The 224,175-nt window shown below is 43.6% G+C and overlaps 1 protein-coding gene across 4 annotated transcripts; it reads right to left on the bottom strand.

Annotated features, from left to right (window-relative positions):
- Positions 1-52,753: 52,753 nt before the first annotated feature.
- LOC115470142 (neutral ceramidase-like) lies at positions 52,754-213,355 on the bottom strand. 4 transcript variants are annotated; one of them, XM_030203090.1, is made up of 21 exons: positions 213,281-213,355; positions 190,114-190,260; positions 175,971-176,086; positions 167,715-167,864; positions 156,684-156,860; positions 156,309-156,436; positions 147,454-147,531; positions 141,446-141,566; positions 123,929-124,054; positions 97,318-97,404; positions 90,293-90,397; positions 90,114-90,195; positions 79,395-79,510; positions 75,532-75,626; positions 72,858-72,897; positions 67,826-67,921; positions 64,169-64,264; positions 61,377-61,529; positions 59,337-59,396; positions 55,595-55,683; positions 52,754-53,301 (listed from the first exon to the last, which is right to left on the bottom strand). In XM_030203090.1, the coding sequence occupies exons 2-21, from the start codon at positions 190,244-190,246 to the stop codon at positions 53,124-53,126; spliced, it is 2,226 nt and encodes a 741-aa protein (XP_030058950.1). In that variant the 5' UTR covers positions 190,247-190,260; positions 213,281-213,355; the 3' UTR covers positions 52,754-53,123. The 4 variants fall into 4 exon arrangements, with proteins under 4 accessions (XP_030058950.1, XP_030058951.1, XP_030058949.1 ...); XM_030203091.1 differs by lacking the exon at positions 213,281-213,355 and adding an exon at positions 201,985-201,989; XM_030203089.1 differs by lacking the exon at positions 213,281-213,355 and having other exon boundaries at positions 190,114-190,572.
- Positions 213,356-224,175: the final 10,820 nt, after the last annotated feature.

Raw genomic sequence — 224,175 nt, 5'->3', positions numbered from 1 at the left:
TCCGGTTGATATTTTTGGTGAAGCAGAGCAGTCGGGGGAATTAGAACCGCAGAATCCAAGGCGCATGGAAGAGTGACTTTACACTTGCTGAGATGCGATGTGATTCTGCATATTTTCCTTGCTTTGCACCCAGATTTGCATAGCTTTAGAGGAAACAGCAGCCATTCTACTGTAACCTGTCTCTTTAGTAATGTATTTGGTGTATTTTTCCCTGTTTGCCCTCCTGTTTTAAATCCCTTTTTGGCACACACACTAAAAAGGAAAACTGTCTTTAAATATTTCCAAAGATAAATTATCTGTACATGTTCAAGTTAAAAGAAGACACAGAATGCCTGTTAAAGGTTTTTAGTGCAATGCAAACTAGCCTAGGTGCAAAAGAAAAAACATAGCAGCAGTATTAAAATGTGCAGAAAGCACTTATTTTTGTACTTTTGGTACTATATTTGTATAAAGTTCTAACACTGTGAAATGTATAAATGTATTAAGTGAAATCATAACATCCATTAACTGGAAAGGCAATCACCAGATTCAAAAATTATGTGATGGGTAATTTGGCAACTCAAGGTCATGAGTGAAATGGATTTGTAAATCACCTGAGATAGCGTGATGCATTTGTAATTCTAGATTAACCAGAGGGCAATACTTGGACTTTTGATGTGTCATTAAACTTTATAAGCTGATGTGAATCTTTGTCTGTACTCGTATTTATTGACATTACTAGGCATGCTGAATGAGGAGGCAGCTCTGTGCCTGTCATGAGCTGGGACACGCAAATACTTCAAATTAGACAGGCTTCAGCCAGGTTCAATTTTTTACAAAATCCTTCAAGTTCCCCAAGATGTGCCAGGAAAATCTGTTGCATTCTCTTTGGGTAATTTTATAAGAGGTATTTGAACTAGATTCAGTAAACGGTGCCCAAATTAGAGCGCCAAAAAAAAATCAGCGCAGAGCGCTATTCTCTAAACAGTGCTCTGAGTTGCATGCCATTTATGGCATCAATCTTTGAGTACCCAGCGATAAATGTCTTTATACAAACTCAGTAATGCAACAGGCACAATCACAGTACTTTGCTTGTAAGACCTCAGCTGCTAAGATGCTCTTGATCCGCCTGCCTCTTCATCGGTCAGCAAATTTTAATGTACAAAAGCATTTTTGATATTTTATAGACTCATTGTACTGAAGTGTATGTAGCTTCATAATTGCAGATTGCTCATGGGACCACTCGCCAACATGTGGCCTGTTTCACATTATTGCTGCCTCAGGGTTGTCCACTTAGACACTGCAAATCAGCATGGACCTCTGCTTATAGAATAGTACCTAGTGCTGGGATCTGCGCCCTGAGGACTTACATCAAATGAAACCTGCTGTAAATCCTGGTGCATCAGTTAGGCACCGATCCCCTGAATTCTATAAAACCGCACTCATCTTTAGTGAATGCCCCTAACCCGTCAATGCCCCTCCCATGGCCACACCCCTTTTCAGTTGCACACTAAAAATTTTGCTTGTGCATCTTTATAGAATAGTGCTTAGCAAAATGAGTGTGTAAATCCTAATTGGAGCCAATTACAGTAACAGCAATAATTGGTTGTTAGCGCCCAGTTATTGCTAGTTATCTGCTCATAGGTTAAAATGTGCGCACAAATAGGATACGTGCCCAAATTGCGGTGCACAACTGTGGATGCCATATAGAGAATCCGAGGTTTACGTGTATATATTTGCTTTTATGTGTAATTCCCCATTATATGCCGGATTCAAAAATAACGCACCTAGTATTCTGTGCTGAAATCTTAGAGTATTCCACAACAATGCACATAACATAACTGGCTTAATAAGCTAATCAGCATTGATAGCAGCACCTTACAAGCAATAATGAGCACTAATTGGCAAATAATTAGAGTTTACACACACAACGTGCTAAGCACATTCTGTAATAAAACTATGCCTAAATTCTAATGTGCACAGTTCAAAAGGGGTATGTGGTTATAGGTGGGGAAATGGGCATTTCCTGGGCATTCCAAAATTAACTTGTGTAGTTTTAGAATATGGGCCAGTGTGTGGAAATCTATCCGCAGGGATTTGTGCCATGTTTTCATTGGTGTAAATGGAGGCGCGTAGTTTTAGGCACTGTGATATCAACTAAGCGTATCCTTTATACTGTGCCTAAATCTAGGTACCGCTTATAGAATACGCTTAGCTGGAAATGTTTACTGTGTGGATTTTTTAGGCCCCTTATATAGAAAATGACCCTATATGGGGATTATTGAGTGGTGACAGCTTTTCTCTAGAATCATTAAGGGGAGGAAGCCCAGCCCAAGGGGTGTGTTGATGAAATAAATTGCAAAAAGAAACTGGGGTTGCTATTTGATTGGTAGGTGGAGAGGAGTTTGGAATAATAAAAGGGGTTACAATGGGGAGCACAAGGTCTTTGGTTGCCTGTACCCCTGCTAGGAGGAGGAGAGGAGGGACCCAAACTGGCTAAATAAACTCAGGCTGATTAAGGAGTAGTTGCAGCAACTGATGGTGGGTAAGGAGAACCCAGCCGAAGCAGGAACCTGGATAGGGGGGAAGCCTGTTCAAAAACGGACAGCCTAAAGGGTCTGTGCCTGAGGGACGTGGATTATGATCAAAGAAACTCAGGAGCCTTGGATGAGTAATGGACAGGAGTATCTGTAAATGTGTAAATACTGTAAGCTTCCTGTCCCGCTAGTAGTCCTCCTAGCGGTTATTCGAACACAGATCAGGCTTCTTCTGCTAGGTTCACTCTAGCCAGTCGTCATCTACCTTTGAGCAGACCAAGCCTTCTCCGTTCTAGGCCTGTAACTCCACCAGTATGATCCCTGGCTTCTCCCCAGCCAGGCTACCAGAAGCAAAAATGCCTCTGTACGGGTCCTGTTCCTGGCACAGGCCCCTTCAGTTCATTGCTCTACCCAATGCAGAGTTCTACATTAAAGTTCAGTTTTTCAGTTCAAATAATATCCAGTCCCAACTTCCTCACTCTTGTATGAATTCCCCTAGGTTTAGCAATGCCTTCTCAGCTAAACCCAGAGACCCACCTCCCTCATTTGTCAGCACTCGCTCCTGACAACCTCCCGCACAGGTCTAGAACTCATACTGTGTGTTTTCCCAGGACTTACTTTTCTTCAGTCTCCCCTCTTGGCCACGAGCAAAAGCTGAGATATCCATCTCCTCTTGCTCCCCCCCCTCTTCTCCCACTTGCCAGTCCATATGCTCGGTCCCTCCCTCCCCCAGCAGGTGTTCCTCATTCCCTTCCTCAGATCTCATTTCCCAATCAGCCTCCTCCCCCTGGCTCCTCTGCGAGGTCAAGTCCTCCCTCTCCTGTGTCCTCCTCAACTCAGGCTCCTGGGACTTGTAGTTTCTCCTCTCCTCCCTCCCCCGGCCCTGCTCGGCCTTCTGGGATCGGTAGTTTCTGTAGTCTCCCTCTTTCCCCTTTGGAAGAAGGGCACCTTTTCTCCCCTGCCACTTCTGCTTATCCCCCCCTTCCTCACAATACTGAAAGTACCAAGAGGATCAACTTTGGAAAAGAAGCTTGAGGTTGTAATGTATAACCTTGAATGGACAGGACGCGTTATAAAATTTGATTTAACTGCCGTTTGCAAAAAGTTCAGTAAAGTTGAGTTTGCATCAAAAAGATACTATCGGAGTGCTGTGTGATTTCTTGAAAGCTGGAGCAAGGACACTGCCTGCTCCTGGGACTGGTGGGGTACTTATGGGCCGATGATCATAAGCAAACGCAGGTGCTAGAGACTGTTAGCACCACACTAGCACCTGCGTTTGCTACCGCCCCATGATCAGAGCCCCCGAGCATGTGAAACAACACGCTCGCAGGCTCTGAACGCAACTAGCATGCAAATGCATGCAAAACAAGGCTAAACCTATTCATCTCCAATGATCAGTGACCAGTGCACCAAAGACTGGCTCGCTGGCTGCGGCAAAAACTATGCCAGCTCTGAGCTGGCGTTAGGGTTTGCAGACCATTGGAGAGGAATGGTGAGCCCTGTCCAGCATGCATTTGAATCCTAGCAGACCCCCATTCCCCCCAATGCAGCAGCCCCCCGCAGGAACCCTGACCTGACCCCCCCCCCCCCCAGCAACAGGGGGCTGGAGGGTCCCCCCAACCCCTCCGACACAGGTTCAGGGGGGCTGGAGATCCGGTGGGTCTCCAGCCCCCCTAACCCCCCCCCAACATCCCTCAGATGCCCAGGTGGCACAGTGGGCTGCGGGTCAATCCCTCCCCACACCTAGTGGCCTAGCGGCCCTTCCCCACCCCCTAACTTAAGTTAGAGGAGAGAGGCCACCTCCCTCCTCTTCCATCGGTGCCACCTGCAAAATGGCAGCGCCTAGCCCTGCCCAGTGCATCCTGGGATATGCCGGGTGGGGCTTCATACCATATAAGGGAGTCTGTCTGACATTGCTGCCTGGATGTCTCACTGCCATCTGAAACTAAAAATGACAAAGACTGAACTTTGTATCTTTCTCCCCAAACCCACCTCTCCTCTTCTCCTATTCTCTATCTCTGTGGATAACACTCTCATCCTCATTGTCTGATCAGCTCGTAACCTTGGGGTTATCTTTGACTCCTCTCGCTCTCTCTTTTCTACACATATCCAAGAGACTGCTAAAACCTGTTATGCCTTTCTCTATAATATCATCAAAATTTGTCCTTTCCTTTCTGAGTACACTACCAAAACCCTTATCCACATTCTTTTCACCTCTTGCTTAGACTACTACAACTTGCTTCTCATAGGTCTCCCACTAAGCCATCTCTCTCCCCTCCAATCTGTTAAAAATTCTGCTGTACAACTTATATTCCGCCAGTGTCACTATGCTCATATTAGCCCTCTCCTCAAGTCACTTCATTGGCTCCCTATTCATTTCTGCATACAGTTCAAACTCTTCTTATTGACTTACAAGTGCATTCAATCTGCAGATCCTCAGTACCTCTACACTCTTATCTCTCCCTACACTCCTCCTCAGGAACTCCATTCATTGAGTAAATCTTTCTTACCTATACATTTCTCCTCCACTGACAACTCCATACTCTGTTCCTTTTATCTTGCTGCACTATTTGCCTGGAATAGACTTCCTGACCCAGTACGTCAAGCTCCATCTCTGGCCATCTTCAAGTCTAAGCTAAAAGCCCACCTTTTTGAGGCTGCGTTTAACTCTTAACCCCTCATGTAAGCAAAAGAAAAATATTTTTAAAACCCACCTGGCCCCTGGGAGCTGGAGGGGGGCTCCAGGGTTTGTTTTGGATCCGGGGGCAGGTCCATCATGGGGTCGCGCATCCAGCACGAACCACGGGGTTTCTGGACCACCACTTGAGGATAGGAGGCAGGGCATGGCTGGCAGGAATAGCCCCAGACTCCCTGAGGCCTGCAGAAGCCTGGGGAACGCTGTTTTTTCATTAATGATGTTATTCGCGCATGCACACCAAGGATAATGGTCCAAGGTCTCCAGTGGTGGACCAAAGTCTTGGAGACATTGTCCTACTGAGGCAGCTTGGGCAAAGAAGTCATATTTGTTAATTCTATTTTAACTTTTCAGTCCTGTAAAGTGGAAGAATGCCATCTGGTTTTAATTTGCTCAAGAAGTCTAGGTTTTGCTAGACTAAGAGGTTAGAAAGGTCAGTGAGAAATGAAACTTTCTTTGTCTCTTTTTGAGTGATGGACTGTTCATAGGTATTATTTACCACATCTGGATAATCTCGAGGGGATCAGCAAGCAAGGCATATTGCAGGCAGTTTAAAAAGGATTAGATTGAACGTTGTTTAGAAGAAGATAGTTTAGATATTCTTGATGATTTAGATTTTGTCTTATAAGGAATTCTGATTTCTGCTTATTTTAGAATATGTTTTATTCTGTGTAATTAGTAAGTTCTATTTCTATGTAGAATATCTTTTCAATCCAGTGTTACATTTTTGACTGACTTTTCAAGTGAAGCTTTGTCTGCCATCATCTGGTTTGAATTATCCACAGTCCTAGCGAGTTCTGTGTAGGAAGCTAATAGGTGAAAGAGGTCAGGGAAAGTCTTGATTAATTATAGCTAAGTGAAGGACTGGTTTTCTGAAAGTAATGATAAATGTAGGACTGGCCCCTTAGCCCCTCAATGAACCTAAGTTATGAAGTTAACTGAGAATTTGATCATAATAAAATGCAAGAGATAGGTGCCCCATTGTCTAGTGTGAGAGGCCCCAGGTCATAGGTCAGTTTAGGAAATATCAAACCTATGTAACTGATATTTTTAAGTAATGTGTAAGTAATAATTAGTTCAAGGCAGGGTAATCAATCTATTCTTTACCATCTGGTGAGAAAGGGGGGCTAGAGAGGTGTAAGACCCTATATAACTGAGAGCAGAAGCAGCTTACGTTAGAAGAGAGACAACAGAAGAAGAGAAGGAGCTGAGACAGAAGCCATAAGATCCAGAGAGCTGAGAAAGAGAAGAAGAGACCTAGTGCTGATGTCCTACTTTGTTTGCTGGCAAATAAAGAAGACTTCTCTCTCATTCTGGTGTGTGGTGTTTGACTCTTGAAGTACCACAGATTCTGCTAACAATAGTGGTAATTCCTGCAACACTACCAATGTTTTTTTATTTTTAAAAAAGCAAGGAGGAGACTTGTTTTAACCCAAGAAAGATCTAATAATTAAAATATTAATTGCGACCAAAATCGGGCATTATGCACAATTGCGCATGCGAGAGGTGCTTGCATGTGGCGCACTGTTAATTAATTTAAACCCAGAGGGTGCTGGGAGATGAGGGGGGTCATTAGAGGCATCCTGGTTGTCAGGGTAACCCACGGAACAGCACAAATTTCAGTGCATGCTTAGTGAGGTCTAAGGAGACCTGCACTGACACTTACCCTCTAAAAAGTATTAAATATAAATTTTAAAAGTTTGTGCAAAAGTTATAATGGCAGCATTCAAATGTGAGAAGCAGATATATGTGTGCTGTGGTTTTATCTGAGCTCAGGCTTTATGCAAATTAGTCGGTTTCCAGAAAGTTCTAATTTGGGTATTTGGGTGTTAAAATTAATGCAGATTTTTATAGGGTAGATGTGAGAGCATGGCTCTGACTTGAATTGTTACGTTAAAATCCAAAACCGAGGGTTTAAAGGTTTATTTTGTATATAAAATAGGTATTTGGAACGTTAGAATGAGCTGCAGAGTTGTTAGGAGTCTTCTGATTGGCTGCTTTGGTAACTAAGGGAGACTGAACAATAGTTGTGAGCAGAGCAATGGACAGCCTGGAGAAGAGCCAGAAGTGCTGCTGGAGTGCTGTCTGACTGAGAGAGATTTTGTGTGTGAAATGTAAGTATTTGTGGTTGAAATAATAATAAAAGTTGTCTGAAAGTGAGAGAGAGAGTGTACATTTCCAAGGAAAATTTAAGGTAATTCAGAGCAGTATATCTGATTAGTTCTGAATTGATAGATGACTTAACGGTAATTTTATTTCTGTGATAGAGGAGTTTGTCACAGACAAAATCCATATATAAATTTTGTTTAAATTACAAGAGAATTTACTGAAAACTGAAGGAGAGGGAGTGAGATCTCTTGAAGGTACCATATCTCTGGTTGGTTATTTATTTATTTATTTATTTATTTATTTATTGCATTTGTATCCCACATTGTCCCACCTCTTTGCAGGCTCAATGTGGCTTACAATTCATTGTGAATATTGGAAATAGAAAGTAGAAAATATACATGTGGTTTATAGAAAGTTTGGGATACATGGTGGTGAAGTACATGGTTGTTTTATAACAAAAGACGTTATAAGACATTACTATCTGTAATAAAGATTGTGCAGTTACCCGTGTTGATCTTTGTGATATATTTTTTCGAAGAGATAAGTTTTCAATAGTATATTAATAAGGAGGTTCTCTATTTATTAAAGAGTCTCTCTGTAATGTAATCTGAGAAGACTTAAAGACATTTCTCAGACTAAATTTGAAGCAGTTCAGAAGCTTCATGCGTTGAAGTCAAGAGATTATTGTCACTACTGAGTGAATGGTTTGCTTAAGAGAGTGAATGGAATTTGCATGTGTGTCACTCTGAAGAAAGAAGACAAGAGAAATTGAAGCATCATCTCTCTATAATTAAAGTGAGGGAAAGAAAGTTCAAGTTTAATTGAGGATACTCAGACAAGATTTATTTTCCCAAAATAGGGGAGGTTTTATTTTATTTTAGTAAGCAAAAATCCAGTAAAGGCATCCTGTGTCAGCTCACAAACAGAGACATACACATTTAAGGGAGGAAGTCTCTCCAGCTCTTTGAGCAGGGACTGTCTCTCTTTGTTAAATTGTACAGCGCTGCGTAACCCTAGTAGCACTCTAGAAATGTTAAGTAGTAGTAGTAGTAGTAAGATTCAACTGACAAGTCATCCAAGACAGATGAACACACCAAGATCAAGAGAGCTGGAAAAACAAAGTTAAGTAAAGAAGAAATAAAGGACATTAAGAACATTCAGACACTAAAAGAAAACTGACTTTCCTAATACCAGTGGTTTGTAACACAGAACTTGAACCCTTACAGAAAAGAGAAATTTAATGAATTAAAAGGTTCTAGCTGAACCTGGTTAAAGAATAGTTTTTTTAAAAATTGTTATACTTTATTTCACTCCCTGTAAGAGAAAGGGGTAGAGGTTAGTAGAAGACAAATATTAATTTCTTCTATTTAGAAGTTCTTAAGGTTGAATAATTTGTACAACATCATATTTGCCTAAATGTTAATTTAGGTAAATTGATTATCTGTAAAAGAAGAAAAGGTTTTTGAATGTTATACACTGGATCCAGTAAGAAGTTTTTAAATGTTTTTAATCTATTTATTGAATAACTTAATTTTTTAAAGAAACTTTTAATTAATAATATTTTCAATTATTCAGTGCAATAAATATTTTATCAAGCACTTTAAACTTACTTTGTGTGATGATCTTGTAACATCATTTGATTCTCAAAATCACTTCATCACAATAAATAAACATACTTTTTGTTCACCCGTTGTCACCTAAAAAGGTGGAGTATTCTCTTTTGTACCACCCCTCCACTGGGAGTTGAATCCAGACTGAGGTAACTTGGCGGGCTTGACTACATTTTAAAAAATAATTAAATATGTCTGAATTCATTTTCCAGGAGGGGCTACATTCAGTACTCATGTCTGTTTTATCATTCCCACCTTAGTAATTCCCTTATCCCTTATTTGTCCTGTTTGTCTGTTCTGATTAGATTATAAACTCTTTCAAGCAGGGACTGTGTCTTCATGTTCAAGTATACAGCACTGCGTACGTCTAGTAGCACTATATAAATGATAAGTAGTAGTAGTAGAAACTAGCCCAGGAAGGAGCAGTAGTGGCCTGTGTACCACGGAAGAAAGTTGTGTGCCGAAAAAAAGTGACGCATGTTCACATACATATTTACCTTACAGGGAACCCTGTTCACCAATCAGAAGTTAGGGGATTTGCCTTTCAATTATCTAAAGCAGAATCTCTCCTGAAGGAGCATTAGACTCCTATTTTAACTTCTTTTGAATCATTGTGCTGCCTGCTCCAAGCATAATAAAGGCAGTGCTCAGTTAAAAGCTGAAACAGGTGTCACCCTGTATGTGTTTATGACCAGTGCGTAAGGCTGTGCGTTTTTATGCACAAATTAATCTTTCATTCAGCCTCTGAGAAATCATGGCCTCTGAATTATTTTTCCTTTTCACTTTCCGGTTGCTTATGGCTATCACTTCTGGAGCTGTTCAGGGAGCTTCCTACATCACAGCCACCCCACAATTGCCTTCCTAGTCCTGGTCAAAAAGAATGCAAGGAAACCTTAATGTGAGGATCTAAGGTCTAATTGCAGTTTCAGGAGAAATCAGAGGAACAGGCCATTAGTAGGGCAACAGAGTGCTCTTTCATGCTAGAAAAGAGGTTCTCAAACTAGTCCTAGGGCAAATGCAGCCAGTCAAGTTTTCAGGATACCCACAATTAGAGTTACCATATTGGGTCCCCCCAAAAAGAGGACACATGTCCCACCCCCACCACACCCTGTCTCACACCCCAACACACCCCCGCCCCGTCCCCTTTGACACCCCACCCCCTGTTACATATCACCCCACCCTTTTCACCACCACTACCCCCCGACACTCCCTCCTAAGGGTGTCCTCCCCGCCCCTTACCTTATTCTACTGCCCTGGTGGTCTAGTGACCTCTTTGGGGCAGGAAAGTGCCCCCTCTTTCCTGCCTGGAGCACTGCCCTGCATCCTGTTCCCCTTGCAATGCTGAGTGCTGACGGTCCTGGCGCCGATTCAAAATGGCCGCTGAGACTTCAACTCTCGGCGGCCATTTTGAATCGGCACCAGGACCATCAGTACTCAGCATTGCAAGGGGAACAGGATGCAGGGCAGCGCTCCGGGCAGGAAAGAGGGGGCTCTTTCCTGCCCCAAAGAGGTCACTAGACCACCAGGGCATTAGAGTAAATAAGGGGAGGGAAGGCTAGGATAGGACACCATTAGGCCCGCCAACCAGCCTGCCCGTTTGTCCAGAAATCCTCAAAAAGAGGACATGTCCGGGTAAAACCGGACATATGGTAACCCTACCCACAATGAATATGCATGAGATAGATTTGTACACAATGGAGGCAGTACATGTGAGGTTATCCCTGTGTATTCATTGTGGATATCTTGAAAACCAGATTGGCTTAGTGTGTCCCAAGGACTGGGTTGAGACCACTATGTTAGAATGATAGTTCTCCTTTAAGACCACACATGAAAAAAAAAAAAGATTCCTTCTTGCTCTTTCAGATATTTTGTCATGGTGCTTATAAGCTTTCTATGAACATCTGCTATGGCCCAAGACATTTATAGCAATAGCACTGTGGCAGAGACAGCTGCTTACCATTTATCAGAACAGATATCATCAAACTATGCTTCATGTGATCTGGTTCAACACAGGGCATCAGACAATGGCATTTGCTTAAAGGGTATCAATGCAAGTGTTTATTGGATCAGTTTTAAAGCAAACCTACATTATAAATTAAACAGGAAAGTATCCAGCTAGTTTTTTATCCTATCAGGTCTCAGAATGCGCAGTGAAGATTTGCACAGTACAATAGCATCAGATCTGTGCAGAATATCTTTTAATGAAGATGGATGTAACTTTGTAAATGTAATATAGCATTCCAGTGACAGCGAGCAAATACATTCAAAGAGCAGTGGCATTAAATATCATGTTATCACAAAGAGGTAGGCCACTGTTCATCATTGTAAAGCACGGCCCACATTGACCCTAAGGGAGGCCCCCTGACTCTTCTATCATAAACACTCTCCCATCACCTTGTCCCAAGACTTGCTGCTGGCTCTATATCTATAACAGTGGTCCTCTTTTCTACCTGTACTATGTAGCTCTCTGCAAGTTTGACCATCTACTTAACTAAACTCCTGTACTTTTCTCACAAGATTGAAAGGGCAGTGAAGAAATCATGATATGATGCAGTTCAAATTCACTGTCGAATCATGTCGTGCCAGAAGAAAATAGAATAGCTGTTCTAAATGCCAACAAGCCTCTGCAGAAAATATAGTGGGGGGAGAGGTGGTTAAACATGAGTGACAGCCAGCTTGAAAGGGTTGAGGGTAGAGACAGGATGGTGAAGGCTGATAGTAGGAATAGTTGTTGGAATTAAGACTGGTTGATGCTTGGTAGGAGAAAAGTGTGTAGAGGAGAGGATCTGGATGAGAACATGGGGGCAATGGACTGGAGGACATGGATAGAGAATGTGTATGTGGAGGGGTATGGATTTAGGGATAGAGAAAGTGTAGGGAGTAGATTTTCCTTTACACAAGTCACTCTAAATGTGTGTAAGCAGCTGGGATGACCATATCATGAGATAGGGAAGTCATGAGACCCTGGTGCCCAGTGTGCTGTTCACTTTACCCAATGACAGACTTGAATCTCACAGTGATTTTTGTTGTTGTTTTGTTTGTTTTGGGTTTTTTTTGCCAAAGTGGACTCACTGGGAAAATAGTGAGGATTGCTCAGGTAGAAATCACCACAAAATCTCAAACATCCTAACCCTGTTTCTGTCCCTCTCGGCCTCATATTTTCCTGCAAATCATCACGGACAAAATCTCCAATCTCATCATGATTGAGAGCAAATTTCAGTAAACCTTATAGCAGCAAAGGCTAAAGGGCTTTAGCCAATTTTCAAAGATAAACTACTTATGTACAAAAGCACTCACAGACTTTGTTTCTGTTATATCAGCTGGGATTATTGGGAGTGGGGTGGGGGAGAAACCGCATACATATAATTGAGACATCAAACTCTACATGTGTATATTTATCCCTTCTGATTCAAACCCACTCCAGGAAACTCCTAATTGATAATGCTTCAGAAAATCAATGGATGGCCCTTGTGAGCAGCACTTAAGCAGGGTTGCAGAAAGACAGATCCAGGTCCGGAGAAGGGCTGCCGCTGCCACCGCCCCCCCCCCCCCCCCCCCCACTTGGGACACAGTAGTCACCCCTCCCACACTCAGGACGCAGCTGCCGCTGCCCCTCACTCACTCAGGCCGCCAGTGCCCCCTGGACCCTGCCCCCTACCTTCCTGTGTCAATGCATCTGTTCCTTCCTGGCCTCCAAGGGGGTCCCATCACCAGGGTCTGTCTCTCTCTCCTGCTCCTGTGCACCAGGATCAGGTTATCGCGTTAACGCAATCACCCGGGTCCTGGCAGGAGCAGGAGAGAGACAGACCCTGGTGCCGGGCCTCCATTGGAGGCCAGGCCCTGGGAATTTTGCCCCCCTCAGCAACCCTGCACTTAAGTGCTTTTGAATAATGAGCCATAAATATTATAATGGCACATCACAACTTCACTCCACCCACTTATACATACAGGGTCAGATTCTGTAAATGGCGCTGAAAAATTAATGAAGGGAAAAATCAACGCTCAGTACTATTTTATAAAGGCCATTCCAGGATGAGCATCATTTACAGAATAGTGCCTAGGAGGGATTCTCACGTCCAACTTTAGGCGTGAGAATTTACGCCAGCTGAAACCTGGTATATATCCCGATAGACGGTAATTCTATAAAGGTCATCCAAATTCTATAACCGGAAAAACACAAAAGCACCAAAAGCCTTCGGAAATGGGACACGATTCTTTATTAACAACTGTCAATATTCCAAGATAGACCCGACACGGGCCGTGTTTCGGCGCTTAGCGCCTGCGTCGGGGGTTTGAGGTGTTCAAAGACCAAAACTTCTTTCCTATAAAGTTGGATAGCAATCCATATGATTCAAGGAAAGTTGTACTCGATATGTCAGGAATGTCAAGTCCCTTTGTATCTTGTTCAGAAAGCAAACTTGTTTGGTCTTTGAACACCCCAGACCCCTGACACAGGTGCTAAGCGCCAAAACACGGCCCGTGTCGGGTCTAAAGCTCTTTGAGCAGGGACTGTGTTTGTGTATGGTGTAGAAATGATAAGTAGTAGTAGTAGTAGTCTATCTTGGAATATTGACAGTTGTTACTAAAGAATCGTGTCCCATTTTCGAAGGCTCTTGGTGCTTCTGTGTTTTTCCGGACTTTTTTGTACTTTGGACCCTCTCTGTACTGTTTTCCGCAAATTATGTAACGGCATCTGGGCTCCCAGATTCTAAAACAGAATAAAGCGTAAGCATTTGTGTGTCAACATTGAGGCACTATCACTTACACCAGTGGTTCCCAAACTTTTTCAGTTTACGGCACCCTTCATGTCCGAGTTATTTTTACAAAGCACCCACCCCCCCCCAGCCACACCAATCTTTGCCCCCATTCCCTAGCCACACAGGTCTCCATCTTTTTCTCTGCACAAATATTACAGCGCTAGGGTGTCCTTATAACCATCCCCTCCAAATGACACACTGATTACGATTTATAACAAAATACTACTGTACCTGTGAAATATTTTTCCATTATTATACTTCCTCTTTGTACATCTGTATGCTGCACAAGCCATCATGTTTTAAAACATAAGTGAGATTAAATAAAAAATGCTACCAACAATAAAGAATTACAACTTGGATGCAGCAGTTCATAGGTTTGCTTGCTTTTTTTGAATGGGAAGGGAAACAGAGACTGACCTATTGGCTTCAACTTTTTGACTTCATCCCATCTCCTGTTTTCATCCAACCTCCTTGGCAGTCACCTCTGAGAGTCCCGAACGCGTCTGCTCCCTGTCCTCAGTGGTCTCGACAAAAAAAAAAAAAAAGCGCAGGGCCGCATCAGGCATGCGCTGTTGGATCTGCTGGTTCTCTGTCCCTGCTGATGTCAACTTCCAGTTCCGTGGGCAGAGGACTGGCAGAACTGACAGCACATGCTTGAAGGCTGCTGGAGCCCTGCACTTGCTTTTTTTGTTGTTGTTTTTCTGCCGCTGCTGTCTGCAGTAGCAGTTCGGGCGGGACGAAGGCCAGGATTTGCTGCAGCGCACCAGGGTGCCAGGGCTCACAGTTTGGGAAACGCTGGCTTACGCCATATAAAAGGTAGGTGTAAATATTAGTGTGTAACTGTTGCACTTAAACGCATAACTTATAGTGTTGGACCAGTCCATGCCCCGCCCATGCTCTGCCGACATGAACAACCCCCTTCCAGTTGCACGCTATGGGGTGAATTATATAAATCACACCGAAAAAATCAGCAGCGAAAAAAACACAAGTGCTATTTGATAAGCTGCACCTAGGCACGGTTTATAGAATAACTCTTAACAATACAGGTCGCGTGTAAATTTAGGTATGTCCATTTGCACCACTGAAAATGTGCAAATGCCCCTGCCTAAATTCATGCATAGAACCCCCTTATTCTATAATTGTGCGTGTAACTCAAATCCACACCCATACTCCACCCCCCAAACGCAGTGGCGTAGCTAGGGTACTTGACACCCGGGGCCGGTCATTTTTTAACCCCCCCCCCCCCCCCCAAATCCAGTACTAGGCATACCGAGAATACAAAACACTCAGGACCTATAGCGCAATTCTACCATACCATAAGCAGTCATTTCTACAAGTCACACAAGCATCTTAAACGCTACAGTGAGCACTAGAACATCAATTCACCTATTGTAAAACGAAAACAGACAGATTAGTACAGATCGTCGATCCTGCACAGTCAATGCCAACCGAAAGCCATGTCTTTTTCACAAACACAGATACACCCTAATCCACTATAGAATAAGTAATCATAAACTTTCTATTTAGACAAAAATTAAACTGAACCCCCGATGCCAGACTCTGCATACAATGCAACACCACAGAAACAGAAAATGTCCCCTAGTACTGTGCAAAATATAAAGACAGTGGATATAAATTTGAAAAAACGAACAAATCCGATCACCACTTTACAAATTAACAAATAGAAATAAAACAAATATACATTTAGCTTTCAGAGGCCAAAACCTCCTTCCTCAGGTCAATACAGTATAGTGCTGTTATAGTATCCTATCCTGACCTGAGGAAGGGGGTTTTGTTCTCTGAAAGTTAAGTCAAAATGTATTAAAAATTAGTCCAATAAAATGATTACCTTATTTATATGTTCTATTTATAAACATTTATTAAACTCGGCTACAATACTATATCCTAAAGCAAAATAATAAAAATATATATTTACAGTTTGTTGTCTCTGGTTTCTGCTTTCCTCATCTTCTTTTCACTGTCTTCCTTCCATCCAGCATCTGTCTTCGCTCTTTCTCTGAAATCCAGTGTCTGCCCTTTCTCTCTGCCCCTTCGATCCGTCTGCCCTCCCTCTCCCATCCATCCAGGGTCTGCCCTCCCTCATGATCCCCCTCCTTCCATCCGGGGTCTGTCCCCTCTCTCTGCCCCTTCTTTTCAGCCCCCTCTTTCCACCTGTACCTAGTTCCAGCCCACATCTCCCACCTGCCACCCTTTTCAGCCCCACTATCCCACCAGTCCCCAGCCCTTTTCTCCCATCAGTCCTGGGCTTCAGCCCCCAGCCACTTCACCCTGTCCCCTTTTCAGCCCTAGTTTCAACCCTAGCCCTTTTCTCTCACCAGTCCCGAGCTTCAGCCCCAGCCAGTTCTCCCTGTCCCCTTTAAAGCCCCCAGTCCCCACAGTTTCAGCCCCTGCCCCTTTTCAGCCCCCAGTTCCAGACCCCTTCTCCCATGAGCACTTCCCTCCCAAGTCCCCTTATCCCCTCTGAGCACCCCCATCCTCCCCAATCCCCCCTCTAAGCACCTCCACCCTCCCCAATCCCCTTCTCACCTCTGAGTACCCTTCTGAGCTCCCCCACCCTCCCCAATCCCCTCTGAGCACCCCCACCCCTCCCCAATCCCTATTCTCCCCTCTGAGCACCCCTCCAATCCCCTTCTCCCCTCTGAGTACCCTTCTGAGCTCCCCCATCCTCCCCAATCCGCTCTGAGCTCTCCACCCCTCCCCAATCCCCTTCTCCCCTTTGAGTACCCTTCTGAGCTCCCCCATCCTCCCCAATCCCCTCTGAGTACCCCACCCCTCCCCAATCCCCATTCTCCCCTCTGAGCACCCCCACCCTCTCCAATCCCCTTTTCCCCTCTGAGCATCCCTCCTCTGAACTCCCCCACCCCCTCTCCAATCCCCTTCTCCCCTCTGAGCTCCCCCCCCTGACCCAGTCCCGTCCCCCCTCCATTGAGAGCCACAGAGCCCTCTTCTTCTGCCACCGCCTGCCTTTTTATTTTTTTTTTAATCCGTGCAGCCACGCAGGCAGCGCTTCGCGTCTGCCCTGCGTGTGCTGTGAAAGAAGTAAATCGCCAGCGCTGGCTTCGGGCCTTCCCTCGATGTCCCGCCCTCGAGGAAATAGGAAGTTACCTCACAAGGGGGCAAGACATTGAGGGAAGGCCCGAAACCAGTGCTGGCGATTTACTTCTTTCACAGCACATGCATGGCAGACGTGAAGCGATGCCTGCGTGGCTGCACGAATTTTAAAAAAATAAAGAAAAAGGCAGGCGGTGGCAGGAGAAGAGACGCGACGGAGCACCCCCCCCCCACCTGCGGACACCTGGGGCGGACCGCCCCCACCGCCCCACCCTTGCTACGCCACTGCCCAAACGCCCATGACCCTCCCATTTCTGTGCCCCTTTTTCCAAGACATGTGTAAAATTTAGGAATGGATCACACACCTAAAATTTATGCACATAAATGTTAATTGATTTCAATAAGTACCAATAATTGCTTGTTACAAAGCCAATTATTAGCACAAAATTGGCTTGTTATTCAATTGAATTGCATACACAAATTGGGTGGGTGCCCAAATTTGTGTGCGCAAGTTTTGGTGACTTTTATATAGTTTCTCCCTTATATGGTGTGAAGCCCCACCCAGTGCATCCGAGGAAGCACTGGGCAGGGCTGGGCACCAATGGAAGAGGAGGGAGGCCACCTCCCTCCTCCAACTTAAAGTAGGGGGGTGGTGAAGGGCTGATAGACCACCAGGTGGGGGGGGGGGATTCACCCGAGACATCCGAGGGATGTTGGGGGTGTTGGGGGGGCTGGAGATCTGGTGTTGGGGGGTCAGGAAGACAAGAGGTCCTCTGGACCTCCAGCCCCCTGTTACTGGGGGGGGGGGGGTTGGTCATCTTGGCATTCCTGCAGGGGCTGCTGCATTGGGGGGAATGGGAGCCTGCTAGCATGCAAATGCATGCTGGACAAGGTTCACCATTCCTCCCCAATGGTGTGCAAACCCTAACGCCAGCTCCGAGCTGGCATAGGGTTTGCCGCGGCCAGCGAGCCAATCTATGGTGTGCTGGTCACTGATCATTGGGGATGAATAGGTTTAGCCCTGTTTTGCATGCATTTGCATGCTAGTTGCGTTCAGAGCCTGCAAGTGCATCGTTTCACACGCTCAGGGGCTCTGATCATGGGGCAGTAGCAAACACAGGTGCTAGTATGGCACTAACAGCCTCTAGCACATGCGTTTGCTTCTGATCATCGGCCTATGAGTATATGTCTATGTATGTGTGTTTGTTGGGGGGGGGGGTCTTTGGACATGTGTATAGGTATCCCCTTTCCTGAGCTCCTGTATTTTTATACATGAAGGAATTGGTTTTCTGCACCTCTGTTTTCCAGGGCCACCGAGAGACACAGCCGGGCCAGGGGCAGAGCCAGATTTCCGCTCCCCCCACCCACTTGCACCACCGCTCCCACCCACCCTCTTACCTCCAAGGGTGGGCACGGGCCAGCAAGCCTCTTCCTGCCTGCCTGCTCCCACGGTCTGTCCTCTCCTGCTCCTGTCCGTGCTGGGAGTCAGGACCCTAATGATTACATTAATGTGATATTGCACTAATGCAATCAGCTGGGTCCTCGGCAGCAGACAGGAGCAGGAGTGGACAGACCTGGAAGCAGGCAGGTAGGAAGAAGTTTGCTGGTGATGGACCTGGGGAATTTTGCCCCACTACCCCCCTTCAGTGGCCCTGCTGTTTCCCACCATTTAGTCATGTTATAGAATGTTTGGATCTGAAGTTTTCTTATTTTCAAATACTGTAGGTGTGAAGAGCATAGCTCCTCTACAACTTATTATTTATGTCTGGGGTTTTTTGTTACTCTAAGCAATTTTCCTATAACATGTAAAATAGGCCAAAAGCTGTGGTGATGATGTGTAGGTGGGAGAGTGGGTTGGAGGGGGGATATGATCAGTTTTAATTTTGTTTTATGTTGACTGTACATCGTGGTTATAACCACTTTCTTTTATTGTGATCTGCATCGAACTGCAAGGCGTTTGCGGAATATAAGAATAAAGTTATGTTATGTTATTTTATTATCAGGCTGGAGTTTCAATCTCTACCATGTCTAGATAATATAGATCCCAATTCATACAAGGCAACAGTTTGATTGTTTATATATATATATATATATATATATATATATATATATATATATATATATATATATATACAGTGGGGGAAATAAGTATTTGATCCCTTGCTGATTTTGTAAGTTTGCCCACTGACAAAGACATGAGCAGCCCATAATTGAAGGGTAGGTTATTGGTAACAGTGAGAGATAGCACATCACAAATTAAATCCGGAAAATCACATTGTGGAAAGTATATGAATTTATTTGCATTCTGCAGAGGGAAATAAGTATTTAATCCCTCTGGCAAACAAGACCTAATACTTGGTGGCAAAACCCTTGTTGGCAAGCACAGCGGTCAGACGTCTTCTGTAGTTGATGATGAGGTTTGCACGCATGTCAGGAGGAATTTTGGTCCACTCCTCTTTGCAGATCATCTCTAAATCATTAAGAGTTCTGGGCTGTCGCTTGGCAACTCGCATCTTCAGCTCCCTCCATAAGTTTTCAATGGGATTAAGGTCTGGTGACTGGCTAGGCCACTCCATGACCCTAATGTGCTTCTTCCTGAGCCACTCCTTTGTTGCCTTGGCTGTATGTTTTGGGTCATTGTCGTGCTGGAAGACCCAGCCACGACCCATTTTTAAGGCCCTGGCGGAGGGAAGGAGGTTGTCACTCAGAATTGTACGGTACATGGCCCCATCCATTCTCCCATTGATGCGGTGAAGTAGTCCTGTGCCCTTAGCAGAGAAACACCCCCAAAACATAACATTTCCACCTCCATGCTTGACAGTGGGGACGGTGTTCTTTGGGTCATAGGCAGCATTTCTCTTCCTCCAAACACGGCGAGTTGAGTTCATGCCAAAGAGCTCAATTTTTGTCTCATCTGACCACAGCACCTTCTCCCAATCACTCTCGGCATCATCCAGGTGTTCACTGGCAAACTTCAGACGGGCCGTCACATGTGCCTTCCGGAGCAGGGGGACCTTGCGGGCACTGCAGGATTGCAATCCGTTATGTCGTAATGTGTTACCAATGGTTTTTGTGGTGACAGTGGTCCCAGCTGCCTTGAGATCATTGACAAGTTCCCCCCTTGTAGTTGTAGGCTGATTTCTAACCTTCCTCATGATCAAGGATACCCCACGAGGTGAGATTTTGCGTGGAGCCCCAGATCTTTGTCGATTGACAGTCATTTTGTACTTCTTCCATTTTCTTACTATGGCACCAACAGTTGTCTCCTTCTCGCCCAGCGTCTTACTGATGGTTTTGTAGCCCATTCCAGCCTTGTGCAGGTGTATGATCTTGTCCCTGACATCCTTAGACAGCTCCTTGCTCTTGGCCATTTTGTAGAGGTTAGAGTCTGACTGATTCACTGAGTCTGTGGACAGGTGTCTTTCATACAGGTGACCATTGCCGACAGCTGTCTGTCATGCAGGTAACGAGTTGATTTGGAGCATCTACCTGGTCTGTAGGGGCCAGATCTCTTACTGGTTGGTGGGGGATCAAATACTTATTTCCCTCTGCAGAATGCAAATAAATTCATATACTTTCCACAATGTGATTTTCCGGATTTAATTTGTGATGTGCTATCTCTCACTGTTACCAATAACCTACCCTTCAATTATGGGCTGCTCATGTCTTTGTCAGTGGGCAAACTTACAAAATCTTTATAGTTTAATTCCAACAAGACAAAGCCCAAATCAACAGGATTTCCCTTGAAACAGTCAACATGATGATTCAACACAAAAGCTGATATTACTGGCAAGAATTATTGTCTGGTTCTCTGGGAGAAAAGGATACAGCAGGTTCTCCCATTGTACCAATGGCCTTCCCATTAAGACTTCACTGGATGCAAAACCTGTGGATTTACAGACATTAGCTCTGATCAGGACCAAAAAGGGCACCTGATCCCAGTTTTTTTCCAGTCAAGTTGAGGGTTGAGATGGGTCCTAATTGCTTGAACCATTCTTTCTACCTGCCCTGCTGCCTGTGGATGGTAAGGTATGTATAATGCCCAGAAAATCAAACAATTCCTTGATTCGCTGAGAAACAAAAGCTGGATCATCAACAGTCTTAGGAATTCCCCGTGTAAAAAGTTGTATAGTTAGGACTTCCGCTGTGTCCCTTGCATTCTGATCTGGTACAGGGAACACTTTTAACCAATGAAAAGGGAATCAACACCATTAAGTAAAAACCAATTTTTTCTAGTAATTAAAGAAAGAGGGCCCACATAATCCATCTGCAATCTTTCAAATGGACCACATGGAGGTGCTCTCATTAACTGTCTCCTTTTCTTTTTAGGTTGCCTCCCAAATGAGAAACAGATTACACTGGAGAAAACATGATGCTTTCATGTCAGTATTTCTCACACTGGCAATATTGGCTCTCTATTTACTGTGGGATGTAGCTATATCATAATGCTGTAATTCGTTCCCACCACCTCGCTTCTTTACCACCACACTTCATTCATCAATCATTTAATGCATATCCCCTTCTTAGTGACCTCAGTTGTGCACACTGCCAAACTTTATTATTGGCAATGGAACCTGCACATAGTTCTTCATCGGTTCACAATATTTGTGATTTGTTTCCGTATTTACTATTTTAAAGCTTTTTATTTTCGTTTATTTTTATCATCAAATACTCATCTTAATTAGGTGTATCGGACCCAGAGGTTGATGTTAACGCCCAACATGCACGTTTCGCCCTATTCTAGGGCTGTTTCAAGGACTAACCCCTACACAGAATAAGAAAAATATTGTAGAACCACAACCTCCCCTCTACGGTACGTCAAAAGAAATACATACTATTAAGTTCTTCTACTGACCCTCCGTCTTACCTTTAGCCGTTTAAGCGCCAGCTCTGCTTTAAATTACCGGGTTCTTCATGTCAGTATGTCATTTTTCATTTCAGGATCCACTAAATCACAAATCAAGTAGGGTGTGGAAATATGAAATCGCTGGATCGTAAAAATCTACCAGAGCTAACCAGATCACAACGATCTTTTCGTCATCATTGGCCAGAAAAACCCTTCCAATTGCTAAATCCTTCATGCAATTATTTTAAATAATTTTTCCTGCTCTATTTAACACTTTTTAAATGATTTTATTGCAAAGATGCATATCAAAGTGTTCACCAAAAAAGAAACAACAAGGGACTACATTGATACGCTACAGTAATATTGGTAGTACTGTGCAGACACTTATCTTTCTTTGTCAGCACTATCTGTTGACGGCACTGAAAGATCCTGTGCTGGACCGTGTTTTTTTCATCCCCTCGCCCCAAGCTGATGATGGCCAGCGTTTCACGCTGCTGCTGCTTCAGGGTCTTGGTAGCAGGGCTACTTTTGGAACAGTCACAGATCTGCTTCTCCATGCCTCACGGGGGTGAAGAAAACATGATCTAGGAACTCTGTGAGGCCTTTCTCCTTCCATAATAATTCATGATTTAAAGAAGTATCATTTTAGCATCTGTGTCATAAGATTCATGCATGATGGGACCAACATTGCTATACTTATAACATAGTTTAAGACATTTTCATTTGGTGGAAATTATTGGTGTTTGTAATCCAGCAATTTTTCATTTCAGGCCACCTTATCAACATATTAAGGATAGACTGAATTTTATCATAGGGCTTGCAACATGAATCCAAAGTATCAAGTCTTCACCTTGAGCTCTGAGAATAGCTACAACCAAGCCTTCCACCTTTTCCATACATAGAATGTCTTTCTGTATAGTGAGTGTGAGAATCGGTGTGTGCTGATATGTGTTACCTGAGGGTGTGTCTTGCACTAGCTTCCAGAAATTGGAAAGTTCAGGTTCATTTTCCTGCAGTGTTATGAAACAGTCTGGTGGTGATAGGTATGCTAAAAACCTGATTGGCTGGGTGTGACCTGAGTATTGAGTTGAGAACCTCTGACTAGCACACCTCCTTTCTGACATCAGTGCTATGTGTCTTGGAAGAGATACACATCACTGGTAAGGGACACTTTTATCATAATAAAATCAAATATTTTCTAACTCATATCAATTTAAGTTTGAAGGCCAGTCACTCTTAAACATAGTGTTTTGACTTCTTAGAAAACAGCATTGTTCAAGAGTACCTAAGTTTTCCAAAATTACTGAAAAAAAAATATCCAAGTAGGTTATCCAGCAAAAATGGATAAGTTAGGGGAGTACTTCATTCTTTATAAACTAATTTTTTGCTTGGACTATTGGACTACAACTATTGTATATTTACATAAATCAACACTGACATCTAGTGACCGGTTTGGTACTTGGTGCTGCCTGTAATATGAGCACAGTAGGGAAAGAAAGGAAATAAGCAACCATGTTAAGGGATGTTTTCCCAGGTTAAGATGCCAGGGTTGTACTAATCCAGTAGAGGAAACTATAGTCTAGGTTAGTGGCAGTCTTTATTTGCTGCCTGTGGGATCTATGTTTGTGCAGCGCTGCGTATGCCTTGTAGCGCTATAGAAATGCTAAATAGTAGTAGTAGTACTATGTACAGTCATGCTAAAATAGCACTTGTTGATTGTAACACCGATATTACATCAGGCTTTAATGCTCAAAACACAAAGCTAATAAGAATCATAATACGACTGCATTTTTTTTGTTACATTTGTACCCTGTGCTATCCCACTCATGGCAGGCTCAATGTGGCTTACATGGGGCAATGAAGGGTTAAGTGACTTGCCCAGAGTCACAAGGAGCTGCCTGTGCCGGGAATTGAACTCAGTTCCTCAGGACCAAAGTCCACCACCCTAACCAGTAGGCCACTCCTCCACTCCATTAAAGATAGTGTGTCAACAGTAACGCTGCTGTGTTTAAAGGCTCAGGTTTCCCTTTGTTTACTGGTCCAAAGTAAAAGGTGTAGTTAGTGGGAAAACTACCATTGATCTGTTTCAAAACATCAGCACCTATTCAAGGCCCTTGACTATGGGGCTCATTTTCAAAAGAGAAGGACATCCATCTTTCGACATAAATCGGAAAATGGAAGTCCTTCTCCCAGGGACGTCCAAATCAGTATAATTGAAATCTGATCTAGGACGTCTCCAACTGCACTCTGTCACAAGGACAGACAAAGTTCAAGGGGGCCTGTCGGAGGCGTAGCGAAGGCGGGACTTGGGCGTGCCTAACACTTGGACATCCTTGACCCATAATCGAAAAAAACAAGGACGTCCCTGATGAACACTTGGATGTTTTCACCCGGACGTGTTTTTCCTACAACTAAGGCACAAAAAGGTACCCGAAATGACCAGATGACCATCGGAGAGAATCGGGGATGACCTCCCGTTACTCCCCCAGTGGTCACTAACCCCATCCCACCCTCAAAAAACATCTTTAAAAATATGTTGTGCCAGCCTCAGATGTCATACTCAGGCCCATGACAGTGCATGCAGGTCCCTAGACCAGTTTTAGTGAGTACTGCAGTGCACTTCAGACAGGCAGACCCAGGCCCATACCCCCCTACCTGTTACATTTGTGGAGGGAACAGCAATGTCTCCAAAATCCACCAGGAACCCACTGTACCTGGGTACCCCATCCAGGACCCAGCCAGGCTCAACACTGCTTAGCTGCCTCTTCCTCCACACGAGTGTTGCCTTCACTCCACAGCAGTCTGGCTCTGCTGAGCCTTGGCTCCAGGCCCTGCGAACTCCCAGGACTTCCTCCTCCCTCCATTCCTTTCACAGAGGCACATTCAAAGCCCAATGTTTATAAGTAAGAGCTTTTATTTTCTTGCTTCAAATCAACACAACACCCTTCACTCCAGGTTCTTTAGGCTAGCTCCTCAGTACCTCTCCACTGTCATCTCTCCCTACATTCCTCCCCGGGAACTCCGTTCACTGGGTAAATCTCTCTTATCTGCACCCTTCTCCTCCACTGCTAACTCCAGACTCCGTTCCTTTTATCTATGCCTGAAATAGACTTCCTGAGCCGGTATGTCAAGCTCCATCTCTGGCCGTCTTCAAATCTAAGCTAAAAGCCCACCTTTTTGATGCTGCTTTTAACTCCTAACCCTTATTCACTTGTTCAGAACCCTTATTTTATCATCCTCACTTTAATATTCTCTTATCTCTTGTTTGTTCTGTTTGTCTGTCCTAATTAGATTGTAAGTTCTGTCGAGCAGGGATTGTCTCTTCATGTTCAAGTGTACAGCGCTGCGTACGTCTAGTAGCGCTATAGAAATGATAAGTAGTAGTGTAGTAGTACTAGCAGCCCAGAGCACCATTCAGGTTCAACACAGTCAAATTCAGGTTCAAAAACAGTCCATATAACTTCAAACTCAGGTTCAACATAGTCCATATAACTTCATTTCACTTTAGCTCAGATTACTTCACTTAGGGAACAGTACATTATCAGAGGGAAAAACCCAATAGCTTTGTAGGTTGCAGCCCAGACCTTTTAGTATGAAACAGTTTACACAGTCTTTCTTGCACCTTCTTACAGCACGGTTACACAGCTTTATTCCCACCTGGTTCAGGTTGGGGTTTCAATTGTGCCCAGCTCTCTTTCTCTCCCACAGGCTGCACCTGTTTCCTCTTTAGTAGAGATTTCCCCCAGTGCCTCAGCCTCTCTCCTCTGGTCTTCCACCAGTCTCTCCAAGGTACAGCTAGCCACCCTCTTACAGCAGCTTTTTGGGTTTTAGCCAGGGCTCCAATCTCCATCTGTTCCTCTCCTAGCCCTTCAGTAATCTCCATTTTATCCTCCTCTTCAACTTCCCCCACCCCCACTCTCTCCAGCTGGCCCTCATCACCTTCCTCAGAGACCATTTCCCAATCTTCTATCTCCTCCCCTAACTCTTGCACAGCCGGGTGGGGAAGAGACGGATTTTGGGACTGGTAGTTCCTCCCCTTCTTCCTTAACCCAGCCAACCTCTCTGCCTCCGGTAGCCCAGCTTTCTGAATATGGGTGTTGTGCACATGAAATCTGCCCCATTGGGATTCCCCGGCTTCCTGTACCCCCTTTCTTTGTGCCTTCCCGGATCCCCTTTCACCTGCACTCTCACAACCCACATCTAGCTGCCCCCTTCACCCGTAAGGGCTATGGTAGTGGTATACAGTTGTGGGTAGTGGGTTTTGGGTGGTAAAGGAGCTAAGTTCCTGGGAGCAATTTATGAAGTCTACTGCAGTTCCCCCTAGGGTGCCCAGTTGGTGTCCTGGCATGTCAGGGGGACCAGTGCATTTATTTGTGAAATCCAAAAATGTGCCTATTTTGTAAAGACAACATAGACGACTATCTCCCTTTATTGAATATGCTCTGAGAACCAGCCCCTGTAGTGCACAAATGCCAGCTATTAATTGCATTACAATTTCATTTGGTCATTTTAAATGTGAAACTTTTTAGAGGGTTATCGAAACTGGGGTTCTCGGTTTCAACTTAAACTAAATCAACAGCCAAAATTTGCTGTTTGGTTTCAGCTGAAAATGAAAACGGTGCTTCCCCCACCCACACACAGAGCAGATCCTCTTGGGCCAGCCACCAGCCGCCACCACCCCTACAGCAGAAGACAGGTCCTCCTGGATCAGCCAACCAACTGCCCCTCCCAACCATGTCCACAACTCCTCTAATCTCCCACCACCTGAAGGTCCTAACCAGGCCTACCTTTAAATGCCCTGGTGGTTTAGTGGCCTCTTCTGGGAAAGAGCAATCCCTAGTCACTTTTGTCATCGCCAGGTCCTAAGCCAAAATTGTCAAAATGGCTGCTTGAGTGGTCGGGCAGCTCAAGGGGGGCAGAGAGTGGAAGGAATTTCTATTTCAGCCGAAAATGCAATGGCATTTTTGTCTGAATCCCAAATCCAAATTTCAGGTCAGTTTTAGTGCCGAGACTGAAACTGAAATTCGGTCAGCCTCTAGGACTTGTATAGTATATTCAGTTACAGTGCAGACAACATTTTTGGTACATAATCCAGCTTATAATCGAACGAGAAAAACGCCCAAGTTCCGACCTAAATCGGGCGAAGGCGGAACTGGGGCGTGGTTATCTGCCGAACAAAGATGGGCGCATTTCACCGATAATGGGAAAAAAGTATGCGTTTTTAGCTAGAATTTAGGACACTTTTCCTGGACCCTGTTTTTTCATGAATAAGGCCCCAAAAAGTGCCCTAAATGACCAGATGACCACTGGAGGGAATCGGGGATGACCTCCCCTGACTCCCCCAGTGGTCACTAACCCCCTCCCACCACAAACAAATGATGTTTCACACATTTTCATTTTCACCCTCAAATGTCATACCCAGCTCCCTGGCAGCAGTATGCAGGTCACTGGAGGAGTTGTTAGGGGGTGCAGTGGACTTCAGGCAGGTGGACCCAGGCCCATCCCCCCCTACCTGTTACAATTGTGCTGCTTAATGCTTATTAGTCGTCCAACCCCCCCAAACCCACTGTACCCACATGTAGGTGCCCCCCTTCACCCCTTAGGGCTATAGTAATGGTGTAGACTTGTGGGCAGTGGGTTTTGAGGGGGATTTGGGGGGCTCAACACACAAGGGAAGGGTGCTATGCACCTGGGAGCTCTTTTACCTTTTTTTTTGTTTTTGTAAAAGTGCCCCCTAGGGTGCCCGGTTGGTGTCCTGGCATGTGAGGGGGACCAGTGCACTACGAATCCTGGCCCCTCCCACGAATAAATGTCTTGGAGTTATTCGTTTTTGAGCTGGGCGCTTTCATTTTCCGTTATCGCTGAATAACAAAAACGCCCACCTCACAATTTGTCGAATAAAACATGGACGTCTATTTTTTGCGAAAATACAGTTCGGTCCGCCCCTTCACGGACCCGTTCTCGGAGATAAACGGCCATGGAGATAGGCGTTTTCGTTCAATTATGCCCCTCAATGTCACTTGCCGCGGATATAATTTGAGAACATACACTTTCTATTTGTAACTGTGGCTGCATTAGCTTTCCTTCCCCCCCCCCCCAACCTCTTTAATATGCCCAGCCCCCTGTGTCCCCACTACCCTCTCCACTATACCTGTTGTCCAGCAGCGCCCAGTTTCACTTCCCCATACATGTCCTTCCTTCCACTTCCTAACTCCCGTAGCATCGTCCAACCGCCTTCCCCCTGCTTCTTCCTCCTCCTCCTAGTCTTCAGTTTGATCTGCTCAATGCTAGCTCTTTGCATCATAAAAGACCCCTTATCTCAGACTTGATTGAATGCCACTCCCTACACATTCTCTGTGTCACTATGACCTGGCTCTGCCCTGGTGACACAGCTACTTTTCTTGAGGTGTATCCTCCTGGCTTCACATCCCTCCATGTCCCTCACCCCACTCAATGCAGCAGTGAGGTTGCCTGCTTCTTTCTCTCCTCTATCCAGGTAACTGCTGGTAGTTTTAAACCCCTCTCCATCTCTGAACTTTCCTTCTCTGTATCTCCCTTGAATTCTCTCACTTCTATGTAGGTCTATCCCCCCCCCCCCCCAACATGAGGCTCCATAGACAAGGTTTGTGCGTTCACCTCAGTGTGCACTGCACCCCCATATATTTCTTGGTGACTTTAACCTTTCCCCACCTGAAACTGCTTTTCTTTCTTTCTTTCTTTCTTTCTTTCTTTCTTTCGGCATTTATATCACACATTTTCCAATATACGTTGTTTCAATGTGGCTTACATATGTATTAGATTAGCTACATTGAGTGCAATAGATTTAATTGCTGTGGGTGGAGGAGGGTTGAGTGAATTCTTTGCATGTTTCTGATGACACTAGTAGAGTGTTTCTGTGGGAATTTCAGTGAGGTGGAGAAGCTACATTGGTGACTTTTGCAACAAGTATAGGACTGACACAACATGTTTCTTGCCCCACTCACTCAGCCAGAAATACTCTTGATTTCATCTTCACCTCTCCTCCTCTTACCATTTGGGTATTGTATTTCCACCAAACCCACTTCCCAAGGGCCTTGTAGATCCAAAGATCTTGCTAAATGAACTGTAAAATTATAACTGGTGTTTTGCGGAAATATTTCTGCAGAGGCGTTGCTAGGTACTGTGATGTAGAACACCTCATCGTCCATGTTGGTTCTCGTGTGCAGCCTTAGATGTCTTTTTCCTTGCTGGTCGGCTTTAAATGTCTCGTGGCAGCCTCTCCATTTCACTAGAAATTTTTTGCTCCAATCCTTTCCTTTTACTTCTAAAACCTTTTCAATACGGTAGACCCTGTCAGTGTCAGGGTTGATTTCTAATAGTTCTTCAGGATAAAAAGAACCTTCCGTGGCTTCCCCCATCATAATCTTTTATCTTGTAAACAGGCTTCTGCCCCATGTTTAACTCATCCGTTGTTATAAATATCTCATCAATCCATGTCTGTTCGTATCCCTTTAGAAATGTGCCTTTTGTTTTTAACAGTCTTACATGGTCGTCTTTTGAAAAATATTTTACTCCAATTTCTATTTTCACATTCTCTCTATAAATTGTTTTACAAACCTTCAGAGAGTTCAGAGGCGTTGCGTCAATAGGTCTGCCCCAAATGTTTCTGGGAAAACTCCAATTATAGCTATGTGGAATGGCCTGCAAAACATCTGGAATCTGGGAGTCATCATTCATAAGACATTGAAAACTTCTGCTCAGTATGCTGCAGCAGCTAAGAAAGCACACAGAATGTTGAGTATAATTAGGAAAGGGATGGAAAACAAACACAAAGGATGTTATAATGCTGTTGTATCACTCCATGGTGCAATCACACCTCGAATATTGTGTCCATTTCTGGTTGCCGCATCTCAAAAAAGATATAAAGGAATTGGAGAAGGTGCAGAGAAGGGCAATGAAAATGATAAAAGGGATGGAACAACTTCCCTATGAGGAAAGGCTAAGAAGGTTAGGGCTCTTCAGCTTGGAGAAAAGGCAGCTGAGGGGCGATATGATAGAAGTCTACAAGATAATGAGCGAAGTAGAGTGGACAAATGTGAAGCATTTGTTTACACTTTCAAACAACAATGTACCGCAAATACAACAGCCGACATGGTTAAAAAGTGTGGTGAAGTAAGCTTTTAGAGCTAAAAGAAAATCCTTCAGAAATTGGAAGAAGGAACCGACTGAAAATAATAAGAAACAGCATAAGGAATGTCAAGTCAAATGCAAAGCGCTGATAGTAAAAATATTTTTTTTAGGTATATTAAAAGCAGGAAGCCGGCAAAAGAATCGGTTGGACCACTAGATGACCGAGGGGTAAAAGGGGCGATCTGGGAAGACAAAGCCATAGTGGAGAGATTAAATGAATTCTTTGCTTCGGTCTTCACCGAGGAAAATTTGGGAGAGATTCTGGTGCCACCAGAAATGGTATTCAAAGCTGACGAGTCAGAGAAACTGAATGAAATCTCTATAGACCTAGAGGATGTAATGGAGCAATTTGACAAATTGAAAAGTAGCAAATCTCCTGGACTGATAGAACTGAAAAATGAACTTGCAGAACTATTATTAATAATATGTAATTGATTCTTAAAATTGGGCATGGTACTAGAAGATTGGAGGGTGGCCAATGTAACACCAATTTTTGAAAATGGTTCCAGGGAAGATCCGGAAAATTATAGACCGGTGAGTCTTACGTCAGTGCCGGCAAAATGGTAGAGACTATTATAAAGAACAAAATTACAGTGCATATTCAAAAGCATGGATTAATGAGACAAAGCCAACATGGATTTAGTGAAGGGAAATCTTGCCTCACCAATCTATTACATTTCTTTGAAGGGGTGAACAAACATGTGGATAAAGGTGAGCCGGTTGATATTGGGTATCTGGATTTTCAGAAGGCATTTGACAAAGAAAACAGAGAGTAGGGTTAAATGGTCAGTATTCTCAAAGGAGAAGGGTAGTTAGTGGGGTTCCCAGGGGTCTGTGCTAGGAGTGCTGCTTTTTAAAATATATTTATAAATGATCTCGAGATGGGAGTAACTAGTGAGGTAATTAAATTTGCTGACGACACAAAGTTATTCAAAGTAGTTAAATCGTGGGAGGATTGTGAAAAATTACAAGAGGACCTTACGAGACTAGGAAACTGGGCATCTAAATGGCAGATGACATTAAATGTGAGCAAGTGCAAAGTGATGCATGTGGGAAAGAGGAACCCAAATTATAGCTACGTCATGTAGGGTTCCACGTTAGGAGTCACCCACCAAGAAAGGGATCTAGGTGTAGTCGTTGATGATACATTGAAACTTTCTGCTGAGTGTGCTACGGTGGCTAAGAAAGCAAATAGAATGTTAGGTATTATTAGGAAAGGAATGGAAAACAAAAATAAGGACATTATAATGCCTTTGTATCGCTCCAAGGTACGACCGCACCTCGAATATTGTGTTCAATTCTGGTCGTTGCATCTCAAAAAAAAAACATGAGATGAGATCAGAGTACCAAGGGAAGAAGTATAGATGGAGAAAAGAAGAGGTCCCAGGACAGATCCCTGAGGTACACCAACTGACCGTGGGACAGAAGTGGAGGAGGATCCACCGGAGTATACACTAAAGGTATGACGGGAGAGATAAGAAGAAAACCAGGAAAGAACAGAGCCCTGAAATCCAAGTGAGGACAGCGTATCAAGGAGTAGGCTGTGATCAACAGTGTCAAAAGCAGCAGATAGATCGAGAAGGATGAGGATAGAATAGAGGCCTTTGGATCTGGCCAGGAACAGGTCATTAGACACTTTAGCAAGTGCTGTTTCAGTGGAATGAAGGGGGCAAAAGCCAGATTGAAGTGAATCAAGAATAGCTTGAAAGGAAAGAAAGTCAGGATGGCGGTGAACAGCACGTTCAAGTATCTTGGATAGGAAAGGGAGGAGGGAGATGGGGCGATAGTTGGAAGGACAGGTAGGGTCCAATGAAGGATTTTAAAGGAGTGGTGTGACTACGGCATGCTTGAAGACATCAGGAACAGTGGCAGTGGAAAGTGAAAGATTGAGGATATGACAGATAAAAGGGATGACAGTAGGAGAGATAGTGTTAAGTAGATGGGTGGGAATAGGATCGGAGGAACAGGTAGTTAGTTTCAAGGAGGAAAGAAGATGTGTAGTTTCCTCTTCTGTGATTTCAGAAAAGGAAGAAAAGGTGGCAGGGGTTGGAGGGTTGAGAGAATGGACTAAGGGAAGGAGAGGTAGAAGTGACCTGGTTGAGAATTCAAGTTTAATCTTGTGAACCTTATCATGAAAGTATTCAGCCAGAGTCTGGGGAGAAAGTGAAGAGAGAGTTGGAGGTGAAGGCACTTTGAGGAGAGAGTTCAGTGTGGCAAAGAGTCATCGAGGGTTTGAGCCAAGAGAATTTGTCAACTGGATGTAATAATCCTGTTTGGCAAGTAAAAGAGCAGACTGGAAGGAGGTCAGCAAGAATTTGAAATGTATGAAGTCAGCATGGGCATGGGATTTCATCCAAAGGCGTTCGGCAGATCGGGCACAAGAACGTAGGTAGCGGATTCTAGAGTTCAACCAAGGCTGGGGTTTGGTACGCTTTACAGGACGGGGAATGGGAGGAGCAAGAGTATCCAGAGTAGAGGAGAGAATAGTATTATAGGAAGAGACAGCCTCATTGAGAGATTTGGATAACATAGTGGTAGAGAAGAGATTTGAAACACTGGAGGACAGAGTAGAAGGGTCAATAGCCTGAAGATTTCTAAATGTGTTGGTTAAGATTGGACGGGACTGGGGAAGAGGGTGTTTAAGTATGAAAGTTAACAGATGATGGTCAGAGAGGGGAAGAGCTGAGGCACAGAAGCTGGAGAGTAAGTAGTTTGAGAAGAGGATAAGATCAAGACAGTAGCCATTCTGGTGAGTGGGGGTAGTGGAGCACAGTTGAAGATTGAAAGAGGTGAAGGTTGTGGAGTCGAGGACTGTTCCATAATTTAAAAAGGCATGGGATAAGCATGTGGGATCAATTAGGAACAGGCAGAATTAGGGGTTACAGAGGATGTGCAGACTGGATGGGTCATATGGCCTTTTTCTGCCGTCATGTTTCTATGTTTCTAGAAGCATAAGAATCAGAGGGATCATTAGTATGAATGTTAAAATCCTCAAGACTGAGGGAAGGAGATGAAGGTTCAAGAAAGAAGGAAAGCCAGGAGTCAAAGTCAGTGAGAAAGAAAGAAAGGGACTTATCGGGAGGTCAATAAATGACTGCTACTCGGAGAGGCAGAGGAGTGAATAGATGAACGGAGTGGACTTCGAAGGAAAAAAAGCAGTGAGACTGAGGTGGAAGAAGAGGACCAGGTAAAGTCGTCCAAGTGCTTGTCAGGGATGCCCTTTTTTTCCATTATGGGCCGAGGACGTACATGTGTTAGGGAAAGGGGAAAGGGAATGGGACTTATATACAGCCTTTCTGTGGTTTTTCCAACTACATTCAAAGTGGTTTACATATTATATACAGGTACTTATTTGTACCTGGGACAATGGAGGGTGAAATGAGTTGCCCAGAGTCACAAGGAGCTGCAGTGGGAATCGAACCCAGTTCCCCAGGATCAGGCATACCCAAGTCCCGCTTTTGCTACACCTCCGACACGCCCCCATGAACTTTGGTCGTCCCTGCGACGGAAAGCAGTTGGGGATGCCCAAAATCGGCTTTTGATTATATCGATTTGGGCGACCCTGTTAGAAGGACGCCCATCTTCCGATTTGTGTCGAAAGATGGGCGTCCTTCTTTTTCGAAAATGAGCCTGATAGTGAAATTAGAAAAGTTGCAGAGAAGGCCGACAAAATTGAGAAAGGGGGTGGGACGACTTCCCTATGAGGAAAGCAGCTAGGGCTCTTCAGCTTGGAGAAAAGGCAGCTGAGGGGAGATATGATAGAGGTCTATAAAATAATGAGTGTAGTGGAATGGGGTAGACATGAAGCGTCTGTTTACGCTTTCCAAAAATACTAGGACTAGAGGGCATGCGATGAAACTACAAAGTAATAAATTTAAAACAAATCAGAGAAAATGTTTCTTCACTCAACGTGTAATTCAACTCTGGAATTCGTTGCCAGAAAATGTGGTAAATGCTGTTAGTTTAGCGGAGTTTAAAAAAGGTTTGGACGGCTTCCTTAAGGAAAAGTCCATAGACCATTATTAAATTGACTTGGGAAAATTCACTGTTTATTTCTGGGATAAGCATTATAATATGTACTGAACTTTTCCAGGACCTTGCCAGGCATTTGTGACCTGGATTGGCCACTGTTGGAAACAGGATGCTGGGCTTGATGGACCTTTGATCTGTTCCAGTATGGCAATACTTATGTACTTATGTAACCCAGGGCAAGTCAATTAACCCTCCATTGTCCCAGGTACAATATAAGTACCTGTAAATAATATGTAAACTGCTTTGATTGTAACCACAGAAAGGCAGTATGTCAACTCCCATCCCCTTTTAACAATCCTTTTTTTCATCAGAATTGTTTTAAAAACATACAGTTGCCCATATTTTCTGTTGCGGCCCCTTTACTATGAAGCAGCAAAAGAAACAGCACAAAGGGCTTCCAAGATCAGGTTAAAAAAATGTGCTTTGTTTAAGGACCTGACACGGGACGGGACGTGTTTCAGTGACACTGCACTTGTGGCAGGGATCAATCAGCTCTCCTTATGACAGCACCCAAAAGATCTATAGACACCAATAGATTAAAAAACTAATCTTGTATCCACTCAAACCAGGTGAGACACTTCACCACTCTGGCATCTATAGATCTTTCCTTGTATCATAAGGAGAGTTAATTGACCCCTGATGCAGGCGCAGTGTCGCCAAAACACGGCCCATGTCAGGTCCTTGAATAAAGCAAATTTTTTAAACCTGATCTGTGCAGCCACAGGTGAAAAAATTATTTGGGACTTTATTTTTCAAATTGAGGCATCTACGCTTTGTTACATCTTATTTTTTCTAGGACAATTTCAGACTGTTGGTTCAACTGTTAATTTTCCTCATATTGATTTATGTAATGGTTTATATTAGGGAATTGCTGCAAAGGTGGTAAATTGACTCTGGCTTTTACAATACACTGCTGCTAGACTGATTTTCAGAGTGAGGAAATATGATAGAATACTCCATTGTTGACAAGGTTACATTGGCTGACAATTCAAGTTTGGTTTTTTAGTTTTTAATACCCTCCAGGGTTTCAGTCCTGAGACTTTTCACAATCCTTAGCAATTCTTGCATCTAAACACACATGAGAGTTGATATCATTCATAGGCGGTCGGTGGCCCAACTGTTTGGGGAGGCTAAAGGGGTGGGGCTAGGGTGGGGTTGAGGGCGAGGCCATGGGCGGTGCTTACCTCCATAATTGTCTGACAACACACAGGAAAAAAAAATAAGTAAAAATAAAATAGTCACAATTAATACCTTTTATTAAATTTAGATATTAGATTGTAAGCTCTAGTGAGCAGGGACTGTCTCTTTGTGTCAGGTGTTCAGCGCTGCGTGCGTCTGGTAGCGCTATACAAATGTTAATAATAATAATAATAGATATGTATCATATGTCAAAGAATAAAGTGGTTGCTCAAAGCATAAGCTAACCACAATCGCTCAACTGCAAAACACTATGCACAACTTTGTGCAAAAACACACTCAGAACCTTACTGTACCATAAATATTACACTTGACAGAACCTAATACACCAATATACCACCCATACGGAAAATGCAGACCATCAAGAATATGAAACAAAGGATCATAATATCACAATTCTCATGTAGAGCCACAAAACACCCTTTTAGGGTGGATAGTGTTCACAATGAGCTCCTTTTATTAACAACCATATGTTGATCCTTCAAGAGGTAATGTCATGATTTAGGCTCTACACCCTTTCTGATGTTTTGGTGCCACCTCAGTAAGGCCAACACACAATCTCTCCACTGCAAAACACTATACACATCTTGTACAAAAACACACTCATAACCTTACCAAACCATAACAGCATTAATTACAAGGACAGGATGAGCTACAACCTTATGCGTGGAAAGGCAGCACTGTAATTACACTGGACTCTAAAACACCAGTACAGAAGCTAGTGAAAAAAATAAAAAAACAAAAAAGGGCTGCAAATACTACACATTAGCTGAATACTGCACCTTGATCACACATGAAAAACACATGACACAACAGATATGAAGGCAAAATACTGAACTGGAAAGTTACCTCATGAAGTCAGACTCAGCATGCAGCAATACTAGAAAAATTTAAACTTGCATGCAAAATATCACAGATGTACATTCCAAAAGCTGACATATTCCAATTAATACATTCTGAATAAAAAAATGTTTTCTACCTTTGCTGTCTGAATATTTAGTTTTTCTGTTAGCTTTGGTCCCAGTTTCTTCTGTTGTATGCAGTGTCTTCTTTCCATTTGATATTTTCTCTCTCACCATGTCCACCATCCTTCTGTGTCCTTATGCGTCCTGTCTACCATCTGTAGCCCTGTCCCTATCCTTTCTCCAGTTTAAACATCTGCTCTCAAAATGTTTAAATCCTGCCCTTAAATTCAGCAATTTTCCCTCCATCCATATCCAGCATTTCTCCTCACTCCCTTCTATCCCTGGATCCACAATCTCCCTCTTTTTCTCTTTCCCCTCTAGTGTATATCTATCCCTCCCTCTCATCCATCCCCATGTACAACCTCTCTTCCCTCCTTCTTCTTTCCCACTGCCCAGATCACTCTCAGTATCTCCCTTCCTTGCACCCTGGGCCCAACATCTATCTCTTTCTTCCTCTTCCTTCCCCTTATAGCATCCCTCCATACAGCATCTCTCTCTCTCTCTCTCTCTCTCTCTCTCTCTCTCTCTCTCTCTCTCTCCCTCCCTCCCATTTCCATGTTCAACATTTCCCCTTTTCTCTTGCTGTGCATCTGTCCCTCCCTCCTCCTTCACATCCAGTATTTCTCCCTCTTTCTCCCCATGCATCTTCCCCCACCACCAACATTTCCCACCTCCCTCGCTCACCTACCTAACATTACCCCATCACCCCAACAGTGCTCCTGTCTCTCCCTGTCTCCCTGCCACCAGCCAGCATGCTGTCTCGGTCTTCCCCGCCGGCGCTGCCTCGGTCCCTGACTCCCTGCAGCATTCTTGTGTTCACCCATACCCGTCGCTGTCAGCGCTGCCATTCATTCTCACAGGCAGCTCCATTCCCTCTTCCCTTTGCCGCGTCCTCCGGCTCTCTCTGATGCACTTTCTGTTAAACAGGAAGTGCATCAGAGAGAGCTGGAGGAGTGGACACGATTAAGGCAAATTACGAGGGGATGTTGAGTGGGCCCTGGTGGGGGGTGGGGGTTACGTGCGGGGGGTGGGGGGGAGGCAAGGAGGGCTGCCGGTCGGGGAGAGCAGGAAGGAAGGAGGAACGGTGTGGGAGAGCTCGCTGGCTGCTGCGCAAGCCCTGCGTTTGTGAGGGCAGCAGCCAGGAAAACGTCAAGATTGGGCTGGGGAGGCTTAGCCTCTCCAAGCCTCTTATATGGGGCGCCTATGACATCATTGTTTGCTCAATGTCCGTCAAGCAGAGAAATTTGATTTAAGTGAATTTTTGATTTCTCTTTCTATTTTCAAGCAATCAAGCTTTAAAATGCTTTCCTTTTATATCTGAGACAAATTTCTTTACTTGAGTTTTTGTCATGCTCTGAAACATTTTATTTTGCAAAGTACTATGGGCTAGGTTCTATATATGGTGCCTGAAAAATCTAGGTGTATTCTTTATAGTATGCCTAAATGTTACAGAATAGGCTTAACTTTCCACACAATATATAGAATTATGTCGAGCGCCTCTTCATGCGATCAAATTGGGTCACATCCATTTTGGCCACATTTTAATTGGCGTAAATCCTGATGCCTAAATTAGATACAGAGCGGGTGTATTCTATAATAATGCACATAGATTTTAGAAACAGCCACACCCTGCCCATGATCATGCCCACTTTTCAACTATGTGACTTAGAATTTATGTGCACCACGTTACAGAATATTCTTAGCGAGTTGTACGTATAAATCTTAATGCCAATTAGTGCTGAGAATTGTTTAACATCCAATTAACAGCGCTGATTAGCTAGTTAACTAATTAAGTTACATGCATTGTTATAGAATACGCTTCGATTGGAGGATTGGGGGGACTGGAGGTGCACTGGACCTCCAGCCCCCATGTCACTGTGGGGAGGGTTGCATTGGGGGAATGGGGGACCTGCTAGCATGCAAATGCATGCTGGACAGGGCTCACCATTCCTCCCCAATGGTCTGCAAACCCTGACGCCAGCTCCGAGCTTGCGTTAGGGTTTGCCGCAGACAGTGCTCCAATGTTTGGCGCGCAGCTCGCTGATCATTGGGGAAGAATATGTTTAGCATGCATTTGCATGCTAGTTGCGTTCAGATCCCACGAGCGCATTGTTTCACGCGCTTGGGGGCTCTGATCATGGGGCATAGCAAACACAGGTGCTAGTATGGTGCTAATAGCCTCTAGCGCTCATGTTTGCTTGTGATCATCTGCCCATAGTATTGCTAATGATCAGGGAGGGGGAGGCCTGAATTGTCGTAGTATTCTTTTAACTTGTCATCAGTTGGCATGTAATGAACCAGGGGTGAAAAACACTCAAAGTCAAGGGGATGACCACTCCCCTCTATGTCAGGCATGACCTGAAAGAACAATTGGCAGTTCCAAAGCTGTGAATCAAAAATTATTTTCACTTTTATTTGCAGGAATATACCAGGAGGTTTCAAAATTGCTCCATTAGTGATTTATTTTTTTCTTTTACTATGAGACGAATGATCTTTGGTTTAAGATAACTTATCTTATTTAAAGGATGTCTGGATAAGTCAGTGCCACTAAATATAACCAGATAAAGATATCTGAATATCTTTATCTTGCTATGCATGTTGTAACTGTTGCCAAGTTAGCCAGATAGCTTTTGGCTGAATATCTTATTAGTTAAAATTTGAAAGCTGCCCTAGCCTTGCCTCTTTCTTCTATTTATTTCAGAAGGATATCTAGTAACCCAGCTATTTTTAAAACAAATATTTATTTAGTTAAGTCCCCCAAAAGTAGCCAATAAATGGCTAATAATGTTGACCTCAGTTGGCAGGCTCAGTGTTTTGCTGACTAAAATTCAGTTTCCAGGCTTGCAGAGCCAACTAAAACATAGCAGATTAAGTTCAATATTCAGCACTTACCTGGCTATGGAGCACCTGATAAAGATAGGACTGACTTTTATGCGTCCTTTTTATGTGATGACCTTGGCCAGTTAAGTGCTGAAAATCAACACTTAACTGGCCGAGTGCTGACTCCACTCATGGAATGCCCCCAAAATAGCCATTTCTGATTTTGGCACTAATCAGACATTTTCAGCAGCACTAACTGGGTAAGTGTCACTAAAAATGACCAATTATCCCCAAACAAGTGATTTAATCACCACCCCAATAGAGGAGTGGCCTAGTGGTTAGGGTGGTGGACTTTGGTCCTGAGGAACTGAGTTCAAGTCCCACTTTAGGCACATGCAGCTCCTTGTGACTCTGGGCAAGTCACCTAACCCTCCATTGCCCCATGTAAGCCACATTGAGCCTGCCATGAGTGGGAAAGCACGGGGTAGAAATGTAACTAAAATAAAAATTTATATGCATTTATTATTTTATTATAAGTTTTGATCATGTATTGGTGCATGTACTTAATATTGGTTTACCAATAAAAAGGTGTGATCCAAACTGAAATTACACTACAAACCTGAGAGATGCCTGAAGTGACTGAATATGTCACCAAATGTCTTCTCTTAACAATAATGCAAGGACTTTTAAAGAGATGCTACCCATTCTCAGTTTTCTGGCTCCCTGTCCTCTTTCCACTCTGGGTTTCTTTCGTTCCATAGACAATTTCACAAAGGGAATGAAATTCCCTGACCATATGTGTTAAGAGAATCCCCTTGCTACTCACTGTTTGATGGCCTCACTAAGCTGAGCATTTCTTACAGATGGGTTGTAACTTCTTCCCAGGAGTTCACTGTCTCACCAAAATCCAGCTTTTTTTGTTTGTTTTTTGCTAATATTATACTTTCCTTGTCTCTCACAGGCAGATGCTCAAAAGCCCCGCAGTGTTCCAAACAGTGCTCTAAAATAGCACTGGAACAGCGCGGGGTGCTATTAGATCTATGATCAGAGATAATGCATGCAAATTTAAGCAGCGCAATTATCTCTGATTATGGGGTAGAAGTGCAGGAGAATTGTGCCTGAGCATGCTGGACAGGGCTCACCATTCCTCCCCAATGATCTGCAAACCCTAACACCAGCTCAGAGCTGGCATAGGGTTTGTCATGGCCAGCGACCCAAACCTTGGCACGCTGGATGCTGATCATTGGGGATGAATGCGTTAAGCGCTGATTAGCATGCATTTGCAGGCTACTTGCGCTAAGAGCCCTCGAGCACATTGTTTCACGCGCTCGAGGGCTCTGATCATGGGGCGGTAGCAAATGCCGGCGCTAGTATGGCGCTAACAGCCTCTAGCACCGGTGTTTGCTTTTGATCATGTGCCTATCAGCCCCCTGCTGCAGAATTTTATGCAGGGCATGTTGTCTTCTCACACAGTGAACTGGCAATGCAGTAAAAAAAAAAAAACTCTCCATCTGGTACATGCCCACAAAATTCCTTAGGGCCACAGCACTAATATACAGATTCACAGTTCTCTGGGTCATACCACGTGGCCCAGGGGCTACACTAATAATTAAACAATGAACCAGTGTACTATAGTATGTCGTAGACCAATACCTCCATTTGCATGGGATGAAAATTGACCTTGCAAAATGTCCTGTTCTTTCTGTATTTGTTCTGCCATTTCCCAGTCCTTCCAATCTCTAGAGATCCTGACAGTTGCTATAGATTCTATGAATGTGCCAAATCCTTTTTGAGTAATCAAGGACCCCACAGGTCTTGCTACTCTTTACCTTTCTCTCTGGGTCTCAATAATCATCGTTTCTATCTCCTGCTACATCCATTCTGCAAAAAGGTAGGGATGTGGGGTGCGTAGTGTTTAGGGCTGTCATTCTTCCAGATTTTCTCTGGACTGGACAGAATTTAGGGATAGTGTCTAAAAGTCAGAAGATATATTAAAATGTCTGAAAATGTTCATTAACTTTAAGCTCTCCAACTGGAGGCACGGCGCTTTTCAACTCTGCTACTAGAGTTTCAATTCAACAACCAGCCTTGCTGTCCTCCTCTTCAACTCCCCATGTTGCCTCCAATCTCACATACGGGTATTCGTTTCTCCCTCTGTCTTGTATCTTTACTCCTCTCTCTTATCTCTCCAGCTCCAAGTTCAGGCCTTTGCTTCCTGCCTTACCAAGGTTTATCACTGCTGTCTTTTCCTCTGCTCTTCTCCACTCCTCAGCTCCTGATCCTGTGTGTTTACCCTCCGACCCCCATTTTGGAAGAAGCAGAGCAGTGCTTTACAGCATGTACAGTAGCCTCACATGGTTCAGTTCAAAATTGGGGACTGTTAGAATCACCAGTAGAGAAAGCCACAATACATGTGATAAGTTCCTGTTTTCCCCATGCCAAGGAGCAGGAGAGTCAGAAAGAGCTCTAGGTTGTGGCTTGTTATTTTTTCAGACTTTCTCCATTAAGAAACTATAGAAAAGGCTGTTAAACAACTGAAATCTGTCAATGTTTAATACACTATTGCTTTCTACAACATAATTTTATTTTATTTTTGTTACATTTGTACCCCACACTTTCCTACTCATGGCAGGCTCAATGCGGCTTACATGGAGCAATGGAGGGTTAAGTGACTTGCCCAGAGTCACAAGGAGCTGCCTGTGCCGAGAATTGAACTCACTTCCTCGGGACCAAAGTCCACCACCCTAACCACTAGGCCACTTCTTAACTAAGGTGAGAGAAAAAGTAAAGGCATCATCAGCTAAGGACGTAAAGAGGGGGGGAAATAAAAACTGTTCTCAATTTTCAAAATACTCGGTATATATCTCTTGTTTTTGTTTTGTTTTTAATCCGTAGCATAGCTGTAGAATACTACTACAGGATGTATGAACATCAGGAGCGGACTGACTGTTGAAACAATAGGGCAGCACCTAAGGATCCACAGCAGTAGGGGGCCCACTCTCCCTTAGCTTCCATCTAGTTTAATCACTTTTAATAGGTGGTTAGAGGCCTATGATCCTTAGTGCCCGGGGACCCAGATCAATGTCAATCTGTCTCTTGCTGAACATTCTTTAAAAATATGTACTGTATGTTTCAGCAGGGGTAGTAGAACAATGGTCAGGTAGCATCTTTTTACCAGGGATCCAAGTTCCATCTTTCTCTTCCTTTCTCCGTCTTTGTCTTATTGGGCTCGTTTGTGTCTCTTCTCAATCCTCTGTTGCTTTTAGGAATATGCATTTATTAACACACACACACTCATTTAAATTAATTAATGTTTCTTAACGATCTAGGGCATGTAAAATTGATGCAGTTTAAAAAGTTCGAGATCGCATGAAATGAACCAACAAATGCCTATAAATTGAGAATAAAATCTCAATAACCTTTTATTTTTAACAGAAACATGGTTTTCCTTTTCTGATGAGCCTAGATTAATGCAACTTTGTCCTCCAGGATATAAAATCTTACATGCTCCAAGACTTGAGCATAGAGGAGGAGGAGTAATGTTAATCTATAAATCTTTTTTTAAGATTGCTCGAATCAATATTTTCCTCATCTTTGGAAATTTTAGCTTGTAGAATGTGGGATGATTCTTTTTTAGGCTCTTTAACTATTATGTTGTGTTATATTCCACCAGTCAAATGGAATTTAGCAGAAAAAGATTTAGTTTGTGCAAGATATACTATTGATTCTGATTTTAGCATTTTAGTTGGAGACATTAACTTACACTAAGAAGATTATACAGATGTACACGCAATGAATTTTCACTCACTTATGGAGGGCTTATGCCTATCCTCTTTAGTTAGTACTATCACACATGAGAAAAGACATCAGTTGGATTTAATAGCATCTTCCACCTCTTCGATAAATACTTGCTGTTCAGCATCATTTCAAGAATCTATTACAGTTCCATGGTCAGATTATTTTATCTTAAATGTTTCCCTGGTATGGAAAGATAAATTAGGAAAACAACCAGCTGCTCCTATAGTTTGCCATTATAGAGTTAAATTAGACCCTATTCAATTTTGGAAGGAGGTTAATTTCCATCTTACTTCAATTTTGAATGCTGAAGATTTTCTTAAGTAATTGCCACCAACAAGCATTTATTTTGATGTCAGACTGGGACAGGGGTGTCAGGGGAGAGAGAAACAGGGAGCAAAATGCTAACTTGGTCCCAGAATGAGGGCTGGGAGGGTGTAAGATGAAGAGAAGCAAAGCAAGAGGGGACTCAGGGGAGGGACAGGGACATTGATAAGAGAGGCTAGGCAGCGGGAGTCTAGGGACCAGGCAGTGCTGGAAAGAGGTGTAAGAATGAGAGCGGGGTACAGGGAAGAGCAATGCTAGAAATTAGTGTGAGAACGAGAGAGAGGCACAGGGAAGGGCAATGCTGGAAAGGGGGGAATGAGTAGTGGGCTTAGAGAGATAAGAAATGTCAAATGGACAGGAGATCCTACAAAGACAGGAAAAAAACCAGAGAAAGGCAGAAAAGAGACTCTGAGAACAAAGTAAATGGAAAATCAAAATGCTCAGACAACAAAGGTAGGAAAAACAAGTATTTTATTCTACATTTTAATAGTTGAGATATGTCAGTTTTTGGAATATGTCAGCTTTTAGAAATGCATATCTGTTATCTTCCATTTCAGTTTTTATTTCTCTAGTATAATTGCTGGACCTGATTTCTTCAGGTTTCTAGTTCAGTGTTTTGCACTCATATCTCTATTACTGATTTGTAGTCCCTTGTTGCATATTTGTTGAGGGTTTATCTGTGTTTTGCACCTGTACTTTCTGTGTAGAGATCTTGTAGCAGTTCCATTTGATCTTTTTTTCTCACTAGGTGGTGCGTGTATTGGTGTTTTAAGGCTGCTTTTTCATGGGTAAGGTTGCTGCTATCTGAGTCCAGGGAGTTAGCACCATTATATTATGATAAGGTTCTGAGTGTGTTTTTTTTTTTTACAAAGTTTCTGCATAGTGTTTTGCAGTGGAGAGATTGTGTGTTGACCTGCTGAGACATCAAAACAATAATATAATTTTAGTCAGTCTCTCATAAGGTAACACCTGCCTCTGTGCACAGTTTTCCCAAGAAAAACTTGCTGCAGGGAAAGCAGCCACAGTTCTAGTTTTTTAAATCAATATGTTGCAGGTTAGACACAGAATGTCACAAAGTTGTCACAGTTTCTAATTTTTTTGCCACTGAACCTAAGCTGTCGATGGCACTTTGCTACTAGTCTTGCTGCCTGCTGCTATATCTTTTTACTGCACAGTAAAAAAATAAACATTTCAGAAGGCAAAGATTGAGAGTAACTGAAGGAAGGCAAGGGCAGACAGTGGCTGGAAGGGGAAAAGGGGGAAGCACAGAAAGTGATTGAAGGGAATAAGAAAGAAGCTGGAAGGAAGGGAAGAAGAAAAGCTACCAAAGTGGAAAAAGAAAGTTATAGGAGCAATATCAAAGTTACCATCTTTTTTGAAGTGGGGATTCAGTCCTGATAGATGTTGGGGTTCAATTCAAAATTTGCATCACCAACGTTCACTGGCTGTAGTGTGTGGCAAGCAGGTTTGTGGTAGAACCCGCAGTAGAAAGGCGATCATAGCTTAGGAGATCCTCACTCAATCACTCGTTCACTCACTCACTCACTCACATACTCCCAGACACTCAGTGAAAAAAATAGTCCATACTTCAGGATTTGGTTACTAAAGTACAGAACGGTTACACACACAAAAAAAGGAAACATTTAACACATATGGAGGTAGGTCCATGCCTAGGGCATTTCTTTACTCGTTTAGTATTTCAGTTGTAAGAGATGGCTGAAGCAAATATTCAAGTTCAACAGAAGGCAACAAGCAACTCAAGTGACTATAAAACTGAACATGATGGCACTTCAGCAAAAGCATCAGCCAAAGCACCACGAAAGAGAGCCAGAAAACGAAACTGTGTATTTTAAAATGAATGGCTGAAGAACCCAAAATACAGTGACCGGCTAGTGTATACCATAGAGGCCATGAAAAGGTGCAAAACCATACATATTTCTAGTTTTTATTTTAAAATAGCTATTTTGCTTTTCTTGAGCTGGGAGCAGACTTAAGAGTTGCAAGAGAGCTATAAATGTGTTTTTCTCTGAAAACTACCCTTCTAAGGCTGTGGTTTGACATTTGGCCTATGCTAACTTATGATAAATTGCTGGTCAGCAACTAAGAGCCAGAGACTCCTATGACTAAGGACACCAGCAGTATCCAGATAAATAATTAGAAGGAGAAGTAAGTGGGTGTGGGTAAAATTGTAGGCTCAGCAGAAGGGTGGAGGGAGCTAGTATGATGACTATGCATAACAATGACATAGGTCAACCCATATCAAATGAAAACTTATGCTTTATATGACTGTCAAAGAATTTGATGGAATAAATGATAGAAGTTGATGAAACAGGATGCTCTGGAAAGATGCATATTCATTAGGTAGGAAGGGTAATTATAATTAAGATAATGAAGAAAGGAAGAAAAAAAGTATTTCATAGGAAACAGAACTGAGGATGATGAGCCTCAATGTGTCTACATAAGCAGGTGGACATATTGACAGCTCCCAGGGAACTCTGTTTTTATTTGCTACATATTATACTCTATTGGGATTTTTTTTGTTGATATTTCAATAATTACTGATTGGCTTCTGTCAGGTTCTCAGGTTCAGAGCCCGCGGGGCCGGGCTCTGGAGCAAACGTGGGCTCTTGGGCTGCTACCGAGGAGCGACAGCAGCAGGCAAAACCCACCAACCAACACTGGGCAAGCACACCAGCAGGGACTGCAGGCACTGCCCAGTGAACCGGAACACATGGACTGGAATCCCCCGAACTGGAGGACACAGGACTGGAACACTGGACTGCAATCCCCCGGACTGGAGGACACAGGACTGGAACACACACCGGACCAGAACACACTGGACTGGAGCGCACCAGACTGGAACACACACCGGACGGAACACACTGGACTGGAGCAAACTGGACTGGTCCATACAGCTTCACCTGCACTTGGCCACTACCCCCCCCCCCCCCCCCCAAGGGTTGAGCTCTTGGGTTCGAGTGGCCGGCAGGACTTACCGGATACCGGATGACACAAGGACCAGGACTGGAAACAGAAGAGACAGCAGTGCTCCAAGGAATTGGACTAACCAGGGCACTCCTAGGCCTACACTAACAAAAGGACTTCCTAAGCCCTATACTAACAAGCTAAACACAAAACTAACAAGCTTCCTAAGCACTACTCTAGCAAGCTAGACACAAAACTAACAAGGAGTTTCCTAAGCCCTACCCTAGCAAGCAAGACACAAAACTAACAAGGTGCTTCCTAAGCACTAATCTGGCAAGCTAGACACCAAACTAACAAGGTGCTTCCTACAGCACCAAAACCCAAACAGCAAAGACTGCAATGCTCCCAATAGCACAAACACCAGGAGTACTTCTAACAGCAAAATCTGTAGTGTTTCTAACAACACCAAACCCTGAAGTACTTCTAACAGTAACAGAGCTTCCAAAGCCCTACACACAGCAATGCTTCCAAAAACAAGAGGGAAAAGCAAGGGAACCATAAGGGAAAAGCAGGAAAGCTAAACACACAAACACCAGTGCACACTGCACTAACACTAACCTGAACCTTAGCAAAAGCAAGCAGGGAAACTAGACACAAAGGCAGAAGTGCACACTGCAGCACCCTACCTAAAGCAAACACCACCGTTGCAAAGGCTCTGAAGGATAGCACACCACTTCCTTATCAAGGCCCTCCCTGATGATGTCACACTCCCTAGACCTAGGCATACAGCACACTGAAACACAGAGAGCACACTGAAACCCATAGAGGCCCAACCCACACCAATGCAGACTCGTGAAGCACTTGAAGCCAGTACACCCAGAAAGGGAGCAGAGCTAACTCAGTCCACCCACACAGCTGTGGTAAAGTGAAACAATTAGAGTCATGCTGCTGGAAGCTGCCAGCACAGAGAGAGAGAGCCAGCTGCTCAGAAAGGACAAACAAAAGAAACAGAAGCCAGCTAAGCTGACCACCAGGAAAAAGGTACGTTTGAGAGGGGTTATGACCACAATCATAACAGCTTCTTTGACTATTTGAATAAACATTTATTATGTTTTATACTTATTTAGTAGCTAGAGTTTTTCTTGCCTGGGGTTCTGCCTGGGAGGCAAGGGTCCACCCTCCAGGAGTCCTCCGGAAGGTTACTCCTATCTCAGAGGCAAGACAGAAATATTCATTAGCTAAACATGATAATCAAAACTATGCACGATGTATTTATTGTACTTCTGTGATTAGTGTTAAATTTCATGGTGTTAATGCTGGAGTTAAAGCTCTGAATCGTCATTGTGAATCACAGAAGCATATTCCAGTTTTTTGTGGGCTTGTAGACAATCTGAAGTAATTCAGCTTTTTTTTGTTAATACACGGGTAACCCCATTGCTTGACAAAGTTGCATCAGTGGAATTAGGGAAAAAAAACATTCCATGGTGTAAAACCTCATTACAATTATCTGTCAATGGATTGTGGAAACAAAATGATGTAGAAATTGCCTCTAAAATACAACTGGGACGAGCAAAAATGAAGCTTTAGTAAAAAAATGTCATTAGACCATATTCCTTTGAAATGGTGGTCAACAAACTAACAATGGGGTTTACTAAGCTGCTAGCGCGACTTAGTAAACAGACCCCTAAGACTTGGAGACAATGGCTCTCCTTTCCCATATTCTGTTTCCACTGATGCCTTTAATAAAGAAAACAGAACGTTTTTTCCTCTAGCAGTGTGAATTGTTGATGTTAAAGAAGGTATGCAAGACTATCTTCTTGACTTTTATGAGAAACCTGATGAAGCATCCAATTCAAACTATCATCAAAGCAGTTGAGTCTCTAGCTGACTCTCCAGAACATGGTCACATATGGAGCTAACACTGCATCAGTGAATTATGGAACACACTGCTCTGTCTTTCAAAAGTTGTCAAATATAAAAGGAAACATTATCAAAGCAAATTATAACTGTCACGTCTTTCACAATACTGCTAAATACAGCTTCAAGATGTTTAGCTATGATGTTGAAACATTAGTCATCAAGGTCTTCAACCATTTTTCTATAAGTGCAAAGAGGCTAATCGAATTAAAATAATGTTTTGATTTTGTAGAAGGCACCCATCAAGTCTTACACCACATCCCTGTAAGATGACTCAGTTTATTCTCAGCAGTTGATCGGCTTTTACCTAACTGGAATGCAGTAAAAACCTATTTCCTATGAATAGAAAATTATGATAAGGTAATTTGGTTGTTCATATCAGACCAAGAAGATGGAATAAGCAAAACATCAAGAATGGCAGAGCATTATATATTCTTCTCTCATTCTCTTCTGTCAGTTTTCCAGATGGCAATACTGAAATTAGAAAAGAACAATGTTCAAGCCACTAATGTCTTCAACATTATGGATAGATTGAGGGTTGAGATGGAGAATAGACAGAAAGATGAATTCTTTGGATTCAAGACTGGACAAGTAATGTATTATCTTGAGAAAGGACAGTGTGAAAAGTTTAAAAGAGAAGCTTTAGAAGTGTATTCCATGGCTTTGGTCTACTTTTAAAAAATTGTTTGATTTTGATAGATCACCTTAGGAAATTGGCTTGTCTTTCACTTGACAAGGACTTGCCTTCAATAGATGATCTGATCTGTATAGATGAACTGTTTGGCATTCAAGAGCAGTTCCACATGGACAATTTATGTGGTGAATTCTTGCTTTTGCACACAGCAGCTCCAGCATTGAATGAAAACCAAGAAGAAATAACGAGTGCTGATAAATGGTGTAAATTTCTTCAAACCACAGAGGCACCAAATCTGAAAATGATTATACAACACGTTTTTGCGATTCCATGCAGCAACGCTTATATGGGAAAGAGTGTTCAGTGTCATGAATCTTTGTACTGATGAATGCAACAGATTAGGCATTGATATTATCAAAGATGAATTGTATATTCAGTATAATATTAACTTGCCAAGTTTACTGTTCTTTGAAAGCATCAAATTGAATAAAGCTCTCCTCCATGCAGCCAGGGCAACAGCTAAATATACATTCAAATGACTGATAGATTATGAAATTTTCAAACAGTTGTTTTGTTTCTGATGTTGGTAACTTTCCTAGCAGAATACTTTTGTTAGGGTGGGGGGAGCAAGGATGACAGACTTTTTGACCTTAGGGTCTTGCACTTCCCAATACTGTTCTTTTTGAGGTTGGAAAGGAAGGATAAGCTTAAGGCTTACCCAGCAGAGCATCAGACGCAAACTGAAGTATCCTTGGGGCAGGAGCTGTCTGAAGCCAGTATGGAAAATCAGTGCAGTGCTACTGTCCAAATTCCAGAGCCCTACTGAACTGAATATTGTACAAACCTCAAAGGAAGAAGATGCTCAGCCTGTGTGTTCCCGGGGCCTAATGACATGAAAAAGGGTACACAGGGCACTAGGGAATCAATAGCTGCAGAATTCTGAAGGGCTTCCTAGGAGGAAGCTGACTCACCTTTAGAGAGGTTATTGCAGTCTACTGTTGGATGCCAGACTTTTGAAGAAGTTCTGCAGGAAAACCTGAAGCTCATCCCATGAATCTATTCTACCTGACTCTAAAATATGCTTGTTGATTCTTAGTAAGGGAGAACCAAGAGAAGGGGAGAATGAACACCATCCTAGCATTTAATATAGTTTAGAAGTAACTGTAATGATTGGATGTATATAATACAGCAGATTGTTAAACAAGGAAAATTCACATTAGCTGAGGGCCTCTTTTACCAAGCTGCGGCAAAAGGGGGCCGACACATGTTTTACACACGTGCCAAGGCCCCCTTTTACTGCAGCTGGCAAAAGGGAAGTCTCGCTTTCTGCCGGGAAATGGCCGGGCGGCAAGTAAAGCACTTGCCGTTAACCCGGCAGTAACCAGGCAGCATGCGGCAGTGCCCGATTACCACCAGGTACACTCTGATGCTACAAAAATAAATAAATTTTTGTAGCACCAGAAATGACAGCGCGCTAGGGGTGGGAAGTACTGCTGGGCTGCTGCGGTAGCCTGGCGGTACTTCCTATATAGCGAGTGGTAAGCCCGCATTGAGCTTACCACCACTTAGTAAAAGGAGCCCTGAGGACCATAGGCCCATCCAGCCTGGTCATTTACATTTCTTGTGCACAGTTATTTGTGAATTTCTCTCATTTACATCAAAAGTATTTTCCATGACCTGTTGACGTACTTCAGCATTGCTTCTGCTAAAAGGTTTGAATCTTGTTTATGCTGTGGTATGTTTTATAAATCCAATAAGAAGTTTGAAAAACATACATGCCATACAGTGCTTCTTTTATCTGAATTACATATTCATAGAAAATTAGCCTTTTTTTGTCATGTAGAGTTTGTGAAATAATCATAGTACATGGCTACATGTGGCAGCTTCATCTTCTGAGATGGTAACCCTTGTGTGAACAGTTAGTTGAAGAGGACTGGGACAGGGAAAGGGTGAAACAGTAGGTGTAAAGTGGAGCATGGAGGTGGAACAAGGGGAGCATGAGTGGGGCAAAGGGATGGGGTATAGGGGGGGCAGGTGTCGGGTTTTCTCTGTTAAGAAGTTGCCAACCCTACAACTAATGCATAGCTAATTAAGTGTGATGTTCAGCACTTAACCAGCTATGGGTTAATGCATAGTGATGCCCTTTTACTAAACGGTTGGGGCATGGCAACAGGCTTGCCATGTGCCAAACCAGAACTACCGCCAGGCTACCGCAGGAGCCAAGCAGTAGTTCCCATCCCTAGCACACGCTATTTCCGGCGCTACAAAAATATTTTCTATTTTTGTAGTGCCAGTGCTTACCCAATGGTAATCGGGCAGTGCCATGTGCTGCCTGGTTACCACTGGGTTAGTGTGGGAGCCCTTACCACCACCTCTATAGGTCATGGTAAGAGCTCGCCCCAAAATGGCCAAGCAGCAAGTAGTTCACTAACCACATGGCCATTTCTTTTTGAGAAAAAAAGACAGATTTTTACCCGCTGTGGTAAAAGGGGGCCTCAGCACATGTCAAAAACACGTGCTGATGCTAGCACAGGCCCATTTTACCGCAGCTTACTAAAAGGACCCCAAAGATAGGAGTGACTTATATGCAGTCCTATTTATGCAGTTGCAATTATATAAAATGCTGACCGCTGCCAGCTGATTATCAGGCTCCATGTCTCCAAACTGAAACTGGACAAATGCAATATGGGTTTCCAGCTAAAATTAAGATGCTTATCAAAGAGGCGATTGAAAATATCTATTTTATGACATAGCAGAGTTAAATATTAGCTTTACATTGGTGAGCATTTCAAAATGTCCTTGCTTGAGGCTCTACTTATGAATTTTAGAGGGCAGGCAAGTATGAAAACATTCGCATCAATTGCCAGTTTTGGAAGGCCTATAGTTTCAGTAACATATAACTAAGATTATGATCATTCCCTCAGGATACATTCCCTGCCCTACCTGGAGCTGCTACTGGTGACTGAATCTTGAATTTGCACATATAACAGATGCCCTTCCATTGAATTACAGTCCTTTACAGTGGGCTGATTGCAGGTTAACTTACAATATTAATTTTACATCTAGGGAACCTTTTTAACTGTTAGTGGTTATCTCTGAGTCTACCTTTAGTTGGTGTGTCAGGCTAAGCTTTGGGAAGGGAACGGTTTGAAGGAAAATCTCTAGTTTTTAATGCTTCTCAGCATTATACTGATTCATTTTTGACATGTCTGCTAAGGTATTTAACTTTTTCAATCGCCAATTATGTTTTGATGTAAATTGCATAGAATACAGTAGTAAATAGGTGAGAAATAAATGCTATGCAATAAAATAGTTATGTGGAATAATTACAGGATTAATGAAAATCATCTACTTAATCATAAGCATTTTTAAACTGCTGAATTAATGGATCTCTGTGTTTCAATATCTCTGAAAGAAATAGCTGGAAAGAGAACAGAGAACTTATAGATAGGCACTTTTACACCTCATTCAATGTATGCAATATAAAAAATAAACATAAACAAGAGAATGAGCATAAAGAAATGTTTTTATTTTGTCATTGTAAAGTCCTGAAGTGTCTTTGCATGGGATTGATGTGAGACAATTTAATCATTTTGGGTAGCAACCCATTTTTAATGTATTCACTTAATGGAAAATAATGGACCAATCAAGTTGCTTTAACCAGTTTTCCTGCTGAACAAAAATGAGATACATATCTGCCCATCTGACACAACTTTTCAATATATGATAAATTAGTGTTACCTCTCTTTAAGGGCAACAGAGAGATACTGAAAGATCTCAATGGGGCCATTTGTGTTGTTGGAAGAACAAACAATATTGCAAGTTTTCCACAACTAAGTTGTCAGGCTTGCCCAGTGGTGATGTGAGCTCTTGTGCCCGATTGAGGAGGATTCCTCACCGAGCTGTCAGCCAACCCCGAGTTCCCCCTGTGCCCACCTCCGTTCCCCAGGGGTTGAGCCCCCAGGTGCGGGAAGCAAACAGCAGAGAGAACTGAGTCCAGAACAAAGTCCACAGGGCACGGCCAAGCAACGGGCAGAAGCAGGACCAGGAGCAAACAGAGGTCAGTACCAGGCAGCAAGCAGTGACAGATCCAGGAACAGGCAAAGGTCAATACCAGGCAGCAAACAGTAGCAAATCCAGGAACAGGCAAAGGTCAATACCAGGCAGCAAACAGAAGCAGATCCAGGAACAGGCAAAGGTCAATACCAGGCAGCAAACAATAGCAAATCCAGGAACAGGCAAAGGTCAATACCAGGCAGCAAACAGTAGCAAATCCAGGAACAGGCAAAGGTCAATACCAGGCAGCAAACAGTAGCAAATCCAGGAACAGGCAAAGGTCAATACCAGGCAGCAAACAGAAGCAGATCCAAAAGCACTGCAACTACCCAGGAAACAGAGTAGAAGCCGAAGCATGGGAGGACTGAAGGCAGGGCTTTAAATAGGATAGGAATTAGGCCAAAACATACACAGCTGTCTTCAAGATGGCTGCCCCCACCAGAGATGTCCTCAAGCCCAAATATGGTCTTCCTTCCTGGGGCTGCCCAGCACCAAGATGGCCGCCCCATCCTAAGACGCCCACCTCTAAGATGACCGCCCTAGCCTGGAGATGCCCACATCCAAGATGGCCACCATCTCCTCAGATGCCCATACCTACGCAAGCAGGGAACATGACATAAGTATCAGATATATTTTGTTTGCTTTATTTATTGCATGTAGACAGTGCTGTTTCTGTTAAAACTATTTCCCTGTAACTTCAAACTCCGAAGACAGGCCTTCATAGGGTATCGATGATATCAGAAGCGTCCTATAGTGGCCAAAATGCCGAATCCTGTAGATTCCAAGTTTAGTGGTTTCTGGGATGTACCATTCCACTGTGGCATTGCTCGTCCCTTGTGCTCCTTTTGTCCAAATAAATCTAGCAGTGGAATGAGACGGATTAAGATAATAATAATTTGTAAGAACCCCAACAAACTACCAACTAATAAGTTGATAAATTACAATGTCTTACAATAAGCTTAAAAGAAAATTAGACTTAGGATATGAAATACATTTTTGGCACAAAGAAATTACAGGTAAAGACAGTTATAATGATCATGAGATTTTAAGCAAAAATAATAAAATATATATAAAACAATAAAATCATTTTATGTTCTGTGTTCATCTTTCACAAAACATATCATCAAATGATATTCCCAGATCTAAGTAAAATTAAAATCTATATGGCATTGTAAAGCATGAGCAAGATCTGGTGTGGAGTCCCAATAAACACAGTCACTCAGAGAGGGGAAAGTAAAACACAAACACTATTTATATTCACAAGAATGTAAAGTCTCTTTAAAATCATGTAGTAATTCTCCTGCAGAATTGTCCCTAACAGGGCCTCTCAGTCTCCGTGTGCACTAGTTTTTATCTTCAAGGATAACCAAATCCATGTCTAGCTCTGGTCCAGCCTGAAAGATTAGAATTCCACAATATTTCAAGATAAAACTTGGCTGTCCTAAATTAATCCTTCTGCTGCTTATAGATATGTGGTGAAGGCATCTGCTGAAGGGCTGCTCTTCTCTTCCCATAGGTCTCCTTGCTCTACCTGTGCTCAAAGGTTTATCTGGCTACCTGAATCATGCTCTCCTGATCTGCCTAATGGTTAGCTCAGTGGGCTGAAAACCAGGTGAACTGGGTTTGATTCTCACTACAACTCCTAGTGGCCCTGTACAAGTCATTAACTCTCCCTTGTCCCAGGTTCAAAAACTTAGGGCCTTTTTACTAAACCACGTAAATGCTAATGTGTGCTTAACACAGGAAAAAAGGCTTACCACAAAATTTTGCTAAAGTGTTTTGCGGCATTTACCTGTCAGCACACAAACTAGCCATTTTTAATGAGGGCATGGGCGTGAAAGCATTAACCAACTAATGTGTAGGCACTAGCTTGTGTTAGTTAGTTAATGCAGAATTAATGCAGGAGCACTTAACATCTCCTAAATAGTGCCCTCACATTAACTTTTTTTCAGGTAACACATGCCAATGCAAATATTAGCACATGACCTGAAAAAAATTGCAAAATGTCTACAATACTGCCACATTAGAAATGGACTTAGTGTGGGAAATACACAAAGTCCATATTTTAATGCAGCTTAATAAAATGGCCCCTTAGATTGTGAGCCCACTAGGAACAGAGAAAGAACCTGTATGTAATATGTAAATCACTTTTGTTGTACCATAGAAAGGTAATATATCAAGAATCTATTAATAATACTGCAGGATTTAATGTGGCTCTGTGAGGGAGTGTTGTTAAAAGGAACCAGCATACTTATTATATTATAATGTATAAAGAGATTAATATTTTCTTCAAAATTTTTAACTAAAGAATAGAAAGTAATTCAAACTATGCAACTTTGTGTCTTTAAAGACTGAAACTGTAAAAGGGAGTGTCTGTGACAGTCAACTTGAAAATGAAGATGGAGAACTTCTTTGGAAGTTTTATCTGGTTTGTAAGTTGTACTGAGAGTTCTATTGAAAAATTGGATCTAAGGTACTCTGTATAAAAAAAAATCAAGATCCAAACTACAGTATGGTTTGTATTATAGAGGAGAAGATGGAATTCTTGAGCTAGTAATCAATTCTGTTTATTAGACACCCCAACCTATCATGATTACTGCTATTATTAAGAATCAAACTTTCAAAACGATAGCCATGGTAGTGTGGAGCAGTAAAGAAGCTGGTACCAAGTTACAGACTAATCATTTTAGTAAGGCATGAGTTTCTGAGGACAAATTTCCACTTCTACAGAATGCTTCTGTAGGCATTATATTTTTCAGCTTCCATGTGCAAAGCTACTTCACATTTTGGTAAAAAGACATTCAAGGAAAAGGAGTGACAGTATTAAGTTGGAGGGAAGATGGCCCAGGAGAAAGAAGAGGAAATACATTTTACTGAGAGAGTGGTGCATGCCCAGAATACTCTGAAAGACAGCAGCAATGAAAAGTACAGAATTTGTAGTCCTGTATGGTACAGATACAGAGCACAGTGATAAGAGGCCTATTAGCTTTATTGGTCAAAGTAACTAATTATAAGAGTAAAATAATGCAGGGCATACAAGCTACTGTGAAAAAAAAATACATGCATTTATGAAAACAACAGGAAAGTGCGTTCCCAAAATGGTCTCTCATTGTGTGTTGAATTTAAATATACAAATTCTTTGTGGAACTTACCTGGTTTCCCATGAAGCATCATTATGAACTATTTTCCATGTTCTTAAAACATTCTCATATTTCTCCACTGTAAGGAAGGTATGCTTTTCCTGGAACATAATTAAGACAGCTGACATAAAACATATATGATCACCATTGACTCATGTTGATGGAAGAGAAATTACACAACATAAGTACCTTACTCAGGGGTCCTTTTACTAAGGTGCACTGAAAAATGGCCCGTGATAGTGTAGGTGTGTGTTTTGGGTGCATGCAGATCCATTTTTCAGCGCACCTCCAAAAAATGCCTTTTTAAAAAATTTTGCCTAAAATGGACGTGCGGCACAATAAAAATTGACGATTGTCCATTTTGGGTCTTAGACCTTACCGCCAGCCGTTGATTTATCTGTAAGGTCTCACGCGTTAACCGGGTGGTAATGACCTACGTTCTCCAAATGTCACTTGGCACATGTAGCAGACGCGCACCAGAAAATAAAAATAATTTTTCAGACACACGCCAAAAATGAAATTACTGCAAGAGCCATGCGGTAGCCGAGCGGTAACTCCAAATTGGTGTGCGTTGGGCGTGCATAGATGCTTACGCAGCTTAGTAAAAGGGCCCCTTATTATGCTGCTTGTCTACTGATGAGGAAGTATACCGATGTCTGAGCTCTGGGAACAGAAAAGTGGTGCTGTTGAGAGGTGTACAGGCCCATGAAATATGATCTGATGGCGGCAAACAAATGCATACTTACATATTGGATAGACACTATGGGGGAGATTCTATATATGGTGCCTAAAAAATCAGCGCTTAAATCAGTGCCGACTAAGCATATTCTAAAATCAGTGCCTAGATTTAGGTGCTGATTATACAATACACTTAGTTGATATCTCAGAGCCTAAAACTACACACATCCATTTAGACCAATGAAAATGTGGTGTAAACCCCAGCAAGTAGATTTATGTGTCCATGAAGTGCCCATTTCCCTGCCTATAACCATGACCCTTTTCGCCTGCGCACATTAGAAGTTCAGTGTACTTCGTTACAGAATACGCATAGCAAGTTACTACTACTACTACTTAGCATTTCTATAGCGCTGCCAGGGTTATGCAGCGCTGTACAAGTTTAACATGGGGAAGGACCGTCCCTGCTCAAAAGAGCTTACAATCTAAAGAGTAAATTCTAATCAGTGCCAATTAGTGCTCATTATTGCTTGCTAAGTGCTATTATCAGTGCTGATTAGCTTGTTAAGTTTGTTAAGTTACGCGCATTGTTACAGAATCTGTGCCAATTTTGGGGTTGATCTCTAGGCGCACTATATAGAATCCAGAGGTATGCTCCTAATTCTATAAGCTTGGGCTCCCAACTTTACACTTAGGACTAAATTCTATAAATGGTGCCATAAAAAATAGCACTTAGCCCTATTCTATAAATAGCGCTCAAAGGATCCCTAACTACCTTTAGGCATGAAACTACACCAACTGAATCCTGGTATAAATGCTCATGCTTAAATTAGGTGTGGAGCCCCCCTTATTCTATAACAGCACACATTAATTGCAGGAATGCCCCTGATCTGCCCATGAACCTCCCATGGCTGCACCCCCTTTTTGGAGCCACACGTAAAATTTATACGTGGATCCGGGTGCATAAATATGCCCATATAAATTTAAATTGATGCCAATTAGCACCAATAACTGATTGTTAGGGCCCAATTATTGGCACTAATTAGTTCATTAATCAACTAAATTGTGTGCCCAAATTGGCGTTTGCAATTTTTAGAAACAAAGAAACATGTCGGCAGATAAAGGCCATATGACCCATCCAGTCTGCCCATCCTCTGTAACCCCTAATTCTTCCTGTTCCTAAGCGATCCCACATGCTTATCCCATGCCTTTTAAAATTCTGGAACAGTCCTCGACTCCACCACCTTCACCGGGAGGCCATTCCATGCCTCCACCACCCTTTCTGTGAAACAGTACTTCCTTAGGTTACTCCTATTCCCTCTTAACTTAAAGTTTAACTATTCCTAAGCGATCCCACATGCTTATCCCATGCCTTTTTAAATTCTGGAACAGTCCTCGACTCCACCGCCTCCACCACCCTTTCTGTGAAATAGTACTTCCTTAGGTTACTCCTAAGCCTATTCCCACTTAACTTTGTCATATGCCCCCTCATTCCAGAGCTCTCCTTCATTTGAAAAAGTCTCTCTTCCTGTACATAAATGCCCTTGAGATATTTAAACGTTTCTATCATGTCTCCTCTCTCCCTCCTCTCTTCCAGCGTCTGTCTACATGTTGAGGTTCATAAGCCTGTCCCTATAATTTTTGCATTCAAGACCGTTTACTAGTTTCGTAGCCGCCCTCTGGACTGACTTCATCCTGTTTATATCTTTCCTTAGGTGCGGTCTCCAGAACTGCACGCAGTACTCCAAATGGGGCCTCACCAGAGACTTATACAATGGTATTTATAGAATTTGGAGGTTAGTACACAAAGTTGGGAACCCAATTTATAGAATAATCAGTTGTGCATGCAACTTGATTTAATAATTGGCTGTTAATTGGAGTTAACAGCCATTTATTGGCTTAAATTTGTGTTAATCGGCATCAATTGGCATTTGCGTGTGCAACTGACTCTATTTGCTATTCTAGAAGCTGCAGACTCATTTTCTGTTCCATACAACTTCTAGGGGGTGGGGCTGTGGGAGAGGCATGGGCAGGTCGGGGGCATGGTTACATACTCTTGTCATAGAATACTAGGGGTTATCGGTGTATATGGCGCAAACAAAATCTGCATGGAAAACATTTTTACCTAAGCATATTCCATAAGCAGTGTCTAGATTTAGGCGCGGTATATAGAATACACTTAGTTGATATCCCAACGCCTAAAACTACGCGCGTCCATTTACACCAATGAAAACATGGTGTAAGACCTGGTGCATAGATTTAGGTACAGTGGACCATATTCTATAGCTATGCACGTAATTTCGGAATGCCCAAGAAACACCCATTTCCCCACCTATAACCATGCCCCTTTTTTGTCTGCACATGTAAGAAATTAAGTGCAGTGCATTACAGAATATACTTAGTGCATGTAAATTCTAATTATTGCCAATTAGTGCTCATTATTGCTTGATAAGTGTTGTTATCAATGCTATTAGCTTGTTAAACCAAATAAGTTACGCATGTTGTTATATAATCTGCCTGAATTTTGGCACGGATCTCTAGGAGTACTATATAGAGTCCAGGGGTAAGCGCCTAACTGATAACTGCTAGGCATGAGCACGTACACCAGCCTTTGACATGGCATAGGCACTTCTTCCGTGCAGTTCTTAATCTCTGGAAACAAATGCTCAAACACTTATGCTTACCGGTTGATCTTGTGACGCCTCCATAGGGAAGAAGTCAGCTGCCTCCCTTCCTGCTGCTGACATAGGCATTCCTTGAACATGCCCAGTTCTGGCAGCAGATCTCATCAGCTGACAGGTATTGAGAATCCCCACCAGCAAAGCTAAGGAATGCATTGGAGAAGGGAAGAGGAAATACGCCCCCCCCCCCCAGTCCAACCCTGGGGCCCCCTAAAAATCCAGTGCTGGCTATGCTCCTGATTTCAGTGCCACTCTCTGGTTAATTGCTGCTTAATATCAGTAGCAGAGCCGGCCAAGGTGATTTAACTAGGCTGGAGCCTTTCTTGCCCAGTTAATTCATTTTGAATGTCAGGCCTTACAGTGAAAAGCAAAAAGGACATCATATGAATGTGACTTACCATTTTCTCAACAGAATTTCGTGGATTTGCACTTACAAAAGTTATTTCAGCAACATTTCCCTAAGAAACAAAGAAATATTCAAGATCTTTTGAATAATTACCACCAGAATATAGTATTGAGAGGTATAAATGTGATGTGAGTAATTGTAGATGTTCTGATTAAAAATTTTACATGATATATGATTTTAATGATAATTATAAATATTTGTTTTATAGATGATATCAAGTAGGTCTATACATGTTTTTTGAAAACTTTTAAAGGATTGTTTTATATATGTTGAATCTTTTTTAAATAATTGGTTTTTATTAGTTGAATCATGCTTATGATACTGTTAAATGGTTATATATGTTTTTATATTTGTGTTTTGTTTTTATAGTTTGTACCCCTGACGCAGCCTGAGGGCGAAACATGGCCACGTCGGGTATTATTCCAAATAAATGCATTTGATTCCACTGCTTTGTTGTTTTTTATAGGCAATTTTATCAAGACATTTTTACATGTGTATATCCTCTTATAAAGTACCAACCCTTGTAAAAGTACACAGCATGATATAATGGCACACACTTTCTTGGTAGGTGTGTACATGAGCAGACTTCAAAGCATGCATGTGGATTATGGATTGTATTAATCTACATGGGTACTTGTAAATTATAAGTACATAAGTACTTAAGTACTGCCATACTGGGACAGACCAAAGGTCCATCAAGTCCAGCATCCTGTTTCCAACAGTGGCCAATCCAGGTCACAAATACCTGGCAAGATCCCAGGTAGACATTTACACCTACCCTGAAGCACCTGCTTCAGGGTAGGTGTAAATGCCTACCCTCTACAAAGTATTCATGGTCGTATAGAGTTCAAATCTTCTTGTATTATTTTAATGATCTTACAGGGTCAAGTTCCTGTTCTCTTGACCCATTTTAATAAGGTTCCTTCAATTGCTCGATGAGACTGTATGCTCGATCATCCAACATTACTTTTTCTATCATTCAAGGATACTTGTTATAAAACGTCTTTAGAAACCTCTTCCCTTTACCAGTCTGTGCTGGTGTGGAATAATCTTCCCTCTGCTTTGAAACAAATCTCTTCCTATATGGCCTTCTGGAAGATAGTTGTTAAAAGTGACTGCTTCCTTCATTTTAAATTCAGCAAAGCAGACCACAATATCTTTAGGTACATTTGGTTTTCTCGTCCCCAAGGTTAGATGGGCATGCTCAATCCGACCTGATGCTGGTGCACAGGGTTTGTCAGGGTTGGAGACCAGGTGGGCCACAAGGCGCTGAACTACTTCTTCGCAGTCCGAATATTTGGGTAACTCCAGCAGCCCACAGACCCGTATGTTGGAGCGACGACTCCAGTTTTCTAGATCTTCCACCTTATCTAGTAGGTACCTGGTTTCATTTTTTGGTCCTGTAATTGCTGTTCCAACATAGTTAAAGACTCAGCATGTTCTTCCAGGCCCACTTCTGTTTCAGCCACGCAGTTACCCAGCTCAGCTATTTCTCCTCTGAGGTCTGCCCCCAAAATCGCCAACTCGTGGCGCATTGCCTTTAGATCTGACTTGATTTCTGGCAGCCAACTGCATAGCGTGGCACATTGCCTTTAGATCTGACTTGATTTCTTGGAGCCAACTGCATAGTGTGGGCCACATTTCATGCTGTGGTACCGCTGTCTCTCCTTTCGCATTGGGCACTGCCAATTCGAGCGCGAGCTGTTGACTTTCCACATCTCGGGTGCCGTGTTCCTCAGAATGCGTAGCAGGAGACATTGCCTTCCTCTGAAATGCATATGCTTGCAAATCAAGTGATTTCGCCCCTGAAGCAGGCATAGTCCATGCAGCACCCCTGCCGTCCAGTTGAGAGTGAAGCACGCTTGATATTTTGTGGAGGAACACTAGTATTTAAGCTAATTGTTGGCAGTGGCTTGGGAGCTCCGTTTTCACAGGCCTGTGATGTCACTTCCTCCAAAATCCCCCTCTTTCTGTCACCATATTTTGACAAAAGCAATTATAAACTGACCTCTAAGCGGTTGCAATTACTTACCAATTTATACAGCGGTTGCACGTCCTGTAAAACTTCACCAAAAGTCATGTTTTCCGGTGTTTTGTCAACAGGGTTTTTAGGCAAAAGGACTATCAGTTTGCTCTGGTTGAAAAACGGTGGTTCTGGACCTTTTGGCAAATCTTTAACGGTGTCCTGGAACAGAAAGTCTTTATGTCATCAAAGAACAATATTTTTAAAATCCATGCATTTGAAATGAATGTATTTAAGATCTTGTTTGAATGTGTTGCTGAACTAAAAATAATATCAGAAAATACGGATAGCTGTGGATAGAATATGGAAAGAATTTATAACAGTTACAGTACATTTGGTACTAATTTGGCAAGGAAGAATGTTAAATTATATTGTGTACTGGATCCTTACCCGCCATACCTAATTAAAGAAGCTTCACCTCTTTTATGAATGCATTAGTAAATTGGTTAAATGGTGTATTTTATCAGGGAATTTTCCAATTTCTAAAGGGAATATAATTTTGATCCCCATATTTAAAAACAGTAATGCTGGAATCCAAGATGTGACAAATTATAGACCAGTGGCTTGAATTCCATTTTTATTACAGTAATGGAGGACTGGGTAGCAAAACAATTTTAGAGTGTTAGCTGGATAAATTTGATATCCTACATTTTTGTCGATCAGGATTCAGATTCCAATCTTCTTGTATGTTATCTGCATTGTGCTGTCCCATTGCATGGGACAATCTTTTCTGTGTACATTAGTGATGAATTTCAGGTCTGTATATTTGAGTTGTGTAGATTCAACCAGGTCCCTGTATTTCTGTGGTCCTCAGTGATTAGCTTTTATAGGCACCTGTGATGCTCTCAGTACTTGGAGATTGTTGTTGATGCCTGTCTCTGGGCATGCTGGGAGGAGCTGGTTTTGGCCACACACACACCCCCACCCTCCAAGTGTTCTCTGAAGAGAAAAGTAGAAGGACATGGTAACTGGCTGTTAAATCTGTCCCTTAAGCATTAGTCCAGTGTGTAGAGAGCTTGAACACTCCACACTGATGCAGCACACAGCTGCTTATATTTCTCTTGGGCATAGAAAACCATGGTGATTTTTTAATCTGCTGACTGTTAGCTGCTGACTGCAATGGCTGGTCGATTTTATAGTGTTAGAAATGCATTGGCTTTATTTCTATCCTTTCCAAACCTAAAAGTGACAGCTTCAATGTTCACCTCTCTGTTTTCATGTCAAGCAGCTAGTTTTTGGACTTCTCTTCCTTATGACTAAGAGCCCTGTTTACTAAGCTGTGCTAGAGGCATGTTAGCATTTTTAGTGCACGCTATGCATTAGCATGCGCTGTGTAGACGCCTATAATAGTCCTATGGGCATCTACAGAGTTAGCGCGTGCTAATTTTTAGCACACAGTAAAAACACTAGCACACCTTAGTAAGCAGGGCCCTTAAAGTGTACATTTAGGGTCTACATCTGTAGAAAGGGGCTAAAGACAATGTTACTTTGTAAACATGTTTTGACAAAGTAATAAGTTTTTTTGTATGTATTTTATTTTTGGAATATTATCCTACCCTAGCTGAGATAATATTTAAGCACCCTTCTGACCTCATGTGCAATTTTCTTTCAATTAGTCCCCTTATTTTCTAACTCCTCTTATTCTCTTACCTATCTATATGTGCCATTTTTTCTTATATCCTATACTGCCAATTAAAGTGTTCTATTATATATTGTGCTGACATTGTAAGTAGTATACTATTCTAATCCTTATGCTATTTACCACGTGGTATTCAAAATATTCTGCTTCAAACATCCACAGCTGCTTGTTAATCACAATTCTTAGTTCTTAATTTTATTAAGAGGACCTCAAAACTTCCCAGTTGTACTGTTCTATTCAGAACTCATTTGTATAATATTTTCATACATGCACTCAAGCTGTTTGCTGAAAGTAGTTGTTATCACTGGTCCTATATTTGCTATCAAAATCTTTCAGAGGCCAGGTCTCTTAAGTCAATTGGAAAAAAACTCCCTTTAGGAGAAAAACCAATGACTCCTGACCTCGGAAATACAGCTTCACAATGTACTGAGTAGAATATTTTCTGCAACTGATTCTGTCTTCCTTACACTTGAATACGACTTAATACAGTGCCCAATCTTGACGTAATCCAGTCCAGCTTATTACTGCAGCTCCCTGTCTCACAGGTTATCTTTGAACTTTCCCATTCATTCTCTCCTTCCCATACTTTATATTGTTATTTGAATATTGTTACTGCTGTAATTGTCTATTGCTTATGTTTGATTTATTCTTACTGTGCACCACCTTGAGTGAATTCCTTCAAAAAGGCGGTAAATAAATCCTAATAAATAAATACTGTAACTGCTGTCTGCTGATGCTGGTCTGTGAGTACCTCATTTATAAGTCATTGACAATTCTCTTATATAGTAGAGGAGTAAGTTACAGACATAGGCTTATTCTATATGGACAGAATCTTAATCTAACCTAATTCTATTACAAGTGATTCATTTGATTTTTTTTTTTTTCATATGTCACCAGCTACATTAAATGTTAATTTGGATGAAGGATTGAAGTCTCCCTTATTTGGTAGAAAACAGTTTCAATACAGCCAGAGGTTCACCAATCTGAATATACTTGGTAGGAAACACCTTGTTGAGACCAGAAATATGCATAGAACTAGAATATGTAATGTAATGTGATGTAAAATATGATGAAAGCTGCAAAAAAAGACTTGCTGTCAAATATTGTATTTATTGTCCCAATCAAAAGCTTTATCACAGAATACACTTAAAGTTTTATTCACCTTTGCAATAGCTCTGGCCAAGTTGTTAAATAATTGAATATAAGCAGACAGTGTGTGAGGTCCATAAATAGTAGAAGCTGCCTCATACCGCTGAACCTACATAAAAGATTTTAAGTAAAAGGCAATTTTAGAGTCTGTAAGCAGCTTAATTCACTTGCATGTCTTATTAAAATTTGATATTTTAGAAAGGGAGAATCATACAGATCAGCACATTTTCATCCAGAGGTCAATATTCCAAAGGCTTATATAGCTAAGTTTGACTAATAGCCAGGCACATATTAACAGTTAAAATTCCCCCCCTCTTCCTTCTCCCCCACTGCTGACAAACTAAATTTTTCTGTGGGCCTACAATTTGCCCACATAAGTGGTGCTACTGAGAATATTCCTGCAGCACAGTTTCAATTCGACCGATCAATGCTAATATTCAGCACTGAACAGGCCCGAGTTACCTGGGTAACTCTACTTAGCCAAATAGATGGACTAAAATTAACTGGTGTGATACAGACAGAGAGGGTAATACAGTATACAATCAGAGAAACAAAAAGAAAAAAAAGCAACACTGGGCCTTCAAGACTAGGACAACAGGAGTACTTTATTAGTCAAAAACCCGACACGGGCCGTGTTTCGGCGCCAACAAGGCGCCTGCCTCAGGGGTCAAGTTGTAGATATAGCAATCGTACAAAATTCAAGTGGTAGATGCCTTATGGACAGCCAAGATAGCTTGCATTAATTTCGCTGTAGCGTGAAAAAAAGAGGCTCCGGCAAAGGATCAAACAGGAGAAGGCTTTTTTTCTCTAAAATTAACTGGACAATTTTATATTTGCAGATAAGGGCTGAATTACTTGAATAAAGCTAATCTGATAAAAATGTCCAGTTAACTTTTCTCTCAGCAGCATTATAAGTACAGACCTCTCAGTGCCTGAGAACATAAATACAACCATACGTATGTAGAAAGGTATGTCAAAATATAATATTAATATTACCATCTGTACCAGAGCTGATACCTAATTATTGATTTTAAAACAACACTGTGCCTCTCATACCCCTCCACGCCTCTAGGAATAATTGTACTACATGGGTGACTGTCGTGGTGTGCTGGGAAATTTTTAACATCAGGCTCTCTCTCTGGGCATAGCCAGCCCTGCAATTGGGGGGGGGGGCTGGGGTACACTAGGGAAGCAACACATTCCTCTATGTCTGCCTCTCCCCCCCCCCCCCCCCCATGCAGGCACGCTAGGCATACCTTTGTAAGCAGGGTTGCCGAGCCCTACCAGCCAAATAAATGGACTACCACCACTTCCCACTGCTTGTTTCTGGCTCTGAGGGGACACGAGTTAAAGTTTAACAACCGGCTCCCAAAATTCTTTAAAAAATAACAAATGGCTCTCGTAAGCCAGTTCCAGCACACTACTGGTGATTGTGGTGCCCCTATAAAATCAGGGATCTTGGTTCACTAAGAGGGGCATAATCGAAAGGGACATTCAAGTTTTGTTGAGGACTTCCTCACAAAATGTCCCGATGGAGGGGTGGGGAAACCCATATTATTGAAACAAGATGGACGTCCATCTTTCGTTTCGATAATACGGTCAGGGATGTCCAAATCTTGAAATTTAGGTCGTCCTAGACTTGGTCGTTTCTGATTTTTGGCGATAATGGGAAACAAGAACGTCCATCTCAGAAACAAACAAATGCAAGCCCTTTGGTTGTGGGAGGAGCCAGCATTTGTAGTGCACTGGTTCCCCTGACAAGCCAGGACACCAACCGGGCACCCTAGGGGGCACTGCAGTGGACTTCATAAATTGCTCCCAGGAACATAGCTCCCTTACCTTGCGTGCTGAGCCCCCAAACCCCCCCAAAACCCACTACCCCCAACTGTACACCACTATCATAGCCCTTACAGGTGAAAGGGGGCACCTATATATGGGTACAGTGGGTTTGTGGTGGGTTTTGGAGGGCTCGCTGTTTCCTCCACAAATGTAACAGGTAGGGGGGGATGGGCCTGGGTCCGCCTGCCTGAAGTGCACTGCACCCACTAAAACTGCTCCAGGGACCTGCATACTGCTGTCATGGAGCTGAGTATGACATCTGAGGCAGGCATAGAGGGTGGCAGAACATATTTTTAAAGATGTTTTTTGAGGGTGGGAGGGGGTTAGTGACCACTGGGGGAGTAAGGGGAGGTTATCCCCGATTTCCTCTGGTGGTCATCTGGTCAGTTCAGGCACCTTTTTGTGTCTTGGTCGTAAGAAAAACAGGACCAGGTAAAGTCGTCCAAGTGTTCGTCAGGGACATCCTTTTTTTCCATTATGGGTCTAGGATGTCCAAGTGTTAGGCATGCCCAAGCCCCACCTTCTCTACGCCTCTGACACACCCCCATGAACTTTGGCCGTCCCTGCAACGGAAAGCAGTTGAGGACGTCCAAAATCAGCTTTCGTTTATACCGATTTGGACGACCCTGTGAGAAGGACGCCCATCTTCCAATTTGTGTCGAAAGATGGGCGTCCTTCTCTTTCGAAAATAAGCCTGATAGCCACCTATAATTGTGCTGACAAAACCTTAGAATAGGCTTGTTTAAGATCAGTAGGCCTGGCCTGTGAGATCTAGTAGAAGGTTGATCCTAAACAGTTTTAGTTATGACCATGTATTTGAAGGATCTACAATAATGATCCCCATACCACACTGGCAATTTCAATCTATTTTCTTCTCCATCTAGAAATATCCACATCACAAGAGGGTCAGGATGCATCTCAAGTTTGGATTGTAGATTAGCTCTCCTTTTCTAAATCTGAACTCTAGGCAAGTTACAAGCAGATACACAAGTCATATCCAAGTGAACTTATAGTCTAAATTGGACCAGAGGCAGTGGAGGGCAATGTGACTTGTCTAAAGTCACAAGGAGTATCCCTAAGAGAAGCAGGATTTTTACCCTGGCTTCCATGGCTCTCAGCCTGCTGGCCTAACCACTAGCTGTTCCTCTTCTTCCAGATACAACTGATTTATGAAAGGAATGTAAAACAGAAAAGGATAGTGGGCCCGATATTTAGACCACTGAAAGCAGCCCACATAAGTGTCACGATCAGCGCTGACCCTGGATTATTCAATGCCAGACTGTTTCTGGCGACCAGCATTGAATATCCGGGGGGGGGGGGGGGGGGGGGGGGGTTTGGCCGGCTCAAACTTAACCGGCTAAGTGGATATTCAGTGCTGGCTGGATAAGTTTTTAGCAGCCAAAGATAGGACTGCTATTTAGGCTGCATATTCTATAAACCATGTGGAAATTTAGGCTTATTCTATAAAGTACTCCTAAATTAAAGCGTACTTTATAGAATTCACCTAAGTGAATTTTATTTTGGCGCCGAATTTGTAGGTGTGATATATAGAATCTAGTCCTATGTGCTAACCGCAAATATTCAGCAGAGATAACCAGCTATCTCTCACTGAATATTAGCAGTTATCCAGCTAAATGTTATTTAACCATCTAGGAGCTGTTCCTGGCCAGGTAAACAGCTCTTAATATTGTCCAGAATATTTTCTCATATGTCACCAGATCCTTAATGTTTTCCATACCGTACAGGTACAGGATTCCTATCAGCGCTTACGAAACTGTTTCCTAAGCAGCAGCAAAGACTGGAAATGCTGTGCTAATAATCATTTCATTACCTGATATTCCTCATAGGTAGTGATGTAATGAGTATAAATATTGCACAAGCCTGAAACAACGACATTCATTCCTGGAGTTCCCTCAGATTCAAATTCCTAAGGAAAAAATTATATGCAAAAGACAAAATCAAATCTCTCAAATTACAGTTAGAACTAGTGGGGTCAATATTTAGTCGGCAACTTTCAGCATTTTATTTATTTATTAGGATTATTTTGCTGACCACTTCCGGCATTATGCCCAGTAATTCAGTGCTGGGCCTTGTCTGGGCTTCGACATTCAATTTCCCTGATTTCCAGAGGCAGCTAAACCATCATTTAACTAGCTATGGGGCACCACATAAAGAAAGGACTGACTTTTATGCAGTCCTATTTATGCAGTGACCTTGACCGGTTACGTTCTGACTCTGCCCCCAGAAAGCCCACATAATAGCCAGTTTGCAGTTCGACACTAACCAGACATTTTCAGGACATTAACTAGTTAAGTGCCACTGAAAATAATGGTTAACTCCGAAGAAGTGATTTAACTGGCCAGGAGCCATTTTTGGCTGGTTAAATCGCTTTGAATATCAACCCCAGTATTGTTATGATGCTCTGAGGTCCAGAAATCCTACTGTAAGAAAGATCCAGCTGTGATTCCTGGGGCTGACTACTGTTCCTCCCACTGGCCAGAATTGATTACGCGGCTAGGGAGTCCCATTTGTCATGCAACAGTGACGCCTATTGGTCAACTCAATAACACAGCTGTGCAGCATCCCTGAAATAAATGCAGCTCTTACTTCAAGGCTGGAGGATGGTTGCTTTGAATACTGGAGTAGATAGGAGGGACAATAACATGAGGAAAGTTCTCAGGAAGCTGCAGATTGAGGCTCAGAATGCCATAGTTCTGTTACAGCAGGGTCCAATAGAACTACAACTTTGAAAGTACCAGAAGAACCAGCCAGACTCAGGGCCACAGAGAGAGAGAGGAGCGGGGGGGGGAGGGGGGGCAAAATTCCTCGGCAAACTTCTTCTTGCTGCCTGCTTCCGGTTCTGTCCTCTCCTGCTCCCGTCCATGCCGGGAGTCAGGATCCAGATGATTGCATTATACAATACGCTTAGGCAAAAATGCTTACCATATGGATTTTTAGGCACCTTATATAGAATCTGGCCCTAAGAGGGAATCCTTTATCGGCAATTATACACTTAATTATCGTTATAGAATGCCAGTGTAAATCCGCAGTTACACACCTAATTTTAAGCACAAGCACTTGCACTAGCTCAATGGCTGGTGTAAATGCTCATGCTTACTGTAACTGCTGTAAGGCACGTAACTGATAGCATTCTATAACCTACAGCACAAGTGCTAGGCCCGGCCATGTCTCTCCCAGGTCCATGCTTCCCTTAGAGTTGTGAACAATGGATTTTGCGTACTCAATTTGTAGAATACCAACTAAGGGCAGTTATGCATCTAACTGCTAATTAGTACCAATTATTCCAATTATAGCCAATTACTGGTTGTTAAAGCCAATTAGCAGCCTATTTAACAATTAAGTGCATAACTGGCACTATTCTATAACTTGCATGCCCAACTTTGTGTATTCTTTGAAAACAGTGCACATTCTTCATGAATAGCATGCACTACTAATGACTGCCCCCACCAAAATGAAAACAAAATAAAATCTTTAAAAATCCTGAAAATGAAATGTGTAACTACACAGAATGAGAATTTTGCCCTGCAAACCCCTAATAGACAGTCACTATTGCACATATCGAACAATAGGATGCAATATCTATATAAATAATTCTCACCTCCAACGTTCAGTGAAGCACTGAATCTACTGTTCCTAGGCTAGGCTGTCAGCACCACTCACCCTCCTAGGCTGTCAGCACCACTCACCCTCACTCATAGACCCGCCCTCAGCCACGCCCCTTCCGGACATAATTCACAACCCCAACGTTCTAATGAAGCCATATTTTTCATCTCCAACTTCTGTCATGGTGTAGATCGCAGTGGCACCATGACTGTCTGCCCCACCCTCGCGTCAAACGTCATGACGTCGAGGGCGGAGCACTGAAACAGCGAATGGAATCGCACGCCCATCAGCTGACACTCACTCTGACAGCAGCTAGCAGGACACAACGGAGAACCAGGAAGCAGCATGCGCTACAAAACTCAGAACCGCCAAGTGGAGGCACCGATAAGGCTCGCGCCCAGCACCTGACACTGATTCTGTCAGAACACCACCCGCAAAAAAACTGAGAAATGGCAAGCGGAGACAAAGATAACATCGCGCCCATCAGCTGACACTCACTCAGACACAGCAGCGTGCAAGACACAATGGAGAACCGGGAAGCAGCACGCGCTACAAATCTCAGAACCGGCAAGCGGAGGCACCGATAACACTCGCGCCCATCAGCTGACACTCACTCTGTCAGCGCAGCATGGCCTACACAAAGAAAAAACGGGAAACGTACACACACATAAAGCTAGCGCCCATCAGCTAACACTAACTCTGTCAGAGCAGCACACGCACCACAACAGAGAACCAGAAAGCAGAGACACAGAAAACGCTCCAGCATTTTGCCAGCCCTTTCACAATAAGCTACATGAAACAATACAGAGCTCGGCGACCAGCAGACAAAAAAAAAACACACACACAGGTAATGGGCAGCCAGGGGGAGGACTAGGCAAACTCGCTGGCAAACGTTACCACACAATCACAAAACGAGGCAAAGAACGGGGGGAAGAAACCTGGAACTAAGAGGGAAGGAAGGAAATAGGGGGTGCCCTGCAACCGTTAGGGAGAGGAGAAACCTGGAACTGGGAGGGAGGGGGACTGAAGAACATGGAACTCGGAGGGAGGGAGGGAGGAAGGGAAAAGGTGGAACCATGAGACTGGTATGGTCCTAAGGTAACCAATGAATTTAGAACTGGGACAGGGGGGGAACAAAGCTGGAACTCAGAGGGAGGGAGACAGGGAGATACTGGATACCCTAGAACTGGGAAGGAAATCCTGTAACTGGGAGGGAAGGGGGGGGGGAAGAACCTGCAACTCGGAGACAGAGAGGGAGGGAGGGGAAACAGTGAAACTGGTAGGGCCCTGGAATTCGGAGGCAGGGGGGACCCTGGAACTGGGAGGTCCATGGAACTGGGAGAAACTCTATGAAACACCAAATATAAAATATATACCCTTCACAATTATTTTACCTTCTCATTACAGCACTTTTCAAACAACTGCTGGGTTAACAACAATTAACATTTGAATATAACCTTGCTAGCGCCTGTTTCATTTCTTACAGAAACGGGCCTTTTTTACTAGTTTAGCAATAAGGTGCACTATAAATTGTGCAATGTTAAACACTATTGACAACATTGCCCCCAAAATGAAAATAAAACAAAAAGCCCCTGAATAAAACAAAACAAAAAGAAATTCTATAAATGACACCGGAAATTTTGGGCTTGCATACTCCTAATACGTACTCTACAGTGTGCAAAAGTTTCTGTGGAGATTTAGATGCTGAAAAACACACTTTATCAGCCACTTAAGAGGCATTTGGGCTGATTTTCAAAGCACTTAGAGGCCCTTTTACAAAGCAGTGGTAAGCCCAAGCTGGGCTTACCACACACTAATCTAGAGCTTCTGCTGGCACAAAACAGACGCCAGCAGTAGTTCCAGCCCCAGTGAGCGCCATTTCCAACGCTAGGGAAAATCGCCATGCAGTAAGAGCAATCTTAACACATGACCATAGCTATTTTCAGCCTTTTTACCTGTTGCAGTAAAAAGGGTCACAGCGCGTGGCAAAAATGGCCTCTGCCACTAGGGCAGGGTCCTTTTTACTACAACTTGGTAAAAGGACCCCTTAGACATCCAAAGTACCATAGGTTACTATGGAGCTCATTTTCAAAAGAGAAAAACATCCAAAAAGTGGCATAAATCTGCATTTGGACATTATTCTCACAAAAAAACGTGCAGATTGGTATTTTCAAAAACAATTTTTAGATGTTTTTCTAAGTCCATCAGAAGTGTGTTCAAATCACAAGGGGGTGTGTCAGGGGTGTGTTAAGAGCAGGATATGGGTGTTCCTAACCCTTGGGCGTTTTCTGCCATAATAGAGCAAATCAAAACCATCCAGGACTACAACTAAGATGTTTTGAGCTAGACCTGTTTTTATAATGAATAAGGCACAAAAAGATGTCCTAAATGACCAGATGACCTCCCCTTACTCTCCCACTAGTCACTAACCCCATCCCACCTCACAAAAATGTGATTAAAAACATTACTTTGCAGCCTCAGATGTTATACTCAGGTCCATTAGAAGAGCATTCAGGTCCCTGGAATAGTCTAGTGGTGGGTGCAGTGAACTCCAGACAGGTGGATACAGACTTATATCTCCCCCTACCTGTTACACTTGTGGAGGAAACTGAGCCCTCCAAAACTCACCAGAAACCTACTGTACCCACATATAGGTACCCCCTTCACCCATAAGGGCTATGGTAGTGGTGTACAGTTGGGGGTAGTGGGGTTTGGGGGGGTTGGGGGGCTCAGCAGACAAGGTAAGGGAGCAATGGTGAGATGTGTACCTGGGAGCATTTTACGGCGTCCACTGCAGTGCCCCCTAGGGTGCCCTATTGCTTTCCTGGGATGTCAAGGGAACCAGTCTACGAAAAATGCTGACTCCTCCTACATCCTAATAGCTTGATTTTGTGCATTTTGCACTTAGACTTTTTTTTCTAAAAATGGACCAAAAAAAAAAACCCGTCCAAATCACAAAACCTTGTTCAAAACAGTATTTTTGAAAAAAAAAATAGACGTTTTTCTTTTTTGAAAATGACCTTTTCTATTCAGATTTTGGACATTTTTTGCAAAACATCCAAAGTTGGACGTAGATGTCATATCAAAAATGCCTCTCCACGTAACTTTGTTAGTCTAAGTGCTTTGAAAATATGCCTCATTATGATGTGTTTTGCTACAACAACAAAAAAATTATTCAACTAATGAGATCAAGTATCTCACACTAAATCTCTTTGATATTTTTGTGGTTAATAACTTACTTTTTTAATGGCTTCCCTTAGTCTTCTTCCAGACATAGTTCTGTGGGATGTAGAATGTAAACAACATCAAAACTGATACAGTACAAATAAATGTATTTGCACATTTTAATCACCTATGCACACACTATGAACCAGATTCAGTAAATGGCACTGAAATTCGGGTGCTGGAAAAAATCAACAGAGAGCACTATTCTATAAAGAGTGCTTAGAGCCCATTCCCGGGCCCAAATTTGAAACCTGGTGTACATACTGGTGCCCAGTTCTTGGCATTTGGGCTTGGGAATGGCAGTATTCTATAACTCTGTGCCCACATTTTTGGAATGCCCTTATCATGCCCCTGGCCGTACCCCTGTTTGAGTTGTGTAGTAGGGAATTTAGGCACTTGGGGTTTAAAACTAGTGCACAGGAAGATGTGTGCGCAAAATCTAATTAATACCAATTAACTTCAATAATTAACTGTTGACATCAGTTTATTGCTAATTAATGGCTTGTTAGCTAATTTAATTGCGTGTGGATCTTCGATTCACATGCAAATATCAGCACCCAAATTTGGGCACCATATATAGAATCCAGGGATATGAGAGCAATTCTATAACATAGGCTTTCATGTCTACACAGGTATTACACACAAATGTTTTGAGTACTAGCATATATATGTATATGTGCACATATGTGTGTCCATGCTAATATTTCAACTACCCACTATTCTCCAAATACATGCATATGTCACATTGCACATAGCTGCACACTGGGCATACATGGGGATTGACTCAAACCTATGCATGCACACTATAGAATTCTACAAGTTAGGTATGTACCCCTATCCAATGTCTGGTGTAGATGATCTCACCTAACTTCTAGGTGAGCATATACCCGGTTAGGCTACTATTCCATCAGTGAAAGGAGGTACCTACATTTCTTTATAGAATAAGCTCTGGCAGACACCCTATTATAGAACTGTCCTTCATGTTACAGCAGTATTTTATAACCCTCATAAATCTATTTGAAAGTGCACATCATGAGTGAGTTCATGATGTTCACTTTACACTTAGGGCCCTGTTTATTAAGTTGCGTTATAGACACGTTAGCGTTTTTAATGCGCGTTAACCATGTACATGCATTAACCGTGTACGTGCCTACGATAGCCCTATAGGCACCTACATGGTTAGCGTGCACGCTAATTGTAGGTGCATTTAAAAGGCTGTGTGTGTGTGTGTATATATATATATATATATGTGTGTGTGTGTATTTATGATTTTTATTTATGTGCAAATTATTTATTTTTAAGTTTTTATATTTTTTCAATTACTTACATTATTTATGCTATGTTTCAGTATTAACCCCTGATGCAGCCATTGGGCTTTTTAAAATAAAACCCTGTGATATTAAAAAAAAACCCTTGTCTTCGTGATCTGCATTTTTCTTGCACATATGTAGTGGGCTACCAGACTTTTGAATTGCCCTCTCCCCCAAACTACAGTAGTTCTGATTTTACCCCACTGCATGTAGGGAGCTGTAGTTTTACTTTGAAAAAAAAACCTTGAACTCCAACCTCATACCATACAGTACAGAGGCAATTCTACAATATGGCACCTCCATTTAGGCATCTCTATCCTGAGTGTTGAGAGCCTATTTCATGGCATCTAAGCATCCAGATTTCATTATAGAATACTAGCGTAACCCAACATTGACATCACTTACATTTAGGCTCCCGAAGTGACACCAGCCATAGACCTGGCAAAGCTACAGGTGCGCAATGCAGCAAGAGTGTAAATAGCAAATAGTATTCTGTAAGTTGTATGTGTAACTGGGAGCCCCGCCTATGTCCTGTCCATGCTCTACCCATGTATACATCCCCATGCAGTTGCATGATATAGCACTTGCACATGCCCTTACAGAAGAGCACTTAGAGTGTTTAGATGCTTAAGTGCTCATTTCCTCTGTACCTCTGCATGCCTAGCTGTAAAATGGCCCTTCACATGTAAACAAAGGAGGCAGCTGAAGTCAGGGCCACCAAGAGACACAGCCGGGCCTGGGACAGGACCGGCACACCATGCACCCCCCCCCCCCCCCAACACTCTGGCCACCATCCACACTTGAGTTGCTACCGCCCCGCCACCACCCCGACCTCCTTACCTTCCTGTGTCACTCTTCTCCTCCCTCAGTCTGTCACCTCCTGCTCCTATGTGCCAGGACCTGGGTTATCGCTTTAACGCAATCATCCAGGTCCTGACATACAGGAGTAGGAGAGAGACACAGGCAAGCATGAAGAATCTTCTGCTCCCTCAAAACCTTGCCGGCACCAGGCCCTCCCTTGGAGGCTGAGCCTGAGGAATCTTGCACCCTTGCCCCCCTCTTGGCGGCCCTGGCTGAAGTTAGGACTGACTCAAACTTTCCCCAGAAGATATGTAGGCAGCTAGTAACCATCTCAAATTAAACTTTGAAGGATAGTTTCAAAAACTCTTCTCAACAGGTTTTTAATAACCAAAAATGTGGGCACAACATTCACTGGGCACTTTTAAACTGGTTTAATTTTTTTAATAATATTTAAGATGGAGAAAGCCCAATGTCATTGCTAGGGAATTGTAATGACTCCATATTGTTAAGGATTAGCTTATATATATATATATATACATACAAACAGGAGCTTAGAGGAAAAGAAAAAAGTACATACGTAAACTCTCCTGGAATAGCAGCTATTGCCAGGGACCCAATGGTAATTATCTGAACATCGACTATATCAGGATGCCATGGCAAAGGCTTCAACATCTACAAAAGAATTCAACATGAAATAATATTGACCCAACTGAGAGCCATCACAATTAGCATTTTTTTTTAATTGCCAGCCGTGGCAGTTAAAAGGTACATCAGAAGGGAAGGAAAGGGGGAAGAATGGGAAGGAGCAGAAAAAGATTGGGAGGCAGCAAAAAAGAAATGGTTGGGAAGGAGAGAAGGGTAGACAGCATGGGAGACAAGGGTGTAGCTACCACTGAGCAAGCTGGACAAAATGCTGTCCAATGATAGGTGCTGCCTGCTGTTGCCCCCCCCCCCCCCCCAATAGGTTCTGGCATCTCACCTCCTCTGCTGGGCCTGGCATTTCTCTCCCCTACCCCACAGGTTCAATATCCCCCCTGCAACTCTTAAAACCCATGGCCTACAGCCATTGCAGCTAGGGCCTTTCCACTGCAGTATTCTAACTCTCTGATGTCACTTCTTGTGCGCAGGACACAGCAGAGGAAAGATCCTGGTGGCACTGGCCAGAGATAGTCTGTCTACCTCACTGCCTCTGCCTGCTGCCCGCCACGGTTTCAAGGATCATGAGGGGAGAAGGGGGGTAAAAAAGATACCAGGACCCCTGGGGGGATGGACGATATCGGTTCTGCAGTGGAGGGGGAGGAGAGAAGAAGAGAAATACCAGGATCTGCTGGGGGAGGGGGTAGAAGGGGAGAGATGCTGAGATCTGCAGGGGGGCATAGAGGAGGGGTTAGAGAGATTCCAGACCACAGAGGGATGGGGCAGAGGAAGAGAGGGATACCAGGACCTGCATGGGGGAGGGGAATCAAGGCAGAGGGAAATGAAAGAGAACTGGGGAAGAAAAGGTGAGAGATGATGCCGGACCCAAGGGGCTGAGTGGAGGGGGAACAGAGAGCGAGAGACCAGAAAGGGGGAGAGATGTTGGACTCTGGGGTAAGTGGAGGGAAAAAAGAGAGAGACTGTATCCTGAAGGGGAGATATGCTGGACCAATGAAGGGAGAGAGTGATGCCAAACTGTGAAGGAAGGGGGAGAGAGAGCAGAAGAGATGCTGGGCCCAGGGTGGGGATGTGGAAGGAGGGGATGAGAGAGGCAACAAGCTGGATAAGTGCAGTGAAAGGAACACTTAAGAAATGCTGGGTATGGAGGGATCATAGAGACAGAGACACAGAGATGTGATACTGTACACAGTGAGAGATAGAGACACTAAGAGGGCAGGTGCTGAACATGTGGGGGGACAGGGACACAGAGGATAGATATTGGAATAGAGATGCAGAGGAAAGATGGATAGTGGGAATAAAGAGAGAAGAATGTACATTGGATACCTGTCCTCATTACCTGATGCGATCAACCCCTCCACCTTTTCAAGTTACTTTATTTGATTGGATTCAGGCAGTGGCATAGGAAGGGGGGGCGGTGGGGCGGTCCGCCCCGGGTGCACGCGCTGGGGGGGGGTGTCGGCTCGCTGGTTCCCTGCTCTTTCTGCCCCGGAACAGGTTACTTCCTGTTCCGGGGCAGAGAAAGCAGGGAAGCAGGAGAGCCGGCGCAGCTCCCAGTGACATGCACTGGGGGCGGATCAGCCCTCCCGCCTGCCCCCCGCTGAAAGGTAGGGTGCATTTCAGGGGGGTGCTCCAGAGGGGGGGCGTCATGCCCTGCACCCGGGGGGGGGGGTGCGCAGCGGCGACCCGCCCCGGGTGTCAGGCACCCTCACTACGGCACTGGATTCAGATACAACTATCCCTAGGCAAATTTCCAACTAAATTTGGGGACATAATTATTACCCTATACTGAAAGACTTAAAATAGTCCAACTCTCTTATATCTAACTACAGGCCAGTAGCTTCGATACTATTTTTTTACCAGGCTGAATGAGGGATTGGAGAATTTGCAATTAGAACAGTATTTAAACATGCACTCTATTTTGCACTTTTCTCAATCTAGGTTTCAACCTCTGTTTAGTACCAAAACAGTGATTAGTTCATTACTAGATCATGATAGGGGTTTTTAAATGAAGGCTAAATTACATTGTTACTTCAGTTCGATCTATCCTCTACATTTGATCTAATGGATCATGCTATTTTATTGCAGACCCGTGAGGATATAGGTATTATTGGGAACTTATTAAATTGGTTCCATGACTTTTTAACCTGTCATTCTTACAGGGTTAAGATGAAAGATAACTTATCCTTATTATGGCTAGTAGAGGCCAACCGAAACTGCTTTTTTCAGTTTCAGCCAAAACTGCTACCGAAACTGTCTAAACACTTTCAGCCAAAACCGAAACATCAGCCGAACCTTTTCACCTGATTTCAGCCAAAACCAAAACTGGTTATGTGAATGTGAACCAATGAGGACTAGTGGGGATTGTCAGAGCTTGCAGTCGGCAGCCATCTGCTAAATCCACAGATTATTACCCTCCAGTCCCAAGAACGGCAAGCACAGGTTGACAAATGGGAGAGCCATTATAAGAAGGACTTCTCAACAAATCTGGCATATTTAGGGTCCCATGTCAATGCAGTTGTTGTTAAATATCCTTTGAGGCAGGAACTTTGTAAATATGTGTTTTAAAAAAAATCATGATTACCAGCTTTTCATGCTTATCCAAACTGAGCACAATTAATGAGAGAAAGTAGCATGGAGATGTTTCCCGTTTTGTATTTAGTTATAAAACTGATTAAGAACAAGCATGATATAGATTCTTACTAAAATAGGGTAAAGGAGTCCAGGCACTGGCCCACACTGCAGACATTATACCAGTCTGATGCATAATCCATAATAAAAAAGCACATTGATGTCATTGAATGCGAGGACTATATGCTCTGAAAAATTACAATCAAGAGCAATACATTTCTCAAATTATTTTCTAATATATAAAATTCATTTCATTGTAATATCATTTCCCTACTAATACTGTAAGTTGACCAGTACTTGTGCTTGAAAACAATCACTGCAGGTTCCTTTCTCATAGAATCTCTCTCATAGAATCTAGCAGTATGCCTGATTTTTGGCTTAGCTATGTGAAATTGCATGGTCTAGCACCAAATTATTTGTATGTCCACTTTCAATTTGCTACTTCTTTGAGGGCCAGAAGGAACAAAGTGACCTTCTTTATTTCCCTCACCTAAGAGGAAGAAAAGATTAAAGTTATTTGAACTGACTCAAGCTGCTAGATACTAGAAATAATTTGCTGGTATCTTTTCATCGTCTCAGTCATAACTGATCTTTAGAAAGGTTAAGACCTTGTTTTAGACATTTGTTTTGCAGAATAGCTCGTAGTGTCTTATGATTTTTCTTTCACTGTCCCAGAGAATTGTTCTGCTCTGTTAACTGTTGTTACCCGCTTTGAACTGTTGCCCACTTTGAACTGTGAGGCATAAGCAGGATATAAGATTTAGAAGAACCTGAAAAGAGATTTAAGGGAAAAAAAACTAAGAAAAGCAGGAAAGAGAGACAACAAAGATTTATTTAAAAAAGTATTGTTTATTGAATTTATTAATTGTAATATGTCAGTTTTGAGAAATGTACATCTCTGATATCTTGCATTTCAGTTTCTATTTCTATTACTAACAAGTTTTCTATATAGGACTCAAATGTGTTTGCTTTTTGCAGAGTTTATACATGGGAACTCTGAAGGGATTCCTCCTCCTCCTCCCTTTGATCCCTTACCTTGGAAGAAATGATATTATAAGGGGCCCATATTAATTTTTTTGTCCAGGACCTATTGAGTACTAGCTACACCTCTGATGGGGGGGAGGAAGATAAAGTGTATAATATACCCATACATACCTCTCCTGTACTAAAAAGGATTGGCTTAGGTTTGTGGCAATCAACGGTTTCATTAGATGGCTTTGCCAATAACATGTCCCGAACTGCATCCCAAAATGGATCCCCTTCTACGGTTCCTGTAAGTAGGAAATTATTTTCAATGTTCTTCCTTTGGTTCAACTCAATGCACATTATGTTATGCACATGGCTGTCCTAACTTTATCTGCTGAGCTAACCAGGCACTGGTCTGAATATTGGCCGGTGTCCAGTTAACTTCCTGGTATCCACACATACCCAGATATTCAATGCCAGAGTATGAACATGGCCCAATATTGAATATCTGGGCTCAGTTCAGCCTATGGCGGTAAGTGGCTTAGAAACGCTAACTGCCACAGGCTGAAAATTACCTATCACCATAATAACTCACTTCAAAATCTATTTCATTCAGTCAATGACAAAGCAGCTTTATACTTGATAACATCTCACTATGGTATAAATTCAAGGAAAAATACAGGTGAATAAAACCAATAAAAAGCAGGAATAAGAGCATGATTTCAAGAATCCTCTAGAATGTTTAGAAAAAGTGACGTTACTCACCTGCTACAGGTGTTCTCTGGGAACACCTGTAGCAGGTGTTCCCAGAGAACAGCAGGACATAGATTATCACAGATAGGTGATGTCACTGGAAGAGCCCTGGCATGGACGATGCTCAGAATTCAGAAGCTTCTTAAAGACTTTGGCAGGTCTGACCACACATGTACGTGTTCCTTCCCACCTGCTCAACTCATGGGAGACCCACAGTTTGATAATAATCACAGAGAATTCAACTCTTAGGGGAGGTGTAAAGGCTGTGGTAATCTGTATCCTGCTGTCTCAGAGACACCTGCTACAGTTCAGTAACTTTGCTTTCTCCAAGGACAGGAAGGACAGAAGATCACCACAGATGGGAATCCCTAGCTACTAGGCTCACTGAAAGCAACAAACCATGATTAATAGGGACTTACAACGGCAAGGACAATCAAAACCAATAACTAAGTTCTTGTTGTGAAGGTGAAGCCCAGAACAGAAATGAATGGGCCTAGGTGGGTGGAGTTGGATTCTAGATTCCAAAAAATTCTGCAGAACTGTATGGCCAAACCAGCTGTTGCACTGGATATTATGTTCAAGGAAGTAATGAGATGTAAATGTGTGGACTGAAGTCCACATTACAGCTTTTCATATCTCCTAAATGGAGGCTGACATTGTTTACCTGTGACATGTCCCTTCACAGTCAGCCCAGTCTGGGCATAAGTGAAGGAGATGCAATCTGCTAGCCAATTGGATAAAGAGCATTTACCGATGTCTGCCCCATCCATGGACTATCTATAAGCTTTAGTCCGCTCCAGATAGAAGGCTTAGGCTCGCCTACAGTCCAAGTTGTACAGTGTGCTTTCACCAGGATGGGCATGAGGTTTTAGGAAAAATGTTGGAAAGACTGATTAAGATCGAACGCCAACACCATCTTAAGAAGGAATGTAGAATATATGGGGAAAACTACTCTGCTATGATGAAACTTTGTGTAAAAACAGTTATTCATGAAAGACCCGACACGGGCCGTGTTTTGGTGCTGTCGCACCTACGTCAGGGGTCGCAATGATGACAGGGAAGGGTTTTTTTTTTTAATCCAAAGCAGCTGAATTATCGTCTGGTATATCTCTGTATCGGACACCAATACTGACAGAGAGGACTAGCTCTGTATTTTAGGAAGATTGATTTTCAAAATACATGGAGAGATTGAACGACAAACATCTTTATCAATGTCATTAGGTTATATGCATTTATACCGGCATTGACTAAGACTATCAGCTGTAATCTTTTGAATATACGGAGATATACCAGACAATAATTCAGCTGCTTTGGATTTTTAAGCCGTGTAGGGTGATGACTCCAATAATGTAACACCGCATTAGATGCACCCTGATATTCACATCTAAAAAATTCACTAGCCCACCACCTATTTGATGTTCAAACTTAATATTAACATCCTGTGCATTCAGATATTCCAAGAACTGTTGTAATTGATGTACACTCAATATTGGGGAGAAATATTATTTACAAGTAAAGGGTGTTGCCATGGGGGCAACTGTAGCCCCCACGGTGGCATGCCTTTATATGGCTCAATATGAGGAAAGATGGGTGTACAGTTCCCCATTTTTTGATCAAGTTATAGGCTGGCTAAGGTACATTGATGATGTACTGATGATATGGCGGGGTGATGTACATCAATTACAACAGTTCTTGGAATATCTGAATGCACAGGATGTTAATATTAAGTTTGAACATCAAATAGGTGGTGGGTCAGTGAATTTTTTAGATGTGAATATCAGGGTGCATCAGAAAACATTTGTTACACAGGCATTCTGGAAAGTAACAGACCACAATGCGGTGTTACATTATCGGAGTCATCACCCTACACGGCTTAAAAATAGCATACCAACTGGGCAGTTTTTACGTATTCGCAGGTTATGCTCAGCGCGCAGTACATATCAAGATCAGGCTCAGGAGATGATCAAACGTTTCAGGCAGCGGGGGTATCCGCCTAGGGTGATTCACAAGGCGGCCAAACGGGCATTTAATGCCCATAGGGAATGGCTGTCTGGCTCTAACACGCAGTTCAAATCACGCAGGCTTACTTGCATTTTACCTTATACGTAAAACAGTTTGGCTGTAGAGAAAGTGATTAGGCAATTGTGGCCCATGGTTACAGTACATCAACAGTTTCAAAGCATTCCTATGTTCACATATACACGAGGGCCAAATATGGGAGAGATTTTGTCCCATTATAAGCGAATGGACACAGCTCGAACAGATGATTTTGGGAGAGGACACACAGTATGTGGAGGGTGTGTGTATTGCAAGTATGCTATGCAGGTTACACAAGTGATAATTCCACACACACAGGGACGTGTTTTTAAGTTGCGAACACATACAGATTGTAATACCAAACAGTGTGTATATGGAATTTGCTGCCCATGTGGACTATGGTATGTGGGGCATACTGTTAGGAAAATTAAGAACAGGATGGCTCAGCACCTTAGCAACATTAGGTTAGCTAAGCAGGATACACCATTATTTGCCCATTGGGGGAGGGCTGGCCATACTGTGGAGGATCTTCAATTTGTGGTATTGTTTAAAGTGCAAGGAAACTGCAGAGGAGGTAACATTACACAGCAGTTGTTACGATGTGAGCAAAGAACCATTTTTAGGTGGAACACGGTAGAGCCAGGGGGTTTGAATAAGGAAGTTGAGTGGCTACAGGTTTGAGTAGGTGGGGCTGGATGGTGTTTGATTAGGTTTTAAGCCAGCTTTCACAGCGCATGGGCCAGCGTTTGGTAGGCAGATGTGAGGTGGAAGTGGAATCCCCACTGTCTTGCAGCCATAAGGGATTTACAAGTTTACACCGTGAGTAAAATGTTAATGTATTAGTATAAGTTATTGAGAGGGGTTTAGGATAGAGTTGTGAGCATTTTTGCATGTGTTTGTTTGTGTAGGACCCGACTCCTGATGACGCGGATGTAGCGAAACACAGGCTGTGTAGAGTCTGGGGTACATCGGATGACTGTAAGAGTTTAAAGCACATCGCATGAGTGGAAGTGGATTGGCCACAGGAGTGGAGAACTCTAAGCAAATGTTTGCATTTTCGTTTGGAATTCCTGGGACCCAGCACATATGAAAAGGATTGGATTTTGTGTAGTGCTGTGACTATGATGGGAGTTTAAAGCAACAAGCACACCCTAGGGCCCTGATGGCGAACCTATGACACGCGTGTCAGTACTGACACGTGTAGCCATTTTCGATGACACGCGGCCGCATGTGGCCGCATACAGAGAAGCAGCGGTGTTCCTTGCTGACACCCGGGCAGATCGCCGATGCGCCCCCCCAAGGTGCAGCGCGACCTCCCCCCCCCCCAGCGAAATCACACCCCCCCCCCCCCCCGGTGCATGTTTACCCGTGTGCACTCCTATTGGCTCCCTCCGAGTCCTCCGCTCGTTCCCTCCCTGCTGCTCCCTCTGCCCCAGCTCCTGCACGGCCGTTTGACCTCACTTCCGGCCGGCGGAGCAGAGAGCAGCGGAATGCCGTGGGGGACGCATCTCTGAGGGCCCTGTGATCGCCATTACCAGCAACCACATAACCACAGCAACCATCATCCAATCTACTGTTCTGGGGTGTTGTGGATTTCTAATTGACCATCATCTAATTGACCTACTGAGATAGGTGAGGGGGAGGCTGGGAGAGGCGAGGGCATGTGCTATGGGTGCCATTTCCCGCCATTAGAAATAGCGGCAGCCATCTTAATTTACATAAGGTGGTCAGTTAGGCTAGTTAACCCCTAATTGCCTGCAGGGCTAACAGGCTATCTATAATTCTATCTTCTGTCACTGCCCCCCTGATGGAGAACCCAAAAAATAAAAAACCAAGGTTAAGTAAAGGAAGTGGTAGTAGCAGTAGCCGACCCTTTCAAGAGACATGGACCAAGATGTATGGCATTATAGAAAAAAATGGCAGATCATTTTGCGTTCTATGTACTGAAACGGTAGTAAGCAGAACGTGGAATATAAATAGACATTTTGAAACTAATCATTCCCAGCTCTTGAAAAAAAGTGAGGATGAAAGGAAGGAATACATTTCCAGGCAGCTACACTTTTATAAGAGCCAATCTAATTCCATCCTTACATTTGTAAAAGGTTCTACAAATTTAACATCTGCAAGTTTGAGCATTGCTCACTCCATAGCTCAGCATGGAAAAGCGCTCAGTGAGGGAGGATTTATTAAAGAAACTCTCCTAAGATGTGCACCAGTTCTATTTCATGATATGCAGAATAAAGATGCAATTATTAAGAGAATATCTGAGTTACCAGGAAATTTGGAGTGCCTGGATCCGATTACCAGACACTTTTAGCACCCTGAAAAATATAGCAATGGCTTTACTCACAATTTTTCCCTCTACCTACTTTTGTGAAACCTTATTCTCAGCGTTAAATAATATCAAAACCAACAAAAGAAACAGATTGAAAGATGAAGTTAGTAGCGCTTGCTTGGGCTTGAAGTGTACAAAATACCAACCTTCAATTGAAGATTTAGCCAATGAAATTCAGCAACAAAAAAGTCACTAAAAGGCAGATTAGTTAAAGAATTCCCCCTCCCCCTCACTTATCTTAGTTCACGGCACCCCACACAAGTTAAATAATATCAAGACCAACAAAAGAAACCGACTGACAGATGAACAAAGAAGTCACTAAGCAGGTAAGTTAAATAATTAGGTTTTGGTTTATTAAATACAGTTATATATTACAATTATACATTTTTGTTATTTAAACTATAAATATCGCAAAATTATGGTTTTTTTCTCGAAGTGACACACCACCCGAGTTATGCTCGGTTTTTTGGCGAATTTTAACACACCAAGCTCAAAAGGTTGCCCATCACTGCCCTAGGGGGTAGTGCAGCACTAAAATCAGATGAACTTTTTGAACTTGCTGTGCAGTGCTGTGACCAGTATGGAAGATTAAAGCAACAGGCACACCCCGTGAGGGTAGTGCAGTACTAGCATCAGAGGAACTTTTTGAACAAATATCCTGCTGAGGTTACTGGGCATTTTGAACAGTTAGGATATAATATGTATTAGTGGGTTTGCTCCATTAAGGTTTTATTGTGAAATGTGTATGAGTGTGCATTTGTAAGTGAGTGTGCATGAAGGAATGATATGTTAAAGTATTAGGTTTTGTAAGTAAATAAATAATAAAGGTATTTTCTAAAAATGAATTAACTGGCAGAGAGATTTCACTACAAATGAGATCTGCCTCTAAGTGCACTGCTTCACTGAACTAGATGCCACTTTGCTTTGAAAGCACTGTTTAGTTTGAACTAAATTCTGTTGCCATATTTTAAGCGCACTGTTTTTAGAGACCCAGTTTTAGATACAGTGCCGTGGATGCACTGCACATATTGTACTGTATATTCCATACACTGCTGCTTTAGAAATCGCTGCAGTGCCTTAAATGCTGATATGAACCCCAGCAAAATACTCCTAACCATCTACTGTCTCACCCTACTCTTACACGCATATACAACCCACGATACAGATAACTACAACCCCACAACTCACAAATCACACATTACTCACATACACATAATGCCCTCCCAAAAAAACAACAAAGACCACGACAAACCTAATGCCCATGGACACCAACAAAGAATATCAAAAGAAGACACCAAACCCGCACACCAAGAAAACAGACAACTGATAAAAATCACCACAAACCCGAACCCAAGGAAGCAACACCAACTAATACAAATAGGATATACTAATGCCAGATCAATAATCAAAAAAACCACAACGATAACCGACTGGATAACGGCAGATCACCTTGACTTCCTTCTCATCAATGAAACTTGGATCCATGACTCTAAAGACCCAATAATCCTAGAGCTTTGTCAACCAGGATACAAAATCACTCATTGGACAAGAGAAGGAAAAAGAGGCGGAGGTATAGCTATAATTTATAAATCCCAATTCACAGTTACAACAACAGCTGAATCGATCCTCCCCCAACTCGAAATAGCATCAGTCAGAATCACCCACCCTACCCTGCATGATCAACTAAACATAATCCTATTCTACAGACCCCGGCTAACTGGCAAGACACACAGATACACTTTACGGACTTCATATCAAATACTTGTCTATCTTCCCAGAATATCCTCATAGCAGGAGACATTAACCTCCATCTTGAAGACACCAATTCAAATAATGTACATGAATGCAAGAAATTCCTCCAACTATGGGAGATCCACTGGCCTAACATGCAACCCACCCACAAAAAAGGACACACGCTAGATATCATAACTCACAAATTTTCATCAGACACGAACCTCACAATCAAGGACACAAAATGGACAGCCACACCATGGTCAGATCACTACAAGGCAAACACTTCCCTCCTCTGGAAAACAAAAGAGAAACAACAAAAACAAGAAAAAAGAACCTATACTACAAGAGGCAAAATAGACACTCTAATATTCTGGCAACAAATATATACCGCTGAATGGACAACAACTACAGAATCACCCCAATTTCTACAAGAATGGGACAACAGATGCAGAACAGTTCTAGATAAGATAGCACCGCTGCAAACTAGAACCTCACATAGGAAAAGCTCAATCCCATGGTTTAACGAAGAACTGAAAGAACTAAAAACACAGGTCAGAAGACTAGAAAGAGCATGGAGCAAAAAAAAAAGATGAACACACACTCAAAGAGTGGAAACAGTTACAAAGAAAATACAAATACAACATCAGACATACCAAAAGAACGTACTACAAAACTATAATAGAACCAAACTACAAGGACACGCATAAACTCTTTTCACTTGTAAACAATCTCCTAAACACCACACGGGTCACCTTGAACAGCATAGACACCCCATCGGCAACCAACCTAGTGAACTATTTCAATGAAAAAATCACAAAGCACCGACGCATGATACCAAGTAACACTATTGAGTACACAAGCATCCTTGAATGCCTAGACCCAAAACCTGGGGAATACCCAGCCGATCGATCATGGACCAATTTTGACTTGATTTCAGTAGATGAACTCACACGCTGGCTCAGAAAATATGCCAAATCTCAATGCAAACTTGACATTTGCCCTACCAGCCTAATAAGAGCCGCACCCAAACAATTCAAAAAAGACCTCACAAACCAAGTAAACTATAGACTCCTATATAGTCTCTTCCCCACGGAAAATGGAAACATCCTACTCACTCCGCTGCCAAAAGACGCTAAGAAAAGCACAATGGACCTAACCAACTATCGACCAGTCGCTTCTATCCCACTCACAACAAAATTGATGGAAGGCATAGTGACGAAACAACTCATGGACTACCTGACCAAACACTCAATTCTACAAGAGTCTCAGTCAGGATTTCGATCAAATCATAGCACTGAAACTGTACTAGTGTCTGCAATGAACTCATTCAAAAAAACAATTGCAACCTGCAAGAACATACTCATATTACAATTCGACATGTCTAGTGCCTTCGACATGGTGGATCATGGAATATTATTACACCTATTAGAATACTTCGGAATCGGAGGCCCAGTTCTCAAATGGTTTGAAGGATTCCTCACCATCAGATCCTACCAAGTAACAACGAACACTGACAGATCACCACCTTGGATACCGGAATGTGGAGTTCCTCAAGGATCCCCCCTCTCACCAACTATTTTCAACCTAATGATGATACCATTAGCCAAACTCCTAGCCAATCAAAACCTTAACCCTTACATATGTGCCAACTTAAACGAAATAACCAACGAGATTAACCAGAGCTTCCAGATCATGCACTCTTGGGCAGACTCATTCCAGTTAAAACTTAACGCAGAAAAAACGCAATGTCTAGTTCTCACCTCCCAATACAACACAAACAACTACCCCACTATAACTACACCCTACTGCACACTTCCTATCTCAGAAAATCTGAAAATTCTTGGAGTCACCATTGATCGAAACCTCACACTCGATACTCACGTGAAGAATACAACGAAAAAAATGTTCCAATCGATGTGGAAACTCAAGAGAATAAAACCTTTTTTCCCAAGAAACATCTTCTGCACCCTAGTACAGTCATTAGTAATAAGCCACTTGGACTACTGTAACGCTCTGTATGCAGGCTGTAAAGAACAGACCATTAAAAAACTCCAAACAACCCAGAACACCGCAGCCAGACTCATTTTTGGAAAACCTAAATATGAAAGTGCAAAGCCCCTAAGAGAGAAACTGCACTGGCTTCTGCTCAAGGAACGAATTGAGTTCAAGATCTGCACGACCATACACAAAATCATTCACGCAGATGCCCCACTCTATATGTTAAACCTAGTGGACTTACCACCCAGAAACGCCAAAGGATCGGCCCGCAAATTCCTCAATCTGAACTTCCCCAGCTGTAAAGGAATGAAATACAAACAGGCTTACGCTACTACCTTTGCGTACAAAAGCACACAGTTTTGGAACGCTTTACCCATGGCCCTGAAAACCATGAACAATCTAACCAGCTTCCGCAAAGCTTTGAAAACACATCTTTTCAACAAAGCCTACAAAAGTCATCCTGAATGAAACAAATCATTCCTTAAATCACCCAAATACACCAAAAACACCTCTCACACGACCTTATCTATCACCTTTCCATCTAAATCCTCTTATACCTCAGCTTATGATCGACTGTATTTAAATCATATAACGACTTTATCATAACAATACTCTGTAAGCCACATTGAGCCTGCAAAAAGGTGGGAAAATGTGGGGTACAAATGCAATAAATAAATAAATAAATATAGTGTTTTGCAGTGAAGAGATTGTATGTTGGCCTTACTGAGGTGGCACCAAAGCATCAGAAAGGGTTTTTGAGCCTAAATATGCTAATATGCCCTGCCCCATCCTTTGCCCCCCCAAATGAAACAGTCAAACTATGCCCATGCTCCATCAGTCATCTTACTACACAAATGTTAACAGCTCCTTTAGTGGAACACTGTGTAAAATACCAACATACTTTTAATGATTTGCAATGAATTATTATTGACCATGTACCCAAATTGTCTCAGGGGGGCGATCAAATGGCAGTTTTAGCCCGCCACGAGCAATTCTGGATTTTAAACTGTAATCCCTCTGGAGCTAAATAAGTGTATCGAATGGAACTCAATTATTTAATTACCTTATACTGGCTTTTATTTTTATTTTTGGGGGCTCATTCTTTAATAACGTTATCACAGTATGCAGTTGATTTTGTTCATGAAGCAGCAAGTAGCAATAAAGTTCTTCTTTTTGTAGTGACGTCAGGAGCATGGGAGTCTCCATATAGCCACCGCTCCCCTTTTTGGAACTTTAAAAGTACTTCTGTAGTGGAGTGTGAATTCAGCTGGCAACAAGACAAATGGAAAGAGAGCCCTATCCCAAGTCCCTGAGGAAAGCTGAATTGAAACCCGCAGTGTCGGGCACATTCTGACAGGAGAGAGCAGTCATCTCTTCGTGATCATTCAATGTCTACAATTTTGGAGCCCTTGGCGTCTGAAGATTCAACAGGGCTCATAAAGCTATGAACACTTTCTTCTATTTTATAACTTATTGGAGTCGCTGGCTATTATCGATTAAGTGCTGTGTTTATAGTTTTGTGATTTCAATACACTTGAGCACTGGGCACTCAAAGCACATTATATAACACATAAAATCACAGTGCGATGGCAACCCAATGAATGAAGTGCTATGTCTTACCCATTAAGTGGTCTTGAGTGACTGCCACGTGGGTGGTTATGTTTCTGAGGGTCCCTCTCATTAAATATATAATCTTGAGTGATTTCTGGTATTTGTATTAGTACTATTTTCCTGGTTTGGGGTTTCTTTATTGTATTATAGCACCAGCGATATTTGGGATTTTTTGTTATTGATTTTTAGGGCTCCATCAGTGACATCACCTATCTGTGGTAATCTTCTGACCCATTTGTCCTTGGAGAATATTAATTCCTACATTTACTGAAGGGCAGTAAGACTTTAGAGTCACTATGAAATAATACCAAAAATGAACATACGGTAACTATACAATTTCTATGTTAACTTTTGGGGGCAATCTCAGCATTGTGGGAATGGTATACGTGGCTAACAAACACAAGCCTAAGTAATTCTCAAATATAGATTTTTTTACTCACCCTGAGTAAAATTCAAAGCTCCAACTCCATCAATGGTTCCAGCCGCAAAACTATAACCTAAGGCTGGTTTGCATGTGTTACCCTGAAGGTAAGGACATAACATCATTTTTAAAGGAAATTCTCATACATAATGCATATTAGAGTTTAAAGACTGTGGTATAACAAAGAGTGATACCTACCGTGTGAGTGGAATTTAATTGTACAGTGACATTACTCATATCTACCCACTGGTGTGCAAATTTGATGGGTCCTTTTATCTCAACAGAGGCTGTTCCATACAATTCCTTACAAAAAAATGCAAAAGCAAGAATGAACTCAAAGCTGTTGTTCTGTACAATAAGCACCAGGACAGGAAATATTGCCTGGTTTGATAAACTCAAAACATGTTATTACATATTGTGAAAACTGTACACATGCGTATTTTAGATTGTACGTACAATTTTATTTCATAGAACCTGTCAAAGAAATTTACAGCTTAATGTCTGCAAAGACAAGTGCTTTAAATTCCTTTGGTTAATCACAGCCCAGTATTGAGCCACCATAGTCTGTGTCAGTTGTGGTAGTTAAAAGAAAATATCTGTATATTCAGCACTGGTATCCGGACAGTCATTGGCACTGAATATCCAAATTGGAGATGACTGATATTATCTAGATAAGGGCACTATTCAGTCTACTATTTGGATAAGCTATCCAGGTAACATAGGACAAACTGGGCTGTTCAAAGTTATCTGGATAGCAGACTGAATAACGTCCTTTTCCAGATAACTCCAGATAGTGTCGGCATGGTCACTAATGATTTTCAGAGACACAATGAGGCTTTTCTATATCTGGGCATCTGCATTTAAGTGCTACATGCATACATAAATGGACAGAAAACCAGCCTTTTAGTGGGTAAGGGCGTAAGTGGCAGCAAAACAGCTATGCGCTATTCTGTAAGGGCGCGTGCAAGTGGCATTCATATGGGCGGAGAATGGGAGGCAGCGGGGAGAGTTGCCACTTTTGAGCACAACTTATAGAATACAGTAAATTATGCGCACCCTTGCTGCATTTACACACCTACAGTTAGACCAGTTCTATGGCTGGAGTTAACTGTGACCATGTACATGTTAGGTGTGCTCATACTAGGTTATGCTAGTATTGCTTCTCACCGTGCAGGTGTTGTTCACTTAGGGGGTATTTTACTAAGCCACAGTAGCATTTTTAGCTCGTGGTAGAAATCATTATATTCCTATGGGCGTCTCGGCATCTACCACCAGCTGATTTCTACCGCGAGCTAAAAATGCTCTCACAGCTTAGTAAAAGACCCCCTTTATAGAATCTGCATAGTACCACTGAAAAACGCTGGTTAAGCCCAAAAAGCAGCACTTATCTGGATAGCACATACTGCTTTTAAATACTGACCCACCCATCTATGTTCTCTGCTGCTTAAGGAAGATTTGGGTGGAGCTTATAACCAGGGCCGGTCTTAGGGCAAGGCAACCGAGGCGACCGCATAGGGCCTCGCGCTCAAGGGGGCCCCGCGCAGCGCGCCTCTGCCCCGCCCCTGACCGCCCGAGTTCCAGTCCCCTTCCCTCTGAATTTTAAAAGTTACCTTGTCGGGTTATAGGCAGCGGCAGGAGTGAAAAGCATGCGAGCTCAGCTGCTCGGCACTTCAGGAGCCTTCCTTTCCCTCTCTCAGCTCTGGTCCCGCCCTCATGGGCGGGACCAGAGCTGAGAGAGGGGAAAGGAAGGCTCCTGAAGTGCCAAGCAGCTGAGCTTGCACGCTTTTCACTCCTGCCGCTGCCTGTAACCTGACAAGGTAACTTTTAAAATTCAGAGGGAGGGAGGCCTCGGAAGGTGGGGAGCCTTGAAGCTGGGAGGGGGGCCTTGGAGCTGGCAAGGAAGTAGGGAGGCCTTGGAGCTGGCAGGGAGGTAGGGAGGCCTTGGAGCTGGCAGGGAGGGAGGGTCAGAGGGAGGCCTTGGATCTGGGAAGGAGGGGGGCCTTGAAGCTGGGAAGGAGGGAGGAGCCCTGGAGCTCGGAGGGAAGGGATGGTCCTGGAGCTCGGAGGGGATGGCCGGCCCTGGAACTAGGGTGGGGGTGGAGCTAGGGTGGAGCTAGGGTGGAGCTGGGGTGGGGCCCCATCAAATTGGTCTGCACAGGGCCCTGCACTTGCTAAGACCGGCCCTGCTTATAACTGTTCTTTGAACTTGCCTTCAACATTTGTTGAGTAGAAGAAGATGTGAGAAGCAGTTTTCCCGTAGAAATATTAAAATCGTTTTGCAGGGTAACGATTGCACAAACTGAATATTAGCACCCCATGGAGATACTGCTAATGAGCAGGTCTCTTGATAATAGCTCATGATCTCTGTCACCAAACCACCTCAATAGTTATGCGCTATCAATGTGAAACGAACGGAGTAGCATTCTCTTTACAAATAAATATGCTGGTTATTACCTCCTTTATTCTTAGTGACTAATAACTGACTAGTTGAAGTTGCAACTTGTTGCTTTCGTTCATATATATAGGCAATGGATTGGGATGCCACTAAGGCTATAGCCCAACCAATATTTTACCCAGCACATCAACAATTAGAGAGCTTGGGATGGGGCTGGAGATTGATTGGTTTTTTGACCCCCTTCAACCACTACTTTCAAGATACAGTTTATTTTTTTGCTCTGCTACTCTAGCAATCCGCATTTCTTGTTTGGTTTCAGTGTGCGCTAAAAGGTTTTAACAGAAATGAAATGAAATAGCACATGCTAACACACAATAGCACATGTTAAAATGGAATGACATGTAGACGTTTCTTTTTATGATCCCAATTAGAATTATTTATTGTAGCAAAAGTGGAGCTAAAAGTCCTGGTTTGACTCCATAGGTAACATTACTATGTGATGGGTTGGCTAGGGAAATTTTGAACTAGCAGACGTCTTTCTTTTTTTTCCTAATTTGGCTTTCTATATCATGGATCCAATTATTTCTCATTATTTGGTGGGTGAATAGCTTGGAATTATTGATATTGTTCAAATGTTTTCTTTTTGTTTTGCCTATTTCTGATGTTACTTATTAGCTTGTGAAATGTTTGATAATTGGTAAATTTAAAAAGGTATAATGATACAACATCTTGCTATCCCATCTATCTTCTTTGGGTATTGCTGGTTCTGTGTTATCCTGGTTCTCTTCTTTTTTTTTCTGATCATTAGTCCAATGCTAAGCCAATGTGCCCTTTATCCTGTGGTGTTCCACAGGGTTTAGTTTTTCCCCACTACAATTTAACTTGGTCCTTAGTCCTCTTGCCTGCCTTATCCAATCTACAGGTATCTCACTTCTACACTGACGACATACTCCTCTTGTTTCCTGCTAACCCCTATTCACCTGCGCTTGGTCCTCTATATCACTCCCTCCTTACCATCTCAAATTGGCTTTTGGAATATAAACTGGTATTAAATAAGCAAAAAACTGTTGCCTGCTGGTTTACGGGCAGCATTTCCATTCCCACCATTCCTCTTGATATTGGTTCTATTATTAAACCAGTAAATTCTTTCCATTTTCTTGGCATAGTTCTTGATTCCCACTTGATCTTTCCTGCTCAGATTTCGAACTTCTGGTTTTCTGATCCTCCGCCAGTTACGTACTGTCTGCTGCTATTTTGATCAGCATACTTTCCACACCATTGTCCTGTCTCTCCTTACCACTAGACTTGATTATTACAATATTGTATATCTTGGTTGTTCTCAGTCCAATCTCAAAAAGCTTCAAAAAATTCAGAATACGGCTATCAAATTCAAACATATTATGGCAGAAAAACATCCATGTGTTAGAAACACCCAGATCCTGCCCCCTAACATGCCCTGACATGCCCCCATGTGATTTGAATGCACTTCTGACAGACTTCATAGAAAAAGATCTAAAAATTGCTTTTGAAAATACCAATTTGAATGTTTTTGTGAGGAAAATGTCCAAATGCAGATTTATGCCACTTTTTGGATGGTTTTCTCTTTTGAAAATGAGCCCCATAGTAACATAGTAAGCGACTGCAGATAAAGACCTACATGGTCCATCCAGTCTATATCTTACGTGGAGGGGCATAATCGAACGGAAACGCCTATCTCCATGGGCGTTTATCTCCGAGAACGGGTCCGTGAAGGGGCGGGCCGAACCGTATTTTCGAAAAAATGGACGTTTTTGAGCTGGGTGTTTGGTTTTTTTAGCGATAATGGAAACTAAAAATGCCCAGCTCAAAAATGTCCTAATCCGAGCCATTTGGTCGTGGGAGGGGCCAGGATTTGTAGTACACTGGCCCCCCTGATATGCCAGGACACCAACTGGGCACCCTAGGTCAGTGCGGTGGACTTCAGAAAAAGCTCCCACATGCATAGCTCCCTTACCAAGGGTGCTGAACACCCAACCCCCTCTCCCAAAACCCACTACCCACAAATGTACACTACCATAGCTCTTAGGGGTGAAGGGGGCACCTATATGTGGGTACAGTGGGTTTTGGAGGCCTCCCATTTACCAGCACGTGTTACAGGTGGGGGGGGGGGGGATGGGCCTGGGGTCACCTGACTGAAGTGCACTGCGGTACCCACTAAAAGTGCTCCAGGGACCTGCATACACGCAGGCCTCTAGGACTGGTTGCTGCTATATAACATTGGCACACCAGTTGACACCGGAAGACTAATCTCTCCGAAAACGTCCTTTATTGGAATAACCGCCTTTACTCACAGTTAACTGCAGATCAGAGGTTGTGCCCCACTGGCAACGAGTCTCCCTGGTACTGAGATGAGCAGTAGGTCAGAGCTGGCAGAATGCTGTACAATGCCCTCTTTCAGCCACATTCAAGGGAAGAACTAAGTTGTCTAACGTGGCTAACACAGGAAAGGGAACTAAAACTGGCTTACAAAAATGGCCACTACTGCATGGACTACAACAGGAAACACAATAGGGCACACTCTGACCCAGTAGGCAGGGGGAAAAGCACCATGGGAGAAGAGCCTACCAACTACCAACATCGTGAGACTGTAACACAAGCTAATGAAATCACGGAGCCCAATACCCTACACCCACCACAATGCAATGCTGATGTGACCCTGTACTGCACCCGAGAGCCACATCTGACCCAGGGAAAGGCTGTGACAGGATCGAACACATTCTGCTGTCATGGAGGTGGATATGGCATTTGAGACTGGCATACAGGCTGGAAAAAAAGTTTGTAAAGTGGGTTTTTTTTGGTGGGAGGGGGTTAGTGACCACTGGGGGAGTCCGGGGAGGTCATCCCTGATTCCCTCTAGTGGTCATCTGGGCAGTTGGAGCACTTTTTTGGGACTTGTTCGTGAAAAAAGGGTCCAAAAAAAGTGACCCAAAATTGCGGTAAAAACGCCTTTTTTTTCGATTATCAGCTAAAGACACCCATCTCTCCTCGGCTGATAACCACGCCCCAGTTCCGCCTCCACCATGCCGCTGACATGCCCCCGTCAACTTTATTCGTTTCCGCGACGGAGTGCAGTTGGAAACGCCCAAAATCGGCTTTCGATTATACCGATTTGGGCGCCTTTGCAAGACAAACTTCTATCTCCCGATTTAGGTCGCACTAAAGGCGTCTTTCTCTTTCGAAAATAAGCTGGTTAGTGTGTTTGAAAAACAGGCATACACATGGGCGGAGAATCTAGACACAGGCATTTCCACCTGCCTTATGGCTGGCACATGTGCTTGTGCCTAAATTATTGGCCCCTATTTTACCTGTCACAATCAAAAAATGTGCAAGTGCTGCCAAACTCACTTCATCAACAATTTAATGATAGCATAATGTGCTCTATTATTATTTTTTCTTTTTTTAGGGAGAAAAGATCTTTCAGGTGGTCATGGCCGCAGTCTCAGTGCTGGCACTTTTTCTTTCTTTGGTCTAAAAACTCCCTTGTTTTATTTGTGAAAACTAAATTTTATAAATTTATAATAAAAAAAAGTGGTGAGTTAAACCTATGTGAACGCACTTATCTTGAAAGTCCAATGGGGCAACAATTTCACTTCAGTGAAGCACCTTCATGGGTTAAGTGCCACTTTACACCACAATTTCTGCAAAAAAGAACACTAGAGTGCACTTAACCCCTGAGGAAGCTTCACCGAAGTTAAATGGTGGCCCCATCGGTCTTTCAAGGTAAGTGCTCTCACATTAATGTTGGCGGAAGCAGACGTTTGGTGATAGAGGTGTTCTGATATCAGAACTCATCCTCAGTCTTTTTAAAGACTATATGCTTATTATCTCTAATTCATAGATGTTACATTATAATTGTTGAAATTGCAGACCCCTGATGCAGTCCTTAGAGCCAAAATACAGTCTGTGTTGGGTCGTTTTCATTGAATAAAGATCTGCCAACCATTGTTCGCTTTTTTGTTTTCTGTGCATGCTATATGTAGTGCCATATTTTACCTGTCACACTAGTATTCTATAAAGAAACGTATACACCTGTTTCCTTTATAGAATAGGTGCCACATAGGTGCTCTGTTACAGAATCACCTTCTAGTTGCCACTGTGAGAATATTCTGACCCATGCTTCAATTCAGTGGCGTAGCTAAGGGTGGGCCCAGGCCCACCAGCCCAAAACTCCCAACAACTGTCCCTCCTGCATACTTTTTAAATAGCAGATCTTCACCTGCAGCGAGCAGCAACTGATACATAGTGCTCGCACTAGCCCCACAGCCATTCCTCTGATGTATTCCCTCCTATGCGGAAACAGGAATTTGCATCAGAGGGAAGGCTGTGAGGCCAACCTGAGCAGTGTGTATTCACAGCCAGATTTTTGTGAAAATCTGTGATTTAAAAGGTATGTAGGAGAGGGAGTATGTTTGAGAACCATATGATATGCAGGTGAGAGAGGGAGAGACCAAATCACTTGTGGGACAAGGTAGAGTTCTTCTGCCCACCCATCTTGGGCCCAGGCCCACCCAAAATTGGGTGTCTGGCTACGCCCCTGCTTCAATTCCAGCTGGCACAAAAAGCAAATGCAAATTGGTTATCTGAGTGTGTTGTTCTCGGGTGACATTTCTGTGGCTCTGTCCCCAAAATAATATGAGGGAATACTTTGATGTTCTTCCAAAGAAAAATAGCTCCATGAAAGATTGCTCTGCACAGCAAGGTACATTTTTGCTAATGGGACACTACCTCAGTGAAGCTCATATTAAAGAAGAAGATATAAACAAGGCTTATCCATAAATGAATCACTTACCTTTGCTTTAGAATAAATATGTTCTCCTATTATCCTTGTGCTTTCAAACATATCGTTTCCAGGACCCATAGCTATACACATTTTAGCCTGATGTGAAAATGAGAAAAATCAAAGCTGCAGTGTAATTACACAACAAACACCAGAGACAGTGAGAGATATTAACAAATTTCAAAGCCTTCATTCAAAAACAGATAAATGACACATTATATAAAGCCATGAAGCGTTTATTTGATGCTTGGGGCATGGAAGAGACATGGGTGGGGCTTCCACTTATGAATACAACTTACAGAATACAGTAAGTTAGATGTGCCCTTGTTTCATTTAGGCGTCCACATTTAGTATCGCAAAGGTGGGGTGTTTATTAACCTATGGAGCAATTAGCACACAAGGAATGTCTAGGGTTGTGTTACTAATTTGAGTTCCTTGAATGGGTTCAGATAAATGACTGTACTAACGCAGCTCTGGCAAAGATAAAATATAAATCTGTTTTATGTAGATAATTATGATCAGTACAAAATAAGTTAGCTTAACAAAATAATTCTCTCATTTGGCAACTAATAAATCACAGAATATAGATCGAATTTGTCACTGTGCACTAATGATTCATGAGTGAATGACAAGAAGCAGACAATTCCTAAAGACACACCCAGTCTATACCCCTTTGCCATTAGCAATGCACTTGAGTTTGAGACGTACGTATCCTGGCATTGTAACATGGGGACTCAGACCTTTATACAAGATGCAGGTGGAGGAGTAGCCTAGTGGTTAGAGCGCCAGTCTTGACATCCAGAAGTGCCTGGTTCAAATCTCAGTGTTTCTCCTTGTGATCTTGGGCAAGTCACTTAGGGGGCCCTTTTACTAAGCTGTGTAAGCATCTACGTGTGCCCAATGCGCCAAAATGGATTTACCGCCCGGCTACCATGTGGCTCTTGCAGTAATTTCATTTTTGGCGTGCAACAGATACACACATCCAAAAAATAATTTTCATTTTTGGATGCACATATCAGACGCGCATAAGTCATTACCGCACGGTTACCGTGTGAGACTTTACCGCTAGGTCAATGGCTGGCAGTAAGGTCTCAGATCCAAAATGGACACACGGCAATTTTCATTTTGCTGCACATCCATTTTAGGCAAAAATTTTAAAAAGGCATTTTTTGTAGGTGCGCTGAAAAATAATTCTGCGTGCACTCAAAACATGTATCTACACTACCGTAGGCCATTTTTCAGCGCACGTTAGTAAAAGGACCCCTTAATGCTTCACTGCCTCAGGTATAAACTTAGATTATGAGCTCTCCAAGGACAGGAAAATACCCAGTGTACCTAAGTGTAACTCACCTTGAGCTACTACTAAAAAAGGTGTGTGCAAAATCCAAATAAATAAATACCAGTTTATGCACATCTCAAACACGAATAGCCCTTTCAAAATGACAGCCTTTATATGTATAAAAAAGCTGATTTATACATATAAACCAGATTATAAGCATATGTAGTGATTTTTAGAAAAGGCGCTCTATAAAGCAACAGGAGGAAATTTAAAAGAGGCATGTTCTGAGCATGCTTTGAGTGGTAGACTATGAAAGTCATGAAGAAGAAAATGAAAAAGCACCATTATCATCACAATCCAAATCTAGACCTATAGGACCAAATTCTATAAATTATTTATTTATTTAATACATTTATACTGTAGGGGTATGTCCCTGTGTCTCCCTTGCTGGTCTTGGCCTATACAAGCCTATGACATCTTGTTACTAGAAGATGGCTGCTGCAAACCTCTGACCTGCATATCTCTGTGTCAGAGTCCGCTTCAGTTTGTGGAAAATCACTGACAGGCTTGCTGAAGCCAAGGACACTCTGTGCTCCAATTATTCCCCTTCTATCTCTGAGATGATGAGAAGGGAGGCATGCATAGCACCAGAAGTTACCATTTCCAAGGTCACAAAGAAAAAAACAAGAACTCTTCTTGCCATGCACAGGATGGTACAAGAGGATAATTGGTATCACCTGACCGAGAGGCGCTGGAAGAGCGGGAAGAGTTGGGGAGTTAGTTAGTCGGAATCCTTGGAAGAATGTGGAGGTGGAAAGAAGACCAGTGACCTAAGAAGGTCCACCAACTGATGAACTGTGTATCTGGAAGAGTACCGTGTGGTTCAGCAACCTGCAAGGTGTGACCTGTGCCTTTGCTGACTGCTGCAGAGTGCCTGTCGTGGCTCTGACGAAGACTCGCTGATCTCTCAGCTTGAGTCTGGGAGGTAACCTGTGCTACTCCTGAGAGGCGTCCCCGGAGGTCAGCCTGCCTGGTGAGAGACAGTGATCTATCTCCTATTAGTCTGGGTTAGCGAGTGGTGATTACCTGAGCATAAGGCTGGTGTTAGTCATAACCTTGGTCAGGAAAGAAGCTGCTAATTACCATACTACCTCATAACATAGTTATTGCATTCTAATCAGTTGTGCAAGTTTACCTAGCAACCAGTAAGAAATGTGTGTAGTGTGAGAATATAGTTGTAAGAATTACTGCCAGTATTTTTGTTCAGCCAAAGCTTTGCCAAATTTCTATTTTGTATATATTTTTTTATATTATCCATAATAAAGCTAATATATATCAGCCTGATTTCTCAGCTCTCTCTCTCTGACCGAAATAGTGGCATGTAGCTCCATAGCCAAGGTTTTCCCCCTTCCCCTAGACAGAGAACAGAATATTTTGCTTGCGGATAGTTCTGTTGGGAAACCTTGTTTCAGGTAATTTATTATCTGGGAAATCCGCCTACAGATATGGGGGCTCAGTCACAGGATCTCTAAGAGTTGAGAAAAGTATTCCGGTTTGTGTTTCTGTAGTGAGAGAGAATTGCTGCTGTGATATTAAACGCTTTGTTGAAGTCTGGATTCGTTCTGCGATTCCTTGCTCTGTGTCTCTTAGACTGTTCAGAGACGTGCAGGGGGGGAGTATTTTGGCTGTGTCTCATCAGGTTTCTGTGTGTGAAGCTGCCTGCAGGCTAAGCCATAAATCTCGCCTATTTCTGGCTGGTTAGTACAGCCTGTGTTTACTTTAGTGCTTACAGATAAGCAGAGATCATGTCAACTCGTACAGTTACGCATTCTAATTTGGAATTAGAAGCTTTAGAAATTCTGGTGTCTTTCACAAAACCGAAGTTGAAACAAGAGTTGACTGTAACCTCTTTATTTAACTTGTTTCACAAGGTGGGCGATGATAGCATAGCCGCATATTCATCAGCAATTAACCGGGTGATAACTAATAAAGCACGCCTTACTGTCCCAGATCTAGCTGAATTAAGCTGTATTCTCCTGGCAATTAAAGAATATAATGCAAACCTTAGCTCCGCTCAGCGGGAGAGGCTACAACAGATGCAGAGCACTGTTGAGACTCTACATAAGGAAAAGGCAGAGTTAATTGCACAGGCAGCTGATAAGCAGAGGGAAAATGCGGACGCCACCCAGGTTCAGGCATGCGTCCAATGTGTTGTGCTCAAAGAAAAATGTTCTGCTATTGAGATGGAAAGATCTAAATGGGAGGAACATGCTCTCTCCCTGCGTAGAGAACTGAAGGAGAAGGAGTCCTCTCTGTGCTCTCAGGCCCAGCGTTTAGCTGATATGAATCACGAGTTGGGCGTGACGCAGCAAGAGTTAGACCGGCTTCGGTTTCTCTATCAGGAAGAGAAAGAAACTTCCCAGGGGTCGCTCGCTGCCCTCCGGTTAGAATTGCAACAAGAAAAAGATAGCCTTAGCTCTGCTCAGCAGGAGAGGCACAAAGCTAATCAAGAAATGACTGAGTTATGGGAGCAGAATAGAGAGCTCACACTGAAGCTACATAAAGCCCTTCAGGATAACGATGCCTGTGTAAATGCTTTAGATCTGTACAAAGAAGAATTAGACGCTATGAGTAAGGAGATCTGTAGCCTGGAATATGAACATACTGTAATGCCTATGGAGTTGCTAGACAGTGATGATGCCCAGTTACCTAGCCCTGCGCTGGAACCTGCCAGACTGTCTGATCGGTACTCCAGATATGATCAGCAGCTGGACACTCAGAGCTTCCAGTTAGGCTCCAGGGATCAGACTAAGTCAGCCCCTCCCCAGTACAGTACCATAGATCCTGAGACTTACGACGGCATGCAGGAGCCTGGACTCCGCCCAGTCCGGTCAAGGAACACTGTATCTCTTGGTGAGGCCCACAGGGTGGAGACACCTATGCCTCTCCCAAGAGGAACACAGCTTAGTGCACTATCTGAGGTAGACACCGGTACCATTACACACATGCTCCACCCAAGAAAGGCACAGCTCTCTGCCCAATCCGATGAGGTCACTAGGAATCGTGGGCCGGTGCCCCTCCCCAGGAGGTCAACGCCCCCAGCCATACTGGATGACATCAGCAGCATCCCCGCCTCCCAATACCCTTCCACTACTGGTAAGCAGCAAAATTCCACTCAGACACACACAGTTACTCCTTTATCTAGAGAGCAGCACAATCAAGTAATGAGAACACTTCACGCTATGATTGTACCTTTTAAGGAGTCTTCAGGGGTTACCATACACGCTCACCTGGATAGTGTGCATGACCTTTTTAATTCACTACAGGTTTACGCCGAGTCAGATAAAAGAGCTCTACTGAAATGGACGTTTGCGGCGGAGTGCCAAACGTATTTAAAGGCCATTTTAGCCGAGCATAATGATCTATTCACAGTGGAACAAGCCCTGAAGAAGCGGTATGGACTGTTCGCGGATCCCACAGAGGCCAAAAGAGCAGCATATAATATGCGCTGTGGTCCAAATGAGAGTCCCCATGAATGGGCCTATCGCCTGAGGGAAGCATTTCAGGAGGGGGGGGGGGGGGCGGACCCTGAGACCCAAGAGTTTGAAGTTGGAGATTTGAGAACTCTCTTCTCAAATCTCCAACTTCAAACTCTTGGAAAGGCCTGCCCAACCACGTAAAAGTGTCTTTAGCGGGTTACCAGAAAGAACCGTTCTCCGTTATGTTGAAGCGGGCTGAGGAGGTTTTTGATATGTGTCGCACACAACCCACGGGGGCGGCACCCAAACCGGCTGCGAAGAACCGCAGCCCGGGGGCTTCACCCAGTGTTTGTGATGTTTCCTCCACCCTTTCTCTGGATAAGGTGGCAAGCCCTCATGCACAAGTCCGGGGTGGCAGTAATCAACCACGCTGGCCGAGGGATACAGTGCCCCCTGCTGCTCAGGAAGATCAAGAACACCCAAGAGGGCGACACTATAATCAGAGGAAGCGGGCCCAGGAAAAGATCCGGTCCCTGCAGGCACAGCTGGATCAAACGATAGAGCAACATCGGAGTCCCGACCCTGAGGAGAAGATCAGGGCCCTAGAAGCCCAGATTAAAGCATTGCGGGATAAACAACAAGGTTCAAGTTCGGGAGCATTGCAGCAACCCCCATCTTCCTACATGAGAAGAAACAATTACCCAGGGAACAAGGATCAGGTCCCCAATAACATCAGCAAGACAGGGCCTAGTGTCAAGTCCATTGAAATCTCTGAACACCAGAATACAGAAGAAGAACCGGCATGACTAGGTTCGGCTCCTTCTTCACCAACCCTTTTGCCCATTGTTCAAGTAGATGCTGTGTCAACCGTCAGTGAGGAGTTATCTGATGCAAATGCAGATGCCCCGCCCTTGAACCCGGAAGGGCCTCTATGGAGTGACTCGATTAAGGAAACCAGGTACTTTATGGGTAACCTTACTCCTAAAGGTTCCAGATATACCATGGATCTGTTGATTCAACAGACATTTTCTTGTCAGGGTCTACTGGATACGGCCTCAGAAGTGACTTTGATTACCCAAGGCCTGTTTCAGAAACTTGAGGCATCTTTAGCGGAGGGTCGAGATAGCTTGAGCGTCACCCCATGCAATTTCTCATTGGAGGCTTATGGCAAGCAGAGCATTGGTACTGTGGGTCAGGTGTGGCTTTCCTTACAGCTCGGGGAAATGTACATCAAACACCCCACCATAATTACTACCTGTCCTGGTGAAGAATTCTTAATTGGAATTGATCTTCTGAAAAGATTTGGGGCTACTTTGGACTTGCGCCATGAGGTGATCTGGGCCCAAGTTATGGACCCCCTTCCATATGGGAAAGTAAGGCATATGAGCAGAGTCAGTGGTTCCAGTTCTGTGGGACTTAAGGATTCCCCTATCCGAATCAATTTTCAGAATTCCGAAGACCCTCACATCTGGGAGCTCCAGTTGTGTGGTGCACAAGGGGGGGACCAGCGTGGGGAGGTAATCCGGGTCCAGACCGATCGGATAGCTGACATTGTTCTAGGGGATGACAATCTGGAGATCGTGTTGAATAACTCGCCTACGGTGAAAGATTCTCCAGATGACGCCGTCATATCCCAAGAGTTCGCTGATTCCACTTCCAGTCCTGACCCACCACATCCTCGCAAGTTGGTTGATGTCCTACAGAAGGATGAGGCCTACACCATCCCTGTCCAGATAGCTGACCTTACACTTCAGTCCACTTTGCTGTTGCCTAGCGACGTTTCCTTCATCAGTGACACTCTGTTTCACAGTCTTTGCAAGTCTCTGCAGCTACCCTTCAGCAAGGGGTCTTCCACTTCTGTGCAGGTACCTGGACAAGTTGCCAAGACACTTGTGGGAATGTGCAGACTGCCCGTGATCGTGGGACAGAAGTCTTTCACCCACAGTTTCTCGGTGGTCAAAGGCCTACAGGAGTCCTTATATTTAGGTTCCGATTGCCTCGTACGCTTGGGAGTCTATGTGGATCTGGTGAACCTTGTTTTGTGGAGTCGACTTGATGGCAACCCTGTGGAAGTTGAAGCTACGTCTACTAGCCTGAAATCGGGACAGACCATACCCCAGGTCTGTGAAGTAGTCTGTGATAAAAATGTGACCATTCCGGCAAGAGTGAGGGACTTTTCCATCCGGCTCCGTCTTGCACAGGGACAGCGTCTATTGGACAAAGTGGTGTTCTTCAACCCTCATTCCCATTTTCGGGACCAAGGGTTGTGCACCAGTGTCCTGCCATGTTTGGAGGTGACTGGTACTTCCTTTCACTTGTTGGTCACCAATCCGCAATCAGAGGAAGTGTTTGTATCTAATGGAGACCCTTTTGGATTTCTAGTGGGAGAGTCTTTTCCTGATGTCGAGGTAAGTTTGCCTATTATTGGCAGGCTGCCTTCCTCTTGGAACACCTGCCGGGGGGGGGGGGGGGGGGGGAACTGAGAGTCTGTTTACCTCTCCCAGAGGCCTCGTCTCTCTGGAGTTTGTCTGGCCTTATGACGCAATGGGTTCACAAGTGCTGTTGGAAGACGACTTCTTGATTTTGTCCAGAAATATGGCTAGAGTTGTGAATTCTGTGGAAACCTCATCTCTGCAGGTGGACATTGAGGAACAAGTGGAAATTCCATCCAACCAACCTTTCTCTGAGTTTGATGCTATGGTGAAAGATCAAGTGGAACAGGCTGATGCTTGCACTACTGACACGGAGAAGAGGCAGTTGACTGAGTTGCTGTACAAATACAAGGAACTTTTTGCTGTAGACTCATATGACTGTGGCCTTACAGACCTGCACGTCACCAGAGTGCCTACAGAACCAAATAGTAAGCCTGTCTTTGTGCGCCAGTATAAGATTCCATTGGCTTCCTATGAATCTGTACAAGAGATTCTCAATACCTTGGAGGCCAGGGGCATCATTAGGCAATGCAACAGCACCTACAACTCCCCTCTGTGGCCCATCTTGAAGAAGAACAACAGTTAGAGAATTGCCTTGGACTACCGTCAGCTGAATAAGCGAGTACCGTTGTCTAGGTGGCCGATGGCTTCACTGGATCAGAGTCTTGCTACCATCAAGGGGGCTAAGTATTTCACCAGCTTAGACTTGGCATCAGGGTTTTGGACTGTACCTGTACATCCACATGATCAGTATAAACTGGCTTTCACCTTTGGGAAGAAACAGTACATGTGGAACAGGACTCCCTTTGGTTTTCTCAATTCACCGGCTGAATTCAACATCTTCCTACACAAAGCACTTCCAGATGCTGAAGCTCGAGGCACTGTAGTCTATGTGGATGATATTCTGATCAAAGGCCCTACCTTTCAAGAACATTTGTCAGAGATTGAGCACGTTTTCAGACAGTTGACAAATGCGGGAGCTAAATTGACATTGGCCAAAGGACAATGGTGCAAGAAATCTCTGAATTACCTAGGGTATGAAATTTCTGCTGAGGGTCTGCGACCTCAGAAGAAGCGAGTACAGGCCTTACAACAGCTGAAACAACCTACCAATCTCACAGAACTTCATTCCTTTCTGGGAATATGCAATTACTCCAGGCAGTTCATCGACGAGTATGCGGAGATCACCAGACCCTTGGTCAAGCTATTGAAGAAAGACACACCCTGGGCTTCGGGTCCAGAGAAAGCATCGGCGATGCAGACACTCAAAGATCAGCTCAGCCGCTTTCCATGCCTCGCGTACCCTGAGGGGGGTCGTGAATTCTACGTGGACCTGGGATACTCCCATCACTCCATGAGTGCTGTCTTATATCAGAACTATGATTCCGATAAGCGGGTTGTGGCTTATGCCAGCAAAGGCCTATCCGAAGTGGAAAAGAAATATTCAGACTGTGAGAAATCCTTATTGACCACAGTGTGGGCTCTGCAACACTTCCGGAGTTACATCCAAGGAGAGAAGCTAATCGTGGAAACCTGTCATCAAATCGTTGGTTTCCTGGGTAGGGACCGAATCAAATCTGGTCGGGTGTCCAACAGTAGGATAGTCTCCTGGACATTGGCTCTCCAAGGATGGCCTCTAGAGGTAAGGTATGCTCAGAAACATCGTAATGTAGTAGCCCAAGGTATGGCTGATCTGCACGACTGTGCAGGGCATGATTCCCTTGCAGGTCCGTCTGAAACTGATGTTCACCCACGAGAGAAAGAACCTCATCTACACCATCTGTATGATGAGAAGATCTGTGATACAATGCCTAAGGTCTATGTGGATGGTTGTGCCTACCGCCGTGACACAGACCATGTGTTGGTTGCAGGTGTGGGAGTGGTATGGAATTCCACCATACCGGAAGAGACGATCAAGCACAGCTTGGGTTCTCAGACCAACCAGTACGCTGAGAAAGTTGCAGCCTTGGTGGCGGTACAGTCTGCAGTTCAGAAAGGCATTAAGGAATTAGTCATATGCACCGATTCCGATTATGTGAGACAGAACTTTGTTTCTCATCTACCCCTCTGGAAGCAGAACAACATGCTAAATTCTAAAGGAAAACCAGTACATCATGGAAATTTGATTCTGGCATTGGATCAACTGGTACGTGACCATGATATGACCATCTATTGGAAGAAGGTCAAGGGTCATGCAAAAATTGATAGTCCCGACAAGATAGAAAATGACTTAGCAGACCAACTCGCCAAGGAATGTGCACTCACAGGAGAATTATGGCAGTTCTCAGAACCTGATATATTGGCAGTTCACGCTGTCACCCGACGGTAAACTAAACAGCTCTGTGAGACTCCAGTGTTCCAGTGGAGCAGTGAAATCCCATCCTTTGATCTTGTCACGGCTCAGAAAGCAGATCCAGTAGTTGGAAGATTTTATGAGTACATCCAGAATCCACATGAACATCCGTTGACGGAGGAGGAGTGTCAGACTGAAGAACTGAGGATACTCTACACCTCCAGAGAGAAGTTTAAGATCCGACAGGACCTGCTTATTCGTACGAGTAGGCATGGCATTGAGCAGTGGGTAGTACCCCAAACATATCGTGGCATCATGTTGCAGCATGCTCATGATGAACCATGTGCAGGACATCGAGGTGAAGGCATTACCTACAAGACCTTGAAGCAAGTAGCTTATTGGCCCCACATGCGTCAGGATGTGCAGCTGTACACAAGAGGTTGCCTGACCTGTTGTCGTTTTCAGCCCTCCTCTCCTTCACATCGAGCACCCCTCAGGAAGAAGGGTATTGCTATGCCCTGGTCAGATATCCAGATTGATTGGGTTGGACCTGTGGTTCGATCCACTCGAGGCAACAAGTATATGCTCACCGTTACCTGCCTGTTCACCAAGTGGGTGGATTGTCTACCGGCTCCAAATTGCACAGCCGAGACCACGGCTACCTTGCTACTGAATCATGTGTTCAGTCGGTGGGGTTTGCCTATGCGAGTGGATTCAGACCAAGGATCTCAGTTTACCGCAGAAGTGATCCAGCACATGTGGAAGATGCTAGGAGTGAAGAGTAAATTGCACATTGCCTACCGACCCCAGTCCTTAGGACAAGTGGAAAGAGCTAATCGTACCATCGTCACCATTCTGAAGAAGTATGTATCCTCATCAGGTAAGGATTGGGACATGAAGTTGCCACTGGTCCTCATGGACATTCGTGCCACACCTCACCGGTCCCCAGGAGTGTCACCGTTTGAGATGATGACAGGTAGGGAAATGATGTTACCAATTCATTTGCTTTACAGGTCTAATGATGTGAACTTGTCCAGTGCTACTTCCTCTCATGAGTATGTCACCCATTTGCGTCAGCATTTGCAAAGTGCCTTTGCCTTTGCCCAAAAGAACTTGGAAAGTAGTGCTAGAGGTAGAAAAGCCTACTATGATCAAGGGACTACCTCCAAAGAATACCAAATTGGTGACAAGGTATTCTATTTCAATTTTGGCAGAAACAAGGTAAAAGAGAAGAAAATTTTGCCCAGTTGGCATGGTCCTTTCCCTATAGTGGAAAAAGCTTCACCTGTGGCGTACCAAATTCGCCTCAGAAAAAATTCTCAAGATGAAGATAACCTTAAATGGGTCCACATGTCACCCAAGTCATTTGGTTCCAGATGCATGCATTGTTGAAATGACCCAAACTAACCATGAAGCAGAATAGCTTCGTTTTCTTTTGTTTTTTAGCTACAGAGAAAAAACAAAACCTTGAAGATTCGATGCAGTTGCCAAGCAGATTGATCCTGTTTCTGTTCCTGATGTCATTCTTCAAGATGTTCCTGACGCCCTGCTTCCTAATCCATTGGTGGTTTTCAACATTCCTTCCCTTTGTCCCTCATGATTTCCATTGTTTAGTCATGACTGTTGGATTTTCTTTTCCCAAGAATCATTCTTCTTGTTGGGGGGGAATTTATTTGGTTTTATTTTTATTTTAACCGATCCAGTGTTCCTGAAAGTAAAGTTTTGGATGTGTTTGTTTGTTTTTGGGACATTTCATTGACTTTCTTTTTGAACTGTGTCCAATGCTTATGTTTGAAGATTTTCTTCATCATCACCAATACGTGGACCATATTGTTCCCGTTTGATGTCTTCTTGATGTGAGAAGTTGTCCATTTATACCTCATCATTCATCACGGTCCACCCTATTGACTTTGGTTTGGACATTATGCCATTTTTACAGTCTAAGGACTCTCATACCATTGACTTTGTTAGACTTTGTGGAGGTCAACCATGAGTAACTCTCCACTATGCAACATAGCGAATGCTACATACCTGTAGAAGGTATTCTCCGAGGACAGCAGGCTGATTGTTCTCACTGATGGGTGACGTCCACGGCAGCCCCTCCAATCGGAAACTTCACTAGCAAAGTCCTTTGCTAGCCCTCGCGCGCCCGCGCGCACCGCGCATGCGCGGCCGTCTTCCCGCCCGAAACCGGCTCGAGCCGGCCAGTCCAGTATGTAGCAAGACAATACACTTCAAGGGAAGACACAACTCCAAAGGGGAGGCGGGCGGGTTTGTGAGAACAATCAGCCTGCTGTCCTCGGAGAATACCTTCTACAGGTATGTAGCATTCGCTTTCTCCGAGGACAAGCAGGCTGCTTGTTCTCACTGATGGGGTATCCCTAGCCCCCAGGCTCACTCAAAACAACAACCATGGTCAATTGGGCCTCGCAACGGCGAGGACATAACTGAGATTGACCTAAAAAATTTACCAACTAACTGAGAGTGCAGCCTGGAACAGAACAAACAGGGCCCTCGGGGGGTGGAGTTGGATCCTAGAGCCCAAACAGGTTCTGAAGAACTGACTGCCCGAACCGACTGTCGCGTCGGGTATCCTGCTGCAGGCAGTAATGAGATGTGAATGTGTGGACAGATGACCACGTCGCAGCTTTGCAAATTTCTTCAATGGAGGCTGACTTCAAGTGGGCTACCGACGCAGCCATGGCTCTAACATTATGAGCCGTGACATGACCCTCAAGAGCCAGCCCCGCCTGGGCGTAAGTGAAGGAAATGCAATCTGCTAGCCAATTGGATATGGTGCGTTTCCCTACAGCCACTCCCCTCCTATTGGGGTCAAAAGAAACAAACAATTGGGCGGACTGTCTGGTGGGCTGTGTCCGCTCCAGGTAGAAGGCCAATGCTCTCTTGCAGTCCAATGTGTGCAGCTGACGTTCAGCAGGGCAGGAATGAGGACGGGGAAAGAATGTTGGCAAGACAATTGACTGGTTCAGATGGAACTCCGACACGACCTTTGGCAGAAACTTAGGGTGAGTGCGGAGGACTACTCTGTTGTGATGAAATTTGGTGTAAGGGGCCTGGGCTACCAGGGCCTGAAGCTCACTGACTCTACGAGCCGAAGTAACTGCCACCAAGAAAATGACCTTCCAGGTCAAGTACTTCGGATGGCAGGAATTCAGTGGCTCAAAAGGAGGTTTCATCAGCTGGGTGAGAACGACATTGAGATCCCATGACACTGTAGGAGGCTTGACAGGGGGCTTTGACAAAAGCAAACCTCTCATGAAGCGAACAACTAAAGGCTGTCCTGAGATCGGCTTACCTTCCACTTGGTAATGGTATGCACTGATTGCACTAAGGTGAACCCTTACGGAGTTGGTCTTAAGACCAGACTCAGACAAGTGCAGAAGGTATTCAAGCAGGGTCTGTGTAGGACAAGAGCGAGGATCTAGGGCCTTGCTGTCACACCAGACGGCAAACCTCCTCCAATGAAAGAAGTAACTTCTCTTGGTGGAGTCTTTCCTGGAAGCAAGCAAGATACGGGAGACACCCTCTGGCAGACCCAAAGAGGCAAAATCTACGCCCTCAACATCCAGGCCGTGAGAGCCAGAGACTGGAGGTTGGGATGCAGAAGGGCCCCTTCGTCCTGCGTGATGAGGGTCGGAAAACACTCCAATCTCCACGGTTCTTCGGAGGATAACTCCAGAAGAAGAGGGAACCAGATCTGACGCGGCCAAAAAGGAGCGATCAGAATCATGGTGCCTCGGTCTTGCTTGAGTTTCAACAAAGTCTTCCCCACCAGAGGGATGGGAGGATAAGCATACAGCAGTCCCTCCTCCCAATCCAGGAGGAAGGCATCCGACGCCAGTCTGCCGTGGGCCTGAAGCCTGGAACAGAACTGAGGGACCTTGTGGTTCACTTGAGATGCGAAGAGATCCACCAGGGGGGTGCCCCACGCCTGGAAGATCTGTCGCACCACACTGGGATTGAGCGACCACTCGTGAGGTTGCATAATCCTGCTCAACCTGTCGGCCAGACTGTTGTTTACGCCTGCCAGATATGTGGCTTGGAGCACCATGCCTTGACGGCGAGCCCAGAGCCACATGCTGACGGCTTCCTGACACAGGGGGCGAGATCCGGTGCCCCCCTGCTTGTTGACATAGTACATGGCAACCTGATTGTCTGTCTGAATTTGGATAATTTGGTGGGACAGCCGATCTCTGAAAGCCTTCAGAGCGTTCCAGATCGCTCGCAACTCCAGAAGATTGATCTGTAGATCGCTTTCTTGGAGGGACCACCTTCCTTGGGTGTGAAGCCCATCGACATGAGCTCCCCATCCCAGGAGAGACGCATCCGTGGTCAGCACTTTTGTGGCTGAGGAATTTGGAAGGGACGTCCCAGAGTCAAATTGGAGCAAATCGTCCACCAATACAGGGATTCGAGAAAACTCGTGGACAGGTGGATCACGTCCTCTAGTCCCCCAGCGGCCTGATACCACTGGGAGGCTAGGGTCCATTGAGCAGATCTCATGTGGAGGCGGGCCATGGGAGTCACATGAACTGTGGAGGCCATGTGGCCCAACAATCTCAACATCTGCCGAGCTGTGATCTGCTGGGACGCTCGCACCCGCGAGACGAGGGACAACAAGTTGTTGGCCCTCGCCTCTGGGAGATAGGCGCGAGCCGTCCGAGAATCCAGCAGGGCTCCGATGAATTCGAGTTTCTGCACTGGGAGAAGATGGGACTTTGGGTAATTTATCACAAACCCCAGTAGCTCCAGGAGGCGAATAGTCATCTGCATGGACTGCAGGGCTCCTGCCTCGGATGTGTTCTTCACCAGCCAATCGTCGAGATATGGGAACACGTGCACCCCCAGCCTGCGAAGCGCCGCTGCTACCACAGCTAGGCACTTTGTGAACACCCTGGGCGCGGAGGCGAGCCCAAAGGGTAGCACACAGTACTGGAAGTGGCGTGTGCCCAGCTGAAATCGCAGATACTGTCTGTGAGCTGGCAGTATCGGGATGTGTGTGTAGGCATCCTTCAAGTCCAGAGAGCATAGCCAATCGTTTTGCTGAATCATGGGGAGAAGGGTGCCCAGGGAAAGCATCCTGAACTTTTCTTTTACGAGATATTTGTTCAGGGCCCTTAGGTCTAGGATGGGACGCATCCCCCCTGTTTTCTTTTCCACAAGGAAGTACCTGGAATAGAATCCCAGCCCTTCTTGCCCGGATGGCACGGGCTCGACCGCATTGGCGCTGAGAAGGGCGGAGAGTTCCTCTGCAAGTACCTGCTTGTGCTGGAAGCTGTAGGACTGAGCTCCCGGAGGACAATTTGGAGGTTTTGAGGCCAAATTGAGGGTGTATCCTTGCCGGACTATTTGGAGAACCCACTGATCGGAGGTTATGAGAGGCCACCTTTGGTGAAAAGCTTTCAACCTCCCTCCGACAGGCAGGTCGCCCGGCACTGACACTTGGATGTCGGCTATGCTCTGCTGGAGCCAGTCAAAAGCTCGCCCCTTGCTTTTGCTGGGGAGCCGCGGGGCCTTGCTGAGTCGCACGCTGCTGACGAGAGCGAGCGCGCTGGGGCTTAGCCTGGGCCGCAGGCTGTCGGGAAGGAGGATTGTACCTACGCTTGCCAGAAGTATAGGGAACAGTCTTCCTTCCCCCGAAAAATCGTCTACCTGTAGAGGTAGAAGCTGAAGGCTGCCGGCGGGCGAACTTGTCGAATGCGGTGTCCCACTGGTGGAGAGACTCTACCACCTGTTCGACTTTTTCGCCAAAAATGTTATCCGCACGGCAAGGCGAGTCCGCAATCCGCTGCTGGAGTCTATTCTCCAGGTCGGCGGCACGCAGCCATGAGAGCCTGCGCATCACCACACCTTGAGCAGCGGCCCTGGACGCAACATCAAAAGTGTCATAAACTCCTCTGGCCAGGAATTTTCTGCACGCCTTCAGCTGCCTGACCACCTCCTGAAAAGGCTTGGCTTGCTCAGGGGGAAGAGCATCAACCAAGCCCGCCAACTGCCGCACATTGTTCCGCATGTGTATGCTCGTGTAGAGCTGGTAGGACTGGATCTTGGACACGAGCATAGAGGAATGGTAGGCCTTCCTCCCAAAGGAGTCTAAGGTTCTAGCGTCCTTGCCCGGGGGCGCCGAAGCATGTTCCCTAGAACTCTTAGCCTTCTTTAGGGCCAAATCCACAACTCCAGAGTCATGAGGCAACTGAGTGCGCATCAGCTCTGGGTCCCCATGGATCCGGTACTGGGACTCGATCTTCTTGGGAATGTGGGGATTAGTTAATGGCTTGGTCCAGTTCGCAAGCAATGTCTTCTTCAGGACATGGTGCAAGGGAACAGTGGACGCTTCCTTAGGTGGAGAAGGATAGTCCAGGAGCTCAAACATTTCAGCCCTGGGCTCGTCCTCCACAACCACCGGGAAGGGGATGGCCGTAGACATCTCCTGGACAAAGGAAGCGAAAGACAGACTCTCGGGAGGAGAAAGCTGTCTCTCAGGAGAGGGAGTGGGATCAGACGGAAGACCCTCAGACTCCTCGTCAGAGAAAATCTGGGATCTTCCTCTTCCTCCCACGAGGCCTCACCCTCGGTGTCAGACACAAGTTCCCGGACCTGTGTCTGCAACCTCGCCCTGCTCGACTCCGTGGAACCCCGTCCACGATGGGGGCGTCGAGAGGTAGACTCCCTTGCCCGCATCGGCGAAGCTCCCTCCGCCGACGTGGTCGGGGAGCCTTCCTGGGAGGTGGCCGCGGTCGGCACCGCACGCGGTACCGACGTCGGGGACCTCAACCTGGGCGATGGGCCAGCCGGCGCCACGCTCGACGGTACCGGAGGCGCAAGCACCGCCGGTACCGGAGGGGTAGGGCGCAACAGCTCTCCCAGAATCTCTGGGAGAACGGCCCGGAGGCTCTCGTTTAGAGTGGCTGCAGAGAAAGGCTGAGAGGTCGATGCAGGCGTCGACGTCAGTACCTGTTCCGGGCGTGGAGGCTGTTCCGGGCTGTCCAGAGCGGAGCGCATCGACACCTCCTGAACAGAGGGTGAGCGGTCCTCTCGGTGCCGATGCCTGCTGGGTGCCGAATCCCTCGGTGACCCAGAGCTCTCGGTGCCGACACGGGGAGGAGACCGGTGTCGATGCTTCTTCGATTTCTTCCGAAGCATGTCACCGGAGCTCCCCGGCACCGACGAGGAGGACGTCGAATCCATCCGTCGCTTCCTCGGGGCCGAGACTGAAGAAGGTCGATCTCGGGGGGGCTGTACCGCAGGAGCCCTCAGGGTAGGCGGAGACCCACCCGAGGGCTCACCGCCACCAGCAGGGGAATGGACAGCCCTCACCTGCACTCCACCCGATGCACCACCGTCCGACGACATCAGCAGACGAGGTCCTGGTACCACCGACGTCGATGCAGCTATCCGATGTCTCGGCGCCGATGCAGAGGCCCGATGCCTCGATGCACTCGATGCAGGGGCGGCCGAGGAAGATGGTCTGGACGCTGACGACGTCGATGCACTCGAAGATCCCGGTGCCGATGCCGACGAAGAGCCCGAGAACAACACGTTCCACTGGGCTAGTCTCGCTACCTGAGTCCGCCTTTGAAGCAGGGAACACAGACTGCAGTTCTGAGGGCGGTGCTCGGCCCCCAGACACTGAAGACACGACGAGTGTCGATCAGTGAGCGAGATAACCCGGGCGCACTGGGTGCACTTCTTGAAGCCGCTGGAAGGCTTCGATGTCATGGGCGGAAAAATCACACCGGCGAAATCAAAAGCCGAAATGGCGAAATTTGAAGCACCAAAATTTAGAGGGAGAAAAATCTCGACCGAGGCCGAAAAGAGGCCTACCCCGACGACGAAAGAAAACTTACCGGGGCAAAAAGCTGGAAGTACGGGGAGGATTTACACGAAACCCGGCGGGGGGTTTCCGGAGCACTTCCCGACTAAGAGAAAACTTTCCCGAAGGAAAAAAAACACGCTCAAAATAAATTGGACGCGCGAGGTCGACTTTCCGGGGCTCGACACGGCGAAAACACGACCGTACCGAGTGCGGACAAAAGAAGACTGGCCGGCTCGAGCCGGTTTCGGGCGGGAAGACGGCCGCGCATGCGCGGTGCGCGCGGGCGCGCGAGGGCTAGCAAAGGACTTTGCTAGTGAAGTTTCCGATTGGAGGGGCTGCCGTGGACGTCACCCATCAGTGAGAACAAGCAGCCTGCTTGTCCTCGGAGAACTTAGTTTACATTTTCATATTCTGTACTACTATTGCTAATGCTTTTGCTATGCAATTTATTGTATTGATGGTTAAATGTTGATGATAATTTCATGAGTTAAGACATAGCTGCTAACACACTAAGAGTGTTCTAGTATTAGTAGTTTGCTGTATTAGCATTATTGAAACTACGCTTGAACAATACGTATGATTTTATGAAGTATTTGCTTCTAGTTATCATTGATAGTGTGTTAGTATTGAATTAATGACATTGACTGTTTTTCTGTCTTCAGTCTTGACCATGAGTTCTGATGTACCCATCTAGCTGTTTTAGTTAGGTTGGAGAAGGCTTTTACTCCTTAGTAGTAAATTCCATCTCCAAGGGGGGGAATATGTAGGGGTATGTCCCTGTGTCTCCCTTGCTGGTCTTGGCCTATACAAGCCTATGACATCTTGTTACTAGAAGATGGCTGCTGCAAACCTCTGACCTGCATATCTCTGTGTCAGAGTCCGCTTCAGTTTGTGGAAAATCACTAATAGGCTTGCTAAAGCCAAGGACACTCTGTGCTCCAATTATTCCCCTTCTATCTCTGAGATGATGAGAAGGGAGGCATGCATAGCACCAGAAGTTACCATTTCCAAGGTCACAAAGAAAAAACAAGAACTCTTCTTACCATGCACAGGATGGTACAAGAGGATAATTGGTATCACCTGACCGAGAGGCGCTGGAAGAGCGGGAAGAGTTGGGGAGTTAGTTAGTCGGAATCCTTGGAAGAAGGTGGAGGTGGAAAGAAGACCGGTGACCTAAGAAGGTCCACCAACTGATGAACTGTGTATCTGGAAGAGTACCGTGTGGTTCAGCAACCTGCAAGGTGTGACCTGTGCCTTTGCTGACTGCTGCAGAGTGCCTGTCGTGGCTCTGACGAAGACTCACTGATCTCTCAGCTTGAGTCTGGGAGGTAACCTGTACTACTCCTGAGAGGCGTCCCGGGAGGTCAGCCTGCCTGGTGAGAGACAGTGATCTATCTCCTATTAGTCTGGGTTAGCGAGTGGTGATTACCTGAGCATAAGGCTGGTGTTAGTCATAACCTTGGTCGGGAAAGAAGCTGCTAATTACCATACTACCTCGTAACATAGTTATTGCATTCTAATCAGTTGTGCAAGTTTACCTAGCAACCAGTAAGAAATGTGTGTAGTGTGAGAATATAGTTGTAAGAATTACTGCCAGTATTTTTGTTCAGCCAAAGCTTTGCCAAATTTCTATTTTGTATATTTTTTTTATATTGTCCATAATAAAGCTAATATATATCAGCCTGATTTCTCAGCTCTGTCTCTCTCTGACCGAAATAGTGGCATGTAGGGCCATAGCCAAGGTTTTCCCCCTTCCCCTAGACAGAGAACAAAATATTTTGCTTGCGGATAGTTCTGTTGGGAAACCTTGTTTCAGGTAATTTATTATCTGAGAAATACGCCTACAATACCCCACATTTTCCCACCAGTTGCAGGCTCAATGTGGCTTACACAAAACCGCAGGGTAGGCTACGGTTCAGAAAGTATAATTAAGCATTGTAGTAGTAGGTGATTACCATATTGGTATCATTTAAAACAACAACTGATAACAAAAGATAGTAAAAAAAAGTCCATGGATTATGCCGAAAAACAGGTGGAAGTACATTAGGTTGAGTCTGTAAGGTATGCCTTCTTGAACATGGTGGTCTTCAATAGTTTTCTGAAATTTAGATAGTTCTGGGTTGATTTTAGGGTTCTAGGCAGTGCATTCCACAGTTGTGTGCTTATGAAGGAGAAGTTGGATGCGTAAGTAGATTTGTACTTCAGGCCACTGCAATCTGGGTAATGTAAATTTAGGAAGGATCGGGAGGAATTGAAACTGTTTCTGGGTGGAAGATCCACCAGATCTAGCATATAATCGGGAACTTCTCCGTAAATGATCCTATGAATCAAGGTACAGATAGGCGATACGTTCTTTAATGGGAAGCCAATGTAATTTTTCACAAAAGGGCTTGGCAGAATCAAATTTAGATTTTCCACCTGAATAAATCGGTGCCAACTAAAAACACACTTAGTGTGATTCTATAAAGGGTATGCGTCCTTTATAGAATTGTGCTCAGCATTGAGCTGCACCTAAATGCAGGCACCTCAATTAGGCGTGATTCTACATAAATGCACATAAAATCTGAAAATGCCCCAGGAAAGCCCCTAAATACGCCTACAAATTGTTATGCACGACAGGATATAGGTGCATTCTGTTAAAGAATCAGATATGTGCATAGATCCTAATTGTTGCCAATTAGTTCTGATAATTGGTTGTTAATTACCAATCATCAACGCTGATTGACTTGTTGTTCAAAGTTGTGCATGCAATTTGGCCATGCAGCCAAATTAGAACACACAACTTAAGGCACCATTTACAGAATTTGCCGGATAGTCCATATCAAGGGAATTTGAGAACCATAGCAAAGAAATCAGAGATAGGACTGTCTCTTCATGTTCAAGTGTACAGCGCTGCGTACGTCTAGTAGCGCTATAGAAATTATAAGTAGTAGTAGTAGTAGTAGAAGAATCAAACAATATAAGTATAAAACACAAACATCATACTTAAGACCTAATTTTAAGAGGCTAAGTATAAAGAGGCTAAGTATAAGCTAAATTACATGGGGGTCCCAACCTGCTTACTACAGCAAGAAAAATGCCTTACTGTGGAGCACACTCAAGTGTCCTGTGGTAATTTTTGATTGGTAAACACTTCCCACACACTAAAAAATAGATTTATATTTTAGCGCTGGAGGCAGATCTGGGGGGGGGGGCAGAGAGTAGGTGTGTTCTGTGCTAATCAGTTAGTGCGGCTACACTGCTGTGTGATAGCTTATTAGCACATAATTAGCATATGACCCTTACCGCCTACAGAATAGGAAATGGGAAAATTAGCGCGAGACCTTTAATTAAAAAAACAGAAAAAGTGGCCATTTTTCCCATGCGGAAAAATGGCCTTAGCACACAGAAATGACCTACATAAGGACTCGCTAGGGCCACTTTTTACTACAGTTTAGTAAAAGGACCTATTATTATTAATAACATTTGTTTATATACCATTGGTACAACAAGGTTCTAAGCAGTTTACAATCAAAAAAGAAATCAAGATAAGCACCATCTGTGGCCTACTTCGCTGTTCTGCTCCACAATTTGTTTGTGTTATTGCTTCACTATTCTTTGCCCTGCTTAACTCATCATTTATAACATTAGATTCAACCAAGCTCTTATTTTGCTAACTTTAGTTTGAAAATAGATTGCCAACTGAGTGGCTGATGGATTCTCATCTGTACCCAACTAAGAAAATTGAGCAGTATTAGTACGACTATCAATTCATTTTGGAATTAGAAACATCTAAACCTACCTTTTTTGAAAAATAGGATCTCTTTAATTTTAAAGTGTCTTTATATTTCTTCACAACTAATCTCCATTCCTTTTTTACTTCTATGTCTGCTCTCTTTAACCATTTACGTTCCAGTCTTCTACAAAAGTTGTTTCATACCCAACAATTCTACGTCAAAACATTCAGGAGGTCTCTTACTAAAGCTTAGCTCAAGTTATCTGCAGCAGAGCCCATAGGAATATAATGGGCCCTGCTGCAGATAACTCAAGCTAAACTTTAGTAAAAGACCCCCTCATTGCTCTGATGAAGAATTTTATTCTTCAATGATTTAGAAACAATTTCATTCAAAAACAACTCACTAACCTCCAACCATTCTTCAGAAAAATCTATAGAGTCAAACTCCTTCCAGTCCTGACTAAATTCTTTCCAAAAGAGATCATTATCAATTTTGTCCTAGTATAGCATTTCATCTTAACTTTCTGATTCTTCTGCTGTAATCAAACTCAGTTAACTGTAAAATTGAGCAAAAAATGGTCAGATCACAAAACATTTGACCAAGAGTATCTGATATCTTTTTAATTTTTTTTATTTATTTATTCATTTATTAACAATTATACAAGATTTACCTTGAAAAAGAAACACAGAATATAAAACAATATAGGAAACATATCATATATAACATACCATCATCCTTAGACCACAACCTCAAAGAGGGAAGGGGGAGGAAAGAGTGAAAATTAGGAGAAAATCAAAAGAAATATTCATATAGAAAGGCTTCACAGATACATCCTCGAAACTCCAAATTAAACACAGGCATAGTTAGTATATCCATTATAACTTCCTCAAGTCTGAAAAGGCACAAAACTGATCTGGAGCAAAAACAACCACATACTTTGATTGACCATATCTTACTCTACATTTACAAGGGAACACTAACAAGAAAGTTCCACCCAAGTCTTTAACTTCTTGCCGCATAGCCAAAAATGCTTTTCTTCTTTCTTGGGTTACCTTTGCAACTTCAGGACAAATCCTAATCCTTTGACCATAAAAGAGATCTTGTGAATGTCTAAAATATTGCTTCATTATAGCGTTCACATCTTGCTCAAAGAAACCAATAAAGTTGATTTTTCTGTGGTTTCCATGACAGATTCTTCCAATATGGCTGAAATATTCTTTAAATCCAATTATGGTTCAGGCTTTGGGCCCACAACCTTACCCTAGATATTTTTTGAGGACACTGGAAGATAATAAATTTTATTAACCGGAGGAAAAACATCTGAAGAAAACTTCAAAATTTCTATATTTTTTAAAGATGCCCAGGGGAAGAGAGACCAAGGTTCTCAGAAAATTCAGCACCCGCAGGTTACGCTTAAGTCTTGAAAACCTTTAATATCTAACCATATCTGATCAATTTGCCATGTAAAATCCATCTTTAGAGTCTCCACAGTCTTACTTACAGAGTCAAATTTAGGGGCCCTTTGTTATGACCTGGTGAATGTGAGCCCTTGTGCCCCGACTGAGCACGGCGAAGATGAAGAGGCACCGCACTCAATCAGGCAGCCAGACAACCCCTAGCTTCACCTGGGGAGCGACCACCGTTCCCTGGGAGTTGAGCCCCCAGGTGCAGGTGGCCACCAGGACTTCTGGAACCGGCGGGGTTGCACAACCACTGACCAGGCTGGCAGGCAGACACAGTCCAGGAGCAAAGAGTCAGTGAAGCAGCAAAACAGAGAGCAATCCGAAAGTCTGGGCAGGCAGCAACACAACTCGTGGTCAGTAAACAATCCAAGGTCAGGAACACAGGAAAACACTGGAACAGATGAAGACCACAACCTCTAAGCAAATAGAAGCCGAAGCATGGAAGGACTGGAAACAGGGCTTTAAATAGAGCAGGAATTAGGCTCAACCATGAGCAGCTGTTCCAAGATGGCTGCCCCCATCAGCAGAGGTGCCTACATCCAAATATGGGCTTCCTTCCTGACCTCGTTACTCCAAGATGGCTGCCCCCTCCTGAGCTAGCCAAGATGGCTGCTGTCCATTATCCAACCCGGATGACGGCTGCTAGGTTAGGAAACAGAAACCAACCCATCCTGGCGAAGTGTAGCAGAGCGTAACACCCTTTTACAAAGGCACGCTGAAAATGGACTGTCATGGTGTAGACACGTGTATTGGGTGCGCGCAGAATCATTTTTCAGTGCACCTGTAAAAAATGCCTTTTTTTATTTTTGCCAAAAATGGACATGCGTCAAAATGAAAATTGCCATGCATCCATTTTGGGTCTGAGACCTTACCACCAACCATTGACCTAGCAGTAAGGTCTTACACGGTAACCATGTGGTAATCATCTACGCATGTAGAATGACGATTACCAGCCGATTACCACCCACGTTCCAGAAAATAAAAATATTTTCCAGCGTTCGTAGCAGACGCATGTCAAAATGAAATTACTGCAAGGGCCATGTGGTAGCCAGGCGGTAACTCAAAATTGGCATATGTTGGGTGTGCTTAGGCTAAGTAAAAGAGTCCCTGAGTAGCTAAAGTTGTTAACTCCATGGATGCCTTCATCACAGTAGTGTCCACAGCTTGCAACACTCTCCAAAGGGACTCCAACACAGCCACCAGCTGAACCTTCCATCAGCAGCTCTCTGCCCGGCGTTCCAACCCCCACCTGTGCTGCTGATGCAGCTTCACTGCTGGACATGGTGGACCACCTGCTAGTGAAGGGAAAGAGATGTTTAATGTTCCAAAGGGAGAGATGCTCCTCCACCTTCTTCCTGAACAGAACTCACTTCCCCAGTGTCATTCCTTGAGGAGCTGATGGCGGGCAATGGCCCCAAAGATGGTTTCCTGTCCTCAAAACTTGGCATCCTTAAAAGTCCAGTGGAAATGACATCAGTGATGTGCACCCTTAGCTTGGGCACCAAGTCCTCCCACCTGAAATCAGTGAGTGATAATAATAATCTTTGCAGGGCAAAAGATTGTGTAGTAAGCATCTGTTCAGCTGTATTCTAGGATAATGGCCCAAAGCTGGTTTCCTGGCATCAGAACTCAGCGTCCTTAAAAGTCCAGTGGAAATTATGTCAGCGATGTGCGCCCTTAGCGTGGGTACTGAATCCTCCCACCGCGAATCAGTGAGGAATGGTAATAATCTTTGCTGGGCAACAGATGGTGTAGTAAGCCTCCACTCAGCTATATTCGGGGGGTAATGGTCACAAAGATGGTTTCCTGGCCTCAGAAATTGCTGGAAATTACACCAGCGATGTGTGCCCTTAATTAGGGCACTGAATCTTCCCACCTCGAATTAGTGAGTGATGGTAATAATCTTTGCTGAGCAATAGATGGTGTAGTAAGCCATTGCTCAGCTGTATTTGGGGAGTTATGGCCCCTAGGCAAGTTATCATTTAGGAAATCTTCTAAAGTCAATATATTTTAGAAAATGTAAATATACCTCAGAAAATTCCCATGTGTGCATGTTCATATGCTCAAAGTCAGGAATGACATCCCCTCCCCACCAAGTTAACCTATTGTTTTGACCATAGCAATTCTATGAATTTGCTCAAAAAAAGTGAAGTGTACTTTTCTCTCTCTTAAGAGTCCTTTTACTAAGCTGCGGTAAAAAATGACCTGCACTAGTTTGATGTGTGAAATTGGCACGTGCTGGGCCATTTTTCACTGCAGCTGGGAAAAAGACTTTTTTTTAATGGGGTAGTAAATGGCTGTGTACTAATATGAAAAGTAGCACATGGCTATTTACTGCCTGAGCCCTCACTTGCCTATTTACTTGGCAGAAAGGGATCACGTGCTACTCATGCAGTAATCAGGCATTGCACGGCAATGTGGCCATGCTACCGATTACCACCGGGAATGCTCCCACACACACACGAGAAACAGCGTGTGCCAACTTAGAAATTACTGCTGGCAGTAGTGTTGATTTGGTGCACGCTACCTACATGTTTGCCCTACCGCGGCTTGGTTGTTGTTGTTGATATTTTTTGTGTGATTGCTTTTGTTTTGTTTTTCCCTTTGTTTTCTTTTGAGGTTAAAGAATTTCCTGGTTTACTGAGAATGGTCCTTTGGAAACGTTTTCTGTATTAAAAAGGTATGAAACTGTTTTCATTTCAATGTGCAGGAAGCTTTAAGGAATAATATTTGCACACTGATGAGACATCTGCAAACGAGTCTGACTAATATTTACTTACAGTTTGTGTCAGCCATTTATGAAGAGTATTTTCTAAGCAGCAGTAAAATAACATATTTTACCATAACTCAATACAGAAGGTTAGCAACTTCAGCAGTGAAATTCTTTTTGCATAACTGCAGCCAGGAATATGACATGTCCTTACTACATTATTACAAAGATAGTGAGTCTTATTGGCAGTTTAGAATCACCAGCATACCACTAGTGGTCGAGAGGTGCCATTTTGAGGCTGCTATTTGAGGAGGAGATGCATTGGGGATCATTCCTGCTCCCCCACTCCACCACCCCCACCCCCTCCACTAAACACCAGGGGCTCCCACAAGAGGTGCTGGGGAGGTGTCAGAGGGATGGGATTGAACAGTCAGAAGGATGTCAAGAGGTGAGAGTTTGGATTGCATTGTTTGGAGAGCCCTCATGAGGGTTCAAGTGCAGGCACCAGCCCCTTCAAGAGGCACTTTGGGATTATCAGGCCACGCGTTAACGACGTGATACCCCTGCGTAGGAAAGAACACCAGCTTAATGTTTGCATTATCTTGTCACAAATAATGTGATTTGCAAGGTTAAACACAAGCTGCGTTCTTCCTTCAATTTGTATAATAATGAGGTACTTAGCATGCATATGCATGTTTTCTATCTCATTATAATTTTGTTCCCATTTTAATGCCAAAACATGAGTTATGGGCAAATAGCACATGCTTGTGCCATTTAACATGTGACAGTTGGCCAAAATTGTACAGAGTGGAGGAGTAGCCTAGTGGTTAGTGCAGTGGTCTTTCATCCTGGGGAACTAAGTTTGATTCCCACTATAGCTCCTTGTGACTCTGGACAAGTCACTTAATCCTCCATTGCCCCTGATACAAAATAAGTACCTGAATATATGTAAACCATTTTGAATGTAGTTGCAAAAACCTCAGAAAGGTGGTATATCAAGTCCCATTTCCTCTTAACAGACATTAGTAACTGTCCCTCTAAATAAGATTTCAATGAGTTTGCCTATGATCTAACAGGCATATTTGACCCATTTACAACTAATAATTGATAGAATTATAAGGTGTGTTTTTTTTTTTATTTCCTATCCATTGAAAAATTGTTTATTCTGATGTGCGCTTTCTGCATGGCGCACTAGCAAAAATAAAACATGATTTGTCTAATATCAGTTGCATAAGAAGAACACAGTTTAAGCCATTCGATTATTGCTTTGAGAAAGGATATTGGAATGACTATCTCCTAGAAGGTGGAACAGAACAGGCACAAATAATCAACCCAAAGTCATTTTTTTAATGTGGCAATTTTTACCCTACAGTAGGTAATATCCAAATTTATATAAAATAGTTATAGTACTTACCCCTCCAACTGGGCAATAACTATTTGGGTTGTCACATGATTCTCCAGTGTTTATGCAGTGTGGACCTTGAGTATTTGGTGACACATCCCCAAGGTTCGATGAAGCAAAGGCAGCTACAAATGGTCCCTAAAGTGTATTAAAAGAATTATTATTTATATGTACTCCAATTAAATGTATCTATTAATAATTAAACACTGTCCCCCGTATTCTATAAATGGCACTTTAAATTGCACACACAAATTTGGGCACGTGCCCAATTTGCATGAAGAATTTAATTGAACAAGCCCAGGGCCGGCCGTAGGGTTTCTAGCGCCCTCCTGCAGCCTATTAGTCGGCGCCCCTACCCATCCAGAGGTGGGATCACTATGGCTCCGCCCCCACAGTAGACACACCCCTTTTACCAGCCATGGCATCATTGAAAATATTACACCAGTATAGAAGAAAAATAACTTAGCACACAGACCAGGAATTAGGAGAACAGACAGTCTTGCCAACTCTGAAAAACAATGTGTTATTGTAACCCCTCCCCCACTCCTGGTTTCAAAAAGAATATAGTCTGAGCCGAGTGTTTCACCCAGAGCAGAAGAAGGGCACAAAAAAACTTTGAAATAACAATTGATTAGTAAAAGTTCACTTTATTCTAATATGCACTTAAATGAACACAATAGATTCCACCCCTCAGTAGCCTTAACCTTACATTTCTTTATTTCCCATAGGTTCCTCTATTCTCTATAAGGCTCAACTTCAGAGTGACTTCACATCAGATAAGTAGCAGTTTAATTTCCTAAACTAAAGTTTAAACATGCATGCAAAAGATTATATTCTAATATGAGTCCCTTATATAGAATTGATTCTTTGTTTCTTTTCTTCTTTTTCAGGTTTTGGTTTTTCCTCCGGAGACTTCAAGGTAAGTATACTATTTTTCTCTTTATTCCATTAAAGTTCAAAAGGATACTTTTATTTACGTCCCATCAGCTGGCTTTGTATCTTCTCTATTCTGCCAATCGTTGGGTACCATAAGCTTGCTGCGGAGTTGAACCCTGGCCAGGGTACAGGAATCAGGAATGAAGACACCTACTACTCTAATCTATAACAAAGCAATAACCCTAAAATCTAACTGATCCCCACAATACAGGTGCCTACTGCACACATTTCCTATCTAGCTTTTAAAAAAACATATAATTATTATCCCTACTCTATTTACCTCCCCCCCATCAAAATTTTAATAACATCAGTGTGTGCTAAGTAGTTCTTTAAAATTACAGGGTTGAAATTTTAAAAAACCCTTTTTGTTTATAATCAATGAGAAACTTAAACTTTCAGGTTAGCTTTTCACTTTTTAACTCTTTCTAAACCATTTATGTTCCATAGAGTTCTAAAGTGCTATCAAGCTACCACTAGCTCAGGACCCCTTTCTCAGAGAGCTCAGAACACATTAATCTGAGAACAAGATTGAGGAATTTAATTCACTTACAATCTCAACTCACAGTCAGCCATCAATATTTTTTTCTAAAGCCCTTTTAATCGCGGCGGGCTTTCAAATTAAATGAACTACTTTTAACTTTTCACATCACACTCATATGACACATTTTTACACACTTTTACTTAATTTTAACCCAAAGTTTCCCCTCAGCTGAGCACAGCTCTTAAACACAGCTCTGCCCTGCTCAGCACTCACCTCCCAACTGACAAACCGTCACACTTAGAACTCTTACCCTAGCTCCTGCCCCAGCACGAGCCCAACACTCCAAACCCCACAGTACCTAAACACTACAATTTTATATTATTTTAAACAAATTCTAGACATTTACAAGTAACCAGCTTCTTAATTATAAACAAATAACCATACCTTTTTATCCCTGGAGCCTTAAAACGTCCCTTTTCCCTCCGTGCACGAGCCTCTCGCCGCTCCATTCACGAGACAACAGCTGACTCGTGTCATCAGCTGTTTTTACTTCCCCACGCGCTCCCTTCCTCTGTCCAGCGCATGCTGCACTCTCTCCGCCGCATCAATAAAATAAAACATTGGGAGAGTGCACCGGAGCACTCTTCCCACCATCTCCGGTCTCACCTCCGACTTCGTTTGTCTTCAGAACCGGCTCTCCCGCTAAATAGAGCCGGTTCCCTTTAAAATTAATGATCCCCTGGGCCCTGCGTCGGATGTGTACGTCTGACGTCATAACGCAACGTCAGACACCGACGCAGGGCCGATCAGCGTCCAGTCTTCCCCTTCTTCGCCTTCGCTCCCGAATCAGCAAACTCCCTCCTCCCTCTCCTTCCCTGCTGGGCCCGAAAACCGCCAGTGACGCCAGGCCTCTTCAAAAGAAATCGCCGCTACATACGCTGCCACCGACCCCCAGCAGAAGCCCCGATCCCAGAAATAACCCGGACGCCGCCGCCCAACAAAACCGCCAATCAGCTAAACAGCTGATCGCCGCTCCCTCAGTGCACTTCTCCTCTCTCCCGGTGCCGATATCGGCGCACCGCAACAAAACATGCGGCTGCCGGATCTCCCTCCACAAGCGACTCCAGGTACGTTTCTTTAACCCTTCGGGTTACATTATCAAAATTTCAGAATCTAACAAACAGATCCCTATTCAGACACTTGGCCTTGCAGTCACACATGTAGAACAGAGATAGCCCCTCTTCAAATTCTTCAAAAATTAGCCTGAAATCCTAAGAAGTTAGACTCTGCATGCAGCACAATAGCCTTCCCATCGAGCACAGCTTAGGATCTAGCTAGGACAGACTTAATCAGCATAAACTAACATATTCTACAATCTGAGTTGGACAGACTAACAGGAGTTACTGAAGTGGGAATGAGAGATAGGTGATGGTTAGGAATTGAAAGCAGGCATCTAGCCCTCCTGTCCTGTGAGTTGCTGTGTTGGGGGTGGGGGTGGAAAAGGGTGGGTCAGGTGTAGCACTAAACAGCAGTCTCTGACAAAACAAGGGTCCAGGCTCTGCTGTGCTGTCTCTGTTTGAGCCCTCTCTGGGCAGAGGACAGAGGTTAGCTGAGCTCCCACAAGTTATTTCAGAGCCAGATTCAGTTGGAGCAGTGACGTCCTCTGACAAACACAAGGAGGATATTTCTCTGCTTGGGAGGGGGGAGGGGACGGGACAAAGTGGACAAAGGGGAGCCGGTGGATCAGGGGCGTAGCCACGGGTGGGCCTGGACGGGCCCAGGCCCACCCACTTTCCCTCCAGGCCCGCCCCAACATCGTCGTACCAAGGCGGGGCAATCCGCCCCGCCGGCATCACAGCTCCGTCGAGGAGCAGACCACCCGGAACCCAACCTTAAAAGAAGAATCGGACAGTGAAACGCCTCGCGTTAGCTGCTCTCTCTACCCTGTTCTGCGCTGCTGCAGCTGTAAAGCGATTTGCTCATCGGCCCTTCCGTCACCGTGTCCCACCCTCTGATGTAACTTCCTATTTCCGCGAGGGGGGGACACGGTGAAGGAAGGGCCGACGAGCAAATCGCTTACAGCTGCAGGCAGAGCAGGGCAGACAGAGCAGCAGACGCGAGGCGCTTAAGATGGGGCATTAGCAGCAGTGGGGTGTCAGAGGGAGGGGAAGGGAAAGAGGTCAGATGCTGGAAGGAAAGGGGAAGATGGCAGAGGGGACAGGAGCTGAATGGGAGGGTCAGAGTGAGAAAGGGAAGGGACACGTGCTGGTTGGAAGGAGGAAGAGAGGGGCTGGATGGGATCCTGAAAGAAAGAGTCAGAAAGAAGGGGAGGAGGAAGATTTGGAAGAGACAGTTACTGAATGGAGAGTGGGAAGGGACAGGTGCTGGTTGGAAGGGAGAGAGCTACTGGACATGGGAGGGAGAGGAAGAAGGGACTGGAGGGAAGGGAGAGAGCTACTGGGACATGGGAGGGAGAGGAGGAAGGGGCTGAAGAGCTGCTGGACAAGGGAAGAAGAGGAAGAAGGGACTAGAGGGGAGAGAGCTGCTGGACATGGGAGAATAGGGAGAGAAAGAGGGGAGATGGATGAAAGGATGCAGAGAAAAAGCAGAGAAACTAGAAGGATGTGGAGAGAGGGAGGAGACTGAACAGAAAAGGGTACAGAGATAGACACTGGATAGAAGGAGAGGGGAGATAGAGACACTAGATGGAAGGATCAGGAGAGAGGGTAGATGAGTGGAAGGATAAGGAGAGAAAGAGGGAAGACACTGGATGGAAGGGTACATAGGCGGTCGGTGGCCCAACTGTTTGGGGAGGCTAAAAGGGGCGGGGTTAGGGGTGGAGCTTAAATCCATAATTGTCTGATAATACACAGAAAAAATAAATAAATAAAAATAAAAGTCATAATACCTTTTATTAAATTTAGATATTAGATATGTATCATATGTCAAAGAATAAAGTGGTTGCTCAAAGCATATACTAACCACAATCGCTCAACTGTAAAACACTATGCACAAATTTGTGCAAAAACACACTCAGAACCTTACTGTAGCATAACACTAGGCAGACCCTAATACACCAATATACCACCCATATGGAAAATGCAGACCGTCAACAATATGAAACAAGGGATCATAATACAACAATTCTCATGTGGAGCCACAAAACACCCTTTTAGGGTGGATAGTGTTCACAATGAGCTCCTTTTATTAACGACTATATGTAGATCCTTCAAGAGGTAGTGTGTCGTGATTTAGGCTCTAAAACCCTTTCTGATGTTTTGTTGCCACCTCAGTAAGGCCAATACACAATCTCTCCACTGCAAAACACTATACACAAACTTGTGCAAAAACACACTCATAACCTTAGCAAACCATATCAGCACTAATTCCAAGGACAGGACGAGCTACAACCTTATGTGTGGAAAGGCAGCACTGTAATTACACCGGGCTCTAAAACCTAGTGAAACAAAAAAAAAAACCCAAAAAGGGCTGTAAATACTACACACTAGTAGAATACTGCACCTTGATTACACATTAAAAACACACAACACAACAGATATGAAGGCAAAACTGGAAAGTTACCTCAAGAAGTCAGACTCAGCATGCAGCAATACTAGAAAAATTGAAACTTACATGCAAAATATCACAGATGCACATTTCCAAAAGCTGACATATTCCAGTTAATAAATTCTGAATAAAATACTTTTTTTTAACCTTTGTTGTCTGATCATTTAGTTTTTCTATTCACTTTGGTCCCAGTGTCTTCTTTCCATTTGATATTTTTTCTCTCACCATGTCCACCATCCTCCTGTGTCCTTATGCGTCCTTGTGTGTCTTTATGCGTCCTGTCTACCATCTGTAGCCCTGTCCCTATCCTTTCTCCAGTTTCAGCATCTGCCTTCAAAGTGTTCCGATCCAGCCCTTAAATTCAGCAATTTCCCCTCCATCCATATCCAGCATTTCTCCCCTCCCCTCCATTCATGTGCATGTACTTCCTTTGTCTTTCCTACCCTCCATCCTTGTCCAACATTTCTCCTCTGTTCCCTGCCCTCCACTCCATCCATGTTCAGATTTCTCCTCTCTTCCCTCCCCTCCATCCATCCATCCATGTCCAGCACCTTCCCTCTTTCTCTCCTACCCTTCCATCCAGTGTCATCCCTCTTTCTCTCTGCATCCTTCTACCCATTACCCTCTCCCAATCCTTCCGTCTATTGTCTCCCTCTCCTTCCATCCATTGTCTCCCTCTATATCTCCTTCCTTCTAAACAGTTCTCTCTCTTGACCCTTTTCCATTCAGCATTTCCTCTCTATCCCCATCCTTCCAGTGTCTTTCCTCTTTCCCTCCCTACCCTTACGTCCATTGTCTTCCCTCTTTCTGCCCCCTCCTTCCAGCTTTTCCCTCTTTCTCCCTCCTTTCATTCAGCATTTCTCCGTCTGACAGCTAGGGTCTCCCCCAGTTTCTCCCCAGCAGCTTCTCTCTCCTGCCCATGTCCCCTCTTTCTCCCCCCATCTTTCCACTAATCTCTCTCTCTCTGTGTACCCCTCTTCCATCCAGCATCTTCTCTCTGGCTCTCCCCTGCTCTTTTCCATGGCCCCTCTTTCTCTCCCCATCTCTCTCTGGCTTTCCCATGCTCTTTTCCATGTCCCTGGCTTTCCCCTACTCTCTTCCATGTCCCCTCTTTCTCTCCCCATCTCTCTCTGGCTCTCCCCTGCACTTTTCCACTTTCTCTCTCTCTCTCTCCTCTAGTGTTCTCATGCATCCCACCTTTCTCTTCCCTCCCCTTCTTGTTTCCATCACTCTTACTCCTTTCTCCACCCCCTTTTCCCATTCCCATGCCCTGCCATTGCTTTCCTTCCTCCCTCTTCTCCTTAGATGTGGCATCTCACATCCTCCTCTCTCCACCCCCCTTTCCCTTTGGTCGGTCTGTCTGGCATCACTCCCCCCCCCCCCCCGGACTAGTGTGGTACCGTATTGCTCTCCCCCTCCGCTCCTGTCACGTCGTCTTTCAACGAGGCTTCCTGTTCCCATAGCAGCAGCAGCAGCAATGATGTAAGCGCCGTTGCTTTCAGCCTGCCCCGGAAGCCTTCTCTGGACAGCGCCCCTCCTACGCGGGAAGCTGTTCAGAGTGCTTCTGGGGCAGGCTGAAAGCAGTGGCGCTTACATCATTGCTGCTGATGCTGCTGCTGCTACGGGAACAGGAAGCCTCGTTGAAAGACGACGTGACAGGAGCGGAGGGGGAGAGCGGCACCGTACTAGTCGGGGGGACGGGGGGGGTAAAGATCGGGACCGTCGCGCACCAGTCAGGGGGGGGGGAGGGAGCCGGGAGGGAGATGTTCACGAGCTGCACCCGCCCCGCCCTTGCTGCACTTCTGGCTGGGGAGGCTTAGCCTCCCCAAGCCTCTTATACTGGGCGCCTATGGAAGGGTAGGGAGAAAAAGGAGATGCTGGATGCAAAAGAAAGAGGGGAGACACTGGAAGGATGGGGAGAGAAAGAGGGGAGCTGCTGGATGGAAAGAGGGAGAGGACAGAGTAGGGAAAGACTGGAGAATAAGAGGAAGGGGCATGTGGAGATCAAGGGTGAGGAAAAGATGAAAAGCCATAGGTGACGAATGGACAGGAAACCCTGGCAAGAGAAAGACGAAGGAAAGCAGAATCTAGAGACTGGGAGCAACACAATGAGAAAAAGTAAATGGCCATACAACAAAGGTAAAGAAAATAATTTTATTTTTAATTTAGGAAAAGTAATATGGTACCTGTGTTAATAAAGTTTCAGAGACCAATACTTCCTTCCTTAGGTCAGGAGAGGATACCATAACAGCATTATACTGATCTGAGGCAGGAGGTTTTGGCCTCTGAAAGCTCATTGAAAAGGGTGTTAGGCTATTAAATAAATTGTTTTCTGAAACCTGATGCACTGAAAAGCAGCACTTTACCCCTGTGTTACAAATTCATCTGATTAGTGTGCCTACATTTTGCTGGAGAAGTGGGGTAGAGAGAACATTTTGTGCCCACCCACTTTAGGTTCAGGCCCATCCAAAACTGGCAGTCTGGCTACGCCACTGCGGTGGATATTGTATATCTAGATTTTTAGAAGGCGTTTGACAAAGTGCCTCATGAGAGACTCCAAAGGAAACTGAAGAGTCATGGGATCGTAGGCAGTGTATTATTATGGATTAAGAGCTGGTTAAAAGACAGGAAGCAGAGAGTAGGGTTGAATGGTCAGTATTCTCAATGGAGAAGGGTAGTTAGTGGGGTCCCTCAGGGGTCTGTGCTGGGACCGCTGCTTTTTAACATATTTATAAATGACCTTGAGATGGGAGTAACTAGTGAGGTAATTAAATTCGCAGATGACACAAAGTTATCCAGGGTCATCTCGTCGCGGGAGGAGTGTGAAAGATTACAAGAGGACCTCGTGAGACTGGGGGATTGGGCGTCCAAATGGCAGATGAAGTTCAACGTTGACAAGTGCAAAGTGATGCACGTGGGAAAGAGGAACCCGAATTACGGCTATGTCATGCAAGGTTCCGCTTTAGGAGTTACGGACTGAGAAAGGGATCTGGGAGTCATCGTGGATAGAACGTTGAAATCTTCCGCTCAATGTGCTGCGGCAGCTAAGAAGGCGAACAGAATGTTGAGTATTATTAGAAAAGGGATGGAAAACAAGCATGAGGATGTTATAATGCCGTTATATCGCTCCATGGTGCGACCGAACCTGGAGTATTGTGTTGAGTTCTGGTCGCCTCATCTCAAAAAAGATATAAAGGAATTAGAGAAGGTGCAGAGAAGGGTGACGAAAATGATAAAAGGGATGGGACGACTACCTTATTAGGAGAGGTTAAGACGGCTAGGACTCTTTAGCCTGGAGAAAAGGCGGCTGAGGGGTGATATGATAGAGGTCTACAAAATAATGAGTGGGATAGAGCGGACAGATGTGAAGCGTTTGTTTACGCTTTCTAACAATAATAGAACTAGGGGACACAAGATGAAATTAGAATGTGGTAGGTTTAAAACAAATTGGAAAAGTTTTTCTTTACCCAGCGTGTGGTTAGACTCTGGAACTCATTGCCGGAGAAGGTAGTGACGGCAACTGGCCTTACTGAGTTTAAAGGGGGTCTGGACAGATCGTTATTAAATTCTGGGTTTTTGACAGGTTCTTGGGGCCTGGATTGGCCGCTGTCGGAGACAGAGTGCTGGGCTTGATGGACCTTTGGTCTTTTCCCAGCGTGGCAGTGCTTATGTACTTATGACAGAGAGCTGACAGCTTTGGAGCCAGACTGAGATGAGCAGCAGAGATTAGATACTCAGCAGAGCTTGATTGCTTGCAAAGTGGCGGCCCTGAAGGCATGCGCCCCCCTGCAGTGCTTACCCTGCTTACCGGGTTTGACCGGCCCTGAACAAGCCAATTAGCACCAATAATTGGAATTTTAACAAGCAATTACTAGTGCTAATTGGCTTTAATTAAACTTTAACAGCATTAATTTAGGCACAGGATCTATGCTTAAATTTTACGTGTGGGTCCAAAAAGGGGGCACAGCTATGCGAGGGTCATGGGCAGATCAGGGGTGTTCTTTTTATTTATGCATGTTATAGAATTTGAGGGATCCACACCTAATTTAGGCTTGGGGATTTACACCAGGATTTCCTTGGTGCAAATGGCTATGCCTAAAAGTAATAGTGGTTCCTGACATGAAGCGATATTCTATAAATGGTGCCTATCTTTGAGTGCCATTTATAGAATACACATAGCGCTTTTTTTTCCAATATCAATTTTTTAGGTGCCATTTATAGAATTTAGTCCTATTTCCTTAATTCTATAAATTTGCACATGTCCAAGTAGCATGCAAATTTGCAAGCACAAGTTATAGAATAAGGTCAGTTGCAAACGTAACTTAAATCAATAATTGGCTGTTAATTGGAGTTACGCCTACGAGAAAAGCTACACTGGCTCCCACTTAAAGAACGCATCACGTTCAAAATATGTACCTTAGTTCACAAAATCATTCATGGAGATGCCCCAGCCTACATGTCAAACCTGATAGACCTACCACCCAGGAATGCTAAAAAACCATCCCGCACATTCCCCAATCTTCACTTCCCCAACTGTAAAGGTCTAAAATACAAACTAACGCATGTATCAACCTTTTCCTACGTGAGCATACAATTCTGGAACGCACTGCCGCGCAGCCTGAAAACGATCTATGAATTAACTAACTTTTGCAAACTACTGAAGACCCATCTTTTAAACAAGGTATACCACAAAGATCAACAAACATATATCCAGAACTGTCTTATAATTTTGCTTGCTACATTACTATCATGCTTCATCACTATCATGCTACCCAATATCCTTATGTAATACTAAATGTATATTCTCTTATATACATTCCACTTTTCATGATGTATTGTAAGCCACATTGAGCCTGCAAAGAGGTGGGAAAGTGTGGGATACAAATGCAACAAATAAATAATTGGCACCAATTAGCAGTTACATAAGTAACTGACCTCAGTCACTATTCTATATGTTGCAAGTTCTAATTCAGGAGCACACAACTTCAAAGGGGTGTGGACCTGGGAGGGGCATGTCAGGCAGTTATATGCATGGGTTCTAGAATGCTATCATCCATGCCCCTAACTGCCTACAATTAGGCATGAGCATATACACCAGCCATTGAGCTAGCATAAGTGCTCACCCTTAAAGTTAGGTGCATAAATGCAGGCTTAGGTTATTATTCTATAATGAAAATTGCATGAACAATGGCTGTTATAAGATCTGTGATTAGCACGCATCATCCCTGCGCCTAAATTTCAGCACAGTTTGAGAATTTACCTCTATAGGGTCATTCTAAAGTATATTTACCATATCTAGAGCATGTTTTACAAGCAGAAAAATAACTATTGGAAAACTGCTTACAGGCATACATGCAACGTAGTAAACATGCCGAGAAGAGTACACATACTTTGAGATGATCTGCACATAGACATTCCAAGGGGCATAATTTACACAGAGCAAATAGTAAAGCTTAGCAATCACACAGAACAAGGTCAAACAGATAAGCTTGTGTGAGACTAAGAGAAGATCTCTAGCTGATGAACTCATGCAGACTCCAACCCTCCAAAAGACTGCTGAAAAAGCCAGGCCACGCCTTCACGTTGGTTTTAAAGGAGGATTCACTACAGAGGGGAAGAGGGAGATTGTTTCATATGGCAAAAGAAAGAAAAATGCACTGTGCCTAGTGGATTCGAAGTGGGCAGCCTTGGGACTGGGGAGGACAAGGCAATCATCATTTAGAGAGCGGAGAGTATGAGCAGGTGAATATGGGATGATGAGGGATGTAAGGTAGTCTGGAAAGCCTAAGGGGTCCTTTTACTAACGTGCACCAAAAAATGGCCTGTGCTGGTGTAGACACTGGACGCACACAGGTCCATTTTTCAGCGCATCTGCAAAAAAAGCCTTTTTTGGGGGCCGAAAATGGACGTGCGGCAAAACGAAAATTGGTGCGCATTCATTTTGGGCCTGAGACCTTACCGCCACCCATTGACTTAGCAGTAAGGTCTCATGCATTAAGTGGGCGGTAAACGTCAGCGTGCATACAATGCTGAATACTGCCTGGTTAGCACCACGCACCGGAAAATATTCCAGCACACATAGCAGATGCGCATAAAAAATAAAATTACCACCCAGGCCACGCGGTAGCCAGGCGGTAGTTCAAAATTGACGTGCATAGGATGCACGTACACACCTACGCGGCTTACTAAAAGGGCCCCTAAATGAAGTGCCTTGAAGGTTAGGGTCACTATCTTAAAGATTATACACTAGTCTACAGGTAGTCAGTGATGTTGTTTTAGTAAAGGAGTGATGTGATCTGAGCGGCAAGCAAGGCACAACAGTCTGACTGCAGTGTTCTGAAGAGTTTGTAATCATTTTAAAGATGATTGGGGTAGACCTGCCTAAACAACATTATAGTAGTTGAGCCATGAGGTGAAGAAAGAGAGGTTAAGAGCATGAAAATCACCATGGCTAAAAAAGTGCCAAACTGCACAAAGCAGACGAAAGAGAAAGAAAGACACTTTAGACAGATGCAATATTTGGTGCTTACAGCAGAGAAAGAAATCCCAAATAATCCCAAGATAGCGGAACTAGTGACTGGGGATACTTGCAACCCAAATAGAGTTAGGGATGAGGATGGGGGGGTTAGAGAACCAGAAAACCAACAGGTGACAGTTTTCTCAGGGTTGAGAACCAGACGGTGATCAATCAGCCATTTGGCGACTGAGTCTAAACAGGTTTGGAGAGGGGCAATTGAAGGAGGAGATGAATAGGTCAGGTAGGTTGGGTGAATGGGGAGAATGTCATCTGCGTAAAAATAGGCTGAGATACCATAGGACTGGATGAAGGTTGCAAGGGGACTTAAAAACAGGTTGAACAAAAAGGGGAGAGAATCAAACCCTGAGGGACACCACAGTGTAACTCTCTAGTGTTTGAGGCACATGATGGAGTGATGACCTGAAAAGAGCGGTGAGATAGAAAAGAAGCAGACCAAGCTGTTGTAAATTTGTACATGAGAAACTGTGAACTACCAGGACAATTCTGGATGCCTATTTTATAAAGGCAGATAGGCACCTATCAGGCTTATTTTCGAAAGAGATCGCTGGCCATCTTCCGACACAAATCAGGAGATGGACGGCCATCTCCTAAAACCGGCCAAATTGGTATAATCGAAAGCCGATATTTGGACACACTCGCCGGCATTCCGTCGCAGAGGTGGCCAAACTTCAAGGGGGCATGTCGGCAGGGTAGCAAAGGCGGGACATGGGCGTGCTTACGAGATGGCTGGCTTCAGCTGATAATGGAAAAAAGAAAAACGGCGATGACGAGCATTTGGCCGGTTTTACTTGGTCTATTTATTTTCACAACCAAGTCTCAAAAAGGTGCCCAAACTGACCAGATGACCACCGGAAGGAATCGGGGATGACCTCCCCATACTCCCCCAGTGGTCACCAACCCCTTCCCACCCAAAAAAAAACAAAAAAACTTTAAAACATTTTTTTTGCCAACCTCTATGCCAGCCAGCTCCATGACAGCAGTATGCAGGTCCCTGGAACAGATTTAAAGGCAGGTGCGCTAAATTGCATGGAAGAGTCCTTCCCTTACCGATCCCTTAGCGAATCGGTAGGGGAAGGGCATGCATGAAGGAAATCGCATGCAAATGAGCTGCTCATTTGCACGCAAATTTCCTTCCCTAGGAGGGGAAGCCAGTCGGCCAGCTCGTAAAAAAAAAGGATCTTGCTGATCAGTTATGTTATGACTTATTTGTTCTGGAGTGCTGTATTTTGTGATACTGTTTTGAGAAATGTTCAATAAAGACTTCATACAAATTAAAAAAGTCCCTGAGGTGCATTTTCTCTTGATGGCCGTCTTTCTCCCCGAACAGGGAAATTAAAACTGTTTTTGCTCACAGCTTTTTTAGTAGTAACAGTGGGATTTGAACCTGCCACCGCTGCATTACAAGACCAGTGCTGTTACTACTTGGTCACAGCGCCACTTACTTGGATGTCCCTCCCTTTTGATTATACCCCTTCAGGTCTCGCTCAGCCAATCACAGCGCGTTTAGCTGTCTGTGAGTGGCTGAGAGAGACCTGAAGGGGCATAATCAAAAGGGAGGGACTTCTAAGTAAGTGGAGCTGTGGCCAAGTGGTTACAGCAGTGGTCTTGTACTGCAGAGGTGGCTGGTTCAAAACCCACTGTTACTACTAAAAAAGCTATGAGCAAAAACAGTTTTGATTTCCCCGTTTGGGGAGAAAGACGGCCATCAAGGGAATGTGCACAGCAGGGCCTTTTTTTAATTTGTATGAAGTCTTTATTGAACATTTCTCAAAATAGTATCACAAAATACAGCCCTCCCGAACAAGTAAGTCATAGGATAACTGATCAGCAAGATCTAAACATCCAGAAGTACCAGTGCACTATGAATGCTGGCCCCTCCCACGGCTAAATGCCTTGGATTTGACCGGGTTTGAGATGGCCAGTTCCAGTTTCCATTATCGCTGAAAAACGAAGTCGGCCATCTCAAACCCGGCGATCTATGGCATTTAGCCGGCCCCAACCGTATTATCGAAACAAAAGATGGCCGGCCATCTTTTTCGATAATACGGTTCCAGAGAGCTCTTTGCGGCACCGCCAAAATAGATGGCCGGTCATCTATTTGGCCGGCGCCGTTCGATTATGCCCATCCACATTACCTTTATTGCGTACATCCAAGAAAGAAGAATAACATTCAAGAACACAGAAAAAATGCAACACGTTAAATAATGAAACAATAAAAATAATTCAATTGGACCATCAAAGGTGGGAATGATACCACTATCTAACATATGTTTTAATATTTTAATAATACTTTATATACTAAGAATTTCAGTGTGTGGATCAACATGGTTAAAATAAAATATAGTTATGAGTATGGCTAATTCACCACCATTTTCATTATCAATCCAAAACAACTCTAAAGTTCAATCGTGCATTGTGTAAAAAACAACAATTAGATTTTTGTTAGTAAGTGTGCAAAGGATACTCAGACAGAGATTATATCTAGCTCAGGGAGAGACAGCAACGATCTCAAGCAGCCATCCCTGTGCAATGCCAAGCTCCGCCTCCAACACAGATACTCTTAAGATCATAAGGGTTGTCATACTGGGTCAGACTAGAGGTCCCTCTAGCCCAGCATCCAGTTTCCAATAGTGGCCAATTCAAACTACTTAGCCCAGGGAATGTTCTCTCCAATTGGTTTTAAATGTGCCACTATGCAACTTCATGCAGTGTCTCCTAGTCTTTGTACTTTTTGAAAGAGTAGACAATCAATTCACATTTACCCATTCTACTTCATTCAAGGTTTTATAGACCTCTATCATATCTTCCTACAGATATGTATTCTCTAAGCTGAAGAGCTCCAACTTTCCTAGCTCTTCTTGAGCTCTGTTCAGCTATTTAAATATTGGCCCCTAAATATTTTTCCCCTGATTTACTAACTTATTTTCGCTATGGGCTTTGAATGGTAAAACAAGTAAATAAGACCTCCTAAATTCTTTGGGTCCAATATTCAGCCAGCGATGGTGAGCATTTGGTTCACCACCGATGGAGTTATTCACGGATATTCAAAGCCGGGACATGGGTGAGCTTTGGCTTTGAATATCTGGTTATTTTATACGATTAAGTCGATATTCAGCACTTAAGTGGGCTTGGACTAGCACATAAAAAGAGGCAAGACTTTTGTGCAATTACATTTAAGTGGTAAACCTGGCTGCTTAAGAGGGATTCTATATATGGCGCCTAAAAAATCCACGCAGAAAACATTTTCACCTAAGTGTATTGTCTAAGCGGCAATTAGATTTAGGTGTGGTATATAAAATATGCTTAGTTTATATCCCAGCGCTTAAAACTATGCACGTCCATTTATACCAACAAAAGCATGGCGTAAATCCCAGTGCGTAGATTTACGCTCAGAGGCTATATTCTATAACTACGTATGTAAATTTCAGAACACCCACAAAATCACCCATTTCTCCACCCATAACCATGTCCCTTTTTGTGTGTGCATGTTAGAAGTTATGCGCAGTGCATTACAAAATACGCTTAGTGAGTTATACATGTAGATTCTAAGATTGCCAATTAGTGCTCATTATTGCTTGTTAAGTGCTGTTATCAACGCTGATTACCTTGTTAAGCCAACTAATTTATGTGTGTTGTTATAGAATCTGCCTGGATTTCGGCACTGATCTCTAGGTGTGATATATAGAATCTGGGGGTTAAGGGCTGAATATCAGCACTTAAGCAGCCAAGTGCTGACTTTGCCCCACAATGCCCCCAACACAGTCAGCTTGGAGTTAGGCTCTAACAGTGAATTTTAGCCGGTTAAGTGCCACTGAAAATTAGCAGCTAGCCCCAACCGAGCAGGTTAACCGATCAGCGGCCAGTTAAATCGTTTTGAGGCAAGAACTTGCACAGTTGATGTGTGTTTCATATTCAGTGGACATCATCTTTCTAGTAGTTGCTTTAAAAGCCTTATAAAAACAGAAGGTTAGACATATGACATTTCAACTTTTTGGACAAGGACGTTGATGCGACAAATAAAGGGGGTCTTTTACTAAGGCACACTGACGTTTTTAGCGTGCGCTAAAATTAAGTGCGTGCTAAATGCTAAAGATGCCAATGTATTCCTATGGGAGTCTTTAGCGTTTAGCGCGTGCCTATTTTTAGCGCACGCTAAAAACACCAGCGCGCCTAAGTAAAAGATCCCCATAATTTATTAATGGTATTAGAGCACAGTTAGTAAATGACCCCAAGTAATTCGCACTGTTTGAAAAATTATCTCCATGACCCCGACCAAAAATTATTATCATAATTAATCTCCTGATACATCCACCTGGTTTTAGAAGACAGTGCAGGGAAGAATGCAGTGATCTACAGTTCACATGTATTTAGGGGCTGCTTTGCCTGGATCTGTTGCAGGTTGATAATATTTTTTATTTTCTTTTTTGTTATATATGTAAATTTTATGTATGTTTCTTCTGGATAAGGGTGGGTTATAAACAATAATAAATTTAAATCTAGATTCAATAAATGGCACCCAAAGTTAGGCCCCAGGATGATCCACACTAAGTTAATATTCTATAAAAGTCACTCTGCATGGAATGACCTGAGCGTTCATTTCATGCCTAACATAAGGTATAAATGACTGTGTCCAGCTGGTGGCAGTTAGACGCACAAATGGAGATATTCTGTAATATTGCACCTAATTTCTGGGAATACCCTTTCCTGCCCATGCCCCTCCAATGGCCACACCCCCCTTTGAAGTTGCACGCTATGAAATTTAGGCACGCATATTATAGAATAGGGCATAACTCCTGATTACTGCCAATTAAGTGTTTGCTAATGCCAATAATTGATTGTTATCAACTAATTGACTATTTGCAATCCATGCTCAAAATTGCGGATAGAGTCCTTTTACTAAACTGCACTAAGAAATGGACTTTTTAAATTTGTTTCATTAATGGCCATGCACTAATGTTATCATTAGTGCGAACTTAATTTTAAAATGGCAGAAAAATGGTCTACTATTGAATATAAATTAACCACTTGAGACTAAATAGTAAACTCTACAAGTTCACTTGTATTTAATTAACCCTTCTTGGAGCTGGTAATGAACCTTTCAGTAAAATGAAAAAATGAAAATTGCACACTTTTGTATGAAGTTTTCACATCTGAGGCCCTGTTTACTAAGGTGCACTAGCGTTTTTAGCACGTGTTAAACACTAGAGACACCCATAAATTCCTTTGGGTGTCTATAGCATTTACGTGCACTAATATTTAGTGTGGGCTAAATACGCTAACGCACCTATAGCGTGGCTTAGTAAATAGGGCCCTTGATTTTGAATAATTTATTGATTTTACTGATTTTTCAAAAAAAGGCGGGGTTTTGGACCAGTGATTGAATTGTCACTAAATATATGATCAATGATCAAATAACCCTGTTGGGTGTGTTTGTCTTGCGATGTCTGAGGTCCTTTTTCCCTCGTTAATTAAATACAAGTGAATTTGTTGAGTCTACTATTTCTTCTCAAATCATTCATGTGCAACAATTTTTAAAAATTACCACAGCAGCACTTACCACCTCCTAATTAGGTGGCATTAAGGACTCCCACGTTATCAACATGCTAACCAGTTAGCTCGGCAGTAATGTGGACGCGCTAGCCAATCAGTGCATCCACACCTAATCTCCACCCTGACGCCTCTACAAAAAAAATTTTAAGTAAAAAATGAATTACCATGTGGTAATTAGATGGCAAAACTAACGCAGAATGCTTTAGCATACCTTGCTTTAGGCCATTTTTGCTGTGTTAGGCAGCTTAGTAAAAAGGTCTCTTAGTGAATTAGCCCTCTGATGATTTGTTTTCATGTAGGGACCTGTAAGTACTAATGAGAATATTTCCATATATCCCCATCCATTACAATTAAAGGGCTACAGTCAGTTAATCATTTTCAGAAATTAATGTTATTTTCTTCTTTTTGTCTGAACCTTCAGCCTACTGCAAAATCTCCTGAAAATAAATCATCTGACCTGACCCGGCAGTTGTCCTTTGTTCTGCTCTTGTTCAAACAGATATGATGCATAACCCATGTTGTCACTGCTTACAAGATGGTTAGTGTTGTTCATGCTGACTGGGTGGACTGCAAACCAGCTGCAAAGAATAAGGGGACAGATCTTGTGAGATATACACATATCAGCATGCGTTAAAGGGAAATTTACTATAAACTAGGTGCTAACATTTACCTGCACTTTACATATATTAAAAATGGAGGAAGGAAGGAAGGAAGGAAGGAAGGAAGGAAGGAAGGAAGAAAGCGATAACCAGCCTGGTTAAAAAGTGAGGTGAAGGAAGCTATTAGAGCTAAAAGAAAATCCTTCAAAAATGGATCTGACTGAAAATAATAAGAAACAGCATAAGGAATGGCAAGTCAAATGCAAAGTGCTGATAAGGAAGACAAAAAGAGACTTTGAAAAAAAAGATTGCGTTAGAAGTAAAAAAAAAAAAAATACATAGTAAAAACTTTTTTAAGTATATTAACATCAAGAAGCTGTCAAAAAAAATCAGCTGGACCGCTAGACGACTGAGGGGTAAAAGGGGCACTCGGGGAAGACAAAACCACAGCGGAGAGATTAAATTAATTCTTTGCTTCGGTCTTCACCGAGGATGATTTGGGAGAGATACCAGTGCCAGAAATGGTATTCAAAGCTGAGGAGTCAGAGAAACTGAATGAAATCACTATAAACCTGGAAGATCTAATGGTGCAATCTGATAAATTGAAGAGTAGCAAATCATCTGGACCAGATGGTATTTATCCCAGAGTACTGATAGAATTGAAAAATGAACTTGCAGAACTATTGTTAGTAATATGTAATTTATCTTTCAAATCAAGAGTGGTACCAGAAGATTGGAGTGTAGCCAATGTAACGCTGATTTAAGGCTCCAGAGGTGATCCAGGAAATTATAGATTGGTGAGCCTAACGTCAGTGCCGGGCAAAATGGTAGAGACTATTATAAAGAACAAAATTACAGAACATATTCAAAAACGTGGATTAATGAGACAAAGCCAACATGGATTTAGTGAAGGGAAATCTTGCCTCACCAATCTACTGCATTTCTTTGAAGGGGTGAACAAATATGTGGATAAAGGTGAGCTGGCTGATATTATGTATCTGGATTTTCAAAAGGCATTTGACAAAGTACCTCATGAAATACTCCAGAGGAAATTTGAGAGTGTTCTATTGTGGATTAAAAACTGGTTAAAAGATAGAAAACAGAGAGTAGGGTTAAATGGTCAGTATTCTCAATGGAGAAGGGTAGATAGTGGGGTTTCCCAGGGGTCTATGCTGGGACCACTGCTTATTAACATATTTATAAATGATCTAGAGATGGGAGTAACTAGTGAGGTAATTACATTTTCTGACGACACAAAGTTATTAAAGTTGTTAAATCATAAGAGGATTGTGAAAAATTATACAAGGACCTTACGAGACTGGGAAACTGGGCATCTAAATGGCAGATGACTTTTAATGTGAGCAAGTTCAAAGTGATGCGTGTGCAAAAGAGGAACCCGAACTATAGTTATGTGAAGCAAGGTTCCACATTAGGAGTCACCGACCAGGAAAGAGATCTAGGTGTCATCGTTGATGATACGCTGAATTCCTCTGCTCATTGTGTGGCGGTGGCTAAGAAAGCAAATAGAATCTTAATTATTATTAGGAAAGGAATGGAAAACAAAAATGAGGACATTATAATGCCTTTGAATCGCTCCATGGTATGATTGTACCTCAAATACTGTGTGCAATTCTGGTCACCACATCCCAAAAAAGATATAGTAGAATTAGAAAAGGTACAGAGAAGGACAATGAAAATGATAAAGGGGATGGGACGACTTCCCTCTGAGGAAAAGCTAAAGTGGCTAGGGTTCAGCTTGGAGAAAAGATGGCTGAGGGAAGATATGATACAGGTTTATAAATTAATGAGTGGAGTGGAACGGGTAGACGTGAATCGCTTGTTTACTCTTTCCAAAAATACTAGGCCTAGGGGGCATGCAATGAAGCTACAAAGAAGTAAATTTAAAATGAATTGGAGAAAATATTTCTTCACTCAACGTATAATTAAACTCTGGAATCGTTGCCACAGAATGTGGTAAAAGCTGTTAGCTTAGCAGGGTTTTAAAAAAGCTTGGATAGCTTCCTAAAAGAAAAGTCTATAAGCCATTAATAAGATAGACTTGTGGAAAATCCACTGCTTATTTCCAAGATAAGCAGTATAAAATATATTGTACAGTTTTGGGATCTTGCCAGGTACTTGTAACCTGGATTGGCCACCATTGGAAACTGGATGCTGGGCTTAATGGACCTTCGTTCTGTCCCAGTATGGCAACACTTATGTACTTATGCATAAATGTTGTACTAGCATATGTGCACATATATATAGTGTATTCCAATATTCCACCAAAGTGCAATTCTTTAAATGTTGCATAGGGCGTATTTACAAGGGCTGTACACATAAGCAGAGCATGGGTGGGGCATAGGTGGGGCTTCCATTTATGCACCTAACTTACAGAATACTGTGAGTTAATGGCATCACTGCCATATTTAGGTTCTCGCACTTACACTAACTAGATGCAGGGGTGGACTGACAGTAACCTGGGCCCCCGGGATGTAAAGGTGATTTGGCATCCCCTGCCGCAGCTTGCCAGCATCCCTTCCCACACACTGCAGCCCCCTTACTGCCGCAGCTGCCGTCCCCCCTTCTGCACACTACAGTCCCCCAAGCCTCAGTGGGCCCTTCCCTGTCCTATCTTGAAGAGCTTTGGTGGTCTAGTGGCTTCTTCAGGGGCAGGAAAGAACCCCACTCTTTCTTGGCCGTTACCGTTATTCTGAACAGCTCCGCTGTGTTTTCAGAATGGGTGCTAAGACTGCCTGTTGTAGTCTTGTGGGTCTCGACAGTCTCAGCAGCCATTTTTAAAACATGGCAGAGCCAGGCAGGAAAGAGTGTTGTTCTTTCCTGCTCCTGCAGAAGCCACTAGACCACCAGGGCACTTCAAGGTGGGACCAAGGGGGTTGGTTGTTGTGTGCAGCAGTGGCAGGCAACCGGGTAGAGCCTCTGCACCCCCCTAAAGCCTCTGAACCCTCGGGCACTGCCCAGTTGCCCAAATGGTCATTCTGTCCCTGGCTGGATGTTAGGCATCCAATAAAGAACAGAAACCCTACATGATATATTAACTAATCACTATAACATTTCTACTATAAATCAGCAGTATAGCTAAATGATTAAACAGTGCTCAGAACCAGGTGCATGAGCTGAGTTATAGCTGAGCTATTGGCACCATTACCCGCATCATAGCACTGCATGCCCTCCCTACCTGCCACTCTTAATAATGATTGAAATTAGTGTTCTAAAAAAGTTCAATAAGCTGGTACTTAGCTCGGGAGTGCTGGGTGCTATCCGAGTAGAATATGCTGCAGCTGTAACGTCAGCTCACTCCATAATTGATATATCTTCTTTTTTTAATATTTTTCTTCTGCTCAAGTGAAAGTGCAAAGTGCTGCAAAGTGCTGATAAAATGCTGATAAAATATTCACATTGCCTCTTCAACGATGTTAGGCATGCCAAGTTACACTAGAATTCTATAACAGAACCTTGGCACCTAGTTTATTTATTTATTATTTATTTTAGGACATTTATACCCCGCCTTTTGCCGCAGTTTCCATTATAAAATAGGCTCTTACCACACAGTCTCAGGACACCTAAATGTAGATGCCCAGATATAGAATTACCATATTAAAGCTTCTATTGTACTCCTAGAAAAGAGATAACCTACAGTATTGAATTAAATCTGAGTCCTTTTAGTTGTTTTCTCCCCTTTAAGCATATGACTAAGTGGTACCATCAATGCAGCAAGAAATTCACTCAAGGCGGTGTACAGTAAGAAAGGGGAAGTCAACATATATCACAGTAAAAGAATGTAGGAACTGTGTAAAACCATGAGCAGTAAAATAGGCTGCAGCCCAAGGAGAAAGAAATGAAACGGACTAAAATTCAACAAAAAGGCAAAAAGCCTTGACAGAATGACAGAAAAGGTCATTCTTTGAAGAGAATACATAGCACTGCCAAAACCCTGGTTTCCTCATTGAGGCAAAAATATTCTAGAGGATATTTCAGTATTACAGAGATATGGTTGCAAAAGATTTGTAAAGTAATTTGAGTATAACTTTACTTACCTAAAAAAATGGTGCCCTTTTATGAAAGTGCTATAATAGTTATCATGGGTTTCACCATGCATCACATGTTAGTGTGTCAGGTTCTCAAGGATAAGTCTGGAATCGTGAGCCCTTGGGCTGCTGACAGGGAGCGGCAGCAGCAGGCAAAAACCCACCAACTAGGACTGGACAGAATACAGGATTCTCAAGCAGGATACAGGAACTAGCGTGACTGGACAATATTTCACCTGCACTTCACCGCCGTTCCCTAGGGGTTGAGCCCCTAGGTGCAGGCAGCCGGCAGGACTTACTGGATGGAGTGGATCAAGACAAACTTGACTAGACAGGGTACAGGATATAGGGTCTCAAACAGGCAGGAAACAAACACAAGCTTGGCTAGAACAGGGTACAAGGTACAGGGTCTTAAACAGGCAGGAAACAAACACAAGCTTGGCTAGAACAGGGTGCAAGGTACAGGGTCTCAAACAGGCAGGAAACAAACACAAGCTTGGCTAGAACAGGGTTCAAGGTACAGGGTCTCAAGCAAGCAGAAAACAAACACAAGGTTCACAACTAGAAGGGAAAGGAAGCCAAAAGCAGACAAGGAAGGAGCAATCTGGACTGGATTCAAGACAGGATTCAGGAGACTCAAACAGGCAAAGAATACAGACTAGGGACACTAACCAAGAAACAAGGCTAAGCAAGACAAGGCAGAAGTGCACTAAGCACAAACACCAACCTGGACCTTTGGTGTTGCAAAGGCCAAGCAGAAAGTTTCCAGGTAGCTAATAAGCCCATCAGCAGCTGAGGCTCAGCTACAGCAATCTTAAGGCAGCTAAGGGTGAGGCTAGCTGCCAAACTTCCAAGCAAGACTGGAGGGCTACAATATCTGGACCGGACCGAAAAGAGAGTCTGGAAAGTCTATGGCAGCCACTGGTTCTGGCCACCAGAGGGTGAGAGGAGCACAAACCAAGAAAAAGTGTAGACCCATACTAACAGCTATTGGTCATTAAAACCACGGCAAAAACCCCACACTAGCTGCATAATATGGGTGGGGTTATGATGGTGTGGAGCAGAGGAGTGGTCCGGAGTGACAGCTAGCACACAGATTAGTACTGTCCACTGTCATGCCTGCTGTTAGAGCAACAGCAGTCCGGAAGCACAACCACTATTGGAGAAAGTGCTGCCACAGTGCACTGCCCTCCAGTCTGATCTCCACCTTGAAGTCTCAATCCCTTCCCTAATATCTCCCCTCCCTTGCCCAATCCTCCTCCCTTCAAAGTCTCAATCCCTCCCCTGACAGCTCTCCTTCCCAGTTTAATCTCCCTCACAGATCAAACCAACCCTATACCCAATCCCACCTCCCTGTCACTTCTGAGTATTATCTGCCAATGATAGGCCTTTGTTTTTACCCCCTCCCCCTTGCTACAGAGGGACCCTGCATTTCTGCTTTTTGTCATTTCTCTTAGAACACGTGCATGATGTGCATAAAGCTTGCATGTCAAAACCAGCTGTGTAGTTCTGAGCTCCATGAACTGTTTGAAAATTGAATATACACACCGCACATCACCCCCCCTCCCCCCCAATTAACTTTGTTAAGTTCTTTAAAGCAAAGAAGCCATTTGTTAGGTAACTAAGGGCCTCTTTTACATAGGCACACTAATGTTTTTAGTGCACACTAAAAATAAGCATGTGCTAAATTCCTATGGGCGTCTCAGGCATTTAGCACACGCTAATCATTAGCGCACACTAAAATGCTAATATGCCTTTGTAAAAGACTCTCTAAGTAAGCTATTTAAAGAAACAAAATACAAACCAGCTCAAGGACTTACCTGATTATTCCAAGTGGTTGATTGTTACTATCCACCATCTTCAATACTACCATTTCTTTATCTGTGTTTGACTTGTACCTGCACAGTGAAAGAGAGGCATTAGGTGTTTTAATATCTTGGCAATAAGTGTCAACATGGAATTAAGTAGGAAATAGCATGACAGGTGTATAGTTATCAAATAGGACTACATTCTGTAAATGGCATCTAAAAAATTGGCACCGAAAAAATAGCACTTAGCACTATTCTATAAATAACACCTAAATTAGGTGCAGATCTCCTTTAGTCTATAACAACATGTGTAAATTCAAGGAACACACCTGATCTGCCCATGCCTCTCCCATGGCCATGCCCCATTATTGGACACACATGTAAAATTTATGCACAAATCCCACGCCTAAATTTACAGAAATACATTTTAACTAAATCCAGTTGACACCAATAATTGCTTGTTCTCAATTATTGACACTAATTGACTGATTATTCAACTCAATTGAATGTGCAAATTGCGCATGAAGTTTTTAATGACTTTTATAGAATTCGGGGAATATTGTATATATGTGAACCCAATATTGAGAAGATATCAAGGGAGTAATTTGAAAATACTTAATATAGACTCTCAAATCGTTTTACACTCAGCAGCGCTATCCCCCGGATTCTATATATGGTGCCAAGATTTGTGGATGCAAACTAATTATGCAAATTAATTAACAAGCCCTTAACTGCCAACAATTGGGTGCTAACAACCAATTATTGAAGTTAATTCACCACTTAGGATCTGCATACACATCTGGTTGCATGCTCTTCTATAAGGAATGGCACCTAGCTCTGCTAGTATATAATTCAAAAGGGGGTATGACCATGGGCATGACAGGGGCATTCCAAAATGTTGCACGTGTAGTTAGAGAATATAGTCTCAGTGTGCCTAAGCTGGGTGCCAGCATTTACACCTGGTTTCAGCAGACTTAAGTCTGGCACCTAAAGTTAGGTGCAGGAATCTGCACTAAGCGGTACTCTATAAGGGATGTGTGCCCTGTACAGAATAACACATAGCAAGCACCAATGTGTATATATATATATATATATAAGAGATATATGTAGAAGCATGAAAGAGGCACAGGATTTGGGTATGTTCATATGTGATGATCTTAAGGTGGCCAAACAGGTAGAAAAGGCGATGGAAAAGCTAGAAGGATGCTTGGGTGTATAGGGAGAGGAATGGCCAGTAGGAAAAAGGAGGTGATGATGCCCCTGTGTAAGACTCTGGTGAATTCTGATGTCGAATATTGTGTACAATTCCAGAGACCGCACCTTCAAGAAGATATAAACAGGATGGAGTCGGTTCAGGGGGTGGTGACTAAAATGGTCAGTGATCTTCATCATAAAGTGTACGGGGACAGACTTAAAGATCTCAATATGTATACTTTGGAAGAAAGGCGGGAGAGGGGAGATATGATGGAGACATTTAAATATGTATGCGACATAAATGCAAAGTAGGCAAGTCTCTATCAATTAAAAGGAAGCTCTGGAATGAGAGGGCATAGGATGAAGGTGAAAGGGGATAGACTCAGCAGTAATCTGAGGAAATACTACTTCATACAAAGGTTGGTGAATTTGTGGAACAGCCTCATGGTGGAAGTGATGGAGTCGAAAGCAATATCTGAATTCAAGAGAGCTTGGGACAAGTACATAGGATCTCTAAGAGAGTAGATGGCATGGATGGGCAGACTGGATAGGCCACATGGTCTTTATCTGCCTACATTATTCTATGTTTCTATTTAAGCTACATGTAGAAGCTACAAACATCAGTGCTTTATGTATAGCTCATATGTTTGACTAAGATGCCCCAGGTTATACCTGGTTTTTCTGTATTCATTCCAAACATACACCCCCCTCATTCTATAGCATGAACGCCTAGATGGATGTACCATTTAAGTGCTCAGATTATACAATACTAGCACTTGCATACATGATAATACAGATTCATACATAAGTGCTAGTTGAGCGCTAAGTGATTTTCTATAATCTTAGCACAACTTGCATACAGCATGATTACAAGGGGAGCATTCATGTGGACAGGGTCTAACTACTACTAGTATTTAGCATTTCTATAGTGCTACAAGGCGTACGCAGCGCTGCACAAACATAGAAGAAAGACAGTCCCTGCTCAAAGAGCTTACAATCTAATAGACAAAAAATAAATAAAGTAAGCAAATCAAATCAATTAATGTGAACGGGAAGGAAGAGAGGAGGGTAGGTGGAGGCGAGTGGTTACAAGTGGTTACGAGTCAAAAGCAATGTTAAAGAGGTGGGCTTTCAGTCTAGATTTAAAGGTGGCCAAGGATGGGGCAAGACGTAGGGGCTCAGGAAGTTTATTCCAGGTGTAGGGTGCAGCGAGACAGAAGGCGCGAAGTCTGGAGTTGGCAGTAGTGGAGAAGGGAACAGATAAGAAGGATTTATCCATGGAGCAGAGTGCACGGGAAGGGGTGTAGGGAAGGACAAGTGTGGAGAGATACTGGGGAGCAGCAGAGTGAGTACATTTATAGGTTAGTAGAAGAAGTTTGAACAGGATGCGAAAACGGATAGGGAGCCAGTGAAGGGTCTTGAGGAGAGGGGTAGTATGAGTAAAGCGACCCTGGCGGAAGATGAGACGGGCAGCAGAGTTTTGAACCGACTGGAGAGGGGAGAGGTGACTAAGTGGGAGGCCAGCAAGAAGCAGATTGCAGTAGTCTAAACGAGAGGTGACAAGGGTGTGGATGAGGGTTTTGGTAGAGTGCTCGGAAAGAAAGGGGCGGATTTTACGGATGTTGTAAAGAAAGAAATGACAGGTCTTGGCAATCTGCTGGATATGAGCAGAGAAGGAGAGAGAAGAGTCAAAGATGACCCCAAGGTTTCGAGCAGAGGAGACAGGGAGAATGAGAGAGCCATCAACAGAAATAGAAAACGGGGGGGAGCGGGGAGGTGGGTTTGGGGGGGAAAATGAGAAGCTCGGTTTTGGTCATATTTAATTTCAGGTGGCGTTGAGACATCCAGACAGCAATGTCAGACAAGCACACTGAAACTTTGGTTTGGATGCAAGGTGAGATATCAGGGGTAGAAAGGTAGATTTGGGAGTCATCAGCATAGAGATGGTAGGAAAAGCCATGGGATGAGATTAATGAACCAAGGGAAGAAGTGTAGATAGAAAAGAGGAGGGGACCAAGAACAGAACCCTGAGGTACGCCGACAGGCAGAGGGATAGAAGTAGAAGAGGATCCACCAGAGTGAACACTAAAGGTGCGGAGGGAGAGGTAGGAAGAGAACCAGGAAAGGACAGAGCCCTGGAATCCAAGTGAGGACAGGGTATCGAGAAGTATGCTGTGATCGACAGTGTCAAAAGCAGCGGAAAGATCAAGAAGAATGAGGATGGAATATTGACCTCTGGATTTAGCCAGTAATAGGTCATTGGAGACTTTAGTAAGCGCAGTTTCGGTTGAGTGGAGAGGGCGAAAACCAGATTGTAGTGGGTCAAGAATAGCATGTGAGGAGAGAAAATCAAGGCAGCAAACAGCACGCTCAAGTAATTTGGAGAGAAAAGGAAGGAGGGAGATGGGTCGGTAATTAGAGGGACAAGTAGGGTTGAGTGAAGGCTTCTTAAGGAGAGGTGTGACCATAGCATGTTTAAAGGCAGCAGGGACAGTCGCAGTGGAAAGTGAGAGGTTGAGAATGTGACAGATAAAAGGAATAAGAGCAGGAGAGATGACATTAAGAAGGTGGGTGGGAATGGGATCAGAGGAACAGGTGGTACATTTTGAGGAAGAAAGGAGAAGTGTAGTTTCCTCAATAGTAACTTCAGGAAAGGAGGAAAGGGAATGAGGGGAAGGAGAGAGAGGGGAACGGACTAGTGGAGGGAGAAGTGGTGAGGTAGAGAAAGCAAGGTTTATCTTTTGAACCTTGTTGTGAAAGAATTCAGCAAGGGTCTGAGGAGATAATGAAGGGGGAGTTGGGGGAGGAGGCACCTTGAGGAGAGAGTTCAATGTGGTGAAGAGAAGTCGAGGATTAGAGCCAAGAGAGTTGGTCAGTTGGATATAATAATCCTGTTTGGCACGTAAAAGAGCAGATTGGAAGGAGGTCAGCATGAACTTAAAGTGTAAGAAATCAGCAAGGGCCCGAGATTTCCACCAGAGGCGTTCGGCGGAGCAGGTACAGGAACGTAGGTAGCGGATATTAGAAGTCAGCCAAGATTGGGGTTTTGTACGCCTTACATAGCAGGTCATCAAAGGTGCAAGAGTGTCTAAGGCAGAGGATAGAGTATTGTTGTAAGAAGAAACAGCCTCGTTGACAGACGTGGATGGTGCCACAGTAGAGAGGAGGTTTGAAACATGGGAGGATAGAGATGAAGGGTCAAGATCGTGAAGATTCCTAGATAAATTAGATAAGATAGGACGGGACTGGGAGGGAGGAGATTTAAGTGTGAAAGTTATAAGATGGTGATCAGAGGCAAGGAAACTAGAGGGTGAACAGTTCGAGGAGAAGATGAGATCAAGACAGTGACCATTTTGATGAGTGGGGGAGGTGGAGCATAGTTGGAGATTAAAGGAGGACGTTAAAGCGAGTAACTTGGAAATATAAGAGTTGGAAGGATCATTAGCAGGAATATTAAAGTCACCAAGGATGAGAGAGGGGGAGGAAGGATCATGGAAGAAGGCAAGCCAGGCGTCAAAGTCACTGAGAAAGGATGAAAGGGACTTATCAGGGGGACGATAAATGACCGCTATTCGAAGAGGCAGAGGAGAGAAAAGGCGGATAGAGTGGACTTCAAAGGAGGAAAAACAGTGAGATTGAGGTGGAAGAAGGGGTTGAAATCTGGAGGAGGGAGAGAGAAGTAGTCTAACACCGCCCCCACGGCCAGCAGGGCAAGGAGTATGTGAAAATAGATAACCGCCATGGCACAGGGCTGTGACTGAAGCAGAGTCATCAGGGCAGAGCCAGGTTTCTGTTATGGCGAGCAGATGGAGGTGACGCGAGATAAAGAGGTCCTGGATATAGGCGAGTTTGTTACAGATAGAGCGGGCATCTAGCTGCCACCAAATAGATGTGCACATCTACCATTTCAGAAACCTACATGTCTAAGTGCTGCCAGTTAAGTACAGAGCCTGCAATTGTGCAACACAAGTGATTATGGTCCAAAAAAAATAAAATTCTGAAGGATGAAGAGAGCAACCTCCCATAATCTCTCCTGTGGGGGCAGCTGTTAATCCTGAAATTAATCACTTGTGCAATCGCTTCTGAAATAGGGAATATATTCACCCTTTGTCCAAATCATTCCCCCTTGCCATATGCATGTATTACTGATTTACATCCAGGCTTTTTAAAATTGGGTTTGCAACATGCATCTGAGATATAGATTTTATTTATTTATTACATTTGTACCCCGCGCTTTCCCACTCATCGCAGGTTCGATGCGGCTTACATAGAAACAAGAGAATACAATCTGTAGTATCAGAATCAACAAAGGAGGTATGTGATAGGACAAATGAACAAGGAGTAAATGGGATAGAAGAGGTATGAGAGAAAGGATAGGGATAGGTAAGGAGGTGGAGCGATAAAGGAGAAGTTGGGAAGAGCATGGAGGGTAAGAAGGTTGGTAGGAGATATTTTCTGAGTCATTGTTGTTAATGATTAGTTGAACCGGTAAATAGATAGGTTGCTTATGTTTGCTTATTGTAGGTCAAGTCATTCGGGTAAACCTGTTTGAATAGATGGGTTTTCAATAGTTTCCTAAAGGGAAGATATTCATTAACTGACCGAATGTATCTGGGTAGAGCATTCCAGAGTTGGGATCCCAGGTAGGGGAAGTTAGATGCATGGTAGGTTTTGTACTTTAGTCCTTTGCAGTTGGGAAGGTGCAGGTTAAGGTATGATCGTGAAGATGTTGACATGTTTCTGGTCGGAAGGTTTAATAGATTGACCATGTAACTTGGTGATACTCCATGGATAATCTTGTGGATTAGAGTGATGGCCTTAAAGTTGACTCGTTCTCTAATAGGGAGCCAATGAAGTTTCATACGGAGGGGTGTTGCACTTTCAAATCTAGGCTTCCCATAAATAAGTCTAGCTGCCGTGTTCTGGGCAGTTTGAAGTTTTTTCATGATTTGGGCCTTACATCCAACAAAGATACTATTACAGTAATCAGCGTGGGTGAGTACCGTGGATTATACCAAGCTGCGGAAGATAGCTAGATAGATAGATAGATAGATAGATAGATAGATAGATAGATAGATAGATAGATAGATAGATATCCTCCCCTCATGTTCAGCACTTGCCCTCTCTATGTCCCTATCACTTTCCTGTGCCCAGCATCTTTTCTCCAGTCCTCCTGGTTATCCAGCTTGTCACGGCTCTCCCCTCCTTCCACACACCCCACCCCAGGCCCAGCATCTCTCCTTCTCTTTCCCTCTCCCCCTCCACAGACTGGATCACTCTCTCCTTCCACTGGTTCAGCATCTCTCCACCTCAGGTGTCCCCCCCCCCCCCTCTCTCTCTCTCTCTCTTTCTCTCCATTCACCCCCTTCAGTCCAGCATCATCTCTCACCTTTTCTTGCCCAGGTCTCATTCTATTCCATCTGTTTCAAACCTCCACCACCACCACCACCACCATGCAGGTCCCAGCCTCTTTACCCATCTCTCTCCTCCCCTAGCAGGCCCGGTATCCCTTTCTTCCTCTGCCACGCTCCCTCCTCCACAGGTCTAGCATCTCTAACCACTCCTCTTCCCCCCTCCCCCCAGAAGGCCCAGCATTTCTCCCCCTCTCTCCACAACTCCCAGTAACTCTCTAAAACACCCTCCTCTCTCTCCTCTCCCCTGCCACCCGGGGTCCTCAAGATTTGCAGCAGGTAGCCAGCGGCCAGCAGAGGCAGCCAGAATGCATCAAGCTGGTGCCACAATGGCCTTTCCACTGCCACACCCCACATCTCTGATGTTACTTCCTGTGGGCAGGATGAGGCAGCGGAAAGGGCCTAGCAGCCACTGGCCAAAAACAGTTTACCTTGCAGATTTTGAGAGCCCCGTGGAGGGATATACTTGACCTGCAAGGAGGCAGAGAGAGAGGGTGAGAAATGTCAAGATCTGTCAATGCCCCTACCATTGGGCAGCCCTGGGCATTTTGCCAGACACATTCAATAGCAGCTGTGCCTCTGGATAGGCATATGCATTGTTGGAGTCTGGGCAAGACTCACAGTTATATGCATAACTTATAGAACACTATCCAGCTTATTTTCGAAAGAGATCGCCGTCCATCTTCTGACACAAATCGGGAGATGGCCGGCGATCTCCTGAACCCAGCCAAATCGGTATTATCGAAAGCCAATTTTGGCCGGCGCCAACTGCTTTCTGTCGCTGAGCCGACCAAACTTCAAGGCAGGGTACAGAAGGCAGGGGCGTGGTTACGAGATGGCTGGCTTCCCCCGATAATGGAAAAAAGATGGCCAGCTTTAACGAGCATTTCGCTGGCTGCACTTGGTCCATTTATTTTTAGGGCCAAGTCTCAAAAAAGTGCTCCAATTGACCAGATGACCACTGGAGGGAATCGGGGATGACCTCCCCTTACTCCCCCAGTGGTCACCAACTCCCTCCCACCCTAAAAAATAACTTTAAAAACATTTTTGCCAGCCTCTATGCCAGCCTCAAATGTCATACCCAGCTCAATGACAGCAGTATGCAGGTCCTTGGAGCAGTATTTAGTGGGTGCAGTGCACTTCAGGCAGGTGGTCCCAGGCCCATCCCCTCCCACCTGTTACACTTGTGGTGGTAAATATTGAGCCCTCCAAAAAAAAAACCAAAACCCACTGTACCCACATCTAGGTGCCCCCCCCCTTCACCCCTTAGGGCTATGGTAGTGGTGTACAGTTGTGGGGAGTGGGTTTGGGGAGGGATTTCGGGGGCTCAGCACACAAGGGAAGGGAGGTATGCACCTGGGAGCAATTTTTGAAGTCCACTGCAGTGTCCCCTAGGGTGCCCGGTTGGTGTCCTGGCATGTGAGGGGGACCAGTGCACTACAAATGCTGGCTCCTCCCATGACCAAAGGGCTTGTTTTCCGCCGGGTTTGAGATGGCCGGGCCCGGTTTCCATTATGGCTGAAAACCGAACCCAGCCATCTCTAAACCCAGCGATCTCACCATTTGACCTAAATGTTCAGATTTAACCGGCGCCAACCGTATTATCAAAAGAAAAGATGGCCGGCCATTTTTTTTTCTATAATACGGTTGGCTCTGCCCCTTTAAGGCACCGGCCACATAGTTGGCCAGCCAGCTATTTGGCCGGCGCCATTCAATTATGCCCCTCCACATGTTATGCACATATCTCCACACTAAAATGAGCCCAAAACAGGAAAAACTCCAAGTGCTCCAAAAACCAATTCTCCTACAGAATATAAATATTGTGGGAAGATCTTTAAAAATTTTAACTTAGACCCAGATTCGTGACTCAAGGCAATACTGCTGTGCATTGGGGTGTAAATAAATGTTTAGATACCCCATCTACTGGGACCAAGTCATGCTGCATTGTGGGAAGGGTCAAATGTCAGCTGCCAGTATGCTCTCTAGGTAGGAGAACTTTAAAATGAAGTGTGAAAAATTAGCATAAACCCCTCACAAATTGTAAAGGAAACAAATGTTTATCTTAAACTGGATAAAACATTAAGGGTCAATGAATGGCATATCTGGGATAAAAGGAGTCACGTCAATTAATCAACCTCTCTAGATATCAATATACCCTGTCTATTAGGGATCATTGCTTAAATATTTTCCGCAATATGTACATAAACATCATGTGTACTAAAACCACAGGTCAGACACAATCATTTTCTCATTATTCCCCACCTGCTTCTCTCAGCATCTGGATTCTGTAGATAAGAGAAAGGACTTCTGTTGATCTGACTGTTTTCCACATCACCTTTATTGATGAAGATTTTTCCTGATTTCATATTTTGGTGAGCTAGATCAATACTCTGAAAATCATAAAACAGAGAAAAATAAAAAGGGTTTCTTCCCGTTCAGTAAGATGATTTTCCTATTAATTCTTCAACATATAAATTTAGATCTGCTTCTTTGCACCGCCAATGTAACTGATATTACAATATTAAAATAAAATAATCCTTATGGCAACCAGTATTGATCATGTTACAGTGACAGAAGTGTCTTTGTTTATATATAAAAGAAGAGATGCATTCATAAACATCACTAATATGTTCCTACCTTTATAATCCCACTCACAAGAGCGTCAAAAGTGGACTTAATGAACCCCTTGCCAGAAATCAAGAATAGAGTATACTGGAAGTAGCCAGCAGGTCCTGAATGGGTGTGAGTACCACTCATGATGACATTGTCTTGTCGGTATAGGTCACCATATTTAGCCTTCAGTTGTTTGATCACCTTACAAAAAATATAAAATAATGTGGGGGGTTTTTAATTCATAACATCACATTTGGCACTGAATATTCTTTCAAATTAAAGACAAAACATAATTCCTTGAAAGGAAGAGATTCTTAGGGCCCTGTTTACTAAGCCTTGCTGTAGGCGCGTAAACTTATTAGTGCGTGCTAAAAATGAGCACACGCTAACACTAAAAACACCCATAGGACTATAATGGGTGTCTCTATTGTTAGAGTGTGCTAAAAATTAGCACACGCTAAAAAGTTAGCAAGCCTACAGCATGGCTTTGTAAACAGGGCCCTTATGGTTTTTGTTATCTGCAATTCTTTTTTTTTAATTAGCATTTAATAATTATTACACAAGCAAAATATACTTGTTACAGTAACACAGAGAAGGAATAAACAGAAATTTGAATTATAACTCAGGTAACATCTATCTCTTCCTTAGACCACAAAAACTCAGAAAGGGGGACATATCCAAAAGAGGAGATCAACTCATAGGAAAACTCTAGTAGGCATAACTTAGCATGAGAAAACACCCACTACACTTTCAATTAGTCAGTTCTCTAAACTAACTTTTTCAAGTCCAGGAAAGCCTAACTTGTTCAGGAGCAAAGAACACATATTAGTTCCAGTATACTTAACAATGCATTTACATGGATAACTCAGTAATAAGTGGCACCCAAATCTTTGGTTTCCTGTCTCATAGCTAGGAATAAATTTCCTGCAGTCTTGTGTAGACTTAGCAACATTAGGGTAAACTCATATTCTTTCTCCAAAAAACAAAGCCCGAGAACACCCAAAATAAGCTCTCAAAACCACATTTAAATCTTGCTCAGATACAAAGGCAATAAGTAAAGTTGTTCGTTCCATAATTTCCATATTAGAATGTTCCAAAAAATCTAAAGATTATGTAAATTCAATTCAATTTTGGTCTTATATACACCACTAATATCCCCTGTTTAGGGTTAAGTGCGGTTTACAACATTAGTGGAACAACAGTACAGTTCTATAAGTAGGAAAATGGGTGAATACATTCTTATTGGATAGATATGATGTTATAGAGCGTTATACGGTGTGATTATAGTCTTTGTTAAATTTGATATTTCTAAAGTGATTGGTGTGTGTCATATAGCAATCTTTAGAAAGAAGAAGGTTTTTAGCTTCTTTCAGAAGCTGAGGTAGTTATTCTGTGCTCTGATAGCCAGAGGGAGTGAATTCTATAATGTGATCCCTGCTGCGGAGAAGAGCGAGTTAAAGATCTTCTTAGATCAGATTCCCTTGTAAAATGGTGGGGCTTGGATCAATTGTTCTTTCAGTCTGCTGAAGTGAACAATGCAAATAGATGAGATGTTAATCAGGAGTGCAGAGGTAGTGCCTTGAAGAATCTGAAAGATTAGGCAGGCAACCTTGAACTTAGTTCTTTCAGCTATTGGTAGCCAGTGTAGTTTTGTAAGGTAAGGTGAAACACTGGTGTATCTGTTTAGTTTGAAGATTAGTCTTGCCTCTGTGTTCTGCATGATCTGTACATTTTTTTTTTTGGCATTTGCTCCTAATGCCAAGAAATAGGGCATTGCAGTTGTCCAGGTGCGGTAGAATAAGCATTTGAACAAGTATCACAAAGGCATTTTGATCAAAGAATGATCTGATTAGACGAAGTTGTCTCATTTTAAACATTGTTTTCTTCCATAGTTGGTTGATATGGGATGTGAATGATAGGGAGGAGTCAAGGATGACTCCAAGCATTCTAGCTTCTGATTCGACTAGGAAGGTAATGTTGTTGGGTAATGTTATTGAATTTGGGACCTTGGCTCCTTGATTCCAGAACCAGAGAGTCTTTTGGGTGTTCAATTTCAGTTTGTTTGCTTGAGCCCAGGTTTGAATAGTATTCATTTTGATTGTAGCCGATCAGGTTAGATCTTGGTGTGAGGATGTCAGAGGGAGAAGGAGCAAGATGTCATCCGCTTACGATAGTAATAATTCTCCTGGTCCCAGGTGAATAGAGCTAAGGGAAGACATGAAGAGGTTGAACAAGATGGGAGCGAGCGGGAACCCTTGAGGAACCCTACATTTCGGAATTCAGTATTTGGAAAGGTTTTTGTTTTCACTGAGTAGCTTCGGTTTGAGAGGAATTTGTTGAACCATTTGAGGACTGGTCCAGTTATTCCAATCTGATTCAGACAGTCCAGTAGCATTACGTGATCCACTGCATCGAATGCTGCTGATATGTCGAACTGGAGTAGTAGCACCTGATCCCCCTTACATAGGTATTGTTTGGCATACATTGTTAGTACTAAGTGTAGAGTTTCTGTGCTGTGTGCAGATCTGAATCCAAATTGGGACTGATGTAATGTGGAGAATGTGTCCAGATATTTGGAAAATTGTTTACTAACATATGATTCAAGCATTTTTGTAAACAGTGGTATACTTGCCACTGGGCAATAATTTACTGCAGAGGCTGTGTCTAGCCCTGATCCCTTTAATAGTGGTTTGAGGACGATTTTGCCCATATCTGGAGGAAGAGAGCCAGAATCTAATAGTCCATTAAGGCAGTCTGTTAGCCATTGAATCACCTATGTTGGGGTAGTTTGAAACAAGAATTCCGGACAATGGTCAAGGAATCAATACGAGCGTGAGCATTTTAGTAGTAGTGACTTTATGTCTTCAGTTGATAGTGGTTGGAATGATTCCCATAGTTGGTTTGCTTTAATTCCCTGACTTGCATCTAGGGTTGAGTTGACTCCTGAGTCATAGTCTTTTTTTTTTCTTTTAGATTATATTTGGCTAGGTCAACTCTAATTTGATCGACCTTACTTTCGAAGTAGGCAGCTAGATTTTGAGCAGAGGGGCATATTTGTTCCTCTTTATCAGGAGAGTGGATGGAAGTTAGGCTCCTAATTAGGGTGAATAGTTTTTTTATTGTCAAGGTTATCCTGACCCTCTAGGCTGCTGTAGAATTTTTGTTTGGAGTCGGTTACTTTTTGTTTGTAGTGACAAAGGGACAGTTTCCATTAGGATCTATTGCCAGTAGTTTTGCTTTTTCTCCATTTCTTTTCAAGGTTTCTGCAATTTTGTTTTTTTTATGACAGCTCTTCTGAGAGCCGTGGTGATTTTCGAGTTGCTTTAACCTTTTTGGTAGTAATTGGTGCTATTTTATCCAACAATGTTTTGACTTTGGTGTCCCAGTCCAATTTCACAGATTCTTGCATGGGGCTTTCAAGGGTAAGAGAGTTCTTTAGTTCGTTCCAGAAGCTGGATTCATCGATTTTCCCTCTGGTGGTTATTAGCTTAACAGGGTGATGTTTGGGGTGGTTCGCTAGCCAGATATTAATGGTAAAGTCCAGTTGAAAGTGATCGGACCATGGTATGGGTTTCCATGAGGAAGATCAAATCAAGTTGGTGGGGTAGGACGTAAGGAAATCTAAAGTATGGCTTAGCGCATGGGTTGGGCCTCCCTCATGTATAGTGAGTTCAGTTGTTCTCAAGAATGATTTAAAGTTATGAACATTGGTATCACCATCATTCTCTAGGTGTAGGTTTAGATCTCCCGGGACAACTTCCCAAAAATGTTGTGCTCCTGATTGTCATCCTGTATCTTTTTTATGAGGAAATATCGTAAATTCTGGTTATCTGCAATTCTATAACTGGGCACCTGAAGTTATGAATGATTTGGTGCACATAAGTGAGAAGAAAATTTGTACTTATGCATGTAAGTGCACTATGCACTATCCAGTAACAGAGCACGTAAATGGCTTAGCACATAACCGCAAGGGAGGCATACGCATGGGCAAGGGAGGCATACGCATAAGAGAGGCATGGACAGGTCTCCATCTTACAAGTGCAATTTATAGAATGTTATAAGTTATTCACATGGCTCACCACTCTTAGAGTGCCCATTTATACCTGTCATTGACATGGTGCAAGCAGGTGTGCCAAAATGTAGGTTCCAATGTCGACATGCAGCATCTTGGGACCCAGATGCACCTATAGAATTAGTACTCAGCTAGAGTTACCATATGGCTCCAGTAAAAAGAGGACAGATTGAGCCAGTCTGGATTTTACTTACATTAAAAGCAATCTGCCCTCTTTTCTACTGGAGCCATATGGTAACCCTACACTCAGCATATGGCATCGAGGCACCTACATTGTAGTGCCCAGTTATACAATTGCCCTCTTAATTCTGCTTGCTAGTCCAGTCCAGGAGAGGCTTTTTTCTGTGTCATTTGTTTTGAAGGGATAGTGGAACAATTTGTCAATAGAAGTGGTAGTCAGCCCTTTTCACTTCAGGAGACTTGTCAATAATGACTCAAGTCTCCAATAGTCTTTCTTTTTTGCTCATTTTGCTGTAAAAGAACCATAGCAAAACCCTTTGAGTCATATATGATCCCCAAGACATAGGTAAGTATCAGCAATCAGCAATGGATTTGTGAACTGTATTTTCAGGGGGGGAAAAAGTGTTTTACCTCAGACAAAGAACTTGCAACCAAGGTTACCTGGTGTTAAATACAAAGTCCAAAAAAGACCCACACATGAATGAGATTACAATTGCTTACATTTGTCTTATGCTAGAGTTATTATTAAGTCTCTAAAGAGTTACTTGTTCTGCAGTAATTGCTGCTGAACATATTTATTGCTGAAACATTCTCAAGGGTTAAGGTGCTGCTGATATTACTGCATTTCAACCAAGACAGAAGAGCTAGAAGAGGGCATTCCACTAAATAGAAAGTTTAATCTAGTTTTACAGTGCACGTAGGGGAATGAAAAAACTACATTTCCAGCAGTGGTACTACTACTACTACTTACTACTACTTAACATTTGTAGAGTGCTACTAGGGTTATGCAGCGCTGTACAATTTAACAAAGAGAGACAGTCCCTGCTCAAAGAGCTTACAATCTAATAGACAAGTGAACGGTCGGTCTGATAGGGGCAGACAAATTGGGGCAGTCTGGATTCACTGAACGGTAAGGCTCACCAGTCTATAATTTCCTGGATCACCTCTGGAACCTTTTTTAAAAACTTGCATTACATTGGCCACCCTCCAATCTTCCGGTTCCATGCTTGATTTTAAAGATAAATTAAATGTTACTAACAATAGCCTTAAGAGAGCCATAGTAGTATGCTGGTGTTCTTCTACCACTGCATTCATGTGTACATGTTCTGCATTATGCATTTATTTTTCATATTGCAGTCTAATGTGTTTTCAGTGCTGCTGTCACTTCCCGATTGTCTTTACTGTCTGTGACTCTCTCCCTCCAGTCACTGAATTACTGGCAAGTGATGGCTTCAGTGTTCTTAAATGACATGCAGTGTGTCATAATCTCAGGTACTAAGCCTATTGGTCCCTTTCTTTGCCTTCTACCCTTGTGGATCTTTTTGCCCCCTCCACCTGGTCCCTGGCTTAGAATCAGAGTTGCCAACTGTGCGGAATTGGGCGGGTTTTTAACTCACCTGTGGGCATTTTTTTTGCCGTCACAGGTTGTGACTTTTTGAGCAGGGTTTTGTTTTTTGGGGGCAGTTCTCACCCTATTGGTCAAATTTGGAGCCAGAATGAGACTTGGTACATCGCAAGCCTCATTCTGGCTCCATATTTGACCAATAGGAGGGTGAGGTGGGTGATTAGGTCATTTGCTGATAACTCATCACTCTGGACTGGAGAGAGGCATGCGCAGCAGAGCAGCTGAACTGAGCAGAGGAGCAGCACATCCTGGAGGAGAGCAAGGAGGAAGGCGGACAGAGGCAGAGCATCACACAAGTGAGGCAGTAACTATAGACTAAGTCATGTCCAAAAGTAGCCCAACAATTTTTAACACGAAAAAATAGCTAGGTGCGGGGGGGCGGGGGCAGCCTCATATAGTGATTTTTGGTGTTGGGCTATTTTTGTGCTTCTTTAGGCATGACTTCAGCTGGAAAAAAAATTTGTCATCTGGCGACCGTGCTCTGAATAGACAGCGTGCAGCACTGCTCTTTTGCCCCACCTTATAAGCATCAACCTTTTTAAGCTCACTTCATTTCCCCTATTCTCTCAACTTCCTCAATTTTATCTTCTACGTAGCTCCACTTCTGCAATAAATCAACCCATTCTTCAGACACTCCATATCCACCTCTGTGCAATATAATGTCAGCCTATCAGCAATTGTAAATATCCAGTACAAAGACTCTTGGGGTAGGAAGACTTTGTGTTTCAGCTTCTGAAGGCAGTAAATAAACTGTTCGTACTTAAAATAAACAGTAGAAATTCAGGAAAAACAGAGTCTTCCTTGAGGATGTTGGGCTGCTGGTTTAACCGGCTGAACAGCAATGCACATGCATGCACTATTAGCACAGGTGCATATAACCACTTTCTGCTGCTGTTGCAAGCACCTCTTGATTCAAACTACAATCAAGAGAGAATAACAAAATTAAAAAAAAACAATACAGCTTACTAATATAAACTCATAACCTAAAATTTATATAAATAAGACTTTAGCATCTTCCTAAAGGCTAGATATGAAGGCAGAAATTTCAAATTGGCAGGAAATGTGTTCCAATAACATGCCCTCTGAAAAGGGAAGGAATTCTCAAGAATTAATTTAAACCTAACATTTTTCATTATGTAAGAGTACGATGAAAACATAGATTTCTCCTAGAAGACGGAATAACCAATAAACCCACCAATCCTTCTGCATTTGATCCAAAAAGTGATTTAAAAACTAAACATCTTAAATCTGATGCATTGACATATTGGTAGCCAATGTAATTCTATAAGAATAGGTGTCACACTGTCAAACCTACCCACTCCAAATAATAATCTAGCAGCTGTATTCTGCAGAAGCTGCAATCGATTCTTCAATTTGCAGATAACCTGAGAATACAGCGAATTGAAATAATCCAGTTGAGGAAGAAGAACTGCCTGAGTCAAGACCCTAAAGTGCTCTTTCTACAGAGATGATCGTGTCACACACAATTGTATAAGCTTCAGAAAAACAACTTTTATTTAAAGCTCCAATCTGTCTTTCAAAAGACAGTTTTGAGTCTAAAGTGACTCCTAGAACTCTAGAAAACTCCTCAGTTTTCAATGTTTCAAGGTAAGGGAACTAACTGGAACCTTTTCAAAAATCACCAAACCACAATATCTTAGTTTTTTGTTTGTTTAATTTTAGAACATGTCCAGTTACCCAATTGTCTATGATAGAAATATAATGTTTTATAGAACCAAGAGTTCTATCCAACGTCTCTAATACAGGACAAAGAAGAAAAATATCATCCTTGTGATAAAATTGTAATAGCTGCCTAAAAAAATAGATTCCCACGGGAACTCAAGTAAACATTAAACAAAGATGGGGAAAGCGGGGAGCCCTGAGGTTTATCACAACCCGGATTCCAACTGGATGATCTCCCATTATGTCCCTTAATACAATCTATTCTTCAAAAACTTTTCAAACCAAATGCCTGACAAACCTAATTCAGATAGTGTAAGCAGAAGAACAGAATGATTAATAGTGTCAAAGGCAGCTGGTATATCAAACTGTAACAACACTGCCTCTTACTCAAAAAGTGTCTTATTTTTATTGTAAGAACAAGAAGCAGTGTCTCTGTGCTATGTCACAATCTAAACCCATTCTGTGACCTATGCAAAATACCAAATGGTTCTAGAAAATTCTGCAGTTGTTTATGAACTGAGAACTCCAATAATTTTGCCATCCAAGGTATGCTGGCTACAGGGCAATAATTTTCTTCTTTTGACAAATCAGCCCCCATAGATTTAGGTAAAAGAGTGAGCACAATTCCAGTTAGAAATTCAGGATAACTTCCTAGTTGAAGATTATTATTAACAAATTCAGTCAACCAGTTTAGCACATCTTTAAGCCCTGCCCCTGGGAGCCAAAACCACACCCTACAATTACCCTGCCTATTGCCTAAGTAGACAATTTAATGGCTCTTAACTCGGATGTGATTTCCTCCCAGATGATCAAGTGCCTACTTTAAATGAGACTCAACAATATGGTACTCTAACAAAGATTTTTTTAAATCTTTCTTTCTTTTAATGTTTCTTTCTCTATAATATCACCAAAATTCGTCCTTTCCTTTCTGAGCACACTACCAGAACCCTTATCCACACTCTTATCACCTCTCGCTTAGACTGTTGCAACTTGCTTCTCACAAGTCTCCCACTCTCTCCCCTTCAATCTGTTCAAAATTCTGCTGCATGACATATTCCGCCACTGTCACTATGCTCATATTAGCCCTTTCCTCAAGTCAATTCATTGGCTCCCTATCTGTTTCCGCATACAGTTCAAACTCCTCTTATTGACTTACAAGTGCATTCGCTCTGCAGCTCCTCAGTAACTCTCCACTCTTATCTCTCCCTACACTCCTCCTTTCACGGGGTAAATCTCTCTTATCTGCACCCTTCTCCACCACCATTAACTCCAGATTCCATTCCTTTTATCTTGCTGTACCATATGCCTGGAATAGACTTCCTGAGCCGGTATGTCAAGCTCCATCTCTGGTCATCTACAAATCTAGGCAAAAAGCCCACCTCTTTGATGCTGCTTTTAACTCCTAACCCTTACTCACTTGTTCAGTACCCATGTTTTATCATTCCCACCTTAGAAGTTCCCTTATCCCTTATTTGTCCTGTTTGTCTGCCTTAATTAGATTGTAAGTTCTGTCGAGCAGGGACTGTCTCTTCATGTTCAGTGCACAGTGTAGTAGTGCTATAGAAATGACCTAGATCTTACTAGCTTTGTTGAAGATCATTGTAGATTAAACCACAGGGCCTCTTTATTTTATAAAATATTGCAATCCTACACTTCTACTTCTTATAGGTCTATTCAACAAGCATGAGAATTGGATCTCAATGACCTATTACTTAGCCACATAATGCTGTTATAAAACTCAGCTTTGGTTATTATATATTGTACTATTGTGCATGTTTTTCTGTTTTGAAAATGTTTGTTGTATTTTTTTTTAATTCAATAAAAATAAATTTAAAAGAAAGAAAAGAAATGATAAGTAGTAGTAGTAGTAGTATGCGGTCCCTGTTTTTTCTCAACCTGGACGCTTAAGGGCTGAATGTTAGCCCTTAAGCAGCCAAGTGTTGACTCCACCCCGAAACACCCCCAACATAGCCAGCTTTGAGTAAGCTGCTAATCATGAATTTCAGCAGCACTTAGATGGTTAAGTGCCACTGAAAATTAGCAGCTAGCCCCGACCAAGCAATTTAATCTGTCAGCTGGCCGGCTAAATTGCTTTGAATATCAGCCGGGTAATTAAAAAAATGAACAGAAAAAGAAAATCAACAAGATAAAGAGCTCAAGAGTACAATGTGGTTACACCCTCAGGGGTACGTTATATGCCAGGATGATGAGCACTAAGGAAGAAATTCTATATATGGCAGCTAAGAAATTAACACTAAGTGCATGCTATAATTGGTGCCCAAATATAGAATACACTTAGCTGATATTTCAACACCTAAATCTACACGCATCCATTTAAACCAATGAAAACATGGAGTAAATTCTGACATGTAGATTTAGGCACACTGGGCCATATTCTATAACTAGGCGCAGAAATTTCAAAATGCCCATGAGAAGCCTATTTCCCCACCCATAACCATGCCCCTTATTGCCTGCACGCATTGGAAGTTTGGCGCACATTGTTATAGAATATGCTTAGCAAGTTGTGCACCTAAATTATAATCAGTGCCAATTAGTGCTCATTATTGCTTCTTAAGTGCTGTTATCAGCACTCATTAGCTTGTTAAGCTTGTTAAATTGTACGCATTGTTATAGAATTGGCTAGGATCTTTAGGCACGCTATACAGAATCCAAGTGTTCAGCGCTGCGTGCGGCTGGTAGCGCTATATAAATGTTATTAGTAGTAATAGTAGGGGTAAGTTGGATTCAATAACAGCATTTACGTACCTAAATTTAGGTGCGAGCACTTACGCTAGCTCAGTGGCTAGCATAAATGCTCAGGCCTAACTGTAGAAAGTTAAGCACGTAAATTCTAGCATTCTATAACTCACACATGTAACTGTTAGTCACAACAGCGGTCCTGCCATTAGGCCAACTGAGACAGGGGCCTCAGGCATCACTCTTCCTAGTGCAGCATCAGCCTCTTTCTTTCTCCACTCCCTTCCCCCGAGTTTACCTTCTTTTTCCATTTTTCAAAAGGCAGCAGTAGTGATTTCCATATGCTGCCCTGCCACTGGCACCAGCCTCTTCTCTTTATTGTGGCCTCCTTCTCTGATGTAACTTCCTGTTTCCTCAGAGGCAGGCCACAGTAAAGAAGAGCAGCATATGGGAATCGCTGCCGCCCTCACCACCGCCTTTTGGAAAATGGAAAAAGAAGGTTAAACTCAGGGAAAGGGGTGGAGGAAGAAAGGGGGGAGATGCCAGGCCGTGGCATGGGGGGGGGGGGCGGCAGCAGCATCTCATCCCTGCATCAGGCGGCATCTTGCCTTGGACCGCCCCTGGTTAGTCATGCCCCTGACCCACCCATGTCCCATGCTAAGCATAAATTTATGCACACAAGTTTACAGAATTAGGCAGTCAATGCCTTCTTGGACCTCTTCAGTCAATCTTCAACTTTTTATAAATCATTATTTAACAGTAAGTATTCAAAATAATTCAAACTCTCGACTGAGCAAGGCACTGTGGAGAAGAGAAGCATGTGTTCAAAATATAGACAGGAACACAAGGAGGAAGGAAATACGGGAAGAGACAATAGAAAACATTAGAAGGTGGAAGAGTCATGTCCTTGGGGGATACTGGAGAAAAACAACAATGGGAAAAAGTTTACCAATTTTCTTATAAAAATAGTTTTATATCAAGACAAAAATTAGGTAGAATTTTCTCTCTTTGTACTTACCTCCAGCCTAAGTCTTTGCGATACCATTCCTATATCAGCACTAACAAAAACCACTCGTCCGGATCCGTCAGGCTCTGCCACAATGAAAGCTCTGCTGTACTGTCGTGTATGAAGCCCCCCAGCCACCTGATCAGCATTAGCATATCCCATCTATCAGGTAAAAAAAATTGCAGGTTGTATTAAACAGATAGGGATCTATTACTAAACCACAGTTAGCTGTTTAACATGGAAATTACCACACTTTAACTGTTAACATAGCAGGTAACATGAAGCAGCTAATGCCACCTCAAGAGATTTAGCTAAAAGGCCACATTATCCACCACATTAACACTTAATGTATGGTGCAGTTCCTACTCATTCTCATTAGCTGTTAATATGGATATTACCAAAAATTAACTAATAAAGCACTATATAAACTCTTAGGGGTCCTTTTACCAAGCTGCGTTAAAAGTGGCCCTGCGTTAGCAGCAGGGGTCGTTTTTGCCATGCGCTGAGACCCTTTTTACCACAGCGAGTAAAAAGGCCAAAAAAAGAAATAGGCCATGCGATAAGATTTCACTTACTATATGGTCATGTGGGGTTGAGCTCTTACCACCACCCACTGAGGTGGCGGTACGGACTCCTACACTAACCCAGTGGTAAATGGGTAGTGCATGGCACTGTCCAATTATTGCTAGATTCGTGTCTGTGGAAATATTTTTCAAATATTTCCGCTAGTGCTGGAAATGCCATGTGCTAGGGTGCCCGCAGTGAGCTTACCGCCATTTTGTAAAAAGTCCCTGTGTTAACCCTTAGTGTGCCTAAATTGCTGCATTAACAGATACAGCGCTTAGGGGTCCTCTAAGTAAGCTAGGCTAGTAAAGGGACTTAGCGTATCCTACATAAGTACATAAGTATTGCCATATTGGAACAGACTGAAAGTCCGTCAAGCCCATCATCCTGTTTCCAACAGTGCCAATCCAGGTCACAAGTACCTAGCAAGATCCCAAAACAGTACAATACATTTTATGCTGCTTAAGCAGTGGATTTTCCCCAAGTCCATTTTAGTAATGAACCTTTCCTTTAGGAAGCTATACAAACCTTTTTTAAACCCCGCTAAGCTAACTGCTTTTAGTACATTATCTGGCAACGAATTCCAGAGTTTAAATATACACTGAGTGAAGAAATATTTTCTCCGATTTATTTTAAATTTACCACTTTGTTGCTTCATTGGGTGCCCCCTAATCCTAGTATTTTTGGAAAGAGTAAATAAGTGATTCGCATCTACCCATTCCACTCCACTCATTATTTTATAGACCTCTATCATATCTCCCTAAAGCCGTCATTTCTCCAAGCTAAAGAGCCCTAGCCTCTTTAGCCTTTCCTCATAGGGAAATCGTCCCATTCCCTTTATCATTTTCGTCGCCCTTCTCTGTACCTTTTCTAAATCCGCTGTATCTTTTTTGAGATGCAGGACTTTTTCAGGCGCTAAGCTTATTTCTAGTGCAGTTATAAATTTGATCTTTTTGGATTAATTATTTTTCTGGCTGTTCACTAATATTAGCATCAGCACATAGCTACTGAAAAATACTTAATAATTAGGAGGCACCAAGGGCTCTGCATTAAGACAGTATTATTCAGTTAGCGAGCGCTAATGTCAGCATGCTAGCTAAATAGAGCTTCCATACCCACTCTCCACCCTGACATTTCCCCTCCAAAAAAAGAAGCATAAAATAAATAAGTACCGTGCAGTTAGCATGCACAAATGGCAAAACTAATGCAAAATGCTTTACCGCAACCTGCATTAGGCCATTTTCCTGCATTAGCACTTTAATTCATTTTAATTCATTTTTTTAATAATCATTTTATATAGTAAATACATTAGAATATATTGGTACATTTAATGATAAAACCATATGCTTGTAATATTATTTAAGTTTATATTTAGAATTTAATAATTAATTATAAATGCAATTTATAGACTCATAAGGTAGATAATAATGGCACAATATAAACATACAATTATAAGAATGAAATGCTGTTTAAGCTCAATTTTAGCATTTATAAGCTTTTTTAATGACATAATAAAATAGTATATGAACAGTTAAATTTAAAATATAATTAATAGACAGTAAATAGATTATAATTGGGGTATGGTAAGTTCATATTTGTTCAGAAAATCTTTTTAAATTTGGTCATTTAATATTTGATAAATATTCAATTTAAGAGTAGATAAAAAATTGGCATATGAATAGTTAATTGAAGACACAATTTATAGATTTGCTAAATAGATTAAAATTGCAATATAGTCAATTGTTTTGATAATTACTCAATATCCTGTCATTTTATATATATTTTAAATAAATGGATATTTTAACAATGTAGGCTTTAGGACCTAGTAAATGATTCCTGCATATCTGGCAGGCTTTTAGACCCAGTAACCACCTAAATTCATTTGATAGGATAAAGGTTAATGCTTTGTGAAGATCAGGTGTTTTCACTTAAGTTAATTAAAAAATGTTTCCACCCTGTGTGACGTGGTATTAAAAGCAGAGCCTTTTGAGAGTACAGCTTTTCATCCATTTTGATGCAGAAAGTGAAAGTGCCTTGGTGCTTTGTAGCTTTTACTACATGAGACGTGGGGGTAAGTTTTTGTCATGACAATAAATTACACTACTACTCTAGTGCTCTCTAAATTTGTAACAATCAATCCTACTACAGCACTATCTTGTCAACACAGTCTTATTTGTTGTTTCAATAATCTAGACTTCAGATTTCCGGTGTGTTTATTCAATTTCATAAACTTCACCTCTCCGCTGTGTCTTTCTCTTAACAGCGGGAATCCTCATTAGTCATGATTATTAAATTTTCAATTTTTTAATTTTTCTAAAACATAGCACTTATCTTATATTCCGGCTTTTACTGGTTAGCTCTACAGTGCGCTTCTGTTTCGTAACTTCTTCGTCTGGAGCAATCACTTTAGTATACCAGTTCCCGTATCCTATAATTAAACATCTTTTGTTAATTTTTCAGCTGTGCTAACCTCTTTATCTTATATCTATATACCATCTCTTGTATTCACAGTTATGTCGTTTTAGCTATCGGACTTCTCTGTCTTTTTGCTTGTGTGCTTAAACGACATAACTGTGAATACAAGAGATGGTATATAGATATAAGATAAAGAGGTTAGCACAGCTGAAAAATTAACAAAAGATGTTTAATTATAGGATACGGGAACTGGTATACTAAAGTGATTGCTCCAGACGAAGAAGTTACGAAACAGAAGCGCACTGTAGAGCTAACCAGTAAAAGCCGGAATATAAGATAAGTGCTATGTTTTAGAAAAATTAAAAAATTGAAAATTTAATAATCATGACTAATGAGGATTCCCGCTGTTAAGAGAAAGACACAGCGGAGAGGTGAAGTTTATGAAATTGAATAAACACACCGGAAATCTGAAGTCTAGATTATTGAAACAACAAATAAGACTGTGTTGACAAGATCATGACAATAAATTGTAGGAAGTTTCTAAGTTAGGCACTATAGTATTTGCTGCCTCATGATTTGACAACTTTTGTCAATTGCACAATCCTCTTGGTAATGTCTGTGGCATTATGGTTTGTTATACTTATTGAAACTCTTCTGTTTGGCAATACAGTCTGAGGTATACAGATTTTTTTTCTTTTGACACTTGAGTTAAAATGAAAGTCAGTATTTTATTGCTTATGAAAATCATTTTTGCTATGTTCTAAAAGAAATATTGAAGACATTTTATTAAATGAATGCTGATGTGAGAAACATATGTATGTGAACAAAAGCCCTGTTAACCCTTTGTCACTATTCAAGATGCCATTTGTATAATTAATTGTGATTGGCAGATAACAAAATAAATGCAAATTTTAAAGGTATTTTGTCACTAGCTAAAATACCATTAGCAGTTACAAATAAAATTTACATAATTAATTGTAATTGGCAGATAACGAAACAAATATACCCAGAGCTCCAAAAGATAATAGAAGCCCTGTTAATGCTATAATATGTATATGTATATGTATGTATGCATGCACACACTTACATGTGTGTATGTATATATGTGTATGTGTGTATGTATATATGTATATATACACATACACATATAGTGACAAAATGTTGTTTTTTTAAAATTAAGATCAAGTAATGCCACTAGATATTAGTTTTGGCTTTTTTATATTTGAAGATGTATATATTTATTCATTTCTGTGCTGATTTGAATGTTTTTGAAGGTTTATGATATTATCAGTGTAATGTTTGAAATTTATTGTATATCTTAAAATGTTTTAAAAAATTATTTTTGACCTGTTAGTTTAAGCTTTTATGAATATGAAATTTAGTTATAGCCAGTATTATATAATATGACCTTTTTATAAAATATATTATAAATAATTAAAATAAGCGTTTTAAACATATAATATTAATATATAAAAAAATTTTTGTCCAAAAGTAAGGAATAATATATTGTAGAGGAATATATTCGAGTTATTCCCCAAGTTTTCCACGTCATCACTGTGGTGAGTTACCATTTTTGTTTTGATTAATTATCCATTTATTTTCAAATTACTATATAATAATATATGAGAATGTTAAAATATTAAATGCAATGTTAAAATATTAAATGCTTTAGGTGTTTATATAGGCTTATATATGTATGCTTGATGAGTCTAAATATTAATCTTTGGTTTTACTCATTATATTTAAAAAAAAATTTTTTAAATATATTATTTCTATGTTTTGTATTCTATGTAGACCCCTGACGCAGGTGCTAGTCACCGAAACACGGCCCGTGTCGGGTCTTTTTGTCAAGGCTCATTCATTAAAGAACTGTGTTCCATTTTTAAAGGCCCGTGGTGCTGTTTTTTTTTTTGTTTGGACTTTAGTTTGTACTTTGTTCCCTCTCTTTTGTTACATACCTCTTACAATCAGCTCATATATGAAAGTAAAATATACTACTACTACAACTCATCACTTATATAGCGCTACAAGGCATAAATGATAAATTTATTTATTACATTTGTATCCCACATTTTCCTGCATAGCAGTAGGCTCAATGTGGCTTATAGGTTCCGGAGAGGAGAGTACCAACTCTGGGAATATATACAGAGTGGAAAATGGAGTAACAGTAGGTGCAAGGAAGCTGATAAGGTTCTGGAAAAGAGAATACAACTTTGGGACGAATATATAATAGCATATAGAGAGAAGTAATCCCAATGAAGCTGATAAGTCTCCGGGGATGGGACTACAGCTTCTAGTGAGCAATACAGAGTAGGATAAGGGTAGAAGTACACTTAATTATAACTAGAGTGGTAAAATTCGTACAGTTTGAAGTAATAGGATTATGTGGAAGGGGTATTGTTCATTTCTTAGATCGAAAGATGTGATGCATTGTTCATGAATTAGTTTGGGTCTGCTGGGTAGGCTTTCTGGAAGAGGTGAGTCTTGAGGTCTTTTTGAAATTTTAGATGGGTGTTCGCAGTTCTAATGTTTCTAGGTAAAGCGTTCCAGAGCTGGGTACAAATGTAGGAAAAGCTGGATGCATATGTTGATTTGTATTTTAGTCCTTGCCATATAAAGTGAAAAAATATGTAAATATATTTTCAGATACAAAAATACATGGCTGTTAAGTAAAGATGCGGGTTATGGGCAAGACTTACAAGAGCCCTCTAGAAAATAAATTAATGGAATGAAAAGCATGGGAAGATTTTCTCAGGATATGACATCATCATACAACAAGAAGCCCCTTTCGAATGGTGTCAGTTCCTGAAAGAATTCCCATAGGTTCCAGAAAATGATATGCATAAATTGGGGTTAATCCTCTAACGGTGCATCTATAGTTAGGTGCCTATTTTCCTTTAGAGAATACCAGCATCACAGGTTAGATATGTGCCTATAACTTAGGCATTTGCACTTCGCCAGCCACAGAAGTGGTGTGAGTGCTCACACCTATATGCCGGAGATCAGTACGTAATTTATGGTAGTCTAAATTAAGCTCGTAAGTGTGAGTCTCACCCATGTTCTGCCCAGACTCTTATGTACGCCCACCTGTAAAATATACGTGTATTTACAGAATAGCACTCTGGTAGAAGTTTGACATTTACATGAGGTTAGGCACACATACGCCATTGTTCTAAACATTTCCACGTGCAACTGGTGCATAAATGTTAGCATCCACTTTATAGAAATACCTCCAAAAGAGTTGGTTGGAGTATATTAGCTAAGATAGCACTAAAAATACATTTACCAAAATCTTCCTCCATAACCTACTATTAATACATCTCCAGGCAGAAAGCACTCAGGAGAAAGCAAAGTCTGCTCTCGAACCATATAAATTATGTAGAAGTTCTTAAGGCATTAGAGTAAAGTGCATTCCTACTCACTTTTACTGCTTCAAGATTATGAGACAGGCATTTTTACATTGGCATAGAAAATGTGGAAGACAAAGACTACATATTATATGGCATGGTAATCTTTAAAGCCTCAATTGAAATGAAAAGTTGAAAGGCATGTGTCATTAATAGAATCAATTGGGCAGTTTTCAATGATTGACCAGTACAGTGGCGGTCCAACCATTATGCCACCTGAGATGGGGACCTTAGGTGGCACTCTTTTGGCATCCACGCCCACCGCACTCTGGCATTGCCCTCCGCCCTTCCTTCCCCAAATTTACCTTCTTTTTGTCACGATGGTGACTATTTTCCTTGGCTGTGCTCACCTCGCCCTCTGGTGGCCAGAACCAGTGGCTGCCATAGACTGTCTTGCTGTCTCCCTACACATTCCAGACTTTCATTACAGTCCAGTCCAGATATTCTAGCCCTCCAGACTTGTTTGGAAGTTTGGCAGCTAGCCTCACCCTTAGCTGCCTTGAGATTCCTGCAGCTGAGCCTCAGCTGCTGATTGCCTTTATTAGTCACCTGGCCCTTTCAGCAGGGCCTTTGCATTGCCAAGGGTCTTGAGATAACCAGTGTGCAGTTGCACTCTTGCCTTGTTCTGTTCTGTGCTTATTTCTTGGTGCCTATGTGTACTTTAGCCTTTGTGTTCTCTGTTTGTCTGCTAGGTTCTGCTTTCAGTCTAGCTTTATTGCTTGTATGTATGTCTTTCTTAGTGGCTGCTTGGCAGCTTTCAGTCATTGCCCTAGTTCTTGTGTAGCCTAGCTTTGTGTCCTGTCTAGTCTGTCTTTTTTGGTTCCCTGTTCACCTTGGGCTTCTGCCCTACCCTGGTTAGTCAAGCTTGTCTTAAAGTCATTTACCCTGTATAGTATCCATTCTTCCTCTGTTTGTGGCTGGTTGTCCTCAGCTTCAGTTCCCCTTCTGATTGTGTATGCCCTGCTTGCTTTCAGTTTCCTTCCAGCCAAGCCTGTTTGGAAATCCTGATTCCTATCCTGAACCCTGTTTTGGCCAAGCTTGTTTAAGAATCTTTTCTAGTGTGTTTCTTGGTGTTCCAGCCTGCTTGCTCAAGTACCAGCTTTCCTCTAAGTCCTGCCGGCTGCCTGCACCCAGGGGCTCAACCCCTGGGGAACAGCAGTCAAGTGTAGGTGAAGCCTGGTTCCAATCCAGTGTGTTCCAGTCCGTGTGTTCTGGCTTGCTTATCTGTGTCTGCAGTCCCTGCCTTGCTGGTGTGCTAGCCCAGTGCTGGTTGGGGTGTTTTGCCTGCCGCTGCCGCTCCTCGGCAGTGGTCCAAGGGCTCACAAATCCAGGTTTAGCCTTAACAGTCCTGACACTTTTGTTGCTTTCCAAAGTCAAGGCAGCAGCAGTTCCCATATGCTACCCTGCTGCTGACCCTTTCTCTCTTATGTCCTGCCTCTCTGGCGTTCTTCCTGTTTCCTCAGAGGCAGGGTGGACTGCAATAGAGAGAAGGGGCTGGGGCCGGCAGCATATGGGAACCACTGCTGCCCCGACTTTTGGAAAGCCATAAAAGAAGGTAAATTTGGGGGAGGAAGGAAGGGGGGAGATGTCAGACTGGGGGTGGGGGTGGAGCAGAGCCAGGGGTGGGGCTGAGCCCAGAGCGGAACCAAGCCGGGGGAAGCAGCAGACCATCCCCTTCCCTCAGGTGGCAGAATGTCATGGGCCACCCCTGGACCAGTATGTTTCAAAGTTTATTCAAAGACTTACTATCCCACCCATCAAAATGAATATCTGGGTGGCTTACAATCTAAGGTTCATTTTCAGCATGTTTTGCCCGTTCGTAGGAGACAGGTATGCCTGCACCAAATACTGAAATCAGGCCTAAAGTCTGTACCATACATACCAAAGGAGCATCTGCTAAAGGTCCAGTACAGTCAGCTCGACCAACACCAATTAGGTACACAACAGAGTCCCTAGTAGTAACAGTGGTAGATCTAGGAGGTGCAGATATAGTTGGGCCTATAAAATAGTAAGGAATGAATTAGACAAATCTAATATCAAACACATTAAACAACCCAATTAAAATAATATCTAAGAAATCAATTCATTTAAAGAACTGATCCCAGTACCAAAGCACTAAACTATAATTTCATATTAGGAGGCCTATTTACTAAAGTGCATTAATGCTTTAATATATATTAAGGGGGGATTTTATAAGGCATTTTCTGCATGTAAAGCATGTTTTACATCCACAAAATGACTCTTACAAAATTATATTGCCTAATGTACACATATAAGTACTTGCATTACGATGACTATACTTAGTGTGTTCACATACTGTATATTTATTTATAACATTTGTATCCCACATTTTCTCCACCTATTTGCAGGCTCAATGTGGCTTACATAATTCCGTAAGTGGTGATTACCAGTTCTGAATAGGAGAAATACATAGTTGGGGTAAAGGAACAAATTAGGTTAGGTTACAAGAGGAAAGTTTGTCCTATGATAAGAGCTAAAGGTAATAGGTTAAACTTCATTCATGACAAAAAAGCTTGAATAATTAGGATCATTAAACTGGAAATCAAGATAATTAGCAAAAACAGTTGAGATATAGAGAATACATGTTGTATAGTTGCGTTTTTTTAATTTGAATTTATGATGAGTAGTTATTGTATGCTTTCTTAAAGTTATTATATTTTGTGTGTATTTTTTATATGTATATTTATGGTTTGTGTTGTAACTATGTATTTGTGTGTATCTGTTATATTTGTAAGCTGCTTTGAAATTCCAAGTCAAAAACAGTTAATCAAGCAAATAAACTATACAAAACCCCTTCTGTGCTCTGTGGTCTTCTGGCCTATTTACCAGCAGTATCGTTGTGTATGTGTGTGTGTGTGGTTTTTTTTTTGTTTGTTTTTTTTTAAATCCGGGCAGCATTTCTTCATTTCATAACTCTTTCACCATATTTACAGTGCTGGTAATCTTTAATTGCTCAACATAATAACCTGCCTCTTTCCTGACTTGGTTGCATCTATTTTGTTTTTACACCTAGATATACTACACATGGTCAGAAAAAAACATGACCTCCCCCCCCCCCCCCAACATTTTTCCAAATAACCCAAAAACAAATGTACTATTATTTTTAAAATATTACTAATATTCACAGGTGGAACTGCAAGATGGTATAAAAACTGGATGATCCCTATTTTCAAAATGACGTCATTCAAAATGACATCATTCAAGACCATTAAGATTCATTTTAGCACAATGGATTTTAACGAAGAAGAAAAAGTTGCAATGAAACTTTTGTAACAAAATAAGGCATACAGCGCAAAGCGTTTGCTAAGGGAATTTCCTAATAAAGTTTGGACTAATGCATTTTCAAAGGTCATACTAAGGGCCCTTTAACGCATGCTAACATGTACGCATTGTCAGGATTGCTGGACATACATGTCAGGAGTGCTGGACATACTTAAATTAATATGAAACCAGCTTCCAATAACTCCCCCCTCCTTCAGGAAGCTCTGAGGATGGCAAATGGACCAAATGCTGCCCAACTGCCTGCTAGCCCATTTGTTTCTCAAATTACCCCTGATTAGCATACCTGTGTCCTCTCTGGGCATCTGGGAGCAGGGATCTCTGTGAGAACAATGAAAGCCAGACAGAGAGGCTCAAAACTGGGGACTTCAAAGAGTAGAACCTCTGAAAATGGTCACCTTCCTTGCATCAGGAAATTAAACTGGAGTTTGTAAAGGAAAGAGCTGACAAACAAAGGCTGGGAAGAAAGGAAGTTGTTTGATTCTTCTCTGTTCCTGTTGGATATATATATATATATATATATATATATATATATATATATATATATATATATATATATATATATATATATATATACAGTGGTGGAAATAAGTATTTGATCCCTTGCTGATTTTGTAAGTTTGCCCACTGACAAAGACATGAGCAGCCCATAATTGAAGGGTAGGTTATTGGTAACAGTGAGAGATAGCACATCATAAATTAAATCCGGAAAATCACATTGTGGAAAGTATATGAATTTATTTGCATTCTGCAGAGGGAAATAAGTATTTGATCCCCCACCAACCAGTAAGAGATCTGGCCCCTACAGACCAGGTAGATGCTCCAAATCAACTCGTTACCTGCATGACAGACAGCTGTCGGCAATGGTCACCTGTATGAAAGACACCTGTCCACAGACTCAGTGAATCAGTCAGACTCTAACCTCTACAAAATGGCCAAGAGCAAGGAGCTGTCTAAGGATGTCAGGGACAAGATCATACACCTGCACAAGGCTGGAATGGGCTACAAAACCATCAGTAAGACGCTGGGCGAGAAGGAGACAACTGTTGGTGCCATAGTAAGAAAATGGAAGAAGTACAAAATGACTGTCAATCGACAAAGATCTGGGGCTCCACGCAAAATCTCACCTCGTGGGGTATCCTTGATCATGAGGAAGGTTAGAAATCAGCCTACAACTACAAGGGGGGAACTTGTCAATGATCTCAAGGCAGCTGGGACCACTGTCACCACGAAAACCATTGGTAACACATTACGACATAACGGATTGCAATCCTGCAGTGCCCGCAAGGTCCCCCTGCTCCGGAAGGCACATGTGACGGCCCGTCTGAAGTTTGCCAGTGAACACCTGGATGATGCCGAGAGTGATTGGGAGAAGGTGCTGTGGTCAGATGAGACAAAAATTGAGCTCTTTGGCATGAACTCAACTCGCCGTGTTTGGAGGAAGAGAAATGCTGCCTATGACCCAAAGAACACCATCCCCACTGTCAAGCATGGAGGTGGAAATGTTATGTTTTGGGGGTGTTTCTCTGCTAAGGGCACAGGACTACTTCACCGCATCAATGGGAGAATGGATGGGGCCATGTACCGTACAATTCTGAGTGACAACCTCCTTCCCTCCGCCAGGGCCTTAAAAATGGGTCGTGGCTGGGTCTTCCAGCACGACAATGACCCAAAACATACAGCCAAGGCAACAAAGGAGTGGCTCAGGAAGAAGCACATTAGGGTCATGGAGTGGCCTAGCCAGTCACCAGACCTTAATCCCATTGAAAACTTATGGAGGGAGCTGAAGCTGCGAGTTGCCAAGCGACAGCCCAGAACTCTTAATGATTTAGAGATGATCTGCAAAGAGGAGTGGACCAAAATTCCTCCTGACATGTGTGCAAACCTCATCATCAACTACAGAAGACGTCTGACCGCTGTGCTTGCCAACAAGGGTTTTGCCACCAAGTATTAGGTCTTGTTTGCCAGAGGGATTAAATACTTATTTCCCTCTGCAGAATGCAAATAAATTCATATACAGTACTTTCCACAATGTGATTTTCCGGATTTAATTTGTGATGTGCTATCTCTCACTGTTACCAATAACCTACCCTTCAATTATGGGCTGCTCATGTCTTTGTCAGTGGGCAAACTTACAAAATCAGCAAGGGATCAAATACTTATTTCCACCACTGTATATATATATATATGAAGCAGAGCACATGGCTCTGCTCTAGCCCTCTCTTACTTTCTCTCTCTCTCTGCACACACATATCCAGCCACCAGAGCCCCTGGCACTGGCCCCCCTTTCTCCTTCAGCCCTACTCCAAAGCTTTCTCTGTCAGAGCTCACGGCTCTGCTTTCTTAGGCTCTTTTCTCTTTCTCTGCACATACACATCTTCAGCCCTACCTCAAGGCTTCCCTCTTTCTCTGCACCCCATTCTTACCTTTCTCTCATTGATTCCCATCTAAACCCACACACACACACATACAGCATTGTAATATTTACCTGTACTAAGTGCTGTGAGCCTATATATGTAAATACAATATACTTTATATATATACACACACACACACATATATATACACAAACCCATGTGGATTGTGCATTATTACCAACCCACTGCCTCTACAGACTGGACCTGGGACCATACCTATACAACAAATGCTGACACACATGTTCACCATTTACGTGCCTACAATATTCCTATAGGCACCTATGTGATTAGCGAGCGCGCTAATTATAGGCGCGTTAAAAATGCTAGTGCACCTTAGTAAACAGGGTCCTAAATGTTTAAACAATTACAAAGTATTTTGAAAATATGTAAGGGGTTTCATTTTTTTCTTGACACCGTGTAGTACTCTGATCATTTACACGCAGATTTAGTGTGTAAATGTTAGCACCCTCTTTCTGGAACACCCTAAATGCTTTATAAAAAATCAACATATCAAATGAAGAGAATGGAATGGAACTTCACTGAACCCCCTCCTCAGGGACTGCCTATAGGTGTAGGGCTGAATTCAGTTAATGACGCTCTAAATTCAGCACCAAAAAAAAAAATCAATGCTGAACGGTATTCTATAACGGACGTTCAAGGATGGGCGTCCTTTATAGAATAGTGCGTAGCACCAGGATTTGTGCCCAACTGAACCTGGTGTAAATCTTGGTGCATAAGTTAGGCATGGATCCATGGTGTTCAGTAATTCTGTGCGCATCTTTAGTGAACGCCCCTGACCCACCCTGCTCCTCCCATAGCCATGCTCCCTTTTGAGTTACAGGCTATAAGATTTGCACACAGATCATTATAGAAAAACATTTAGAAAGATGCAAGTGCAAATAAAAAATGTTGCCAATTATTGGTGCTAATTGGTTCGTTAGCCAATTTAGTTACGTCCACATCTCAGAATAGCATGTAGTTTTGAGCACAGAAATTTGTGCGCCATTTATAGGATTTTCCCGATACTACATAAAAGTAAGTATTGTGTGTCCTAGCATGTACTTTATCCATGTATTCCCTGAATACTATGGGCAATTCTGGTCACCGCATCTCAAAAAAGATATAGTGGAATTAGAAAAGGTACAGAGAAGGGTGATGAAAATGATAAAGGGATGGGTCGACTTCCCTATGAGGAAAGGCTGAAGTGGCTAGGACTCTTCAGCTTGGAGAAAAGACAGCTTAAGGTAGATATGATAGAGGTATATAAAATACTGAGTGGAGTGGAACAGTTAGACGTGAATCGCTTGTTTCCTCTTTCCAAAAAAATACTAGGACTAGGGGGCACGCAATGAAGCTACAAAGTAGTACATTTAAAATGAATCGAAGAAAATATTGCTTCACTCAATGTGTAATTAAACTCTGGAATTCGTTGCCAGAGAATGTGGTAAGAGCGGTTAGCTTAGCAGGATTTTAAAAACATTTGAATAGCTTCCTAAAAGAAAAGTCCATAACTATTATTAAAATTAAAATCCACTGCTTTTTGCTGGGATAAGCAGCATAAAATGTATTGTACTGTTTTGGGATCTTGCCAGGTACTTGTGACCTGGATTGGTCACTGTTGGAAACAGGATACTGGGCTTGATGGACCTTCAGCCTATCCCAGTATAGCAACACTTATGTACTTATGTAGAAATGCTGCTCTACACTCTTTTGTAAAAGTACCACCTACATGTTTCTAATGTGTGATAAAATGTCACTGATGCACATCACTGACAGAACAAGTCATTGCAGCCCCTTAGCACAGAATATTCAAATGAGTGGTGACACATCCAGATACCTATAAAGCAGCTCAGCAACATTCAAAAGAAGATACATCTCGAGATCTAATTTGTTAAAGTATGTTAAAATGTACATTCAGGGTTTAATTTGTAGACAGGAAGTGGGACTGTAGAATGGAGGAGGGGGCAGACAGATGGGCAGAAACAATAGGAAAAGAGGGGCTGAATTAAGAAGTAGAATGAATGTTCTCTGCTGCAGGTTCGCCCCATCCGCTCCTCTTCCATGCAGGATGCATGGAAGGAAGGGGCTGGAACACAAACCTCTGCTCTTCTGGAGTCTGAAAAGAAGTAGTGGAACTGGGTTCCAGGCTGTTCCCCCAGAAATTAAGCCCTGTTGGCATTAATGTGCATTTTAAACATATGTTAGTCAGGCAGTTCAATATGGTGTTTACTAAAGCGCATTAAACCTTTACTAAGTGTCATATTACATGTGGTTTTATTATTGCAGTAGCACAAATACATTGAAAGCCACAGTAACATCTCCATAAATGGGTGTCCTAGTCTAACCGGCACTTCCGGTATCTCAGCTGTAACTGTGTGCTCACCCCAAAATCAGGTGTTTGTAGTCGGGCCTGGATGCGAGCACACTATAAGTTACCGGAAATGTGTTAGAATCACTATCCTCGTCTTCCACTCTCTAAGAATGGAAGAGGAAAATGAAACTAAATTTAGGATTCTCCCTATTGGGCTCACACACAACTCAATCAGCCACAGGGTTCTTTTCAATACAATAAATTGTTATTTATTTTAACTTCTTTAAATTCAATCTCAAAGTAAATTAAAGACAACTTACAAAATTATACAATGATCCCACAATTTATGTACAATGAATAACCTGTTTCTTCTAAAAGGAAATATAAACTTGCTTCTTTTCTCTTTTCAGGTATTCTTTTCACAGAATCAGAACAGATATCAGATAAGTATGTTTTTGTTTTCACTAAATCTTTCCCCTGTTAACAATTCTTTGTACTCTCCCAAAAGATGTTTCACCGGAATTTGATACTTTGTGTTCCCCTTTATGTTTTGCAGGAAACGTCTTCTTCCCCCCCCCCCCCCCCCTTCAGAAACAGGTAAGTATTTGGTTTGGAATTTTTTTCTCTTCTCTCTTTCCCTTTTTTTTTTCCCTTTTAAGGTAAGTAACCCCCACTTTCCCCTTGATACTCAGTCCCAGTATCTCAGTCACTTAGCTGTCGGTGTATCAATTCCTTTGATTCCAAGCGTGCCGGTGAAATCTTTCTTGCGCCGGGGCCCTTGTAGATTTTCTTAAATGCACCGCTGATCTTCCTCCTAAACCTCCCCTCAAAACCAAAGTAAATGGAGAGAAAACCCTGTCTGCTCTGGGTAACGGCAGAAATTCTGCTTCTAGGAGAATTTTACACTGTGGCCCTCTGTCTCTTAAAATTAAAATAAGTTCAGTTTGTCCCTTTCTCTTAAGTTTTCTCCTTTTCTAACTATTTTTTTCTTTCCCTAACTAACACTAATGTAATAGTGTTGGCCAGTCTTAGGCACTTTCACTACTCTTTCACAATACTTTATATCACTTTACATTCCATTCATACTTCTATATTGTTTTCTAACCACTTCAGTAATTTAACACTTAACTCCTAAAAAAACTATTTTAAATTCCAAAAATTTCCTTAACTATTACACCCCTACTATATTCCCAAACACCCCTTATATAACTCGCACCCCTAACAAACCCAGTTACTATTAATCCTATTTCCTAAACTTAATAAATTTTAACCAAACTTCCCCACTAAACCACTATAACCCCCCTCAATAATACACTATTCTCTAATTATTTTTACCTTCAAAATTTCTCAAATTCCTCCACTTATACCCTTCAAACACCTTCCACTCTCTCCCCTCACACACCACACACCTCTCTCCTTGACTGACCAACACCTTCTGACCAACTGCCTCAACCACCGTTTCCAGGGAGACCAGCGCTGGCTTGCCATTCCGAGACCAGCTCAGCCAATCACTATCCCTTTTAAACATTCCAAGCTGGCTGAGCTGACCTGCGGAATGTTGGCCAGCGCTGCTACAGCTCCATTTTAAAAAATAAAACCCCATAGACTTTAATAGAAAATCATATTAACCAAAATCACCTTAAAATTTTCTCAAATCACTCCAAACTTCACCCAAAAATTAAACTCCCCATTCCCTATCCATCCCTGTTTTCCAATTTTAAAAATCCCAAATTCTGACGTCCGCCTTCAAACAAACTATCCCAGACCCCTCTAAAATTCCCAAATCCAATTAAAAACTATCCCAAAAATTTCAAACTTCCCTCCCGGACCTACCCTGTCGAATTAAAAAAATTAACCCTTTCCTAACCCTATAAAACCCACTCCTGTCAAAAACTCCTATTTAAAATACAAAAATTGAAAAACTAAAGTACTACAAAAATCCTAAAAAATTCCCTAACCCTAAATCCAAAAACAGAATTTAAATTAAACAAAACCCTGATTTTTAAAAAATAAAAAACCGAATTTACACATTTTAAAAATAAATACATTAAAATTTCGGGTCAAAAGACCCCTTACCTTGACCGGGATTTTCCCCTCAGACGACCCCTGCCTTCGGTTCCGGTCCTCGACGACTTCCCGCAAAAACGGAGGCAAAAATAAAAAAGCTCTGAAGCCGGGCCCAAAATTTAGGCCCCGGCTTCGGCCTAAACGGAAAAACGCGCGTTCGCGATGTGTGCATGAGGCGCGCCGCCTCATGCACTCTCGCGCCGACGTCTGCGAATCGCCGGCCATCTTAGAAACATCGCTGGCTCTTCCCCGCCTCTCTGCAGCACTCCTCTGGCTGCTGCCACTCCAACTGGCCCCAAAAATCTCGGCGCCGACGTCTGCAACGCTCCTCTTCGGCCCGGATCCCAAAACAAGCGGCCCAAAACAACCAGCGCCCCAGAACGACGGCGCCACTTCTCCTCTTCGCCCCAAGGACTCACTCGTCCCCGGGAGCCGAAAACCACAGCGCTGCCCGGCCCCCAAGCAGCGCCAGCTTGCTGCTACCGCCGCCGGCCCAAACGAGGCCGAACTCCATCGGGAGCACGGGAGCACCTCCGGCAGCGCTCCTGCCTACCTCTCCAGGCACCCGGACGCCCTCCAGCCACAAAAATGGCCCCAGAACCCCCAAAACGGACCCCAGGTAAGTATTAAATTTATTTTTTTCCTAAACCTAAACCCCCTGTTACACTAGCTCAAAGTAAGCCTTCCTGTCTTTTGCACCCCCACCCCACTTAGTAAATGCCTACTTTATGCAAAGGTGTCAATGCACTCAAAACTCTGATGCCCATTTCTGAGTGCTTCAAGGGGGGTGTCAAGCTCTTACATCCACCGACCTCTCACTGGACCTCAATCCCCCTATTTTGTCTTAAGTACTAAAAGGGGCAGGGCAATACAGGAGAAATCACCACTAGCTCCTGTCATATTTGCTTCAAGGTCAAGTTATGCTGGTTGACCTGACCTTCTCCTTTGCTCTACATGTGCAGGACAAAAGAGAGCACCAGGTTAGCTGGTGGTAGAAAGCAGAGCAGGATTACTAGGGATTGCTTTTTCACCAAAGAGCTTAGACAAATCAGCCCTCATTTTACAAGCCCTGTTTGTGTTTGAGACGTATATAACCCGACATATAAACTTTTATCTTGCATAAAGGTTTAAGTCCCCATTTTACAAAGCCATGATATGTATGTCTTAAACCCAAGTGTGTGCAAATAGCAAGAGGGTGTGTTTTGGGTGGGACGAAGGTGTGGCAAGTTGATAAACATTTATTCTCCATTTCACAAGGGAACTGAAAGATCAATGTTTGGAGTTATACCTGCTACCAAGCACATTTAGGATCTGGTAAACAGCTGCTATTGAGCTTAGATTTCAGCAAGGCCTTTGACATGGTTCTATATCAGCAACTTATAACAAATTGAGCACCTTGGTATGATCCCTAAAGTGGCTGACTTAGAAACTGATTGAGTGGGAGGCAACAAAGGGAAGTGAGTGATAAGTGGAGTGCACTCTGAGGAAAGGGGTGTTACTAGTGTGATGTGCCACAGAGATCAGTCCTTGATCCAGTTTTTTCAACATTTTTCTAAGTGATGTCACAGAAGGGCTGTCAGAAAAGGCTTGCCTGTTTCAAATGAAACCAAAATGCGCAACAGTGTGAATAAACTGGGGAGAGAATTAGCTAAGCTTGAGGAATGGTCTCGAGCAGTGACTCTCAAACCAATCCTCAAGGACCACCTGGTTTTCTGGAGATCCACATGCATGAGAGATATTTGCATAACATGGAGAAAGCGCATGCTGATATACCTCATACACATTCATTGTAGATATCCCGAAAACCCAACTGGCCAGGTGGTCACCAAGGATTGGGTTGAGAACTACTGATCTAGAGTATGGCACCTAAGATTTAGTACTAAAAATATTCAAGGTCATACATGTGGGCTGCAAAATCCTTAAGGACCAGTATGATATAGGGTGAAGTACTTCCATGCAAAAAGAAGAGCAAGATCTAGGGGTGATCATATGCGATGATCTTAATATGCCAAACAGAAGAGGTGATAGCAAAAACAGAAGGATATTTGGATGCCCAGAGAGAGAGGAATGGCTAGTAGGAAAAGGAGGTGATAGTGCCTCTGTATAAGTCTCTAGTGAGACCTCATTTCGAATACTGTGTACAATTCTGGAGTCACACCCTCAAAAGAATGGATGAATCACTCCAGAGGGTGACTACTAAAATAGTCAGAGGCCTTCATCATAAAGCATTTCAGATCTAAATATGTATACCTTGGAAAGAATGCAAGAGAGGGGGGTATATGCTAGAAACATTTAAATGCCTTCATGGTATAAATGCATTGGAGGCAGGCTACTTTTATTTCAAAGGAAGCTGCAGAATGAGGGGGCATAGGATGAAGGTGAAAGGGGATAGAGCCAGTAGTAATCTAAAGAAATATTTCTTTATGAAAAGGATGATGGATGCACAAAATGGCCTCCGAGCGGAGGTGGTAGAGACAAAAGCTGTACCTGAATTCAAGAAAGCATGGCAACAGCCAGAGAATCTCTGAGGGAGAGGAAAGAGCTGTAGAGCTTATTAGTTGGTATGGATGGACATGCTGCATGGGCTATATATATATATAGGGTTACCATGAGGGGCATAATTGAACAAAAACGTCTATCTCCATGGGCGTTTATCTCCGAGAACGGGTCCGTGAAGGGGCGGACCTAACCGTATTTTCGAAAAAAATAGACGTCCATGTTTTATTCGACAATTTGTGAGCTGGGCGTTTTTGTTTTTCAGTGATAATGGAAAATGAAAGCTCCCAGGTCAAAAACGAATAAATCCAAGGCATTTGTTCGTGGGAGGGGCCAGGAGTCGTAGTGCACTGGTCCCCCTCACATGCCAGGACACCAACCGGGCACCCTAGGGGGCACTGTTACAAAAACAAAAAAAAAGGTAAGAGCTCCCAGGTGCATAGCACCCTTCCCTTGGGTGTTGAGATCCCCAAATGCCCCTCAAAACCCACCACCCACAAGTCTACACCATTACTATAGCCCTAAGGGGTGAAGGGGGCACCTACATGTGGGTACAGTGGGTTTGGGGGGCGGTTTGGAGGGCTCCCATTTACCAGCACAAGTGTAACAGGTGGGGGGGGATGGGCCTGGGTCCACCTGCCTGAAGTCCACTGCACCCCCTAATAACTGCTCCAGTGACCTGCATACTGCTGCCAGGGAGGTGGGTATGACATTTGAGGGTGAAAATAAAAAGTTGTGAAACGGCATATTTTGTGGTGGGAGGGGGTTTGTGACCACTGGGGGAGTCAGGGGAGGTCATCCCCGATTCCCTCCAGTGGTCATCTGGTCATTTAGGGCACTTTTTGGGGCCTTATTCGTGGAAAAACAGGGTTCAGGAAAAGTGCCCTAAATTCTCGCTAAAAACGCATATTTTTCTTCCATTATCGGTGAAAGGCGCCCATCTCTCATCACCCGATAACCACGCCCCAGTTCCGCCTTCACCACGCCTTCGACACGCCCCCATCAACTTTGTCCGCATCCGCGATGGAGTGCAGTTGAAAACATCCAAATTCGGCTTTCGATTATACCGCTTTATTCGTTTTTGTGAGATAGACGTTTTTCTTTTTCAATTATAAGCTGGATTATGTCCTTTTTTAAAAGAGGACATAGTCCTCCTTTTGGATTTCCTCAGATATGTCCTCCAGGTGCTTTAATTTTTAAGAAAATGTTCTTTTTCTTTTTATGTGCCTATGAGCGACACACCTAACCACAGAATGAGAGAAACTATCAGTCTGGACACATGGGGGTGCTAAAGAGAGAGAAAGGCATTGTTGGTTGAAAGACTTTCACTCATATCTCAAAAGCTCTTTCTCTTGATGTCATCCACTTAGAACTTGTTAGTTGTAGCGGGTTATAAGATCATAACGTAATGTATTATAATGTAATATTCAGCCGAGATAGCCAGCTATCTCACTCTACATATTAGCGTTTAGCCAGCTTTAGCCTATTTAACCAGCCAGGAGCCGTTACTGGCCAGTTAAATTGTTTTAAGTATCGGCCGCTAAGAGTCAGGGAATCCAGGCTTCAAATTCTACTGATGTTGCTTGTGACTTTGAGCAAGTTATATAATCCATTGCCTTAGGCACAGACTGTAAGCTCTCTGGGGCAGGGAACTACCTCCAGGAACTGAAATGTAATTTGGCTTGATCTCCCTTTCTTATCACTTACTGTCTTGCCCACTGCTAACTAACAAAATGGCACTGCCTTGGTGCTTCATATTTTAACCCATTTATGATCAAAATGTTAGCTGGTGCTGAGCCTGCATGATTTTGAGTATTGGGCAAGACCTCAAAAGATAAGTATTTCTCCTGCTTGCAGAAGGGTACAAAGGTTGGGAAGAACTAAGGAGTTAAACAGCCTTTGTTCCTGTGTTGTGAAAGCATTTGGGGTAGGAACTTGAAGTCCAAGCATACTTGTTGTTGTCATAATGGTTAGAGATCTGTAACAAGACAATTTTTCTTGTCTTAGATAAGAAAGGAGTGTTACATAGTAAATGCCAGCAGATAAAAATGGCCCATTCAGCCTACCCTATGGATGTGGATTGCTAAAGAGGCTGTGATGCAAGGTCAGCACACTAGCTTTTCCACTGCTCCCTACTTTTTTAATTTTTTCCACAACTAAGTGACTGAGAAGGCTTAGGCACTTCTGAATATAGGATAATTGTACCACTGATGTTCCAAGGGTGGTACAATTATCCCTCTAATTTCAATAATACAAGTGTGCCACATGACAGCAGTAAATTTTCTGGTGCACTACCAGCTTAAGCAGTCGTACGTGTACACACATCAGCTGTGGTAAAACCACTTTCATTTTTCCCTTAATATTGTATTAAACATGCTGTTCTAACATTTGTATTGAAAGCATTTTAGTAAATACAGGGTGAGGCCAAATGAAAAGCATCTCCCTAGAGTTTTATGCTGTTTTCTCAGCAACCACTTAGAATTTCAACGTGAAAATTTACAGCTTGATTTGTTGTTACTCACTACATTTATGTGCTGAATGGAATGAGATTGTCTTTAAGCTTGGCGAAGCTCTAGACTTTTTAGAATGACCACCCAACAATTTTCACATGTTCAAAAATGTTTGCACTGTTAATGTTAATGATGTCACAATGATGTTGAATTTTGTCTAGGGGACCAATGTTGGAGGCCTATCAAAAGATCCACCCAAAGCTGCAAACGATCGCTAAACTCAAGGAAGCGCTGCAGGTGATCTGGGACAGCCTGCCACAGGTACCAATCAACAAGGTTGTTAAGAACTTCTCAAAGCGACTGAAAGCCTGTGTTAAAGCTCAGGGTGGACACTTTGAGCAGTCAGAGTGCGAAATTCTGACACATTTTTAATTGTACTGTTTGAATGATGTTATTTTACTGTGTTTTAGTTCAAACATTTTTTAACACAAAAATCACTAGGTAGTAACGCTAAAATGTCGGTAATATCAACATAGCTTAAGATAGCTTAAATAATTAAGTAAGGATGATGACTAAAGAATATAAAATTTCTCAGTGAAATTCAAAGTGGTTGCTGAGACAATGGCAAAAAACTCTAGCGAGCTACTTTTTTTTTTTTTTGCATCACCCTATAGATCCGATTATTTTGCAGACGTAGAACTATCTGAGGCTTAAGAATCATTTCCTGTTTTATGTTATAGCAATCATGCAAAATAAAACATTATTCACTCATTTTCTATTAGTTCCTTGTCAGTTTAAGCTTCAGGCTTTTTTGAAGTATGTATGGATGAGCAGAGAGAATTATTTCAGATCTTTCCTCAAGGCTTCCCTTCCTGCCTTCCCTCTCTCCCTCCTTCTTCCCCTTCCCAGTCAAACCCACTGAGTCCTCTTAACTGCAGTATTGTATGTGCACGTGAGAACATGAAAGAGAATTAAATAACTTGCCAGAATTTCTTTCTGCATTATTGATGACAAAGATGAGCACTGCAAGTCCAACCGAGACACATGTCATCAGCACAAACAGAACAATGAGTAACACTTCTAGATGTGAGAAGCTTCTTTTTCCTCTTTTCCCCATCGCAACAGATTTACCTAAAACAAAGAATAAGACCAAAAAAAGAACATGAGATAAGCCATACTCAGTCAGTCTAAGATCCATTGAGCCTAGCATCCTATCTTTGACAGTGACCAGTCTTGGTCACATGTGAAGCGACATGTCCAGCTCAGAATATGAACATCCAAGTCAATAGGTCACAAACGGACGTCCATCTCACATGTATTTTAGATCAGATTACAGCCTGTTCTAAAATACATGTGAGGTGGATATCCATGTGCTGGAAACATCCAGCATGAACATCCATTTTAAGAACTGAAATGCCCAAATTGAGTGGGGATATTGTGTGGTGCTCAGTCAGCTGCACTAACCATTAGGCTACTGCTCAGATCTGCATATTCCTATAGTACCTGAAGCTATCATAGCATCTCGTATCCCTTGTCAGTTTCACATTTGGGGGAGAGGAAGGGGGACAGCAATCACTAGGGGATTCAGGAGGTGTCCTGCTATGATCCCGCCAGTAGCATACTGAGGGCAGGGCAGTGGGGGCGGTCTGCCCCGGGTGCACGCTGCTGAAGGGGTGCAGAGAGCAGCCACGTGGCTGTCAGCTCTGCTGGTTACCTGGAGCAGGAAACCAGCAGAAACGACAGTTGCACGGCTGCTCCCAGCAGGTAAGAATGCACCCAGGGGGGCTTGGGTGATACACCGGGGGAGGTGATGCGCCGGGGGGGGGCGGATGCTGCTGCACCCGGTGGAGGGGTGCACAGCGGCGACCCGCCCCGGGTGACAGCCAACCATGGATCGCCGCTGGATCCCGCCAGTGGGCAGCTGCTCAATTGGACCACCTTTCTCTAACCTGGACGTGCCAAGTACATAAGTGTTGCCATACGGGGATAAACTGAAGGTCCATCAAGCCCAGCATCCTGTTTCCAGCAGTGGCCAATCCGGGTTATAAATACCTGGTAAGATCCCAAAACAGTACAATACATTTTATGCTGCTTATTCTAGAAATACCTCTCGTTACTTGGTAGAATTTTTACTCGTATGCAATCAACATAGCATTTTTGAAAGTAGGGGAGTCTCATAAGTCGCTGGGGTTTATATTGCAATTCTTATATACCCCTATTTTGCGACAGTTGTAATCATCGACTCACCCTACCAACCTCCTAAGTTACTATTTTTTATATAAATTTTTATCTTTTTCTTCTATCAATGCCTAATGCGCGGCTATACTTGATGTTGCATACACATCAGGAGCTTCACAGTGAAACAGTCTGACAATATGACAAGGCTGTAAATGTGCTCAAAAAACAGCTCAACTTAGCTTTTGATTTGAAGTGCGGAAGTGGGGGGACAGTTCCACACTTCAAAACAAAAGCTAAGTTGAGCTGTTTTTTGAGCACATTTACAGCCTTGCCATATTGTCAGACTGTTTCACTGTGAAGCTCCTGATGTGTATGCAACATCAAGTATAGCCGCACATTAGGCATTGATAGAAGAAAAAGATAAAAATTTATATAAAAAATAGTAACTTAGGAGGTTGGTAGGGTGAGTCGATGATTACAACTGTCGCAAAATAGGGATATATAAGAATTGCAATTTAAACCCCAGCGACTTATGAGACTCCCCTACTTTCAAAAATGCTATGTTGATTGCATACGAGTAACAATTCTAAGTAACGAGAGGTATGTTTGCCACATTTTAGTAGAATATTGCCATTGCTAGTAGATAGTATTCTAGAAATAAGCAGTGGATTTTCCCCAAGTCATTTTAATAATGGCTTATGGACATGTCTTTTAGGAAGATAGCCAACCCCTTTTTTTAAATCCTGCTAAGCTAACTGCTTTTACCACTTTCTCTGGCAATGAATTCCAGAGTTTAATTACACATTGAGTGAAGAAATATTTTCTCTGATTTATTTTAAATGTACTACTTGGTAGCTTTATTGCGTGCCCCTAGTCCTACTATTTTTGGAAAGAGTAAACAATTTATTCACGTCTACCTGTTCCACTCTATTCATTATTTTAAAGACCTCTATCATATCTCCCCTCAGCCATCTTTAGCCTTTCCTCATAGGGAAGTTGTCCCATCCCCTTTGTCATTTTCTTCGCCCTTCTCTGTACCTTTTCTAATTCCACTATATCTTTTTTCTTTCACATCTGAGGAGATTTCAGCACCATTTTGGGCAGGCTGGTATGAGTCCCGACCTGACAAAGCTGAGAAGCAGAGTTAAGCTTTAATTGTGACAAGGTATGTAGAAGCTATAAAAGTGTTTATCAGATTTGTAGAGATAGAAAGTAAGAGAGGATTCCTCACTGTTTGTTTTTTGGATCATAGTCATCGCCCCTGACGACGCCTAGAGCGAAACACAATTGTGTTGGGCTTGATTATAAAGAACACAGTGTGATGTGAAAAACGAGTGGGGACATTGAGATCGAGGAGCTGCTTGGCAGGAGCACACAGTGCATTGCAAAAACTAACAAAGCGAAACGGCAGAAATAGCAGCCCTCTGCTGGAAATCTTTTGAACCGGAAAGACACCTTGCAAGAACGAGGCAATTGAGAACCCACAGGAGATTGAAAACAACTCAAGATAAGAGACTATCACAGAATCATAGGAGAGTTTTATAGGTTTTTAAAATCAACATTAAGCACAATTCTATGAATAGAGGGGGTCATTGGGTAACACAGTGACCACAGTAAAAGATAGTACTATCTATGTAAAGGTTTGATTTCAATCAGCAGCAAACAGTTTGAACTACTCGCACTGTGTATTGAATGTATTAGAGAAAGACTGTAGTGTGGTGTATGAATGCATAGTGAGTGAAGCAGTGAGGATAGGGAGTTTTTACAGATTTGTGAATTCAAGATTATGAAGAAAACAAATGAATAAAGATTTGTTAAAAAGTTTAAGGAATTAAAGACAAGTGAATGTATATTGTAACTATTTGAAGATATTTCTCACGAGGGTAGGATACTAACCAGCTTATTTTCGAAAGAGAAAGACGCCCATATTTTGACCCAAATCGGGAGATGGGCGCCTTTCTCCCGTGTGCGACCAAATCAGTATAATCGAAAGCCGATTTTGGTCGTCTTCAACTGCATTCCGTCGCAGGAATGAATAAAGTTGACGGGGGCGTGTCGGAGGCGTGGCGAAGGCAGGACTGGGGCGTGGTTATCGGCCGAGGAGAGATGGGCGTCTTTAGCTGATAATCGAAACAAGAAGGGCGTTTTTGACGAGAATTTGGTCCGATTTATTTGGACCCTTTTTTTTTCAGGTACAAGTCCCAAAAAAGTGCCCCAACTGACCAGATGACCACCGGAGGGAATCGGGAATCACCTCCCCTGACTCCCCCAGTGGTCACTAACCCCCTCCCACCAAAAAACCCACTTTAAAAACTTTGTTTTCCAGCCTGTATGTCAGCCTCAAATGCTGCACCCACCTCCTTGACAGCAGAATGTGTTCTATCCTATGACACCCTTTCCCTGGTTCTGATGTGGCTCTCGGGTGAGTGTGACACCTTTTCTGTTATGCGCACTGCAGAGTCACATCAGCAATGCATTGTGGTTAACTGCTCACGATGTTGGTAGTTGGTAGGCTCTACTCCCATGGTGCTTTCCCCCCTGCTTACTGGGTCAGTGTGCCCTGTTTTGTTTCCAGTAGTCCATGAGGTAGTGGCTATTTTTGTAACACAGTTTTAGATCCCTTTCATGTGTTAGCCACGTTACAGCACTTAGAGGTAGATGCACTAAACGTTTTTCATCGTTAAATGAGCCCTCAGGGAAGAATTTCCTATCCTTTCCATGCACTTAAGCCTATTTTCCGACGACAGTAGCAGCTAACGAAAACGGAATGGAGATGAGCAATTAGTGTGAAAACCCCATTGAAACGACATGCACTAACCTTTTCCGATTGCCTTTACGCAGGAAAAAGGCAGGAAAACTAACGAGAGGTCTGGACCTCTCGTTAGGACAGCTCCGTGGCAGGAAAAAGTGTTAAGTGAAAAAATAAACAAACTTTGAGCCAATCCCAGCGCATTAGCAGAGCTAAAAGCGCTGTGATTGGTCCAAAGGACCTCAGAAAACACATAAAAAAATAAAAATAAAAAAAGGATCGGGAGGGGGCAAGGGCGCTCATCAGGAGCGTCCTGTACGGACGGCCTTGCCCCCCCCCCCCCCCGCTGCTACCCACTTTCCGCCGCTCCCCCCACCCCGAAAAAGCAAACTTCTAGAAGCCCCTGCCCCCCTCCCTTCCTCACTACTCTCTCACCTCAGCTCCGCCTCCCGACATCCTCCGTCCGTGCCCCGCCCCCTTTTGGGGTCGTCGCCGCCATTCCCCTCCTCCATCGGGCCCCCCTTCCTCTTACCGGGCCCGTGCAGCGCCTCTCTCCTCTGTCCGAAGGCGCTGCACGGGCAAGAAGAAAGCTGAATCAGCTGATGCCTGCCTTCGCGATGGCGCGTCTTTCTTCTGCTGCGCCCGCCCCTGTCTGACGTCAGTAACCTACGTAGGTTACTGACGTCAGACAGGGGCGGGCCCAGGAGGAGAAAGACGCTCTATCGAAGCTAGGCGAAGGCAGGCATCAGCTGATTCAGCTTTCTTCTTGCCCGTGCAGCGCCTTCGGACAGAGGAGAGAGGCGCTGCACGGGCCCGGTAAGAGGAAGGGGGGCCCGATGGAGGAGGGGAATGGCGGCGACGACCCCAAAAGGGGGCGGGGCACGGACGGAGGATGTCGGGAGGCGGAGCTGAGGTGAGAGAGTAGTGAGGAAGGGAGGGGGGCAGGGGCTTCTAGAAGTTTGCTTTTTCGGGGTGGGGGGAGCGGCGGAAAGTGGGGAGGGGGCAGGGGCTGCTAGAATTTTGCTTTTTCGGGGTGGGGGAGCGGCGGAAAGTGGGGAGCAGCGGGGGGGGGGGCAAGGCCGTCTGTACAGGACGCTCCTGATGAGCGCCCTTGCCCCCTCCCGACCCTTTTTTTTATTTTTGTTTTTATTTGGGAGCCATGTGCTTGCGATTTGACTGTGTTTTGACTGTTTGTGGCATGCGCAGAGCAGCTAACATAACGCTTGGCTGCTCTGCGCATGATTTGGGGGCCGATTAACGATGTGTATTGTGATTCTTTGATACATTGTACGTTTCACTACCGATCTCAGCATGTGTGACTTTTTTTTTTGGTGCATTTTTCGTTATTTTAAAATCGTTAGGGACTTTAACGATTTAGATTTTTTTACGTTTGGTTGCTGCATCTGCCTCTTAGTTCTTCCCTTGAATGTTGCTGAAAGAGGGCATTGTACAGCGTTCTGCCAGCTCTGACCTTCTGCTAATCTCAGTACCAGGAAGACTCTTTGCCAGTGGGGCACAACCTCTGATCTGCAGTTAACTGTGAGTAAACGTGCTTATTCAAATAAAGGACTTTTTCAAAGAGATTAGTCTTCAGGTGTCAACTGGTGTGCCAAGGTTATACAGCAGCAACAAGACCTAGAGGCCTGCATGTATGCAGGTCCCTAGAGCACTTTTAGTGGGTACTGCAGTGCACGTCAGGCAGGCGGACCCAGGCCCATCCCCCCTACCTGTAACACTTGTGCTGGTAAATGGGAGGCCTCCAAAACCCACTGTACCCACATGTAGGAGTCCCCATTCACCCCGAAGAGCTATGGTAGTGTTGTACATTTGTGGGTAGTGGGTTTTGGGGGAGGGGGGTTGGGGGCTCAGCACCCGTGGTACGGGAACTATGCATGTGGGAGCGTTTTCTGAAGTCCACCGCACTGACCTCTAGGGTGTCCAGTTGGTGCCCTGGCATGTCAAGGGGGCGAGTGTACTACAAATCCTGACCCCTCCCACGACCAAATGGCTTGGATTAGGACATTTCTGAGCTGGGCGTTTTTATTTTCCATTATCGCTAAAAAAAAAACAAATGCCCAGCTCACAAACGACTAAATCCATGGCATTTTGGTCCGTACAAACCGTATTTTCGAAACAAAAGATAGACGCCCATTTTTTTCGAAAATACAGTCTGTCCCACCCCTTCACGTACCCATTCTCGGGCATAGACGCTCATGGAGATGGGCGTTCACGTTCGATTATGCCCCTCCACATCTTTTTTGAGATACAGTGACCAGAATTGCACACTGTATTCGAGGTGTTGCACCATGGAACAATATAACATCCTAATTTTTGTTATCCATTCCTTTTCTAATACCTAACATTCTATTTGCTTTCTTAGCCACTGCCACACACTGAGCAGAGGGTTTCAACATATCATCAATGATGACACCTAGATCCCTTTCCTGGTCAATGACTCCTAATGTGGAACCTTGTATCATGTAACTATAGTTCAGGTTCCTCTTTCCCACATGCATCACTTTGCACTTGCTCATATTAAACGTCATCTGGAATTCGTTGCCAGAGAATGTGGTAAAGGTAGTTAGCTTAGCGGGGGTTTAAAAAAGGTTTGGACAGCTTCCTAAAGGAAAAGTACATAGACCATTATTGAATATGACTTGGGGAAAATCCACTGCTTATTTCTGGGATAAGCAGCATAAATGTATTGAATTTTGGGGGGATCTTACCAGGTATTTGTGACCTGGATTGGCCACTGTTGGAAACAGGACGCTAGGCTTGATGGACCTTTGGTCTGTCACAGTGTGGCAATACTTATGTACTTATATTTGGATGCCCAGTCTCCCTTTTTTAAACATGGACATCCCATTCCCTTTTGTGATTGAAGTTGGTCATCCATATTTTGACTCCTCCCTAGTCCTGCTCAAAACACACCTTGGCCATGGTCCCTTTGCCATATGGACATACTGCAGTGTTAGATGGCGGTATCATGACCTTATATAATCAGGATTTGGATGTTCCTATAATATGGACAATTAAATGCCAGTTTTCTGATGCCCAAAGAAGCCCAAGAATAGGGCTTCTAAAATATCCACCATATTCTCTCATACCTCTTTCCCAGGGATGAGCAAAGGCTTTTCCAAGTTTATCTGGCTAATTATTTATGGCTTTTTCCTCCAGGAACTTGTCCAAACCTCTTTTGAGTGCTGCAATAGCAGTTACTTTGACCAAATCCCTTGTAACAGATGCCATATCTTAATTATGCACTACATGAGAAACATACTTTCTACAATTTGTTTCATCTGCTGCTTGTTGGTTTTTTTTAAACAATGCTTAAACAACAGGACTCTCCATGAAACTGTCTCCTATTTAACTATTCCTCCACATTCATGATTTTATAAACTTTTATTCTATTCCTGCTATTTTTTTCTTCTCCAAGCTGAATGGTGTAACCTATTTAGGCTTTGTTAATCAAAGAAGTGCTTTTTCCCTTTATCATTTTTGTTGCCCTTCTCCAAACCTTTGCCAACTCTGCCATAACCTTTCTGAGATGGAGCAACCAGAACTGCACACAGTACTCAAGATGCAGTCACACCATGAACCTATGCATAGACAAATGGTATTCTTAGTTTTGTTCCTGGCGATAATCGACAGTGTGGCCACATTGGCGGACGCTGCATGGTTGTCACGCAGGTAGTGCATGAGCCCTTACCACTAGGTCAATGACTGGCGGTAAGGGCTCAGGCCATAAATAGGCATACTTTAATTTTTGCGCACGTCCATTTCCCAGCCCATTAAAAAATGGCCTTTCCCAGCCACAGTAAAAAGTGGCCAAGCGTGCAACAAAAAGATGTGCCCACACTACCGCAGGCCACGTTTTGCCAGCCTTTGTAAAAGGACCCCTTAATTAACGAAACCCCAGAATTCATTGAGCCAACAGCTCAGTGGTGTTGAAAACTTCATGAAAGTATCAAGGTTGAAGGAGGACACTTTGATCACAAATTATGAATTAACTAAGAAAAATAACATTATACTAATGTATTTTCAAAGATCAAACTAAGGGGACCTTTTACTAAGACACATGGAGGGGCATAATCGAAATGCCGGCTAAATCTGAATTTGGGCGCCCTCACAAATCAGAAAATAACATTGCCGGCCATAGGCATTCCATTATCGCAGTTGACAGCGGCCAAATCAGGGCCGGCCAAAGTATAGGAAAATGGCCGGCCTCAGACAATCCATTATCGCAGTTGAAAACAGCCAAATCAGAGGTAGCCAAAATATACAAAAAATGCAGCAGTTATGTGAGAAACGCATTACTGTACTTTATACTTCTCAATGTTCCTTATATTTTCCCCATATCTGGATGTCCGTAACTACATACACTGTACTTGTAGAACATGCAGCTATGGGAAATATAAGGAACATGCATATGAAGTTCGCACACTTGATAATGATCCATATAAGGAAAACTTCCATGTAAGGAAAACTCCACACATAGGCCCCGTACGCGTGACGACAGTCCATGCACGTCCATGCCCATGTACGTCCATGCATCACGGCCATCCATGTTTGGAGCCATTATAGACGTCAAGATGTGCACATACTGACCTGTCCATATATGGGGTGGCCATCCATATATGGAGGTGTGCATGTAATGACGTCCATCATGCATGGGCGTCCATATAAGGCGCTGCACGTTTTTCGAACGGTTATTCATTGAGAAACATGGCTCTGAGGAGACAGCCAAACTTCTCCGTCGGAGAGAATCTCCTGCTAGTACAACTGTGCTTGAAGCACAGACGTATTCTGTTCCCCCACCACCGCCACCTGCCCCGCAGGACTCTCTGCATCCAAGCCTGGGGCGAGATAAGAGACAGGTTGGAGAGTTAAGTGTTTGCCCCCCCCCCCCCAACTGGCCTATCAGGGCCTCCTCCTGAACTTACACATGTAAGAGCTCCTTCAGCAATGTAAGCACAAACTGTAGTCTGAACTTCGTGGGTGTGGCTTGGATCTCTTTCAGGGAGAGAAAACTAACAACTTATAGCAGCAGCTTCAGAGAGCATTTTCCATCTCACAGATAGGCTGCAGAGAATACCTTCTCCTGCTTTAGACTTAGCCTGGCCTCAGAATGACATCCTTAGTATATCTCCTATCACCTTCTCCCACTACTCCAACCAGAGTTACACCTAATCACACTGACCACCCTTCAACATCTTCTGTCCTTCTGTGACTGTTCTCTTGTGCTTGACTGCTTAAATATTTTAAATTTAAATGCTTTACTTTTTGTCTATTAGATTGTAAGCTCTTTGAGCAGGGACTGTCTTTCTTCTGTGTTTGTACAGCGCTGCGTACACTTTGTAGCGCTCTAGAAATGTTAAATAGTAATAGTAGTAGTAGTAGTCTGCATTCAAGGGTAATCAGTGATATGTGCACATGCACATTCATTAATAGAATCTATGTACTAGAAAGCAAAAACATGTCCACATCCCTATAATACTGCACACAAACGGTAGTCTCCGTCCTCATGTCCACCTCAATGACCTCATCTGTACCAATGTAATGTTCCCCCCTCCCCCGCATCATCATCATCATCATCAGTGTTGTGTGCATAGGAACCCCATATAAGAGGCTTGGGGAGGCTAAGCCTCCCCAGCCCAACCTTGACCTTCTCCACCTGCCTCCTCCTCAAATTCAGCCCCGGATCAGCCATTAACAAAATTGTATCTTAGGCTGGTGCCTACCCCCCCCCCCCCCCCCCCCCCCCCACTTAGCCCGCTCACTTCTTTTCTTACCGGCTCTGCCGGAACTTCCCCCTGCACTGTATGTTCCGGCAGCAGAGCCTGGGGCTGTGACTGTGAGCCTGAGTGTTGCAGCATGCGTCTCTTTTCAGTCAGTAACCAACCAGTCAGGGAGGGAGGTAGAGGATCGAGGAAGCTGGTAAGTGTTGGAGGGGGAGGAGCTGGAGGAGTATTTGGGTCTCTTATTGCTTTGCTTTGCTTTGCTGAACAGGAGAGGGTGGTTGTAAATGAGTCCTAGGAGGAGATTTAGCAATGCATTAAAACATGGTACTGCCTGGTCACCTGATTATGAAAATATATAGATGCTTTCATTCAGCAATTAAGACTTTTTTTTGTGAAATAGGAAATGATGGTGACTGGTGAGGGAGGAGAAACAGAAGGGTGATGATGCAGTGGATGATGAAGGGAGGAAAGAAAGATGGGGAGAGATGTTGGATGGTGGTGTGGGGCAACACAGTGGGGCAGTGTTGGATTGGGGCAGAGAGAGAGGTTTTATAAGTTAAAATAAAAATAAATATTTTGTTTCATGCAAATCGCTTTTGTTTAAACATAACTAAATGGGCTATAAGCCCCTAATGCAGTCCATTGGTTTTCTTATATTTTGTTCTTGTGATGACTTATACTGTGCCAAAATTTAAAAGTCTTATCTCTAACTGGTCATTAATAAAAGGAGCTCATTGTGAACACTATCCACCCTAAAAGGTTGTTTTGTGGCTGTACCTGAGGAATTGTGATATTATGATCCCTTGTTTCAAATTGTTGATGGTCTGTGTTTTCCATATGGGTGGTATATTAAGGTCTGCCCAGTGTAATATTTACAGTGCTGCCTTTTCATGCATAATGTTCTTGCTCTTTGAGTCCTCGGAGTTAGTGCTGTTATGGTACAGTAAGGTTCTGAGTGTGTTTTTGCACGTTTATGCATAATGTTTGTGGTTGAGGGATTGTGTGTTGGCCTTACTGAAATGGATGGAAATAGCAGTGTTTAATAATTGATAAAATTTTTGAATAGTATACATTGGTTAATATATGCTGTGAGCAACCACTTTATTCTTTGACATGTGATACATATCTAATATCTAAATTGAATAAAAGGTATTCATTGTGACTATTTTACTTTCTTTTTTTCTGTGTGTTGTCTAATTATGGATGTAAGCCCCATCCCTGGCACCACCCCTAACCCCACCCCTTTTAGCCTCCCCAAACAGTCGGACCACTGACCACCTATGGTTGTGTGTCTCTACAATTTGGCTGCCAAATAAATTTGTGTTATGAGGGCAAGAAGGGCCATCCCCTGACTCCTGGTGTACAAAATTGTATCTTGCAGACGTTTTGGCATCAGGAGGGACTTAGAAACCCTGAGGCGGAGGTACCGCCGAATAAGGAGGCACAACCCTGAAATAATCAGGCAAGTGAGCCGGCGCCTCAGGGTTCAACGTAAGTATTATAAACAGGGTACCTGTACTCATTTGTAAACGTATTTAATAATGCAAATGTCCTGTACAATATCAGTTTCCATGTGGCTAATAGGCAACTAGTAAGTCATAACACCTCTGTCCCAGATCAAGGCCTGAGGTTGCAGCTACCCTCCCATGAGTGTGGCTGCAACTTCTAACTAACCTCCTCTGAGATGAATGAGATGACATGCCTCACTTCTGTATCCCCCTTTCTGGGGTGGAATAAGCAAGTGTGGCTGCTTCTACCTGCGAACTACATTACACACAGTGCATTGCTCCCATAACCTTGCAGTGAGAACTGCAACCATAAAAGTCCTTAGACATGAGAATAACGGTAAAGGCATTAAACACATTTTAGGATAACTAGTGCAAGGCTGTCGGAGGACAGAACACTCCACGCCTGGTATCGGTAGATACCATCATCATTATCGTCACAATTTATCAAATTAATTGCATGTAAGGTCCAATATCTGCAATCCGGTTGTCCCCCGGCTGTCATGAGTCCAGGCTTTGAACAAACAGTCACGATCTCTGGAAAAATGGGGGCCCTTGGCCTACTGTCATCGGGCGGTGGCAAGAGGCAGAACCTCCCAAGCAGGACTGGAGTAATGGGCCTGGCTTGGCTGGAACCAGACGCTGGTCAGACTTGGCTTGACAGGAACAGGATTTGAGATACTCGAACAAGTTTGGCAGGAACAGGGTCCAGGATACTCAAGCGGGGTCCAGGATTTTCAAATGAGCTTGGCAGGAACAGGAGCTGAAACGAGAGACAGACAACAACAACACTAAACAACACAAAAGAGAGAGAGAGCCTTTGAGTCTCTGGTCTTCACGGGAGGTGGTGGTTCACCGTACTCATGCCTCTTCATGTGGCACGAGGAGAATAATTTCATTGATGGGTCTGCAGAAATTCTTTGCTGTTCCTTGTTTCATAGTTCTGACCTCAACCTTTCTGACATTTCTGTCTTCACTGGGGCCACTCGTTGCGTTGGGCCTGATTGTCCTCGAGCAAGACAATGTCGCCTTCGTGGATGTTGGCCTTACTGGTCTGCCATTTGCTGCGGATCTGTAGGGTCGGGAGGTCCTCTCGTCTCCAACGGCTCCAGAAGGTGTTGGCCAAACTCTGGACTTGTCTCCATTGTCGTCTGTATATATCTTTCTCATCAAAGTCTTCAAGCGGGTTTGGAGGCACCCCTGTCTTTTGCGTTAGAAGGCGACTCTGGATCGGAGGACACTGGGATCAGAGATCTCGCATTTATGATAGCAGACACTTCTGCCAGAAGTGTGGTCAGCACCTCGTGGGTGAGGCGATTAGCCCCTGCTTCAGCATACAGTCAAGGATGCGGCAAGCAATCCCAATCATGCGCTCCCAAACCCCTCCCATATGTGAAGCATGGGGTGGGTTGAATATCCACGTACAGTGGTGGTCACTCAGGTATTTTTCGATGGCTGGTGCGTTGATCTTCTCTGAGTGTATTTTCAGCTCCTTGCAAGCGCTCATGAAGTTAGATCCACAATCAGAGCGAATCTGCTTGGCTGGACGGCGGATTGAGAGGAACCTTCTGAGAGCATTTATGAAGCTCGACGTGTCCATCGACTCTACGACTTCGATGTGGACAGCGTGTATTCTTATGCACGTGAACAAAACGGCCCATCGTTTGCTGCTCGCACTTCCTGCTCTGGTCCGTCTCGAGATAACTGGCCATGGCCCAAAAATATCCAGCCCCACGTAGATGAATGGTGGGTCAACGCTCAGCCTTTCAGATGGCAAGTCTGCCATTCTTTTGTCTTGATGTTTGCCTCGCAGCTTACGGCACTTGACGCATCTGTGGATGGTTGCAGTAATGCAATGCTTCGCTCCGACAATCCACACTCCTGCGGCCCTGATTGCTCCTTCGGTGAAATGTCGACCTTGGTGTTTGACTTGCTCATGATAGTGGCACGCGAGCAGGGTGGATACCGGATGCCGCCCTGGGATGATCAAAGGGTTCTTTTCGCTCTTATCTATCTTGGCATGGGTGAGGCGGCCACCTACCCTCAGCAATCCATCCTCGTCCTTGAAGGGGTCTAGTTTCCAGAGAGGGCTATCCTTTGGGATATTCTTCCCTTTGCTGAGGCACAGGTACTCTGCAGCGTAGGTTTCTCGTTGTACCCAACGCAAGAGTACCTTCTCTGCCTGGACAAATTCTTCTACAGCCAAGGGCTTGGTGCAGAGGTGCCAGTGATGACACTTGCTCATTCTTCCATCGGGATTTTGCCGGAAAGAACACGTGATGTGGATAAGTTGGGTTATGGCTCTTTTCAGCGTCACCCACCGCGAGAATCGGTTAAAGCGGTGTGTCCCCAGGTTATCATTAGTTGAGATACTTGTGGCGAGGGCCGTGACTATCGAACGGACTTCGTCGTCTTCTGGGGTCACCAGTTCAAAGGAGTTTGTGGTAGTTATAGTGGCGCTTGTTGGTTGTGTGAGAATTTTCGGCCCTGTTAGCCAAGTCATTCGCATTAGGTGCGTTGCTGGGACAGCTGTTGTGGCATGGTCTGCTGGGTTGTGGTCGGTTGACACATAATGCCATTGGTCAGGTCTGGTAGCTTTTCGGATGCATCCTACTCAGTTACTCACATATACATGGAATCTTCTGCTCTGGTTGTATATGTAGCCAAGTACAACCTTGCTGTCTGTGTAGAACGTGACTGAGTCTAAGTGGGTGTTCATCTCGCTTGTAACTAATTCGGCTATTTCTACTGCTAGGACTGCTCTGCATAGTTCCAAGCGTGACACGGTCTGCCCGGGCTGCGGGGCTAGCTTTGCCTTACCGAAGATGAATCCCATATGGACAGCACCACAGGCATCTATGGTCTTCAGGTATGCCACTGCGGCTATGGCCTTCTCTGAGGCATCGGAGAAGATGCAAACCTTCTTGTGGTGAGCGTTCGTGAGAGACGCAGGGACATATGTCCCTGGGATATGGAGCTCTTCTAGTGTCTTTAGGGAGTTTCTCCAAGTATCCCAGTCTTGCCTTTTTTCTGGCGGTAACGGGGAATCCCATTCATTTGAGCTTGAAGAGTTCACGAAGCAGTGACCTCCCTTGGATGGTGACTGGTGCTACGAATCCTAGTGGGTCATACAAGCTGTTTACTGTAGACAAAATACCTCGTCGGGTGTACGGCTTCTCTTGCATACAGACCCGGAAGGTGAAGGTGTCTGTTTTCAGGTCCCAACTTAAGCCAAGGCTGCGTTGTAGGGGAGGGGTGTCCACTCAAGTCTAGATCCTTCAGGTTCATAGCTTGGTCTGCTGGAGAGAACGCTTTCATCACATTGGCGCAGTTGGATGCGATCTTGTGGAGCCTCAGATTAGCCCCTGCTAGCATCGTCTGTGTCCTTTTCAGCAGGTCAATGGCTTCTGTTTCAGTGGGTAAGGACTTCAACCCATAGTCCACGTAGAAGTCTCTCTCCACGAACTGCCTGGCGTCAGCGCCATGTTCCTCCTCTCCCTCTCGTGCAGTCTGTCTAAGCCAGTAGGTGGCCACTGCTGGTGATGGGCTGTTGCCAAAAACATGGACCCGCATCCTGTATTCAACCACATCTCCGTTGATATCATCATCATGGAACCACAGGAACCTTAAGTAATGCCTGTGATCTTCGTGGACGGTGAAGCAGTAGAACATCTGCTGAATGTCAGCCATCATGGCAATGGGTTCTTTTCTGAAGCGGATTAAGATCCTCAGTAGGCTGTTGGTTAGGTCGGGCCCAGTGAGCAGCACATTGTTCAGTGAGGTCCCTTGGAACTGGACGCTAGAGTCGAACACAATTCGGATTTGTCGTGGCTTCTGCGGGTGGTATACCCCAAAGATAGGTACCAGCATTCCTTGTTCTCTCTCAGTGGTGGGGCAAGCTCCGCGTGGCCGTTGGTGAGCATGTTCTGCATGAAGGCTGAGAAATGCTGTCTCATCTCTGGTTTCCTCTTCAAGGTTTTTCGTAACGAGGTGAGTCGGGAGAGGACGTAACTCCTGTTGTTTGGGAGTCGGGCCCTAGGCTTACGGAATGGGAGGGGTGCTACCCAACCGTTTGCCTCGTCTTTCTCGAGTCCTTTGTCCATAATGTTCAGGAACTCTTTATCTTCTATAGAGAGGGCGAGTTTGTCATTGTCTTTAGTGTTCTGGAACACTGAGCTTCCCAAATGTTCTCCTAAATCTGCTGCGGAGCTGGTTTTATGGAGTGAGACAACGCTCCATTCTTTGTGAGCGGGAGCCTCTTTGGAAGTTAAGTGGTTGGTACATGATTCAAATAACGCGGTGCGTCCGCCTCCTAAGACGTTGGTGGAGAGCGCACGGATGTTTGTTCTTATCGTCCGGTTGAGGCAGACCTCACCTACTATTGTCCATCCCAAATCAAGACGGTGTGCATAGGGAGCACCCCGTGGACCTTTGCGCGATTCGTGGATATGCAGGAGCTCTGGTGGTTCACGGCCCAGCAAGAGTAGGATCTCAGCATCTGGATCCAAAGGTGTGAGTTGGTTGGCTATAGGTCTCAGATGGAGGTGATTCCAAGCTACCTCTGGTGTAGGAATCTCGTCCTTGTCATCTGGTATCTGGTCACATTCCATTAGCACAGGCAGTGGTGTGCTGGAGCCGGCTCGCATGAGCCTGTTAAAGTTTACTGATTTTTGCGAGCCGGTTGTTGGAGTCAGGCAGCCAGCACACAAGCATCTGTTTTTTTTTCTCCTCCTCTCTCCCTCCTCCCCCGGCCCCAGCATACCTCATCGTGTCGTCCCTTTTGTTCATCCCCCCCTTACCACTGCCTGACCAACCCGGAGCCTTTTCTCTGCCGGATCCCACCCACAGGAAGCTGCATCAGCAGGGCTGTACACCAGTGGCGTACCAAGGGGGGGGGGCGGTGGGGGCGGTCCACCCCGGGTGCATGCCGCTGGGGGGGTGCCACGCGCCTGTTGGCTCTTTGTTTTCATGCTCCCTTTGCCCCGGAACAGGTTACTTCCTGTTCCGGGGCAGAGGGAACATGAAAACGAAGAGCCAGCAGGCACGCGGCACCCCCCCCCCCCAGCGGTGTGCACCCGGGGGAGTTCTTTCGCCGGGGGATCGGGGGTTCTTTTGCCGGGGCGGCGTCGCGCTGTTCCGGGGGGCGGGATGCATCGGCAATCCGCCCCGGGTGTCAGTCCCCCTAGGAACGCCACTGCTGTACACTACTCGGCAGAGACAAGGCTCCGGGTAGACCAGGCACTGGAACTGCATGAAACAAAGAAATTAAGCTGTTTAGGTTAGTCTGATTCCCCTTCCCGCGCTGCTGTTAAACCCAAAACAAAATCAAGCAACTTATGAGCTGCTGCATCTACGTTGTCGTTCTTTATTGTTGGTAGCATTTTAATTTCATCTCACTCATATTTTCAAACATGCCAGCTTGTGCAGCATAGGGATGAACACAGAGGTAGTAGTAATTTGTTATAAATCATACTGGGTGTATCATTTGGAGGGGCTGGTTATAGGGACACCTTCTTGTATGTATTATATTTGTGTAGAGATTTTTTTCTCTTGGTAAAGGGCCACTAAAACAGATATCATGTTATAAGAATCAGGTGCTGCATCCATGTTGTCATTCTTTATTGTTGGTAGCATTTTAATTCAATCTCACTTATATTTTCAAACATGCCAGCTTTGGCAGCATACAGATGTACACAGAGGTCAGAGAAGTATAGTAATGGAATAGCTTTTCATAGAGTAGTAATTTGTTATAAATCATAATCAGTGTGTCATTTAGATCATGGGATCGGAGGTAGGGTGTTACTATGGATTAAGAGCTGGTTGAAAGATAGGAAGCAAAGAGTAGGGTTGAATGGTCAGTATTCTCAGTGGAGAAGGGTAGTTAGTAGGGTCCCGCAGGGGTCTGTGTTGGGACCGCTACTTTTTAACATACAGTGGGGGAAATAAGTATTTGATCCCTTGCTGATTTTGTAAGTTTGCCCACTGACAAAGACATGAGCAGCCCATAATTGAAGGGTAGGTTATTGGTAACAGTGAGAGATAGCACATCACAAATTAAATCCGGAAAATCACATTGTGGAAAGTATATGAATTTATTTGCATTCTGCAGAGGGAAATAAGTATTTGATCCCCCACCAACCAGTAAGAGATCTGGCCCCTACAGACCAGGTAGATGCTCCAAATCAACTCGTTACCTGCATGACAGACAGCTGTCGGCAATGGTCACCTGTATGAAAGACACCTGTCCACAGACTCAGTGAATCAGTCAGACTCTAACCTCTACAAAATGGCCAAGAGCAAGGAGCTGTCTAAGGATGTCAGGGACAAGATCATACACCTGCACAAGGCTGGAATGGGCTACAAAACCATCAGTAAGACGCTGGGCGAGAAGGAGACAACTGTTGGTGCCATAGTAAGAAAATGGAAGAAGTACAAAATGACTGTCAACCGACAAAGATCTGGAGCTCCACGCAAAATCTCACCTCGTGGGGTATCCTTGATCATGAGGAAGGTTAGAAATCAGCCTACAACTACAAGGGGGGAACTTGTCAATGATCTCAAGGCAGCTGGGACCACTGTCACCACGAAAACCATTGGTAACACATTACGACATAACGGATTGCAATCCTGCAGTGCCCGCAAGGTCCCCCTGCTCCGGAAGGCACATGTGACGGCCCGTCTGAAGTTTGCCAGTGAACACCTGGATGATGCCGAGAGTGATTGGGAGAAGGTGCTGTGGTCAGATGAGACAAAAATTGAGCTCTTTGGCATGAACTCAACTCGCCGTGTTTGGAGGAAGAGAAATGCTGCCTATGACCCAAAGAACACCGTCCCCACTGTCAAGCATGGAGGTGGAAATGTTATGTTTTGGGGGTGTTTCTCTGCTAAGGGCACAGGACTACTTCACCGCATCAATGGGAGAATGGATGGGGCCATGTACCGTACAATTCTGAGTGACAACCTCCTTCCCTCCGCCAGGGCCTTAAAAATGGGTCGTGGCTGGGTCTTCCAGCACGACAATGACCCAAAACATACAGCCAAGGCAACAAAGGAGTGGCTCAGGAAGAAGCACATTAGGGTCATGGAGTGGCCTAGCCAGTCACCAGACCTTAATCCCATTGAAAACTTATGGAGGGAGCTGAAGCTGCGAGTTGCCAAGCGACAGCCCAGAACTCTTAATGATTTAGAGATGATCTGCAAAGAGGAGTGGACCAAAATTCCTCCTGACATGTGTGCAAACCTCATCATCAACTACAGAAGACGTCTGACCGCTGTGCTTGCCAACAAGGGTTTTGCCACCAAGTATTAGGTCTTGTTTGCCAGAGGGATTAAATACTTATTTCCCTCTGCAGAATGCAAATAAATTCATATACTTTCCACAATGTGATTTTCCGGATTTAATTTGTGGTGTGCTATCTCTCACTGTTACCAATAACCTACCCTTCAATTATGGGCTGCTCATGTCTTTGTCAGTGGGCAAACTTACAAAATCAGCAAGGGATCAAATACTTATTTCCCCCACTGTATTTATAAATGACCTAGAGATGGGAGTAACTAGTAAGGTAATTAAATTCACAGATGATACAAAATTATTCAGGGTCGTCAAGTTGCAGGAGGAGTGTGAAAGATTACAGGAGGACCTCACGAGACTGGGGGATTGGGCATCCAAGTGGCAGATGAAGTTCAATGTTGACAAGTGCAAAGTAATGCATGTGGGTAAGAGGAACCTGAATTACAGCTGTCATGCAAGGTTCCGCTTTAGGAGTTACGGACCTAGAAAGGGATCTGGGAGTCATCGTTGATAAGACGTTAAAAACGTCTGCCCAGTGTGCTGCCGCGGCTGAGAAAGCACACAATGTTGAGTATTATTAGGAAAGGGATGGAAAACAAACACGAGGATATTATAATGCCGTTGTATCGCTCCATGGTGCAACCACACCTCGAGTATTGTGTCCAATTCTGGTCGCCGCATCTAAAAAAAGATATAAAGGAATTAGAGACGGTGCAGAGAAAGGCGACGAAAATGATAAATGGAATGGAACGACTTCCCTATGAGGAAAGGCTGAGAAGGTTAGGGCTCTTCAGCTTGGAGAAAAGGCGGCTGAGGTGTGATATGATAGAAGTCTACAAGATAATGAGCGGAGTAGAGCGGACAGATGTGAAGCATTTGTTTACACTTTCAAACAACAACAAAACCAGGGGACACAAGATGAAGCTAGAATATATTCCTGAGGGAAAAGTCCATTGAACATTATTAATTTTTTTTTTTTTTTTTTGGGGGGGGGGGGGTTGCCGGGTTCTTGAAGCCTGGATTGGCCGCTGTCGGAGACAAGATGCTGGGCTTGATGGACCCTTGGTCTTTTCCCAGTATGGCGGTACTTATGTACTTATGTAGAGGGGCTGGTTATAGGGACACCCTAGCATGTATTATATTTGTGCAGAGATCTTTTTTTTCTCCTGGTAAAGGGCCATTAAAACAGATGTCATATTATAAGGATCAGGTGCTCAGCTTTCAGAATTTCTATCTATTTATTTATTTAGTTACTTATTTATGACATTTAACCTTGTTGTTGGTGCAGAGATTTTTTTTTCTCCTGGTAGTGGGCTTCTAAAACAGACATCATGTTATGGGAATCAGGTTCTCCATGCTCAGTTTCTATCTATTTATTTACTTATTTATGGCATTTTATCCCACGTTAAACTTGAATTAGATTGGAACCTGGAAGCATTAAAAAAAAAAAATTCCCGGAGAGAGTAATGCATGATCCCCCCCCCCCCCCCCCGGCTCTCTCCCTGGGTATAGCCAGCTCTGCAATTTCGGGGGGGGGGGGGGTGCGCAGAGGTGGACAGGGGGGTGCAGAGTTGGACCGGGGAGAGAGCCTATTGTTAAAAAATTTACCAGCACACCACTGATTACATATATTATAGTAATTAAACAAGACTGCATATCTCTTTTTTACATTTACCAATCATTTCAGTTGTTTCATCTCTATTTTGTTAATCACAGTTTTACAATGCATTTACAAGGGTATGCTAAGAAAAAGGAACCCCCAACCTCCAATGTCCCTTTTTTCAAAGCCAGAAATGCCTTTCTCTTTTGCTGGGTTTGTTTGGTGACTTTGGGGTAAATCCATACTTTCTCCCCTCCAAAGAGGGACCTTGCATTTTTAAAGTACAGTCCCATAACAGAGTTTAGATCCTGCTCAAACACAAACGATACTAACAAAGTAGCTCTTTGTGTTGTATTTTCCAAGGATTGTTCTAATAAAAGCGAAATATTATTCACATCAATTTGGCCTTCAGCCTCGTTTCCAGTCTTTCCCATTTCTCTTTTGGAGTTTTCAATATAATATATTTTATTTATTGGAGGCATAACTTCTTTAGGAACTTTCAAATTTTCATTAAGGTATCATTTAAATAACTCTATCGGGGAGTTTCCTAGGAGCTTAGGGAAGTTCAAGACACGAAGATTCAGGCGTCTGTTATAATTTTCTATATATTCTACTTTTCGTCTTAACTCTGTATTATCCTTAATTGCTGCTATTTTAAAGTCACTTTGCTTTTTATACCCCTATTAGGTAGGTGATATTTAGTATATATGGTCATTCAGTTATTTTAGTGTTGTATATCTCCACCTATCTGTCCGATGCAGTTCTATTGATATACATTTAGTGTTGATATTATTATATTTTGTGTTGATATCATGTCTTGTATTAAAATTATTATTTCATTGCATGCATATTTAATTTGAATGTTTTTAACTGATATTGATTTGATATTATATTTTATTGTATTATGTTTTTAGATTTGATCTGTTTTTATTTTATATGATGTGATAGTGTTTTTAGATATGTTTTATTATCAAATATACAATGGTGAAGTTTATGTTTTACTCATTATGTATTTTTATTTTGTAGTTTTTTTACCCCTGACGCAGCCTGAGGGCGAAACGTGGCCACGTCGGGTAACTTGTAATAAACCACTTCTTCTGTTACCCTCCTGTTCTATTTTTTTGTCTTTTTTGATCTGCTTTTTTTCTTTTGATTTGCCATTTCTGTGGCAGATCTTTGCCTTTTTTTTGTTTCTGTCTGCTTTTGTAGAATTCCTTCCATTTTATTCAACTTAGTCCAAATCATTTCCATATTCACCTCCGGAGTTTTTCCTTGAGGTCGTACCTCAACTCTCGGCGTCTCTTTCGGCAGCTCTAGTCCCTCAATCGGCAATTTCTCTGCCACACTTCCGGTGGTAGAGGGCGTCATCTCCAGAGCTGTCTTCGTCGCCGGACACGGAGGGAGAACCAACATTGGTGGTGATAGGGAGACTTCCTCTCCCCATGAGGCTTCCTCCTCTCCGGTTAGCTCCACATGGGGATCCCTCTCCCGATTATCTTGAGAGGGGCTGGAAAAGAATCGCTCAATTCTCGGCTGCACTGGCGTCGAGGTAGTGGGAGGCGAGGGAAGCTGTTTCACCACTCCTTTCCGCTTGGTATGCGGCATATTAAAGGTAAATCTTTAAGATTTTTCCCCGAGAAAGAACAAGCGTTTCGCTGCTGGTCAGTATGCAGCCATCTTGAAACGCCCCCTCTATTTTTTTATTTATTAGGATTTATTTACCGCCTTTTTGATGGAATTTACTTATGAGCAATAGACAATTACAGCAGTAAAAATATTCAAAAACAATACAGAGTGATTGGCTGAGATAGACCTGGAGGAGGGAGCTGTGCCTTCTTCTTGGATCCCTATCACACAGGAGGGAGGGAGGGAGGGAGCCTGTGAAAGGGGAACTGCTGAGCCTTCTCTTGCTGTGGCTGTGCAACTTTTCAGTCCGATTCTCGAGAAACGTGATTTTTCCTTCTGCTCTGCCTGTTCTCACTGCTCCGTTTTACGCTTGTCTTTCTCTTTTAAAGCATTTTTATTTATCTGGCTTGCGCGCGTACTTAACGAGAGGTACAGACCTCTCGTTAGATTTTCCAGCGTTAAGGCAATCGGAAAAGGTTAGTGCATCTCATTACAATAGCGTTTCTACACAATTTGCTCATCTGCATTCCATTTTCGTTAGCTGCTACGGTCATTGGAAAAAAGTCTTTAGTGCATGCCAGGGTTTACTACTTGCTTGTTAATGGCTTGTTAAGTTTAGTGCATCTGGCCCTTAGATTGTGAGCTACTACTGAAAAAGGTGTGAGCAAAATCTAAATAAATAAATATTAATAAGTTTATTTGATTTATTAACTTATTTTAATATTAAAACTGCAGCATAGTAAGGCTAGGGGGGAAGAAATATGTATTTACTGAACCTGAACATCTGTCAGAATTAGTAGCCTCAGTTAAAATGGAGAAGCTTTAAAGAATAATGTATAATTTCTTAGCAGAGAAGGATTTAACTAACAAATTTTTTCCTTTACTATAATTCTCCCCTTAGATTACCTGAAATCTTGGATCTCCCATTATGGACTTGAGTGTCTTATAAATTTGAAAGTGTATAGATGTATATGCTTGTTTTTGAGAGTATTTTCCTTTTATAACAGTTCCTAGTTATATGACACTTTCCTAAGCAAGATGTTTCTTGTAAATATTGTTTAAATGAATAAATAATAAATTTAAAAAAAAAAAAACTGCAGCATTATCATACAGCTTTCAGCCACAACTCTATAGGTCTTAAAGACACGGGAGGCTTTTAAAAATCAATTAATTAATTAATTCAAGTCACACTCGTAACACACAAACAGTTCTTAAAATTCACTTAATCAGTTTCTAAATGGATTTTCTCCTAACAGCTGATCAGAGACCATCACCACAGGTCTGTTCAGCATCAAACCTACCTCCCAACTGCCTAACACACAGTTTAGAACCTTTACTATGTCACAACCCCAGCACTAACATACAGTCCACTAAACAGCTTCAGAACACAAATTTTACAATAAATCATAGCATTCTAACATTACAAAGCATTTAAATAAAATGTAAACATATTTTTCATACCTTTTTAAAGCCCTGGAGACTGGAGTGCTTTATTTTCCGTTTTCCTTCCAGCACATGCCCGCTGCACAGCTCTGTCATGAGCCAGCATCTGGCTCAAAGTGCTGTCAGCTGTCTCTCCCTCCTTGAGACACCCCTGCAGCACATGCTAGCTAACCACACAGCTCACTTGCTTTCCAGGTCACCCCTCCCCCCCCCCCCCCCCCCCAACAGCCTCAGGTAATTTTATTTTAACCCCTAGGAGTTACAGTAAGAAAGTAGGAAGAGTTGGAAAGTAAGGTGATTGATGTAAAGCCTACCCTACCACGAGTGAACTTTAACACAACACCACTCTATCTCTAATCCCGAATATAAACTCTTTATACTTGACGGTTTAATCTACTATGCCAATCATGATCTCTAATGTAATACCACTTGTATCTCTCACTCCGGAAATGGTGATTGCCATGACAGAACATTGTAAGCCAAATTGAGCCTGCAAATAGGTGAGAAAATGTGGGATACAAATGCAACAAATAAAGAAAGTTGCACATGAGGTCAGAGAAATTGTTAAATATTATCTCAGCTAGGGTAGGAGTGAAACCTGTCCTGCTGCAGTATATGCAGCCTGAGTCTCTCCTTGTGTGTGTGAGTGAGACTAACGAGTTAGTTACTTCTTCCAGTAAAGGCCTGGTTGAAGAGCCAAGCTTTCACTTGCTTCCTGAAGTAGAGATAGTCTTGTGTTAACCTTTGTAAAAGATTCTCTGTGACGGTAACTTTCTTTTGACAAATAATTTTTAAATAGAGGCACACAAGTATGACTCTACTTTGTTTCCTGATAGGTATTCCTTTTTTTGTTTGTTTATTTGTTTTAAATGCCAAGCTGTGCTGCAAAACAAAAGTTAAAACTAAACTGGGGTTTCCTGTGACTATCAGGTCACGTGGAGGGGCATAATCGAACGAAAACGTCTATCTCCATTGGCGTTTATCTCCGAGAACGGGTCCGTGAAGGGGCGGACCGAACCGTATTTTCGCAAAAAATAGACGTCCATGTTTTATTCGACAATTTGTGAGCTAGGCGTTTTTGTTTTTCAGCGATAATGGAAAATGAAAGCGCCCAGCTCAAAATAGAATAAATCCAAGGCATTTGTTCGTGGGAGGGGCCAGGATTCGTAGTGCACTGGTCCCCCTCACATGCCAGGACACCAACCGGGCACCCTAGGGGGCACTTTTACAAAAACAAAAAAAAGGTAAAAGAGCTCCCAGGTGCATAGCACCCTTCCCTTGTGTGTTGAGCCCCCAAAATCCCCCTCAAAACCCACTGCCCACAAGTCTACACCATTACTATAGCCCTAAGGGGTGAAGGGGGGCACCTACATGTGGGTACAGTGAGTTTGGGGGGTTGGACAACTAATAAGCATTAAGCAGCACAATTGTAACAGGTAGGGGGGATGGGCCTGGGTCCACCTGCCTGAAGTCCACTGCACCCCCTAACAACTGCTCCAGGGACCTGCATACTGCTACCAAGGAGGTGGGTATGACATTTGATGGTGAAAATAAAAAGTTGTGAAACATCATTTTTTTTGTGGTGGGAGGGGGTTAGTGACCACTGGGGGAGGCAGGGGAGGTCATCCCCGATTCCCTCTGGGGGTAATCTGGTCATTTAGGGCACTTTTTGGGGCCTTATTCGTGAAAAAACAGGGTCCAGGAAAAGTGCCCTAAATTCTAGCTACAAACGCATACTTTTTTTCCATTATCGGCGAAAGGCGCCCATCTCTGTTCAGGTGATAACCATGCCCCAGTCCCGCCTTCACCACGCCTCCGACACGCCCCCATCAACTTTGTACGCTTCCGCGATGGAGTGCAGTTGAAAACGTCCAAGTTCGGCTTTCGATTATACCGCGTTATTCGTTTTGTGAGAGAAACGTCCATCTCCCGATTTAGGTCGGAACTTGGGCGTTTTTCTCGTTCGATTATAAGCAGGATTGTGTAAGGAATATGAGGGAGGTAGGAGGGAAGACAGGGCTAGAGAAAGGAGCAGATCCTATTCTCCAGAGAAGTGGAGAAAAGTGAAAGACTACAACTCCCACCAGTCCCCAAGAGGAGCGCAACCTAGAGTGCAGGACTATGTTTCCCAGCAGTCCTGGACGGAGGCATACCATCGCAGCAGGGACTTCCTTTCCCATCAGCCCCTAGGGGAAGTTGAGAGAAGGACTGGAGAGGAGAATTGGAAAACCCTGACACAGAGAACTAGGCTAGGGGAGGAGGTCCTGAATCTGCCCGATCAAGGAAAGGAGGGGCAGCTGGGAGAGGGGGGTGTGGGGAGGAACCCATGGACTGCCAAGGGGCAGAAAAGGAAAAGGAAAGAGAACAGGAGGAGCCGATGGATACCTCAGCTCCAGGGCCACCGAGAGGGGGGGACAGGGGGGACAAAATTTCCCAGGCCCGGGCCTCCAGGGGGGCCCGGCATCGCATGTCCCTTGCATGCAGCATTCTTTTCTTCATCCGTCGCCGGCAGCGCTGCCATTCATTCTCACAGGCAGCTCCGCTCCCCTCTGCCGCGTCTATCCAGCCTTCTATGATGCACTTCCTGTTTACGTAACGTAGGACCAGATGGACACAGCAGAGGGGAGCGGAGCTACCTGTGAGAATGAATGGCAGCGCTGCAGGCGATGGATGAAGAAAAGTAAAACGGTTAAACGTGCACGGGGGGTAGGAAGGAATGGCGAGCGAGGAGGGCTGTCGGGGAGCTGAGGGAGGGCAGGGAGAATCGCTGGACAATGGATGGGAGGGCAGGGGTGAGAATCGCTGGACGAGGAGGGCATGGCAGGGGGAGAGAGAAGATATTGCTGAACATGGGGAGGAGAGGAGGGGAGGGCAGGGGGGAGAGAGAACAGATCACTGGACAGGAAGGCAGGGCAGGGCAGGGGGGAGAGAAAAGATCGCTGGACATGGAGAGGAGAGAAGGGCAGAGGAGAGAGAGAAGAGATCACTGGACAGGAGGGGAGGACAGGGCAGGGGGGGAGAGAAGAGATTGCTGGACAGGAGAGGAGGGGAGGGCAGGGGGGAGAGAGAATAGATCGCTGGACAGGAGAGGAGGGGAGGGCAGGGGGGAGAGAACTAAGAGATCGCTGGACAGGAGAGGAGGGCAGGGCAGGGGGAGAGAAGAGATCGCTGGACAGAAGAGGAGGGCAGGGCAGGGGGGAGAAGAGATCGCTGGACAGGAGAGGAGGGGTGGGCAGGGGAGAGAGGAGAATTGCTGAACATGGATGGATGAATGGAGAGGGCAGGGGAGAAAGGAGATTTACTGGATATGGGTGGATGGAGGAGAGGCCAGGGGAGCATGGAGAGTTGCTGGACATGGATGGATGGAGGGGGAGGGAAGTCAGGAAGGAGATGCGCATGGATGGAGGGGAGGGAAGAGAGAAGAAATGCTGGACATGGATGAGTGGAGGGCAGTTAAGAAATGAGAAATGTTGGGCAAGGATGGAAGGAAGGAGATGCACATGGATAGAGGGGAGGGGAGAGAGGAGATATGCTGGACATGGATGGAGGGGAGGGAACACAGAGGAAGTAGATGCACATGGATGGAGGGGAGTGAGGAGAAATGCTGGATATGGATGGAGGGAGAATTGCTGAATTTAAGGGCTGGATTGGAACACTTTGAGGGCAGATGCTGAAACTGGAGGAAGGAGAGGGACAGGGCTACAGATGCTAGACAGAACACATAAGAACACAGGAGGATGATGGACATGGTGAGAGAGAAAATATCAAATGGAAAGAAAACACTACATAAAACAGAAGACGCTGAGACCAAAGCGAATAGAAAAACTAAATGATCAGACAACAAAGGTAGAAAAAAATATTTTATTCAGAATTTATTAATTGGAATATGTCAGTTTTTGGAAATGTGCATCTGTGATATTTTTCATGTAAGTTTCCATTGTTCTAGTATTGCTGCATGCTGAGTCTGACTTCTTGAGGTAACTTTCCAGTTCAGTATTTTGCCTTCATATTTTTTTTATTTCTAGTTCCTTGTGTCATATCTGTTGTCATGTGTTTTTCATGTGTGATCAAGGTGCAGTATTCTGCTAGCGTGTAGTATTTGCAGCCCTTTTTGTTTTGTTTTTTATTTCACTAGGTTGTGTACTGGTGTTTTAGATCCCAGTGTAATTATAGTGCTGCCTTTCCATGCATAAGGTTGTAGTTCGTCCTGTCCTTGGAATTAGTGCTGTTATGGTGTGGTAAGGTTATAAGTGGGTTTTTGCACAAGTTTGTGTATAGTGTTTTGCAGTGGAGAGATTGTTTTGGCCTTACTGAGGTGGCACCAAAACATCAGAAAAGGTGTAGAGCCTAAATCATGACACTACCTCTTGAAGGATCTACATACAGTGGTGGAAATAAGTATTTGATCCCTTGCTGATTTTGTAAGTTTGCCCACTGACAAAGACATGAGCAGCCCATAATTGAAGGGTAGGTTATTGGTAACAGTGAGAGATAGCACATCACAAATTAAATCCGGAAAATCACATTGTGGAAAGTATATGAATTTATTTGCATTCTGCAGAGGGAAATAAGTATTTAATCCCTCTGGCAAACAAGACCTAATACTTGGTGGCAAAACCCTTGTTGGCAAGCACAGCGGTCAGACGTCTTCTGTAGTTGATGATGAGGTTTGCACACATGTCAGGAGGAATTTTGGTCCACTCCTCTTTGCAGATCATCTCTAAATCATTAAGAGTTCTGGGCTGTCGCTTGGCAACTCGTAGCTTCAGCTCCCTCCATAAGTTTTCAATGGGATTAAGGTCTGGTGACTGGCTAGGCCACTCCATGACCCTAATGTGCTTCTTCCTGAGCCACTCCTTTGTTGCCTTGGCTGTATGTTTTGGGTCATTGTCGTGCTGGAAGACCCAGCCACGACCCATTTTTAAGGCCCTGGCGGAGGGAAGGAGGTTGTCACTCAGAATTGTACGGTACATGGCCCCATCCATTCTCCCATTGATGCGGTGAAGTAGTCCTGTGCCCTTAGCAGAGAAACACCCCCAAAACATAACATTTCCACCTCCATGCTTGACAGTGGGGACGGTGTTCTTTGGGTCATAGGCAGCATTTCTCTTCCTCCAAACACGGCGAGTTGAGTTCATGCCAAAGAGCTCAATTTTTGTCTCATCTGACCACAGCACCTTCTCCCAATCACTCTCGGCATCATCCAGGTGTTCACTGGCAAACTTCAGACGGGCCGTCACATGTGCCTTCCGGAGCAGGGGGACCTTGCGGGCACTGCAGGATTGCAATCCGTTATGTCGTAATGTGTTACCAATGGTTTTCGTGGTGACAGTGGTCCCAGCTGCCTTGAGATCATTGACAAGATCCCCCCTTGTAGTTGTAGGCTGATTTCTAACCTTCCTCATGATCAAGGATACCCCACGAGGTGAGATTTTGCGTGGAGCCCCAGATCTTTGTCGATTGACAGTCATTTTGTACTTCTTCCATTTTCTTACTATGGCACCAACAGTTGTCTCCTTCTCGCCCAGCGTCTTACTGATGGTTTTGTAGCCCATTCCAGCCTTGTGCAGGTGTATGATCTTGTCCCTGACATCCTTAGACAGCTCCTTGCTCTTGGCCATTTTGTAGAGGTTAGAGTCTGACTGATTCACTGAGTCTGTGGACAGGTGTCTTTCATACAGGTGACCATTGCCGACAGCTGTCTGTCATGCAGGTAACGAGTTGATTTGGAGCATCTACCTGGTCTGTAGGGGCCAGATCTCTTACTGGTTGGTGGGGGATCAAATACTTATTTCCCTCTGCAGAATGCAAATAAATTCATATACTTTCCACAATGTGATTTTCCGGATTTAATTTGTGATGTGCTATCTCTCACTGTTACCAATAACCTACCCTTCAATTATGGGCTGCTCATGTCTTTGTCAGTGGGCAAACTTACAAAATCAGCAAGGGATCAAATACTTATTTCCACCACTGTATAGTGCAGGGGCCCGGCCCGGTGGCGGACGGAGGGGAGCGGGTGGAGGGGGAGCGGCGGCGACCTTGGGGGGGGGGCCCAGGGGCAGCCTTGTCCCGAGCCCGGCCCAGTCTCTCGGCGGCCCTGCTCAGCTCTAGCTAAATTAAAAGGTGAGATAAAGCAGCAGTTGGGAGTTTGGTGAAAAAAGGAAGAAGGTGGTTTTCTCCAAAGGGGAGCTGAGAAGCTGTTTTTCCTGGAGGGCCCAATGGGGAGAGGTGGCTGGAAGATAGTGCTGGCCCAGTGGGTGGTGACTTTGAACCCTGTGGACAGGGCCGGTCTTAGGCCGAGGCGGCCGCATAGGGCCCCGCGCTTAGGGGGGCCCTGCGCGGCGCACCTCAGTCAGCCTTGACCTAGTTCCGCCCAGGGATCGCCGCCGCTCGTCCGAACTGCCCGCCCTCTTCTCTCCCCCACGATGCACGATCGATCATCGATCCCTTTCCTTTTTTGCTTTTACATTTACCTCCAGTCCAGCAGCGTCAGTGAAAGCGCTCCCAGCCAGTAAAAGCGCTTCTCTTCGCTGTGTCCCACCTTCTTCTGACGTCATGATGTCAGAAGAAGGCGGGACACAGCGAAGAGAAGCGCTTTTACTGGCTGGGAGCGCTTTCACTGACGCTGCCGGACTGGAGGTAAATGTAAAAGCAAAAAAGGAAAGGGATCGATGATCGATCGTGCATCGTGGGGGAGAGAAGAGGGCGGGCAGGGGAAAGAGAGACATGGATGGGATGGCAGGGCTCAGGGAGAGAGGGGAATTGCTGTATACATGGGTGAATGGAGGGGGGCAGGGGAGAGAGGAACAGATGGGAGGGCAGGGCCCAGGGAGAGGAGAAATTGCTGGAAATGGAGTGGAGGGGAGAGAGGAGAAATGCTGGATGTGGATGGAGGGCAAATTGTTGAATTTAAGGGCTGGATCGGAACACTTTGAAGGCAGATGCTGAAACTGGAGAAAGGATAGGGACAGGGGGCTACAGATGGTAGACAGAACACATAAGGACACAGGAGGATGGTGGACACGGTGAGAGAAAAAATATCAAACGGAAAGAAGACACTGCATAAAACAGAAGACACTGGGACCAAAGCGAATAGAAAAGCTAAATGATCAGACAACAAAGGTAGAAAAAAAGTATTTTATTCAGAATTTATTAATTGGAATGTCAGCTTTTAGAAATGTGCATCTGTGATATTTTGCATGTAAGTTTCAATTTTTCTAGTATTGCTGCATGCTGAGTCTGACTTCTTGAGGTAACTTTCCATTCAGTATTTTGCCTTCATATTTGTTGTGTCATGTGTTTTTCATGTGTGATCAAGGTACAGGATCCTGCTAGCGTGTAGTATTTGCAGCCCTTTTGTTTTTCACAAGGTAGTGTATTGGTGTTATAGAGCCTGGTGTAATTACAGTTCTGCCTTTCCATGCATAAGGTTGTAGCTCGTCCTGTCCTTGGAATTAGTGCTGTTATGGTTTGGTAAGGTTCTGACTCTGTTTTTGCACAAGTTTTTGTATAGTGTTTTGCAGTGGAGAGATTGTGTGTCCGCACCTCTGACCCCCCGGGGTTATGAGAATTTGAACTACTAATTGTGGACTTGAACTGAATAATTTCTTGGGAGGGGGGTTTCATGATAGCATTGTGCTTATTATTTCAATCAGTTTTTCTGTACAAGTTTAGCCTCATTTGTCTTTATTTGAAATTTCATAAATAAAAAAGTTTCTAAAAATTGAATAATCTTATCAATGGGTGGGGCTGGGCTAGTTTGGGGCCCCACCAAATTGGTCTGCATAGGGCCCCGCACTTGCTAAGACCGGCCCTGCCTGTGGAAACTGCTTTACATGAACTGCTGGGATTTTGAACCTTTGGAAACTGCTTTACATGAACTGCTGGGCTTTTGAACCTGTGGAAATTGCTTTACATGAACTGCTGGGATTTTGAACCTTTGGAAACTGCTTTACATGAACTGCTGGGATTTTGAACCTTTGGAAACTGCTTTACATGAACTGCTGGGATTTTGAACCCTTTGAAATGCTTTACACGAACTGCTGTGATTTTGAACCTTTGTTGAACCTTTGGGAAATTGCTTTGCATAAACTGATATAAATATATATGGCCATGACTGAGTTGCTGAATCATTATTTTGAGTCGGGGTTGAGAGGAGCCTAGGAGAGTGGAGCAGAGCATGAGCTTCTGCAGGATTTCCTGGCAAAATCCCTGGACGTCTGGGGGGGAGGGAGGCATTCCTGAACAAACCAGAGCGCAGGTCCTTCACAAGTGGTGGCAGTGGTGGGATCGAGTGAGACCTTCCATGTTCCAGGAGGAGCTACAACCAGGAGGCCAACGTAGAGAAAGGCGCAGACCCATCTCTGTCTCTGGTAAGCATGAGCAGGGGTGGGGGAAGTGTCGGTGAGTAGTGGCCAGGTAGGGGCCACTTGATCTGGAGCTGCACTTGGAGGTCTCTATGTTTCCTTCCCTTTAGGTGACAGCTCCAGGAGGAAGGATGGATCCCAAGGAGATCTTTGCGTGGATGACCTTACAATTACAGAAGCAGCAGGAGCTAGCAGAGAAAATGATTGAAGAATCCGTGGCCGTGACCCAGGTCCAGCAGCAGCTGGTCTTGGATTTGTTCCAGGAATTCCTAAGGAGGGGCCCTCAGTTCCCAGGGGCTCCAGACGGGAAGGACGGGCCGAGCCGAAAACTGGAGAGAGGTGGTGCGGTAGGACTCTTTTCTATGAATGGACTTACCTAGGGCAAGTTGTCTGAAAAGTACAGTGTGGATGATTTCTTATGTGCCTTCGAGAGGGTGGCTGGGGTAGCGGGGTGGCCTCAGGAACAATGGGCCATCCGATTGGCCCCTTCCCTGTCGGAGGAAGCCTTAGCGGCCTTTAGGGACTTAGCCCCAGGGGATGCCGCTAATTATAGGAAATTGAGAGAGGCCATCCGGGATAGGTATGGGTTGAGTGCCCAAGCCTATCGGAGGCAATTTAGGGCAATGTCCTGGGACAAGGGGAACTCCCCTAGAGCATTGGCCAATAAACTGATGGACTTGGCTAAGAAATGGCTTGAACCTGAGAGGCGTACCACGGCCAGTATCCTGTAGGAGATAGTAATGGAGCAATTCCTGCAGACCTTACCGGAGAGTGCCAGAGTGGTGGTGGCGAGAAGAGGGTGTAGAACCTTAGAGGAGGCCGTCGGGGGCTTGGAGTGCTATATGGAATCCCAGCATTGGGTAAAACAGGAAAAAGATTGAGGGAATGAAAGGGGAGATATCAGCGCTAGGGTGACATCTATGCCCCGGCCGTCCTTCCTCAAATCTAGTGGGGGCCTGCCAGGGCCGGACTTACCCTCTTACAACCTTAAAGCTAGGACACCCAGGAGGGGGAGGTTTGGGAAAAGAAACAAAGCCCAAAGACCGGCTATGCTATCGGTGCAGACAAAGAGGGCATTTCAGGAATAACTGCCCCAGGAGGGTAGGATGGACCTCCCAAGTTTTTGCTGTGGTTAGCCCACGTTATATGCAAGGAGTAGAGGTGGAGGGGGTACCGGTACTGGCCCTATTAGACTCAGTTGCCGACCAATCCATGGTATCGAAGGCCCTATGGGGAAGATTATGGCAAGGAACAGGGGAACCTTTGAAGGCAAAGTGAGCATACTATGTATACACGGGGTGAGTACTGGCTATGCCCTCCATAGGGTGACCATTAAGGGGCCCACTGGATGAGTGGGAATGGCCATAGCAGTTTTGCCGCAGGAAATGATTTTAGGGAGAGATATGATACAGACGTTCAAATATTTGAAAGGTATTAATCCGCAAACGAACCTTTTCTGTAGATGGGAAGGCGGTAGAACTAGAGGACATCAAATGAGATTGAAGGGGGGCAGACACATGAAAAATGTCAGGAAGTATTTTTTCACAGAGAGAGTGGTGGACACTTGGAATACCCTCCTGCCGGAGGTGGTGGAGATGAAAATGGTAACGGAATTCAAAAATGCATGGGATAAACATAAAGGAATCCTGTTCAGAAGGAATGGATCCTCAGACGCTTAGCGGAAATTGAATGGCAGAGCCGGTGGTGGGAGGTGGGGTTAGTGCTGGGCAGACTTCTACAGTCTGTGACCTGAAAATGGCAGATACAAATGAAGGTCAGGTATACACAAAAAGTAGCACATATGAGTTTATCTTGTTGGGCAGACTGGATGGACTGTGTAGGTCTTTCTCTGCTGTCATCTACTATGTTACTGAGGGGCATAATCGAACGTCGCCGGTGAAATAGTTCACTGGCGATCTATTTTGGCAGCGGCGCAACAGCTGGCCGGAACCGTATTATCAAAAAAGATGGCCAGCCATCTTTTTTTCTGATAATACGGTTTAGCCCGGCCAAATGCCAGAGTTCGCCGGGTTTGAGATCACCGGTTGTTTTTCAGCGATAATGGAAAAAAATGCCGGCCATCTCAAACCTGGTGAAATCCAAGGCATTTGGTCATGGGAGGAGCCAGCATTTGTAGTGCACTGGTCCCCCTCACATGCCAGGACACCAACCGGGCACCCTAGGGGGCACTTCTAAAAATGTTTTAAAAATACCAAAAAAGCTCCCAGGTGCATAGCTCCCTTACCTTGGGTGCTGAGCCCCCCAAATCCCCCCCAAACCCACTCCCCACAACTCTACACCATTACCATACCCCTTATGGGTGAAGGGGGGCACCTACATGTGGGTACAGTGGGTTTTGGGGGGGGTTGGAGGGCTTAACATTTATCATCACAAGTATAACAGATGGGGGGGGGGTGGACCTGGATCTGCCTGCCTGATGTGCACTGCACCCATTAAAAACTGCTCCAGGGACTTGCATACTGCTGTCAGGGAGCTGGGTATGACATTTGAGGCTGGCATACAGGCTGGTAAAAAAAGGTTTTG

The sequence above is a fragment of the Microcaecilia unicolor genome, chromosome 5 (genome assembly GCF_901765095.1).
Source record: "Microcaecilia unicolor chromosome 5, aMicUni1.1, whole genome shotgun sequence".
Classification (NCBI taxonomy): Eukaryota; Metazoa; Chordata; class Amphibia; order Gymnophiona; family Siphonopidae; genus Microcaecilia; species Microcaecilia unicolor.
The sequence above is the reverse complement of the archived record's forward strand: the minus strand, read 5'-3'. Positions and strand labels throughout refer to the sequence as shown.

Bases quoted from the DNA above. Each gene is read 5' to 3' on its own strand.
- LOC115470142 (XM_030203089.1), bottom strand. From the start codon at position 190,339: ATGCTAGGCTCAATGGATCTTAGACTGACTGAGTATGGCTTATCTCAT. The intron at 141,567-147,453 runs GTAAGTCCTTGA...TATTCTTTGCAG, and splicing joins CAACCACTTGGAATAATCAG to CTGGTTTGCAGTCCACCCAG. The intron at 72,898-75,531 runs GTATGTACTTTT...TACATCCCACAG, and splicing joins GCTATTCCAGGAGAGTTTAC to AACTATGTCTGGAAGAAGAC.